This window comes from Balearica regulorum, chromosome 2, assembly GCF_011004875.1.
Source record: "Balearica regulorum gibbericeps isolate bBalReg1 chromosome 2, bBalReg1.pri, whole genome shotgun sequence".
Lineage (NCBI taxonomy): Eukaryota > Metazoa > Chordata > Aves > Gruiformes > Gruidae > Balearica > Balearica regulorum.
The window spans coordinates 149268374-149556731 of NC_046185.1; the positions used below are offsets into that span (position 1 = coordinate 149268374).

General features: G+C 41.6%; 1 protein-coding gene across 1 annotated transcript; it reads left to right on the forward strand.

Annotated features, from left to right (window-relative positions):
* The first annotated feature begins 11289 nt into the window (after nt 1-11289).
* GPR158 (G protein-coupled receptor 158) lies at nt 11290-215641 on the forward strand. Its single transcript, XM_075746378.1, has 11 exons — nt 11290-12433; nt 27150-27255; nt 102050-102152; nt 109707-109924; nt 132033-132101; nt 161703-161812; nt 191539-191777; nt 206730-206868; nt 211062-211167; nt 213098-213244; nt 214041-215641. Exons 1-11 carry the CDS (start codon nt 11562-11564, stop codon nt 215493-215495), a joined length of 3564 nt encoding a protein of 1187 aa, XP_075602493.1. The 5' UTR covers nt 11290-11561; the 3' UTR covers nt 215496-215641.
* Nucleotides 215642-288358: the final 72717 nt, after the last annotated feature.

The following is a 288358-nucleotide window of genomic DNA, read 5'->3' on the forward strand; positions in this document are numbered from 1 at the left end:
TGCTTTATAGGTTTTGCACGACTGTTGAAGACTTTGCCCTAGGGTTATCCAACTGTGTGCCCTCTTGTCCATTAAAACTGCTTTCGTAAATAAAAAAGATTGGTATTTTGGTGGTTTGGAGCCTTGTACGTATGACAAGGCATTACTATTATTATTATTATTATTAATTTCACTGTACTGCCTTCCAGCACATTACCTTGCTCCTCCAGAGTGTAGTCTGGCTGACACATAGTCAAGCAGAGCCTCTCTTTTTACAAATTATTAAAAAACAAGTCAGAAACTGAAATTTCCTTGGTTCCTCTTTCTCCTTCCCTTTCTGATATCACTGGTATTTCCCTCTCATTCACTGGCAATAGGAGTCAGAGTATCTACCATATCTCACCTCTGGCTTCACTGCTGAATGTGGCATGGGGCAGAAGGACAGGAGTAGAGAGAGGGTAATCCGGTTTTCTTGGGGAAATCTTGGTTTTTTCCAAGAAGAAAAATAAAAAGCAGCATCTTAACTGAGAGTTTATTTTGAATACTTTATCAGCATGGAAGCAACGGCTGCCTCAGACCTCAAGGTCCACAATCAGTAGCTTCTTCTATTTACTTCTTATTTTAAGTGGACAGCTCTGCATCAAACTGCAGAGCTGTTAAAAGGCTAATACTCACTTACCAACTCACTTAACAACACAGTATAAAGCAACCATTTCCAAACAGAACTTATTTTGAGATTGCGATTTAGCTCCCAATTAATTCCTCCCTTTGAAGTTTATTTTCATTAGCTGACATCTGCAGATTCTTAGAACAAAATGTAACAGGATGTAGGTTTTTGAAACATTTTTATAGGAATTCTGGATTTTGACTTCTGTATGTAAGGCAAGTGGGCAAATACTTATCTATATTAATTCATATAATTTCATTGGCTTTAGTAAAGATATGCATCAGATGACAATTTTTTCTATTTTATGTAACTGAAAGCAAATACAAGATGACTTTAGTTTTGCAGTGTATTTGAAAAAAAGTAATTTGTAGAATAATAGGGAGGAAGAATATTGAATCCAGATATAGTTAAATCCAAAGTAGTTACCATGCCATCATATTGTGGGTCACACTGTTGAAAGTTCAAAAAAATTTACAATGCCCTAAATACTGAACAGAGAGAAAGCTAGGAAGTAAACAACGCATAGCATTTTACTGCTGCACAGACTAGATTAGGATAGGAGGGTTAGACTTTGGCAGGATAGCGTGCATTTGTGATTTATTGCTTGATAAAAGAATTAGTTTTGTTGAGATATTGTTGGAAATACTATGAATGTTATTTTTGTCATAAAAGGACAAAGAAACCCACCTTGCCTGTGCTCTTATCCAGCAGATTATTCTTCCCTGATAATTCTGAAGGATGTATATTAAGCTGTTAAAAAGCCTTGTATTGAATAGGATGCTCATTGTAATTAACTGGTTCATTACTGAAGGCAAGGTGCTCATAGGAAACTTAGCTACTCAATATAATGTGTCCTAGTTGAGATTTAATTTTCCTGAAGTTTATACATTTTTTTTTTTAAACTTTACTTTTCAGGTGATTCCTCCTTTATCTTGTCTTAGTCCATTTACCTTTTATTCATTTCTTGCCTGCTCCTTTCTGGCCCTGACCAGCTGCCAGTCTGCTGTTGGGCTGTCTTCTCATAGCTGTGGTTTTGAAGCTTTTGCTGAGAAGGGCCTCCATCTCTCACTTGCCACAGAAATGTTCTAGGCGCTGGCTATTAATCCGAAGGTGAGAATACCACCACTTCTGGCTGGGTTTTAGCAGACATCCATTAATCTGTACCCAAATATATGACTGAAGTGCCTAAGCACAAGAGGTATTTTTACCCCCTGAATGAGAGGCTGCAGTTAAATGCTGTTCTTGCTGCAGCTAAAACAGATGAGCAGGAGAGCGAGCACTCCTCCTCCTCCTCCTCCACACGTGTTACTGCTCTCCCAGGGATGGCCGAGGGGCTGAGCTCAGACGGTCGTTCTGCTGCAGGGGCTGGGGATTGAGGCTAGCTTTTAGGCTTCATAACACAGGGCCTGAAACACTAATATCTCCTTTTGGGTACAGCACTGAGTCATCTTCTACCATTATTAGGGGTGTTTCCACTTAATGTCCTTATTTAGCACAACATTTATACTGGAAATTATGGGGAAGTGGGATTCACTCTGAAGGCAGCCCAGGTACTATGCTACTAATTTATTCCATTTGCTGCACTCTGCCTGTATTGCCACAGATATTTCTGGTTTACCTTTCTTTAAATTTAAAATAAAGAAATTCATGGAAACTGGTCTAGCAATCTGACTGCTTTTGGTATGTGTTCTGAGTTGCAGTTTTGCTCTCCTTAGTGTAAGTAAGTGCATTATACTGCGCGTCCTTGCAACGGACTCTGAAGGCACCAACAGCTCTCTGTGTAAGTGCACAATGTAACCCAGCATTCCAATCATGTCTGTATAGTACAAGTGGAATGGACTGTGTTTGCAATCTTAACTTCAGCATCGTGTTTATTTAAAATGCAGTCTGCATGTGCATATTAGATACATTTATATACCAGTTGCAAGTTCTCCATAAACAATTAGCAGTCAAAGCCATCAATATGCTCTCTGACAGACAATTTTCTCCTAATCTAGAATAACATTTTCTGTTGGAGATAAAATGTGATCTTTCAAACATGTACTACCACTTGCCATTTCAAGTGTTTGGGAGGAAGATTCTAAAGTTGGGAAAAAATCATACTATGTATTTTCAGGAAAGGAAAAGTGAGAGATTATAAAGAAGCTCATGAAATAAACATCACCAGGAGGATTCAGAAAAGATCTATTAAACTACTTCTTAGTAATCCCCTAAAAAATAATAAATTGATTAAAATTAGCCAATGTGGGATTGCCAAGAAAACTCCATATGAAACAAACTGAAATTTCTTCTTTGACTCATAACTGACCTCATGGATAGTGATGAAGTTGATGAAGCAGTAGATGTGCTATATGTCTGCATCAGCAACATTCATACATACTTAGCATGAGGTTCTCATCAGTAAGCTAAGGAAATATTGTGTAGGTGGGTCATGAGTAAGCAACTGCCTCTGAAGTCATTCTCAAAAAGTAAGTATCAGTTGTGTACTATCAAACCAGGAGGACATTTCAAGTAGGTTCCTAAAGGGTTCTGATCTCAGCTACATTCTATTAATTAGGTTAACGAACACATCGGATAAGGAAATAAAAGGTCACAAAATTAGCAAATGACTAACAAGAAACAAGGACATGGTTAAAAGCATTTTGAAAAACAAATAGAACAGGAATTAAATTAAATTAAAACAAATAGAATAGAATAGGAATTAATCTTGAAAAATCAGAGAGCTGGCCTAAAATCAGTAAGGTAGAACTCAACAAAGACAAGTGCAAAGTACTACCCAGAGGAAGCAGAGCTCAAATCCTCAAATAAAAATAGATAATAGATAACTAGGAAGCAATATGTTTTGAAAGGTTATGAGGATTACATAGCATTACAGACTCAAGTAGTGGTCAATACTGTGGTGAAGGTGAAAAAGCAGGCTGACCTCAATGTGGGGTGTATTAAATCAGAATTTTACATAGCCTGCAGAAGATATGTAGCAGGACACCTGTGTTGGTTTTGTGTGGCAAGGTTTTGGTAGCGGGGGGGCTACAGGGGTGGCTTCTGTGAGAAGCTGCTAGAAGCTTCCCCTGTGTCTGATAGAGCCAATGCCAGCCGGCTCCAAGACGGACCCGCCGCTGGCCAAGGCCAAGCCAATCAGCGCCTCTGTGATAACATATTTAAGAAAGAGAAAAACAGTTAGAGAGTGCTTTTTGCAGCCAGAGAGAGGAGTGAGAAGATGTAAGAACATCTGCAGACACCAAGGTCAGTGAAGAAGGAGGGGGAGGAGGTGCTCCAGGCGCCGGAGCAAGATTCCCCTGCAGCCCGTGGTGAAGACCATGGTGAAGCAGGCTGTCCCCCTGCAGCCCATGGAGGGAGGATGAGGGGGTGTAGCGATTCCACCTGCAGCCCGTGGAGGACCCCACGCTGGAGCAGGTGGAGACACCTGAAGGAGGCTGTGGCCCCGTGGGAAGCCCGCGCTGGAGCAAGCTCCTGGCAGGACCTGTGGATCCGTGGAGAGAGGAGCCCACGCCAGAGCAGGTTTGCTGTCAGGACTTGTGACCCCGTGGGGGACCCACGCTGGAGCAGTTTGCTCCCGAAGGTCTGCACCCCGTGGAGGAGACTCACGTTGGAGAAGGCCGTGAAGGACTGTCTCCCGTGAGAGGGACCCCACGCTGGAGCGGGGGAACAATGAGTCCTCCCCCTGAGGATGAAGAAGCGGCAGAAACACCGCGTGATGAACTGACCGTAACCCCCACTCCCCGTCCCCCTGTGCCGCTGGGGGGGGCGGAGGTTGAAGCCGGGAGTGAAGTTGAGCCCGGGAAGATGGGAGGGGTGGGGGGAGGTGTTTTAAGATTTTGGTTTTATTTCTCATTCCTCTGCTCTGTTTTGCTTAGTAATAAATAAGATGAATTCCCTCTCTAAGTTCGGTCTGTTTTGCTCGTGATGATAATTAGAGAATGATCTCTCCCTGTCCTTATCTCGACCCGTAAGTTTTCTTTTATTGTAGCTTTTCTCCCCTGTCTAATGAAAGAGGGGAGTGATAGAGCGGCTCTGGTGGGCACCTGGCCCTCAGCCAGGGTCAACCCACCACAGTCTTTTTTGGTGCCCAACGTGGGGCTCGAGAAAATCAAGATAAGGATAGTAATTGGAAGAGGTAACGGGCAAAACATTGACTGAACGTAACTTGAGAGTGATGTAGTGGTGAAGGGACTAGAGGTAGATTTCGTGTGTAGATTGTCCACTCTTGTTTGGTGTTGTGATAGTGTTGTTTTGATTTTGGTGTGGGGAATTCTTTTTCTTTTTCTTTGTTGATGTGATTAGTGTTTGTGAAGTTTTGTGTTGAATGTATATTTTAATGATAATTCTTAAATATGTGATTCACAGAGGCGAGGGGTGGAATGTGTTGGTTTTGTGTGGCAAGGTTTTGGTAGCGGGGGGGCTACAGGGGTGGCTTCTGTGAGAAGCTGCTAGAAGCTTCCCCTGTGTCTGATAGAGCCAATGCCAGCCGGCTCCAAGACGGACCCGCCGCTGGCCAAGGCCAAGCCAATCAGCGCCTCTGTGATAACATATTTAAGAAAGAGAAAAACAGTTAGAGAGTGCTTTTTGCAGCCAGAGAGAGGAGTGAGAAGATGTAAGAACATCTGCAGACACCAAGGTCAGTGAAGAAGGAGGGGGAGGAGGTGCTCCAGGCGCCGGAGCAAGATTCCCCTGCAGCCCGTGGTGAAGACCATGGTGAAGCAGGCTGTCCCCCTGCAGCCCATGGAGGGAGGATGAGGGGGTGTAGCGATTCCACCTGCAGCCCGTGGAGGACCCCACGCTGGAGCAGGTGGAGACACCTGAAGGAGGCTGTGGCCCCGTGGGAAGCCCGCGCTGGAGCAAGCTCCTGGCAGGACCTGTGGATCCGTGGAGAGAGGAGCCCACGCCAGAGCAGGTTTGCTGTCAGGACTTGTGACCCTGTGGGGGACCCACGCTGGAGCAGTTTGCTCCCGAAGGTCTGCACCCCGTGGAGGAGACTCACGTTGGAGAAGGCCGTGAAGGACTGTCTCCCGTGAGAGGGACCCCACGCTGGAGCGGGGGAACAATGAGTCCTCCCCCTGAGGATGAAGAAGCGGCAGAAACACCGCGTGATGAACTGACCGTAACCCCCACTCCCCGTCCCCCTGTGCCGCTGGGGGGGGCGGAGGTTGAAGCCGGGAGTGAAGTTGAGCCCGGGAAGATGGGAGGGGTGGGGGGAGGTGTTTTAAGATTTTGGTTTTATTTCTCATTCCTCTGCTCTGTTTTGCTTAGTAATAAATAAGATGAATTCCCTCTCTAAGTTCGGTCTGTTTTGCTCGTGATGATAATTAGAGAATGATCTCTCCCTGTCCTTATCTCGACCCGTAAGTTTTCTTTTATTGTAGCTTTTCTCCCCTGTCTAATGAAAGAGGGGAGTGATAGAGCGGCTCTGGTGGGCACCTGGCCCTCAGCCAGGGTCAACCCACCACAACACCTTATCTGGGACGCCTAAAGAACAGGCTAAGAAAATGGACAGTGAAGAAGAGAACAGCAGGACCAGCAATAGTTTTAGAAAGCATGGCCTGTTAGGAAATTTGATTAATTTAGACCAGAGAAAAGAAAAAAAAAAGAGTAAGTCAAAGTGGTCTTTTGCAGACAGATAATAGCTTATGGTGATTGTGCTATGAGAAGAAGCAAGCAAAGAACCAAAGAAAGTAAAGATGACTTTGGTATATTAGGGAACCCCCTCACCCTGCACTTGGTGCGAAGGAACAAGGAACAAGGTAGTTAGGGTGGCTGGGGAGTGAGTCTACCTGACTGGAAGTTCTCTGAGAAAGGCAGATAAATTCCTGCCATGCTGCACATAATCCTGCTGCAGTGCAGGAGTGCTGTACTGGGTACTCTCTGTGAGATTCCTTCTGTCTCAATGTTTCTGAGAAAATATCCAGTGGGTTTGAACTTCTCACTGTAAGTGAACATTAATTGGCAGGTAAGCTCTTGCTGCTTCTCCCATCAGCTTCTAAGTAAGAATTTTTGTACTCTGCATTTTGCCTATTATTTCATATTTTTTTTTCCTCTGAAATATTTAGGTGACCTTCATTTGTGAGAGGAAACAAGAGAACTAACGAAGCCTGGTTTCCACCACTCTCTCTCTCACCCTCTGCTGCAATAAACCCAGCATGTCCCCCAGCCCCCGTGTACCCTTTGCATGGTATATGAAAGCCTTGTGGCACTGTGCCCACTGTCAACAGTGCCACCAGCTCACCCTGACTTTTGAGTTCCCCCCACCAGCCCCCCCCAATGCTCCCCATCTATTGGGTAGGGAGGCAGCAGTACTCGCTTCAGTTTGTTCTGGGGTATATTTGCAATTACTGCCCACTATGAGTGGCCAAACGAGAAGCAGTGTAACTCTTAAACTCACTCTGCAGCTTTTCCCCCAGAATGAAAATGAACGCGAGTTGCTTTCTTTGATCCAGCTGTGAGCTTCACAGCATTTGTAGGAGGTTGCAGAAGATTTGAGACCTTGGCACTGCTGTCAAACTTGGCTGAAATGAACTATTGGGATCAGAAGTTATTGGCAGACGGAGGGGACTCATCAGACAGACAAAAACTATGACTGGAAGAGCATTATTTCTTCAGGTAACCAAGCTTAAAAGTAAGGGTAGTTTTATTTTAACAACACTTCATTTTTGATAAACATTTTGTTTCTGTTTTGTGAGAGAAATACAAAGCACCATTCTCAAAGGTTTAGCACTTACTCTTAATGAGTATACTCTGTATATCACCTAATTAGCATAGGACAAAAATTAATAAATGAGTTTGTAAATGCATTTCACAGCTACAATGATCTTTCCATCATTCCAATTGGTTTTAACAATTTAATAATTCTGATGCTTCTAGCATTTCAAACAGTTCAGTATAGTCCATACTTGGAGAAAGTAGGTTACACTCAGTCTAGTCTGTTAAAAACTGCTAACATTCTGCACTGCTATTTTTTCTACACTGTAATTAGACTCAGGTTGAGCTCACGCAACATCTAAATGCAGACTTCTCGCCCGATAATACAACCAATCAAGACCCTTCGTGTACAGATACTTTTCATGCAGCAACTGCAATAGTTGTAACAACTCAGAAATATGCAGGATGGTGGTTCAGATGCCTCCTGATTCCTCACTGGTGGATACCTTGAAGCAGCACCTCTGCCAGAACCGAGGCAGAAGCAGAGGAAATGTTATTCAAATCACACCTATCTCATGTCTCGGGGACTCCCAGTCCATTTTCACATTGTACTGGTCACAGCTGCACAGATTTCTGACACAGTCAACTGGTCACAAATGACATGCCAGAATCATCAGTGCATTTTAATATTAAAGTAAAAATACAATGATCTAAGGTTCCTACATCTCTTTCAATCCTTAGTAACATCATGTAAATAAAATATTTGGTTGGATTTGTTTAATCTAAGAGGATACTATCTTTCCATATTGCCAGTTCCCTGGATCTGGGCAATGAACGGTAGACTTTGGGTCCTGCAGCATAGTTTTTACAAAGCTGTAAGGAGATGCACATTTGCAATGGCTTAAAATCTGTTTGTGTCTCATTTTGGACCTGGCTGTACACAGTAGCTATTTGGGAGCAGGTCTGAACTGACTGCAAGAGGATAAAAGCTCTTTGAACCCTCCGCGATGCAGCTGCACAAGACTGAACAACGAACCTGGCTCCCTTAACGAGACAGTCCTCCAGCTAACCTCTCATCCTCTCCCTCTGACTCGGCAGTGCAGAGAGCGCAAACACAGAGCAAACCTATGAGGTAGGAAAAGTCTTCTGGAATAAGGCAGAGACTTCTAGCAGCTGGAGTTGTGCCCCAACCCACTTGGGTCTTTGCTCCTGGCAAACCTTTGGGATAAGAACAACAGCTTCTGGGGGTGTTAGTGAAAGACAAGGGGGTGGGGGAGTGGGGGGTGCTACTGGAGAAGGGCATTTGGAAGGACTATGAGGAGATCAGGAAATAGAAGGAACTTACTGTGCCAGTACATTAAAGGGATATTTGATTATCCCGAGAACGTGTGAACATGGCCGTTTAGCAGGCCTAGTGCAATTTAGATAGATATTAATAGTCAGGCTACGGTAGGGGAAGTGAATTCCCATCAGGGAACTGACCTTTCCTTTAGAGCAGCCTGTGACAGTCAGTAAAGAGAATCAGCACAGGCGCACTATTGAAAAAAATGCTTGTTTATTTATGTTGCCATTGCTATCTCCCCATGTAACTGATCCCATGTTAGCTTAGCTCAGTCCTGACAGCTGCTCCTGTCAAAAGCCCTGGTTCTCACTTATCCACAGCAAACGACGCATCTTTAGGTATTTGTTCAGTGCAGACTCGGAAGCACAGACCTATTGTGCTGTGCTAAACTGTAAATACCAGCTTCTGAGTTGCTCAGTATATGCGGTTTCTAAATAATCTCACAGGCTATTCACTTGAGGGAAAGTTCAGTACAAGTAAATTATTCTTAAGCAGTGAATATCCTCTTTGACTGCATACAATGAGAAAAAAAAAAAAAGTATTCATAACTTTCTCTCTTATCTAGATGTGAAATTATAATTATTAAAGGTGATCATAGGCAAAGATAAAGTGCATTATATCACTAGCATATATGGACTGCAAATGTAATTCACTTAGCTATATTAAAATAACTGTTTCTTTAATCACACTTTCAAATAATTCTAAAATAAGAGTATGCTGTAAGGAGCAGATATATCTTGTTGGTGGTTTAAAATTAGATCATACATTCTGCATGCCTGAAATCTGCTCCTTATAGGATGTGCATGCACATGTGTGTGTGGGAGAAAGGAAAAAAAGGATTCTCTTTTTACTACTCTCTTCATCTGCACTTTTGAATTCCAAAATGGAGCTTTATATTAAACCAGAATGGAATTAATTGTAATTAGGAGATTTTGCTGTGGACCACCTCCTCTAAAATTCACCCTTTGCTAACTGCCTCCTGTCACAAACCCCTCATCCAACAGCAAGATATTGAGCAGGTGAATACTTCTGCCAAAGAAAATGCACACAGTCAAACACATGTTTAAATGCTTTGCTAAACTAGATCCATATTACTGATCATGATGGCCCCATAACTGATGGCTTATCTGGAAAACCCTAACTACATCTTCAATGCATTTGTGTTTTTCCAAGGGTGGTTTCAGCAGACCAGGAGGAAAGCCAGGGGATCGGCCAGCACTGCTTTGGCTCCACGCAGGTGCTCTGCAGGTCAGCGCTGAAAGCCGCTGGATTAAGGGCTTAGTTTTGAAGACAGCAGTGTGCATTATCATCTTGGAGTTAAAAAGCCAAGGAAAAAAAGGAGGAAAGATTATGGTTACAGACATACAATTAGCCAGCCACTGTAGTTGCAGGGAGAGGGAAGCAGCTCAGTTCCCATTACAGTGGGATGCACTCTGTGCCTGGGCCGTGTCCAGAGGCAAGAGCCACGCGTGGGACAGCCCATGCGAGGAGCCCGGGGAATGTGGCAGCACCTGCCGACGACGGGGGTATCTTGGCTGTGGGCCCGGAGGCCCCGGAAGACGAGGTTGCCCATTCGCACCCAAACGTCGTCCCCGTCGCCAAACGCCTCCCTGCTCCCTCCCGGGGCAGCCCGGCCGGCCCGACGCGTCCCTGCGTGCCCCCCGCCGCTCACCCCCAGAACAGCCTGAGGCAGGAGCGCCATCTTCACAGCGGCAGGCAGCCCTGCCAGGCATCGGCCCACACTCCGCGGATCTAGCTGTGGCTGCCCTCCCTCTGAGCGCCGGGTTTCTCCCGTCCCCCCCGGCGGGGTGGGAGGCAGAGATATTTTTAACACCCGGCACCCCCGTCCTCCCCTCAGCCCCAACGGCCGCTGCCCCGCGGTTCCCGCCGGATCGCCCCCAGCGCGTACGCGCAGAGCGCAGCGGCGCCGCTCCACGCCCGGCCAGCAGGTGTCGCTGCCACACTCCGCGGGCAAGCCCCGCGCACCGGCCCGGGCGCGGCGGGGGCGGCGCGGTGGAGCCCCCACCGGTTCCGGGCCGGTTCCCCACCCGCGACTCCCGCCCCTCGGCCGCGGGGAAGGGTGAGCGGCTGCCAGTGCGGCGGGCGGCTGCCCCGCTTCCGCACCGGGCTGAGCCGGCGGCAGGTGAAGCGAGGTTCCTCGACGCCTCTCCGCGGCGGCGGCACCGCCTCCCTCGGTGCCGCACGGTGCCGTCCTCCTGCCCCGTGAATGGCTGCCGGCTGACTGACAGGCGAGGCGACCACACAGGGCGGCAGCTGCCTGGCGTACACCTATAAGGGCCGGCGGGGAAGGGGTGCCGGGTGGTGAGGGGCTGTCCGGTGAGCAGCCTCCCACAGTTGGGGGTGGTGGTGGTCCTCGCTCGGAGATCCGAGCGCTCTCGGAGGCGGGCGTTCGCCCGCTGGCTCCCCGCCCGCATCCCCGCCCGCCTAGCCCCGCTGATCTCCGCAGCAAGTGGCAGTCCCGCGCCGCGGGCCCCCCTCTCCGGCAGCGGCGCCCGAAGGATGCGGAGCGGCGGAGCGCGGGCGGCGGCGGGGCGCCGCGGGGGGACCCGCCGCTGCGCCGGGCGCGGGTGCCGCCGCCCCTGCGCGCTGCGCTGGGCAGCAGCAGCTCAGTGAGCGCGGTGGCCGCGGCGGGAGGAGGCGCAGGCGGGCTCGCTGCAGCCGCTGCCGTCGCCGGAGGGGCTGCGAGCCGCTCCGCGCCGGCGGTGGGGCTGCGCGGCGCTCCGCGCTGGGGAAGGCGCGGGCGGCGCCGCCACAGGTGACTTGCGGGCCGGGGGCCGTTTTCCGTCCCGCTGCCGCTCGGCCGCCCGTGCGCGTTCGTGCCCCTGCGCCGCGGCCGCCTGCGCGAAGCCCATCTTCGGCCACTTCGCCGTGCCTGCGCGAGCGGCAGCACCGGGGGACATGGCTTTGCTCCGGCTCCTTCTCTTCTTGCTCCTCGCCCAGCGGGGGCTCGGGGCCGCCGCTGGCCAAGGGCAGGCGGTGCGCGGCCGGGAGCGGGCGCTCAGAGGGAGGCAGCCTATTTACAACCACATCAAGAGCCGGGAGCCTCCGCCGGCCCCGCGGAGCCGCTCTACGGAGAGCACCATCTTGGCGCAGCGGCTCGCCGAGGAGGTGCCCCAGGACGTGGCCTCGTTCCTCTACACGGGCGATTTCCGGGAGCTGCGGCGTGCCAACTGCTCCGGGCGGTACGAGCTGGCCAGCCTCGCCGGCAAGTCGCGCTTCACCTCGCACCCCTCCCTGCACGGGGCCCTGGACACCCTCACCCACGCCACCAACTTCCTCAACATGATCCTCCAGAGCAATAAGTCGCGGGAGCAGAACTTGCAGGAGGACCTGGAGTGGTACCGCGCCTTGATCAGGAGCCTCTTGGAGGGGGACCCCAACATCTCCAGGGCAGCTATCACTTTCAGCACGGCACCTTTCTCTTCCACCCCCCAGGTTTTCCTCCAGGCCAGCAGACACGAGAGCCAGGTCCTCCTGCAGGACTTGTCCTCCTCGGCTCACCGCCTGGCCAACGCCTCTGTGGAAACAGAGTGGTTCCACAGCTTGAAGCGCAAGTGGAGGCCACATCTGCACAGGAAGGCCTTAAACACAGGTCCCAAAACTTTGGAGAACAGCTGGAAGAGGCGGGAGAGCTTCACTGCTGATAAGAACCACATCAGGTGGTCCTCGCCTTACCTGGAGTGTGAGAATGGGAATTACAAACCTGGCTGGCTAGTGACTCTCTCAGCAGCTTTCTATGGGCTGCAGCCAAACCTCCTCCCTGAGTTCAGGTAGGAGGAGTGTTCCTCTGCTTGCTTTCTATTGAGAAGGGGTTAGGATGGGGTTTTGGTTCTGCCCCCCTCCTTGTGCTGTGTCTCTGGAGTGACCAACCCTTGCCAGACAGGCTGCTCACTCACACCGCAGAGCAACCTCAGGCCTTCCTGTTGAGCTCTACCTTCGTGTGCGTTAGGGAGCTGTTGCTCAGTAGAAGAATCGCTTTCATCTCTGTAAGGCAGTGTTTGCTTTACCTGCTCCCATTGAAACAGGTGTGCGTGTGGGTTATGTTCCTCATGTGCTTCTGGTGGGGAGAGGAGGGCAGCAGTTGCCAGTTGTAGTTTATTGCTGACTGCAAGAGGAAGATGTTTATTTACTGAGGTGTTATTTCTAACTAAACTATATAATTAAAACTAGCTTGACCCCAGCTATGATTTTAACCAGCTGGGAAACAATGTTGTTATGCTTGTAAACTACTGTTTCTGGTCTCCATAGCACATCCACTGTGGGGTGTTTGAGCCTTGTCAGTGGTCAGTATATTTGTAAGTAAATAAGTGTTTGTGACGACAGGTCTGTCAGAATGTGTGTGGTTACAACCTGAACCAGCAGTAGGAAAGCTTTCCTTAGGACACCCCCAGTTACATAGCTGTGTAGCTGATAACTGGCATACATAAAGACTTGCTTATTTTCTATTGGTGTTAGCCCCAGGACTTTGCCACTGGGCTGCGACTAGCAGAGAGGAGTCTATAGAAAGGCCCATCCTTGTGTCTTTGTATTTCACAGCAAAAAGGGATTTTTCCACAGAATAAGATCAGCCTGCAGGGTACGAGGTGCTAGATTTTCCCACTGACACTTCTGTGGTGGGGCTCATGGGTAACTCCGTACCCTGGGGAGTGCCTGCTGCCCAGAAGCAGCTGGCATTTGTCAGGGGGTGAGAGAGGAGCACAGAATTTTTGTGCTGTGAACCAGTAGTAGGTAAAGATAGACAAGAACACAGCAGGTGCAGAAGAGATTTTGCTACACCTAGGTGGTGAGGCAGTAGTGTTTGTGAACACTGGTTTTCTTGGCTTGGTCTGAAATCTAGTGAGATCAAACAGGTATGAATGCAGTCATGCATCCTTGAAAAAAAAATAAATCTGTTGAACAGAGAGAGAAATAGGTAGCCACTATTATATCACCTTTTGCCCTGAAATTTTCACACTTGTGGGGCTGGTAGGGTTAAGGTAAAATGAGCTCATTGTTGCTGAATTCCTTTTGAGACCAAAAGCCAAGAACAGTTCTACTGCAGAGCTCTTCTGGACCCTAGCAGGGGGTCCAGAAAAGTTCAGGAAACTTCTCGTAGATTGTTGAAATGCAGTGTTTCACACCTGATGAACTTCAGGATGCAGATGAAAGCTAGTGTAGGCTGATACTCTCTTGTCAGGGATAGAGGTTCATATAACCTGAAGAACTACGAGGCTGGGGGTGGGATGGCAGGCACTAACCAGTGATCTGAGAATTTAGATCTTGATATAAAACTTAAAGAAGCTTCAGTCTTGACTTCAGCAAAGAGAAACAAAACATGTATTCCAAGCAAAATAGTCTGAAACTTTAATCTCGGTTCTGTGCCAAGATCCTGTGATGCCAGGAAGCATCTCAGTGGTGTGGGGGTCTGGTGTACAGAACACGCTGGGTCCATTTTGGAGTAACTTTGGCCAACCAAGGCAACCAGTAGAGGTCCTCCTGGGTGCAGTACAAAGCAATGCCTTCACTTCCTCATCTTCCCAGCCTCTCTTTACCATGTGGGAGTCACTTCGGTTGAAGAAATAGAATAACTTGTTGTAACCCTGATACTTCAAAGGGCATCCATTAAGCACATCTAAGCTTGGAGAACTTATTTAGAAGATCTTGCATGGCATACTCCATTGCAAGTTCCAAGTCTTGTATTGCTGTTGCACTGAACAGTTAGGACAAAACTAACAAAGTTTTGTTGTATCAAAACCAGAGATGAGTTAGTAAGTGTTTCTAAGAAAATGGGTCAGTAAGTTTTTGGTAGCTATATATGGAAGCAGGTGGAAGAAGTACATATAATATGTGCACATATTCTGGGAAGGCTAAATGATAGTTCGTGTTCCTGGTTTGAGGTATGTTACAGCAAAGATGGGCTTCTAATAAAAGCTTATTATGTGAAATATTGGAAAAAGTAACTCTGCAGCTACATAGGAAATACTATAAACAAAATACATTTCTCCAAAGACTTGTGGGATATCTTAATATTTGCACAATATTTTCTATGCTTGATAGACACACAGCCTTAGCATGAGATCTTGAGAAGAAATGGTTTAAACTATAAGCATGCAATATAAAAATGTAAATTCTAATGTGGTTATTAGACCATTAGTATTAATTACCAGAAGGTGCCTCTTGAAATAAGCTTTATTTCCCCTCACCACCTGAGTGACACAATAACTCACCTTTAAATTCCTATTTAAGGCACACATGGTATAAAAGCAGTATGTATTAACATCCATCTTTTGAGAAAGCTACATGGGTTCTCCCAACACAGTATCTCAGAACCATCTGTTAGGAGCATGATAATGGATGAGTTCACATGCTTCTTCCATTTAATAGCCTGGCATGAGGTCATCAATGTTAATTTAGTGCATGCCCCTTTAATATTCTTCTAAGAGTTTATGTACTTTATTCTTTGCTGACAATAGGTTTATGGCGTGGTACATCAGGATAAGAGACGTTCAGGAACACGTTATCTCAATGGAAGAATTCTTTCAGATTACAGAAGGAAAACACGGTGATCCTGCTTCTTGGTATCTTTTCTGTTGCAGTAACAGTCATGTGGCGTAGCAATGGAAAGCGTTTAATGAAGTCAATACTAATAACTACTACTGGTTATGTTCAATACATGCTACTACAGTGATGCTATTGTCAATGGCATTCTGAAAGTGCAGCAAAACAAAAAGCTTTGTTCTTTGTGTCATGAAGGGTTATAGTGCTTTCTGCCAGGTGTTACAGAATGGGGGGCTCTTGCAAACAGCTTGCTCTGCCTTTACTTTCACCTCCCACGTCCTCCTCGCCCCCCTTCCCAAGAGGTGACAGCCAAACTGTCCAAAGTGAAGGCCAAGGGAGGTGAGAGAATATGGTTGTTCAAGTTGTCTTGCCAAGGGTAGCACCGTAGGCCCATACTGATATGAAGTGGAGAAACCAAAGACAGCTTGATTGTGCTGATGAATGTACCAGAAGCTGTTCAGCCCCAGTGGGACCACGTTAGCCCAACGCAATGCTAAGCTAGTGGTGCTGACTGTCCGCAGCTACTCAGCAGTACTAGCTGGTGTTTTGTTGTCTGCATTTACTGGACTTTGACCTGCCTAAAGCGCAGGGAGAGAACATTACTACTTGCTTGTAAAATACAGTGTAGACTTGCATTCAGAAATGAGGATCTGTAGAGACTAGAAGTAATCACTTGATGTTAATCATTCCCTTGTCCTTTCTTAAAGTCTAAGCTGATGCAGTTTGAAGCTGGAATTCACCATCTAATGTGCCTAATCACTCTACAACTCTAGTGCTGCAGAGGGTAGAGCATGATAGCATTTGTCCCTGATCTTCTGTGACCTCCTCTGCTACTTCCTATTGCATGACGAGAATGAAGCATATTCCATGGCACGTGGCAATCTCTTTGCAGCCATGTTGTGGAAGTGGAAGGGTGTGAGAAGCTGCATGTCGTGAGTACATTTACTTCTCTAGAAGTACTTGCTCGGCCCTTGGCAAGGAAATGGGAGGTTTTCATTGCTTCAGCAGTCTAGGAGGCCAGTGGGGAGGATCACTCCTTGATCTGGAAGAAAGATGTGCGAGTAGTCAGCTACTAGGAACAAACAAGTCTTAAAAAAAAAAAAAAAAAAGACCGCCTGGGTTACTGTATCAGTCTCCTGCTGTCACAAGCCTGCTCAATGTCATCAGCTGCCCAACCTCCATCTTAAAGTGGGTGGGCTTCCCTCTTGACTCTCCAACCTGGCATGTCAGTGGACTGGATAGTTTCTTCTGATTTCTGATCTAAATTTATTCTCAGTCAGTTCTCATCCATTTATTCCTGTTCCAGAACTGCCTTCTATCTGAAATAGCACTGTTTGCTGATGTTTACTGCCCTGACCTATTTATAGAGAGCAGTCCCTTCTCCACTTTTGTTTGCTAGACTACACAAACCAGCTTTCTTTAGTCTCCTGTTATCAGCTCTCTGTTGCCATGGTCCCTCTTCTCAAGTCTTGTTCCAGTGTTTCTTGAACGTGGTTAGTCAGATTCATGTGCAATGTTTCAGCCTTGTGCAATGACATCAATTATCCCCAAACTCTGATGAATGAATCGCTGCTTTTGCAGTTCAAAATGTTCTCTTGTGTGCTTTTCTCATTTTCTTTAATGTTGTGTTGTAATATGTCAACATTTTGGGAACTGGTCATCTCTTTCTCACTATTTTTCATCTAGGAGGTCAGAATATCTTTAGGATACAGGCACATTTTTTTCTTTCCCACCATGTTCCAGTGAGGCCAGGTCATTTTTTCACCAAATCCAGGGCAGTATTTGCAACCTTTAAGGACTATTGGGAGAGTGCAATGGAATAATGGCTGTTCTGGCCACTTCTCTCTTAATTATTGGAAAGGTATTCCTTGATGCAAAGATTAATCTTTATTGCACAGTTAAATTTAGTTGTTTCTTCCCTAAAGGCAGTGTAATGTAGTGATTTCTACTGTAGTATTAACAGTGACTCAGACCACTCCAGTGTTAGGCCTTAATGGGGCTCTTAGTAAAGGAAGCATTATTGAAGGCAAATTAAACCATGGAGGTAGAAGTATATATGACAAATAAGTAATTTCTTAGGGAATATATGTGACTTCATCTTCTGCTAAATATTTCACAGCTATTTAATTGTTTGGTAAAATAACCATAAATGTAGACATAAAAAAAAATTGTAAAAATTAGTAACTTTTTTCTTTTAAACATGGTTTAATTTCTTCCTTTAGCCACCTTTTTTAGTCCCCCCTCATCTCTCCTTAGTCTCAGTACTGAACTAGGAAAGAAAATTCATTTTAACTGTTTAAGGAGGCTTTCTAATTTTTTTGTGACACGATATATTAGTTGTGTAATCCTGAAGATACTTTAAAATGGTGAGGCTGACGTTTTTTCTATAGCATGCCCTGGCCCATATAACATGGTTGAAGGTGTAGGTGGATTTAGAACAGGGTTTAAAAATGAAAAGGAATAACTTATTTCCGAGAACTTCTGACAGTCTTGGATTTATATTCCTGAAAAGAGATGAGATCAAAGAAATGTCTTCCTGTGATTTATTCTCTGCTTATAGAAACCCCCAGTATGTTTTACGTATTCTATAGACAATCAGTTATGTCTCTGTCTTTTTTTTGTATGACATCATGGATAAGGATAGAAAACTGGATGGTAATGAAACAAAAGGAACAATAAATAGGGATTTTTTTTCTAGAAACATCATTCAGCTTTCTTCACTATTGGAGAAACAGAACTGGGTCTATGAAGAATGAAGTTAAGTATGGCTAGCAGAGGATTGAAACACATACTACATTTATGTCCACAATTATGTAGCACATGGTAAGTTGCAATAAAAGGAACTAGCTTTTTGGGTCAAACTGCTGATTCCACTCCTCTGTTCTTTACCCCCCCTCCCCTTGGGCAAGGCTTCCAGCACAGCAGGTTATCAAAGCTCTTCTGAAGGGAATGGGCATGTGGCAGTCCTTACTATCTGAGAGTACTCCAGGGCTGTCGCCTCCTATTCTGTCTATTCATGAACCTGGGCTGAGATAGAGAAATGTTCCTAAAAGTAAGAAAAAAAGCATTGCTGTGTTAGGTCAGATTCATCTAGCCCTTTTTCCAAAAGCATTCTGGCAGGTACTTAGGGGAAAAAAAGTAAGTGGAGTTCTATCTTGGTTGTGTCCCATTTACAAAAATAAGCAATAAAAAAAAATTGTTTTTCAGACTCTATCTGAATGACAGTTGATAGTAAGTATGGATTAAATTAACCTCCATGATTTTAATTCACTTTTTAACCCATTTTTTTTTGTCTTCTGCAATGTAGTTTGGCATTGGATTCCATAATACAATTATGAAGTGTTTGGAGGAAAAAAAAAATTCTGTTTTTAAATTTGCTCCATGAATCTAAAGTCCTTGGGAGACCTTAGATTGTTGTGATAAACTACTTTGGAAAGTGTTCATTCATCTTCTCTGTGTCAGGCAGATTTAGTTGTAGGTTATACTAAGCTTATCACCTGCAAACTTTGTCACTGGTCATCCATTTGTGGTCATCTGTGAATGTATTGAACAAAGAAGGGGTAGTTGTGGTGCCCAGCTTGTCAACCTCCCTGCATGTAAAAACTGACTTTCATGTTGATACTCTCAAGAGTGGCTCAAAGGTTGGAGCCTTCCTGACTCTAAAGTGTGCAGTGACAAAAAGAATTCATTTTCTGCAAAGGCTGTCTCCACGCTGAGCAATTTTTATAGCTTGGTTATGTCTTGGTTGTCTGGCCTCACAGATTCTACTTCAGGGTTCTTTTTTCTGAGGTATTTGAAATGTTTTTAATTAGTAGAGCCTATGCTTTTCACATGTTGCTCAAGAATGTAAGACACAACCAAAAGGCACTTTGTAGTTTTGTATGTTCCTTGCCCAGGTTTATGCCTCTCCATTTCTCTTTTTTCTAATGTTGGCTTCTACTTCTCAGTTTTAAAATTCCCTTATTACCTTTAAATAAATCTTCAGTGTCAGAAGACTGGTTATAGTTAGGCTGAGGCCATCTCTCCTGTGTAGGATTCTTGTCATTGAAAAGCTTTTCTTATATAATTTTCTGTACTGTTCCTTGAGGCCCTTTCTTTCCACCTATCTCTTTGACCCCATGGATAGTAATGGGACCATTAAAAAGAAAAGATACTGGTTTCCTACTAAATAGCTTGAATTTGGCTCCAAGACCTGTTTTCATAGGAAGAATCTAATGTAAATGGTACCCCAGAATCATTGACATCTTGCATGCCTTTATAAAGTGATGCTTTGTGACAGAGTTAAGATGCTAGCAGTAACTTGAACATGCTCAAGCAGAAAAAAAATCGCCACCCCTCAAAGTATCTAGGAAGCTCTCTGACTAAACTGCAGGGAAATCCCCAGAGACGCAGCACTGCATGCCATAAATCTGAAGGCAGATTTGAATCTGAAATAATTCTTCAGACAACAGAGGATTCAGCTTTAAGTATTCTGCCCTTGTGGTACTGTTCCAAATGGCCTAGAGGGATTTTCTTTGCAGGTGAATCCTAATTCATGTGCCCACACTGTTATACCTTACTCTTCAGTTAAGTTTATTTTTAGTGAAAGCTAGTTCTCCTGTGAAAATGTGTGCTGAAAAGCAGCAGTCATGCTATGGCTGAGGAATTAGGTAGGTCTGTCTCTGGCCTATTAGTAGAAAATTAGTGGTAAGTGTGTGACCAGGTCAAAATCGTGTTGCATGTTACATCCCAGTAGCCTTTTGTGAATTTGACTGGATATGCAGAGGTAATAGTTCTAAAAATGTCTAAATGATCCTAAATCTTAATTCTCAAAAGTAACTTGAACTTGCAGAAGCTGCTGACTGTCAGTAAGACTTATAACTGAAAGTTACTTGTGGATTTGACACCAGGATTATTTTTGGATGCTCAGTTGATAATACATTGGAGGACCCTTAGGTGTCAGGTAGTATACACTGTTTGAAAATGAATATCCTTGAAAATGTCAGCCTCCAAAATGAGAATGCTCAGAAAAGGTATCTGCCCTGAAAACATTAGCTGTTCTAGTTACAGTATGTGTTTATCTAGAGGTGTTGGCATTTGCAGATTTGGGACAGCTGTAGAGAATTTGTTTTTCTTATTTCCTTGTTTTGTGGTAAGGAGGACTTATGAAGGATAGCATGTAGGGGTAAATGAATATGGCAGCAAGAATCTAGGCAGGCATTTAGATTTGGGGGGGGTGATGTCTGCTTCAGCATGTGATAACCATGTCTTGTACCTTAATTATAGCTGCTTGCAATGCTTACAGGTACAAAAAGAAATGTACAAACTTGGAAGACAAACTTTGGATGCCTGTTTAGCTGAGCTGTGATAAGCCCTGTGCCAAAAAGCTTCTGAAGATCTAGAGGACAAAGATATTGTTTATCACCATTTAAATGTTGGCAGGCTATTATTCTGTGTAGTTCTGGAGTAAGCTGGCTGGGAGAAAGAGAACATGCTCCTTCTGCTTTTTTATGATGTAACATTACAGGCAAAAAAATTCTTCTGTAGATATGGGTTTTACAACGTGTTGTTACAGTGAAATATTATAACTACAGAACCTATCAAGATAGCTAGTAGGTTAGGAAAATAAGCTTAAATCAATTTCTGGCACAGGTTTCAAGGCAAACAGCATGCCAACAAACAGTGGTACTGGAAATTAAGACAGACATGAAAGCCTCTTAAATCAAACCTCTGATCTGACAGAAAATCCTTGATGACATCATTCTTCAATGATTATCTATTATGTACAACTCAACTAATTCTTAACTTATATGTTAAACACAAATGTGCAATCCTTAACTATCCTTTTTTTTGTGTAAGGATTGTAAAATTGTGGCAAAACCCAAATATTTATTGTTATAAGGAGATTAACAAAATATACTTACTTGCCAGATGGTCCACAATTACCAGTAATATTGTTATTAACTTATCACTGTGGCTTGGGATCAGCCAGGCAGCATTGTCAATGTAGATGAATGTGTTATGCTGACAAGCTGAGTCTACTCTTATACTGTTGATATCTGTTGTTGATCATTTCTATCAAGATAGCAGAGCTGCAATTATTCCCAGTTAGTTCAATAAATATAACACTTGCAGGTAGCTGGTCCATGTACATTCTAATATTCTAGGAGGATGCATTCTTCCATATGTTCCATTTTCCGAACACTGAATCAAAAATAACTGAAAATGTGGGTGGCTAAGCAGGCTGTGCCAGATACTGTATTAATCACAGATGATTTCAGAAATACATCATCATGTACATATTGGTGTACTCTGTGTAATAATGGTGGGGTACAAGTCTGAGATGGTGTTTTAAAATGGCAAAGTATCCCAAATGAATGCAGTAAAAGTCTTGTGCCATCGTGATGCTTTCTGTAAATGTCACATGTATGCTTAGAGAAACTTTTCTTTTGAAAGCATTATAACCTCAAGTAGTTGCAGACCCTGTTACTACCTCAGCAGAACTGTGATGCTACCATGAACATACAGTGCACAGGTCTAGTGAAAAAGAGAATAATATGCACCATGGGGGAAAAAAAAAAAAGGAAAGTCTATGGTAGATTGTAACTGTCAGGAGAGATTGTTTTCATATGCCTGCTTCTGGACTGTACTGTTTTTCTTTCCTGTAGATTTTGACCCCAGAAATTCATAAAGCTCTGAGAAAAGGAAAAAGCAAAACAACTTAATCATATCAGAAGTTCAGGCTGTACTACAGAAGAGCTGCAGACAGGAGAAGAGTGTAGGTAGAAATGTTTATATTGAGTTAATGAAGACTGGGTTTTTTGAAAGGCAAACATTCTTGTAAGAAAAGTTTTAACACAAGAGAACCAAAGGGAAAATGCATTCAGTTTCAAATGGAAGAATTTTGTAGTATTTCTAGAAGTAGTATTGTGAAAATATTTTGAAATTAGATAATTTTCAGGCCTGCATAGTTTAACAGGGAGCTCCTGACAAAACTCAAGCATAAAATGAAAGTGCACAAGAGGTGGAAACAAGGTCAGGTAACCTGGGACAAATATGGAGATGCAGTCTGAGCGTGACTGTGAACATCCTGTATCAGAAATAGTGTGGCCAGCAGAACTAGGCAAGTGGTGGTCCCCTGGCATTGGGGAATGCCACACTTCGAGTACTGCGTTCTGTTTTGGGCCCCTTGCTGCATGAAGAACGTTGAAGTGCTGGAGTGTGTCTGATTATGCATTTCTATGAATCTGTGCATGGTGGGATTAGGGAAACAAAACCCACGTGGGGCTGACTCTGGTGACTGATGTGAAGGGTGACAAGAAGTACGTACACCAGTAGCAAAACTGGGCCTATGGAGAATGTGGGCCTGCTGCTCAGTGGGCTTTGTGACAGAGGACATGGAAGACATTGAGTACCTTGCCCTCTTCCAACAACTACAGGCTGATCAGCCTCACCTTAATCCTGGGGAAAGTGATGGAGCAAATCTTTATGAAAACTAGTTTTGAAACATGTGAAGGAGAAGAATGTGATTGGGACTAGTTGGCACGGGTTCACGAAGGGCAAATAGTGTTTAACCAACCCAATAGCCTTCTGTATATAGATGACTGGGGGCCAGTCACTATTGATATACCCCAGGGGTTGATACTGGAGCCAATTCTGTCTGACATTTTCATTTGGTGGTCCGGACAATAGGGTTGGGTATGCTCTTAGCAAGTTTGCAGGTGATAAAAATTGGGAGGAGTGGCTGAGGGACTAGATGGTTGTGTTGCCATTCAGGGAGACTAAAACAGGCTGGAGAAATGGGCAAACAAGAATCTTGTGAAGTTCAGCAAAGGGAAATGCCAAGTGCTGCACCTGTGGAGGAATAACCACATGCCCCAGTACAGGCTGGGGGCTCAATGACTGGAAAGCAGCTTTGCAGAGAAGGCCTGGGGGTTTCTGGTGGACACCAATTTGATAGGAACCACCAGTGTGTGCTTGTGGCAAAGATGACTGACAGCCTCCTGGGCTGTGAGAGGTAGAGCATTGCCAGTGAGTTGAGGGAGGTGATCCTTTCTCTTTACCCAGCATGGTGAGGCCCCACTGGGAGTCCACTTCTGGACTCCTCAGTACAAGAGACATGGATCTACTGGAGTGAGCCACAAAGATGATTAAAGGTTGGAGCATCTTACAGACAAAAGGGCTGAGCAAGCTGGGACTGTTCAGCCTGGAGAAGAAAAGGCTCCAGGGGTATCTTACACATGTGTGCAAATACCTGATGGAAAAGCATAAAGGAGACAGAGCCAGCCTCTTCTCAGGGGTAGTCAGTGAAAGGACAGAAAGTACAAGAGGCACAAACTGAAATATAAGAAATTCCATTTAAACATGAAAACTTTTTTTGACACTGTGATGGTGGTCAGACATTAGATCAGGTTTCCCAGAGGTGGTAAACTCTCCATTATTGGAAGTATTAACGAACCCAACTGAACTGGACCTGTTTTGAGCAGGTGGTTGAACTGGATGATCACAAGAGGTTTCTTCCAATGACAGCTGCTGTATGAATCTGTTATTTTTCACATCTGTTTTGAACAAAATAATTGTATTAAAGGGTTTTCAAGGGATACAAGTTATTAAATAAGTCTGCTGTGAAACATCTAGAAATAAGTTTCCTTTCTTTCCAGTATAGCTCTGAGTGTGAGGATGCTATCCTGCTTTATGCCTCTTGGCCCACTAGAACATGCTACTAATTCTTTAAATTGCAGCATGTCTGGTATGAGGTCATACTCAAATGCTTGCTCAGTGTGCTTGTTGTCCCTAATTCCTCTGGCTTGTATGTGTTGCCTTTTTCACAAGTAACCTCTAGGTAAGTGTCATGGTTTTGCCCCAGCTGGCAGCTCAGCACCATAGAGCTACTTGCTCGCTCCCCCCGTGTTGGGATGGGGCAGAGAAGTCGAAGAGTAAAAGTGAGAAAACTTGTGGGTTGAGATAAAGACAGTTTAATAGGTAAAGCAAAAGCTGTGCACACAAGCAAACCAAGGAATTCATTCACTACTTCCTGTCGGCAGGCAGGTGTTCAGCCATCTCCAGGAAAGCAGGGCTCCATCATGTGTAATGGTTACTTGGGAAGACAACTGCCATCACTCTAAATGATCCCTCTTTCCTCCTTTTTCCCCCAGCTTTATATGCTGACCATGACATTGTTATGGTATGGAATATCCCTTGGGTGAGCTGTCCCAGCTGCATCCCCTCCCAACTCCTTGTGCACCCCCAGCCCACTCGCTGGGGCCCGCTTGCAAAGGCCTTGGCTCTGTGTGAGCACTGGTCAGCAGTAACGAAAACATCCCTGAGTTATCAGCACTGTTTCCAGCACAAATCCAAAACACAGCCTGATACTAGCTACTATGAAGAAAATTAACTCTATCCCAGCCCAAATCAGCACAGTAAGTTTTCTTTTGAAAATTTTTATTATATCCCTGCGTACTGACGCTGTGTTTCTGCAGAGTCCGCTCATGCCTACAGGGCAAGCTCTTAAGGTGTTTCTCCTCTCCTAGCAGTGATTAGTTTACCCTTAATTTCCAATCTGTATCTCTCTCTCCTCGGAAGTCTTTGTAGAAGGAAAGTGGAGTTTCCTCCCCTACCAGTTGAAAACAAAATATACACAAGGGAAAAGCTTTCCATGTAAAGGAAATAAAGACCTACTTCCCTAAGGTGCTCAAGAGTCTCCCAGGTGAATCTGTTGCAGTCCTAATAAGGATGAATCATCACTGTTTTTCCTACTGTGTAAACTGATTTCTTTAGAGTAGTCAAACTGACGCTAATGCTTGAGGGACCCTTGCCAAGGTGCCTGGTGTATGACATGAACAACGAGAGCAAGAAGTAGTGTTGTTCCTGGTCCTGCTGCCTGCTTGGTGCCTGCATGCAGCCACAGTGAGATTATTCGCTTGCAGAACAGGTCCTGTCCCCAGCCCACAAGCTAATATTTATGTTCAGAAAGGTCCAGAAAATATTAGAAACCTACCTAGTGGGATCTACACATGACCAGATGAGGAGTTAGTTACCTCTACTCCTATGACCATCTGTGACAGATAGCTTGTTACCAGATTAAGCTTGTAATCCAGTGACATCAACATCTTATAAAGAGTTAGTCTGTACAGTATGGCAGTTTTCCTCTTGAGCTCATAGGTCACCTGGAGCATGGAAAAAACAGTTCATTGGGGTGGAAGCATAGTTTTAGCAGTCCCTGGGGAAGCTGTTGTTCAAAACAAGTGGAAAGGCACAAAGCTGTAAACTAAAAATATTTTTGAATATTCTAGAAGCATGGTGTGTGCCATTTCAAACTGAACTTGCTAGAGCCAGCACTTAATTTCTAAGTGTGCTTAGCATCAGATTGTTTAGATAATAGGCAGGAGACGGAGCGGGATGAAATGTACCTGTCCTGTCTAACTTCCTACTGGCTATCCTACATAATTTCCTAATACATTCATCTTCAGATCACTTAAATGATGTGCTTGTGTTTGTCCAATGACTATATGTCATGTCTGAAGATGAATGTCCAAATATAACTGTTGCGGACACTTTGCACTTGGTTGTACTGGGGCCAGGTATGAGGGAGCAGTACTGTCCTCGTTTTGATCAAGCTTGCCTGTTCTGATTTTGTTCATGTGGCCTCAAATATATGGCTCTGTAGCTATTATTATTATTATATACTGAGCTTTAATTAAAAGATGCAACACTCTTTGGGGTGGGTGAGGTGTTCTTGAGATAGAGGTTGGGCCATGCCTTTGGTAGGGAATGATGGTGTTTGTAGTTATGGAAGTTCAGACTGTGGAAATTAACTGTGGAACTTTTGTCTAAAGTGACTGAAGTGGGTGACTTAAAAGGAATGATACCCTAGATTTAAGAAATCAGTACAGAGCATTCATCCGTTACGAGTGAGTCGGTGTAATGATCTACCTACCAGAAGTTGCATACTGACGTTTTTGCTAAGTCCAGACAGCAGCAAAGCAGTCACAGATACGTGCTCTCACAAGGTGACGCTATAAATGTTCTATGTCCAGAGTCATTCTGGAGGTTATTTTAGAGAGAGTAAGGAAATTTTTGAAGGTGTATTTTAAGATATACAACTACAGCCTTACAGCTTTTTTTTTCTTCTGGTGATTTCTGAGTTGTTTATAAAATAGAGCGTTGGCTCTGAAATGGGGTTGTTAGCTTTTCATTCAAAAAATTTCTGAGGGAAACTGTTGATGGTGAAAACTTGAGTGTTCTTGGCATAGAACTAACACAGTTCAGACAGTTCCTGAGGACCTGTGCATGTAGAAAATGGTTTTTTTTGGTTTCACAGACATCGGTGGTCTGCTCTGGGCTTGTGCCAGAGCATCAGCGCCTTCTGATGCTGTATCAGGTGTTATCAGCGCTGGCTGGCAGAGATGGGGAGAGAGGGGTTTGGGTGCCTGTGGAGGAGAGGCCTGAAGTCACTGGAGATCAGGGTGTCTCTGGGGAGAGTACAGAAAAAGGTTTTTCCCAGTTGTTTTGGCAAAGAGCATTCCCTGGAGCAAAGGGGAGGGTGTTGTCAGTGCTGGGCTTGGGGGTGAGGTGTGATGCCTGGTACTGTACTTGGGGTCGGCCAGGGAGGTTGCTGGCCTCTGAAAAAGTAGTGCAGGTTGTCCATTGTATTTATTTTAGTTCTTTGCTGTGTTGTAAAATGTGAAGGGCATTAAATTGAGTGTATAACTTATTCTTACCTGCTGCCTTACACTTAGTGCATTAGATTTACCAAGCTCTTGTCGTAATACATCTCGGTAAGGTCTAACAGAAGAATGTGTTGCTGCAGTCGTGGCTACAGGAACACAAAACTTCTCTGTTTTTGGACATTTCATCAAATTCCGTATTTAGAAGAAAGGTGTAGTACCACTTTGCAGGCTATAGCATCATAAAGAACTTTAATCTGTTTCTGTAGTTGCTGTGTTCAAGGCTGTTTTTCTCTATTTTCAGAGGGGTTGTCAAAGTTGACATCAATCTGCAGAAGGTGGACATTGACCAGTGTTCCAGTGAGGGGTGGTTCTCTGGGACGCACAGGTGTCATCTCAACAATTCCGAGGTATGTCTGTCCCTAAGGGACTGAGCTACGCTTGAATAACAAGTCTTTCCACTGTGAATAATTTTCTGTAGTATAAATACTATCTATTTTATAGACTTTAAATGTGGTTTGTAGGCTGAAAAAAAAATCTTTCTGCGCAAGACGTTATGGTATGTGTGAATTTCAGCAATATTGGCATTAAATAAAACAGAAACTAAGTTATTGTGTGGAAATAACAGCTATAGGGAGAAAAGAATATTACCAGTGAAATGATTTACAAAATTCTGCTTGCAAGTCCAGCAATTATTTTACACTCAAAATCAAAATAGACTTTTAATGTCAGTGTCATTTTTGACTGGACAACCTTGCAAAATCCTGTAAAAGTAGCTCAAATACTGCTAATAATTAATCAGAAAAACATGGGCTTTTGGTAGAATGATACAGAATAACAGCCAGAATTGGATACTGTAATTCTTTCTTAATAGAAATGCCAACATTTTGACAGAGATGACTAAATGTTTCTGTTCAGCTCTTTCCTGCTTCCCCTTTCCTCTGAAGGTCTGTGTCTGGCTCCGTCTGTCAGCATATCGTAGATCATTCAGCCTGGCCAGTCATTATGTGTTCAGTGAAACTTTAAAACAAAATACATTCAATGATTTTTCTTTTTATTATGGCATATGATGTTGTTTTCAAAGGCCCCATTTGTTTTCTGTCAGAGTAGGCACCTCATGCGCTTCTGTGCTTTTAGAAAGGACAATTAAAATGTAGGGAGAGTTGACAGTTGTCTACCAGAAGTCAGGAGATGTTTGCCCAATTTGTTGTAAAATGCCAGTTTATCAAAGCCAAATCTAAATTTAGTAAAGAGTTGGTTTTGATGAATTCATTGACTAACATTTTTGAGCAAGAAAACCTCAGAATTTTGTAAACATCCTTTTTGGTATTTTTTTACTTGAATTTTTTTTTTTCTTAAAATAAACTTGGAACAGGAAATCAGGAAGTCTTTGATAAAGACTAATTTTAAATGAAATATTTCTGCAAATGGAAAAAGACTTTTTTTCTTTGACAAGTACTTTTTGACTTCTGAATTCAAGGGAACACTTTTTTAATATCTCATGTTGCTTCCTAGAAGAAAATTTTGTTTCCCATGAGATCTGGTAAACCTTGGTTTTTAATATATGCTAGTTATCCTGAATGTGATTATACATTTTGCCGAGTGCTCCTCCTTTTCCTAATGTCTTATGAGCAAAATTGTCAGCAGAGGGGTGGGATTGTAAGTTGCATCTCTTCCTACAACCAAGAAGAAAAGAGAAAAAAAAAAGCCCTATGAGAAGACTAAGAAAAACCAAGGCAAAAATAAAATGGAGAAAATGAAGAAAGATCAATGGTGGGCTTTAATGCACCTTTGGTCTAGTTCAAAGTCCATTGTTTGCTGTAATGGGCTCTGAATTGTTCTCTGTATTCTTAATATATAGGAAAACAGAATTGGAGTCAAGCCAAATTGGATATAGTTCCCTTCCAAATCTAAGTCCGTAAGAGTGTGTCCTGGAGAAAACAATGAAAAAGCTGCTCTCTCTGGAAGAATTTGTTGGAGAAGGGGGGGAAATAAAATGATTTTTTTTCACTTTTCACAATTCATTTTCATGGGAGTAAAAAGTAGTTCTTATTTCTCTGTAGAATTCACTCTGATTATGAAAATGGGTTTTCTTCATGAATATGACATTCAGTAAAATCTACCTTCCATTTTATAGCAGAGTGTCATTTAGGAAACAGTGCAGAATGAAATTCTGCATGAAAGACAACCTTAAGAGTTACAGAAAGTTTTCTATGACTTGCAAAAAACATTTTAATTCCACAGTCTTTATTGTCTCAGTGGGCAAGCTGGAAAATCTCACCTCTATGATTTGGTTTCTTAGTGCTCATGAGAAACTGAGGTGGCTGTTATGGACCACGGAGACATCTCCAACAGCTTTGAGCCAGGACGGGGTTCTTGGCATTCTGGGCTGCTGAGAGGGTGGTGGGCATTTCCTGTCTGCTGAAGGAGAGAGTAACATTTCTTTTACTTAAAATGGACATTATGGATCTGTTCTCCATGTTGGGATTCTGGGGTATGTTGTTGTAAAGCTGGCTGTGCTCAAGTAAGTTTCTTTGCAGAGCTTTTATTTGCCAGACTTACTTGCACTGTTGTTTTTACCTCTTTTTTTTTCTGTCCCTGTTTATTCTGCATAGTGTTTTCCTTGTTCTTTAGAGCTAACAAAGACTGCTCTTATAGTTTACAGGAATCTTTTTTTTATACAGTACTTCTGCTACAGTTGAGTCCAACCTGATATATCAGTATAAAACCAGAGCTGCTTTGTGCTGTTTTGATAATAGGAAGTACTATGTTTGCTGATGTTACAAAGGATGTTTTATTTTTCAAACTGGGCAGTTGCATGCTTTTATTTTAGTAAGCCTCCTGTGATGCTGTAGTCCATAAGTGAGTTCCTGTGATGCAAAAAGGAATTAAAATATACATTCTAGGGCAGAAGTTCTTTAATGAGTGATGCTCACTCACTCCTTAACACGTTAAGATGTTAATAACATGGGTAAGGAGATAAATGCTACTTCACAAATGGCTTTTCAACTTGTTTGTAGAGCAAAAACCTGCCAGCTGTTCTTCCTTCTCATAGCACTTATTAGAGTGTTAAATCAACAAGGCTGTCATGACTAAGAGAAGGATATATAGGTAATACAAACCTCCCCCAAAATGAAACTTGGAGGCAGGGAGTGCCTTTCATTATTGTGCCTGAAGAGGATGAGACTCCTTGGTTAACAACAGTGACCCTGGGGATGGGGAGTTGCTGGCAACAATCTGTAGAGAAGCTTTCTCTCCTTTTACCCTATGGTCATCACTTCAGGAGAGTTCAGTCTGATGGGGACTTCTGTTCTTTCTTTACAAGCAGTTCCCATATGCTGCTTTTCACACCTTGTTTCATTGGAATCTACCCTGTGGAATAAGGGTAAATTACACAGTTGTGCAGCAATGCATTCCACACAGTTTGCCTTATAAATGCTAATGAAATCCTCTCATTTATCTTCGTAGAGGCAGACAGAGAAATACCTGCTGCCACTGGAATGCTCTGCCCCAGATTACAAAGTCTGTCTCCAACAGTGTAAGGAAGAGAACAGAGATCTCTGAATTTCCAGTTCTGCTTAAGTTAGGCCCTGCTTCCTCTCTTTAGTTTTGTTAGGTGACTTGAGTATTTAGTGCAGCGTAGCCTTTCTGCAGACTGTTTGGTGAGCCTTTGCTGTAGTGAATTTCTGATTTAGCTCTGAAAGTCTGTTTACTGCATAGCCCATACTACATGGCTGGGCTACCAGTGCCATTAAATCTAAGGGATAAAGCTCAATATTTCAGAGATACAATTTCCTTCTTCTCTAGCACTGTGAAAATATACCAAGTGACAGAGGAAGGGGAAGGGAGTGACTTAGGGAATGGACAAGAGGAGAAAAAACCCCCAGCTTATGGGTTCCTAAAATGCTTCTTTGTCAGTTAATTTTATAGTGGCTAAAATCTACTAGACGCATCACAGACAAATTTTCCTACTTTCTGGGCTGTCCTGAAGCATTTGTCTTCTAAATAAAAATCAGTTGAAAGGAGGGACATGGAGGTGCATTACAGTGAATGTAAACATATGGTATATCAGTGGTCTGTATGTGATAGACAGAAAAAAGGAAGGAATGGATGGAACCCAAATTCTACCAGAAAATAAAGACATCGTTGTTGAAAGTACTGTATTGCCTTCACGTGCTCTGGCACAGAATCAGTAGGAGATGATGCTGACTGTGACATTGGGATTTGGCTTTGGAAGGTCATCAAGAGTAACCTGATTGTGTGATGGAATAGTTGTACAAAGTGCTAGTCCTTGCTGGAAAGAAAAATAGTATGTGGTTCGGGAATTAAAGAATATTATGACTCAGATACATAAAATGCTTGGACATACTATTCCGCCTTTAACTGCCATCTGTCCTTAGATTTAGGTGTTCCTCAGGAGGTAGATTGGTGACTCTTAAATATCTTGCTTTATGTATAGTGCCCTCAAATTGAATACAAACCAAAAGCAAGTGCCGGTAACTTTAGATTCCTTTTTTAAATTGACTACCTAAATTCCTAATATATAGTAATATTTTTCCCTGATTTGTTCTCTTTTGTGCACAGGAACCATATATCCCTGATTTCATAGCAGCCTAGATGAACTGAGAGAACAAGAGTGACCTCCTTCAACCTCAAGATGACTAGAAACTGCCCAGTCTAATTAGGCAGGAAGTTAGTGAGGCTTTACACAGGAAAGCCAAGCAGCAGCTAAAGGCTACTTCAGTTGTGATTGTTTTTCTCTTTTTTTTTTTTTTTTTTTTAATTGTATCAGCCAAAAAGAGGCTTATGGCCAGGTGTTCTTTTCTTGACCTGAGGGAATAAGGGACAACTCATGGTGAAGCAGAGAGCGCTATATTCTCCTTCTTGCCCTCTATCTTGACACCCAAATAGGGAACAGTTTCCCCAAAAAGATACATGGGCAAGAGATTTGGATTCCGTGGGGCTGCAACAGATGATGCGGGTAGTATCTGCAGGGTTAGAAATAATTAAAATGATTTGAGAGCAGAATGATGCAGATAATTCTGAAGTTAACAAGCATAGAAAAATACAGCTAACCATTAACAAATCCAAAGTAATTTCATTGTACAGGCAAGGCTGGTTATGCAGGTAAGAAAACATGCATTTTTACCCTGTTTGAAAGCTTTCCAGATTTTTCTTTTTAATATTAGATTCCTTCCCCATACATGCTGGCAGCAGCTGCTGGCACTTTTAGTAACAACTTTAGAGTCCTTGTTGAGACACTAACAATAAAATCAAGGCTGAGGAGCATCTGAAGAAATCAGCCGGCACAGCCCGTTGAGCTCGGCCGAACGCTTCCAACCAGCAGCATCAGCCTGTGAAAAACGGCAGCGGACTCCACGCTGTTCCCCCATCCTTAATGAGACTGCCAACAGCTTGCAATGTGAGGCAGGCTCAGCTGACATCCCTTTGGGTTTCAACAGTATTCCACAAATGACAGCGTGCAAAAATATCTAGCGGGAATGAGAGAGGCAGAGTAAACAAAAAAAGCTGCATTGCTGTCTCTATATAGCATGTGTGTATCTGTATTTGTAGAAAGAGGCATAGGCCTACTGTGCCTGTATTTATTCTGCACAAACACAAAACCAATTGAGCAAGGAAAACAAATGAGCAGTACAGCCAAAATCTTTTTTCTATTATTCAACAAAACATTTGGGACTATCGTATTTTATTATACTGTATGTAGTGTTACAGACAGCCAGCTGAAAAAAAGGACGAAGTGGAGGCTGATTAGAAATAAAATTGTAATGGGGACTGAGTTGGAAGAGAGGAAAAAACCCAGTGCGTTCCAGGTTTTTCAAACAGATGCTTTCCAGTGCCCTTGTCAGACTGGGAAAAAGCTATTAATGCACATACTCCATGGGAGGAGAAGCATGACAAGAGATTAGCATCCAAAGTCATAACCCAGTGGCTCATATCCAGTATCATTGGTTTTGCTTCTTACTTGCATGTATTTTCAATCCTGTCCATTAGGAAAAATGCAGTCAGAATGAGAAAAATTTGAAAAGAAAGCTGTTTGTTGGTGATTCATTTATGGAATATAGTTAATTTCTAATGTGGAGATCATCATCATCCTTGAAGCTACAGATTACATCCAAGAGCAGGCAAGAGAGGTACCCAAGCCAGGGTACAGAGCATATGTCCTGATTATTTCCTCTTAGAAGAAAACAAGATCTTTACTGGTAGAACACAAATACTAAATGCCACATCAAATCCTGGGCTAAAGGGGCAATCTGAGACAGAAATGGGAGTGGCTTGGTTCAGTACACAGGTAAAGAAAACATAGCCAGCACTTCTTGGATCCAACAGCAGAAAGGCATATCTGTTCTCTCAGACTGATGCCTGCTCACACAGCTGGGTGTGTTTGAAGAGCATGCAGTAGACACAAAGAACATTTCGGATGCTATTTTAAAAATAACTTTGCATCATCTGCATTCATGGGAAAAGTTCCTTTATGACAGTATACCAGATCTAATCTGGCACTCCCCCAGACATGATTACATAAAATAAGGTGGAGGTTTGTCAGAGCTTTCAGTGATAAACAAGGTGCTATGAAAACCAACTTTCAGTTTAAGGAAGAGCCAGGTTGCTTAGCTACAGCATCTTTGCCTTTTTAGAAAAAAACAAAAATTAAATGGCAGTTTTGCAGGAACTAATCTTGCTTATCAATGTTTTCTTCAAAACAAGAAAACCTTTGTGACAATTCCTTTCATCCTGGTTAGCAGTGTTAACTCGAGCATTTAAATTCAGCTGGGTCAGTTCTATTTGCTGCTGTTTTCCTTCCCCCGGAGTTAAAAAGTGAAAAGCACTAGAAGATCGGTTGAATGATGCTGTCTGACAAAACTGAAAACAGCAGGGAGGCATTTGGTTTCTCTTGCAGTTGACAGGCGATGATAGCATTGCATCACTTACCAGTTCCTTCAGATCTATTGCTACAGCTTTCTGATCTTTCTCTGCCGGACAGAGCAGCCTATTAGGCAACGCCAGTTAGCTGAACTGAGGGTTCTCCCCATCGGGTTTGGGAAGGAAAGAGGTGAGGCCCAGAAGTTTAGTTCGCTGTGGGGGGACATGGACAAAATATACCTGGAGGGAGTCAAGGGGAAGTTGCAGAGAGGAGGATGGGTGCAGGGAAGAGCTCTTCCCTGGAGAGAGACTGAGAAACTCTCTGTGGCTGCGGCCAGAGATGGGAGATCGGGGTCTGTTGGGAGCCACCAAAAACCTTGCAGCGAGGAGCCTGGGGACTGTAGCCAGGCTGGACCGTTCTTCTTTGGCAGGCTGGCTGCGAGTTACCTTTCCCAGATGTGAAGTGGCAGTAGCTGTATCAGATCTAGGCATAAATAGAGCACAGCTGCATTCAGGGCTCTCATTTGTTATCACTGCATTCTGAGGACTGTACAATATCTGAAAAATGTCTCTAGTAGCATTAAGGACAATTAGATCTATGCAATTAGATAAATATACAGCATTTTGGTATCAAAGCATCTAGTCCATCCCATGTGAGATTTGATACGCTTATCTTGGAAGGTACACAACTACTCCCATATCTTGTGAGATAATGTAAAGTCTATTACCCCCATCTTACAGCTGGGACACAGAGGCAAAATGATTACCTCTAAACTGATAGACACCCTGACTCAAAGTGAAGTGTGATCTCCAAGCGTGCAAATTTCCCTCTCCACAGTCCAGTTTCTGCAGCAAGGTACGCCAAGCATGTGAGCTGAGAGGGAGTCCTGACGTGCTCCAGCCAGGGCCAGGCTGGGTCACCTTCAGAGTGGGATTTTGGGGTGCGTTACAGCATGCATCCACCCCACGCTTCAGATACTTCCAGCAAGAGTTAAGCTTCCTTGATATATTTTTGAAACCCATGTCTGACCAGCATCGTAGTTTTCTTAGTGGTCTTGATTTGTGATAGCATTTTGATCAAAAATGAAGCCACCCAACCTCCTCTTAGATAACGACACTATTGCTGCGCTTGCTGTCATTGCGAAGGACACCAGCTTCCTATGAACTGTGCAGACTCTGTTCCTGACTGGCATACTTAGCTATTTGCTTACTCAGGCAGTATACTGCAGAGGGTTTTTTGGTTGTTAAAATATGAAAATTCTGCTCATGCACGTATTCTACAGTTAATTATTTTTGTTGAAAAAACATGGAATTGAGAAACAGTAAACCAATGAAAAAAACTCATCTGCCTTATTTTAAAACAGCTTTTATTAAAAGTAGCAACTGTTTCTCCTGCTTTTTTTATACTTCATGATACCTGCACAAGGGACAAGTTTAATTTAGCCTTGAGAAGAAAGTTCATTCCTCTTTTTCTATAACAAATTAAAATTAGATTGAAAACATATTAAAGATCCCAAGATCTAGAGAGAAATAGCTAGAGAATAGCTAGAGAGAATAGCTGCTGAATCTTCATGTTCAAAGCGATGTACTGAGCCATAGTAATAGCTTTAATGGAAACAAACTCATTTAGTTTTATTTTTGGAGCACAATTTTATGGCACTAGACATTCAAATACCATTATTTTTGTTTGTGACTTCTGGTAGGAGGTGAATGTTTTTTTTGCAAATGAAAAAGAACTGCTTTTGGTTTACCTAGGCTTTTGTTTAGATCCCAGTAATTCATATGATTTGTTCTTCTAGTTTGTATTTGCCAGTACTGTAAACTGATGGCTATCAGGTCATCCATTCACTGAGCAGGGGCTGCTCTCCCAGAAATTTCTCAGTCTTTACTAACCTACTTAATATCTTCCTTTGTGTTTCTTCATTGCTTTGTTGCCCTGCACTCTTTTAGATCATGAATATATTAAGCACCAGTACTAACATGGGAATGCAGAACATGTGATTTTTAATCTTTATTTTTTGAGTATTTCTTCTTTTCTTTTTTCATGTTTTGGCTAGTTTATAAGCCATTACCGAGCTTCATCATATTACTGCTTTTCTTTCTCATTCATCTCCTTTAAGGGTTTTACTCCTCATTCTGTCAGTGAATAAGTATTGAAGGAAAAAACACTTCTCCCCAACATCTTACACATGTATACTTCTTAAGATAAGTAAGATATTTACTATCCTTGATTCCTGCTTTACTTGGAAGAGATGGTGAGGAAAATGGATATTATTGTAGAGACAAATAAGACAATTTTCTATTTGTAACACTGCACTGTTTTCTTCTTACAGCAGGATCAGAATTCCTCTGCAGTTAAATTTAGTCCCTACATTTACTACAACGATTATTTGCAGGGCAATCAGTTTCCATTTACTTGCATAAAATAGATAGTAGGTTTTGCTTACTGAGCTCCACTTGTTCTGTCAGAATATAGTAGGTACATTTTTTACACCACCAATTCCATCTAATCATTCCGTTAAATTTTTCATCTTTCAAATATGGTTGGCTAGGGAAAAAAAATATTAATGGAGTGAATATAACTATGCATTCTAATTTAGGCAAAGTGAGTCCTGTAACTTTCATCTGAAACAGTTACGGTCTTGCTCTGACATTTGAAAATAAAGGTAACTAGGTTGGCCTGACCTGAGAAACAAACTCAGCTTTCTCTAGAGCTGATAAATTGCATTATTTGCAACCGTCAAATACTTTTGTGTGTGTATGTTTTTATATATACATTTATTTACAGCTAATCTATGTATTTGTATGCATATGTATGAACATCATATAAATGCACACGCATGCATGGCTATGTGTACATATACAGGGAAAATGAATGACTTGATTCTGCCAGAACTGTGATGAGATGTTACAGAGGCTGGGGAGTTGCTGGTCCTTCTCTTGCACCTAACCCCATGCACCAGTACAGGCTGCGGAGCTGAACGGCTGGAGAGCAGCTTTGCAGAGAAGGCTCAGGGGGTCCCGATGGACATCAAGTTGACCACGAGCCAGCAATGTGCCCTCGTGGCAAAGACGACCAACAGCCTCCTGGGCTGCAGAGCACTGCCAGCTGGTCGAGGGAAATGATCTTTCCTTTTCAGACCCAGCCTGGTGAGGCAGCATCTGGAGGACTGTTCCACTTCTGTTCAAAAGATGTGGATGTACTGGAGTGGGTCCAGTGAACGGCCACCAGAATGATTAAGGGTTTGGAGCACCTGTTGAACGAGGAGAGGCTAGGTGAGCTGGGACTGTTCAGCCTGGAGAAGAGAAAGTTTGGGTGATTTTGTCTGTGTGTGTCAATACCTGATGGAAAGGTGTAAAGAAGGCAGAGACAGACTCTTCTTGGGGTAGTCAGTGATAGGGCAAGAGGCAATGAGCACAAACTGAAATAGAAAAAGAAAACTTTTTTTTTTTTTTTTACATTGTGAGGGTAGTCAGACACTAAAACAGGCTTCCTGGAGACATGGTGGAGTCTCCACTGTTGGAGATATTCAGAACCTCAATGTATGTGGCCCTGGGCAGCCTGTTGTAGCTGAGCCTGCTCTGAGTAGGGGTTGGGACTGATGATCTCCAGAACTGCCTTGAGCCGCAGCCTCTGTGCGATTCTGTGGTCGGCTCTTCTTTCATCTTTTGCATGATTTGTTTTTCCTGATTTATATCTGGAGAATATGGTATCCCTTTTGAGCTTTGCATGTCCACTCTGTTGTATTCACACTTATGTCAAGACCAATGCCAAGTCCATTGCCGACTGCTTTTGGTCAACAGTTGTTTCTTTTAAACTTCTTTTAAGTGTGTGAAGGTGTGCATGTGAGTTTTTTGAGAAATCTTTTACTTCTGATACATCTTCTATAACAAGTTCAACACTTCTTTCTCCTACTAGAATAGAAGAAATGGAGTAAGTATATTCAGTTTCTTATTTTTTAGTTAATAGCTGCAAATATATCTGTTTACTTTCAGAACTTCCAAAGCTGATTTAGTAGAGATAACACTGAGATTTTGAATGATGATACTGGATTGCTGTTTCGGCTAGGGTTGAAATAGTTTTAGCCCTTCATATATCTTCAGTATCTCATGGTTAAAGCTTTGAAAGGGGGTATCATATCTGTAATATAGATATGATAGTGGGATTTATTTGGATAACATAAGATGTATTATAAAATTATACAATATGTATTATAAAATTATAAAATAATTTTTTAAACACAGTAGATTAGTCTACAATGTATAGGATACTGTCCTAGAGGAGAATTGCTAAGGCTATTCAGTAAATTCTGATTGGCTTGTTTGAAATGATGACATTTTGATACATGCACATGGAAAATAAGGAGGTGATTGGTGACAGCCAACATGGCTTCACTAAGGACAAATCATGCCTGACAAATTTGGTGGCCTTCTATGATGGGGTTACAGCATTGGTGGACAAGGGAAGGGCAACTGACATAATTTCCCTGGATTTGTGCAAAGCATTTGACACTGTCCCGCACAACATCCTTGTCTCTAAATTGGAGAGACATGGATTTGATGGATGGACCACGCAGTGGATAAGGAATTGGCTGGATGGTCGCACTCAAAGAGTTGTGGTCAACGGCTCAGTGTCCAAGTGGAGAATGGTGACGAGTGGTGTCCCTCAGGGGTCGGTACTGGGACCGGCACTGTTCAACATCTTTGTCGGCGACATGGATGGTGGGATCGAGCGCACCCTCAGCAAGTTTGCTGACGACACCAAGCTGTGTGGTGGGGTCGACACGCTGGAGGGAAGGGATGCCGTCCAGAGGGACCTTGACAGGCTGGAGGTGGGCCTGTGCGAACCACATGAAGTTCAACAAGGCCAAGTGCAAGGTCCTGCACGTGGGTCAGCACAATCCCAAGCATGACTATAGGCTGGGCGAGGAATGGATTGAGAGCAGCCCCGAGGAGAAGGACTTGGGGGTATTGATTGATAAGAAGCTCAACATGAGCCAGCAGTGTGCACTTGCAACCCAGAAAGCCAACCGTGTCCTGGGCTGCATCAAAAGAAGTGTGACCAGCAGGTCGAGGGAGGTGATCCTGCCCCTCTACTCCGCTCTTGTGAGACCCCACCTGGACTATTGTGTCCAGCTCTGGGGGCCCCAGTACAGGAGAGACATGGAGCTGTTGGAGAGAGTCCAGAGGAGGCCACGAAGCTGATCAGAGGGCTGGAGCACCTCTCCTATGATGGCAGGCTGAGAGAGTGGGGGTTGTTCAGCCTGGAGAGAAGGCGGCTCCGGGGAGATCTAATTGTGGCTTTCCAGTACCTGAAGGGGCCTACAGGAAAGATGGTGAGGGACTGTTTATCAGGGAGTGTAGTGACAGGACAAAGGGTAATGGGTTTAAGCTGAAGGAGGGTCGATTTAGGTTAGATGTTAGAATGAAATTCTTTACTGTGAGGGTGGTGAGGCACTGGAACAGGTTGCCCAGAGAAGCTGTGGACGCCCCATCCCTGGCAGTGTTCAAGGCCAGGTTGGATGAGGCTTTGGGCAGCCTGGTCTAGTGGAGGGTGTCCCTGCCCATGGCAGGGGGGTTGGAACTAGATGATCTTTGAGGTCCCTTCCAACCCAAACCATTCTATGATTCTATGATTCTATGATACTTGTTTTCATCTTGAAATGGAGTGAAACCAACATCACCAGTGCATTTTCCTGAACTAACATTTAAAAAACATTAATTTGGAAATGTGAGAATATGTATTTCAGGGAGCTGCTCTAGAAAATGGTATCATTTGAAAGACTGATAAAACTTGATTAAAAATGTGCATTAGTTTTAATCCTTTCTCATGGGGAAAAAATGAGAAAAAGACATTTTGAGAAAGTCCTGTTGTATCGTAATGGAAAACAGCTTGGTGATAACATTTTGAGCAATTCTGGAGACCTATCTACCAGTCAAAGCCCCACCAAAACACGTACTCTTTTCCTCTTGAAAGGTTTAGAAACTTTTGATACCATTTGTCCAGTTCCATCACTAATCACATCTATCTTATGTTGTTGGATAGTCATTGTGGTTTTTAACTCAGCCAAAACAGCTTGTGTGTCTTCTAAGAAAGGAAGTCAAATAAAGCAGCACTCCAGAACTTGTAAACTTTTACAAGACATGATAAAACACCTTTCTATTCCAATATGTACAAGACATGGCACAAATTGGTTTTAAGCATATGAGAGCAAACATTTGCCCTGTAGAACTTAAACTCCTGAATTCATATTGTTCCAAGTGGATACTGCATTACGCTAGCTCAAGGGGCCATTTCTTGGTAGTTCAATTATACAGAATTTTTATACGGATAGCTAATAGGATGCTTGTTTGAAATAAATGTCTAAATAAAATGCTGCAATCATCCTGATATGAATCTTCTAGAATATTTTTGTGAAAAACTCCAAGACTGATTTTTTTTTCTTGGTAATGGGATTAAGTTTAATTTTGAAGTTTGAGTTTTCTTGCAGGATAGAACTCCATAATAATGATTGCTTTCTAAGGGATCATTTTATTGCTACAGTCTGTGTAATTACAAAAAGCAATTTTTATAAAGTATTACTCAGTAAGCCACTTAAAGAAGAATTATTTTTACAGGTTCAATGCGTATTCCAGTTATGTTTCATTTCCATAGGTGATTGAGAGTTGCTTTTAATTATGCATCAGTGGATTATTCTAGTTGCTTTCTAACATTGCTTAACAAAAATGACTGTTATAATGTATCATTTTTGTTACAAGTGTAACCTAAAAATGTTTTCTTCAGTGATTACATGATTATAAGGAGTCACATTTTGCATCTTTCTCATTGTATTGTACTGCACCAAACTTAAAAATATTTTCCCTATCTGTATATCTTTGTTATTACACTGCTAAATGGTGACAATGTTGGAACAGCTGGAATAATTGAGAGATGCATCGATTTTGAAGTCTTCACTTCTCACTGAATTTTCCATAACCCTTGAGTTAATTCTATGTTTAAATGTATATGTATGTTACACAAGAAATGATTGCCCCGTCTCACAGATGGATAAAAGCAAGCAAAGCTGGGATGTGAAGCACCACGTATGTCAGCAGGATCCTACGGCCGCAGGAGGCTCCCCTTAAGCTAGAGCTACAAGCTTCAACAGCCTATCGAGAAAAGAGTGATGGAAGAAGAAGGGGGCTTGAAAAGGATAAATTCTATACAACAGCTGAATTCTTATCTTCTTAGTAAAAGTTACATGACACAAGAATAACACTGTTAACTCTGTGTTAACATTAAAAAGTGAAATAGTATCTCACTTGTCAGTTGGAAACATCAAACATTTGACTTTGTGCACTTATTCCACTCCATTTGTTTTCTCCAAAGATATAAACACTGTTACAAAGAACAGTCCTTGGGTTTTTTTCCCTATTTTTTTCTTGCCTTGATTAAGTCCCTGTGGTGGGTTGACCCTGGCTGAGGGCCAGGTGCCCACCAGAGCCGCTCTATCACTCCCCTCTTTCATTAGACAGGGGAGAAGAGGTACAATGAAAAAAAAACTTACGGGTCGAGATAAGGACAGGGAGAGATCATTCTCTAATTATCATCACGAGCAAAACAGACCGAACTTAGAGAGGGAATTCATCTTATTTATTACTAAGCAAAACAGAGTAGAGGAATGAGAAATAAAACCAAATCTTAAAAACACCTCCCCCCACCCCTCCCATCTTCCCGGGCTCAACTTCACTCCTGGCTTCAACCTCCGCCCCCCCCCCAGCAGCACAGGGGGACAGGGAGTGGGGGTTACGGTCAGTTCCTCACGCGGTGTTTCTGCCGCTTCTTCATCCTCAGGGGGAGGACTCATTGTTCCCCCGCTCCAGCGTGGGGTCCCTCTCACGGGAGACAGTCCTTCACGACCTTCTCCAACGTGAGTCTCCTCCATGGGGTGCAGACCTTCAGGAGCAAACTGCTCCAGCGTGGGTCCCCCACGGGGTCACAAGTCCTGTCAGCAAACCTGCTCTGGTGTGGGCTCCTCTCTCCACGGATCCACAGGTCCTGCCAGGAGCTTGCTCCGGCGCGGGCTTCCCACGGGGCCACAGCCTCCTTCAGGTGTCTCCACCTGCTCCGGCGTGGGGTCCTCCACGGGCTGCAGGTGGAATCTCTACACCCCCTCATCCTCCCTCCATGGGCTGCAGGGGGACAGCCTGCTTCACCATGGTCTTCACCACGGGCTGCAGGGGGATCTCTGCTCCGGCGCCTGGAGCACCTCCTCCCCCTCCTTCTTCACTGACCTTGGTGTCTGCAGGTGTTCTTACATCTTCTCGCTCCTCTCTCTGGCTGCAAAAGCCCTCTCTAACTGTTTTTCTCTTTCTTAAATATGTTATCACAGAGGCGCTGATTGGCTTGGCCTTGGCCAGCGGCGGGTCCGTCTTGGAGCCGGCTGGCATTGGCTCTATCAGACACAGGGGAAGCTTCTAGCAGCTTCTCACAGAAGCCACCCCTGTAGCCCCCCCGCTACCAAAACCTTGCCACGCAAAACCAACACATTCCCAAATAATTTTGATTACAAGCGTGAGTATAGCTATCCATTCAAATGTTCCATAGCTGTGTGATTTCATAACAATAGCTTTACATTAGGAATTGGTGTTTAGTCTGGAGCATGCAGACAGTTCTCACTAATATGATTTTAATCCTTGTTTGATCCTGAAGAACAAAGGCAGTAATCTGTGATCTCTGCAAAGATGAGAGGAGCTGCTGACCTGTTGCGCTGGCCCTCAGAGCCCCTGTTGTGCCTTGTTCTATGACCAGCTCTTTGGAATATCTTCTGTAGTGAGGCATTTTAGATCTTGGAGAGAGAATGAAAGCGAATGGGATATGTTCTTCACTCTTGCAACAGAGGCTAATCAGCTCACCATTCAGTGGATCATTGTCCCTTTATCACTTTCTTAGGTACTATTGATCTTCTTGTTCAATTTAACCATCAGTACAAGCAACATACTTTTAGTAAGTATAGCTCTGTGGATGTGGTCCAAGTCGTTGAGGTCAGACTGGTGTCTGGCAGCCATTCATTCTGACTTCTGGAGCACCTCTGTGCAAGTTAAAAAAAAGTCTTTCGTTTCTGCTTCCTTTTTTGGAAAGGAGAACCCTTTTATTTTCTAAAATAAAATAACCACTTACCTTACTAGCAGCATTTCCCTTCATTTTTGGAATGACCGCAGACATCGCAGTGGTCGTATTTTACCTTTCAACAAGCAGCTTTGTATTGAGAACCACCACTGTAGTGATATGTTTTTAATGTTTTCTTTCATTGGCAATTTATGTGAGTGGAGGTGAAATCTGACTCTGTCTAGCGCCTGGTAAATGGAACCCTCGGGCTGTTTGGTCATCTTGGATGGTACCAATAATTATTTTCGCCTTTTAATACAGTGTCGTAATTGGGACAATCAGACCCTTTCCCTTTTACCTTCTCCCCCCACCAATCCCCCACCACACTTTCCCTTTTTGAAAAAAACCCCACAACCTCAAACAACTGTGTAAATTCGTGCTCTTGAGTCTGCAGTCTTATTTTAAATGGGAGTCTCTAGCTTAGCCCAGCTTTAGTTTTAGATCGTATTCCTGTTTTTGGGAAGTATGCAGATGTAAATGAAGTTATTTGTGTGCAACTCTTTGCCTTAAATCTGGTTTTGCTTTTCTCCTCTCTAGATTGACTATCCAGTGAAACGCTTTGGAGTTTCAGCTTTTCTTTCTAACTATATTTCTGATCTCTTATATTATTGTCTTCCTATTTTGTTTTCTTACCAGTTTATGTAGCACCTCTAGTAAATATGCTGCAATACCCTGCACTGAAGTGAGTTTTGAAACCGGCAGAAACTTGTGTATTGTAGAAGTGTGTGTGTTTAGGTGTGCAGGGAGCAGCGGACTCCTGCACCCTCCCTTGGACCTGGGCCTTCCTCTTCTCCGGTCTACGTGAAATCCCTTCTGCTGTCTGATAGCCAGGCCACTGAGGAGGGTGGGGGCATGCAGGTATAAGCATTTAGTCGTGTTGGCTATTTTGCCCTGAGTGCAAACGAATTGTAGGCTGGTGATATTTGCACTGTTAACCAGGGAAATCAAATCCAAATATGGTCCAACCTCTTCTCTCTCTGGTTTTCAAATGCAGACCAGATACATTTCTGGAAGACCCCTATTAGCCATTCACATGCTGTTGGGATCTGGGCAGAGGTGTTTTGTTTGAAGCAGTGTAGTCTGTGTTATATAGTTGGTCAGATTATATTCTCTAATACTCCCCTTTGGCTTAAAATATAGTCAATAAATCAGAAGTGCTGAATCATTTTATCATATGTACCTTTGGTCCTGTTACTGTTTCAGTTGCTGAGGATTTTTGAAGTATAGTAAATGTCTCTCCCCGCTTTGATGTCATTTCTGAACTGAGTTGACTGAGAGTCTTCCAAACCCAGACAATTATACAACAGTCCAGTACAATTTTACTTAGTGTAACCCCATTAGAGAGCTTTCAACTTCAGAGCTGGTTTCCTTTTTCCTTCAGCCACTCACAGTTGTGAACTTTTTGCCATTAATAGCCTAATGCACATGAAAAAACTCCAAAACTTCTTTAAAACTTTAAAATGTTACTACTCGGCGATGAATTTCAAGATGACAGGAGTTAATGTGGTTGCTGTAAAACTGCTGGTTGCTGGACAGTGGAGCAACGGCTGGTGTGTTCCCGGGGCTGCGCGGGACAAGTGGCTGCAGGTGGGTACCACAAAGGTCTGTGCCTCTCCTGTGGGAGCTCAGAATGCAGAAACGGCAACATCTGGCTCGCCGAATCAGCAGCTTGTCTCTATTTTGAACCAGTTCTGCTCATACATATGAAAACTCCTCTTAGCACAGCCAAACAAAAATAGAGCAATAGTAGAAGAAACTTTTTTTTCCTTTATGCATCTTCCTCAGATTTGTTAACTTGCAGGATGGTTAAAAGCCTAATTCCTATTAAGCTTGTCTCTGTGATGAAAATCAAGGAAAGATGTGCAGCAGGCCTCTGACAATTTTCTTTCTTAAATATCCCTGCTACATTTCGATTACAGAATTAGTCTTGTTTATTTGCTACATCGCATCTTGTTGAGAGAAAAGAGGCAATGCATGGGGTGTTGTGACAGCCTGAGAGCCTCGTGGGGGGCACCACCGGACTGGGCACATCTCTCTCTCCCTGAAAATAGTCTCAGAGAAGAAAAACAACTAGATTCTGGATGCTTGCCTGAGACTGCCAGTTTGGCTTTTGGAGAGGGAAAGCTACAAACGTGAACCAAGCGAATCTTGTTCGGGATAGATACAAGAGCATGGATTCAGACCTTGCTGGGCAATTTTGGATGATCCCTTTCCTGATGCTGGATAGGGAGCTTGGAAACAATCTGCTCTTTCTTACGACTTGCACTGAAAATATTTATAATGACTAAAGCTAATGTTTGCAGAACTACTTGGTCAACCTCTGTCCATGAAAGTTATGCCATTAAGTCAGTTGTTGTATAAGGACAGTAATTTAAAAGCAGGTTTGTATTTGGCTGTGTACAGTCATGTTTGAAGTGATTAAATCATGAATGCCCAGGTGGTCAGTACACCCAAGTGAATTCTTACAGAGGAGCCCTGTGGTATTGCCGTATTGCCAGTGCATCTTGCTACGTGCTCTTGTTTTGTAGAACACAGCTCAGCATCTTCTGGGTCACAATGAGAAGATCCTTTCTTAGTTATTTTTTTCCTAGAACTTAAAAATTACAACAATACTCTATAAAAGGTGCTTTCAGGTATGAGAAGTAATGAGGAAAAGAGATCAGCAGGCTCCTTAGCTAAAAAAAAAATAAGTGTAATGAAAGATAAATAACAGGAGCCTCTTACTTGAGGATGTAATTATTTGAGAGAGCACAGTGAGGATATTGTATTAACTAAACAAATCAGATGATGAAAAAGCCATTTTATTAAATTTCAAATATGTAAACACTGAGAAAAATGCAGTTCTATCAATGTAATTGTTTTCATTAAAGTAAGTGAACCATTTTTATTCAGTAGAGCACTATGTAGGAAGCTGTTATAAGTTAGAACTAACTTACGTTCTAGACTCGAAATTTAGACTTATCTTGTATATAAATTTCTGTCAGGCAGTTCTTCTATTGGATAATCTCTGGTTTTAATGTTAATTTTAGATTATGCAGAATGAAAGTAATGCCAAAGCTGTTCTGTAATATGACTTTTTTCCCCAGTAGTAGTATAGTTCTGCCATTACAGGAGACAAATATTCCTAAGAAATTTTCAGAAAAAGCAGAGCAAGCAGCTGTTCCCATAGAGATGATAATGAGCACCTATAAAGTTAGTTTGTCCACAGGTGATCTCAGGGTTTTTAAGTACACCGTATCTGCCCACACCCTAAATTCCTACATGAGAGCCATGGTAACAGTTTGAGCAGGCCAGGTAGTCTGCTTCAGCTGCTGGACCAAACCTTCTGCAGGACCTGGTACTGACTTTAAGCACAATTTGAAGGACCACAGACATTTGGCAACTGTTAACGTATGCTATGGGATGAAATGAGGATAAAAGAATCTGTGATGGTTGAAGAGTTATGTCTTGTTTTACTCCTTTCTCACTGACATTTGGCTGTAAAAGTTCTTACTACTAAGTCATTTATAAATCTCAGGGCTCATGGCTGAAGATGCTAGGATCAAGGAATTAACTGTGTAAGTCTAAAAGAATGCATAAAACTATTCTTGGTGCGGAAACCTGGCGTTATTACTCAGAGTATGAGATATTTTGTCTTAAGGGCACCTTGAATGGAAAAGCATTAAAAACTTTTTTATTTCTGTGCATTGATTTTAACAGTAATCTAAAAAAATAAAAAAAAAAAAATAGGAATAGTTCCCCCAACAAGTATCGTATAGGGAGTTCCAGAAAGAAAGCAATATTGAACTAAGTAAGTGTGGGTAGAAAAACTGGTTGCAATTTCAGAGGAAATTCCTCTTACCAAAAAGGGTCTTTCTGTATTCAGCAGTGCCTGTGTATTCCTGACAGCTTTCTGCATAAATACTATGTCATGTTAAATGAAAGCGGAGTAACTTTAGTTGAGAAGCTGAAAAACCCTTCCTGTCTGCAGGATGTCCTAGCAGAATATTACTGCTGAAGAGCCACAGAGGAAGTGTGTCTATTGGTTTTGAGGGGAATGTCATCCTATCAAGAGTAATTTAAAAGATTTTTAAAAAAACAACCCCAAACCAAACAAAAAATCCCAGACATAACGATCTTCCTGTTGTGTTTTTTTTTTTTTTTTTTTTTTTGTGTGGATAGTGCTTTGCTTTCATTTTTGGCATTTCAAACAAAAGTAACACATTTTAGTTATCTTGGGGTGGTGGTGGAAACTGGGAAAGCTTTTTCTTAAGCAAGGACATCAGTGTTGCCCATCCTCCTTTAGCCCTTCACAGCCCAAAGAAGATTTCATGCCAATCCAAGCAAAATACTTTTGGTTTGGACATGGGAATGAAAAACTGTTTGGAGAGATCCAATTGCAGGACCTCCAGGACCATTGCAATTGTGTAAAAGTTGCAGTAAGACCACAGGAGCTGGCAGTTGCATGTGTACCTGCACAGGTATGGCTACTACACGTAAAGTCAACAGAAGCTGGTTGGGTGTAGGTCTTAGAGATGTTCAGCTTTGCTTCTCATTGGAGAGTGCTGCTGTGGACTTCAGTTGAGGACTGAACTTCTCACTGCAGAACTTTGCCCTACAAATGATTGAACATTATCAGACAGCCTTTGAATTCAGAAAGTACTGATTAAGGCTTTTGAAAGTGTTTAGAAGTTTCCAAAGGTTTCTGAAATGCTTATTTGTGAGAAACTACTGTATTAAAAGTTTACAAGAATATGCATTGTTTTGGGGTAAAAGGACCCTAATCCATTAAAATAACTTCTCTGAAATGCCTTTGCTCCTCACTCCCTCGTGCAAATTCTCTCTTCTTGCCATCCGAGCACAAATGGACATTTGTCTGCCACCTTCTGCACGAGTGCTTGAGCTTCTCTCATTAAATCAGGCAGATGCTCAGTGGTTAATATCTTCCCAATGCAAGTGGCAAAATCAGCTATGCTGTTTTACAGGTGTCCCCACAACAGCTGGACGTTTATTAGTATTCTGTAGCTTCCTGTAGCCTTTTGGAGGACATGAGTTGCTGAGGACTTTCTTGGAAGAAGGTGGGAAAACCCATGACTTTTTGCTTTTGCTCTGCCTGAGAATTCAAAGTAGATCGAATAACTCTATTATGCAAACAAGTAACGGATACATTATTCATCTCTGTCTCTCCCAGCTCATGCATTTTGTATATGATCTATTTCCTTCCATTTAATGAAGAAGCTAAAAACCCCTTGATCCTGCACAAAGTAGCTCCTTTATTTATTTATTTATTTATTTATTTTTAAAAGTTCTTGCTGGTGGTGGCTTGTGAGAACCCAGAGCAGGGTCAGGTCCAGTTTACCCAAAGTGAAAAGGCTGGACCTAGTTTTAAAGTTGGAAACTCCAGCAGTGGACATAATTTTTGAGAATTGTTTTACTGCTACAGTTGGTAACTGAGTTTGCTTTTATATATTTGCGTGCCTTCTTGGGATGAAAAAACTTCTGATTTGAGAACCAGGTATTTTAAGAAAGAGCCCAACTGAAATATTGTGTGGTAGGGAGCATACCTTGCTGCTTGTTTCACGTCTCACTCTTACCCTGGCAGGAGGAAATAGAATACTTGAAGATTACTGAAGATCAATACTGACAGGTTAATAAAGGATTACTTTTTCCTCTTGCTTGCGCAGGGTTTACTTGAATGTGATTGCATGCTCCAAGGAACCGCTTCTGAGTTAGGCTGTCAAATCGTCACTGAGCCTTGTGTTTCTGAGTAATTTCAACTTGAGGCATTGCTCTAGCAAGGGTCATGTGTAAGGTGTTTAGTTCCCACAAAAGTCCCAAAACATGACTCTGGGGTTTTTTTAATTAGTACTTCTTCCCTTCCTTTATGTTTTATATTTGTGGCTACTACCTAATTTCTGTATTCACATTTTTTTACAGATGTTTTCACTTTAACTTTCACCCATACAAACTCAACTTGAAATCTAAAAATTAGTATGTGCTCTTGCTTCTTTATACGAGACAAAATCAGGTTCATGTTTGTCTGACCATATTAGTGTATCATATAGATACCAATGACTGAATTCAGAAATAATAATGAAATTCATTTATCCATTTTGAAGCTAAGTTACTTGGTTTTTAAGGTACTTGAGGACCACCTTTCTCTGAAGTTGTGTGTGTGTGTGTTACTGCTCAAATTAGGGGAAAAAATTTCCTGGGTAAGAAAGTGTCATCTTTCTTCCCGTCCAAGTCTATAGCAGGACCAAACTTATGAATAGTTTGAACAATTCAGTATTCTATCCAACACTGAGTGTTAAATGCAAGTATGTATCTAAACGTTTTCCAGTCCAGTGTTTCAGTATTTCAGGTTTAAATCTTGTTTTGACATTGCTTTTCCCAAGTATTTGTATGCACTTTGTCTACAATATTTGTCAGTTAATCAGTAGGTAGCCATGCCAATAATGAAAGGTAAACAAACTCGTATGCATGTGTGGTCTGTGAAAAGACTTCCAGGGTTTACCCTGTGTGCATGACTCTACCAAAACAGAATTTTTATTTATGAACCATTATTATAATTCCAATTTTTTTAGGTTGTGTATTCCCACTGGAAAATAAAAAAGTAGGTCAAAAAGTATGACTGTAAACACACAAGCTGTTTTTGGAAGCAGAGCTCAGCTCTTGGAGACTTGGAAAGTTCAATTCTCTTGTGACTGATAGGTGCTGAGCACTCTATAAAGGTTTTTTTCCTAAGAATGTAGTGAAAAATTGAGGAATTACATTTGTCAGGAATATAATGACAATACCTGTGTTGTCTTTAGTGGCTACAGGTTCATTACACCTTAATGACCTTATTTTAAAAAAAAACAATGCTAGGGAGAAAGGCTTGAGAGCCTTGTTTCTGTGTAACACTGCAAACAATAAGAGAACCAGCAAAGAAAGACGCAACAATAAGGTTGGCTTGGCTGTCCGAAGTCTTTCGCCCTCAAATGAAGACTCTGACCTTGAATCTGTTAGGATATTGGTTCAAGGTCAAGGTCCTAGTTCAGGAAAACATCAGGAACAGGACAGAAGGACTTAAACTTCAATGGTAATGAAATGCCAACTTAATTTTCCGCACAAGCTTAAGTGCATTCCTGATATGAAGTCTGGCTTGGAATTGACTGAAGAAATTAGATCAGTGCATTGTAAAACTTGTCTTCAATCAGAAAAGTGTACAAGACCACTCTCTTTGGATATGTGGGCTACCCATCTTTGTGGTGAATTTTTTTACATGCCTCCGGAGGAGACTTGTAATACTGAAAAGGATCGTTCAGTAGGTCCATCTTGTGTCACTTTTCTGGCAAAGGTATTTTCACATTTAAATGAGGATAAAAGTGACAAAAGTTGGTCCATAAGATAACTTTCATCTACCTTAGCCCAGGTAGCAGCAGTAGTGAAGAAAGATAGATAACACAGGGTTTGGAACAGATTGCTCCAATTTATATGTCTGTATGTTGCCTGGTTAAGTACAGGTAGCTGAGTTCTTTCCTCTTCATGGTGAAGACGTGATTTCCCAAGTGTTGCATAAGTACTTATGGGACACCATACCTCATCAGTAAAGTCAAAAAAGTATGGACTATATGAGGAGGAAAAAGCTGAGGAAAATACCACAATGGATGGCATAATCTTGCCTGTGGTAATCAAAAGGATGTGTCAGCATTTGTCCAAGTAATTGAACACTAGAAACCTCTCTGCTTTGACAGACACAAAGCAAGCCATTTTTATGTGAAGACTGATAAAGGCATACAAAGAATGCTACGAGTGTATCATCTAGTGAACTTGGTGAGACTCCCCAGGCAAAGAAAACAGCGTGTGTTTGGGGTTCGCTTCATGGTGGGGAAGGACAACAACAGAGGTTTGGGGAAATCAAACAGATGGGGTGAGCCCTGTGGATCTCATTTGTTATCTACTGAGAATCTCTTCAGTCTCAGTTCGCTTGCAAAAATGATAATTTCCCTACTGAGTAAAATCCACATTTTTTAACTTGTCAGCATTGTCACAGCAGTAGAACTGATTATTAGTTTTAATAAACCAGAAAGAAATACTGGAATTTTCTTGTTGATGTGCACTGCTGTATAGGTCCCTACCAGTGCTTAGTAGAAATAGGTAAATCTTTTTATGTCAGTAGAAAGATGAAATGATGTGCAAATTGTATCACAACTCTGTTGTTAGAGGTATGATAAATATACATCTAATGAAATACAGGACCATTCCCATTACATTCTCTGAGAAAGATGCTTTTTTACCCTTCTCTACTTCAGTTACACCTCAATTCACAGGCAGCTCTACTGAGTATAGTGAGGTGATGTTAGGGGAAAAAAGTGCTATTTAATGTAAGAGTCACAGAATCTAGGAATCCTCATTTCTTTGTCATCCACCATAAAGTATATTTTAAAACATCCATTTTTATTTAGTCAGAAACTATTAAAAGCTATTTTTAAGCATTTTTTCTTTTGTCCTTCTACCTTCAGTCTCCATCTCCTCAGTTTCCGGGTTTCTTACAATATAGAAACATTTCAGTCTGGACAGTCTTTTTTGCAAGGTCTGGTATTTTCTGATTCCAAAGGATACTTTGCTTAAAAGGGAAAGAGGAACGTTTACAGGGTGGTTAACATAGATAAGAGCCATCATCGTCTGCATCCACAGCTTGTCCTGATTACGATCAGTTGGCTTGCTGTTGAGTAAGGGTGCATTTTTCATTAAGGCTTCATAAGAGCAAGAAAAATACATAATTTTATGTGTGTCTTTTTGGCACCTAAAATAATTTATATCTCTTTTTTTTTTTTTAAATGAATAGTGATGCTGAATAATTCTTTACTTTTTAAGATAAACAATTCTCGCTGTCACCCTAATCCCAACTAGCCCTACCTACTGTGAACATTAAAAGCAGAGTCATGTTTTTAACTCGAAAAAAGCTAAGGGATTCTGTCATCTATTTTTACAGAAGGAACACACAGCCATATTCCCTCAGTCTGCTGTTACTTCTATTTCAGAACATTTTTCCCCTGCTTTCAGGAAAGTCTTCATGGTTGTGTTCACTGTATTATGATTGTAATAGACTGCAGCTGCGCTTTCACAGTCTTCTACCTTTGCAGAATGCCAAGATTGTAAGTATTTCAAGGTGAAGCAAACAAAAATCAAAGGCACCAGCCAAATTACTAACTGATAGAGTTAAAAATCATGCAGTGCTAGCAGGCATAGGGACTGAACAAGAAGCCTTCTAGTCTTATATTAGTACTCAGAGAGAGTACTCCAGGCTTTCTTGGTTACATCTTTTGTGAAGCAATTCTGTGAAGTAATTTTCTGAGAAAAGAAATCAAAAGACCAAGCCCTTGTGCAGCACAGGTTACCTAGAGTTACCTACGAATTCCTGCATGAAACTGGTAGACCGCAAGGTGATAACTTGGAGAGGGAGATCCCCTCTTGTTTTTACATTTCAAATGGTAAATGATCTGTTTGGTGGCATGATAGGTTTTCTGTTGAAAATAAGTCTCTTATTCCATATTTGCATTTGTCTAGCTTCAGTTTGTTTTTCATCATAAATGTCATATGCAGATTCAGAGATGACATGTAAATATCAGCCTCATCACACCACGTATCTAAAGATCTTTACTATTGATTAACTTCTTCCACTATAGATATTTGTTGGTCATCAAATAAAATTTGCCCTCTTTGTGAAAATGACTTTCGATCTGAACAACTCAGCCTTTTTTATCATGAAGAAGCCTTCCTGTAAAGCCCATTTTCTGGTGTTCAGCTCATTTTTATGGATCTTTTTCTGAATTTACTCCAGTGTACCACTGATCCTTCACAAAATGTATACACTAGGAGTGGGCACACATCCTAGAATGTGCTTCACCTTTGCTGAATTCAGAGATGATATAATCTCCTTATTTCACTGATATTTTTCCTGGCATTATATTCAAAGACTATATTCTCTTTTAGTCTTTCAGGTGACTGGAATGTTTACCTTTGTTCTTTTAACATGTTTAGACTTCTGAGTGGATTAAAACTTTTGGGAAAAAAGATAGTAAAAATTGGTTGGTATCTGTACCCAAACTGTGAATTGAATGTAGCCTTTAGTGAAATAGGAAGTGATTTCTGTAAATTTTGTATGCATTGGTATTTTTACCCAGTTTTTTTGCTGCTGTTGAGACTTTGAAATGTGAAATACATGCATGTAGTGTGTTTGTGTATCTGTAACTGATATGAAAAAGAAAAAGAATTGGAAATTTGAAGTGAACTGTACTTGCCGATCTGTGATCCTGTTTACCTAGGATGCTTCCCGAAGTGGGCTGGTTACTTGAACCAGCCATGCTTATTTTTTAGTTGGCCTATCACTGGTATGTCTATTACATCTTGCAGTGCTTAAAACATGCCACTGAAAATAGCAGATGGCATAAGACCACGTAGTTTTAATTAACACCCTTTGGAGATAATATTCAACAATATACCGTGCCTAGGTATCAGTTTTCCTTAAAACATTCCAAATATATTTACTTCAGTTTGAACTGGATGTTGTAATCTTTAGGGCGTTACTCAGAGTCACTGTGCGAGTGCTTAATGTCAGCTGTATTGAAGTGAGTCTTGGATAAATTATCTGAAATCAATGGAATTGCCCTGATACACTGAAATCTAAAACTTTTAAAATAGCTTTTTCAACTAGAGGTGAGAGGAACCACTATCTTTGTATAATACCCGCTGAACAATTTCATTTGTCTCTTCGGCATGTTTGTAATTACTCATTCAGTTTCTATAAAGGTATTTGATCTTGGTTGAATTTCTTCCAGTGATCTATAACCAACCACATGAGATGACAGGCTGTTCCAAAAGTTTGTGACTATAATTGGCAAAAATAATAAACTTATTTCCATTTTGAGGTTATGTAATTTCAGTTTCTAATAATTGGAATGAGTCAGACCTTTTCATTGGATAAAGAGGCAACCAGTACTAGAAGTCTGTCTGACAGGGAAGTATTTATGAAACTAATTGGTTATTATTTTATTTTTGAACCCATTAGACTATCTTTGTGCATTGACACTTTCCTATAGCTGTTTTTGAGTTCTCCCTTTTATTTGTCCATATCTTCTCTGAAATTTGGACCCTAAGACAGGACACTGCCTTTTAATTATGGCGTCATGAATGCCATAGTGTGATACTAACGTTGTCTCTTCATGCTTGCAATATGCTACATGCCAGGATCAACTCTGCTGTCTCAGCAGTCAAGAGTAATTGGTGATGAATTTTGATCACTAATTTCTAATCTTTCAGAAGTCCTTGAGAGTTTCCTTTCCCTGATTTCAAGTTCAGTGGTTATCAGACTCCTAAGTATTTTCTGAAGATCTGAACTTCAGTCACGTTCTGCAGAACTGCTTTCCCTAACACTGTCCTTCATCTACCTTAGCTTCTTTGCTCCTTTAGGTATAAAATTTCAGGTAGAGCTACGTTAAATTGCACATTCTGTGAACCTCCTTAACTAGCTGTGAAATTCCAGTTTTTTCTATGTAATCTTAGTAGCACTGCTTTTGATTATACCTTCCTTTTAAACAGTGGTTTTCCAAGTTTGGTTTTCCATTTTCTAGGACATCAGGAGGAATTTCCCATATGTTAAAAAAAGAGAAAATATCTCTGCTCTTCTTTCAAAGTGAATGCTTTTTTACATTAGCTACTTATGCATTTGATATTTGGTGAAGCAGGTGACTGAATTTATTCATTCAAATTAGGTATCTTCGACATACTATCTGAATTACCTGCCCCAGCCTGTTTTTAGTTTAGGTGTCAGAAGACTCAAGTAACCCCTACCCAGACTGTTGGTCCTGGATTTCTCACTACTATTAGTTACTGCTTTTTGTTATCTGGAACTGAAGTATTTTGCATCATCATTTTGGGTAAAATTTTGTTCTGCTCATATAAATGAGAAATTTTTTCAGATGTTTCTGTAGCAGAAGGGCAGTGTAGCCTATTGGACATACACTCTCTCCTTTGTAGTTTCAGCAGTAGCTTGGCAGCACGAGCAACAGGGGTACAGACAAAGCTTCAGGTTTGTAGTAGCTACATAACGTGTCTAGACATCCCTGTCTCGCTGGGACAGTTCTGAAAACAGAATGTCCTGGCATCCTAATGGAAACAGTCAGCATGTTTTTGTCCTGATGTCTTCTCAGGGCATGAGATTTTCTTTCTACAAACTCAGCCCCCAGCTGCAGCTGTAGGAATTAAGATGTTTCTGAACCTCAGCTGTGAAATGTGGTCACTGCCTTGGGTTATGGAACCTGACACAGAGCAGGTCCTTGTCACGTGCACTAAGTAGGCATACAGAATATAGAAAAAAAAATGTACAAAACTCCCCAACAGAAAAAAAAGTGCATGTGTTTAGAAACAGAAGAAATAACTTTGTATTCCTATTGCAAATTCCTGAGGTTATTCACTGAAGGCTTGAATTGCCTCTAAATATTAGCTGTTACTATTTGTTATAAATCTTTCTTGAGAAAACTGATTATCACATGTTCTGTGGCCTTTTAAAGTTGACAGCACTCAACTTTTGAATACCTACAAATTAGTAAATTTGGTCACCCAGCCAAATGAATGACCAATTAAAGAGATGCAGCGTCGCAGCAAGGCTGAGCTGTCTTGTTCCTCTGCTTCGGTTCCGCGTTAGGTACACCCCATAGGCATCGCGACGCAGTGCCTGCGGTTTTCTGAAGTCGGTGTTTTGGAGTGTGGTAAAAACTCCCATAAGCTCGAACCGTTCATGGTCAGCACTGGGAACATTCACAGGGTGGTTAGGACTACATCTTTTCCAGTGACTTCTAGGTGTCTTGGCCCAGTACACTCCAAATAGAGTAGCCAGATCTCCCTTGCCCTGAAGATGCTGATCGGCTTCTGCCCGGAGTTACTGTTGTCATCCAAATAGAAAGTAAAATGCTTCCCTCTCTTCTCTGTGATGCGGATAAATATTACCAAAGGGCAAACTTGGTCAGTCAAAATAAATCCTGTAATAAGCTTAAAGTGAAGACTTTATGAAAAATGGTGAATCCTTTTCAGTCTGTACAGCTAGGACAGTTCTTCAGGCTGATGTGACTGTTGGCCTGGGAGAAGCAAATCTTCCTCTATTAGCGTAGAAAAAAGTGGATCTATGATCTTCAAAAGTATTCTCAGCTTTTTTAACCAAGTTCTGGGAGTTTGTTCATGTGTAATATTTTGCTTCAAGTTAGTGACCATTGCCCATGTAGAGCAAGCATCAGCATTTGTTGGGAGCTGGATGTGTTTCCTATGACTGTATTTCAGTTATATCTGGAAACTTGCTTACTGATATTTTTAGTCTGTTCTTGTCTTAGCACATTTCTAATTTTTGCTCTTTTCTTCTTGTGTCTGAACAGTTTTGTTATTTCCTGCTGGCTAATGGCTTCTAGTAGGAATGGCTGCTGCTGTGGTAATGGATTTTGATAGACACATTTCAAAGCTTCAGGAAAGCAAAATATGATCTACTTAGGCTGTCACTAACATAACAGAAGGAAGACAATTCTGCAGAACAAATGAAATCCCTTTAGTCTTGTAAAGTTTTGGGTTTGCTCTTCTGAAAAGGTCTTCCTAGAATTGATATTCTGCTATCTTGAAAACAACAAAACCACTAACTTTACTTATTATGATTCATGTCCATGATTTCTCCATGAGAGCCAACACACACAAAATCCTACAAGGCTGATCAGAATTAAATGCTGACTTGACTGGAGTAAAATGTTTCTGCTTCTTGCCCCTGTGTAGTATAGCATATTTTGTGGGGAAAAAGTAGTTTCCTTCTGCGTCTAGCTGTAAGGAACTGCAAACTGTCACTCCCTGTTCACTTTCTCCGTGGCTGTCATTTTATAAACTTCAATCGTGCCCCTAGTGAAGCATCTCTTTTCCAAGCTGGAAAGTACCACTCTGTTCAGTTCCTCACCCTCATACACATTTTCTCCTTAATGTCTTTTTTCGCTTGGTCAGTGTTGCTCTTGGTGCAGGGGGGCTGTCAGCTGAAGATCCCATGAGAAGCACCGGTCGGAAGCACTCTCAGTTTTCTCTGTCAGAAGCGGTGCCTAAAGGTGGCAGGGCCACAGGGGCCAAAGTGGAGGCACAGTTGTGCCTTGCCTGGGAGGACACCAGGAGCCTGTGCTGACCACTTGGCTTCCATGAGGTGTTGGCTCTGTTTATGGAGGCCAGGAGCTGTAGAGGTTCGGCTGCAATTGGGAGTTGTTTCCTTGATGACTGTGGAATTATTCAGGGTATACATCAATATGCTGTATTCTACTGTAAGAATATAGACTACAGTGTAGAGATGCAATGCCCATCTCTATGGCAGCTCTTTTTCTTTTAAATTAAAGTAGCTATTCCAGAGTTCATTTTAATCTTGAAATCTGAGGTATTAAGTTTCTAATTTTAGGGCAGACGTTAGCATCCTTACCCAAGTAACAGACCATGGACATACACGAGAATGAAGATTCTCCTCCCTTTGCCTCCTGGAAAGCATCACCTGGAGTAGTAGGTAGCATCAGGTGGTGTGGTGGTGGCTGGTTGGCGTTGAAGTCCACTTTGACCCTTACACCCTAATCTACTGTGGCAGTCTACAGCACTGAGTATATAGAATGTATATATACTATATAGAATGGAATCATAGAATCATTGAATCTTTCAGGCCCCTTCCAAACCCCCCTGCCCTTGTTTGTCTTTAAACTAATGTTGAAAGGGACTTAAAATATAAAGGCCGGTACTTCAGCACTGTTTTTTAAATACATTTTTCAGATAATGATCTTTCTAGTTTAAAAAGAAGTCAATGAAAACACTACTGGGAACACACATGGTGTGGTATGGTAAACACCAGCAGAACCCACTGGATAATGTTTGAAAAGCAGAATGTACAATTTGTCAGCAAGCATAATTCCTAAATTCAATCAACTACTAAAAAAGTAAACAGTAATCGGAACTAAATCAAATAGAAAAAAAATTCAGAATGAAAAATATGTAGTTGTTCTAGTTATGAATGGTTATTTTTATTTCACTTAAGCATTAAATTGAATTTTGTGTTGATGAAGCACATAGTATGATGTGCTCACTAAATTAATAACCAAGTGAGATGGTGTGTAAGAGGAAAAGGAAGAGATCTTTGATTCCTCAGTAAATATATCTGTGTCCTTGTTTGTATTAAAGAAAACAGCCTGATTTTTTGTTAAATGGGCAGAGTGTTGAAAATCAGTTTGGGAATGTGGCTAATTTTGATTGAGGGCTGTCTTTAAAACAGTAGATGTGAAAAGGCATGGCTTTGTGTATATATGTGTACATAAAATAGCTGTTGAAGATTTGCATTTTATTTTGGAGAAACAGTTGTTCAAAAAAAGGTTAACAGAAAAGGACATTTACTCCTTTCCCCAAATAGTGAAACAGAAAAATGCAAACCCATTAAAACTTAAAACATGACGTGTAGCAGAATCAAAGTGGAGCTTTCTGTTTAAAATAGGTGAATATCTCTTAAATTCAGAGGTTTTTTAAATAGTTCTGTGCAGTATGGACTAGATGTCTATTAGAGATTTTGTGTACGAATGTGTAAGCAGTGTTGGCACGTGGAGGTACGCACGTGACGGCTGACATCTGCCTCTGGGCCCGAAGTGTGTTACTGGTTACCAGCGCTGTCAGAGCAGACTGTGCCTTTCCTGGGCTCTCTGGTACAGACCGGCTCTGCTCACCGTGTGTTCGTAGCGATGGTTACTTTTAAGCAGGCTCTACTGTCTGTCCCCCAGGATTATATACCATTATATGACCATATTGGAAGCCTGTGGTGACAAAACCTCTGCAATTTTGCTTATAGTTGTAGGGCGGTTATTTCCTCATTACTTTCAACTCTCTTCCTTGGGACTAGATCTATATTCGTTAACTTTGCTAAGTCTGTGCTTATTGACCCTAGCATATTTATTTAATTGCCTGCCATGTTCACATGAGAAATGCAGTTGTAAGGAGCTTTCTGTGAAAATATGTTGTACATTTCTGTTTCACTCAGGAGTATTCTTTCAACATTTACATAAAAATCTTGTTAAATGGCTGGATATAAATACACACTGGAGCATGCACATAACTCCTTTGAATGTGAGTAATTTTATTGATTAGTCTGTTAAGTGTGTTCAGCATTGCCTCGCATCCCTCCCAAACAGGCTCGCAGACCCAGAGACAGTTCAGGTTCCTCATTTGGACGCTTGTGGCAATGATTTGACTTTTTCATGACAGCCCTGGGAGGCAGAGCCCTGCAGTCTCCTCTACCAACTACAGTTACAACCACAAGCTTTGCTGGTCTGCTGCAGCTTTGGGATAAAGCTCTCTCCTGGAGGAGAAGACTGGTTTCCCAGGTTGCTAGGAGAACGCCATCCTGTATCAACACACTCTTCCAGCACTGGTTTGTTGTTCTGTACAAGGAGGTCAAGATCTGTTTGATTTTATTTTTATCCTAGTGGTCACTAGGTACCAGAGATTCTTTCTCTTTCCGTAATAATGACATTCTGGGAAGGAGGATAACAAATGCATCAAACAGGTGACAGAAGAAGGGATTCCTTCATGCACTGAGTAGTTGAGCACTGACATTCCTTGACAGGGAGCACCGTGGAAGCTAACAGTTCATGTATGTTCAAAAAATGTCTGGACACATGAAGGGAAGCAAAATCAAATGGGGATTATTAAATCCAATGACACCACCTCTTATCCCTGAACTGGAAGTTGGGAGAGTGTTGTAGAGAAGTATCACTGTACATTATTCCAGTCCTTACAGGCTTCCCTACATTTGCTATTAGCCACAGTCCCAGACGGGATGCTAGGCACCTTTGGTCTGATTTAATGGGGCTCTCTTGTGCTTTTTAGGGCTTTCTTCAAAGGATACTCATAATAGGAAAACCAGCTAAGGTCTCTAGCTGCATGGAACAGAAAGTGGGAGTGTCAGCTTGCACCACGTAACTGCAGCTTTCTATCTTTATGAAGAACGGGAAGGGTTAAAAACAGTAGTGATTTTCTCTCTTTTGCTTAGCTTTCTGAAGTCTTCCCTTGCTCTCTGCCTATCACCATACATTACTGAGTCCTAAACCTATGCAATTTTTTTTTCTAAGAGATCCTCTTACAAGCATAATTTTGGACAGGATGCACACAACTGTGCAGGGATCTCCTAGAAGCTGAAGAATTCTAAAGATCTGTGTTAAAATTGGAAATCTATTTACAGTTCCCAGAAAAATGCATATGCAGACTAAGAAATTTTATCCCATTGCTGAGTGCGGTTACATTTTTTTCTGCTAAGTCTACTTTGTATGTGATTATCTTTTGATTGTGGATGGCTAATAGCTTCTTCAGTTCAGCTGCAGACAATTTGTGCTGCCCCTCAAGCAGGGAGTGCTTCCCAATGCACGCCTGGCCCGCTGTGCTTCTCGGTCTGGGGCTGTGCCGCAGGTCATACAGACTTTTTTGTACAACCCTGGTTTTGCAGGGTGAACAAAGGAGAAGATGACAGTTTCTTGTTTTCTTTTTGCATTTTTGTTAAACATATAGTGTGTAACAACTAACCAACCCAGCCTGGCTGTCCTGAGCTAGTAACTCCCACCGACAAGGGGGCTTACTCACTTGTCTGCAACACTTAGTACATGCATATACTTTATTTCTGGAGCTGAGCAGTAACTGTACTATATGGCTTTCCACTGCAAGGTGTGAGCTTGCTCTTGCCTTCTAGCCTACCATTTCAGGACTGTTAAGCTATGAACTGATTCGGTAGCTGAATTACTGCTCACACCCACGGCACCTCAGGCAGCACATGCAGGTTCAGTTTAACTGTCCAGCAGCTTGACTTGTAGCCCCCTTTTACCCAGTACAGATCCCAGTATATCGAATCATGCATTTGGTAATTTTTTTATTAAGGTTTTCATATCACAGAATCACAGAATAGTAGGGGTTGGAAGGGACCTCTGGAGATCATCTAGTCCAACCCCCCTGCTAGAGCAAGATCACCTAGAGCGGGTTGCACAGGATGGCGTCCAGGCGGATGTTGAATATCTCCAGAGAAGGAGACTCCACAACCTCTCTGGGCAGCCTGTCCCAGTGCTCAGTCACCCTCACAGTGAAGAAGCTTTTCCTCATGTTCAGATGGAACTTCCCGTATTCCAGTTTGTGCCCATTGCCCCTTGCCCCGTTGCTGGGCACCACTGAAAAGAGTCTGCCCCCGTCCTCTAGACATCCACCCTTTAGATATTTATAAGTATTAATGAGATTCCCTCTCAGTCTTCTCTTCTCTGGGCTAAGCAGAACCTGCTCTCTCAGCCTTTCCTCATATACTACGTGCGTATCTGTGCAGAGTGCAAAATGCGGTCCTTTTACTGCTTCATGCTTTGTGTACAGCTAAAGCACACAACTCTGTAGATGCTTCAAATTATTATGATATGCTGATAATTTGTAGCCTGATTCTAGACAGAGTTACTTTCAGTTAAAACCACAAATATAGCGAGGTCAATTGAATTGAAAGTATCCTAATCTTTGTCAGTACTCCTGGATCATCGTTATTAGTCTTTAACTAATATATAGGTTTGTGAAATTAGCACATTCCCTTTTGAGTGTAAAGCAATTTTGCCTGTTGGCAGATGTACTGTACGTTATTCTAATGCATGTAGTAGCAAAGTGTCCGAGACCTTGCTGAGCTGTCAAATAACACAGCCAAAAATCTCACTGCTCAATATCCATATTTTCAGCTGGCAACATCCCACAATCATTTTAAGTAGTTTCTTTTGATGAAAATGGTCAAAAGATTGTAAGACCTTCGACAGTTCTTGCAGTAATGTAAAAGTGGTGACAGATCCTTTTTCTGCTATGGAGAGATCCCCTGGGTTCTCCTATGGTGTTGGGTTTGTGTTGTGTTTGAAGGGAGACTTGAACATGTTTCTCACAGTAGCTTGGATAGTAGCACTACAAAATTCAGAATATCATTCTAGACCACTGGTGGAACAAAATGAGACTGTGAAAGTCAAGGTGTTAAATGAAAAATTGTCTCTCTCTTTATTTTTTAAAATCTCTGTGTAGGTACTGAATCAGTAGACACTTCAAATTTTAGATGTACTGATATCACTGCAAGTTTGCTAAAACTTCTGTATTGTTTCTACGAAAATTTTAAAAAGATTCTGATCTTGTTTTGTTAATTTTGAGACTCCTTTAGATTGAGACAAAGTAGGAAAAATTTAATGGTACTCACTTCAATTTGCTCTAGATCATGCCCAAATAGAGCCTCACATTTATCCTCTTCTGCTGCTACTGGAGTGTGATACTCACAAAAGGGCTGAGTTTGGTCCCTGTTTACTTCCCCTGGTCAAATTTGGCCTAAATGATTTTTTTTTTTTCATTACATTGTTTCCTGCAGTGTAAAAAGCAATGAGACAAGGAATATACTGCAGTTGGTTGCAGGGTGCTTTATGGTGCTGCTACTGAAAGAGATTACAGGCTACCAATAACACTTGGAAATTCTTATGTAACCTTGTATTATTTATGCTTTTGCCAAAGTAGTTATATACTGTGAATTGCGAGATGCGACCCTTTGATATCTGCTTCTAATCTTGTCTCCTCCCATTTCAGATATGACTTGAGGATCCAGTATGTAGTACTTTATTAAAAAAAGTTAAATGATAAGGTTAGTGCTTCATAGCCTTTGAAATGTTTTTTAAGCTATTCTTAGATAGTACAAGGATCTGGTTTCTATTTCTGTCTGCTCTTGAATTATTGGTTGCTAATATTGCATCCAAATTGAAATGAGGGGGAAGGAGAGTAAAAATGTTATAAAAATGAAATTATGTGATTTTAATGTCGGATATTATGCCACTTGCCAGGAATAGAATAAAATGCTTTCTACCATTTGGTAATTGAGAATTGCCGTGTTCCATTAGTGCATGGGATGTTCTGCTGATGATGTCCCATGAGATATTAACTTCCCCAGCCTCCAACGATTTTCTGTGGGGAGCTGTGGAAATTTGAATTCACTGAGTCTTGCGCTAGTGTAATTTTTATTCTTTGAGTTCTACAAAGGCATAAAAAGAATATAGTAAAGATTACAAAATCACTTAGTTCTCTGTCTCAAAATTACTGCAAATTAGCACTGATAAGAATTAATGTATTAATGTTATTGAAAGAAAACGCTGATAGGTTTTGTTTTCTTTCCCCCTACAATCTAAAACTGATTATTACTTTACTTTAGGACTCTGACTTGTGCATACATGAAATGTTTCCTAAGTTTGGACTTGGATTAAACCAAAGCTAAGAAACATGTTCCTGTCCAAGAATACTAAAAGTCGGAGTCAGCCAGGAACTGGTACCTTGATGAACTGTGCCATCTTACAGTTGTTTTAGCCAGAGACTAGTCTGTAAAGTCAAATATTCATTTGCAAAGTCTAGACCACATCAAATCAGATATCATAGCCTCAGCCATGACTCACCAATTTCAAGGCCACATAGAGAAGATACGAGTAAATAGTGTGATCACCTGCATAATTCAAAGCACATAATGTCACTCGGTAATTCCTGCTGTGGAGGAAATTCATCTTTCTAGGATGTAAGTAAAATCTGTCAAGTCTGATAAACTGTAGCTGAACTCAGGTATGTCTTTGAGAGAAACCTGCAATCTGGAATTAAAGACTTTAATCAATGAGAGAGTCCTTAGTTCCTTCGGTAATCTGTCCCGCTGTGTTACTCATGGCTGTGCCTGGCTCGTACTCTGCAGTTGGACTGAACGGAGGTGTGATTTGAGTGGATGGCATGGGTGGTAATGCTAGCCTGTCTCCGTTTCTGCCTTTCTCCTCGTGCACTTTTTTCAAGCTGTAATTCTCAACTTGATGAAAACTGTGCAAAGTGAAATGAAATGACTAAATTATAGTAGACTGAAGACTAGTGGGAAATAAAACCAGTGAAGAGACAATGAAAGGAGAGAATATCAACTGCGGAAAGCACCTCATCCTGTAATACAGTGAATATTGCAGCTTCTTTGCCAATGGGCAGAAGTGATGCTTATCAACCGAGATAATTAGGGTAGTAGTGTTGAAATCATGGAAGTTGTTAAAGTTTGATTGAGAACAGAATTTGGGCACTTATGATCCATTTTTAGCGTATTACTCATATAAAACCACAAAGATTGGTTTAGTTTTCAGAACAGATGTCCCTGATGTTTATTTGAGCAGCCCCGTCCAAATGTTCTGGAACTTCTGCTTGCCGTGCAGGGTATTTCTTGAAGCTCTAATTGCAAAACTCTGGGATAGTGAGGAAGATGTTAGTTCTTGCAGAGTAAGTGGGAATTTAAGACTGCACAACCAACCTATATTTTGAACTGGGAACTGTGGAAAAAGTGATAGGAAGGTATGTAGCTTATCTCTGTATTAATTCAGGTAAGCTTAGCAAGGCTGGATTTTGAAAGGCACATCTCTGACTTCTGGGTCTAGCAGGCTTCTTCCTTGTCTGCTGTGCTCAGTAATTTGTGCTTTCTCCCTAATTCTTATCAGTCTGTTTGGTAACTCTTTGGAACAAGTGGTTGCAATTTCTGGATACTGAATTCAAGAATGCTTTGCAATAGAAAATACTTTTGGGGGGGGTGTTTTTCTTAATGTCACCCATCTCTCTCACACTTCTCTCTCTCTCCATATATATATATATATTTGAATCTGACTACAAATTAATATAATGCTGTAATTCCAGCCTGCAATATGGTGGCACCATTTTTGGTATACCCAACTACTCCATCAGAATTAAGTAACTGTATAAGTGGTTTTATAGAGATAATTTCTGAATTTGACATACTGCTTGTTTCCGCGGGTCCTTCCAGTTGCGGTGCAGCCCTATGTCTAGGAGGTTGAGAAGTAAATTCAAATATGTTGCTCCTTTGTCCACACAACTTTGCATTGTGTTTCAACTGGCTATGTACACAACAAAAAGCACAAGATACTCTATTTCTGCATCTTTATTCTTTTAGTAAACAGCATTTTATAAAAAGTATTACTTTCAATTTTCTGTAGATCAGAACAAATGCTTACAATTATGTGTATATTATGTATACAACTATTGTACTAATGTATTCTGAGCTGTGTTCTTCACCACTGAAAACTGAACCATTTACTTTTATTTCTAATTTAACATTACATTGCTCTAGTACTTTAAGGTGTAGGCCATTGTCCCTAACAGTTTATACCTATTTATTTATTTATATTCAAACATGATGACAAGCACAAGTCATCACAAGTCAACACTTGTGAAATTAGTTTTCAGAGCAATGTTATTTTGGAGAAGTAAGATGAGTTATCCTGATCCCTGAATGCAAGGGGGATCTTTAACAGTTGTGTGCTCAGCAACCAGAGACAGGCAGAAGGGACTTAGTTTTATCCTCTTATCAAGGCTATAAATAACTTTATAATTAAAATATATAGCCTTTGTGAGTCGAAGTTCTGAAGTAATTTCAATGTCAAATAGTATCAATACCTTATCATTAGACATACAGTCTGCTAATTATGTCTGATTTGGGCTGTGTCTGGAGTCTCCTGTAAGTGATGACTCTGAATTTTGGCCTTGGTTTCATGTAGGTTGTGCATTAATAGAGGATGTAACGCTGCTGTGCAGCAGCGCTTGTTTCTGTTGTTGATGTAATTCAGGATCTGATCGGTTCCCTGCAGAAGCAGCTTGTAAAGGTGGGCTGTGGTGCAGGGGGTAAGCAGTGTCCTCACTGCTCACGTAGCATCTCTGAGTGGTTTTTCGCAGAGGGAATGACAAGAGCAGAGCTGTTGGGCACTGGGGGACAGGGGGGCTCACGGACCGAGCCAGGACTATGGACAAGCCTGAGCCTAATCCAGGTTTTAGATCCTGGAGCCACTGAAGTTTGCTTTATCGGTACCCCTTAAGAATATGCGTGTACTTGTCTAAGGTGTAAATATGTTTTCTAAGCTACAGTGACTACATTGTTCCCACATCCAGCCTTACCTTGCAATAGCTCCTGAAGTCTCATGTAAATCATTCTGGGCGAGTAGGAGAAATAGTAGCAACAAGACATGCAGTGGTACTGGGGACACTTAAATATAAGGGCACCTGATTATAGAGAAGAGTCAATCTGGCTTGGGATTTCTTGTGCTTTCTTGGAGCAGCCTGGACTTGTGTCCTGGATGTGCTGCCTGGGTGCTCTGCAGAGAGCCCTGCCTCTGCCACCGCTCAGACCTTCTCCGAGCAGCTCCACAGGGCTTGCGGTGCTGCCTGCAGCAACATTGCAACCTGCTTCAGCCTCCTCCCATCACATTTTTCTTTGACTTTTAACACTACAGTCAGAGAGCCAGGGACCAAAGAAAAAAAATTTTTTGGAAGTGTTAAGGAGTTAACATGCGAACCTGGGTGAATGTGCTGGTCCAAACCAGAGCTCTGCGCTGCTGCGGCAGTGTGGTTTCCCAGTGCGCAAGCCAGCTTGTTTAAAGATGGTATCTCTACGCTGCACTGCGTCCTGCAGCATCAACACACCCACTGTCTCCTGCTGTTTGATTCCTTCTGTGCTCAGGGAAATAGGACTTTTCTAGACACAAACACAATTGCGTCAGAGGAATTTGCGGATCTCTGACCAATTGCTTCTCTGAAGGCAGCCCCCAGACCACTGACCGTGCTAGTGTATGTCAGAAAAAGTAGCAATACTATATAATCACATATGCACACACAGATCAGCAAGTTACTTTGGCTTGGTTCATGCTGCTGTTTTATGCTTTTTCTTCTAAGCTGCCTTTAATTGCTGCTTCGACATAAGTAGTCTGTCGTGTGACCTCAAATCTGTTTCTAAGAGGTGACAAAAAATATGGAAAGCTGAAGGGCAATATATCTGTGTCAACTGAAGTAGAAAACCTGTAAGAAGATGGTACTAAAATTTCTATTAGCCAGCAGGAATTTTGCTGATTCACGCCCGACACAGATCCGACCTGACGAAGAGGAAGAGTCAGGGAGATGGATCAAGTGTTTTGATTGTGCGGAGGGACCATGGAGCTCAGCCTCCTCACCATGACCTGCTTCTGGAGAGAGCTGGCGCTTGGCACGTTTGGTAACAGGGCCTTTTCAGGTGAATCAAGCTGAGGCATCCCAAAAGCAAAATATGTACAAGAGCTGGCCGCTGTGGAAACCATTGCCAAGATCTATAAATACCTTTGAGGTGGTAATGCAAATGTGGGAGGGGAGCATCGCTCCACCTGTATCCATAGGAAGACAAACAATTATCTGAATTTAAGTCCAGGGAAATTCCAGGCTCTGGCAGATGTTTGCTGGCAAGCCTACATGTAGTAGATTGAAACACTGCAGCCCTCTATGTGTCCCTGCGGTCGGAGACCTGCACCCCTGCCGCAGGGGTGCCGAGAAGGGGTTACCGGCAGGGACGTTACCTGTGTCAGTTTTCCATCCTGAGCTTTAGTGCAAACCCACCTTTACCAGCTGATGATGGTAAGGCCAGAGTGTGAGCTGAGTAATTCAGCTGTGGCCGAGGCAGAATCAACACCTGTGGCAGGGCACCTAGAGCCAGCCCAGATACTCAAAATAATTAACAACCGGTGGGTTCTCCAAGGAACATCTGCGAAACCTGTCTAAGCATGTTTTGCATGCTTACGTGCTTCCTCTCCTTATGAAGTATCTGAACACCGACAGCCTTTTAAAGCAGCTCTGCGTGTGACCGCCCATGTGGCGGGTACACGCTGTGAGCTGTGGCTTCAAATGGTGATGCGGTCTCAGACAAATAGCGAGGTTATGATGGGGTAACAAACTGCTGCTCTTTATTTAAGGCACTGTAACTATCAATCTGATAGACTCACAGAGAAATTCAGATTGGAAGGGACCTCAGGAGTTCATTTGCATGTCCCTAGTCTTCCCAAATCAAATGTATTAGCTTAAACCTTTTTGCTGAGGTTTTAAGTGAAGCTGCATTACTTCATAACTCTAAGATAAATATGGAGAATTGAAATATAAAAAGAAATTCAAGGGAATGGGAAGCAGGTTGAAGAGAAAGTATTTAGACATAGCTATTGATTAGTCTAGTCCACGTGACAGTGTACTTAAAGGACATGGCCAGAAGAGTCAGGGGTAGGATGGTCAGTTTGAAGAAAGAAAAATCAAATTTCTAAAGCCAAATCTCGCAGCAAGGGCTGAAACTTGAAGAATAAAGTGATTCTGACACTGGAAGCACTTAAAGGACAGTTTACTTAACAGTAGTGCAGATCCTGTTGTCAGCAGTCAAAAACAAAAGAATGAGACTGTCTTCACAGAGTTTAGAAAAGGAAACTTAAAACTTTAAGGGTGAAATCACAGAAGACACTACCTAGAGAGTTTTTTTAAGGACATACGGAAGGAAGACAAGACAAACAAAAAAGAAAGATAAAGAGCTTGAGGGAGCAGAGCGTGTTAATCAGGCAACAAGATGAACGATGACCAACTGGCGATGGGGTTTAGTGTGCCCTCAGGATTGGCACGGAGCAGTGAGGTCCTGGGTATGAGACACCACTTTGAGGCATGTGCTTCAGCACCAGGTGGACAGGTTAGCTGAAATTTGATGGATCAAACCAGATAACTAGATAGAGTTTTCTAACCTACCTGTCTCTGTAGTCACAACATTTTTCTATTTAATGAATTTTCTCCCTTCTGTAGCTCTGTGTAAGACCCTGAAAGAAAAGACTCATGACCTCTGTAGACAAAGACTGTTTTGCCTTGTGGTTCACATAGCCTGGACCACATGTCCATAGATAGAAATTTGCATGACTTCTGCCATCACATTTGGGTGCTTGCTAATTTAGATCTTTGCACAATTTCTGATAAGCAGTGTTCTAAATTATAGTTTATGTATAAATTATAAGCAGACTTATAACTTCATACTGTTTATTTCAGTTGATCCAGTTTGATATTTCTGCTACCATCAATTGAAGCATGATAGATAAATGCTGCTCGTTCACTTTCCCCTGCTGGGATGAGGGAGAGAATCGGGAGAGTAAAAGTGAGAAAACTTGTGGGTTGAGACAAAGACAGTTCAATAGCTAAAGCAAAAGCTGCGCGTGTGCAAGCAAAGCAAAACCAGGAATTCATTCACCACTTCCCATGGGCAGGCAGGTGTTCAGCCATCTCCAGGAAAGCAGGGCTGCATCATGTGTAATGGTTACTGGGGAAGACAAATGCCATCACTCTGAATGATCCCTCTTTCCTTATTCCCCCAGCTTTATATGCTGAGCATGATGTCATATGGTATGGAATATTGCTTTGGTCATTTGGGGTCAGCTGTCCCAGCTGTGTGCCCTCCCAGCTCCTTGTGCACCCCCAGCCTACTTGCTGGTGAGGTGGTGTGAGGAGCAGAAGAGGCCTTGGCTCTGTGTGAACACTGCTCAGCAGTAACTGAAACATCTCTATATCATCAGCACTGTTTTCAGCACAAATCAAAAACACAGCCCCATACTAGCCACTGTGAAGAAAATAACTCTACCCCAGCCCAAACCAGCACATCTAGAAACATCATGATTTGTTATTCAATGTGTCATATTTGTCCACTTCTGCTGACAGCTTTAATGAATTGTAGGTCTTCTAAGTTTTATTTTCCCTGTGGTCATTCATGAAATCATTATTGAATGGTCAATGAAGTGAGGCAATCAAGCAGTTCAACAAAATGCCTAACACAATTTAATTTGCCATAACAAGAAAAGAAGGATGTTATTTATTAAATGAGAGGTCTAATAATAAAAATATGGTGAGTCACAATGTAACTGGTGGTTTTCTTCTGTGCTATTAATATACATGTTGACCCTTTACTTTTTGGTGATGTAATTCCCCCTCACTCCTTGCCCCCCAAATCTACCCCTATGGGAAGCTCCTCGCTAAGTTATATATTTGGAAAAGTAGGACAATCTCAATTCTTTCTCCCAGAAAGGTGCCTTCTCCTCAGGCTTCTGAGTCATCATGGCTGTGACTCACATGGCTTGCTTTCATGAAGATGAGTCACTCCAAATTTTCTGGCGTCAAGACTATCCTACTGTCTATCAGTGTGTTATCTGCCGTACACTGAGAAATGTTCCGAGCTGCACAGTTGTAAGTAGACATTAGAGAAGGGTAACAAAAGAGAGGGACAATCTTTAAGCAAGTGATGGTTAGTTTGATTGATCCTTTTGGGGGAGAGAGGAAGGTGGAAGAAGGTGATGGTGATAACGTATAGATTGTTCTGGTGACATTAGCAGATGTTATTCCTTTGACTGCCAAGTTCCATGGGCAGCAATTTGGGAGTTAAAGAGAAACTCTCTGCTGGCTAACTGCGAAAAAGAGAGAGAAATCTTTAAGAGGCTGAAATAGCTGGTGTCTGAAAATAAGAAGCCTTTCCCCCCTCCAATAGCTGTGGGAAGCGTGTCAGCAACTGTAGCAAAACTCAAAGAAGCTGCATAATGATCATACGCTATGTAAACTGCAAGAGTAGATACTCAGTTTTTTGTGAACTGCTAATTCTTTTCTTCAAAGGACCCAGAGAAGAGTGGTAACATCAAAAATGGTTTTGCTTTGATCATTTGACCATAGACACACACTGAGAAGGCTCCCTAGAGGCTGGGCAGGTTACCTCTCTGAATCTTCCCCCATTTGGCTTTTCCTCTGCCTTGTCCTTTTCTTTGAAGCAGGGGAGTGGCACCTAGACGTAAAACCAGCAGGGGAGGAATAGTGTGCGTATGTCTTCTTGGATTTGTTCAAGAGGAAATGTGCTGAAAGGCTTCAGCCCCCTGCAAGCCAAACTCGGGTAAAGCTGGGCAATCTTGGGTGGCTGAGCTCTACTTCAATGTTGGAAGCTGGGAGCTCAGAAGATGCAGCAGAAGGGGCACTGGGACGCAGATTTAGATTCAGTTCCCCGCTCTGCTGCTGACCCATGGTATGACTTTTGGCACGTCACCGAAGGCAGCAGAGAGGTTTCTTTACGTGTTGCTGAGCTCCTTTTCATTATGGGCAGTCTTGTTTGTTTTTTTCCCATGGAACTCGCCATGCCTCACTCTTTTAAATTAAAACACAGCTGGAGGAAGGGGGGCTGCTGCTGGTATTGTCGTTCTGCAATGGCTCAGTAATTAAAGCTCTCACCCAGGATGAAGGAGACCAGATTCCACTGTTCTTCTTTGTGAGTGAATACACAGCCACTAAGATCAGAGGAGTAATGTGCCACCAGGCTAATGCTGTTCTTAGCTGGGACACTCACGTCTCTGTGGACTTGATGCCACTGTGTAACCAAGGATTCAAGATGAATCAGACAGGAGAAAGGGGTTGAGGAAAGCACTGTTCTGTAGCCAACTGGTTGGGGACCTCACTAGATACAGAGCAGCCTTGCCTTCTTCCTGCTGTGTACGTAACTTCTTTGTCTTGTGTGTTCCTGAGTGGACTGACGTAATGGATACTTGGAGCCAAAGGCTGGGGTTACCTTCTCCAAAGGTTTTGTCACTGAGACTGAAAAGTTTTCAGACTTAACCAAGATGCTTGAACTTCCCTGTGGTATTATCTTTGCTTTAGAGCCATCTTTTCAGAAGACAGCAACAGTGGAATAGGTAAAGATCTTTGCTTGGGGATGATTGTGCAAAAATAGAGAAACATTTAAAGTAGTTTTAAAAAAATTACATAAATTTGATTATGTTACAGAGTTTGCAGAGTTCTTTTCTATATTCTTTGGCCCAGTCATGTTTTGGAAGGGGCTTCACAACTTTATGGAAGATAATTTGAAAGAATTCAAATTATTCTGAATTAAAGTTTAAGACATTTGTTGCAACGTGCTTTTCTGTAGTTATTAGGCTTGTTTAACATCCAACACCTCCAAACACACGTGCTGAATTTCAGTCAAACCATTTCTAAGGCCTCAAACGAGTTTGTAGTGTCCCTTTAAATTTGCTATTGTGCTGCTCTCGTCAAGCTAACTAGCACAATAGTCAGTGCCACGAAGAAGCTTAAAACATGCATATTTTATGAGTATTTCAGAGAACTGCCACACAAAGGAGAAGTAGGCTACGTCTACAATATTATCACTTCACCTATTGTAACCTTCTCAAGGATTTTTTTAGATAAAAGAAAAGCTGCAGTGTATGATCACTGCAGAGCGGGGTCAGAGATCATAGGAAGGGGGAGGAAGACAAGGACTCATGGTGTCTGAGGACACTTACTTCTTGTCACCTTGGTACAGGCCATCTGATCATCAAACTCTGTTCAGAGCTTTATTCTAAGGTTATTGTTGGAGTCATTCAGAGCATATTAACCCCCGGCACTTGTTTCCCTTTTTTTTTTGGCTAAATTATATGAAATGTTGGCTGGGTGTTTCCTATTTGTTGTTAACTCTGAGGGCTTGCGAAAGCTGGAAATTACGTACGATTCATAAGACATACACCATTCTTTACTCAGTTTCTATCAACCCCTGTGAAAACAGCTTTTCGCTTTAATGAGAATGAAAAGGAATGTTTGCTCAAATGAAATGTAGTACTTGCCTGTTTAAAAATAAAACAGCACAGTCTGCATCCTTTTACTGTTTTGACTCCTAGAATTTTTACAGGTTAATTCACATATAAAACACCATTGGGAATACTACTTTAGATGTAGCATTATGTGACTAAACCTAAGTGTGCAACACACTTTTTGTTTGCTAGATTGTGCAGAAATACATGGAGTAGTATTATTGCATACAAATATATTAGAAGAACTGCAGCAGTTATTATCCGTTGAGAAAGGTGGCAGCCAGGGACAGAGGTGACCTCCACACAAGGCGTAGATGATGTGTGCTGGGTGCTTTGGGACCGGGTGGGTGTGCAGTGAAGCCAGCAGAGGTTGCTCCTGCTGCCCGGGCTGAGTGGCGTCAGGATCTGTGCCTCTGGGGGGGGGGGGTGGACAAGCGCCCCGTGAGTCTGTAAGCCCCGGTGCTCGGCACACAGGATGCTTCCAACCTGCAAATGGCTGCTGGCTGCTGAGCACTCCAACTTGAGCAGTTATTTCAGCTTTCTTGTGAGGCCCCCTTTGGAGGACTATTTGCACAGCAGCTTTAGAGGCACTGTTAAGGCAGCTCTTGCTGGAATTATTTTCCATTATTTACTCACGGACTTTGTTTCTATGACATCTTTTTTAATTCATGCTCCCATCTGGCTAACCATTGAAGTTGCTGATTGTAGCACATGTAGTTACCAGACTGCTTCAGCTGGCTTCCCTCCCCAGCAGCAAAAATGTATGTTATCTGCTGGGCACTTGTTTCTTTCTTCTGATCTCTGCCACCTACTTTCTCTTGATTTTGGTTTATCCAAAGTCCGCTGTACCCAGACTTCAGCAGATCTCTGCCTCTTGGAAAACTCTTTTTGCTTTGTATTTTGATAGGATGGCTGTCAGGAGAACTCACAAGAACTGCCCTGAGCAGCACACCTTCTTCCCAGCAGCTGTTGAGACAGAACACGAGCCATCCCTGGGTATGATGGGGTTCAACCAAACAGACCTCAGTAGAAAAAATTACATTCTTAAATACTTCACTCTGCTTTCGGGCACCTTACATGCAGCCGAGTGCCTGACTTCCTGCACAGGGCATAGGAGCCTGGGCTTTGTGCTATGGATGTACGTGGTCTTGGATCAGCTCACCAGCAGGGTGAGCTCATGTTGACTTGGAGAAAGGGCAGGGTGAGTTCAAGTCTGCCAGATTGACTACACATACCCTTTGCAGCCTGGGCAGGGACAGAAACAGGTTCTTTAGGGAAGTACACAGTTATCTGAATCACAAGATCATCTTGCAAGTCCTCTAATACTTTGCCTCATTTTCAGTGCACTGCTCAACTACTGCAACAAATGAAGCAAGGGTTACTCAGGCAGCAGGCACTGTCAGTAAGCACCGGGATTTGTGCCAGATCTAGCCTGTGTCTTGAATGAAGAAGGGGCAACAGCGTTGGATTGTGCAATTAGAAATTCTTTACTGTTAGAGTGGTGAGGTACTGGAACAGGTTGCCCAGAGAGGTTGTGGAGGCTCCATCCCTGGAAGTGTTTAAGACCAGGTTGGATGGGGCTTTGGGCAACGTGGTCTAGTGGAGGGTGTCCCTGCCCATGGCAGGGGGGTTGGAACTAGATGATCTTTAAGGTCCCTTCCAACCCAAACCATTCTATGATTCTATGATTCTATGTGGCTCACCAAGGCTGAAGTGTTCACCAGGAGCGTCCCAGGGTGGTGATCAGGAATGGCCCCCACCCCCTGGCATGATGCTGGTCTTGGTGAGCTGTCTTGGAAAAGTCAGAAAGCCAAGGGAACCACAAGAGGGGAGAGGGGCTGCAGTTTGCTCTCCGAGCTTTATCCAGAGCAACCTTTCTGATTGATGTGCCCGCTAGGAAGGAGCTGTGACTGAGCAAGCCGGCTCCTGAGAGCCACGGTACAGTGCAGGGCTGAGGTTGAAAACAAGTCCTGAATTGTTGCTCCTTCCCGTCAGTCAGAAGCTGTGGCAGAGCTGGTCTGAACTTGGAGCAGACAGTCCACAGTTTATGCTGTAGTCCTTTGAAATACAACCTATTCTGTATATATTGATTTTGAGACAGACACATGTCTTCTGCAAGTAAAGTGTGAGCAAAGATTCAATATGGAAAGAAGATTTTCTTTAGTCTAGAAGTGGGTGCACAGAGACCACCGATCACTTGTCTTTCCATAGTCCTCTCCTAATACTGTCCAGAAGTACAGAACAGTGGATAAACCTGGACCTTTCAGCCTCTGCTTCCTCAAACTGCTGTGGGTAAAGGTAATTTGACTGTTCTCTGGAGAGAAACTCAGGTTTCTTTCTCCTACAGAAAGTAAGTCAGGTTTCCATGCTCCAGGATCAGTGAGTTACTGGGAAGCAATGTCATTGCCTGGTTTTACCGTACTGGTGATGACTTGGTTTCCACCATCTGTTGAATGAGCAGAGGAGCTGCCTCTGCAAACTTTCTAGGAGTGGTGGTCTTCTTGTCGCCGCCACAAACTGCTCAAAAGGCAGGAGGTGAACCCTGGCATCACCGTGATGCAGAGAACAGACAGTGCAGGGTTTTGGTTTTGTGTTGAATAACAGAATGGGCAACAGCTTCTAATGGGAATGAATAGCTGATAATGACAGAAATGATCCTGGGGCAGATTGAAATTATTCCCATATGGTCTGGGGAAGATTTGTTGTAATACATGAATATGCAATTAATCTTGGGAGGGAAAGAAAAAAGAAAAAGAAAAGAAGGAAACTACCTTGAGTAACCTCAGCCTAGCAGTGTAAAGGAGTGATGAAGTGGGGAAGGAGTAAGTGACAAACAGCAAAGATGCTGTGCAACCAAGTTACCTACCAAAGCAAAACCAAAACATATGTAGAATGCTATGGACTATATTTCTTCAGAAATCTATGTAGTGTCTTCATGTTGATATTTATTTAAAGCTCGGTTCAAACACCGTAATAAGGCAAGAGGAATTTTTTCACTAACTTTGACTGTATTTGACTTAAATTCATTATTGCACAATTTTGGTATTGGTTTTGGTATTTTTTTTTCTTTTATTTCATGTGTACTAGATAGAACCCAGACAGCTAAAAAATGCACAGGTTGTTTTTAGAAATTGACTTCTTCGGTATTTTTTTTTCAGAGACATTCACAAAATAATTTGGTGACTAATTCTTGGTTTACCTTAGCTTTTCTCCCCAATTTAATATTCCAAATTCAAGCCATCTCTTTTGGTTTTCTTAGAATGTGTTTGTCACATATGTTCTGTACCCTTATTTATACTACAAATGTCCAGCTATTAAGCATTTGTAATTTGTTTTTCACTGTTTGCACCATTATTTCTGTTGGTGAACTGCTTGGCTGATTATATGTGGGAGAAACAAAACACTTAAAACCAGAAAAATAAATTTAATAAACAGTTCGGATAAGAACTGAATTCATTGAAACTTCTAATCTTTCCAGAGTATTATGTGAAAAAACGATGAAAAGATAAGAAAATGTGCATTTAATGGTTTAAAACTAGTCTTATGAATGATGAAGATAATGCATATTTGGAATGACAGCTATTTATATTGCTAAATAGTTAAAGAAAGCATGATTTCTTATTTATGAAAGCAATACAATGATCCTCATATAAACACTTCATTAGTTTCTAGATAAGTGCGTTTTTGAACTGAACAACTGCAAATGAAGAAGGAATATAAAATTTAAATCCTTTTAAGGAAAGTCACTTTGAGAGAAGCATTGCGTGCTTTCAGTCCACAGCCACTGAGAAATGAAATGAAAAAATCATGTAATTCCCAGGCAAAAACCCCATCCTTAATTTAGCTGAAAGTGTAAATACATATCTGCTAATTAAAAATCTTATTCGAGTGTTATTAGACTTTCCCAATACACCAAAAAGCAAATCTTAAATTCAAATAGAAGGCTAAGCACAAATGCAAATGTGTACCCATATCTTCACTGAAAGAGTAGCAGGATACAAATCAAAGATGTTTTTATCTGTCAGTACCAATAATGGCAAAACCCAAATAGTGGTTTACTCAACCTTGAACTTGATTTTATTTTTTTACATTAAAAAATGACCTTAGTGAATTGACACTTCAGTTCCTGCATTTTCTTGCTATTTATGTTTCTGTTCTGACACTGAAACTCCTTTTTAGAGAAGGCATCTAATAATTATTAAAACTCCGGAGACTTACTAAGAGAAAGAAGAAAATAGATGTTGCCTGTGTACTAGACTCCGACTCCCTTTTCTCCTAGAAATCTTTTCCAACTGTTGTTGCACTGCTTGGGAGACAGGAAAGGCAAGACAGCAAAGACATGTTCCTGGTATGTGGGGAAAGAATCAAGGTTTCTTGCTATGTGCTTGCTTTTAAACGTAGCAAATCCATCGGGATGAATGGAATCCATTGGGAAAATGAGATTGGAAAGCACATTTTTCCACAAGCAGTTCTCTGTAGTCCGTCCTCACATTAGTATCCATAAAGTTGCAACTGCAGCCATGGTAAAGATCAGGGACAGTCTGATTAATGACGTCTGTCTCACCGAGGTGCAGCATCCCTCCAGCAGTGAGGAAATTTCCAGTGATTCTTAAATTGGAATGATGCAGGTTGAGGCTGCCCAGCTTGCTATCAAGGCTACAAACGTGGCAGGTGATGGATCAAGCGGTGCTGTGTTTTCTGGCTGGGTGTAGGTCCGTGGTGCTTACCGAATTGTTTAGGCAGCTTTGTATTATCTTTGGAACTCTGGATTTTGGGGCAGATCCTTTTAGGCTGCAGACATGTGACCTCCCTGGTTGGCAAAGGTCCGTGGAGAAACCATTATACTCTTGCTTATGGCAATTATTAATGCTTGATTTTTTTAGGAGGGAAGGATAGAATATCTGATGGTGAAACCACTGGTTAAATTTGCTCAGGAAGCTGGTTTCTGATGATGATAATCAAGTTAATTATTGATAATAAGCAGTTAGGATTATATCATTACTCTTGCTTAGTTGCTGCTTTGAACAGGACGCTAACCATGCTGGGAAGGACAAGTCATGGCAGCGGTGGTGGGCATGAGTGCCTTGGAGTGCTATCAAATAAAGCATCTGACGGTTAGCTGCTTGGGCTTGGTGGTCAGCTGGTACTGTTGACTTCTTTGTAGCTGACTGAGAAGTGGATGGGACTGGTTGGAAATAGTATTATAGTCTCCTTGCTCAGAAAGCATGAAGTGCTGCATGGTTCTCTCTCGTCTCAAAACACCATCAATCAGTAGGAGTCCATCTTCTTCTTTCTGTTGTCGCATGGTTACAGAGGTTATTAGCATGCTAATGTCATGACTTTTATCAGTTGTACTTGACTCAAATAGTGGTACTGGACACGAGAGACGTGCTTTTCAATAGCTATAGTGAGATTAATCTCTCTGCAGCTGTGGCAGTGCTATGTAGAAACGTGGAAGCTATGGTAGAGATAAATGATTCTGGGAAAAAGAATGGGTTTTTTTCTGATGATTTCTACTTTTAATTGGTAAAGTGTCAAATGTACTGGAAACTCTTATGTTTCTATAGTCACATCTCTATCCAGGTCATACAGTTGAAGTTGTGTTTGCAGAGATGTGCAAGCTCAACAGCAGAAAAGTGCTGAAATTGCACACTCTCTAATGGTGTTCAGTCCTGCCCCAGGATAAAGAGAGTCAGATCTTGGTAAATTTGTGGGCACACTCCAATACCCCAATGTTGCTAAACAGGGAGTCTGCTTGGCAGTGTTTTGGAGGCCAGCCATCCAGGTTAAGTAGGGACAGTCTTGCAGCAGGGTGGGTAATGAGCACAGAATCCAGGGTCTGTGTGTCACGGGAGCTGGGGGAAACTGTTACTGTTGGATATCTTTCTATTGTAATTTTAGCCTGGTTTCCCATGGAAAAGATGCATTTGCGACTATGTTGTGTGACTCTCGGATCGTCTCACGCAGAAAATTTGGAGCCAATTGACAGTGGGATGGACGTCATGAATACGTTAGGGTCCCGCACGTTTTGAGAAGACATAGGAGTGGAGGAGAATGAAAACTCTCCATGAGGTGAAAGACGTGGGATGACTTCATCTGTTTCAAACAGGAGAAACTGCACAAGTGCAGGAGATGTTGTAAGCGTCCCAGCCACATGAGACGATTTAAGTAGAGCTCACAGTGAAACATGAGGTACATCTGTACGGAAACCAGACTTTCTTCATTGTACTGCCTATAGAATTTTTTTTAGATGGTAACAAAGGCATCCAGAGTAGCAAGAGATGTTAAATGCTATTGTCACCCACTCTTTCTATAGTCTAAGATCTAAAAGCAAGGACTTTATATTCAGTCAATACTATGAATTACCGCACAGTCTGGGCAGGCATTTTTGAGAGAACTAATTTCTAACAAAATTCAAGGGACAAAGCCTTGTGCCAGCCCATGAGCTTGCTGAATTCTTGCCTACTAACCACAAAGGGGTACCTCTGCAGATTGCTGTGATGGGGCTCTGTTCCTCTGTGGCCTTTTAACTATTTGCTATTCCAATAGCACACAAATGGGTAGTAAAGTGTTATACAAAGCAGCATTTCACTTGTCAGCTGCACCCCTGCTGCCGATGCTTCCCACTAGGAAGCCGTTGAGTGAAATGGTGCATAGTCAGCTGGCTGTATTTTTCTTCTCTTCTGTGCAATGACTTCACCTCATTACCTCCCAGGTGAAACTGGAGCTGTCTGCATCAGCAACCTGCCCCTGATTTCAAAGAATAAGTTAGGATTTATGACTGTTGACTGTGAAAAGTAGAGGCATCAGAGTACTAGCCTATTTAAATCTATTATACCATCTTTTTGTAGCAATCCGTGCTTCTGGATTTAATTGTTGAGCTTTCTTGGTCAGTTTTGTTTTCAAATACTACAGTAGAAAGTTGAAAAATATAGGAAAGGAAAGGAGAGCAACACTACAGAAGAAAATAGGTATTAAAAATCTTCCCTGTGACTCCAGAGAAATGGCACGGTAATCCTAGATGTAACATTCAAATAGTGCTTGCAGCTCTTCATTTATCGATTTTAAAAGTATAGCTAAATATCTAAGTATGCAGAACATAAAAATGCATTAGTAAAAGAAAGGGGAATAATACTTGTTTGTTTGCTTCTCTGCTCTAGCAGCTTTTTAGATAACACAGCCTGCACGCTTTTAATTGTCTTTGTAAGATACATTTGAAAATTCATCAAACCCTTATCTATTATTCTAAACCAGTTATTTAAAAAGTTGTAAATACTTTCATTTCTATGGAGATGAGCAGTGACAAATAATTACAAGTGTAAGCTAGGATCAAGTGTATCTGCGAATAAAAGCCTGCGCTCTCCCAGGGCATCTGCAGCTTGAGAGTGCCTGAATCCAGGCTGCCCAGTGAGAGGTTCCTTGGCATTCATCTCCTAGTAGGCTAATCCTACGCTGACAACACTTAAGAAGAAGAAATCTTTTTTCTTCATTCTCCCTCAGCATTCAGCATAACCTATTTAATACAGAGGCAACGGCTAAAGTAAAAGAATCACAAGCTCATCTTGTTCTGTTACTCTAAAACCCAATGTAGAAACTGAGGAAGTGGGATCACGTGGAGCAATTTCACGTGTATTTAAGGCAGCTGCAGGCAAAGAATGAGCGGAAGGAAAAAACATTCTCAAATTCTGTCCCCAAGCGTAGTTTCCTACTTCTGCACGTGGTGCTATTTGCAGCGCTGTTTCTCAGTGGCCCCAGGTGGGAGAAGCGCTTCCCACAGAGCCCTTGGGAGCTCTTAACATGATGGTGCTCTACCAGGTTGTGTGCCTCGTTTCTAATCCTCTTGGAGGTTACCAGCTTCCCATTAGCAACTGCTCTGAAGACACAAAAAGCTCTGAAAATGTGGTAATGCAGATCACTGGAGAGGAAGTGCCTTGGGAAGCTGACAGAAGTGGTATGGGGTTGTAGGGAGCTGGTTCATCCTGACTGAGGATGCCCAGCTTCTCCAGCCAACGTAAAGGTGCTTCTGAGTTCGCGTCCTTTTTCGATTGCATAGGTTTCTCTGAAAAAATAGTTAAGTCACATAGATCTGCTCAATGACTTCTTGATTCCTAAGCATTTCATATATCCTGGGTTACGGGGATGAATAGTGTGGGTGGATTTGTCCTTCATATCAAAAGTGATAATACGTTTGATTTTAGTCGTATCAAACTGAGCTAACAAAGGAGTGGAAAAGGAGAGAAAAGCAAGAAGCAGAAAAAGAAATTAAAAAAAAAAAAAAGGAGGGGAAAAAAAGAAAGAACAGCAGAGCAATTCCTGCAGGTGGAGCTCAGGGCTGTAAAGATGCCTCCCGAAAGGCAAGGGCTGTGGAGGGCAGACAGGAGGGGAGCCAGCACTGAGTGGGAAAGCCCAGGAAGAGCATCTCCCGGAGCTCAATAACTGCGACACTGAACTGCCTGGCCCTTGCCTGCTTCTCCAGGCTGTGAGTTCCTTGGGCAAGGATCATATGTCTCTGCCATCCGGTGCTGTTGCGAGCGCTATAAAATATTTCAGTGCTCTAGTGAAACATGTGAAAACCTAGAGGGCACCTTGAACAGGAGAGGTGTGTGTGAAAAAAAGTGGAAGGGGGGTGTTCTGGTGTGAGGAAATGGGAAGTAAATTGTACACTTCGACTCTACCGCGCTGGTGTCACTTAAAAAACCCACTTAAATAAAGTGCTGCTACGAGGCATGGAAGCACCAAGGAGGTGTGAATGGATCAGTAGCCCAGTAGCTATAAGGGTGCAGCTGAGAGGTGAGATGCTTTTTCTAAGGCACATTCAGAGACTTGAAGTAAAATGCCCAGAGATCAGTATCTTGCACTGTTCTGGCGAAGCCTGAGAGAAACCACTCCCAGAACAATTTTGAGAGCTAGAGCAGTCTCTGGGGATGCGAGATGCAAGTTTTGGTCCTTCAACACAAGGGAAGGACCTGGACCTGTGATGCCTACTGCACCATGGTAGGTGTAGGTACTCCTGGTTTTTCAGTGCCCAGTGGGAGAACCATTATTGAACCCAGGTTTTAATCATGCAGAGTTTAAGCTCTTCCTCTCCTCACTAGTATTTTTCACTGGAGTGGATTCAGATGGTTAAGTAGTTTAAATATAACCCAAACAATTCTTATTTTGCAAATAATAGTTGAAAAGTATGTGCTCAGCCCTGCCCGTGGTAGTGCTAGAACCTTCCTTCAGCCCATATCTCATCGCTGTAAGTTAGCAAAATAGGAACAACCCCAGTTTTTCAACAGAGGCACTAGGTCTGCTCTCCTCAGTCAGTAGATTTCAAGTCTTTGTGATATATCCATCACATGATATAAGTTTGTTAGGGCAAAAAGTGGTGTCACAGCTGCATAGCTGCTGGCAGTGCTCGCGGGCAGAGCTGGTGATAGGGCAAGGCAAGGGGCATGGGAAGGGTCCTCGGTTGGATCTGCAAAAAATATGTGTGGATAGCTGGAGATGGTCCTTCCCTCTTGGAGAAGGATGGCCGTGGTCCATGTGTGGTTGGTGGGGACACCCGCATGGCTGCATCAGGCAGGAAGGGAAGGGGAGCGGAGAGGTCAGGAGCAGCCATGGCTTTGGCTCCCCACGTACAGGCTCGGCTTCTCTTTGAAATGGAACATTTTCCTCTTGCTCCTGTTGAAACAAATAGTACTCATGTCTCCCAGGCATGCTTTTTAGCCAGGATTTTGTCTGGTTAAAAGTGGGGAGGACTGTGGACCACAGCCTTTGCCACTGGGTGGGACCGATGCTTTCAGGCCACTTACTCCCTCCTTGTGATCCATATTAAATAAGGCAGAAAGTAACATTGTGCTGTGCTAGGTATTTTTTGGCAGAAAAATTGCGATTCACTAATGGCCTTTCCCCAGTTAAATGCTGTACAACTACATTCTTGTAATTAATATTTAATTGGACACTAATAGCACTTTATGCAGAATTCAGATGTGCTGGTGAGACCTTGCTGCATCTCGGAGCTTCAGGCTGTTGTGCTGCTTAGAGAATGTTTGTGTGTGTATTTTAAAATGATATACTGACAGATAGGTCTGCTTATATCTCTGCAGTCAATGTAGAGGAAATATAGGTAAACATGACTGCAAGTTGTTTCACTCTGAAATTTTACAACACTGACAGCAAAATAGGACCTTTTGAGGCCACAGTTCCTTCAGGATATTTAGGAAAATGTCATGATTATTGGAGTGGATCTGGCACTTACTGTTTCTTTTTAAAATTTTACCTACAAAATTCAAGGTTCTTAAATTTTCTGTAAGTTTTTCTCTTTTGTTTCTCTCCTCTCTGACCATTGCATCCCTCAACTGTGCCATCAGGCGACATGGCTTGATCTCTTGTGATCCTGAGAATAAAAGTTTGGACTGCACTGCTAAACAGAAAACCTTAAAGCCAAGCCACGATTAAAATCCACAGTGAAATTAAATTGAAAGCTACATATGTACAATTAAGAATAATAATGGGGAAAATCAGTCTTCCTGGTGAAGGGAGTGTTGACATACTAGATGTTGCTTTTCAGGTTTGAATGAAAATGCTTATAATGTTTTTCTTCAGTTGTCATTCAACCCAACGTTAATTACACTGTAGGGTTTCCCCAATGACATGTTTGTTGAGCAGTAAGTAAGTGACAAGATGATTATGTCTAAATGATTGGTAAATGTGTTGGCTTTGAGGGCTTAAATATTTGTATAAATGATTCTTCCAAAAGCTGAGGAACATTTGACATCTCCATAGATAACAGGATAACAGCTTTGTTACCTTATTTTAGGGCTATATTTTCATTGTCTTGCTCATTTTGGTAGTTTCTTACTCCAGCAAAGCAACCATGAAAATCTGAGGGGCTGTTTCAGAGTAAGAAGCAAACCAGTGTAGAGAAGACCACAGAATCTCCTTTGCAAAGAAGGAATTTCTTTTGTAGCTTTAAGACATACGCAGCTATGATGCCTACTTCTCTGAGAGCAAATGAGGAGAATATATACCTGAAGTTAGTCTCGTCAAGTGGGGAGTGCCTCTTATCTCTGTGAAATAAGTAATTTGTTTGGACAATAAGTTGAATAGAATTCTGCAAAGTTATTTTAAAGGATGAAATTGTGTAATAAACATCCTGATTGAAATCTGTGTGATCTTAATAGGAATAATATTCTAAAAATTCTCATTTCTAAGGAGCTGCTGACACATTCAGTTAAGGAGATGGGTGTAATGAATGTGAATGCCAGGACCATGGCCTAAAAACATTGAACAAATGTCCCCCAATTTTTCTATAAATTAAGAAGCATGTCTTAGACCAAAAAGAAAAGTGGAATAAAGGAGTATGTCAAGCAGGGCAGAGAAGAGAGAGCTTTAACTGGCACCGTTTCAGGTTGTGCAGGTAGAGAAACCTCCCAAAGAAGCAAACGGGGCTGCAGGCGGGAGCGGCGAGAGGGCAAACCCAACCTGTGCATTGTGGCAGAGGGCATTTCCAATCCAGTGGGCAGTTTGCATGAAAGATGAATTAGGACATGAAAAGTAGGGTGGGTTTACGTGATAAAGGGTGAGGGTGCTGTCTATAGAGAGATCTGGGTGATTACTGGAACAGTGAAATTCTCATAGCTCAGCTATGGGTTACTGCTGTGTAAAAATTGGCTAATTTACTGAAAGTGAAAAGGTGTCTCTGGGCTGTCAGAAGTTCTGCCAGTGGAACTGCTTTTTTGGGACAGGGGCTTTTTGCAACCTAATAGCTGTTTTGGTTGTCTAATAAAGATGTGAATCAGTTAGGCCATGGCACAGCGTTATGTTATAGAGCTAGCTTTTTCTGTAACCTCAAGTGATGCTACAAATAAATGTTCTAAAGGATCATCGGTTCCTTAGAAAGTGCCTCTTTGTTAGTCCTACCAGTGAAGTTCAGGCTGTGTCCGTAATTGCTCTGGCATTGATTATCGTGAGTAGGGTGTTCAGCAAAAATAATTCAATTCCTGTTAACAATCATACAATCATATACCTTTCTTCTCCCCTCAAAGATCCCACAGTCCAGTTTATTGACTTCAAGAATAGCTCAGGGATTTTTTTCCGCCTGCTAACAATGAAATCCAGCTAGTTCATTGGTAAAACTTGGCAACTGGTTGGTGTATCAATCCAAGTTTGCTCTACAATTTACAGCAAGGGTAGGGGCTTGCTGAAAGTGTGGATTGAAAAACAGGATTTGAGGATTAAACAGTTTTAGGAAGGTAATCACTGATAAAGCTGGAATTTAGAATAGAATAGAACAGAACAGAATCATAGAATTGTTTAGGTTGGAAAAGACTTTTAAGATCATCAAGTCCAACGGTTAATCTAGCACTGCCAAGTCCACCGCTAAACCACGTCCCTAAGCACCGCATCTATGCAATTTTTCAATACTTCCAGGGATGGTGACTCAACCACTTCCTTGGGCAGCCTGTTCCAGTGATTGACAACCCTTTCAGTGAAGAAATTTTCCTAATATCCAATCTAAATCTCCCCTGGTGCAACTTGAGGACATTTCTTCTTGTCCTATCACTTCTTACTTGGGAGAAGAGACCAACCCCCACCTGGCTACACCCTCCTTTCAGGTACTTGCAGAGAGCGATAAGGTCTCCCCTCAGCCTCCTTTTCTCCAGAGTAAACAACCCCAGTTCCCTCAGCCACTCCTCATAAGACTTGTGCTCTAGACCCTTCACCAGCTTCGTTGCCCTTCTCTGGACATGCTCCAGCACCTCAATGTCCTTCTTGTAGTGAGGGGCCCAAAACTGAACACAGTACTCGAGGTGCAGCCTCACCAGACCCAAGTGTAGGAGGACAATCCCTTCCCTACTCCTGCTGGCCCCACTATTCCTGATACAAGCCAGGATGCTGTTGGCCTTCTTGGCCACCTGGGCACACTACTGGCTCATATTCAGCCGGCTGTCAACCAACACCTCCAGGTCCTTTTCCACCAGGCAGCTTTCCAGCCACCCTTCCCCAAGGCTGTAGCGTTGCCTGAGGTTGTTGTGACCCAAGTGCAGGACCCGGCACTGAGCCTTGTTGGGCTCATACAATTGGCCTTGGCCCATTGATCCAGCCTGTCCAGATCCTTCTGTAGAGCCTTCCTACCCTCAAGCAGATCAACACTCCCACCCACCTTGGTGTCATCTGCAAACTCACTGAGGGTGCACTTTGGTAAGGACCTGGAAAATCATGTGGCTAAATGAGTGTTATTTGCTAATTGGCAATAGCAGCAAGGCTGCCCTCCCTTCTGGTCCTTCTGGAATCCCCTGGAAGCCAATGTCATGGGTGGCACTTGAGGCTACATTGGTTTTAGTTTTATAACTTCTTAGTAGTCTCAACAAATGAATGTATATTAAAGGAATTGAGTATAAATTAAAGTATAAAAGCAGAAAGAAACAAAGTGGATTTGGTTCTAGCACCCTTAGCCAGTAATTTCAGTGAGGTGACTGGAAGCACTGGAGTTGCTGGAATTTTGGTTTATTTAAAATAAAGGCACATGAGAACAGAATTGGATCCTTCTCATTTTGTCTTTCAAGTGTCTGTTACAATAAACTTCATGTGACAGAGACCATATACATCTTTTGTTCTGTACAACTCTGAGCACATTATTGTGATTCTGAAAATAACCACTAATCATTTTCTGAAGAATTGTCCTTTTTGATGAACCGCAGTGTATTTTCAGCTGCTTTTGACATTATGCCACTAAAAGCTGGTTTGCCTTTCAAGTGTATTTCCTCAGCTGTAGTTTGAGGTTCAGCAGCACAGTTGCTTGTGAGGATAAATGTCTTTGTCTGGAACATTTAGAGATTACAAGGTTGGGGAAGGAGTATGAGGGAGGAAGGTACTGGATGGGGTCCTTGGGATAATAAGGTATACTAAATTTCCCCCCCTTCCTCTGTATTGCTAATTGTCATGTGAGAGAAACTAAAATTATAGAATCACAGAATCATAGAACGGTTTGGGTTGGAAGGGACCTCAAAGATCATCTAGTGCCACCCCTCCTGCCATGGGCAGGGACACCCTCCACTAGACAAGGTTACCCAAAGCCCCATCCAACCTGGTCTTAAACACTGCCAGGGATGGGGCATCCACAACCTCTCTGGGCAACCTGTTCCAGTGCCTCACCACCCTCACAGTGAAGAATTTCTTTCTAACATCTAATCTAAATCTGCTCTCTTTTAGCTTAGACCCATTACCCCTTGTCCTATCGCTCCATGCCCTTGGAAACAGTCCCTCTCCAGCTTTCCCTTTCAGTGAAAGGTGCCCTTCCAGTACCCTTTCAGGTACTGGAAGGTGCTATAAGGTCTCCCCAGAACCTTCTTTTCTCCAGGCTGAATCACCCCAACTCTCTCAGCCTGTCTTCATAGGAGAGGTGCTCCAGCCCTGTGATCATCCTTGTGGCCCTCCTCTGGACTAAGAGGAGCTTAGCTACAGTTTTCTGATGGAAAAAGTTTTTCATAAGAATGCTAGTTAACCAATGTGATTTTTTCTGAGGGCACATATCAACTGTGCAGAAAGACAAGGAGACGACCCTGGTACCTGGCTGGGCTGGAGCCCATGTCTGCTCTGCCAGCAGGCTCCCTGGTGGCTACAGACTTGTTCCCGTCTTCTCCACCTCAGATTACATGGTTATATTAGATTGTGTCTACATTCTTTTGGAATTTTGCTTGATATTTTTCTATATTACACTCTTACAGTTAGAAATTTCTCATTGCCAAACCATCCTTTAATCTGAGTGAGTTCTGACTTGAGTAGAAGTAATCCATGGGGGTACTGACTGAGCAAGTCAGCAGTTACTGATGAAAACAACAGTTTTGAAATTTCCTGATTTGTAACCCAGAGATATTAAATGAAAAATATATATACTATATACATAGTGATTCAGTGAGGACTGCTATAGTACATTGCAGTTATTAAAATAAAAATGAAATTTTATAAAAATTGTGTTTGTTATTATCAATGTCATTAACTGATCTGATAACTTCTACTGTAAAGTATTTCAAATTCCTTCTAGTTCAAACAGAGACACATTGTTGCTTTAGCTATAGCTAACTGATAGTGATCTTAAATATCCACTCTAGTCATCATTTCTGGTTTTTTCAGTGCAGGTTTACATGCAAATGTTTCTTTGGTGGCTAAGTGTGTGTTATATATTCTTCTTGTATATTAAATTTATGTGGTTGGTATTTATGTAAATTTATATAATTCATATTTATTATTCTAAATTAACAGTATTTACTTTTATTACTAAGAGATTGGTACAAGATGAAATGTCTCCTTTTTTTTTCACTCTGAGTGTATTTATTTCGGAGTCTTGTAATAGTAGTTAGTTATGAGATGTGGCTGAGGAGCCTGTAGTGTATCTCTGGGGAGGTAGGCAGCTTTCAGGATACTCATAGTTTCATTGAGTACCTGGGTAAAATTTCAAAAGGTGCTAAAGAGTGCCATTGAAAGTAGTGATTCTGTGTTAAATCATCTGTCTTGCAGCTGTGGAAACTGTAATGAGAAAAAGCACGATGGGTGCAGTATATTAATGCCCGTCCTTCCCCTCTCTCACAGGTGACAGCACTAGCACTCATCTGGCTGCTGGTGGAAGGATGCTTTCTGTAGGTGGAGGTGTTTAATTGCCTGCTCACTTCCTTACCTTTGGTCCCTACCCAGGGAACTTTTTCCTTCACAAAGCTGCTAATTGTAACAGAAGCCTATAAAAGTTCATTGGGGAAATGAAGTTCTGTGTTTACAGTAGACTGTAATTTGAAAGGTAGCCAAATGCTGAGTGCATCCAAATACGTTTCCCAAATTTACTTTAGTGTGAATATAATTAACTTCAGTGTCTATAACTTGCTCTGCCAGTACCAGCATCACTGCCAATATTAAGAGGGTTTTTTTTTTTACAGGTCAGGGTAATTATAAGCAGCATAACAGTCTTAAATGAGCTAATAAGGGTAGCAAAGAGTTATAGCAAAATCTAAGTGCAATTTAGCTTGTCAGGTAACCATCTCTATGTCACGGGAATACTTTAATAGTATTTACATTATAGCGAGCAAGTTATTATTTTTTAGAGCAAGGATCCTTTCTTTTATTCTTTCTTTTTCTTTTTTTTTTTTTTCTTTTTTTTTTCTGTATTTCCTTATGGATATGATACTGACTAAATATCCTGGTATTTATACTAGTTCACTAAAACACTTCTCATGGTACAAAGCTGTATGAAATGCCTAATCTTGAGATTCTTTGAGGATTTGCAAGTGGGATCAAAAAAGAAAGTCCCCCACCCTCAAGAAGTTCACAGATAAGAAAAACAAGATGTATCATTTGCAAGACAAGCAAAAAAGAAGCCTGTAGATAAGCAAAGGAAATATCTTCCTAGTGAGAGATAGGTAAGGATTGTTAGTAGATAAGTCATATTGACAGCATGCCGAAGTGTTTGTCCCAGAGTGACCATGCAGATGCCTATGAACTTCTGAGCATTTCAAACTTCATCAAGAACCTCCAAACTTGACCTGGAAGTGTGCAGGCTCTGCAGGTTGGCAAGGCTCTCATGCTGCTAATAGAGAATGCTTTACTTTTTCACTTGTTTCTGACTTTTTTTAAACTTGCAAAACATTGCTTCTGGGTTTTAGAATTTTCATTACATTTTCTGCAGCTGACTCTCTGGAAGGTTGATGTGAGTGGGAATAGAATTTCACCATAAGCTTCTGCCATGGTCCATTCATGTGGCTTTATAATTCTATAATATAGTGAATGCAGTCTATAATATGATAACTATATAAAAAAAAAACTTTTGGATATAGTTATATTATAGGACTGCATTCACGATTTTATAGAATTACAAGTTTTGGATATAGAATCCAGAAACTTCCTGGAAACTATGAAGCTATGACAGTACTTGGGAGAGTTTGCCTCAGACTCAAGAAAACTCAATAGAAACTCTTGTCTTTGAACTTAGCTGGTTTGTAATTCACTTACCATACAGAAATATATGAATACAATTTACCTCAGGAGTTTGTTTGTTTGTTTTAATGAAGCCAATGGTTGAGATGGAATTTTAGAAGTCTCAGAATAGAAATTTGGAAGACCTGATCTGTGTCCCATTTGTGCTGTTAGAAGATTTGGAAGAGTACTGGTCAATGTATTTGAACGGGGAAGACTCTTCAGACTGCTGAATAGGCTGGTGCATGGATTTGCCTCTTGCTACATAAATGTTGGGAATAAGAGTCTGTTGGAGTGAGGCGAACGGAGAGTCCATGTCGTTCCTGGGGGTGAGGTGGGAAACTTTTCTGGGGCCACAAGTCTCACGCCCTTGGTGCTGTGTTGCGTTTTGCAGCAGAATATGAGTAGAAAGGGCAGAGATGGGACAGCAGTACTACAAAGCACAACAGTAAATTAATTTTACAAGCCTGTGTACTATAATGGTGTCGTTCTTACAGAATTGTTAAGCCAGGAGGACAGATGACCATTATTTGTTTATAAATATGAAACACAATCTGATGCCATTAACTGAAGTTAATGAAGTTACTAACCAAACATTTTCCCTCTTAACCTGAAACTTGTTTCTTTTTCCATTGTCGCCTTTATAGTATCTACATGTTACCAACTAAAACCTATGCATGTGTGACAGGATCTGGTTCTGTCTTCATTTGTCCTGGCTTTAGCTTCACTGGTCTCAGGGATTTTGCCACTTCACAGAAGTGTTAACTGTGTTGCAACCTCTTCAAGTGATTTCAAAGTGAGAGTTAAAAAGTGAGATGATGTGGAGCAAGGGTGGGTTTTGTGTGTGCACGCATGTGTCACATTAAGGCTGGCAGGTCTTTGGTGCTATTTCTGTAGTGGCTTCCAGTAAAATGGGTTTGCTCTGTTAGATGGAAAGTAAACTTGACATTTTGTTGAGTCTGAAGCAAACTCCTCCAAGCATCTTATTGTCTGCTGAGGTTTATATCCCTACAATGTACTGCTACCAGATGCTGTTTCACCATTTCTGAGAGCTCTGAGAACAAGAGGTACACTTCCATAATTAATAATAGAAAACAATTTCCTTTTTAATTTTAACGATGCCAGAAAAGATCCAGTCCATCATGCTTTGTGAGCCAGCTCCTAGCAGCTGCTGAATAATAGAGAGAAGACTCCAGCTTGCTTTCTCTCCAGTGGATATACCACGTTCCTTGTCATTCATTAATCCCTGCTTTCATGCAAGTTCATTGAATACAATTGGTGGGTGATAGGTACCTTACTGCCTGAAGGGTGCTTTGATTCGCATGTTCTAGTGTTACCCTTCCACCACTGTATACTTGCAAGTACTTGAGGAAAAAGTAATTACAGTGTAGATTAACTTGCTGAATTTTCTGACATTCATAATGTTCCCTACAAAATTGGCTTCCGAATTTGTAGTCACATGCTTTTCAAATAGTGTTGTCAGTAGTTACCCTGCCAGGAGAAGGAATACAGAGTTCTAGAGTTTCTGATTCCAGAGATTGTTTGATGCTTTGCTTTGGCTTCCCGCTGCAAGCTGGAAAAACTTCATCTTTCTTGTATCTCTGTGGTGTTGCCATCTGCCATTGGGGTGAGCAGGGAACTCATTTTAGAATTGGTTAAGTCGTCTGCCAGTTTGGGACCTTGGCTCAAAACCAGTGCATTGCTGACCTGAGGGAAAGCAGAGTACCGAACAAATTAAAACTAGAAGTGTATTTCATCCTTCCAGCTTAGATTTGAACTTAACCTTCATTTTGGTGTGTGTGTGTTTTTATACATCTTGGAGGATTAATTAAATGTGGCTATACTTCTGTGGTAAAGATTAGTTATACTTCAATTTATAGAGGAAGAAAGCTGTCCTGCTTGGACCTCTCACAATGCAGGAGGGCTGCTACCAAGATGTTAAGCCACCTTGGCACACTTGTGAGTCTGGCCTGCTCCGTGGAGGTCCCTGGCTCTGGGACCCTTTAAGCTGTTGGGGATGTGCTCCAGCTGACACCCACCTATAATTTCTATGGATACAAGAGGTCTCTGTAACACAGGGGGTCCCTGTTGGAGACAGGACAAGGGAATATTTGCTTTTTATACATGTCTAGACACAATAGTTTCTTCTCAGTTTGTTAAAATAAGAATGCTTCTTATAGGTCTTACAGGTATCAAAGCTGGTGTTGTAACATGAGCTTCAGAGAACATCTTTACAATGGGTGGCTTTTGCAGTGTTAAGTGGAGGCTGGCTGTAGGTTTGTGTAAAGGAGGAGTTCCATTTGGGCAGGAAATGACAGTTGATCAGAACAGGGGAAAGGGGCTTTTAATCACCGGGGCACAGGAATAGCCTTGTTGGATTAAGTGCAAACCTGAGGGGAAAATAATGATGACCAGAGAGAAGCATCATTAAATATCAGAAGGGGTCATTTAGAGAGAGCCTTCCAAGGAATTTACATTCATGGCCAAACCCTCTGGCTCCAGAAAGCAATGGAGGAGTGAGATGAATCATCAAGGCTACACTGGCTTTGGATAAAAAGTAAGAATCTAGATCTGAGATGAGGGAAGCAGAAGAACAGCGGAAAGATTTTCAAGGTGTCTGTCTAGAATATGGTGGCTTCATATAGGGAGCTGGATCACCAGCCCTATGACTGGCCTTAGACCTAGAAGTGAGGGCTTACCTATAGGACGGTTACTACTCAAAATTAGGGCATTTTTCCTCAAAGCTGATAAAGGTTGCAAGAAGAAAGCAAATGTTCAGGGCAAAACCCAGGATTTCGTGGTGTACTCTCATGGCTGATCTCTCTTTTGTCCTGGATGAGAAGCACTAAGCAACTAGACAGATATTAATTTGTTACGTATATTGCTGTGTCATATTTGTTTTAGTTATAATCTTCTGTTTCGGATTTGTTACCCAAAAGTATAACTATATGTCTTACCCAAACGCATTTTTTAAAACCCTTGTGCTTGCCTAGTGCTGGAGAAGAGGCTGAATGGGCTAGCAAATAGCTGGCAAATAGCGGGTGCTGTATTTTCATGGTGCTAGCGGGACATGCAGCACCTCTGTGGAACTTCTGCCTTGTCATGAGTGAGTGTACAGCTCCAGGCTGTGAAGATCAGTGTGCAGCTGGTACTGTCAAGTGATGGGAGTTTGGGAGGAACTTTTTCCTGACAGCAGTACCATGGTGCTTCTTCTGACCGTGATATGACAGTTATGATGGTGCTTGAACATGGTCTGACAGACCATGGTCTGCAGTGTTCCTGGGCAAGAGGAGGAGTGATGACTTTGTCACAAAATCATTGTTTCCTTTGATAGATAAAATTGTGAAAGAAGCCGGGTGATGAGATTGAAAGCAATCAAGAAGAATCTGTAGTTTAACAGAGCTCAGGTCGTAGGTTAAACCTAGAAACTGTGCTCTGAACTTCAGTTCTGAGGGATGTCCCAACCTTGAGGATGGGAGACTTGAGGCTGGAACATGGAGATAGGTTTGACAAGTAGAAAAAATAAAATTCTGATACTATCTTGTAAGCAAGATTAACTTTCTTGATGAGTTGTCAAACCATAGAGGCTACAATCCAGAATAAAGCAAAATTAATAAAAGGATATTGATGAAGTTGTGGACGTAGCAATCACTCTGCTGCAGGACTTGAGTGTCTTCTTGAATGAAAGAAACACATGTTTAAAATACATGCTGCTGACAGACAGAACCAAGCTGGGAGTTTTGTTTTACCGATGACCACTAAGTAAACAGAAAGACTCATTTAATTGACCATGTCAGACTCTGTTTTGTGATAAAAAATGCTGTGTCTTCATTCAAGTATCAGTTAAGTGGATATTTTCCTTCAATTGCTGTCTAATGTTGTACTAATATAAAAGGAAAGAATAATACTCAAGTAGATTATCAGTAAGAAATGATTTTGTGTCTAGGAGCATTATTTATCCAACTTTGCATAGTTGGACTCAACTCAAGACTCCTGGCAGTCCCGAGTAATAAAAACCTCTGGAAAAATGGGCCAACTTGTCCTAAAGATGGACTGAATGCCAAGAAACAGGAACATCAGATTATTGTAGCCTGGTTTCCTAATGCACTTTCTTATGCTGTTAGCTGACGTCTAAGAAGGCATCAGCACCAGCTGAAGCTTTCCTTGTGACTGTGGCATTTCAAAGGGCATTCTCTAGTGTCTAATAAAAGGTATGTCCTCACGATGTAGTGTCTCCCTCAGCAGGGACGCTGATAAGGTATCTCTTCTCTACTGGGATGCTATTTTCATGAAGCTCGTGGGACCTTAGCAGGTTACTCACCCCTGCCGCACTGTCTGGAACCAGGCAGTAGGTCCAAAAAGTTACTGTGGGTTGGGAAAATAGACACAAACTGTTACACACCTTTTCCAATGTGATGGCGTATGTCTCGCTGATGTGTGGAATCAGCCTAAAAATAATGTTTAAGAGTCAAGAAGTAATTACATTAATGATTGCTGGGAAATGCAATAGAAATGAAAGATACAGCAGCTGGCTAGAAAATGTTGGTTTAGCAATGTTGTCCATGTTAACTTATTAAAATATTGTGCACTGTTTTTCACCATTTTATTCCCCTCTTTGAATTATTCATCTAAATTACCCATTGATTATAGCAGCTATTTGTTAGCTTTTGGATGAACTAGAGGAATTTTTTTTCCCTTTCCAAATAGCAGGGCCAGCAGGCTCTCCGTGCTGGCGGTACTTTAACAGGCAGGCTCTTCCCAGAGAACGGTGCAGTCTACAAGACGTCCAGCCATGCCCCTCTGTGAGATGAGCAATTCCCGTGCACCCTCTAGTAATCTTCCCTATTCTGAATGAGTTTTTCTTTGCTTAAACTCCACAACTCTCTTGATGAGTTACTGGCTTGGACTGGCTATTCTAGTATTTCCTATCGGCCTTTAGAAGAAAATGTGAATGGCTGTTCATAATAGTATAAATAAATATTTTAATAAAGTTTATAAACATGCAAAATGGATTTCAGAATGAAAGTAATTTATGTTGTCATAGTGCAGATAATAGCATTTATTGGCAGAGGTTGGCCAACTGTGAAAATTTGGTTAAAAAAAATGAACATCAGTAAGTAATGCAAAACTGAGGTTTTTTACATTTTTAAAAACATTGCAAAATTCTGCTAGATTGTTAACAATTCAGAGAAATGTGAATGGGTGAGAACGAGTACCCCACTATTCAGAACTGCACCCTTCATGGGACTCAGGAATGGATCCACCTTTTGTCCCCACAGAATGTTTTTGGAAATGCCTCACATTCTTGCAGGTTTTGGCAGCTTTCTTAATCCCCTGTCTTACTGTGTGGCCCGTCTTCCAGGCAAACTTGCCACACCTGCTGCCAAGTCACAGATGAATGCAGAAGTAGTTGGCAGAACCAGATGTCCAGAGGCAAAGGACCTCTGTGTATTTTGGCATATTCCTTGACAGCTTCTGGAAGGTCTTCTGCAGATAATGTTTGGTATTTCCAATATTGCCCATGTGTAAAGCACAAAATTACCCTAGTGATAGGAAAAAAGTGGTAGAGATTCAGCAGGAAGAGAATTCTCTCTAATGTAGGTAAGACACTAAGGAAGTGAATTAGACTTTGCTCTAAATGCAAGTTAACCTGTGCAGATAGTAAAAAAATGGTTTAATTTATCCTCAAAGCCAAGGAAATCTGGTCCCGAGAAAGTGCCTTCAAATTAATCACACTGCATTATTTAATGGCTATAAAATTATCAGTCCCTTTGGTATCTGTTAACAGGTTCCCCTGTAATTGCTGCGTGGTTTTCTAGGAGAGGAGAAATAGTAATTTTGTTGTTTAGAACATTAATCAGAAGCGAAGTTTGATGTGTTCTAAAGTGATATTCAGGTTACCAATGACAATTCCAGCCTGCCATATAAAGATTTTTTTTTTTTTTAAGTAGTCTGATTGTAGCCTGCACAGGTATTTTCAGCAGTAATGAAAAATCTGTCTTAAACACTGTCATTGCTGAGAACCTTTGAGAGTCCAAGCTACCTGTCCTCTAAAAATTGCTGTAATTGTTATGTTTTCATCCTTCTGTAAAGGATCCGGATGTGAGAAGCAGTTAGTAAGCTGACTTTGGGTTCTCCATGTGCATGACAGTTTGGCAGATAAGTTTTCTGCTGCTTAACCCCCCGTGGCCCCCAAGTAACGTCCTTTCAAACACTGCTAAATTAAACTTTTTCCCCTCTCACTGTCTTCTAAGCAAGTACGATGATTTGTACGTATTTCTCATCTCCTCTCTTCCATTTCTGTGCAAAATGCTTCACTTCCAGCATTTTTTTTTCCACTAGCACTTGTATTGTCATCACATTTGTCCACCAATGGGCTGATACTGTTGGCATTTTGGGAGTGATGGAGATGAGAAGCAGAAGGGAATCGTGTATGTCCTCAGACATTCAGCCTGGTCACCAAACTGAATCACATTGCAGAAGAGGTTAATTAGAAGTTAAAGACTCTGCAGTCTCTTACATTACTGAGTGTCTTCCTGCTGGAACAGGGGATGATTTGACGTTAACTTTTCTGTTTGTGGTTTGTCAGTAGTAATGAAAGTATCCTAACAAAAACCCATGGCGTGAACAACTTGTTTAATTTCTGAGTGTTTTGACTGAGAGCAAAGATTAATAAAAAATCAAATATTATAACTTTAATGATCACATATCATTTATAATTACTTGTGTGAATGAGCTGAGGCTCCTTACCATCAGTATTGACTCTGGTCCCATGGCTTAACAAAGCCGGAATAATGAAAAGTCACATTAAAAATCAGTGGGGAATTTTTAGCAAAGCATCAGACTATTGAGACAACTATTGTTCTGACGGCTACCTTTGCTCTAAGCTGAATCAGATCAGCTATTGCTATGCTTTGTCTGACTCAGAATTTAAACAATTCAGTGTCAGTGTAAGTAAGTCCACTGTTGTTGGAAAACATATTTTTAAACTTGCATTTTAAAAAGAATTAACTCCTCAAATGCACTCAGAAGGGAGGACAAAAGCAACGGGGGCTTACCAAATAACCCTGTGGTGTAAATTATGGAGCGGCCAGCCCTGTCCCTTTGTATTTGAAGAGCAAAAGCTTATGGGTAGTGTTGGTGGCTAGCTGCCTCCCGAGCTGTCCGGAGGCATGTGGGGGGCTCCCGGGTGACGCACCGGCCCCGCGGGTGTGGGGACGTGCTCGCTGCTCGCTTCTGAGCAGGCTGCAAACATGCTTTAACGTGAAACTCTGCTCTTGAAGGGCAGATGAAGTGAGAAAACCAAACGGGTAAAGGATTTTCAGAGACAGAGCTGTCATTGGTTTCGGCAGGCAGAATTTTACTCTGACTTTTATCTTCTTTCATTTATTTTTATGAGTGAGCGTGCTTGACAACGTGGTAAACAGGATCAGGAGGGAGCTCACGGAGTCTCGCAGGACACCAGCCTGCTCCAGCCGCCATCACGTGCCAGGCACAACATGACTCTTACATATGTAGTGTTTTCTAGAAATTGCCTCCGTGCTGCCCCTAACCGGAGTGAAGAAATGTGGGCTTGTTTGTGTTATTTCTGTTAAGCCTTTTCTATCATGACTTTGCTCTTATTACATCCTTTGAACAAGGAGTCGGCATTAGAAAAGGGAGACGTCCTCATTGCTGTATGCATGTGGAAATACAGATTTTGAAAGCTGCTCTTTGAAAAATTTGAGATACCCAAGTCAAGGCTGGCTGCATTTTTAGTCTTTTTTTTTTTTTTTTTTAATTCTAAAATTGCTGTTTTAACCCCTTTGCACCAGAACGCCACAGAACAAATCTATTTGAGGGTTTATCTAAGTTTCTAAATTACATGCAGGACATGATGCCACACACTTTCTCTTAAACTACTAGTTTCTTTTTACGTTTTTCTTCCCTTCTATTTTCTGGTGTGGATGTAACACCTGCTTTGTGTATCTGCTGAATGCTTTGTCACTTGGTTTCTGGCTAATCAGATCTGCTGAAGGGCTTTGCCGCTCTTATGCCAGGAGATTTGGTTCAGACTTCCGAAGCAATTGCACAGGTTATTCAAAGGATTTATTTTCTATCCAACAGATATATTCTTTATCGCATTAGATTTTGCCAACTTTGTCCTTTACAGCAAGCAGCATAAAATTAAACCAATATGACCTTTTTAAAACTGGTTTAGATGTTGTGTCTGTGTTGATTCAGGAGGTATTCATTTATAAGTAATTTCAAGATAAATATTCACTGAATATCTTATTTTTTTGCACTGACTGTATAATTTAATATAAATTGTTAAACCTTGGAGTCGTTACATTGTACAAATACTGTAAAGCTTAAAATGTGAACTTGCAAATCAGGGAACAGACAGCAGGAATAAATGTGCTGTGTGAATTCTACAATTGCCTGTTATTCTCCTTTTAGCAAATATGATGATAAGCTGATCTGAATTGTAACCAAGCCATCTATAAGAACTAATGGCTGGAAGTTAAAGAAGTGCAAATTCCATTAAGGAGTGTGATGTCCTGAAGGGCGTATCGGAGGAAGGCTCACTCCGTAGCCTTCATCTTTTACCGTTTGCCTTGACGCTGGCTGCTGGGCACGTAAGAGATGTGATACATGCCTAAATGGAGCTTGTGATCTAACCTAAGGTAGCTGCTCTCGTGAATTAAGTAAACCATTTTTTTTTTTTTAAAAGTTGGTGAGCACTGATGAAGAAAAAAATGCTCAGGAATGTGGTGGGTTTATTCCCGGAGCTTTGCTTTCACATTTACAATGATATCTGAAACCAGGTCAGTTTTATGCTTCCTTTTTTTGCTTATGTGGAGGCGGATATTTTTCACACATCTGCTTTTTTCGGTGCTAAGTTCTATATGGATCAAATCTTAAGTAACTTAGCAGCAGATGAATATTTTACTGGCTATGTCTACACAGTCTGTTGCAGGCTGCTGAGTCTCCGTGCTCCTGGTGGTCTGCAGCCCACGACGCCTACGGTGGGCTGCCATGGCTGAGCTGCTGCAGCTTTGCAGGGCTCTGGGGCTGCCACTGGGGCCACTGGAACCAGGGTGCCACTTGCCAGGGCAAGGAGAAAAGTTTCTTGCCTGTGCCTGCTGAGTATTGTAGGGATTGACCCACAGCCAGCCAGGAAAAGCCTCTGTAATCTGACAGAAGAACCCTGATTAAACGAATCTGGATTTTGTTTGCTAAACGCCTTCTGTACACCAGCAAACTCTTAGTTTATTTATTACCTTTTCAACCATAATATTTACCATTATTGGTTAATATAATGTTAACTGTTAAATAGTTTGTAAAAATAGGGGAATTTTTTCTTTCCAAGAAAAGTATTTTCCCCATTTTTGGGCACACAATATTTCCCTGTTCTTCCCTGCCTAGCTGCTGCAATTTATTAAAAAAAGTCAGGCTGTAAATAGTTCTGCTTCCATGCAATGTTGAGCATGGCAGCATTTCAGAGTTTGAAACTGTATCTAGAGGGGTCTAGGCTTGCTTTCTCTCCTTCTCTCCTTCCCTCCTTTCAACAGACTGATGTTCTGATCCCTGATACACCTTTGCCTGGGATTATGTGGGCTGCAAGAAACGGAATTTGACCTATGATTTTTAAGGTGTGCAATACAGCTGTCAACAACTGGAAACAGGGTTAATATCCTAGACTAAGGAAGGACAACTGCCTCTGAAATATTGTGCTCATTTTCAAGTTCTAGACTTGGCAGCAACAATAAAATAAAAGTTACAGACTTTTGTTTGGTGTGAATATTGGATGCATGCGAAAGGATCATCAGTAAAGCATTTATTTTAATGCAGAACAGATTCATGAACCTGTGACACATTTTATATGAAGAAATTGTTCAGTGGGAATGGACTATGGATTTGGTACTTAGGGGTACTGGGGTGTTCGCAGAATTCAGTAGAAGCTACTTCTTTTCTTTCTTGCCTTCAAAAAGAAAATGCAGTCTCTGTAGCAGTGTATACCTTCCCATTACAAAGCAAGAAGCCAGAAAGGCAGAGCAGAATTTTCCCCTGAAAAATTCTTTTCACTACTTTAACTGGGTTTTTGTGCTTGATTAAAGAGGCTTTGCTGTCATTGGACTTGCACACACACTCATCCCACTTCAATTTCTCCCGTCCTCCACCTTGTCAACAGTCACATTTCTGTAGGGTGAAGATGAAGTGTGAAGAAAGATGATTTGTGCCTTCTCTTTCCATTTTTTCTTGCTTTCATGTTTATACAAAGGCTGAATGAATTTTCAGTGTTCTTGCATGCCGGTTTCCTGCTTATGAGTTGTTTTCCAATAGCACCCGCAGGCCCACCCTGTGTGCATGGACACAGATCGGCAAAGGGTGCGAGAAAAGACGATGCCATCTGGGGAACTCAGGCAAAGAAAAGCGAAGTGGCTTTCCCAGCATCAGGCAGAATTATGTCACAAAGCTGAAATTTGAGATAAAAATATTGAGTTTTTCTGAAGCGTCAGTGCAGACTGTCCTCTCTTGGTTTGCATTTGATTTTTGAAACTCAAATATTTTTCACTAATCCTTGGCCTCTGCATCTTCCTCCCAGTCACAGGCAGTTAGAGATTGAAGCATATTCCGAAGTCGCAGACAGTCACAAACACATGAAATGTAAGGAAGTGAGAGGACAGAGGGTGCTTTAGTTCAATCAATCAATCAAATCAATTAATTCAGTTGCTCACTGAGGAATTTCTAGTGTCTAGTTCCTATTTGTGGAGGCGTGGTGGTATAGGTACACCTATACTGATGGGAAAGGCATCTAGTACAGTAGCCTACCTTGATCTGATAAAGTGAAATGAGCCATACCAGAGGAAAATCATTTTACCAGTGTTTCTGCCTTTATGCTGCTAAATCATTTCTTCCCTCTGTACTAGGCAGAGTCTATTTGTGGTACAGAAATGGTCTGACAGTAGATGTTCTGTCACTGTAATGAATTTGCTGTGGTTGTCCTGACGTCAAAATTAAGCAAGAGTTAAAACAAAACTTGTTTCCCATGTTACTTCCTCGAAAAGGGACAGGAAAGCTGTGGTGGGTTGACCCTGGCTGGGGGCCAGGTGCCCACCAGAGCCGCTCTGTCACTCCCCTTCTTCATTAGACAGGGGAGAAAAAGTATAGCAAAAAGCTTATGGGTCGAGATAAGGACAGGGAGAGATCACTCACTAATTATCGTCACGAGCAAAACAGACTGAACTTAGAAAGGAAATTAATCCAATTCATTACCAAGCAAAACAGACTAGAGGAATGAGAAATAAAATCAAATTTTAAAACACCTCCCCTCACCCTCCCATCTTCCCGGGCTCAACTTCACTCCCGGCTTCAATCTCCGCCCCCCTCAGTGGCACAGGGGGACGGGGAATGGGGGTTACAGTCAGTTCATCACACGGTGTTTCTGCTGCTTTTTTGTCCTCAGGGGGAGGACTCCTCTCATCGTTCCCCTGCTCCAGCATGGAGTCCCTCCCACAGGAGACAGTCCTTCATGAACTTCTCCAACGTGAGTCTCCTCCACGGGGTGCAGACCTTCAGGAGCAAACTGCTCCAGCGTGGGTCCCCCACAGGGTCACAAGTCCTGTCAGCAAACCTGCTCTGGTGTGGGCTCCTCTCTCCAGGGGTCCACAGGTCCTGCCAGGAGCTTGCTCCAGCGTGGGCTTCCCATGGGCCACAGCCTCCTTTGGGTGCCTCCACCTGTTCCATAGTGGGGTCCTCCACGGGCTGCAGGTGGAATCTCTACACCCCCTCATCCTCCCTCCATGGGCTGCAGGGGGACAGCCTGCCTCACCATGGTCTTCACCACGGGCTGCAGGGGAATCTCTGCTCCGGCGCGTGGAGCACCTCCTGCCCCTCCTTCTGCACTGACCTGGGTGTCTGCAAAGTTTCTTACATCTTATCACTCCTCTCTCCAGCTGCAAAAGCTCTAACTGTTTTTTTTCCTTCTTAAATATGTTATCACAGAGGCGCTGATTGGCTTGGCCTTGGCCAGCGGCGGGTCCGTCTTGGAGCTGGCTGGCATTGGCTCTATCAGACACCGGGGAAGCTTCTAGCAGCTTCTCACAGAAGCCACCCTGTAGCCCCCCACCCCGCTTCTAAAACCTTGCCGTGCAAACCCAACACAAGAACTTAGATGTATGGGGCTCCCATTTGCGTAGGTTTGCTCTCTTTCCCCTAGTAGGTCAGATTTAGGTCTGCAACCGTTTTCTCTAATGAGTTATTTGCTTTGTTTTGGCCCGGTCAGTCTCCACTCCGGTAGGGTCACCAGTGTGGTGGGAGCACCAGCACCAGCACGTGCTGCCTGCAGAAGGTTGGTGGCTCGGCTGCAGGTGTCCATGTTCTCCTTCGCGTAGCGTGAGCTCCAGCTGTCTGAACCCCACCAGCTCTGCTGCAGAAAAGTGCTAGAAACTCTCCAGGAAAAAAAACACAGCCGTCTGGTGTCCTACCTAGAGCTAAAGCACAAGAGTCAAATTTGGCACTTGGTCGGTTGATCAGTGGGATGGGGTTGATGATAGTCTTTGCTGTTTGCTGGTGATGAGCAAGAAGAAATAAAATTGGAGTGATACATGACTACAGGAAAAGTTGCTGAGAAAATGCTGTCAGACTGCAAGGGGCACCTGTTTATTCTTAGAAGTCTGCTCAGAGTGTCTTGTAATGTTTTTATGCTTGAACGTACATCTGAATATATCATTGTATGATCATCTGCATGACTTTTCTTTTTTTTCTTTCTCACAGTGCATGCCAATTAAAGGCCTTGGATTTGTGCTCGGAGCCTACAAATGTATTTGCAAAGCTGGATTCTATCATCCCAACATCTTCTCAGGGAAGAGCTTTCAGAGTAAGTGCCTTTGCTTGAGTTTAAAAAAAAAAAAGAAAAAAGAAAACAGTGCTAGCATTAATAATACAGGGCTCCTTTTTATCCTCATCAGGGTTATACAGTAAAATCCCAGTGGTTTGCAAGTCTCGGATTATATAATCACTTAAGGAGTTCTGGCCCTTTGGTTTGTCATTCACGGTACTCTTGAGGATCCTGTAAAACATACCCGCTTGAAGAATATTTGATTTGTAAATAAATTTAAAAACATGAAAAGAAGCCTTGCTATGGGGAAATAGAGATTTCTGGCATCTGTGCTCAAGCACAAGTATTGAGGAAATTAATCTAGTAATTTTCTCTTTGGTCAGGGCAAACTAGAATGCCCTAGCCTCTGGGTTTCTGCGGGCTTTAATTGTTTTCATTTTACTTCATTTGCAAAGGAGAATCCAAAGGAGCATCCAAACTCTTAATACTTGCTGATGAGGTATTGTAGGTGGGTCAAGCCTGAGAGTCTGGTTGGCTGTACGACGCGGATGACATATAGCTAGCTTATGCTTGCCCAGGACACATGTCGTATGGTACTTAGAGTGAGTTGTCCCCAGTAAGGGAAACACAACTTGGTTGATACTCAGCAGGGAAAATATATAAACTGCGTGCCCAGAGTTGACGTCTGTTACTTTCATCATATGTACATATGTGCATTTAGGGAGTGTACATAAGCATAATCTCTGCACAGATTTTGTGCCGAAATTGCTGCAGTTACACTAGTAGAGCTCATGCTGCAGTCACAGGTCTAAAGGTGTTGCTTGAAGGAGTAACAGGGCATCTCTGCCTCCAGCTTTTGAGTGAATACCATCCCCAGCTTCTTCGCGCCATCCTTTAGCAAAAGGTTCATGTCCTCAGCTCTCTCCTGCGGGAGCAGTTTGTATGAGATGCCCAGGGAATGACGATGAGTAGCTTTCACCAAGCTTGGTCCAGGACCATGTGTATTATCTCCTGCCTTGTGTGAACATAGCTGTTCCTTTTCCACTGTAGAAATACCTCTGGTAGTATTTAATGCTTAGTGTGCACTTCTGTGATACTCACAGATACAGATTCAGGTGTTTTGTTCTGGTAAATCATGTGCAGGATTATATGACACGGTACTTGTAAGAGCATGCCCCCATGCTACAGAGTACCTGATAATTGGGTTAAATAAATTATTTGGTGTGGACTCAAGAGGTGCAAATAAAGCTTCCAAGTTCCTTCCTATATTGGTTACTCATGAGCTCTGCTTTCTTACATAAAAAGTGGCAGGGGTTGTAGATGAAAGGTAAGTAACTTTTACTATTAGGAAAGCTTTAGAATTCCCTATTCGTTCGCATCTCTGAGTTCCAGATATTAAATACTTTAACCTGTGTCATGGGTTGGCCTGTTTTTTATTGATTTGATCTCGTTTGGATATAGATTGGCCAAGATATCTTACCCCTAACTCAGTAGATCTCGTATATATGTCATACCTCGTCTCTATACATGTAGCATAAATAGCACAGTGTGTTTGTTCAACAGTCTACCTCGTGAGTGTTTGTTCCCCTTCTCTTTTCATATTGTGGAGTGTCGCAGAAGGCAGCCTTGAGATAGTGCTTTTTCTCTGGGCTGTGTGAATCTTTTGGTAGATTAAGGATGATGTTTGGTTATTCCTGCAGTGCAGTGAGTAACGGTGGAGTTGGGATTTAACTCCTTGAATGAACATATAAAAAAAAGATCATTCTTAGATTTTTGTCGTTCCAGATGCCACAGAACACACAAAATAATGTGGCTAGAGATCATAGCAGCACTAGGGATCATTAGGGATGAGATTCATTTTATCTCATATCAGCTGTCTGAAATGTATATGCGTGTCTTAGTCACCTAGGTTTCAACTGCAGTCAGCAGTGAGAGCGTGGCTCCCCTGGAGGGTAATTCTGCTGCTTTAGAAAGGCAGAATTTGTCTTTAGAGGGGAAGAACAATGCTTCAGGCAAATAACCTTTTTTCTCCATTTACTACAGAAGGAGGAGCCTATATAGCTACCTTAGATTGGATATTTAGCTCCTAAATAGCTAACATAGAGCGAAATTTGTCTCCTGAAAGTGTTTGCATATGCTGATATTTTAGGGAGTGTAATTACATGATGTGGGGCCACTTTGATTTGGGCGTGTGTTACTGTAAGCTAACATAAACATGAGTTTTGAAACAGTCAGTAATAAAAAACTGCTTTAATTTATCCAGATGCAGCTCAATCTGCCAAGCTTTATAGGTGATTTCAAAAAATGAACAGTGAGACAGTTAGTGTGAGACTGGAAATGACTGGGAAGTAATGGGAGGAAAACCAGCGTTTCAAGGGAACTTTGCCCTGTCACCCAGCTTCATGCTGTAAAAAGGAAAAGATGATGTGGTTAAACCAGCTCTAGTACGTATGTGGAAGTTAACATGATGCTAATACAGGAATTCTAGACATGAATCCTGCAAGCAGTTTTGACAGAAACTGTCTTACCTGAAGATCTCTTTGTGGATATAGGTTGGTGAAGTCTGATGTTAAAAGAGATGAAACTGAGTAGAAATGTTGATTGTTTATAAAGTATTCCTAGGGGAAGAAAATAGAGAGGCAGGAAAGATTTGCAGGTCTCAAGATAAGATGTAGGTAGGTTGATGATAGATAGATAGATAGATACATAGAAAGAAAGAAAGAAAGAAAGGACCAGTTCTGTACTTCTGTGGATTGAAAAATTTGATGGAATGGGTTATATCTTGAAACAGGAGCATTTCTCAATGATACTGGGACTCTGCATCGCAGCAAAGTATGGTTAACTAGAGTTGCACATTGTACCTGAAGTGTCAGGCTTTTAAGCAGGGACACGGTTTTGCTTTAGGTCCAGATGAATGTTTTAGGTAGAGTCTGAAAGATAGCTGTATAAAATGGCTTTGCAGGGATATTGGACACTCTACATGGTTTGCTGGTGGGAAGGCTTAAAATATTGCTTATCTGCCTCCTCTGCAAACTCAGCTGGGGTCCTGGACACCAAGATGCAATATTGCATAAACAGTGTCCTCCATAGGAAAGATTCTGCAAATCAGTTGCTTTCCTGACTTAAAGCAGCCCTCTGTTGCTTTCGCAAGGAGGTTGCACAGCTTATCTTGCGGGTTCCCAAAGTGGGTGTGGGACAGGGACACGGCTGAAATTTAGGCTCTTCTCTTACTGAACAGGAAGCCAGGTAGGAGGCTGTTTCCCTCCCAAGGCTGAGTTTGTTCTTCAGAACTGACAGTGGCAAAATATGTAAAACCTTTTTATTTTTGTGGCTACCCTGCGTACTAGTGGGGCACAAAGTTATTGCTGTATTTCCAGGGTCTCTTTTGAGGACAGAAATTGATGTTAGAAAAAGATATATTTCATGTATGCAAGTTGCATTAACCTGCAAGTGCTTGAATACATAATTATGTACTTTCTCCTAATGGCTCAGTTTTAGGTAGCACTATTAGTATAGGTAGAATAGATTAACTGCTAACTACAGTTTGTGTCTCTGTACATTTTAACATTTTTGTAAGACCCTTCTCCAAAGTGTTTATGTTGTCTGCCTCATGGGGTGATCAGGTTTGCATTAGAAGATCCTCAGTAGAACAGCGGTGCTTTGTTCAACCTAAAATTCCATTCTTTAGCAATGCATCATCCATGTGTTGCAGAGATTCTGCTCAGCTCTTGCTGTTTGGATGTGGAACTTGCCCTGTACAAAAAGGTGCTTGCACCAGAAGAGCCTCTTTTGTTTGGATATGGGACTGTACTGTCTCTAACAGTGCTATAATCACATAAAAAGTCCCAAGAGGGGTTTCCAGTTCCATGGGAATTCCCATTTTTTAAACCTGCCTTTTGGTTTAGGTTCTTCAACAGAACTTGCACGTGCAGATCTTTGCACGTATGAAGGCTGTCCCTGACTTCAGTGATCCCTTTCTGGGGTGAGGATTATGCCCCTGGCTGATTACCAGGTTTTGATGCTTAGCAGGTCCGGTTACAGTCACACACACTGAGTGACTGCAGCATCGCTGATGCTACTGGTGTTGTTCCTAATTTATGCTGTAATAGAACAGGAGCAGAATCAATCTTTTGTTCTGCTCAGCATGTGCTATGCTCTCTTGTGTTCATCTGCTGAGTTTTGACTGGGGTCTGAGATGATTTTGTTTGGGATGGTAGCAGTCCCTGTCCTGGCACTTAGCAGTCTGTGGTGCCATTCTTACTTGGCAGGAAGATCTCAGCTGGCGATGCCGCAGCTGCCGAGGCACCCCTGGCATAGCTTAGGAGAACGAAAGCTGATGAAGAGTTACCCTCAGGAGACCATTTCAAAAACAGATGGGCCGATCAGACAGAAAAGTCAGACTGGGATGGAAGAGGGAAGAACTAGGAAAAAAATATAGTAGAGGGGACATAGCTGAAGCATTTAAGATTTTGTCTTATTTTTCCAGTACTCAAGCATTTTCCTTATTATACTTCATAGTAGTTTGTGTCCCTGTTTCTACTTCCCACCAATTCTTTATTCTTTTCTCCTTCCATTTCATCCTGGTTTTTTTGTTGTTAATGCATTTTATATTTTTTCTTTTCTTTTTTCCTTGAGGACAATATAGTACTTTTTTACACCTTTCTCATCCTCAATTTGAACTCCTGCAGCACAGTCAGTCTTCCAGTGTTTGCATCCATTTGTGTCAGTGCTAAAACCACTGCTGCCTTACACACAGAAGAATTGGCTTCTTGTCCTTCTACCTTACCAGTGTTTAAAATCTTTTGCCATCTTTTGGGGAATTTTTTTTTTTTTTTTTTCACTGGAGGAGGCATGTGTAATCCCAAAGAGCTGCTGAGATAGGAGAAAGTATGACACAGTGAAATCTCTAGCAGTGCTGTAAGAGGAAGTAACTTCATGCTTGGCTTGGACTGTCTATGGTTTGAATTGACATTACATTGACTTTGGTGAGGTGACAGGACCAGACGTAAAGGGCAGAAACATTCAAATACGCAGTGGGTGGCAGTGCCCTGAGACACGTAGTCAGGGCAAGGGTGTGGGTGGCTAAACAAGCTCCCAGTCAGTGGTAAATACAATGATCGGTTCTTTCCCAAGAACTTCTGTGAGAGGGTCTGAAAAATGTTCTTTCTTTTTGGCAAGGAGAAAAAACCAAAAAGATGGAGATTGTAAATAGTTCCTTGTCACATTGTGTCAAATCTCAAGTAGATCCAATTTGTCGGGTCTTTCTTATATTAGATATAATGAAGAATCATTTCAAAGTCAAAAGATATTCACCAGATAATCAGTCATAGCTGGCAGCGCAGTAGATGCATATCGATGATCTTCCTTTGTATACAGCAGACAGCATGACACCAGACACATCTAAGCAAAGGCTTGCTGTTGTGTTATGAGGTCATGTCCTTGGGATATTCACTGCAACATGCGACTGTTTATTGGCTCTTATCTCTCTAGTGTGTGATAAGCATGGACATGAAGAAACCTCCATGCATGACTCTCATAAGAGAATGCTTGATAAAGTGGATTATAATGTATTTGCAACAACTTTCAAGGTTGAACATTTCAGAAATAAAGTAAGAATATCAAGTTTAGGACCATGCAAAATTATCAGACCATATTCATATAATATTTGTGACTTAAGTACTCTCATAACTTTAGGTTTTAAATTATATTTTCTCAGTGGTTAAGTTTTTACACTGAAAAGAATTTATTTCGTTACCACAATAAAAATACACTAACAAATGGGTCATGCGTGGCTTAGAAATGTGATGTTTTAAAGAGAGTATTTAATCTGTTTGGAGATGGGTTAATCGAAGGCGACTCTTTACAGAAATTATAAAGGAACAGGTGGGTGGTGGAAAAGTAGGTTGACATGAGTGCAAATGTTGAGGAAAGAAAGTGGAAAACTTGGACAGTAGGTAATGCACTCTTGATTTGAATATGAGATGGGAGGTGGGAGACAAGCTCTTGAAGTGATAATGGCCTGAGGTCTATGGGTGTTTGGACTGAAAAGAAATTCCAGTCCTAGGATATCTTCACGATTAGTGTTCCTTAGAGGTTCTCCGCCTTCTTGGGATGCCCAAGCGCCGTTATTTCCCAGCATTTCCATTCCTGCCTCCCACAGTCTGGATCAAAAAGACACAACATCTCTTCTTACTGTCTGCTTGTATCTAAGGAAATTGGCTCCCAATTTGAGCCCACACTACTCTGCTACATTCAGGTTTCCAACACCTTTGTTTAGAATGAAGCTCCAAAGAGAAATCCTGCACTGAGGATGAGGAGCACTGGATTGCTGGAAGAGCATGCCAAATAAACAGACTTGAGTGTACAGCCTCTTTATCGCTTTCCCAGACTTTGCCTGTCAGCAAATGTGTGCTCATGCGCATTCGTACATAGATTAGAGAAAGCAAGAAATAAATACCCTTGTAGATAACCTTCTGCTTCAAATGTTTCAAGCTAAAAGTCTGAAGAGAGTTTCATAAGCCAATAAGCATGTGCAACATTGGTACAATAGGCTGTCTCTTAAATTAAGACTAAACAGTGCATGATTTACTACTTTCACTGACAGAGGAGGAGAATTTTGACTAAAGATATTGGAGCGATTCTCTAGTCTTGTGAAAGGTGAGAGAAGTTACCACAGGTTTTAACACACCATTGATTTGGCTTCAGCCACATTCTCTTGTTTCTGGAAGCTCCTAAGCCTGTCTTGCTTATATTAAATATTTTCAGTTTTCCTTCTTATTTAACATTATTCTTTTTCACGTCCTTTTTCTTTCACCTTTTTATTCCATTAGTTGCCTGTAGAGTAAGCAGTCTTGCAGGGGGTTATGGGCAAGCATTCGTGGATCAGAAAAAGTAGGAATCCTCCTGTGTGCTCTGATGGTGGGTTCACTTTGATGGGTGAGATGTCAGCTCAAGAATAATTGATTTTCATAGACAAAATATTAACTTGCCAATAGGTTTTCCCGATTTCCTGGTGTGCTTGTGTGAACAATGGAAAATTAAGTGCACTGGTTTTGCTTTGGGGACAGAATAGTGCAATCATGCAACAGTATGCTGAATAAATGTTAATTAAGAAGGTTTCTATCTAATTTGAAGCTAATTCATTCACTGGATAGCATCTTTATGAAATTGAGAACAATCTGAAATAGAATCAGAGCTTGTTCTGTGAACTTTAAGTAGTTAATGGGTCTGCTTTTCATGTGTCTGTGTAAAATCGTTTCCTTATTCCCAAATCTTTGATGTAATTTTTTTCCCCATTCAGAAGACTCCTTCGAAGAATGCCCTGCATAGATTTAGCCCACTTTAAATACAATGGGAAAGCATTTGGCATTTAATAAGCTCACTTTCCCTCATGTCTAAATTGGTCTGCATTTTCTGAACATGACAAAGGAGAGTGGAATGAGAAAAGCAGCCCTGGCAAGCCGTTTTGTAACTCAATGAAAGAGGCCAGCAGGGAGGGAAAGGGAGTCAGCACAGGACTGATTTGCTCATACGGATGAAGTGCCCATACTGTACATCTAAAGGTGTCTGCCCTTACCCTTCTAATACTTCCAGGAAAGGATGCAGAAAATCGCTTTCCTGGTGGCGAGTTGTCGGAGGAAGTCTACACCTGCCTACCCTGCAGGGAGGGATGTTCTAACTGCACAGACGATACTCCCTGCTATGCACAGGAGGACAAGTATTTACGGCTGGCTATCATCTCATTCCAAACACTCTGTATGCTGCTGGACTTCATAAGCATGCTGGTAGTCTACCATTTTCGCAAAGCAAAGGTAAGCAGACATATTTTGCTTTGGTATTCCTGCTCATTGTGTGGTACAGACTCATTTATGTTAGGTGTATAGCTTCTCATTTTGACAGTCAATTTCTCAGGTAAGGAGCTCACCTCAAGGCAAGGATTGGATTTCCAAACAGGAATGCTTTGCTTTAGGTGTGGAGGTACCTAAATTGTTTATGTATTTTTTGAAAAACAAAACAAACCAAAACCCCAAAACAAACCACTGAGCAATTTGTGTCTCCCCGTGAAATCTGCTTACATTTATAGATAGTCAGCAAAAATCAAGGAAACCTATTATGTTTGAAGTAATTTTGGAAAATCAGGCCGATCACACAAGTACCTAAGGAGGCATGTGGGTATTTATAGTCTCGGGATCTTCAAAGTCTCTGTTCTGGCACTGCTGGGAATGATGATTGGTTTCAATATATTTGAGAGACTAGCTGGAAAATAATTGTATCAAAGATGAATCTTTCCAAATAATTCTAGTTCCTAGCAAGTTGAAACTTGATTCTATGGTTAAAGATTTTTTTTTTCCTCTAAAATATGAATATATTAAGGAGCGTCTGTAAATTTCTGATGCAGTCTATGGCTACGTGTTGTACTATCCTAATGAACTTGCTGCTTTTACCTCACTGGAAATCTTTTAAACATGTAATATCTCGTGGAATCTCACTATTGCCTCAGTAAATGCAGAATTTTCTCTGAAACTTCCAATGTACTAAAAAAAATGAATTGAAGCTGGCAGATATTCACTACCTACATTTGGGAGACGTAGGTGTGCACACAGTATGCTACATTGTTGAAATTAATAGCTTCATCCGCTTTCCATAACTAGATAAGCATTTCCATTTTGGTTTTTGGAACACTTGATCCCACAGGCTTCCCAGTCCTACAGTGTCTGTGTTACAAATGCGTGGCTCATTTTGAAAGACTTTAATATACTGGCAGGAAACCACAGAATGAGCAGTAACCTTTTTTTTTTCTTTTCTGTTTCTGAGTCTTTGTATTTAATGATAGTGCATAAAATGATTCAAATTACAGACTTAATTGTATTTATAAAGTTTTTCATTATGAAAAGTCTGTTGTAGGCATCTGTTTAGTTGCTTAACATTAACTCAGCAGAAGAACTTTTCCAATTTTGTGAGGTTTTAGTCCGCATGGTAACGTTACTCTCTTTTAATGTCATAGACAACATCATGAAGGAAGCATTCCTTCTGAGTAAAAACTTTACTCTCTAGACCTACAAAGTGAACAGAGTAGATTACTTCATATGCAGCTATTGCAAGTTTGGCTTGATTTTTTCTTCACACTGAAATATTGTTTTATAAGAAATTTCTATATTTTCTCATAATTTGAGATCAGAGATGAGTAAAATTGCGTACACTTTTGCACTTGTACACTTAACTATGTTCTAGTATATGTACCCACTACAGTAACAAAAAGATACATCTTTATTAAACATACTACAGAAATTTTGTATTTTACAAAACCTGCTAGTAATGAAAGGTGCATTTTTATTTTTGTGATGATTAGTCATTTCTCCAAAGTAGGCTACGAGTAAAGAACCAGATGGGATCTGAATATTTAATACCAAAGCAATACCAAAGAAAGAGGCACATATATGCCTTTCCTTGTTTCTGAAGAACTTTTCAATTGTTGTGAAAACGTTTCAGCTTATTTTTTTCCAGATTATCTCTTACCATTAGACATCATGACATCTGAACTAGCGAGAACCAGACATAAAACAAACATTCTTTTTTCTAGAAAGAAAAGTGATGCCTGTGAGACATTGCATTTCATTCAGTTGGACAGAGACGGATTCAACTATAATTTTGCTACCTTAGAAGAGAGTTGACTTTGCTCTCAATGTATATGTCACAAGGAAAAGGGGAGTAAAAATGAGACAAAAAAGTAACATGGTGATTAACAATCCTTCCCTGTATGATCAATGTTTTCAGGGAATAGAAACTGATAAATAGATGCTCCATTACTTTTTGTGTCATTCAGCTGAGTTTTTTCTTGGATTCCTTTTGGGTTCTTTATCATGTTGGTACAGCATGATTTTAAAAAGAAAAAGATCTTGTGTGATTACCATGAAATGAGAAGCTGTATGAAGGGCAGCCATACTGAGAACAATGAGTATTAGCGTAAGGAAACTGCTGGTTACATTGGATAATGACAGAAATTTGGAGTGAAGAAAGACAACTAGTAACTGTGTACTCTCTGCCAAGAGGGGAAAGTCACAAAAATGAAAGAACAGATACTGAAATATATTCAAAATATCTACATTTTGAGAATTTCCAACTGTTAGTGAAACAAACCTCAATTAGGTTAGTACATCTGTCTGTGATTAAATTTACTGTGTTAAACTGCTCATTTCCATTGTGCTGGGTGGGTGTCAGAGAAGAGCATTTTTTGGATTCTCTCCCACGTATGGCACCACAATATTCAAATAGCAACAAAAAGTAATTTTTAATAGAGCATTTTAACAGAAAGAACTATGTACAGCTACGATATGAAGAAACAATCTTCAAAGTCTTTAAAAGAGCAAAAGAATGAAGATTAAGAATAAAAAATGCTAGTTTTGGTATAGTTGTTGATCAGTAAAATGAGAAGGCAAATGGGATCAGGCTACCACTCTTGTAAAAGTGACTGTGCAAAACACTACTTAATGCTTGTACTTTATGGAGGCTCCTGGTGAATAGTAACTTCAAAAAGCTAAGGTCCTGAAAAGTTAAGGTCTGCAAACAGAAAGCACCTTGGGAAGAAACATCTCGGGCACCTTCGCTTGAGGCTTTGTCAAACACAGGTGAAAGTGACTCAGCAGCCCCCAGATTAGCTCAGCAGCAACGTTATTAAACTGCAAGAGTCATAACTGGAGAAAATCACAGGCAGAAAATGTGGGAGAACTCCAAAATGCTAAGAACAAAAAAAAAATTGAAGAGGGCACAGAAGGAGTAGCAGAAGCTAAACCGCTAGTGAAAAGCATTGTAGGGAAAGACAGAGAAGGATGAAAAATGTTACAGATAGAGCAGATGCTACTGCTATAATGGGAAAAGACAAAGCATTTCAGCAGGAGAGTAAATGGAGGAAATGTGCCAGACAAAGAAAAAAAGGAAAAAATATTCACAGCTAATACAGAAGGGAAAGCAGATGTGGAGATCACTTCAAAGAAATCTTTAACTGCTCTCGACAACCCTCATGCCAAGCAGTAGTGAAAGCTGGAAACCCTGAGCTTGGCATTAACACCAACAGCAAGAGGCTGAAAAACTCCTGGGAGGTAGAAATGGATGAAATCCCATCAGAAAAGGTGATGGCACCTGACAGCACCAGTTTAATGACACTGAGGGAGTTGTGCAATGAAGCCTGGGAAAAAGATTTTTCCTCAATAGTGGAAATGCTGGAGTTTTATTAGCCTGCCCCGACAGGGTGATCTTGCTGAATACTGGAGCTGGGGAGATGTTGAGGCTTCTGCAGTGTAAGACAGGTAAAGGGACACTGTGCAAAACAAGGAACAGGCTCAATGGAGGCTCTCAGCACTTTGGATGGACTAGATACATGTCCTAGCAATTGTAGAGGAGTGTATAAAGGAATAGGCTCCTCTTATTTCTTTGGTTTTCAAAAGGCTTTGGCAGACTATGAGAGGATCTTGCAGAACAACTTTCAACCTTACGGAGTCAGATCTTCGCGGCTGTATACAGAGGTGCAAAACATTCTCTAAGTTGAGCAGCTAAGAAACAAATCATCCTTGTGTGCTGTGGCCTTATTATTGATTAGATAATGCAAACATTACTACTAAAATCATGTCCAGAAAGTATGAGGCTAAGCTAACAAAAGTAGCTGGCTAGGCAAAGACAGAAATCACTGATGCTAAAACAAATATTCTCAAACATGAGAGGCGATTTTGTAAGAAAAAGCATGAACAAAATAGGAGAATTCATCTGTGTGAGTAGTTTCATGAACCAATGGAGACCTCAAACAGGGAGTGACCAACTGCAGTATTGATGACCTGTGCAAGGGTGGCGGAGTTATATGGCAACAGAAAGAAACAATGTTTAAATAGATATAAATAAAAAACAGAATTATTTTTTTTATTTCAAAGTTAGCATAGGATTTCAAGGGCTAAAGACCTACCAGAGCCTTAGAGAGGAAACCAGGTGCGCTGTAAACAGGTTCTTATGAAAGTACCAGGCTGTGGAAGGATGTTACCTGCAGAGAACCTAAAGAGCTCAGCAGTTATCAGGCAGCGTTTTCAAATGAATGAGAAGGAAGAGCTGAAAATAACTGACCTTTGCGTAGCGGCATACCAACTCAAACATGGAGCTATCAGGTAGAATGCAGCTGCTGTGAGGAATTGTCAGTGCCCTTAAGAAATGCTAAGAACCACTACTGGAAAAGAGACCAGAGAAGCTGATCTCAGTGTAGCATGGAAGAGGCTGATCGCTGCTTCGGTGACGAAAGAGAGATGAGAATGTGACGTCCACCTTGACTTGCACTAGACCTATTCAGTAGGGTCTTGTTTGCTGTGAATTCTCATTCAGGACAACGCTAAAGGCTTCAGAGTAGTTGCACTGAAGCCAAGCTACTTGCCCATCATCTTTCCTTGTCATGCACTGCGGTGCTGCCAGGTTCTGAGCGGGTAGGGGAACCGTGGGTGCGCAGGAGGAAACCTGGGGGGGGCCTGGTCTTTCTGGCTTCTTAATGTATCTGTGGCCAGCATCTCTGGATGTGAATCCAGCACATCAAGGTAAAATTGACAGCAACCAGCACGCTTGGAACAGGTTGTTTTCAGCTCTGAAAAATAATGGAAAAAATGCTTAGAGGAAAGTCTTCAAAACAGCAGTTCGGACTGGTGTTGTCATATGGCTTTAACAATGATGAAGGACTGTGATAGAGCCCGTTGAAATGAAGGGCTTTGCCCCATTCAAGGGCATTTCCAATCCCAAATATTAGTAATTTATAACTAAATGACCTTTTATTGTACTGGTCTTTCCCCTCCCCATTTATGAACACTCAAGAACTGTTGGAAATACAGAAATATGAATATGTTTAATGAGAGGAGAAAAATATATACCTAGAACACCGATCAAGAAAAAAATTCACAGCTAACAAGACCACATGGCTAATCATCAATAAGAATAAATTATTTTACCTGTCTGGAGAGAACTGTGGCAAATAACAGCAACTGACTGTTTTTATACGGTTTTTACTCTCTGTTGAATACAAATTTCCATTGCTTGGAGTTCAGGGTGGCTAGATATTCTATGCCACAACTTTCCTATTTTTCCATTTAGTGTAAATACATTTTAAGTGTGAAGATAGTCCCTAAACAATGCAATTTTAAACACTGCACAAAACTGCACATAGATGGAAAGGCAACACGCAAATTAATGCTGTAGTTCCCCTTCCTAATTCTGAGAAATCAAGGATGTCTTTTCTCCCTTACTGCAGCCATGATAGGATGCAGTAATTCGGAGTGAGATAATCACAGCCTATTGACGTGTGATACATCTTTAAATATTAAAGCATGCTGGCTTTGCAAACATACCTTCTTTGCTAATGTAAATCAGCCAATCCTTTCTTTTTCTTAACTCTACAGTGGCGTCTTGATGTGCTTATGCCTTGATGCCTTTCATCTTTGGTGCACATTCTGCTTTTTTCTCCCTAGACACCAATTTCTGACATTTCAGCTGAAGTGGAAACTTGATAGAGGGAAGAGATCTTGCACAAATGGAGCAGCTGCCTTTACATGCTGCGCTGGTGGGCATACCTGACAGTTTATTCAGCACATACACATTCTGTGCAGTGCTTTATACACCCTTTCTTCATCATATCCTAGGGTGAGAACCTAGTTTCTTGTGATTTCTCAGGGAAGTTTATTGTAGTCTTGAGGTATACAGCTTTAAAGACATTAGCGATGTTGTTTTCAAAACTGTTGGTTTTAGTGGAATTCTCATTTCCTTTATTCATAAACCAGAACTCATAAAATGTCCTATCCCATTTTTCTGTGTAGTTAAGATATGCCTTTCAGGGATGCTTACTTTTTTAACTCTCACATAAATAATTGCAGAGTGCCATATTGAAAAGAAAAGAAGTGCAGGGGCTGTTAGCCTGCGGCGGCAGTTGAGAATCAGAGATGATGTACTGGCTGCTGGAGCTCCCAAAGACAGCAGGCGTTGGTAGGCATGGCTGCAACGGTGGTGCTGCCCTGTGTTGTGGCATTCACTTCATAAGCCCCAAGGTTTCGCATTTGTATATATTTGCATTCTAATACATGGTTTAGAGGAGTTAAGTACTTGTGAATAGAAGAATAAACCTAGTTCCACTACAGACACTTTAGACCTAAGGGAAAACTGAAGTGTGAAGAAAATAAAGATTGATTTTAGCTCAGTCTCATGAAGAAGAGATAATGAGAAGCACAAAAAGGCTATATACAGGGTTCACTAGGCAGTCTCTATCCCTAATGGACAAGGTTGATCTTAAAAATGACTTTTCATCAGTATTCAACAGTAGCTCTAAGGATTCAAAGCTACAATCTTCTCTATATATCTTTATATTAAGACAACATTTGTCTTCACAAAGTTGAATTACACAGCACCACAGGGCTCATCTGGAAAACACACGTGGTTTATCAGGGAATGCACTGCCTTTGAAGTGGTGTGAATCAGCCGTGGACTATGATATGTTTGCTCCACTTTGGTGTTGAGACTGATTCCTGGCCTGTACTTTTTTGACCTTAATGTCTTGCTATTTAAGACCTTGCAGTCTGTGAATCATTGTCATCTTCTGTTCCACCAATACTCCACAAAACTGAAAGTTCAAATTCATGGAGCTGATAGTAGTGCACTTTCAGTGTAGGGTGCTAGCCAGGAAGATAGCTGTCACCAGAGACAAGGCTGTAGTAGCCTTGAAGGCATATTTAAGTTTAATTGCATTACATAATGATTTGACTTTTAAAATAAATTATGTAAAATAAAGGCAATCAAATCCTTGAATTTCAGCATATATTTTCCAACAATGAGAACTATGACAGCATAGAATAATTTTTCCAAAGCTGTTTTAGAGCTAGAAATTAAATTGAGCAAACTGCTAAGATTTTTGGTTGTCTGTTACTCTTTGATTCTTGCCGAGTCTCATATTTATGGCCCTCATAGGGAAGCTGAGTAGACCAAATGGTCTGTCACATGATAATTAGCTCTCCCAACTGATTCTTTGATGCAGTAACTTCAGGACAGTTGCATTTATCTGAAGGTTCATTTGGGTTTGTGAATGGGCATTTACAGATTTGCTGGGAAGGGACTTCCTATCATGTCAGCAGAATACCAGCGACATTATTTATTTATCCTGCTATTTGACTTGGAGTTGTGTGCTGCTGTGAACCTTCCTTGTACAATCAATAGCAATAGTAAAGTCCCCAGTGGCTTGCATGAGGTCTTTGGCATGCTTCTTTTTCCAAGAGCAGACTTCAGTCTGAAGTAGGCTTTTCTTCTTGTTTTAAGTGTCTAAGTGTAGGCTCAGAAGAACTATTCCAAGCGTGAGCCAAATTTCTGGTGGAGGGACTTTTCAACCAGGAAGGCTTGCAGAAATTCAGAGTATAAAAAACCCAGTATAACTAAGGAGAAGCATGTTTGAAGATGAGAAAATATTTGTTTTAAAAAGTTTCACTCAAAGAGAAGCAAGAAAAAGCTTAAATGAAGAAACTGGGAAAACAAATTATCAGAAAAAATGTAGGATGAGAACTTTCAAGTAGCAGAAATAAAACTGTATTGGAAACCTTATTCTAGGCAAAGTCTTGCATTTTTTACTAAATACTTTCTTATCATAAAACTTTTATTTAATGGTAGCATCCTCAGAGTAACTTTGTGACCTGCTTTTTATGTGTTTTTCTGGCTGGATCATGTGATGGAAACTGAACACAGATCATTCAGACTAAAACATATGCCCATTCTTCATTCTTTTCTTCATTGCTTTGGGCAAAAGTTGAAGGGTTATAGCTCAGAAGCAGCAGCCTTATGCTGTCAGTGTCTCTATAGGACTTCATGCTGTGAACACAGTCAGATTGCTTTCTGCCTTCTCTGTCCCAGCCATGCCTCCCTCTGTCTGGAATAAAATCTCGACATTTTTCTCTGACATCTTCTCATCAATATCAATATAGCTGAAAATAAACCTTGATCTCCTCCTGCTTCCCTCTAAGACATCCCAGCTATGGCTTTCTTAGTTACTGTAGCAACCTGCCTCTTATCTAACATAATTTTGGACTCTGGAGCTCACTTTGCCTCTGGCTATGTCTAAGCCTTACTGAACTCCTCCTGAGTTTCCTTTTAATGCGTGTTTTCTGCCGGTCCACAGACCTAAAGTTCTTGTCTCACCTTGTTATCTTGTGTCTTGACTACTGCAATGTCCTTTCAGCTGGCCTTGGCAAATGCAGTCATAGCCTGCTCCTATCTATTCAAAATGGTGCTGCAAACGATTTTCTGTCCTGCCACTTTGTGTTGTCCTCATTGCATCTCCCTGTTGACATCGTACATGAGCTATACCTCTTGGTTTTTGAACTCCTACATGAGCTTTTCTCTCTCTCCTGATGCCATTTCTTCGATGCAGAAGTGTCAACACCAGCCTCCATCATCATCATCATCTTGTTACATTTTTCAAAAATACCCCTTGTTCCCTTCATACTTTCCTCATGCTTGGTAGAGGCTTTTTGAGACCGTCCCCTGCTCTCCATATCACGTATTCAGATTCCAGTGCTGACAAAGTATGTGACTATGGGTTGACAGGCTGGAACTACTGATTGCTTGTTACGATATGTGATACTGCCTTGTTCCCTTGTTCTTCTCATCTGTCCTTATCTGTCTGTTGTCCCTTATCTTAAACTCTTAACTTTGTGGAGGAAGGACAGTCTTTTCTACTTCCTCCTTGTGCAAGGTCCACGATAACTTGAGGCTGACCTGGGGCTGGAGCTTTCAGCAATACAGTGGTAGGAAGAATGATTAAGTTATACATAGCAATATTTGCTTCAAAGGCAAATGTACTTTTATTTCCAGTGAAACATACAATCCATGATCTAAATTTAATGAGAGATCACTTAACGTAATAAATTCTGAATAGCTGAAAAATCTCACCATTTTCTGGATCAGCATTTCTCAGATCCAATCATAAGCTGTTAGTTTGGAACAGTTTAGCCACTTGGCTCTTGAAAACTAAAAGTGAATAAAATAAACTGGAGTTGCATTTAAAATCTTCAGAATGATGAGGTTTTGTTTGATTTGAAATTAGCATAATGATCTTCGACTATAATTCATTTGCATTCTCAGTCATGTGAATAATGAAATTTTTTTATCTTTATCACATTTATTCTAACCCTTCTCTTCTTATATCATTCTCAGTTGGTTTCCTCTGAGATATTATGAGTCTTGAGTTTTGCAGTCAGGTTTTTTTTTTTCTCCTGTAATTTACCACAAACTATTTCTTTCTACATGATTGAACTACAGTTATACAGACTGTTTTAGTGAGCTGTGGTATTATCTTCTGTCATAGGTGATGCTGTGTTGAATAAGAAAGCTGAAATTCAGTTCAAGTGTTCTGAAGCTATTTGTAAACTAAATCGGGGAACATGCTAACTGAGCCCCACCTCCAGCTTGTGACATTTGGTTTTGTATTCCATCAGATTTTTTTGTACATTTCATTTGATCTCTTGCTGATTAAACAACTATTGGTATTAAAATGCGTTTTATTCTTGAAGACCATAATGCCTTTGCATCTTCCTTTCATTTAATTTCTGCATTACTTGAATGCATAACCTAGTGAAATAGGCACTTTAAGTGATCCAGAATTTTGATGATAGTCATTTTACATATTCAGCTTTTAAATTAACCATAAGGATGTGAGTAGACTGAAACTGAAATTAAACATTATTTACTTCATTGCTGATAGTCCTTCGTCTACATATTCGTCACTATTTGGTGAAAACCAGGTATCTTGATCTAAGCATGAAGTTCCCAAGGAAGGAATTCCTGTTCTTATAAGAAAAGATGTCCCTGAGACATTAAGCATTTTCACTGTGAGAGTTTTTCACCAACAAATACTGTTTTTTCACGTACTTGTCTTGTAGGTGGTGTAGGGCAACTTATATGCAGCAAGACCCATGTTACAAAATGCAGAACACCTTATCTTCATCATGATATATTGTAATGGGTTTCATAACTGGTGTAACAGAAAGGATCAAGGGCTGTATGAATTGAAAAATAAAGTATTTGGGGATTTCTTGGATCCCTGACATTTTGTGCACTTTTAATGAAGTGGATTTATGATTGATGGCTGCTTGACATTTGCTTCTCCTGATTTTTTTTTCAAGAAAAAAGTAAATTTAATAATGATATTCTATTTGAACTCAGCTATAACTAGTAACAGGAAAAAAAAATTGACCTTTGTGTAAGTATGCTTTAAAGGGAAATGAAAAAGCATGAGGATTATGTTTATTTGGTTTAGGAATACTGCACAAAACCTGCAAATGCCAGAAAATTCTGACGATTTGCCAATATAGCTTAAGTGGTAGCACATAACTGTAGACCTATCTGTGGAAAATTGGCCTTTGCTATGAAATTTACTGTATTTGCTGTCCATATTCTATTAGGAGGTTAGTATTGAAATAGAACAATTATCATTAAAAGTATTTGTCAGTGTGGTAAGAGGTTGAACAGGACATAGAATTTCTTCTTGATTATTTTACAAAAAAATTTTCAAAAGAAGTACAACCCTCTCTCCCTTGAAGTGAAGAGAGCTTCCTGCAGCTAGCTGGGAGTGAGTTGCTTGAATTTTGTATGTCAACCAGCAATAACAAAATGAAATCATAGCTTTGTTAAGGCATTTGAAATTTTCCTTTTCCTGAGTAGCAGTCCTAATCTGTCCTTGAATTTATTATCAAGAAAATAAAGAAATGATGACAGCACCACTCCAGGGTACCTAACTGAGGCTTCAGGGGACTCCTTCCAGTAGCTTGTGTGCCATTCTTTGGTCCCTAGGAGTCCTTGTCCAGGTGTGAACAGTATGAAGATAAGCACCACAATGAAACGCAGTTCCACTTTTTTCTGCTCTTCTTAATGTCGGCGGCTGTCTGGGAACTGGCAGGTCCAGCTTTTGTCTCTTATCAGAGAAGCCAAACATCTTGCTTGCTGTAGATCAACCTCAGAGACAGAAAGAAAGATTTCTATATTCTATTTCTTAAAAGTAAACTTCAAGTGAAATAAAATTTCTGAAAATTAGCACTTTAGTTTTTCCACACAGCTTTTTCACTGCAAAAGATAACAATGTGTTTGTAATTGGGAAAAGTTATGTGGGATAAGAGTCAGGAAGAAGGTTCATTGGGCTTTAGAAAAACAGCACATGGAAATCAAAGCAAAAATTTAGTCATACTGAAAAAATTATTTGCTGGGAAGTCGTATCTTAGTAAGAAAAGGAGGTGGTAATAAAACATTTCAACCAGCTCCACTTCAGACCAAATATTTTCAACTTGACAAAATCTCATCTCCCTTCTGTCATTTGGTAGAAGAACCACCTATACCGGGAAACGAGAATTTGAACAGGAGGAGGTTTCAGAGAAGTAAGAGACAGATTTGGGAATACAGTCCAATAACTTCTCATCACATCTCCTGTGTCCTCGTATGTAGAGTAGAATGGATCTGCCAGACCTGCACCATGAGGGTCACGCCAGAGCTACTTCTCCTGGGAGCACTGGAGAGCGAGCACACTGCCTTCACATGTACCTTTAGCTAAGCTTGTTCTTTCACTTGTTTTGAGACAGTTTTGCATAGTAATTTATCTTGTCACTTCAAATACATCAGCTTAGCACAGCAGAGCAAACCTGTATCTCTGTGTTTCCTTGCTTCTGTACCATTCTGTCATGTATCTATTTGTGCTTTCCAGCTGTACATTGAGTGGTAGATAGCCTTTACAGTTTAATAAATATGAATGTGTTGTATTAAAGGTTGAGATCAAAGACAAGATCTGTCTTCGCTTTTTTCTAATAATTTCTTGTAGGCCTCATTTATCTGTAAGGCAAGCTCACATTCTGATGGTAAGCCACCTTGGCAAAAGGAAATTTTCTTTGAATCACAGCCCAACTCAGTCATTCTTTGTATTGTAAAAGTGGCAGAACTGTTTCGTGAAAGTGAAAAAAAATCAAAATATGCCAACCTTTTCCCCTCACTAAGTTTCCATGGTACTATGCTCATGTAATACACAGTGACATGTGGCCCTGGAGAAATCTGCAGTCTTCCTGAACTGACACCAAAAGTCTACAGTTCTGTTAATTCAGTAATACACAATGTAGCAGATATAGAATGACTTTAATTTTATTTTGGGTATTTAATTTCTTCTTTTTTCTCCTCTCTGAAAATACTTTGACACTCATATCACTGACTTTCTGTGATGACATTCAGAAATTCAATGCTAATTAATGCTGCTGTATTTTCTGGATTGCTTAGGACCACAGAGAATTGAAATGCAGTATCTTCTATGCTTGTTTATCCATCGTTTTAGCTTTTTGTTTTGTTACACTTGATGCAACTTGGCCAGCTACCTTTTTTTTTAGATTTCCCTCATGCAAATAATTGTTAAGCATTTATTTATGACCCTTTAGCAGTGCCCAAGTGGCATGTATGACTTTCCTAATACGATTTGCCACAGAAATGTTGTTGCTTTCTGAGATCCGGGGATAAGGAATAACTGTTTATCTCAGAGGCTACTAATGTGGTCTAGATAGTATGGATAGACTGAAGACTGAGCAGATCCTGAGGGATAAAGCAGCCCTTCACAAACAATATTTTTTGCAGGCCTAGTCAAATAAATGTGCTCTGCTAAGGCAATTGGTAGGGGAAAACAGAAAAACAGAAGGTAAGATGGGGGACACCTGACCTGTGCGGCCTAGGAACTCCCCAACCCCTCATTAGTTTCCCAGGCAATCTTCAGTAAAGCTCTAAGTTGAGTGGTGGACTGGCAATAGCATGCATGGAGCTGATGGATAGGTCCTTCCTACCATGGAGAAAGCCTCAGGAGCAAACCAAACAGTGCAGTGACACTGAAATTCTGCTTTTGACATGTTGTGACATGAACATGATCTAGCTTTACCTGTTCTTCTCCAGTGACATCTCAGAGTTAGACTACACGTGGTTGCTCCTCAGCTCTTGTCATCATTTTGTTTTTTTCTCCAGGAGCTGCCCTCTTGTTTTGGTCAGTTTCTTTATGAAGTCGCTGAAGGTAATACCAAGAATAAAAAATGAAATTCCATTTTTATGTTCCAGACACATGCAGTTCCACCTCCCTCAGATCCCAAACTGGAGCCAGTAGTCAGATAGACAAAAAACTGGCTGAACCACAGTCTTGGAATGAGATGGATGAGGAAGCTCTATGAAAACCCCTTGCCTTGATACCATCATCTTAACAAAGGCATCTGTTCATATGTTGTATGTCTAAGTCTTCATTTGATCCTGATCTTTTCATTAATCAAATGTCTTGAGTAGCATCTTGGCTGAAGAAGACCAAGAAGCTCAAGTGGAATCAGGCTGAATAGCTCTCAGCACAATATGGGAAAACGATCTACTGGGCAACAGGAGGATGTCCAGCAGACAAAGGAAATCTGTTATTCTCTCTGCTCAGTGCTAGTGAGGCTACTCCTGAAATGCTGGGTCCAGTTTTGAGATCTGTGGTTCAGGAAGAGTGTGGAGAAACTGGAGAGAGGCCAGCGGGTGACTTCTAGTCGGGACTAGAGCGTATAGCCTACTGGTGGAGCTTGAGAGAGCTAAGCTTGGATAGGATGGCAAAGAGGAAGCTAAGGGGCAATCTAGTAGCAGCCTACTTGAAGGGTGGTTATGAAGACAGATCCAAACTCTCCTTAGAGTGTGGTAAGTGATGGAAGTAACAAGGGACAACAGTCACAAATTATGGCTTGGGAGGTTTAAACTGGACATTAGGAAAAACTGTCTCACTAGGAGAGAAGTGCCAGACCAGAGTCAGCTGGGTAACACATCATTTACCTAGCTCCATTCTTGGAGGTGTTTAAGACTTGGATGGACAAAGCCGTGGCTGACCCGATGTAGTGTTGGCAGTACTCCTGCTTTGACCAGAGAGTGGGACTAGTAGTCCCTTCTAACAAATGTTTCTATGAGTCAGTGATTCTGTGAGACTAGTTTGGTTTTATTATGCCATTGTGGCATATTAGAGTGTTTATTGATTAGATACAAAGCATGCATGATAATAGGAACTGTGAAAAGAAAAGAGCATCTCAGTTTTCTTTCAGGTAAAGATTAGTTGTTTGTAAGGTTCATATTCCCTTTATTAGGGTATCCTGGAGAATATCAAGACTTTGAACTTTTCTTATTTGCTTTCCTTTGGATAAAGTAGATTAGAACAAGAAATCTATATTTAGAAACATTTTTATGGTAATTTTCCTTTACATAAATTTAATCCGTTGTAGTGAATAATATTGCTACAAATCAGCTAAATGATGTTTTACCTTTGTCAGTAGTTACAGATTTAACTATCTATGCGGTGTTACTTCATCTTCTTTCAATTTTTCCAAATCCATTCTGTAGATTAGTAAGTATTTTTGCTCTGCCACCTTACCCAAACATCTCCTTTTCTAATACAATACATTCAAGAGAATAAAGGGTGGTGATCTTACTATGAAAAGGTGTGTAAGTCTCAAGTTTCACTGCTCATTTTTCCTGTCACAAGACTTTGCAAATGAATGTTTGTTTGCAGATGTGACCCCTAGCACCTGTATTATTTCAGCAGCTTTACCTGCCCATTCCATCTCACTTTTTTTTTTCTTTTCAGATTAACACATTTGTGTTTTCTCTCTGCATATTTCTTACATGCTAGCTCCTTGCCTAGAAAAGCTATAGACATCAAACTCATAACAGAATCAGGATGATCTACATGTTAAACACCTGCATGACATTGAAACCGCTGCACCTCAGTCATGTTACTTCTGTTCAAGCACTGATGAGAGGCCATCCCGTCTTCTGTATTTTGTGGTAGTATGTTGGGGTTTTTACTCCTTTTTTAGTAAAGGTATATAAAAAGCATCTAACATATTCCACTTGGGCACACACTCTCTTTCACTGTTCCTTCTTCGGTTCAAGTCTGCAGTTTTCAAAGGAGGCGTTAGCTCTTGTCCTGCTGGTTTGGATGAGTCCCGTGAGTTACTCTGTGTTAAAGGGGTGCTTCTGTCTCAGCTGGACTGCCATTCACAGAACAGCACACACCTATGGTGAATGGCCTCTCTCCTGTAATAGTGTTTTTGGTTTGTTTTTATTAATGAGAAAAGATATATGAGAAAGTTAGAAAATAGCTGTATTTCTCTAATAAACAGTGAATGAGGCTTTCCGTAAAGGAATTGCTCCAGAAAGCCCACTATGTTTGCTTCACAGGAGAGCAGAAGTAATGAACCAGCCTCAACTTCATTGTCTTCCTAATGAAGAATATTTGTATGTGCTGAACTCAGATTTCAGTATTGAAAACACAGTTGATAAGAAGAATGCCTCTGTCGGTCTATGCGTTTGGACCACACCAAGGTGTGGCAAGGTCTTTTTTCTCACAGGGCTGCCTTGGACCCCAGCACCCTGATTTTGCCTTCCCTGCCCTTGCCCCAAGGCTCTGTCTCCTCTCCACCAGCACATCTTGCTTGACTGACTAAAAGAATCTGCCGTGGGGTTACTGTGACCCACTCTCATGTCTTGTCTTCTAAGAAGAAGCCTACTAAGGCAATTTCAGTGTAGGTGCTCCTGAACTTGTTTATAGACTGAACATGCATGATGTCATGTGCCATGATGTCATGTGCCATGACTCTGACCCTATACCTGGGTGCAGAGGTGCAATCAAATCCTGAATCTTACGCAGAGATGATAACTAACGTCTGGGCTGGTAATGACCGTGACTATTTCTTGACTTTGTGAATAATTTTATCAGTTTACTCTAGATCACCAACGCTCATTTAACTTTGAGTAGTCACTGAAATGCAAAATGGTCAGTAGCATCTCACAACCGTTACTAGCTACATCCCAGCTGAGAGGAGTTGCTGTGAATATTTCTAGTGTCTTCCTCCTTGAGCTGAAATGCTGTCCAGTCTGTAGTGGCTGTATAACATGAGGGTACGTGCTCAGCTATGAGTCCTGTGCCACTGCCTAAAAGTCACACTAGTTTACTTGAATTCACTTGTTCCATAAATAGGTCTCAAAGTACATTACATACAGATGCAAGACATTTTACTGCTCTAGTACGCTGACGTTTCTGTGTAGATGTAACATTACGTACCCAGTGATTCAGAAGTTACTGCGCCAACCAACCAGGGGCCTTTACGTCCTGTGTCCTCACAGTACTGCATTAGTTGCTTTTGCTACCATGTACCTAAACCTATCTTACATTTTGCTGGCCCTTTTCATAGCTTCCTATGAAATACCTGACTGCAATTCACTTGAATTTCTCCCATCGCTGACAACTTGCATCAGATTTGCTGGAATTGTCTTAGTGGGCATTATTGTTCACTGCAGAATTGGAGGATGGTAGCTACTATCTAAAAAACTCTGGCTCAGGATGAAGAAGATGGTAGAGACCAGTACGTACCTGGGCTTGACCTTTCCTGTAATACATGCCATGCTATTTTGATTGCTTCTTTTTGGTTTGCTTTCAGTATTTCTGGATGGAGGCTGGATTGAAGCTAATGCCTAGTTCAATCATTATTTTTCCTCCTTTGACTTACTTATTATTATTATTATACAAAGATCGCGATTAAAAAGCAAAGAAACCTAGAGAATGTGGAAAATGTATGGTATAGGTAGCTAAGCTAAGTATGAAAGTTATTATGAAGCTAGAAGCAAAATAAATTGCAGCATCACTTACGTGTCAGCAATGTGTAACCATTAAGTGAGACAGAGAATACCAGAAAGGACAGTTTTACTGACACAGATAAGTAAACATAGAACTCAAACCCCAAAAGGGAAACAAGCATGCAGGCAAAGTGGCAATAAACAAACTGTACACAAGATGAACAGCCAGAGAAATAAATAAACAAAAAACAAAATAAATGCCAACCAGCAAGGCAGATGCAAAAACCCAAGCACCTGTTAAGGAAGAGAGGAAGAGATTAAGCAAATGTTATATGCAAGTGGAAGAAAATCCCACTGAATGGAATTTCAGGGCTATATCCTAAAATGCCCTGATTTCTGTGAATTCCATTAGAGATTTTTGATTGTGCAGGCAGTATAGGTGGGCACCAGTTGATGGAGGCTTTGAGATATCATTTGTTTCCATTCTTTCATTTGTTTTCTTAAAAAAGCAAAGGCTTTTTTCTTCCAGAGGTATGTGGGTGTATTCACTGCGGGATGTGTTGCAGATTCCCATAAAGTCAAGTATTTGCGATGCTGCCCACAGCCATGCATGCCTTAGGGGCCTGTATTTGCAAAGTCTGTACAGTGAAGGATTCAACTTTTGGTGAAAAAATTGGTGCTCAGAGACTGGTGGAAATACTGTCTATCTAATATAGAATAGCTTTATCTAATAAATTAATTTTAAAACATCCTGCTTTAGTTTTGATTTTCCCCTCTTTAGCTGTTCCCTGTTATTAAAGCTTCAGTGAAGGATGAAGACTTTACTTCCTGCACCTTACCTCTTGGGCTATAAGGGCACTTATTGGAAGAAGAAAGTCATATATTTATTTTTAATCAATGTATGTGTTTTTTCTAAACCAAAGGCTTTCATGTTACTTTTGGTTTATTAAAATATCTCTTTTTCTTTGCAGTAGGGAAAATTAACAATTAGAGTTTCAAAAATGTAGTTCAGGACAATTCTGATGCTTCCATTGCCATCCCATTTTTTTCTTTTCTCTACACTTAAGCAAAAATAGTTCTTTGGTTGGAATATTTCTTATTTGAAGTTTTGTGCTTTTCTTCATCACTGTGGATGCATTCATGTCTGCCAGAATGTCTACTCCATTTGCTGAAGAATCCTGTTAAAGAAGAGCTGTGATATCTGTAAACGTTGGGTTCAAACCCTCCATTCTCCAGGTTTCAAAGACAGATAAAAGATAAAAGCACAGTCAAAACCTGGATTCAAGCTCATTTTGAATTCCAGTATTGCTCTGTATGCCACACTTCTTTTAAGGCAGGAAACAGAAGTGCATAGACAGAATTCACAGAGAATGGTTCCTACCACAATACAGGCGAGAAGAAATTCATGGGTTAATTCATAGTTTTGGCAGAAGAGCTGGAAATGCTGAAGTTCTTTGCCCCTGCAGGTTATCACATGATCATGCCGCCCAGAAAAATGCTCAATAAGAAAAGACTGATGAGACTGCGAAAGACTTGTTTAGAAAAGGATGTTCACACAGAAGCTCTTTGAAGATCAGCTTTTTTAGATCATTTCCATCTTCCCTGTACGATACCCATTTCAGCTACTTTCTTGGTCATTCTGTCATATAGAGATGCACTGTACAAAATATGAAAAAAAAGAAGCTTCTTCAGTGGTTTGACGACTGATCGATAGTGGGAGACATGAGTTCACTGACCTCTGCCAGTGTCTTGTGTGGTGTTGGGCAAAACCCCTCTGCATTAACTCCCAATGAGGAAAGTGCCGTTGTCTTATAGAGCTGTGTCCTGGTTTTTGGCTGGGATAGAGTTAATTTTCACAAGAAGCTGGAGGAGACATAGCCAGGACAGCTGACTCAAACTAGCCAAAGGGATATTCCATACCATATGACGTCATGCTCAGTATATAAGGAGGGGGAAGCTGCCTGAGGAGGAGGGATCGCTGCTTGGGGCTGGGCTGAGCATCAGGTTCTGGGCAGTGAGCAAATTGCATTGTGTGTAACCCGCTTTGTATATTCTGTTATTAGTATTGTTGTCATTTTCCTCTTCCTTTGCTGTCCTAGTAAACTGTCCTTATCCCAACCCAGGATTTTTCTCACTTCTACCCTCTGATTCTTCTCCCCATCCCACTGGGGCAGGAGGAGTGAGTGAGTTGGCCACATGGTACTTAGTTGCTGGCTGGGGCTAAACCATGACAAGATGTGAAGAAAAACTGTATCACGTGTGGAGATCCCAGCTACAGCAGAGTCAGGGCCACATAAGGAATCTTGTGGACATGGGCCTGTACAGCTTGCTTTAAATTTGTGATACAGTGCTGGGAACTTTACATCGCAAAGTGTGAAACCTGTGTTCTCAGTGGCATTTTTTAACCTTTTCTAAGCTTTCTAAGCTTTTGTTTTTCATCTGCTGCATACAAGATGAACGTCTCAGGCTAAATTTATGTCTTCATTAGAAATATGAACTAACTCATACTGACATTTATAGTTTGTAAAAATATTTGCACTTTCTGTTATACATGTCAAAGCAATGTGCATGATCCATAGCTTCAAACATTTAAGCTATAAAATAATTGGGAGTCTAGTCACTACTTAATTAAAATAACCTGGAAATATTCCGTTTAATGACTTCATAACTGGCATCTAAACATTTACTTCCAGCTTTTTGGTGTTACATGAGATCAGAACAGAAGTGTCCGCAGAAGGCAGTCCTGAAAAGTTGTCTGTATGTATTGATTTTTATAGTGCCATTTGAAAAAGTTAAATGGATCTGAATACAGAAATATGGGTACCTAAAGAATTTTATTACAGCAGCCATAAATGATAGTATCATCCCTTCAGGTCTTTGTTTATTGTTTAGGGATGTTTATAACAAGTGAGTGTCTCACAAATACAGAATCAATGTGTTTTGGGAAAGTTTGTTGATAAATATGCTTTGTGAGAGTCTTTCTGGAGCATCCTTCCAGATGAAGTGAGGCAGGGCTCTTACATGGGGAGATGCAGCACAGGAGTGCTGGACCATCTTTACATTAGCAGACTAGTGGGTGAGGCTGCCCATCTATTCAAGTGACAGAAATAAATGCTATAAAGTACTGACTCAGTTGAATTGGATATGTCATTGAACAATGGGATCACTTGAGCCTAAAAAACCTGACACTGGCATTTCAATTACTATTTTCTCAGCTTTTTGCATTTGAGGTTGTGTTTATGCTTCACCCAACATCATCATAGAGAGAAAAACCCACCCACAACACTTTAGTTTGTTGAAACAAATGCCTTGCATTGCAGGAACTCAATGTAAATATAAACTGCGCTTGGGGGTCGATATTCACGTTTCAGCAATTGCTAAGGCAGGCATTGCATTCTATTCAGAAAGATAGTTACAGTATTTTAGCTATTTGTTAGTGTTCTGTTTTGTTTTGTTTAGTTTTTTTGTTTTAGCTTTGCTTTGCTTTTTAAGAAACATTTCATGGAAGTACATCAGTTCCATGAAAATTTTGCTAGAAATATATGTCTCAGTGTCAGAGTGCAATTTTAAGAGACAGGTAGCAGAACAGTTTTGCAATCCTTAGTATGAAACTTTTAGTATGAAAGTCTAAGGTTAAGATCCACTAGGAAAAGTGAAAGAATTGGAAAAGTCTGGAAAAGAGGAGCCATAATAATGGTTCTCAAATACATGAAAAATTCTGGCCATAAAATAAGGAAAAAAAGTGTGCTCCCCGGATTTTCCTGGGAAAATCTTGCAGTTGTTGAACCAAATAGCCACCATTATCATCTTAAGACCAGTGGAAAACTATTCATAATCCTCACTCCAGGCTTTAACTGTGACTAAAAGAGCATCAGTAACACAGAGATGCCCCCGGAACTGTTATATTAGTGTTTTCCTTAAAACGGGAGCTTTGATATGAATACCCATTGGAAGTAACTCCTCATGAGAATTTTTGAGGTGGACATTTCTGTTGGATGTTGGTGACATCACTGATATACATGCTTTAGACAACTTTTGCTGCAAAATTTCACCATTGCTAAAAATTACGTAGCTCCATAATTGTCTCATATTAAAAATGCTTCCTGAGAATTTTCTCCATGTCTTTCAACCTATGTTCTGTACCTCATATGTTGTAAAAGTGACCAGCTGAAAAAATGAGTGATGAAATAGGAAATCTGAGTAAGATTATAGATTCACTGAAAAGCTGAATATCTAGAAAATTCCACCAGTCTTTTGCAAGCAGAAACTGGACCCCAGGGCACCAAAAAATTTGTCTGTGAATCCATTCAGAAGACTTTTTTTTTAATAAATGGTTGCCTTACTTCTGAAAGATAAACTTCTGCCATCTAAAACCATTAGAGAGATTACCACGAGCCATTGATTCCAGCCCCCAAGAAGATTTTATGATGCGAAAGAAGGGGATTTTTCAAAAGATCTTTGGCAAAGCCTCTTCTGCTGACTTCTCTGCCTGCATTGCTTGCAGTCCGGAAAGCACTGCCTTCTTCCAGAACAGCATATGAAACAATGTCTCAGGGGAAGGAGATGGTTAAGGACATGGGAAGCAGTGTTTATGTTTTGTCTTTAAGATATACACTATACATAAATCATCCAACTTATTGGAATATGCTTTGTATTAGGAAAAAAATATATTTATTTTAAAATGTAAGAAAACTATGATGGAGAGAGTGCATTAGAATCAGTGAGGAAATGGCATGGTATTTTACAATCCGGACAAGTTAATGTCTGAATCAACATCTTTGTACAAAATTTCAGGAAAAATAAAGGCACTTTCAGTCTAAGAGCACACTCTGTATTCAGTAAAATTGTAGATTATTCATATGTATTATAGAAGCCAAATCATTAATATTAAGTAAGTCAAAATGTTCGAAGGCTGCCTTGAAATTTAAATAGTACAGAAAAAATTCTACAGTTAAATTCATATCTGTAATTCCCATGATCCATTATTCTTCACACTTGAGAGCAATTTTAGCAGGTAATGTATGTTGAATGATATTTCACATAGGAAAGAGTGATTTTTTAAATTGGGTTTTGTAAAACACAACCATTGTAATGGGCCTGTGAATTAAAGAATGTGGAACATGCCAGCGTGACAGACAGCTTAATCCTGTGCTTTAACGAGTGGTACTGTGGAAGCGTTATACTGACAAAAGTCAAGGTACCTTCTGCAAAGAACCCAGCATCTAAATGGCAGACGGAGAGAATTTTCTAATATTTTGTGCTGGTTTTTTTGTCTTCTAGAGTATCAGGGCTTCAGGGCTGGTGCTGTTGGAAACCATTCTTTTTGGATCACTTCTTCTGTACTTTCCGGTAAGTCAAACTATAACTTTTTTTAAAAATTATATCCTTGGTGACATTTTAAAATATTGTATGAATCACCTTGGTATGTAATGATTAGTTTAATCTGACTATAAAATGTGCTGTCTTCTGTAAATATTCTTAAGAATACTTGAATGTTTTACTATATTTGTAATAATTCTCCATTTTCAGTTTAGGGAACTTTCTAGTGTTTTTTACTTGGAAGTTTATAGGTGTTCTGGGTTAAGCTGAACTTTTGCTTTGAAAGATGATACTTCTCTAACCTTGCTGTGGGAAAACTATGCAAGATGTGTGAAAGGAAGACTCTGATTATAGCAAGTATTTCTCTGGAATGTAGTACAAAGGAGAGTAATAATTTCAGTGTATTACTGGCATATATTTTGATGTTTCTGAAGTTACATGACATCTGCAATACCATGTATTTGGGAAAATGAGGTGGTATTATCCCTATGATATAAGGGGAAAAAAAAAGTCATTTCACAGTTACATGAGGAATATCTCACAAAATTCATAGAAATATATATCCTATCTTTTTTCAAAAATCCCAGAAAACTTAAGTTTGTTAATTGCCACATAAACCCATTCTAATGACTAGATAAAGCAAGACATCAAAGTGTAAATTGAATGAAGTTGATAGAGTGCAGATCAGGAGACAAAGACGGAGTGGTGGATTATTTTAAAATATGTTTATGTTCTCTTTTCCTCAGTAGCCAGAATCTTCTGTGCTTTTACAGACCATCATGCACTTACTGAGAGACTAGCTCGAAAACAAAACTCCTGAGCAGTTGCAGAACAAGTAGCAAATAAACTGTAGTAGATTGAGGTGTGAAGAATACTATAATAAATGCAAATCCTGATGGAATTTTTATACATTATTTTTTGAATCATGTGGGCCTCTCAAGTTCTAAAGAAAAAGTGTGTGCAGTTCTAGGGTAGTTTTATGTGTTTTTTCATCTTTCACTTGCAGATGTCAGGAAGATCAAAATTTTGTTTTTTTCAATATTGTACAAATGCTTTTTACAGTTTGCAATACTTCTCTCTGGGGTTTTCAGAGCTTCTTTCATATTCTTGTCCAGTGAGCAGAACAGAAAGCCTGTGCACTGCTTCCTCAGCTAGTGTAGAAAATGCTGTGAAGCATTTACAGAAATTCGTAGCATAGAGCATAAAGCGAGGGGTTTCCTTTCCCTGGCTGTCATCTCTTTGCTTTCCCAGAGAACCCTGGAGCCATGTGGTGGCTTCCCCAGGCAGAGGCTTCATAAGAACCAGTCAGTGTTTGTACAACCTCAACTCCAAAGTATGCCAGAAGCCTCATCATAGCTTTTGCTGTGACAGCAGTCTGCTCATCTGTCACTGATTCTTCAGCTCTTGAGTTGATCCTCTAATTGTATTTCACAAAGGACGAACGGCCTTTAGGGGATGTCTGTCTTCAGACTTCAGGTGCTCAGCATCAGGGATACTGAGATAATGTTGGTGGAAAAAGATTTCTCTCTCAGCACTTGACTTGAAGAAGAAACATACTGTTAGATGCAAGAGATGGCCGTCCACAACCTTTAAATGCAGAGGGAGAAGAGAGGAAAGGAAAAGGGTGCTGGGAAGGAGGGGTTTGACAACCAAAGCATCCCCTCAGTTTTTCGCTGACATTTAAACATATCCCCACTTTTTTTTCGCTGACATTAACCGTGTTAAATATACAGCAAGTACAAAATCACAAGTTGGTGTACTCTGAGGAAAAATCTGCTGAAAATTCCTCATTAGCCTGTCTCCCAGTTGGGATGTAGATACTCGACTAGAGCTTGTCCTTCTCTGCACATCTCGTTCTAGTATATAAAACTGTCCACTGAGAACACATTCTGTTAGAAAGTAATATGCAAAGTGTACGACCTGACTTCTGTCTTAGAGCAGTTTCATGCTCCCACACTCTTTGCTGGGGCTCTTTTTCTTTCTTACAGAGGTAATTACTAATCAGGCTGTTACTCCTACAGCCTGAAACAGAAAAGAGAGAAATTTTATCATTTCTGTTTTCAAGGTCTTAGGGGAGGGACGTGGAGCGTGTGGTAGTGGGACGTCATATTAATGTTCAGACAGAGAAATTAATCCTGATTTCACCAACTGCAAGAACATGGTTTTGTGAAAAACAGAGAAGATTGGGACTGATACAGAAATACCAAGATTTCAACGTTCCTGACCCTCAATTCACTGCAAGGAAGATTTCATCCATTTCTGATCCAGGGCAAGCCAGTGCAACGATAAATGTGTGGCGGCTGTAAAGCATAGCCAGAGAGGTCTCCTATATAATCTTTAAGAAAGAAAAGCCTGTGTTTCTGCAAGATACGAATGATGGAATGTGAACTCTTGACATTTTGCTGTACATGAACAGTATCTAAATGTGCTCACTTGCTTCTTGTCTCGAAAAGGAGCACAAAGCAGAGCAGGATGGAGTGAGGAAGAAAGATCCCAATCTCTAAACGGAGAGTCTCATTTGCAGCAGCTGACATTCACACACATGTCCATTCACAGCAAGGTGTAGAGCATAGATTATCAATTATCATATTGGTTACAAGTCACATACATGCAAAGCAGATCTTTTTCCTGGTTCATATGCATTGTTTATTTACTTCTTCCTGTTATTTGGTGTCTTCATTTGTTTCTGAGAAGAATTGGGAATATTCTGTAACTCAGTGATGTGGTTAAAGACTTAGTAACATGGGCACAGAAGTAGCGTTCTTTCAGCTGTTTGATTTGGTCCTCATTTTACAATAGAGGAGTATATTAGAGCTTTCAGACTAATTAATCTAGATCTCACCTCTTACACACCCGATTTAGGCTATGTTTTCCACAGCTAGCATGAAATGCAGATTAAAATACAGAATGGAGTTCACCAGTTTGGGCCAGACAAGCATCACTGCAGTAAGTTGTTCTCCTTTAACATAAGGCTGTTCTCCTTTCTATGTCATCTCTTCTTCTATTGTGATTTGGAAGGTAAAACCAAAAAGCTTTACTTTCATGCTCAAGTAAGTCCAGAATTACACAGCTTGCCTTAGTGCGTGTACAATGTGAAGAGATAAAATGACAGCATTTCAATTCTAAATAACTCAAATCTCTGTTCATTTAATGATTCAGTGCAAAATTACATTCTTATTTAAAAATCAAAATCCCCTTAGATTTTCTCAGCACTGCTTTAAGTCTTTTGCATCTTTACTCTCTGCTCCTCTACACTTTTCTAATTCTTTTTCTAGATCCATTCACCCAGTCTGTCTTGGATTGTTTTGAGACCCTTCAGCATACAAATTTCACTGTGTCCAGAAGGGCTTTATTGTATCTCTGACTTTCCCTACCCTCCAATTACATGGAAACCAAAACCTACTTTGTTGCATTGCTTAATTTCTTTCACTAATTGTCATTGTTTTCATGTCTATATGCAGTAATCTATTCATAGTGTAGCACCATTAATTGAAAAATCATATCACCAGCCAGCTGCTTTTGGTGAGAAAAACAGCTGTTACAATGCCCTGCTAACCAAATGGGAAGTGCAAATGATGGTCTCCACCAAAATTTATTATTCAAATTTTGCTATATTGATAACAACACACTGATCTTTCCTGAATTATAAACAGGCAGATGAGCTTTGTCTATTACAAATGCATAGATTTTACCCAGCAATTGCTGAGAAACTTTAATTTCTGTGGCTCTCATTTCTTTTATTTTCTTTAGTTCTCACAGTAAGATCTCTGATTTCCCTTTACTTAGTCTTTCCAGTTACCAATGGACCTCCTCCAAATGAATGCTGGTCATTCTAATTGACTTCACTTATATGTCTTTGTTCTTAGTTTTTGGAGAGAGGGCCAAAACCTGATTGTCTTATGGAGGAGTCTCTTAACTTCTATACTTGGCATCTGAGGGGACGATTCTCAGTGCTTTCCTTTTCCAGAAATAATGACTGTGGTGGAGCTTTTAGACCTTTCCTAACTCCCTGTCTTGCTAATGCTTGGAACACGCTTTGCATGTTGCAAAGACCTTCAAATAAAGCAAGCACAAACTCAACACTGTAATAGAGTAGTCTGATAATGGCACTAGGGGTCAGATCTCAGCTGATTTTAGACACCTGTAATGGACAGAAGTTAGAAAATAGGAAATTCTGGTTAGATACCAGGAAACATTTTTTACCATGAGCGTGGTCAAATACTGGAACCAGTTGCCCAGACAGGTTGCGGAATATCCATCCTTGGGGGTATCAGGACTTGACTGGACACAGGTCTGAGTGACCTGGCCTGATAAGACGTGCTTTGAGCAGGAGGCTGGACTAGATGACCTCTGGAGCTCCCTTGCAAATTAAATTATTCTATGAATCTGTGTTTCTTATATATGTATCCATAACTGAAACAGTCATCCTACACTCATCAAATAGTTAGCAAAGAGAAACTGGGCCTTTTATGACTCATTTTAGACTTCAACTTGAAGATGAGGTGGATCATGGCCAAGGCCTCATTGACTGTAGAGGAAGGCAGGAGTACTTGCCTTAAATGGTGATGAATTCCACCCTAGGCAACTGTGGGTTATCTGATATATTAAACATTTTCCATACTGTTAGTCTACTTTAACTGAAACTGCAAAATGCACTCCAAAATCCATGCAGTATTATGATATAATATCTACAGCCAGTGATAAAAGTTAGTGAGTACCATGATGCAAAGAGGAAGGAAATAATTTCTTCTCCATGTTCTTGATATAGCAGATAAGAAGTACTGGGTTTAAATTCCAACAACTGAAAGTTATGTTAGACAGTGGGAGGGAACCTTTATAACAGCAAAGGCAGTTAGACCATAAGATAAACTAGCTTAGGAGGCTGAGGAGTATCTTTTTAAAGACTGTTAGGATTTTCCCTTCAGTTTTCTTTTGGCTAAAGAGCTCTTTTGTGTTATGAGAAGGAATAGAAAGAAACGAGCTTATATGTGGATGTGGGCTTTTTCCCCTCAAATGATCTGTATGTACATTAGCATGGGAGGAGTGAGCCATGAGTGTTGGGAGGTTTAGGCTGTGGTGGCTCCATTAGTCACAGCCCTCAGCAGAGCAAGAAGGTCACCGGAAGGCTCTGGTTTTGGCATTAATGAATGCGAAAATGGAATAGTGTGTAATACTGTTATGCATTTGTCCCTCATGTATGCCTATAACGGATGGGTTGCAAGAGCTCAGCCACTGTTTATTCCTTATGTGTTGATGTTCACTAAGGCCAGCTGAAAGACTTTGCTTTTTCCATTTTACATTTAGTACTGCAAACCTGCTCTGATACTCCAGATGTTTTGCTTTGATTGTTTTTCAGCATATAGCTACATCTTCTTTACTCATAAAATAGTTTTTAAAGCTCTTACAATGAACACTCATCATTTTCTTGTTCTTAATTCACACTAGCTAAAGAACATACCTGTCTTCAGTATAATGTTCATGTCACTGAAGTCCAAGGACACAGTGCAACTATCTGCTCTCAGATAAACACTGCAGATTTCCCTAGTACACTGGAAAAGGGTCTTTCCATTTTATTCAGATCATAGTAGATTAGATGTCCAGCCAGAGCGCAGATTTTAATTACCATGTTGCCAGGATTTTATACGTACATTGTCTTGTTTGGGCAGAGAAATGAGGGAACCAGGCAAAAGATTATGCGATAGTTTGTCTTTCTCAGGCAATGTCCTTGTCAGACAAACATACTTTTTGAAGTTAACATGCAACCAGTAAACTAATAGCTTTCTTTGAGAGCCAGCTTGCTTTGAATGCAAAAACCAGAACTAAACTGGTGTAGCCTCTGCATTACAAGCTTGTGCTTCAAAATACAGAAACCTCATAGGCACTGGGAACACTTATGTCCTTGCCCTGAACCTGACAAAGAAAAATGTTTATGACTGTTTTTATTAACAGGAAGCAGGCACTGAAGAATTTCTCCTTTTTTGAATAAGTATTTGAAATAGCAGAAAAACAAGATACACAGTGTAATAGTCATTCATGGTTCTGTTGTCACTAATCTACATAGCTATCCTAAAAAAATCTAGTAGCTACTATCAAGGGGATAACTAGAAGGTGCTGTATAGAAGATTATCTACATCTAGAACTGTGATTAGCCACAGCTGTATGTCTCATGACCTTGATTTGATACTGGTATCTCCATGTAGAAGACAAATGTTTGCGATATTGGCAACCCAGTAGAGCTATGACATAAATTCAAAGAAATTATACAGGTGGAATTTGCTGAGGAGATTTTTCTGTGTGTTTGTGTATGTCTATGTGCTGTGTTCACAGGATACCACAGGCTGGAAGGAACGTCAGGAGGCCTCTAGTCCAACCTCCTGCACAAAGGAGGGTCAGCTATAAGACTATATGAGACAAGGTTACTAAGGGCTTTATCCAGATAGGTCTTAAAAACCTGCAAGGATAGAGGCTACCCAACTGGGCAGTGTGCAGGCACATAATAAAATAACGTGGTTGTAGTTTTTGAATCATGTGATGAAATATGTGATGTTGGTGGAACATATAGTGGGATTTATAAATGACAGCCTGTAGATAGTGAAGGTACAGATGTTACTATTCTTTCACATCTTGGACTCCCATGCTCATATTTGTGACACTACTTGCGATACCAAGACAAAACCTAGTCTCCTCCTCCCACGGATCCAAAGTGGCAGTACAGGATTGTAGGAGGGCTGCATTATTTTTGCTACTTCAAAAACTTTTTTGAGAACTGAGTTTGAAGGACACGTTTGTCAGAATCTAGGTTCACTGAATAGACAAGGATATGTGTGCGTGCAGGGCTTGAGAGCTGGAGAGAAAAGAACAGCAGTCAGTGACCTGAACCAACTGCCACATTGGGTTTTCATTGACCTTTTTATTTTAAATGACTGTCTTGCACTGCTGGTTTGCAGGGACTCACGTGGTACAGTCTTGTCAGCCCTTCATTCAGTGAAATTAATCTTGTGGTGAGGGGAGCAGGGCAAGATCTTGTGGTCTTTCCTCTTTACTCATCATTCCACTGAAGTAACTTGCATGAATACACTCACTTGCATATATAAGAATTTGTAGATAAAGACCCTATATTAATGTCTTCTTTTCAAAGTAGTAGATAGATGCCATTACTCCGAAAGTCCCCCCTTCCTTCTTCAGACCACAATCCTGAAAAACATGCTATGCTCCTTACTAATGCCTGGAACCACGCTATAATAATTCATCATCTTTGCTCTGCTCTCTAAAGCTAAACCATTAGAGGCTTGGCTAGTGCTTGAGTGGGAGACTACAGCAATGCCATAGGCCAGCCAAGGAATTACTGGAACAATACCTGGTAGAAAAACTTATTAGTGAAAGTCTCCACTTGACCCCCTTGTTTCTGCTGAATTAGAGAAACAAAACAGGAAAAAAATCTTATTGAATTATTATGTACTTTATTTTTTCTCAGCCAAACATGTTTTGATGATCACATTGACCACTGGGCAAGTGAACTGATTCAATATGCACAATGTTTTAGAATATGTTCAAATTTTACTGTAGTGACTTAAGTTTATGAAAAAATCAACACATGAAAAAAAGGCGCTCTCATGTATTAGTTCAAAATATAAATGTGGTAGAACTTTTACAGGAAAGATAATTAAAAATGATATACCACATTTTTATTAAACTGTAAAACTAAAGGCAAGACGGTTTGATAGTATAAATGAGCCAGGATAGAGCTGTGCCAGAAAGGAAAATAATAAAAGTTGTAGTCAACATTCAACATATTCTCAGCAGGGCATAGTCCTGACGTCAATGATTTACCTTCACTAATTAGCTTAGCATCTGAGAGACTGCATGTTGGTGGGAGATAAATTTCAGTCATTCTTTTTCACTTACCCAAGTGTCTTTCAGTGAAAGCTAGGGGCATGTTCAGATTTTTCCACCAAATGTCTTTTCTCATTGTTTATTCATGCTTTTGTACCTGAGACACACGGAGCAGCAACTGTAGTCAAGTGAAAGTCCTGTAGCTTGTCGTTAAATCTTGCTGAACCTGCTAAACTCAGCTGTTGCAGGCTTAGTTCAGGGTTGTTGTGATCTGCATCAACAAGAATTTGAAGCAAAATGAAAGCAGCAGCAGTTCATGCTGAAGGAGGATTCGACTTAGATAATCTGATACTACCAAGCTGTTTCTGATAGGAAATTGAGTACAATTGTAGACCAGTGCTGTCAGAGTGAAATGGGTGGTATGATAACTCACCGTGCCTTGGAATATGAGGTTGAGATGTTAAAGGTAAAGACACAGACCTGTATAATATGTATAGCTGAGTGATAAAACATGATATCTTACCTATCAGCTCCCATGTCACTTGACAGAGTACCCTGTGTCAACACAGAGGAAAAGGGAAAGGCAGAATCTCCATCAAAAAGCCTGTTCACTGTGAATAATATAGGAGCTCAAATATGCTTTTTTTCCCACTCAGTTTTTCTTCTCAGTCCCTATTCTTTTATGTATGAATGCATTAGGTATTTCCTAACTGTCTACTTAGAGTTTAAGTGTCACACCATGGAGGATGATTAATGGTTAATGATTAGGAGAGATGAGAAATTCAATGCATTACAATGGAGAAGGAGAAAAGTTGATATTTTTTGGAAGAGATCCTTAAGAAAGGAGATTTCATCCATCAGAGATGAGACTGCCCTTAGTCATTCCACATGCTGAGAACCGAGAAGATGCAGGCAACCTTTATGGTTTTTAATAGCAACTGCCAGATGTTGTTAGGCAGGTTTCAGTTTGCAGGACAAATGATAAGATACCTGGTGAAATCTTTGCACTGGAAAAAACTTACAGAATTATAATAGTGATAGTGGAAAGTTTTCATTACTGTGTAGCACTTTTAAACTTACCATTTCTAAACTGGGATAAGACATTAGTGGGTTTGAAATCAATGCTTTTACCACAAACCCACTTATCACCTGATGTAAATAAGAAACTAGCTTTTTACTTGTAGAGAGGAACTGAAAAAAGTAATATAAATACTTATGAGAGCAGAGACAATTTACAACATAAAATATAAGTTGCAATATAAAATCACATCAAGAAGTACTAGTGTATAAGTTACACTGTATTTCCTCTTTTGTTGATAATAATAGAGACATCTGGCAGTAATACTCAAAATTTCAGTTCACTAGGGTTAAAAAAATGAAGAGTTAGGGGCCAGCAGGTAAAAAGTTCACCATGAACCTTAACAGATTGATTTCTGAAAATGAGACCTTCAAAAGAGTAGTGCCTGGGTGTATATCTACACCACATCAAGTAGGGAGAGGTGAGATTTCTGTTCTTAGAAGTAACAGTAGTACTGAGGATGGAATAGAAGATGTTCACTAGAGCAAGTGATTCGTCTTTACAAAAAACCAGCTTTTTCCTGTGTGATGTAAACCTTCTGATTTATTGCATGCAACTCTGTGTATTAGGACCACCTAAAAGAGTATTTTCAGCAAAGAGTGTTTTTTATACAAACCATTTGATTTCTAGATCCTCTGCCTTTGTGGGACTAAGCACAGATCTGCAAATATATGCAAGTTTTCAGGAAGCTATTAAGGAATATCGTGTCCTTCATAGCCAATATGCAGTATCCATGTGCTGATCTCTCTTTGAAATCTGAATCCAAAGTAGATTTCTTGTAGTGGCATGATACAGTTCAGTAAGTTCTGCACATTCTTAAAGAAAAAAAAATTGAATTTCAAATGGATGGGAGGATTTCAAAGCTAAAATATTTTAAGGAATTCCGAGGTAATATATATGGACAAAACCCAGAAAGTAAGAGAATGAAATGAGACTTTCTTTCATCACAAGAAAGTTGCAAGTGGAAGAAAATAACATTTTTATACAGTTCTCTTACAGTGTATCATTTATCAAACTTAAATTATTTAGATCATCCACAATTTTCATTATTCTTTGATGTTAGTCTTTTAAATATGCTGGGGTGCTATAGCCTTGTTGCATATTGTTTAGTTAGTAAAAGCAATGTAAAGAGAAAAAGGAAAGGATTATAGTGAGAAAAAAGGAATAGAGAACTTTGCCTCTGAGAATTAAAATGCAGCCAAAAGTCTAATATAGCAACAGGAAAATTAATCCAAAATTGAGCAAGCAAACAGTATTGAAATGAAAACAAGATGAAGTGACATCTTGTACCTTGATATAGTGCTGACTTTTCTCTCATTGTCACAATAACATGTTATAGAAGATACCTGTAAAACCATAGATTGTACCTTCAGTGCTTGTTCTTGCTTGCATACAGTTATTTTTTTCTCACTACTCCTTGCAAGCTGTCTTTTTCTATCCTAAACCACCACTTACATAATTGTAGAAGATAAATCTTTTATTCTTTCCTTGTGCTTCCTCTGTATTGACGTGCGGTTTCTCATCTCATATTTAAATTATGAACTTTTTGGTACAGAGGTGTTTGGCATAGCTATGCCATGCACAGCAGGGTCCTGATCAATGAGTAGGAATCACATTACAAATGACTGTTACTAATAATAACAATGAAAGTGTTTAAAAATATTTTATTAAAGGTGTGAGCAAGGACACATTTGATGGTGAATTTTTCATCTTCTTAAAGGTCTGGTAGCATGCAACTGTTTTATACTGAGGTGATTGGTACTGTATGGGAATGATCTGAGGATTTTTGATTTAGGCTTGAAAAGATTAAGGCATAAAAATACTAACAGAGAAAAGCCTGATTTCAGTCCCATGTGGATTGTATTTCAGAACTACTCTACTAATTTCTATGGAATTGCACCCAACTTGTGTGAAAAGACATCAAATGATAAACAAAGCAGCAGGGAATAGCAAGAAGAAAATCCATCACTCCCACTAGAAAGCCTCAATCTGCATGATTCAAGATAACATAGAAAACAGTGGGAATGCTTGCAAAGTCAAGGGGCAAGAGCAAGAAGAGGTCCCAATTTTATTTGAGTGAATATTTCAATCTTCTACTGAATAGTCACGGAACCATGAATTTGTAACTCAGGTTTGTTCGTTTTTAGGGGAGTGACCTGAGCTTGTAAGGTACAGACTGTCCCGATGAATGCGTTCAAGCATTTCATGTGAACTGGAGCAGCTCTGCTAGCGTGGGTTGAGAGGAGGCTAGCTTCAGATCACCGAGCTGCGTCACACTTGCCATGCTATTACAGATAAGGGTGTTTGAACTCCCTCAAACTAATCAGGGATTTAAAACTGCTTTGCCATGGCCTGAGTGAGGTTACTCAGTCCCCTGGTCTGGCCTTGCCGGCAAGACTTGGTTCTACATACTAACAGCTGAAGAGGGCTCAGAAAGGAGTTAGATGTTGGATAGTTTGGCACTGGCATGAGTTAGGTGGGTTCATTTGTGTGGAGTGGTAGTGCTGGAGGGGGTTCAGATGCATGCTACGTTAGGCAAGGTTTTTGTGACTAACAGCAATGAGTAAGTTTTGAAGTTAATGTAATCCTTTAGATGCCTTAGAGCCCTTGGCAAGTAAGGACTACCAGTTACTTGTCGCCTTCTCTTCTTGTATATTGCAACCAGTAGAAAGTCCTTGCTTTGTATGTCCAGTGTGAGATTGACTCGAGGGTAGTGAGAAAGGCAATAAGCCATAAAGCACGCAAAAGTAAGCCTGCCTAAGCAGGTATTTCGAGTACCTGGAAACTTTATCAGTGACAGGGTCATTGGTTTTAAAAGTAATCTGAAGGGCCAAATCCACTGGAAAATACAAAACATAGTCATAGTGTATGTACAGATTAATTCTGACATATTCTGAATGTGTCGGACTGGTGCATGTGGGCAGATCCGCCACGGAGGCAGAGCGTGTTCCTTGGGTATGCTGAAATCTCAGTGCTTTGTGATGGAGTAAAGTTGTATTATGAATTTCTCACAGGAAAGTGTACCCTCTGCTGCCACTATGGCTGGCGACCATTCAGGCAGCAGCACATCATCACTGTGGGCATTTGCTGTCTGAGAGCATATTACAAAGAGGTTTGGTGCTACTTCGTGGTGTGTGTACAAAGTTTGGTGAAGAAACATTTTTTGATAAAGGGAGATCTTAATAGTTCTTCAATTCACTTTTTTGCTATTAAATGCATATTCACGCTGCTTTTCCTGTACTATCAAAATTTTTTTGGTCATTTTCACTGAAAGAAATATTTAACCTTTTTGCATGTGTGTCCCACAGGTATATTTTGTATAGCATATGCTGGTACTTATGCAGACTATAATGACATTCAGGAAGAAGAGTAACAGAAGTTCTGTTGGCATAAGGAAGTTCTTTCCACTTTTCCTTCAAGTATTGTATCTTGTTCAGAGTTTTATCTTTTATATTTGGGAATTTTCTATTTGAAATAGTTAAAATAAGCACTGTTTTTAAACCTTGGAGCTATGATTTAATCTTCAGATCTCTTCTTCCATGTCAATCCAAGTGTGCAAGTTGTCACATTAGTCAGAGTCCAGAATTATTTTATATATTCCAGTAGTATGTTGTTAAGTCTACTAATCTTGCTTAATTTGTTAACTCGCCTAATCCTCTCAAATATAGTATGTATTGGGGTACTGAGCAAATGTTCTCAATGTTCAGCTCGCTCTCTTAAACTCCTAATCCGAAATCACCAGCTTGCTGAACCGTTGAAATGTTGTTTTGAAACTCTGGCAGAGCTTCCTGGCCCAAGGAGTCAGCTCATCCTTTTTTTCTGTTTTTATTGATGGCATTGCCTTGAAATCTGTAAAGAACTAATCTGTAAAAGTCTGTGTGCTGGGTTATTTAGTCAGCTTTTTATATCCATATTTATTAAACTTGTATCTACTTTCCCAGCCTCGAGGCATATTTACATCTTTGAAATCATAATCCAAATAAGTTACTGCCATAATAGCAGGCACTCTATATTCAAGTAATCACCAGTCGTGGGTACAAGAAGAGAAGGCAAAATACTGTCATAACAAGTCTTTTAAAACTCTAAGAAACATCTATGTTAACCATTAATTCAACACAAGGCTCTGTTAGACAATCATATGCTCTATTTTATGAAGACCCAGGAATTTTTGAAAATTGCTGAATCAGAACAGACCCTAAATACCTACAATGTAAGTCTTAAGCACAGTTAATAGATTTAATATTGGTAACAATAAGGTATCTGCCAATTTCGGATGTCACCAAGAATATTAAAAAAATCTAAATGTAATTTTTAGCTCTTCTTTACGTAACTTTTCTGGAAGCCAAAGCCATGCCACACTACTAGGTTTACAGGGAAAGAAACTTGATCTGTTTTGACCTCAAGCTGAGATGCCTTTCCATGGGCTATAGTTACTGCTGTGGGTTGTGGGAGTTAACAAATAATAAGGAACGCTTCTTTTCTCAGGCAGGGTATCTACTCTGTTTAGGGTAAGTGCCATCAGTGCTTACTACATTTGGAAAAGAAACCTCTGGTATATTAGGCTTTCCTCAAGTGTCTATAAAGTGGGCTAACCTGATAACATCAAAAGCCTTTCGTATCAAATGATGTAGCTGTGAAAGGCACTCGTTTCTGTTTCAGCTTGCCAGTGTGTATAGCAGGCATCAGAGCTGATCAAGAACTTGTAGACATGAAATTAATTTCATAATAGATAACTAATCATATTTTATACCATAATTAGCATGTGTTATTGTTTATATTAATGACAAGGCCCCAGATATGGACCAGATGAAACAAACAAGCAAGTTGACAGAGAATGAATTATTGAGAAGACACTAAAGTTGGAAGAAGAAATTCTCTGTTATTTCCAACAAATGAAAAAAAGAAGTTTGGAACCTTGATCTAACTTCAAGTAATGTTTAGTCTTAACTGATTAAGAAATAGGTTATAGAACAGGGAAAAAATAAAGTTGAAACCACTCAGAGTGAAAGAGAGAAAAAGAAATAGAGAACAGAGAAGTCCCCGATGATAAACACTGAGTATTCTGTTGGTCTAGAGAGCATGACAGACATTCTTGGGATTTTGTAGTTACCCAAGCAAGTTCAAGGAAATGGGTTAATTTCCCTCCATGTGTGTCTTTCATAAAGTAGATGAAATTTTGTAGCATGATACACTGAATCCACTAGGTTCATTTCCTTAGACTGTCTAAAGTAATGCATTTTTCTCAGACATGTCACAAGCAATGCTGTCAAAATTTGCCTGAATGGGTTTATTTTAAATCATAAATAGTTGTGATATATATAGTAAGTGTTCAAGAACCTTGAAGAAAAGGAAGGTCATGGCCTTCTGACTACTCCCAGCTCCTCACCTAAATGCAGGTCTTGAAGTGTTTGTTTTGGCCAGTCTCAGATACGGGATCTCACCACTTGGGTGTTTCATCTCATTGCTATCTGTCTTTCGATCTATCTCACCAGTCTGACTTCTCTTTTTAAAAATTGCTGTGTTTCTCCCTGGCTCCCTGGAGTTCCGTTATTTTGGTTTCTGTTTACCATCTCATTCCTAGTTGTGGTGACAGCTGTTCATTTTGCTCTTAAATATTTTGTCCTTCTGCTCTTATGCTGTTTTTATTGTACAGTTGTTTATCCATCACCCCAAGCAGTTTGGTAGGGAGGATGGAGAAGGAAGTTCATATAAATAAATGATTGCTGTTAAATGCAGAGGACTGCCTAGCAACAAAATGCAGTAGAATGTGTCTCTCCTGGTAGAGAGTGGGCCTTTTCGTTGATGAATTGGTGAAATGTTTGGAGGACTCCCTCTGTGCTCAGAAAGGGGTGGAACATTTGAAGAAAGCCTCCTTCTGCTGTTTTGTTGATCTGTTAATGAACGCATTTTGTGGACCGTGCAAGTCAGATGTGTCAGGAATGCAAATGAGAGCTCTTGTCATGGAAGAATGGTATTTCTAATGCTTTAGTTTTACAGCTGCAGCAACAGGAGGGAACCAGCAGGTACTGGTTATAGCTATTTTGGTCAGTGTCTCTGAAAGGAGACCAAAGACGGTTGAATAGTTACGCCATTAGCAGGGAACGTGTTTCCTAACATAGCTTCAATTTCTATCATGACGGGTCTTTTAAGGACTCAACTTACCATAGGGTTAGGCATTGCAACCCCAGATGGCAGCACCTAATTTTGGACACTTGAGGTCAAGTGAAGTATCTTTACATTAGAGGGCTGTGTGCTCACAGTCAGAGACAAAGAGGCCAGCATGCCTGCTTTGCTAGCTGAGGGAGTTGGACGTGCTGAAGAGAGAGGGATTTGTCATTTATCATGTGCCTAGTTTTTGTGTGTGGAAAATGCCTTCCTTCACAAAGGGCTGCAGATTTGAACCCTCTCTTCGGGAGCACTGTGCAAGCCTTACTTTCTTACCAAGTATAGGTGGTAAAAACCCCAACTTATAGCTAGCTTTTTTATCCAGTATCCCACTTGTTAATGTTTTCATTCTGGATGTGACACTCAGGTTCAGTTCCCCCCTCTAGCCAGAAGATACAAACTTGTACCACCTTGAAGAACGTTGTAGCACTTTGGCTCTAAGATGCTGTAGCATCACAAGTGTTCAGCATCTTGTGCTGCTGTTGCATTTCATGTTGCTTCGTTAAGCAGTAGTAAATAGGTATAAACACAAATAATCTAACTCTACAGTGTAGGAAGGCAGGTATTTTACCATTTGGTTAGGTTACCTATTGGTTAGAAGGGGGAGACCTGGCTTCTAGTACCTGCTCCAATGAATGCTTAAGTTATTTTTAGGTATGAGCAGTGAGTAGCATATGGACGTCAATTGTCATCACTGGAAAAACATAGCCTGAAGTTGGTTGTTTTCCAGGTTAAAGCATTAACTGTCAAGAGCTTTCCTCAGAAACCTGCTAATTGTTGTGCTGAGGACAGGTGTGTTGTTTTCTTTAATTTTCACTAGATTTTCAAAATAATAAAAAATTGGCTCCTCTGGGTTTCTTTGCCTTATCCACAATTTATTTCTCTAGTTATTTTACATGTTTGAAATAAAAGGCAATTTTAATCACAAAACCCCAAACCCTAAGTTACAGAGAAAGCGTAGTTCAGCAAAACAAACTGCAAGTCCTAAAGCTGTTCTGGGCATTTGAGTTCAAATCTTAGGACCTGAAAAGACGTCATATCATGTGAGAGAGAAGATTGAATTTTTAATGACAACTGAAAAAGATGTTAAAGATCAAAGATATGCCCATCCAATACAACCTTACATCTCAAATGTTTTTGTGGTTTATCTGTTTCTTTTTGAAAAAGAAATTGCCCATGTCAGACAATTAAGAATTCATCAATATGTTTATTTGTGCATTTGCCAATGCAGTTTTATGGAAAACCAGAATGTATGCAAAGGTTAGCAAATGTGATATTTGGAAGATGAGATGTGCCTGTTATCCCTTAGGGATTTTACTGTTGCTGATTTTTTCAGGTGATGAGCAGCAATACATTGAAGTGTCCGGAAACTTTGTTTTCCAGAGGAGGAGAGTTTATTACCCTTAGTTTCCCCCAGCCAATGATTTTACATGGTGCAACTCCCCTTTCACCTGACTCCTCTCTTTCCTGCACCACTGTACTTCAAACTTCTCTTCAACTGCTCAGTGACGTCCACAGACTCTTTAAAGTTTTTCAAGGCCACACTTAATTTCCTGAACATCTGCTCCAAGATCCATCCCTCCTACCTTCCGCTTTCATGCAGCGTTTCCAAGGGGAGATTTCTGTTCTGATTTGTTCTTCTGTTTAGTTGGTTGCCTCCTACACAAGTTGAAGCTTTTGAAGACTGCTCTTTCAGAGTTGAGTATGTTGCTCTTGTACTGTTAAAGAAATATTCCTCCGGAGGTCTGTAAAGAATTCTTCTCAGGCTTCTCTGAGTTCATCCAGCTGTGTTGCTGATATATTGCTAGAGATCTCTTCTTGACAGTTTGTATTCAATATGGCTAGTCTGAGATCATTGCTTTTCATTTTAAGACTTTTGCATTTTTCTTCTCTAATGGAACTGACATCTGTCCGTTCAGACCATAGCCCTCAACAAGCTAATGTCTATGTTACTTTCATTGCCATTTTACTCCTGTGGTTCTGCATTCACTGATAGTTACCTTAAAATCCACGAAACAAACCTTGTGTTCTAGGCCTGTTTCTTTCCAAATCAGTTGAATTGTCCTAAAGTTCTTTGTTTCCTTTGAGACTCCCAGTTTAAAATAGTAGTAAATATTAAATTAGGCTAAATAGTTCTGAAGCCTTTTCCAGCTTGTTCTTCTCTATATTACTTCTGAGTTGAAGGATGGGCTTTACATGGGCTGGCAGGTTACTAGCTGCATGTGAACTCATTTGAGAAGGAGTGCTGAGACTGCTGAGAGCTGTGAGCAAACTTTGGAGTGGCTGTTACGATGCAGGGGTTTTTTATTAATTTTAACCCTGAACATCACATTTTACCCCTAGGTTCCCTTTATAATAGCCTGTGGAGAAAAGTAGGCACCTCTGAAGGACAGCACTCATAACCCACTTGAGGTGCCTGTAGAAGCCCTCTGCCTATGATGCTCCCCATTGAATACAGAGGGAGCTTAGGCTGACTGCATTGGACTTAGGCATTTCACTTGTCTTCCCTAGCTCAGCTCTGTAGAAGCTGCACTCCAGATTTCTATTCCCTATAGAAATATAGGGATTAGAGTATCAAATCACCCTAGTGGAATGTGGTGAAGGAGAGCGAATATAGAGAATATGACTTTCTCACATACCATGTGAAGGAGTGTTTTGTGGCTCATGGAGGTGCCCCGTGAACCCTTTCTGTGAAGAAAAAGTTGCTAATGAAAATCTGGAGGAAAAGAATTGTCTTAGGAACATGTAAGAAGAAAGGTCTCCTCCTTCACTGAGATCAGTCCCTTGCTCTTCCAGGCACCCAGGGTAGTAATCCCACTCATACATTTATCACATTCACTTCGCCTTTGTTAGGCCATTATTGAACTACTGCGGATATGTCTGTGTTCCCAGAGAAGAGGACCCATGGTGCATGTGCCTACGCTCTGCACAGAGGAGGGCTGGTTCTGCAGGCTGCTCTGCTCCAGTGCTGCAGGGAGGATTTAAAAATCACCTAGAGATCATCAGTGACTGAGAGAAAATCTCCAAAAAGTCTGATAATTTTGAATATAGACATTTATTTTCCTAAATTTGTTTTAATTTCTCAGTCATAATAATTTATCAATATCTGCTCAACACTACATAAGTATTTTTCTTGCCTGGATTTATATAAAGCATTTTTTTTTCCTTTTGACTTTTTTTTTTTTCCTTTTGACTAGAACAGAAGAGCACGAGCACTCTGGCCCTCTTAGCCAAGCAAACTGTCCGCAAGTTTTTTGGAAGGCAACAATGTTCATATCTGTGTGGTATGAGAACTAAAAAAATATCCGTAGGAGTAGAAATAGTGTTTTTTTCCTATTGCTATAGTATCTACTATGGAGTGAATTTTGAGTTTGCAGCTGGACTGGTTTCTTTTCTACATTGTTAATTACCCAGAAGTAATTAATTATGTTAATGACATTATTTGTTTAATATGGTTAGTGCAGATTTAAGACCAGTGGGATCATAGATGATGTCATCAGAGTATATCACTCATTTTCACAATTCACTCAATTACCTCTCTACTGAAGCCAATAACTTCAGTTTACCTAAAGCATATTTCCCAGACGGGCATCCATTCCTGATTTGGAACATTAAGGGGTGGAGTGTTCCCACCACTTCCTCTGGAGGTTTGTCACACCGTGGCCTTTGGCTTGTCCCCACTGCTGTTGTTGCTACAGGTACAGAAGCTGAAAATGAAAAGTTGATAGTTCCAGCAGTGATGTCTGCAGCAAACTAATCAGCGCTGGCTGGATTGAAATGTCTGGCTGGTATTTTGTGGAGAGAGGCTTTCTAAATTACTGGTTGTCAGAATAAATACTGACAAAAACTTTACTGCAGAGCATAACAGCCAGTTCTGTCCTACTTTTTACTGTGGTTTAACAGGATATTTGAAAGACCTGGTCTGTCCCTATGATCTTTTCCAAGTAACCATCTTAAAAGTTGGTGTCAATAAAATTCCTACCTTGGCTTGTGAACCTGCCCAACATGTAGTTCAGAGAGAGCATGCACCCAGCAAGGAGGTATTCCTGAAGAAACGAAACTATCGGGTAGTTTTTTTCTTACAAATTTGGTATGAAATACTTCACTGGCTTTGTTAGATTAAAACCAGGAAATAAGGTATTTTTGTCACTCTAAATAGCTGCATGTTTTCTTTTTCCCAGGTGGAAGTCACTGTTTGAAAATACATCAGAACTCTTCTCTGCACTGTATATTTGTAGGGATTTCAGCCATATTGTAATGAAAGGCAAAAGTCTGTGTGTGTCTGTTTTACGACCTTGTCTTGCATTAAGTATACTTGGCAAGTTGCTCTGAATAATTTAGTCTATTATGTCTTGATTTAGCTGCAGCTCTTGCAAGATTTATTTTAATATAGACTACTTTACCATTATGTTTTTAAAAGGTTCCTTTTTCTTAAAACCACAGACATGGTGTTAAAATTAACTGTTAGATTTTCCTTGTTTTTAATAAAATATTGTATTTCGTAGCACACTTCTTTATGAATAAAAATGAAACTAGCATATTCTTAACCCTGTTGTTAAAATGTGTCAAATATTTGGCAAATGACTGGGCTGGGTAGATGTCTATCTTTTTCATTAGAGATGATTCAGCTCCTATAAATGTTTCTCTTTCTGCTTCTTGGGGGACCACATCTTTGTTAAGAAAAGGTGATAGTAGTGCATCCAGTAAGAAAATTTTGGGGTCTTTTTTTTTTTTCACATATGAAGTAGGTAAACTAGGACATTCAGTTGACTGTTGTCATCTACCCAAGTGGTGTGTCACGCTGAAAAAAAATCTATATGAACAGATAAAAGAAATAGTTGGATTTTAAAAGTTAACTGGTGGAAGAAGCAAATATTTTAGAAGGTATTTTGATTTTACAACTTCCTTTGATTTTCCACTGCCATAATTTTGTACTGGTGTGAACAATTTTTGAAATGCGCCTATGCATATGTTCCTATTGCCTAGATAAAATGTTCTGATGAAATTACTTCTATTAATTTTGAATTATGTTTTTTGAATGTAATGCAAACCATGGAGATAGAAGCACTGAATGGTTAAGGAGCTCTGCTTCTCCTCTACACTTTACTTGCACTTCTTTTCTCATCCTTAGCATGCATGTGGCTGGAGCCCTGAATGTCCCACCTGCTCATCTTTGCTTTTAGTGTTGCTGCTGGTGAACATGTCTAATAATCTCCACTCAAAACCTAACAATTTGCTTGATCAGGAAACCCACATTTTCACATATATTTCAATATTTACCTGGAAAGTAATCCAATGCTTTTGTGTATAAGTTTAGGAAGAAGAAACATCAAATGAAAGAGTGCAGAGCGTCAATGTGATCTACAGTGCTCTTAACACTTGCAGCTCTTTTTGAAGTCAAGGAGCCAGATATTTCTTAAATATTTGTGTAGTTGCCTTCAGTGAAGTCAAAGGCTCCTAACTCCCCAGCTAGCTCCTAAGTATCTTTAAAATCTGACCAATGATGATACATTAATATTGTGCTTCAAGGCTGTGACTGCTGGCCTACATGAGTCACAAAAAACATTTTTCCACTGTGCGTAGTTAGCTACATGAATTCTGATGGGCTTTAGATTTCCAAACACAACAGTTGTTTCTGGTTTAAAAAATCTTGTTTAAACAGATTTTAAACCTTCTGTGGTAATTTCAATGGAAATTTCTGATGTCCAGCCAAGTCCACATCTGGCCAGCTTGAAGTCTCTGAACTGCTGAGATGAGCAAAGTGTCAAGTCCTCAGGGACCAACTTCTGAGGCTGTTCAGGCTGCTGTTCGGGTAACTATATTAAAGAATGCAAGGCTGTCAGAAGTGAGCCAACATATGTACAAGGGATACCTACATACCAAAGATGGAGAAATAACTGGCACATCAAAGCAGATGGATAAGAAGATCCATTGGGCCAACCAAGCCCGTTCCTGTTTGGATTCCCTGAAAAATATTTATGTGCTTCTTTTGCTTTATGGTGGTGGTGGAGCAGAAATACATTTGAATGAGAACAAGGAAAGAGTAGTATACAATTCAGACTTTATTTTCTCTTCTCTCTTAAGATGGGATGTGACTAGAGCTATCGTATAGAATTTTCTTTTTTCTCAGTCTTGGGTTTTTCAGTGTTAGGTATTTTATTCATTGTGCTACACTTTGTCCTGGTCTCAAGGGAACTTCTGTGCTTTAGACCTTCTCCCTGTCTTGTACTAGATGCTGCAGAAGCATCCGATAACTCCCAGTAGTCAGGAAGACACCTTTCCTGGGCGAACATTTGCCCCCAAGAAATTGCATTTGCCACCTCCAGCAGCTCAGTGCCTATAGCCCCTTAGGCTGGGAGACCTAATACTTCCTGAATGACCATGTTTTACTGGTTTAGGATCTCCATTCCTTGGGCCAGTGCCATTGAAATCTCTCTTTGAGAAATTTACAGTTAAAGATAAATAGTTTATTATATTACAGTGAAAAGCTAGGCATTAATTTCTATGTTTGGCAATAGAGACAGAGAACGTATGTGATGATAACCCATCTCTTGATTTAGCTTGGTTTCAAGGCAATTTCTGTTTCTCCCAAATTCCCCAGACGGTTCCCACAGCTGCCTGGGGTAGGGGTCTAGTCCTTTTGGTAATACTAGTTGTTACACTTTTCTTTCCCCAAACAGGATGCAGACTTATTGTGTTGTCTGTATCCCCTTCTCTTGTTGGCTGTGAATTCACCCTTGGGGCACCTTACAACCCTTAGCATTTATAACAGGTTCAACCAGGGTGTCAATTGATGTTTCTCATAAGCTAAGGAAGTATTTTCTGACAAAATTTTAGCCATTATCACGAAAAAAACCTGGAATGCCCTTCTCTACTGCATGGGGCTTTTTGGGCATAACACTTCATTTGTTGTGAACAAATCTGTTTACAGAGTGCAGACGTGTCTCTTTTTAAAGACATTGTGGATTATATGTTAACTTTTTATTACTTGACTTTAGAATACTAGTCATTAGGCCAACATAAATAGGAACAGTGAAGCTAGATCCTTAGTAACTCTAAGTCTAAGCTAGAATTTATGGCAAATAAATGCATTTTCAGGCCATGTGTTCAGGTCACTTAAAAATGAGTATTTCCAGAGCTGGTAGGATCTGTGATATATCATTTTTTCTCTTCAAATTGGAGGAAAGACATGACAGCATCTTGGAAGTCACATGGACATTTATTTTCCTCAGAGTAACCTATTCAGAGATGCCCTGTCAAGTGTTAGCTGGCATCTGCCTTATGAACAAGAAAAAAAAAAAAAAAAAAAAAGGGTGAAAGTAATTGAAGATATATCAATAAAAAGGCATTCTAAGTATGCAGTCTTGTGTCAAACCAGAATAATCTTGAAGGTTCTGTTTGCTTAATCACCAGATAAATCTCTCAGGAGGCTAAATGAGCTCCACTGTAAAAAATATGTTCCATAAAGAGCTTTAGAGATCTACTGTTACTGCCTGATGGGGATGAATCCAAAGTATAATAAAACTTAGTGATAGCAAAGCATTCTGATGAATCAAGTTCTAGAAGTCTGTCCTTGTATTTTTCACCAGTGCTGGTGGTTATGCCCTTATACTGCGTCATAGACTTCCAAAAGACTTTACAGGCAAGACATGTCTTTGCTGAAACACTGCCAGAGGTTTAATATATGTTTTAAGACAGGCAATGGAGAAAACCTCTCTACAGTTGAAAGTATAGTGGGAGGGAAAAGAGGATTTCAGTAGGCAGAATTTCAAGCTGGACTTTGTGTGGGCGGCTAGGAAAAACTTGTCTTCTTTTATGAAGAAACCCAAAAGATCTTAAATGGCCGCAAGTATTTTGACTTTGACATACATCTTATCTGAAATGCATTGCCCCCAGCAGCAGAGTGCCTCCAATGCTGTGTACTGGGGAGTTGATTCAGTTCCAATTCAGAGGCAAGAATAAAACCTATTGAGTAGTTGCTGTGGTTTCCTGCAGCAACTGTGTGCTTTATAGAGGCATTGAGCTAATGATCCAGCACAACTCCACTTTAAAATTGTGAGATTTGCAGGGATAACAGGGTTTGATGGTACTGTGTGTCCATAAGCCTATTAGAATAAAATGTTATGGCTTAAAAAGCACATGTGGTTTAAAAAATGGGATGGAGATAGAAGGAAGCTGAAAACAGGACATTAGCCTAAGTATATATTCAGCTGTTACCATACCTCTAAAATGTTTTGTGTAGTTGCACCGGAAATATTTGTTGGTAGTACAGGATTGGATAATGAGTTGTGCATTCACTAATATTTAAGCAGATGCTCTGAGATGTGAATCATGTTTCGAACAGTGGTATGTGGTGCCCGTAGTGTACACAGGCTCATGAATGCCTTCATTCATGCCCATCTGTTAAGATGGCAGTGTTCCCACATGCAAGTGGATTGGTCCCTTTTCTAGAAAGCAGAGTGCCAGACTGTTATGAGTTTGGATGGCACGCTTATCTAACATTGCAAACAGCATCTCTGTTGCGGGAAATCCCTTCTCAGTATTAGGACTGAAGCATTAATAGGTGACTTGATGTACTAGGTTACCCTGGAGGATATTTTATGTGTTGAAAGAAGCTACTGAAGTATGGCAGAAGAAAGAAGACCGCTCATCTCAAAGCACAGCAGGATACCGAGAGGAAGCATGTGATGGCTTTTTCCAGAGCAGAATTGCCTAGAGACAGCCCAAGAAAGCTATTGCAGTCAGGCAAGGGCAGATGGTGTTGGGCAGTGGAACAGATCGTATGGATCTCTTCACCATATCTCTTAGATGCTTGTTAATGGAATTAGCCCAAAAGGCATTATCTTAAATGGCTGCGTCATGTCCTGCATTGAACTGTGCAGAGTACTTACAGCAAATTCTGAAGTTAAATAAAAAAGTAGGTAGTTTTCCTGTAAAGCTTTTAAGAGAAATTTGGTTATTTGAAAATTAGACAAAAATTAATAGTTTTGCATCACTTTTATCTAAAGTAGGTGACTTTCACCTCAAATCCATAACCAGATGATGCTGATGCTCAAATTCTAAGCTCTGTATCTCATTTCCATGTATCTAACATGGATAACATCCACACCAATGGCACTAAGAACTAGATGATCTTTAAAGGTCCCTTTCAAACCAAACCATTCTATGATTTTGACACTGTCCAACACAACATCCTTGTCTCTAAATTGGAGAGACATGGGTTTGATGGATGGACCACTTGGTGGATAAGGAATTGTTTGGATGGTTGCACTCAAAGATTTGCGGTCAACGGCTCGATATCCAAGTGGAGACCACTGATGCGTGGTGTTCCTCAGGGGTTGATGTTGGGACCATCACTGGTTAACATCTTTGTGGGTGATGTGAACAGTGGGATGGAGTGCACCCTCAGCAAGCTCAACATGAGCTAGCAATGTGTGCTTGCAGCCCAAAAAATGAACCGTATCCTGGGCTGCATGAAAAGAAGCATGACCAACTGGTTGAGGGAGGTGATTGTTCCCCTCTACTCCACACTTGTGAGACCCCACCTGGAATACTGCGTCCAGCTCTGGGGGCCCCAGCACAACAAAGACATAGAGCTGTTGGAGGGAGTCCAGAGGAGGGCCACAAAGATGATCAGAGAGCTGGAGTACCTCTTCTATGAGGACAGACTGAGAGTGTTGGGGTTGTTCAGCCTGTCTTCAGAAGAGAAGGCTCCGGGGAGACCTTATAGCAGCCTTCAAGTACCTGAAGGGACCTTCAGCTGGAGAGGGACTGTTTACAAGGGCACATAGTGACAGGAAAAGGAGTAATGGCCTTAAGCTGAAGGACGGTAGGTTTAGATTAGGTATTAGGAAGAAATTCTTCACTTTGAGGGCGGTAGGCACTGCAACAGGTTGCTCAGAGAAGTTGTGGATGCCGCATCCCTGGAAGTGTTCAAGGCCAGGTTGGATGAGGCTTTGGGCAACCTGGTCTAGTGGAGGGTGTCCCTGCCCATGGCAGGGGGGTTGGAACTAGATGATCTTTAAGGTCCCTTCCAACCCAAACCATTCTATGATTCTATGATTCTACAACTGAGGGCAAAAATAAGAAGAGTTCAAAAGTGAAAACTTTGGGATTTTTGAATTAAGGTTCTGCTCAAAATTTCTCATGTTTAGGTTTAGGATTTGTACCACTGACAATTCCATGTATTTTTTTAAGTGTTTGTTCTTTGGCTTCTGATCTTTTGAGACATTATAGCTTTGCCCATTGATGATTGAAAAGGAAAATGAGTTTTTGATCTATTCATGTGATTTTTATGACTTAAGAATCAAAGTAAAAAGCAACTTGCCTTAAATACATTACAAAATTCTTAGAGCTGGTTACAGAGAGTTTGTCCTAGTCCTCCTAATCCTGATTATTAATTGACATATAGTGAAGCAACTTCCCTAAAATAAATCTGTAGTACCTTTCTAGCCAGTGGTGATATGTGTGTGACACCTTTAGGCCACGATTCTGTCCAAGTAGCTGAAGTCCTGAACTTCTTCAAGGTTCGCGCCTTTATCCGTGGGTTATCTATGGAAGTAGGGCTAATTTACTAGACCCCTACAACACAGGTGGAAATTACATGCCCGATTTAGGCAGACTGAATCCTGGTCAGTGCACCTTGGGGAACTGCACAATATTAATTAAAATATTTTCTCCTAGATCTGGTGCCCAAGGTGAAGGGCAAAATTAATTGTCTTATAATGTGCACAGTAAAGTTAATCTGAAAAACAAAAGAATATTTTATGTTCCATAGAAGTATTGCTTGCTATTAACATTATAGAGCTCTACTTTTTTTAAATTTTTTTTAAGAATTTTTCTAAATGCTGTATATCTTTTAAGAAGCAATGCCACTGAGGTTATAAAATTCATTATTTGCTCAGTTTTTGTAAGGACCATGTCTGTTATGCTTTGAGCATTAAATTGTTCATCGTTAGTTCTCTTTGCACTTTTACTGTCCTACCTGTCGTGATAACAAAAATTTGCCATAGTGGGCGAGGTGCCTGTATCGACTTTAACCTTTGTCTGTAGAGCGCGTGTGTGCCTGTTCATCATGTCAGCTGAATAACCAAGCTGGCTGAATGCTGTGTCAGCAAGCTAGGTCTCTCTTCCATGTCCGTAATTCTCCATCTCTAAACATACTTGACAGTTAGCTGGTGACCTTAGAAAGTCTTTTCATCTCCAACTCCACAAGTGGTAGCGTGACTACTGGGACAATGTTTTGGCAAGGGTAATAATAGCTTAAAACACATTGAGGTTAAAAGCAAACATCAAAATGCATTTGTCCAAATGACAAAGATGAGCCACAGTTTATGAAGTCTCACGCACAGCTGCAGTAACTGGTACATGAGCAGGCACTGTCTGACTTCCCTTCTTCTGCTTTCCAAATATTTTTTCCCCAGATCTTTGCTGTTTAAGGAACAGAAACTGATGTCTAGTATTTAAATGGATTTCAGGAGCTGGCAAAACAGAGGATATCACATTTCCTTATGTACAGTAAATAGTTTTTGTGACATCCATCAGCAAACCCTCTAAGCATTTTTAATGAGATTTATGTTGCTGTCATGGTCTAATGCATTATAAAAGCAAAAAGGGAAAATGAATTATTGACAGATTTTTGGTGGACAGAGTAGTCTTTTAGAACTGCAGAGGGATTCCCTTGTTCTCTTCAGAGCAGCCTGGGTATGTGGGTGAATCCTGTGTTCATCCTACACTCCCAGCTTGGAGCTGAGAAACCTATTGCTGCATATGAAACAAACCCAAGACTTCTCTGTGTTATGCTTCTTTTTTTGTTTGTTTTTTAGGTAGGGAGAGTGAGGGATGGAGTGCAGCAGCTGTACTTTTCACCAGAGATGATATATATTCTTTGCAAGACTCTGATTCCACTAAGATGAAAAATTTGAGTGTGGCTTTTGGTCTTCTGAGCTTCCAGGGCAGTGTTTCTGTAGCCCCTTGGCTCCAATCCATTAAAGATTATTCAATTTAAAAATTGTGTCCCTAAAATTCCCTGAGACTTAATGCTGACAAAAGCTTAGAGAGGGCAGTCAACTGAACAGCCCTGATGGGAAGGACATACTCTTAGAATAACCTTCTGGAAAGCCTAAGAAGCAAGCAAAACCTAGGTAGAGCAATTCTTGCTGTTCAAAGCCTTGGTCCATGCCAGATCACATGCAAGTTATGAAAGAATAGGTAGAAATGGATGTTGGCCCTTGGGAGGGCATTGCAACTATTTTCCGTCATACAAACATAGGAAGAGATTTTCAAAAGACCCAGAAGGGAATCAAACTTGGATCAAGTCTTTGACAGCCTCCACAATGTACTTGACTACTGGGAAGGAGTAGTTCACAAGTGTCTACACTCAAATGGGGAAATGTGAACAGTTTTTGCCAACAGAGCCTTGCCTCTGCAACCTTCACAACGAGCTGCCACATGCCGGCTCACACCATGCTGCATTGGAAGTGGTGTTTTCTTGGTTGATAGCTAGCCAAATGCCTCAGCTGCTCATACAAATGGTTCAATGCAAATCAATGAGATTTTCTAGACACAAGTGGTTAATATTTCAACAAGCAACTGCAGATAGAATCACTGTGTCAGATTTCATGGCAAAGAGAGCTGTTGCCCTTGTTCAGAAAATTCTCTGCCTGGAAAGTTTTCAGACCTTCCCATTTCAATCATCTGAAAAATTCTGCTTTCAGATCAACTTTGAAATATTAGGAGTGTCTGCATGCCAGTATTTTTTGGCACTGTTTTGCTAGTTTGGAAGAATCAAAGATGAAACAGGGTGTTTTCTACCCCCTGGCAAACCTCAGGAGGCAGGTTACTGCTACAGACTTTGCTCTGGTTCTGCAGCTGTCCTAATGTGTGTGACTGTATATTAGGACAAGAGGTCATTACTGTCATTCAGGTCTTTCTGAGAAACTTCTTGCTGGACTCTCTATTTACACAAGCATGTTCATGCATGCGTGGATGCATTTTGGTTTCCTAGCTGATTTTTCCACGGACAAGTGGGCCTTTTGCTCCACGCTGTTCCCTTCCCTACATGCAGAATTTGTCAGATTCCCAGAAGATGTCTGCCTTGAAACACATCAGTCCAATAATAGTGAAAAAAGCAGATTAATTTTTGCACCATGGTTTGATTCAACAAACCATATTTTTTAAAGAAATAACTTGATTCTGCTGTAAAAAAGGATACCAGCAAAGCACAGCAGCTTCTTCTCTCAGCCCACATGTCTGCCATTTTTGCCCCCACTCTCCTAAATATGTTTATGTCACCCAAAGGACGTAGTCCTGGGCTTTTGGCCAATATCCTGGGCTTGAATTCCCACATAGAAAAGCTTTTACTTAGGAAAATAAGATCATGTGGCAGCCGGTAGGCACAATACTACCTCTACTGCCAGAATGTACTGACTCTAAATGAAGCTGTGGCAGATGGCCTGAAATGTTTCAGTGTTTTCTTTCTCTAGACCAGGATTACCCAATTAATTTGTACTACGGTGCAGTGGGTTGTTTTACCAGGTTCTGGCCAGATGGGTGGGATGCACTGGATCTAGCTTTGCTGGACCAAGCAGGGTCTGCAAGTGGGGTACGGGCAATGTACAGTCGAATCTCTGGGACAGATGGCTCCTGGTGGGGCCGGGTGAGTGGGAAGGAATATGGGATCATCCCTCAGGACACCAGGGACAACATCTGTTGGAACGAGAAGAAATGGACTCCTGATTCAGATCATGACTAAGTCCACCATTTGAGCAGCCCTGTTTTTGATAAGGGTGGCATTTTACTTGATAATGATGCTTTTATACGTGCTATACCTGCAGAAGTAGCTTTACATTAGTGTTTATTGAGTGTTGTCCTCATGCATGGTACTTGATAGATAGAGCAAAACCTTTCTGTTGTGATTAGAGAAATCCATAAGTGAACAAAAGAGTTATTTTTGTTAAGAAAGTGATGATGCATAGTGAGGTTTGGTATAGCGCAGGAAAAATACATGGGGAAGAATAAGAAAGAGTCAAATATGACATGGAGATTTTTGGGTTTTGGACAGAGAGGCTACTGCAATCATTTTTAGTGTGGCAGAATAGTTGACAGAGAAAAATGAGCAGCTATCATTTTGCTAGGTTTATTAGAAGGAGTGACTTTGAAGTGTAACCTAGTAAATACAGTCCATCAAACCAGAATTAGGCCAGCTGCATATTACTGGAATAGCTCAAGGAAAATGTCCTTGTCTGTTCTGTCCTCTTCTCTGCGTACATGTTTTCACTCGGTTAAGAAAAGTCAGTGGAATTGCATTTAAAAGTGTTGTCACTTCACAGTCTGTCACAGGGCTTGTGCCAGCTCCCTGCAGAAGGAGTTGGTGCCTAGAACTGTGCCAACTGGTTGATCTGATCATCCCTTCACTTTACTAGAAAATCTAAATATACAGCAGTACGAGCTGAAATATGTCTGCTGTCCTGTTTTGCAACTATTTTGCATTTGAATGAAGAACTACTTTCGCATGAAAGCGGTACTGAAGCTCTCTCTATCTTTCTGTTCTATAGGTTGTCATTTTGTATTTTGAGCCAAGTGTATTTCGCTGTGTTCTCCTAAGATGGGTTCGTCTTCTGGGCTTTGCTACTGTTTATGGAACTGTGACGCTCAAGCTGCACAGGTATTTCACATATTATTAATTTCCATCTCTGTGGGAGTATGTGCAATCTGTGTGGGTACTTAGATGGAAGAGCTGCAAATATTACCATAAACAAGCACCGTTTCTGGTTTTTAAAACCACTGTGTATTCCTCCTCACTATTCCTGCTCAAATTATCTGCTACTAATCCCAGTAGAGATCTATGAATGCAAACAGGATTTGATGAAAAATTAAAAAAAAAACCCCAAACCAGCTGTAAAACTGTGCAAGAACCCCTTTTCACAGAAGACGAATATATTTTCCTTGAATATGGGAAAATACAGAAGTATTCTTAGAGTGTTCAAAAGTTTCCCTGTAAAGTGTTCATAGAGAGGTGCTTTCTAAGTATTTAGATACAGTGATGGTGGGTAAAGCAATACACTATGGCGTATATACTTGCTATGTTTTCTTATGGCTCTTAAGCGAAGGGCTGCTTCAGGCAATCACAGCAGACAGGCATCAGTGCCTGCCAGCAAAAATGTGTTGGAAATTCTGGGTACCATGGGGTTGTCAGTGCATTTCCAGGCGATTCAGAGTTTGAGATTCAGCGACCCAACTTCAAATCCCGCTTCTATAGTCCCCTTAAAAATTGAAGCCTTTTCTGGGTATGCTGGGTAAAATCCTAATGCTTTTTCCTCTTTAAACTTTAGTGGAAAAAAATTGCTCATACATTCTGTAAGTATTTTCATTGAAGCAAAGAGATATGTAATATGTGTATATTGGTACTCGGACATCTTGGATGAAGTAGGCTTGCTCATCTTTTTGTCTTGGTTTCATTACTGTGCTGGCATGTTAGATAGAGGAGGTTTGATATTATGCTTGTAAACTGAATGAGGACTGAGAATATCTTGTGTTTCCTGTTGCACTATTGGCTTGTCGCATTTTAGGTGGAAAACCCTGCTTTCCCATTGAAATAGAACCTCTTCTTGCAGCTGCCTTTTATTTGTGTCCCTGGTTACAAGTGTACACTTTGGCTGCTAAACTCCGACTGTATAATGCTATGTCTGGCTGCATCTTTGCATTGAAATTCATCCAGAGGATCCCACACCCTCATGGTATTTTCTGGGATGAACAATTTCTGATGCAAAAAGAATAACAACTAGAGCACTACAGAAGAGATAAAACAGAACTGGTGACTTTGCTTGGATGGTTTGTTACCTATAGCTCAGATATATAGAGAAACGGCCTAAGACTATGGAAGACTCACGTTGTCATTGCAGTTCTCTTACTCTAACAGGTTGTTTATATGGTTTTACATGATACAAGGAAGCAATATCCCAACAGGGCAGTTGATCTTCCATTTATATGAAGTGAAGACAGACTGCAAAATTGGGCAGAAAATCTTGCCCTTCTGCTTTGCTCATTCAGCTGTTTGGTGTTACTTGGCACCTGTGCTGACAGAGTCAGCAAACAGGACAAAGATTGAGTAAGAAATCAAGAATGAGCTACATCCTCATCCTTGATCAGCACAAAACAATGAAGGGCTAGCAGCAGACTGGACTCTTTCAACAGGACAGCAGCCAGAAGGTTGAGAGAAGTGATTATTCCCCTTTACTTGGCATGCCTTAGACCATGTCTGCTATGCTATGTCCAGTTTTGGACTCTCTCAAGACATCAGTGAACTTGAGGGAGTTCAATGAAAGGCCATCAAGAGGGTCAGGGCTTGGAGCACTTGCCCTGCAAGGTGAGGTTAATGGAACAGGGCTTGTTCAGCCTGCAGAAGAGATGGTTTTGGAGGAACCTAACAGCAGCTACCCGACGGTTACTGAGTAGATGGAGCCATGCTCTTTATAGCGATGTATATGGGGAGGACAAAAGACAATAACAACTTGAAATGGGAGAGTTCAACTTTATACAATATAAATTAACATCAGGGTCAATGTGTACAAGGAAATCAGGGTAATTAAGCAGTGGAGCCGGTTGCCCATGAGGTTGTGAATTTCCATACTTGAAGGTTTTCAAGACCCAACTGGATAAAACCCTGAGCAATCTGGTCTGCATTCAGTGTTAAGCCTGCTGTGAGTACTGGATGACCTTCTGAGGCAATTCCAACATGAATAATTCTATATTTCTTTGTGAAACATGAAGAGAAAAAAACCCAACAAACTGTTGAGTGTGTTAATCTAGAATTACTTTCTCTAGGACTCTATCTTGGTTCTCCACCAGGTATCCTACCATTCATTTCCTACATTCATGACATTGTGGTCTTTTTTTAGCACAGAGTATTTCAGTCAGGGAATGTGCCTTGCAAAAGACTGAGTCAAGTTAGATATATGTTTTACTATACACATTTGCAACAGTTATGCTAATTAGGAATAATATGATGCTAATAGAAATTGGATAGAAATTTTTGGCAGATCTAATTTAATCCACAGTCATTGCAGGGTTGAAGAATGGCTTACTGCAGACACGACAAATACTCACAACAAACACTGGTTCCCTACTGTAGGTAGCCTGCGTCTTGCCTGGGAGAAGAACTAATTGCTAGCAAGGAACTTGCGATTTTTCTAAGTTTAATTGGAAAACCAATATTGTGTAAAAGCAGCTATTAATGATAACCAAAAAGTCTAAAGCTGTATTTCTCAACAAATGACATGCTTTGAGTAGCGTTGGAGGATGAAGGTTATCCAAAGCCAGGCAGGAGGTGCTGGAAACACTTTTTTTCTTTGTGGCTTTTTTTTCCCTGTAGCTTCCCACTTCCCGAGGAGGTCTGAGAGGTTTCATTAGGGTCAAGCATCAAGGAGAAATCAGAAAAGTAGCCAAAAGCAGATACCTAAGGAAGAGTAAAAGAACAGGGAAGTCATGTACTGATTCAGTCTTTGAACACTCGTCACAGTGACTTTCTACAGTGCCTCATCTTAAATTGCCTCTTTCTTATTCATTGTGCATTTTTAAAATAATGAGCTGATGTTTATGGGGGTGGAAGGATGGGGGTAAGGAAATGAGCTTAATTTAAGAAATGTAGCGGTAGAGCCATGAACATAAAACTCAGTACTTTCCTCAACAATGAATTCTTCAAAATAATGCTCTCAAGAAATAATGATGTTTCAAATTTAACCTTTTGGGTTTAAAAGTGCTGCTGATGTTGCATCTTCAGTATATTTCTGTGACTGAAGACTCTCTGTGTCCTTTTTCAAGCCCTGTATTTTGTGAACAGGTTATCTCATTATTTTTAATATTTTGTGAACTTCTAACATCTTGGTGTCAGGATTAATACAGAGTCATTAATTCTGGATTAAAGCATAAGAATTGAAGAAAGTTATAGGTATACACATACAGACATATGTATTTGTGTGTGTGTGTGTACACAGGATAGCTTACAGACATTTCAGGAGAATGAAACCCAGGAATGGGGTCTCTAGTTTGTGGGACTCTCCATTTGTTATATTACTAAGAGAAAAAGACGAGAGTGGGGAAGTGAGGAGAATGAGAAGGTATGGAGAAAGTAACGTTCCAGGTATGGAAAACAAGACAATGACGTACAATGGCTTTTTTGTAAGTAGTGATGGTGGCATGGACATGTTAGTGGGTGACAAGAAGATGTTAACGCTATGAGGCAATTCTGCACTTCATCTAAACGCTGCGCTAAGATTATATTGCTGTGCTTTGCCATCTGGTACAGTCAGACCAAGTAGTCGCTCTTTCTATAGATCTTTGTAGGTGATAAAGAAAGGAGGAGAAGAGCAGTGTGGGTAGCACGCAGTCATGTGTCATGGTTCAGTATCTTACAGAAGAGGAGACTCATGCTAGCAGAGAAACCAAAGAAGATGTCATTTTGCTTCTTGAAGCACTTGGGTGGAGGTGTGCATTGATGGTGAGAACATGAAAGAGGAGGACATGGCCTAACCTCCTCTTGTAGCTAGGGGAGGGAAAGAACATGCAAATGATCCTGTCTAGAAGTGGCTGGTGGGAAGGTGGTGCAGAAAGGGGCAGAAGGTACCTCGGCAGCTAGAACCTGTACAGCTGGGTGGTCCCTAGGCCAATATTTCACAGTGCCAATAGATGATAGTTCCATAGTGCCAATACACCACTACGCAGTGTTTCCATGAGAAGGGGCGCTAGTGATGAAGCACCACAGAGAGAAGTTTTGTCTAGGAGTAGTGGTTATGCTATAACCTCAGCTTCGGTGGGCAAGGAAAGTGAGACGGGCATCGACTGTAGCAGTGAGCTACCCTTTGTTTTTGAAATGAGTCAAGCCTTCATGGTCATTTTGGTGACACACCAGAAAAATGAGAGATGTAATTTCTATCAAATTATTTGCTTTTTTCTTATGGAAGGCAAGTGTGAAGTGACTTTGGGCAGATGTATTTACTGTTGGATTTTGCCGCTGGTTGTAGTCTGTAGTGGTTGTATCCCATGTGAAACAAAACAGGGAAAAATTGTTTTGGAGGCAGATATTGTGTATTTTAGCACCTGAGAAGTTTGATCTTTGTTATATTTATGCAGCTCTCCTCATTTTGTAAATCCAGTTCCTGTGATCTTACAGTAAATGCTCGGGGGCAGCTGATCTTGTTTATTATATTCCCACAAAATGAATCACAGCATCAGCTGCAAGAAAGCCAAGTGACCTGTCACTCTGAACTCCCCTCTGAAGATCAACCATCCCGAGACAAACTTGCTGTGAATGCTATGGGTATTTGTTACAGGATCTATTCCATGGCTCTTTGTGCTGACACTTGCTATAAATCTCACCTAGGCCCTGGAAGGAGAATTTGTCTGCCTCTCCTTCCGATGGATTTGTGGAACTGTCTACAAATGAGTGATTTCCCCTCTCCTCCTCCTGAAAGTGAGCAGGCTGCAACTTGAGCTAAAATTGACCCCAAGACTCATCAACTTTGAAGTACTCCTCTCTTGGGTGAGATGGCTTTTTGTAGGAATTGGGTTTGCATTAAGAGGTAAAACAGATAAAAATTCATGTTAGTTTTGTGCAGTTACATAACAAAGGTGTAATAAGTTTCCTTATTAACTTTAACTCCTGATAATGTAGACAAAGCTCAGTGACACCATGTTTCTGTATCTTCCCTGCAAGCCCATGGAAGGAGGTTCAATGTGCAGTTTCCCTGGTGTCTGCATTGTCTTAGGCAGGAGAAGGGAAGGGGTATGTGGTCAGACATGAAGCTGTCATCAGAGAAGCAGTAAGTGCTGTGTCTGGCACACAAGTCTGTGCAGATCCCTGGAGTGAGGGAGATGAAGACGCGAAGACATTTTTCTGGAGAGGGGAGAGACACCCAGTCTGAAGCCTTGGCTGAACCGAGTTGCCTAAGCACTGCTTGTTATCGTTCCAGCTTCAGGAAGAAGGGCAGCTGGACTGTTGAAAATAAACATCCTGTGCTGAGAAGATACTTGGTTTGTACTGCCAGTTTCTCTTCTGCAAGGAAAATTAACTCATAAAGCTTCCAAAATTTGGTGGTGCTTGGCAGGCGGGCTCACAGCCGTATACCTTGTGCTGTGGGCTGCTGGAGCTCCATGCCTCTCTGATGCTCTTGCAGCTGTTGCTCCCTGTTCTGCTTCTTTGACTTGTGTTCATGCGAAAGCTCCATGATGCTGCTTTGAATATCAGAGTCGGCAGCAGTGCAGAAACTGTGAGGATTGAAAAAGAGCCTTCCTGTATTACTGTCACCTCACTATTAGCTTTATTTTCTTGTAGTGATGACTCAGATGAGAGGGAGGCACCTAGTTTCAGCTAAATGAGAGACATGGGGAAAAAAACCAGGCATCAGCTACTTTTTTTATTTATTACAAACTTAATTTAATTAGGAAGGAGTAAATCTTCTGTGAAAGCAGGACATCTCTGTCCTCTTCCACTGCTTTTTCCACATGTAGGAGTTAGTTGCTGTACACATTTACCTGTCTTTGTTTAAACAAGTAAAGCAGTACATGGAAAGTGTACGCGGATTCTTATGTCACTTGCATTATTTGAAGCTCACATCACGGATGCTTCTTTCTTATGAAAAGAGATCAAAGATAGCAGTGAAGAAGTCGTACGCACCAAGTCCTACAAAGCTTTGTAAAAAACGGTGTTGGGGCGGAAAACAGACCTTATAAATGTTCGCGCAGAGCGAAGGCTGAAACCCGCAGCGCGAGCTGGTCCCTCTCTGCCTGGTGTGCCCCGGGCGGTCAGCGGGCACGTGCTGCTGGCTGCTCCCACACTGTGCCTCCTGCCTGGCTGCTGGAGGAGACAGCAGAGAAACGGGGACCGTAAGGGCTGGGGAGAGGGAAAGGCTGGGAGATGCAGTTTAGGGAGGAAGGGAGTTGGACTTGCTGCAAAAATGTATGCACATACAGAAGGAGTTCATAAGGAACGAAGTTGCACTAATTAGACTGGTCCTAGAAAAATCTGTTTCCTTGTTAGCATGTCTTAACCTAATTCATTCATTTCCTGAGTATAATGCATTTCTCAAACCTTTGCTAGTTCGTTTATTTATTTTCATGGGCCTTAGGCAATAACTTAGAGAGTTTAGTAAACTCGGTATAGCATTCCTGCATGATGCACATTCCAGATGAAATTCTTGTTTTGGTAGTTCTTCTAGATTAAATAACAGAGTCACATTCTGGTTTACTGTGGCTTTTTTCCCCAATGAAATCTACATTATTAAAATCCTATTTAGCTCTTTTGTATCCCTGCCATTCTCAAGCAATAACTAGGCTTAACTAGACAGTATAATTGTTCTGTTTAATATTTCTGAATAAAATATCTACTTGCATATGTATAAACTAATAAAATGTAGCACAACTGTTATAAAGACACTCAGTGCAGAATTAATCTTGATGGAGCACAGCGTAGAAGTGGGACTAATAAACATTATCTTTAAGCACAAAAATCAGTGGCATATAAAGTACATAAGATTATTAGAGCACCGTGATCCTGAAAATATTCTCATCTGTATTCCTATTAATATTTAATTTATGTAAGAATATTGTAGATACAGCTGTACAGTTCCGTGGGCTGCTTTTTTTTAATCACCTTAATATTGCACACCTTCTTTATCATAGTAGAGTTTGGCTAGGAAAGTTCGAAGAGAAGATAAAGAAAATATCTGGTGGTTTAATATTAAATTATATTCCCATCATGATTAGAAAAAAAACGAGTGGGTTGGAAGGTCCTCTACAATGGCCCACAGTTATCACAAGACTTTTCAGATCTCTTTTGTGTTGATGGCATGCAAGAGCACCATGGCAGATAATGGGAGAAAGGACTGGTTTTGCACATCCGATTACATGATATCAGAAGGGCTTCAGAACCAGAGCTGGAAGGCATCTTCTCAGAGACCTTATCCGAGTCCAGAACCCCATCAGTTGGCAAAACTTTGTGCTGTGGTGCAGTACAGCAGCATCTTCCTTCCAGGTAGGCATGCATTTGCGCATGCATTTGCGATACAAGTCATATACTCCTACAGACTGGGTTTTTTTCTCATTCCATGGGAAGGACAGAATTCATCGGTGGAACAAGGTATCTGCTGCCCAGCTGTCTGCTGAGTGGGATTATGGCTTGAAAGAGAAACCAGGCATTGCGCTGCAACACATGAGTTACAGGCTATTTGTGGAGGAGTGTGAAGAGGGAGTTAAGTATGTGACTCACACTCCACGCACAGGGGCTGATCACAGTTAAGCGGAAGCAGAGATTTGCAGATCACATATGCTGATTGTCAGTGAAAAGTCATGACTGGAGGGGAGGCTTCTGGTGGGCTACTGTGAAGGATCAGGAGTAAGCCTGATACTGTTTAGCATTTTCAGTTGCAATGAAGAACCAAGCACAAAATGATTACTCATAAAATTTGTAGATGACACAAAGCGTGGTGAAATGATAAATTTTGTTTCAGCAAGGATAGTAATGAAAAGTTATCTTTATGGCTTGGTAACGTGGGCTTAGTTAAAGAGATACACTTGAATACAGCCAAAAGGCAAATTATAGTTAGGGACTGGTTAAAGATACAAAATTGAGGAGAACAGGAGTTCTAAAGGTTATCAGTAGAGAATTGATTTTGCAGCAGGAGGTGACATCTTTGAGACTAATACAAATGCATTATGTCCTGTTCCTGAGATGCATTTTTAAAGGAGATATGCAATAGATGGATGTGGTTCAGAAAGTATTTAAGGGCTGGGAAAAGTGCTTGATACCGTGAAACCTAATCTGTTTTTTAGATCAGCAAGACGACGAGAGATGACTTCTTGTATGGTGTATAAACAAGCAGGGAGAGAGAAAGTAGTCACAAAAGACTCTTTAATCTATTGGACTGAGGTTCAATAAGATCTGGTAGCTGGAAGGCAAAGCCAGGGAAATTCAAGTGAGCAATCTGGCACAAATTCTTCTCAGAAGGGTGCTTAGCTATAGAAAAACCTAACAAGAGAAATGAGGAATTTTTTTGTGCTGCTTTCAGATCAAGACTGAATATCATTTTGGAAGATATTCTATAGTTAAATACTACTACAGTTTACAGGAGTTTGTATAGAAAAATGTAATGGTCTGTGATATACTGATCAAGCTATCTAATTTAGTGGTTAGTCCTGTATTTGGCCTTTATTTTATGAACATGCAGTAGAAATGATAGCATTTATGTTAGTATGGGTCAATTGAGAAATTAAGCATATTTATAAACTGAAATGACTTACTTATAGTTGTACCATTTAATTGGACACACCAGCTGCTTTGAAATTAGTCCTGATCACTTACCCTAATGCCTCCAGTACTGGGAAAACTGGTGCCTGGACGAAATATTCTCAGATACTAGTTGCTTTTTTCTGGATTATTGTGAAGGCCAAAAATTGCCATTGTGTTCTTGAAAAATTGAGTCATTATCTGGCCAGTGGTGACCAGCCACTGGTGACATAAAGTGCTATGTTGCCATGCTGTAGCATACAGAGGGGTAAAGCTTGTCAGCGTTGTACCAGTCTGCGCATCGGCGAGTTCTCCTCGTATATGCTTTTCTGAAAGATGTCCAAGGTGCTGTAAGAATTTTAGATGCAGTGTATTAGATCCATGATCTGAACTGGAAAGGCCAAGACAACGCTGCCTTGGCTGCTTGAAGTTTAGGAATGCGTAGACAGCAAGTCCTGAAGAAAGCTTTGTTATTTATTAATTCAGTTGCCAGTATCAAGTTATTCCTTTTAGAACTAAGCTGTAATATTTTCAATTAAAAATCACCACCAAAATTTTGTATTAAAAATGAAAACTCTTTTGCTATTGCAGAGTATTACATTACAGTGCACTGGCAGGTTTTACATGCAGCTGAGTTTTGGATTACCTTGACTTGAGTCCTTACCTCTTTCATGTGCACAATGTGAGCCTCTGCACATAATTGCAGTTAGTTGTACACAATTCAAGCTGGAGCCTCTGTTTCTGGGCAAATGAAAAAATACTAGCAGTTAACAATCAGTGCAAAATTTTGAGTGCCTATCGCTAATGTGTGAATTAAGTTAGCTAGCAGCGCTGAGTTACTCAAGGGCCTCTGGGTCTCTTCCCAGCCATCACCATCGTTGTGCTCCAGCAGTTCATAGCAGCGCAGTCATTCTGGTGGAGCCATGTTCTGCACTTGGCCTCAGCAAAAGCAACGTCTGTTATCTTTCTGAGATCCTCTTCAGCAAAACAAGCTCTCTGCTCCTTGCTGGGATTTTGGGAGGATGCTACCTGTTACTCCCAGGTATACCTAGAGAAGGTTACAACTTCACATGCATGCAGGGCTGCTGGTGGTGAGGCCCTTGCTGTTGGCAGCCTCTGTCTCAAGCGTTGGCTTACACAGAGTTGTTGGGAAGTGGCATCACAAAACTTCCTAAGCTTTTTGTTTCTCCTTGCCTATGTTTTTATATATCCATTAGGCTTCTCTGACTCTGGCATCAATTTTCTCCAGTGCAGGCGTTCTTGTTCTCGGCTTTCTATTCTACCAAATAAGCAACCAGGGATTCATTGTTGCTGCCTTGTGGTGCTGTAAATGGACCAAGGTCTTTCTCTGATATCTTTTTCAGCATTACCTTGACATCTTTTTCTGCTGTTTGGTTGTGGATAATGCAAATTGGCATTACCTATCTGAAATCATACTTCAGTTCAAACTACATAGATTCACAGCTTCCAATCAAGAGCCGATGTCAGGAGGCACCATGGCAGTTTCACCAAGGCTAGTAAAAAGAAAGTTGATATGTGTAAGTGTGGAATTGTTTGGTACCATTGCCTTACTGAAATAAGGCTCAAAATCTATGAGCTGTTTTTTTCCAGATGCTGCAAGCAAATTTGTGCCCACATTTTTGCAGGAGATCTTCTGTTCTTCTGCTTGACTTGTCTTTCTAGTTTTGGCATATGTGACAATCTTTTAGAACCTTTTTCGTGCCACTGTTCGTGTTTTTTCATAAAGTTCTGTATTGAACTTTATATTCGATACCAGTTTTTTTTAAACCATGTATTTCCAGCTCTTCTATGGTTTCCTTCAGTCCCTAAATGACCATCATATATTCCTTCTGTCATATTTCTCCAGCACCTCAGAAATCACTCTCTTGTTGGCTTTGAACAAAACTCCATATAGTGCTGAGAGCCTTGAAACCAATAAAAGGGCTGGAATTACACTGTCCCAGCCATCCCTTAGTAACAGCCTTAATTACTTTATGCAGGATCTTTCCTCAGGAGTAAGTCTGCCTTCTATCTTAGACTGGACAGGCTTTTTTTTCTTTTAAATCGGATTAACATAATCCAGCTCTGGACTTTGCTACTCTGCACTTTTTCAAATGCTTTGGAGAATGTGGCTGCAATGACCAAATCTCTTCCAAGTTTTATTCAATTTGCAAATCATACTTTGCTAGTTGAGAAAGTAGCCTGTGTATTGCTCTGGGAACCTTGTGGGTGGTGATGGTAAACTCTTTTTAGAAGTAACAATTGATGGCTCCTTGGTGAGTATCAGCTAACATTGGCCTCTGATGAATAAAAACCTATTATACCCATGAAAAAGAGACATTGACCATTTTTTTTTTACCGTTTGAATGTATTAAAATGTAATGTCCTTTTGCAAAGACATATGTTATGTAAAGTTCAGTTTTGGCTGTGATTCAGTCTCTTGTAAGGAAACTTTGTCAGTGTCCCCTCTCAGAAATATTGGCTGGCACTCAGTTCAATTTGTTTGCTTCCTACTATTATACCTCAGGGCTTGAAGCCCCATGAACAAACTCGTACTGTTTTTCACATTCTTTATTAGGATTTGCACTCACATCTGCTGCACAACTGCACCATTGGGATCACTGATCTGGGCAAGACACAAAATCCTTGTAGACCATTCTATGTCTTTTCATATCTTTTTCTCATTTGGGGAGGGGGAAACATGATGGTGATGGCCACTGTCTAGTTATACTCCTCCTTGAATTTTGTTCCTGTGCTTGCTCTTTCTCTCATGTAGCATTCTGGTATTCATTGCTTTTTTGCTCAGAACCCCTAGCACTTATCAAAGATACTTAGACCCTTGGATGGCTGTTCTAGAGTTCTTCCTGTACCAAAATGACAAATAGATTCATGGGGTTTGTGCTAACAAATGACTTTTGTGTTTCTGACTGAAAATTGAGGCATGCCCAAGATAACCTATATCTCACCCTGAGGAGACAGTGGGCATGTGTCATGCATTGAAGCATGATGCAGGACTATCAAACAAGGGCTTACACTTTATTTCCTCCCACAAGGTACAATGTCATGACAATACCTGAAAGCAGTAGAGCCCTGCAACAGCATGCCAAACATAGAATCATAGAATCATTTAGATTGGAAAAGACCCTTAAGATCATCAAGTCTAACCGTAAACCTAGCACTGCCAAGTCCACCACTAAACCGTGCCCCTAAGTGCCACATCTACACGTCTTCTAAATACCTCCAGGGATGGTGACTCAACCACTTCCCTGGGCAGCCTGTTCCAATGGTTGATAACCCTTTCGGTGAAGACATTTTTCCTAATATCCAATCTAAACCTCCCCTGGCTCAACTTGAGGCCAACGTGAGCAAAAAAATTAACTCTTAACAAAGAGCTGAGATATGCATCTCACTAACGTAGTCATGGTGCTTCCAGTCCTGATACTGATGTGCTTTGTACTAATACAACAACTCTGTGCCATGTCTCATAATGTCTCCTGAAGATGAGAGCATTGCATAGTTGCCTCAGCATTTGGCCTAGTCCATGTCCTCCAGGTTTTCACTGGTTAGGGCATCCAACCATTTCTTTCACATTCTTACTTATATTGTAGCCTTACAGGAGCAAGTTTGCACCTTAAACTAATTTTCATTTCCCTTCTGGAGAACCAGAGCTACCTACTCCCTTGCTTGTTTGTCAGAGCAGCCAAGTGACTCTCGCTCACCTAAGCTGTCACCATGTGGTAAGCAGCATAAATCACTGATGTCATAAAACTGTAGGTCATTTGGACTCTAATGATGCTGCTGTGTTCTGCCAGGATGTTCCTCAGTTGCCTGTTCCATGCCTCTCCAAAGACAGGTATAGCTGAGCTGGACCAAGAGTGAGGCATGCTTTTATCTTCGTAAATCATACGAGTTTTGTTGGTAAAAGCTATAAACTGAGTCGTTTCCAATTATCTATTTATCCATATGTATATATTTAACTTACCAGCTCACAGGATATTTGCTCACCACCTAACTCCAAAATGACACATTTTCCATTAGCTGTGCGTTTACTTTGAGCACTAGGCATTTTTTCAGGTGCCATTTTGGCTCATCTGCCTTGGAGCGCCTTAAGGTGAGTGATACGATACTTTGTTGGTTCATCCATCACTGCTGTGGAGCCATCAGCGTTGCTGGTTTAGCCCTGTGCAGGGTGTGAGTGCTCAGCTGGAGCAGGCAGACTTGTGTCACTCTTCAGCCTTTCTTCAGACACCAGGCATGGCACTAGATGAGGCATCTGTGTTCTTCAAACACCAGGCATGTGTGGTGTTTGCAATGCAGTGTTTATTGTAGAAGCCTTTTATCCACAGGTCTTCTGATCCCAAGTTCTGTTTAGGTAATTTATTTGCTAGACAAATCCTAGTGGCTTTTTAAAAGGCTAATTCTGGGATCCCAGTAATTCCCTTCTGAGTTTTTTCGATCAAATGTCAGCCACAACCAGGTCTGTTACTCAGTTGTTCCACCTCAAGTGACAAGACCAATTCTTCACCATAGATACATTACAAACTCTCTTGTTCCCACCTTCTTTTGGGTGTCTGTTTAAAACACCACTTTTATGAAGGAAGTCCTGCACTTTCAAGTTTCAGTGTAGCAGTTTGGTAGCTGTCACTGTCTCTGCCTGCTCCTCACTCCTCAGTGCTCCTGGTCGTGTGCGCGCAGCTTGCCTGGGTTTGCCAGTTCCAGCCCCAGGCACCGTGAAACACCGAAACTGCTTCTTGAGCTGAGAAAGATAGGTTGACCACAGAGAATTGTGGGCACAATCCAGTCGGCGCTGCACAACAGGGGGGGCACAGCCACCAGCTGCAGTTGCTTTCTGCCAGATCTTCCTACACACTGGCAAGCACGTTCTTGTACGGAGTCGCGTAGTGGCCAGGATGTGATGTGGCTGTTAAGCCTGCTGTCCAGCCAGCATGCGCAGGCTTTCCGGAAAAAAACAAATAAACAAAAAACCCAACCCAAAGCCCTTTAGACTTATGCTGTGAGTCTTTTTCTACGAAAAAAGGTAGAATTTATAAATGAAGTCAGTGAACTTTGTAGTTGTTTTCTGCACCTAGTTACTAGAAGCATAGTGACTGTATTAAAGCCACTGACAGAGATTATCCTGCAAACTCAAACAATACTATTTATCCCAAATCCCGAAACCGTTTCCTGGGTGTGCTCCCCAACTTATGGAATGAACACAAGACTGTCAAGAATAGCAAAATTGAGTCACCTGAGAGATATTGGAAATCAAAATTAGTGAGACGGGGTTTGTAGCTGTCTTCTCAGAAGGCAGTGAGCATTTAAGCTGAGCTGTTTCCAAGCTTGTTCCAGCCTGGATGCAGCCCCAGCAGGCTTGGATGTACGAAGAGCTGGAAGCACGCCCTGCCCTGGAAAGCCTCAGGTCCGTCATCATGCATCTGCATTAGCATGCAATGTCACAGTCATCAATGTCGTTTGCAAGACTTGTCAGGTAGAATACAGAAACCAAATGATGTATCTTAAGATTATTTTCAGTGCAAACAAACCATGTTTTCTGTTCCTTTTGTCTCCGTGTTCAGTGAGACTGGGCTGGTTTGTTTTATTTTCGTCTTCATGCTGTATGAAACACCACATTTAAGCTGCTAGCTATATTCGAGAGTCCAAATCTGTTTCTTGTGTGATTAGCTCTTGTTGCATGAATGTCACCAAGTCTGAATTTGGGTCAATGTCTGACTATTAATAAGAAAGGAGTCTTTATTAAGTCCCCCTTTTTTCCCTGTTTCTCTGGGTTATTTGATTGTAAAGCAAGGTCACTGCCACTGCATTTCTTAGCACTATTTGATGTCTCTCTGATTGGAATATTTCTGTTTAAACAACTACTCTTTAAAAAAAAATCATGGCTATTAACACTTTTCTAGTGTGTATGTGACCTCAAAGTAGAGGTGGGACTCTTCCTCCTTACTTCATCTTTGCAAATTTTGCAGAACTTTGAGCTTACTGCATCGTCCTCATTCTGTTCAGTCCAGTTTGTTGTCAATAGAGTCTTATTGCTGTATGTAGGTAGATTGCCTGGATCTGCATCTTTTACATCTTTTACATTTGATTTCAGGTGACAATCTCTGAGTGTTTTATTTGTCTCATAGAAATAAATCTTTCTTCTTTCTTTCTGAAAACTGAGGAATTTAAATTAGCTCTCCTGTATGCTTCCTTAATTCTCCTTCAGAATGGCAGAATAATTTTAATTCAATTTATCTTTAAATAGACACATTATTCTTGGTTTTTTATGTTGGCTTAGAACCCTTGACAACTAAACCTTTGACTGTAATTTAAATATAATTTTTTTCATTATTTTACAGTGAACACACAAAGCAACACTTTTCAGAATTCAGCTTCTCAGATGATGCTATTTCTTCCTGTGTATTTGACAGGAAACATAGAAGATGGGAGTTAGTGTTTCTTGCAGTTGACTTTTTTGCAGAATGACAAATGAACAGAATGTTTCATTTATTTATTGGAGTTGTATGCTGCATTGATATGTATAACCTTGTGGGGGAGTGCAAGTACAGCATTGCCCTCTTCATTAGAATGGGTGACAGTGTTGTCTAGTAATAAATTTGGAAAATAAAAGTGAAAAGATGTACTTTAGTGAGCCTTTGAGAGCAGAATTTGTGATACTTTGTGGAATATTCGGTCAAAGCTCTGAAGAAGTTCATAGAATAAGTTCCACAAAAGAGCTTCTAAAGCTAACTATGTTTCTAATGCTAATAGACTTCTAAAGCATATTAATTCTTAAGATTTAAGGTCTGAATAAAAACCTTGTTGCAGAAAGCATACTAAGGAAATATTAGTGACTTCTGAGTTTCTTCCATCTAGCTATACATCTGTATATTGACTACGCAAAGATACAGAATCACAGAAGAGTTGATGTTGGCAAGGACCTCTGGAGACCATATAGTCCAACCCACCTGCTCAGAACAGGCTCAGCCAGAGCAGGATGCTCAGAGCGATGTACAGTCAGGATCTGAATTTCTCCAAGGACAGAGATCCACAACCTCTCTTGGCAACTTATTCTAGTGTCTGACCACATTCACAGAAAAAAACGTTTTTTCTTATGTTTAAATGGAATTTCCTTGATTTCAGTTTGTGCCCATTGCCTCTCATCTTGTCACAGGGCACCACTGAGAATAGTCTGGCTCCATCTTCTTTACCCCATCCCATCAGATATTTATTTACACTGCTAAGATTCCCCCTGAGCCTTCTCTTCTCTATGCCGAGCAATCCAGACCTCTCAATCCCCTTATGAGAGATGCTCAAGTGCTTTAATCATCCTTGTGGCCCTTCACTGGCCTCAGGTCCAGTATGTCCATGTCTCTCTTGCACCGGAGAGCCCAGAACTGGACATAGAACTCCAGTTGTGGCCTCAGAAATGCTGACTAGAGGGGCAGAACCACCTCCCTCAACTTGCTGGACATGGTCTGCCTCATATAGTCCCAGAGGCTGCTGGCTTTCTTTGCCACAAGGGTACATTGCTGGCTCATGGAAAATTTGGTGTCCACCAGCATCCCCAAGTCATCTTCTGCAAAGCAGCTTTCCAGCCAGTTGGCCCCCTCATGGCACATGGAGTTTTTCTTGCTCAACTGCAGTTCTCCGCATTTCTGTTTGTTGAACTTTGCGATTCCTGTTTGCTCATTTCTCCAGCATGTTTCTGTCCCCCTGAACAGCAGCAGAACCATCTGGTCTTTCAGCCACTCCTCACAATTTTGTATCATTTGCAAACTTCTTGAGGATGCACTCTGCTCCATTGTCTACATTGTCAATGAAGCGGTTAAACAGTGTTGGCCCCAGTATTTACCCCTGGGGTACACAACTAGTGACTGGCCTCCAAACTGGACTTCTTGCTGCTAATCCACAACCCTTTGAGCCTGGCAGTTCAGCCAATTTTTGGTCCAGCTCACCATCCATTTATCTCAGCTGTATTTCATCAGCTTGTCTATAAGGATTTTATAGAAAACAGTGTCAAAAGTCTTCCTTGAGTCAAGATAAACAACGTCCACTGCTCTTCCCTCAGCCAGCCAGTCATGTCTTTGCAGAAGACTGTCAGGCCAGTCAAGCATGATTTCATCTTCATAAATCCATGCTGACTATTCCAAGTCACCTTGTCCTTCATGTGTTTGGAAAAGTTTTCTGGAGGATTTTTTTCTACCACCTTCCCAAGGACTGAGATGAGTTTGACCAGTCCGTAATTCCTGGGATCCTCCTTTTTGCCTTACTTGAAGATTGGAGTGACATTTGCTTTCTTCCAGTCAATAGGAACCTCCCCTGATCACAAAGACCTTTCAAAGAGTATTGAGAGTGGCCTTGCAATGACATTGGCCACATCTTATGACGTCCCATGCATGGGCTTCAGTATATCCAGTTCACTTAAGTGTTCCCTAACCAGATTCTTCACCACTAAGGTTAAATCTTCCTTGCTCTAGACTTTCCCACTGGTCTTGGAGACCTGGGATTCCTGAAAGCAAGTCCTACCAGTAAAGACTGACCTGAAGAAAGCATTGAGTATTTCAGTCCTTCCTGTTTCATTTGCCACCAGGTCCCTGCATTTTCCCTAGGCTTTTTTTTTTTTCGTTTTTCTTTTTTTTCCCTGCTGTTACACCTGTAGAAACTTTTCTTGTTTCCAGTTGAATCTGCCCTCAGGCAGATTGAACTCCAGGTGTATTTTGGCTTCCTTAAATCCATTGCTGTATGCTCAGGCAGTGTCTCTATATCCCTCCCAGGTCACCTGGGTCCTCCTTCCACTTCTTGTATGCTTCCTTTTTATGTTTGAGTTTAGTCAGGAGTTCTTTGTTCATCCATGCATTGCCTCCTTCCACCTTTGCTTGATTTTCTGCACATTGGTATGGTCCATTTCTGAGCTTGGAGGAGCTTGAAGCCTTTTTCCCTTCTCTCAGGATCATGAACTCCACCATTCATGGTTACTGCAGCCAAGGTTGTCCCTGACCTTCATGGCCTCAGCAGTTCTTCTTCCCTGTAAGCATGAGGTCTAGCAGAATATCTCCCTTCCTTGGCTCCCTAGTCATCTGCGTCAAGAAGGTATTATCAATGCATTCCAGAAACCTTCTGGACCGCCTGTGCCCTGCTGTGTTGCACTTCAGCAGACTCTGGGGTTGCTGAAAACCCTCATGAGAACCAGAACGTGCGAACGTGATGCTCCCACCAATTGTCTGAGGAAGGCCTGCCTCAGGACCTGCTGTCTTTGTATTCCTGGTCAGGCAATCTGTAGCAGACACCCACCACAGTGTCACCCCAAGCTCTCAGCTGGCTCAGCTGGTGTCCCAAGGCAGCGCTCCATGCAGCCCAGCTGCCCTCTCACAAACAGGGCAACTTGCCCGTCCTCTGTCCTTCCCAAAGTGCCTGTCCCCATCTGTGGAGCACTCCAGTCCTGTGATCAGCGGTTATTTTTAAGGACACCGTTAGTGCTGTAGCTTCAGGAGGAAGTCCTGGCTGTTGAGGCAGATTCCTAGCAGTGTGGTATTATGCAGCACAGGGGAGGGAACAGCGCGTATTTGTCAAGACATACAACTTTAATTATTTTCACAAAATTTCAATTCAGACAGACATTTAGAAACAGTGTTTCCAGGAAACAGTAGTGTCCTCGAAAGTGCTCATGATTAACCTAATTAGCAGTTTTTTCTGATTGCTGCACATGCTTACACATATTGAGAGTAAACATAGTTGAATGAGCATTTACCTGGCAATAGAACATGGAAGCTTATGAAAGGATTAATTTTATTCAAATACTGCTGACAGTATACCATGATTCCGGACTACAATTCTTTACATTTCCTTTAGTTGTATGTTGTATTTTATATGAAACATTGGGAAAAGAACATAGAGAATACAATTTACCTCCTCCAGAGCATGAATGTAACTGATCTGTTTCAGTAGCAACAGTCAGAAGCATGCCAGGTCATGCAGAAATAGCATAAGGAAAAAGCATGGGGCTGGTCTGCACTGCTGCTTGCACGAGCCAAGCTGAAGCTAATCAGAGCAGAAGAATCCATCCCTCTTCAACACTTTATCAGATGTCGATATTGTACAGCTGGGGCTTTTTAGTTGCTGGATTTTGGAGTTATTTGTTCCCTTTACTATAGTATTATAAACAGAAGAAGAGATGCATTCTTCTCATTCTCCTGTATTTGACAATCCTCTGGCCAGAATTATTTTTCTGCTTTAGCAGGGGAACTGCTGTGCACATACTGGTGTTCATTTTCTTACACGGTCATGGCTCTACTTGTTCCATCAGGAGGGGTATTTGACATACTGGAATATGAGTGAGATTGGACCTAAAAAATTCTATTTTGGTCTGTTTACTGTAGAATTTTCTTTTTCTAAAGTTCTTGGTAAATTCTAAGAGAGGAACATAAATAAGTTGGGCAATATGTCAGGGAATTTATGTGACTAGCAGCTTGGTTACCAACTAATGTCTGTTTGTCCTCTGCATCATCTGCATTCACAAGAAGAGAGGGGTTTGAAATAGTGAAGTTTTGGAACCTTTTGTCATTTAAAAATGTAAAATGAGAGGACTTCCAAAGCAAGGGGGGTCTGCAGGTTGTAGTGCAACCTTTAATAGCCATAACTGCACCACTATATTGATAGGTATATTTATATCTGATGTTGTTCCTGCATCTTAAGTATCTCCTGTCAGCCTGGAAGTTGCACCAAAGGACACGAAGCTGGTGTGGAAGCGTTTGGTATTTAACTTGCATTTGGGGCTTTTTACTCTATGAGAGGGTCACTGCTCCTCCATGCCAGCAGCTGGCCTTTTCCTTTCCCTACTCTAGGACATGCTTAGCATAGACTAATAACTCAAAACCTGACTGTACAAGGTCCTGAGTGACCCACTCTTGTTGATCCAGCTTTGATCAGGAAAGTTGGATTAGGCGATTTCTTAATCTCTCCCTTCCAACCTCAGCTATTCTGGCATTCTGTGAATTAATCGACCAGAGCCACAGTAAAACTCCCCAGATGCCCAATGAACTTTAGTAGCCTTGTCAGGATTTTCATTCCCTTCAGTGTAATCTACTCCAGGCGTGCATTTGCAGAGGAATATTGTTAATAACAACAATATTTTATCACATGGAAATTTTATCCAAAGAAGTTAGCATTGTTTATGGTCACAGTTTCTATTGGTGGTAACACTGCTATAGCTCATGACAGGTGATGTTCCTGATTTTATCTTTTGTAAGAGTGGTTTGAATCTTATCTTTTGCAGACAAGCTGAAGAATAAACTTTCCTTTCAAATACACATGAAGGTCTTAGCCATGATACCTGCACGCACAACTGTGAGATAAAGTTAATATTTATTCCACAAGTGGAAGGAGAATACAACGCTGATAAAGAGCTTCGTTTTCAGTAGAGTTGATACAAAAATGCTGCCGCCTGTCAATCACATTATAAAGTGGGCACAGAACCCTCAACAAATATTATAACTCAATATTACAGTTATGTGTCTTTCTTCAATTTTCTGTACCACATTTCATTAACCAGCTTATGTCAGCTCATTATGTCAGCTTTGCATCATATAACAAGGGTACTGGCAACCCAGCACGTGTTCTTGAGCTCTGCTAAGTACAGAAGTCTGCATTGTGGACTGAGAGGAGGATTGTGTCCAGCATATGTGATTACTCTTTCTTATACCTAAGGGAAGTAAAACAGTAGGACAAGTTCTTTCTGTTTTGTCTGTGTTGTTTGATTATCTGCCATGGTTAGAAATGCTTGGAAATGAGAGCAGAACTCATCAAAGACTGGACCTTTCAGTGTATCCTCATTCCTCTTCCTCAGTGTCCTTGTGGTTGAAAAGAAATGCAAATTTGGATTGTTCTTGTTCATGATTACTTGACTCTTATTTTGTTAGGAAAAGGTAGATAGCTTTGAGTACCAATATGTAAGAACTCTGCATTGTTAATTTATGTGAACTACTAGAAAAAGAGATTTTTCCATATATTAACTGTATTAATTTGAGGGAAAAGCATGAATCTTGGAAATTCCACTTATGTAAATCTTACCAGCGTTAGGTGGAATTCAGGATTTTTTAATTTATTTTTTTTTTAAATCAGGTTTCCATATCTGTGTATGATTAGCAATGAAGTGATAAGATTGTGAGCATGATATGATAAAAAATGTGAACATTTATATGGCTTTATTTGGATAGAAGTTGCACATGCTCTTGGTCATCAAGTATGGAAGCAGCTATATGAACCTCTCTCAAGCAGTTCACAGTAACTTCCAGTACTGAAACATTCTGACAGAAGGAAAGTGAAAAGAAAAAAATACACTCCAAAAGTCATGGGAGAAATAGAAGGGCATCACAATGGTGATGTGTTACAGCTTATAAAGATTGAAGTTCCTGTCCTTTCAATTGCTGATGTTTGCTTCCTGCATCTTTAATAATGGATTGGTGTTTTAAAGTAGTGTGTAGGAACATCATTTCACAGCAGAAAAGGGAACAAGTGCTTGCAAGTAAATTGGTGAGGAGATCTTTTAGTGCCAAAAGATTTTGTGCATAGTGCTTTAGTGAATGCTCCACAGATCCTGGTCTGTTTATTGTACTGGAATTTTTTTTGAGGCAATTTACTTAAACCAGTTTATTTCAAAAAATCCTTCTCTTGAATCTTCTCTGACCATGCGACTAGACCCACAGTCAGGGACAGCTTTGAGCTTCTCCTGTAGGAACCTCCTCCAAAAAAGCACAGAGAAAACTCAGAAAAATAGGGATCTGTTTGACCAGCCAAAGTGACTGATTTTTTAAATGGAAAAAACTCAAGGCAACTAGATATTTCAGGCTAGAAATAGCAGTGTTTGTGCCTAATCTGTCATTTGTGTACCGTGCCCTTGCAAGGCAGGTCTTGATTTGATCTAACTTAGTGAATTTTGAAGTTGCATCAAGCTCTCCACAATCTTCTCTGGTTCTTGGGAATTTTGTTTCCAGGCTCGTGGATGTGTTCCAGGTCTCCTACTGTCACCCACTGCCATCTCCCAGATCTCTTCCTGAGCTTGCTCAGCAGTCCATTGACAGACAGGCAATATCACTTCTGTCAGAGAAGTCTTCTGACCCCATCTTTTCTTGAAGAATTGTATCTTTAGTATCTTACAAATAAAGTAAATACCAGATGTCACGTGGAGTTTGAAGATCCTCAAGAAAATCTCATCAGCATGAGAAACTGTCTAAGAACAACACAATTTGAATCCTAAAGAGAAATTAATTTTACTCTGCTTTTCATGTCCTCCTACAAGTGGAGTGTTCAGAGAAATCATTTGGTCACTGAAGCTCCTGTGATGATAAACCCAAACTCAAACTCTGTCATTAGAGTCTGTTCCTTTAGAGCAGGGATGAGGAACCTTCTTGTTGCTGGGGCCTGGGTGGACCATACAAACTCCTGTACTGGTCTGCTCATTAATGGGTTCCCAGGGATGTCAGCCAGCAACTGCCCAGCCTGGGTGAAATGAAGAGAAGGGCTACATCTGGCCTTCAAGCTGTAGGATCTCAGATCCTGCTCTAGAAAGTTCAGTAGCAGAATTGTATGATATTATTATAAGAGCAGCTTTAATAGTTTTTAATGTTGTTAAAGCAGCTAATAAGACAAAAGAGATCACATAAAAGCCCATTTCATTTTATGGTGCTCTAGTATAGAGACTTGCTATGTAATTAGAAATAAAAACTCAGTAAATGAATAAGATCTTTTTGTTAAAATCTTTTTTATCTTGTTCAATCCACAATGTAGCACACATGAACTAACAGTTACAATATCGTATTAACCACGTGCGTAATGGGATACAAAGGGGAAAACAATGAAGCATCCATCTATGAATATTAAGACATTTATCCATGAAATTATGATTATGTTGGGTTTTTTCAGTTGTTGACTACTATTTAATGCATTTCTCAAAAAGCAAAGTATAATGATCTGTAAATATGCTATGGATGTATAGTTCAGTCCTCACAATAAAGAGCTGCTAACAGAGTGAATTGTAATTCACTCAATTTTACTAAATTTTGGTTTGCTGCTTTTTGATCCAGAGAAAAGCCTTGCATCATTCTTATATAGTACCATAATAAATTAATCTAATAATTTAAACTTATAACAGTGGGGAAACATGTAGTGCAGCTATTAATTGCAAAACCTTACAGTCCTGTTGAAAACCTCATATGTATTGTTTTTGTTAAAGCTTCCACTTTTCACATCATGCAAGTGGATCAGAATATCTACTGTCTTTATCTTAGAAGGAAGGAGGTATTTTGTTTCTGTGGCCACATTAAACATGCTGAAAAGGTACCATCCTTTTTTAAGTGGGGCTTATCATTCTCTGATCAGAAATGCAGTGCTTGCCAGTGAACTAAGAAGGAGCAGAAAGGAAAGAAAGTCTTTCTGGATCAAGATATGTAACCAACCCCAAATTTACTTTGGCATGGATTTGGGCTTTATCCGTGACAAGACTTTTCCTATCTGTAGAGGATTATTTTAAGAACAAAAATATAAGCTTTGGCATAAGGCTTTGACCAGCTGCCTTATTGCTGATCGCTAGAAAATGCCTCTGATATTCGAAAGGGTTGTTGAAATTGTCCATGAATGTTTTCAGTGGGAGAAGATGCCTGTATGGAGTGGCACAAACAAGGAGGGGAATTTGTGTCGTCCCCGCTGGTTTTACTCATCAGCCTTTGTTAAATGAAACATTGTGAGCCGCGATCAGGAGTTGGCTTTTGTACGTTCAACTCCACAGCGCTCTGTGAAGCAAATTTTGTAATGAAAGCCTTGAATATGTTCTTGACCTGTTGTAGGAAAGGATTACCAGGAGGCAGTTCTTGCATCTGTTTTCACAGTGTAAACTTCCTGATAAATAAGTGACCTTGAGATCTCTTGTACTGCCTGTTCTGAAAGTCTTTGATAAGGGTAAAGAACTGAATGGCTTTAGATTTACAAAAAGATAATAATCACCTGATGATTTTTAAGAAGCAAATAATTAGCTTAGCCAAAGCTTGTATAGGCTGAAGGATTTATAATCTTCAGTCTAAACTACTAGCTGCCTGAGTCTTAAGGACCTATGAATTAGGGTTTCTGCCACAAAACGACCTCAAATTTGAATGAAGAGCTCAACAAGATTGGTTTGCTTATGGAGAAAAATGTCTGAGGAGCTGACCTCATTTTTCCCGAGTGGGGGATGTAGTTATTTAAACATATGTATCAGGAGGAAATTATTGAAATGGCTATGTTAACCATTTGGTCACAGACTCAGAAAGAGACAGTGTCGTGCCTATCCCAACACCCAAGGATTTTCAGAATTTTAGGAGTCTCACATAGGATCCTGTGGTCATGAGCTCTTGATTTTGGTGCTACCAAAGCAACTTTGCAAATAACCTTAAATGTGAATACCTGGGAAACAGGAGAGATGTCACTGCTAGTTGTCTGGGGACAGATTGATGGGCTTTTTGTTTAACAGTTTACATAGTCACCGTGTGCTCTGTAAGAGCTCTGCCTGGTCAGAGTTTGACAGCGGAGGGTCAGATGTTTCACTGACACTCTGTGTAGTTCTGCTAATCTCAGCAGGATTCAAAGGGGTATTAGTGCAGTAAGTGGTTTATTACAAGAGATAATTAGCACAAAGCAGATGAGGATTTCATCAATAAGGAGACTTGATCTGCATCACTGAAACCTAGTTACGTGACATGGCAAGTCCCCTTGTTGAGCTTTCTTACCTCTCAGCTCCCCAGTGCTTGGTACATCCATCAGAACACACCCAGGATGGGCAAATCCAGCTGAGGAGCAGCCATTTCTGACAAGACCTACCTGGATGATATGGTGATGTGAACAAAAGCACTTCAAAAAGCAACACACACATGCAATTTCAGCGTCTCCTCCAATGGGAGCTACCAGGCAGCCGGACAGACGCGGGCAGCAGGGCAGTGAGCTGGGGAGTGAGGAGGCACTGGGGAAAAGCAAGCCTCAGCTGATGTGTCAGAAGACTCCAGCTGCCATCCTTGGAATCAGCTGCAGACAGAGAAAGCTTTTTGATCTATAATCCACCAGGAAATTGAACTTTCCTCAGGTGGGAATTTAGACTTGCAGGTGAAGGGAGAAAATAAAGCACTGTAGAGCATGAAAAGTGTCAGAATCTAGGCTACATTTAAAGAGATATCAAACCATTTTGTTTGCTCATTCCAGGCTTATCTACAGATTGACCGCCAAAAGCTACTTCAAATCAATACATTTTCATCAAAGCAAGTCATATTTTTAGACTCTTTCCATGTTATTAAATATGCATGAGACAGAGAGTCCAGTGCTGGTCATATGGGAATGAGTGGTTCTGACTGCAGTGGGAGACCTATTGGACTCCTGTTGCCTCCCAATATCCAGAGCCTTCCCTTGAATGGCATGTGGTTTCCCTCCTGCCTTCCTTAGTCTGCTCAAAATCTTGGAAATTATAGCAGCACAGTTTGTCTCCTATACGTTGATCCAGAAGGGGGACTTTCATTGAAGCACTGTAGAACTACCTTTATACATGTGCTATTAAAGGAACAGCTAATCTAGGAACCTACTGTACGGAGTAGGTTAGCATTAAGTCATGACCCATGTGCCTTTGCTTACTAGTGGTATTTTTTAGCAGGCACTGAGATAAAACACATTTTTAAACTCCTCTTCACAGCTCCTCACAGCTAGCTTTTCTAGCCATACATCTGATAAATTTGTATTACATTAGTTTCCTACAATAGGAAATCACTTTAAAACTCTAGGGAAGATATCAAGGAAACTGTACTTTCAAAATCACATTTTTGAAAGTAAATATAATTTATTAAGGAAAAAGGACACCACTGTTTCCCTGATCACTCAGTACACAAGACTATTTGATAAGTAATTTGTTAATATACTGTCAGGATATCCTAAAAATGAATATTGCCATTTATTAACCACGGACCCCCAGGTGAGGATTCGAAGTGAGGCACACTTCCAGCACAAACCCTCCCGGTGTTTCCAGTACCATGGCTACCTGGGGTTTACCATGTAACTATCTAGCAAGCTTCTGATACCATAGTGCTCTCACTGTGCAGACTAGCCTTCAGCCAGCATGTGCTCTGTTACTCATGACAAAACCCACTGCATTTGTAAACGTTACTCAGTTCTTCTAAGAATTTATTGCCTTTTGTGGCAGTGGTCTTCTTGATAGTGTGTTTGCTATTGCAAAATTCTTTCCTGAAATGGAAAATATGGGAGATGATACCCTATTATCTACACTTTGATTTATTGCAAGCGTGTTGTGAAGGAGTTGAGATATTTTGACGGTTATGAGTGATATGCGGCCAAGTTTGCTGGCTACACATAGGATGGGGACTCTCAGAAGTAGTCATACACCCAAATAATTGCCAGAACTACTTTTTCTAATTGTTGTACCTTTTCACTGCACAGAACATGATACGTATGATGCAGGTCTTGCTGTGGTGCAGTCATGCTGTTGACATGGCATGGCTCTCAGCCCAGGTTTGCTCAGGTTCAAGATGATGAGACTCAATAAAGCAGATCATCCCTATTTCAGTGAGAGCCAGTAACTCATGGTATGAGTGCATCTAAATATGATTTGTGAGGTCTTGGACCTTATTGTTGGTGTTCCTTCTTCACTGGTCTTTCCTGATGTGGAAATAAAACTGGCACTCAGTATTTGTGTGTGTGCACCTGTGTGTCAAGTGTGAAGTGTAGGGTCTCTTTCGTATTGACATGGTGCCATATATGTGCCATTGGTACTTTTTCACTGTAACTAGTAGTTACTAGTACCTTTTTCAAGTAACTAGTGGCATGTTCACTGTTACTCCAGAAAAAGCAGATAAGATGCAATCTCTGCACTGTAGGAGGGCAATATACTTCATAAGAGCTTGACCTCTTATCTTTCTGATGTAGCTTTCATATCACAATAGAAATCATCAGTCTGGAACAGAACAGTTTGACAGGATGACTCAGTAGAGCCACAAAATGACAGATGCTAGAAATAAAAAATAAACAAACCGTGCCAGGTCATTGCTGTCAAAGCAGGATCCTTCACCTGTTGTTCCTGCCACTTAGGCAGGCAGCTGATAGTTTGGGTACCATGTTTTCTGTTCACAGGACAGATTATTGATATGACATGAAAATTTAATATGGTTTTATTTATTTTTTAAGATTACACATTGCATCCCAGAATGTAATTTCTTCAGCAGCAGCCACGTGCTGTTTCCAAGCTGGCGATCCCAGCCAGTCCTGTGAACCAGCACAGTCTGTCCCTCTGCTTCAGATCCACTTGCAGCATCACTTTTTGTCCTGGCTGCTGGGCTTCCCCTGGCTCTCAGCTCCCAGTGTTTGCAACCAAGCCCGCCCCCTGTCCATTTATATGGAGCCAGTGCCCCGCCCCCCCAGAAAAAACCCAAAAACCAACAACCCTCAGACCATATAGCTTAATTCTATCCAGACTGGATGGTGCAGCCAGTGGAGTTGGGAGTTACCTGCAGTGGTCTCCAGGCAGTTCATTCAGCCTGAGCTCTGCCTTCTGTTTACTCTGTGAAAAGGATGGCTGTTGTGTATCAGCTTTAATGCTGCCTGTAGCTGTCTGTAGGTCAAAGCTTTGCTTGAAGGCAGCTGTGTCTTCCTGCAAACCAGGTAGAGCACATTGCAGTGTTCTGCCTGATCTGCCTGTAAACAGAGCTGATGACATCTCACTGAAAACAAAGGTTTGATTATCCAACAACAGCACATAAAAGTGGATTGCATATGATGAACATATGCATGTTTTAGTTGGAAGAAGAGCTAGAAGATGCTGAGGAGGATAGTTAAGTTTCTTTTTCTGCCTTAGAGGCCATATGTCTAAAACAGTGCCCTAAGCTTCTACCAGGGTACTGCCTGGCCCTACCAGGCATTTTGGGGTTACACAGGACAGGAGGAGAAGTCTTTCCAGTTGGCATTGCCTTACTTGATACTCATAATTAAACATGAATTTCCTCAGGGATTTGGATCCAGAGCTACATCTATACTCATAAATTAAGTAGCATCTGAGAACATTCCTGGGCACTGGAACTCCATCAGCTGTCCTGCTGAATTATTCTAGTGGTCCCTGGCCTGCCCTTGGCCCATGCTAACCTGAACACTCCCAAGCGGTCTCCCAGCATGGTTCGGGTGTTGGCACAGGCCACAGCAGTGGGCAGTTGGCATACAGCCGCCCTGTGCTGGAGGTAATAGTTATGGATGCCGGCTGGTCTGTGCCAGTTGGTATCAGTGCCAGGGACAACCCTGGGCATGTTTAATTTCCTCATTTACAGGTGCTGCCCTGGAGCAGCGGTGGTGCGGCTGGGCAACGCGGAGGGAGTCGCCTGCCTCAGTGCTGCGGAGTTGTCTGTCTATCCTGCCTGAAGTCTTTGGGAAGCTACTTCCAACATAAAACACTTAGCATTTGTAAAGGGAGAGCAGAACATCTATCAAACATGGAAAGATCAAAAACTGTGACTCCCTGCGGAGAACTGTTGGGAGGGAAACAGCTGAATAATGTTGAACATACTCAGATCTCTGACTTCACCTAATGCACACTGTGAAGGCTGTGTTTGTAGTCAAACGATGATTCATTCTTATGGATGTGGAAAAGCTTTTGTGCTTCTGCCCTGAAAGACACTGCTCTATTATTTGTTTGAGAGGCAACGCCAGTTGCTTCTGCCTTCTCATAGACAAATATAAGCATGAATATTGATCTGGAGTGTGATTTTTGGTTTTTTGCTGAAAAGGCAGGCCTGGCTGTGGAATGGTTTGGGTGGCTTGGTGCTTGGTACACTGAAAAGACTTGAGAGCTGACAAGGGCATGTAAAAACTCAACTTTCTGAAAAAATTCAGGTTCCCTAAACCTCAGTGCTAATTTGTCCCTTTGTGGATATCAAGAGTATTCACTGGACATGCTCAGGAATCAGGAACCACTGTGGTTTTGAGGACAAAAACACTGAAACAGCTCACCTCTTCACTTTGAAAGGCTCCTCACCCCAATCTCCAAAAAGAGCCTTTAAACTTCAGCCCATTCACTTTTAAAGGGTTGGGTATATGAAAACTTTGGTGACAGCCTTTCCTCACTGCCCAGCCTTAGTAACTTGGCAGGGTCAAGGCAGGAGCACTGTAATGGCAGCAGCAGCTCCTGCAGCCCCCTTTTCTCACAGGAAAACACCAGGAGAAGGTTAGATGCTTCTGGCAGATCCCGTGCTGCAGGCAACACAAAGATACTCTGTGCTATGTGAACAGTCAAACTACTCCCTCTTCCCGAACCAATTTCCTCAAATTTCAGTTGCTCTCATGCTCCCAGCAGGACTTTTTTCTGCTTTAGCAGCTGGTGATGGGTAGAAAATGCAGGCGGTATTTTCTTGAGCAGTTCTTGGTGGGAGGAAACCTATCCTAATAGAAAGTGCCAATATTTTTAAAGTGAGTGCTACGTGTTCAATGGCTGTTACGTGGTATATGTGCCTGACATACGATGTGGCTTTTCTTATGATGGTTCTGTCCCAGCCTGAAAAACACGTTGTTGCCTCTGAACTAGTCAGAAAACACTTAATTAGCACAGTGCCTTCCACAGTTATTTCTACGAGGAGTATAGCATTGTCTCAGAAGCATTAAACTCAATGGGGAAAATCTCCAAGAAGTGCTAATTTTTTGTCTGGGAATAGTATGATTGGGGATGAGCAGACAGACAGCATCAAAATGAAATGAAATCTCACACACGTGGTTGCTATTTTATGGAAATGACCTTCCCTTTTCCAAAGACAGAAGTCTTCCACGGGGAGCTGGAAGGTACAAACAGCTTGACAACACAGCATGTGAATGTGTGTCTCTAGCATAAACATAGCTAATATTTCCTATTATTGCTGTGTAGCACCCTCTGGGCAGCAATCAGTTCCATTTAAATACGATGAATATGAAAGTAATAATGTTTCAAATTTCACTCTTGTACATACTGTCAGGGGAAAGAATCTTGATAATTTTTTTCAGTAATCTGATAGTGAAATAAAATTAAAGCCTAATTCCTGTGACTCAGCTGGTGCTCTTTTTAATTCCGCACTGTCTGAATTTTTCAGGGTTTTGAAGGTATTCCTGTCCCGAACTGCTCAGCGTATTCCATACATGACAGGTGGGCGAGTGATGAGGATGCTGGCTGTTATTCTCCTGATAGTGTTTTGGTTTCTCGTTGGCTGGACCTCTGCAATAACCCAAAATTTGGAGAGAAATATTCCACTCATTGGCCAAGGGCAAACATCTGACCACCTGATCTTCAATATGTGCCTCATAGACCGCTGGGATTACATGATGGCTGTTGGTATGTTCATTTTCTAGCTTATCTTTTAATTTCTAAAATAAAGCTTGGATGCCTTTTCATTTTTCTTCTTTTGGAGTATCTTAAAGTTTTTTCAGACTGCATAACATCACGTGAAAAGCTTCTAGGAGAATGAAATATTGGCATATATGTTTTTTAAATGGGCTGAGAAGTAAAACATATTTAAAATATACTGAGAATTTTATGACTTTCAAAGGTTTGTAACTTGGATTGTAGTAACAAAGTGATGGGTGCTCAAGAAATTTTGTCCCTGAAGGCAGAAGATACCGTGCTTTTCTACACTATTAAAGTGAAAAAATGTGGCTAGAATAACAGAAGCTTTTTGCTTCTGTACCACAGAACTGGGCAGAGCTCTTGTGTGTGAAGAGGGAAGGAACTTGCGAGAGCACGCTTTCATAACCTTACAGAAATTAGTATCGAAGTAATGAGAATAGGAAATGCACATCAAACATCCCAGTGTAACATATTTGTTAGATGTGATCTCAATCCATGCGATAGGCAGGAGCTAAAAAATGACACCCTGCAGAACTCAAATCAAGGAGAAAAACGACACATCTTTGTTTCCTTTATTTTCTTATAAACAGTGGATTCCCCATGCCAGGGTTCACTTACACAGTATCATATGCTTCTTCCAGATGACCGAACAGCTTCGGTGCTTCTGCACCTAGAGCTGTTGTTTCTAGTACAGCCCAAATGTGCCACCTCCTATCTCAACTACATCAGTGGTTTGAAATCTGAAATAAATTCTTTCCTTTCTGCCCTTCCCCTGCTTCGCCCATGGACATTCATTGAGCTGTTGGAGCGAATCCAGAGGAGGGCCACGAAGCTGATCAGAGGGCTGGAGCACCTCTCCTATGAGGACAGGCTGAGACAGTTGGGATTGTTCAGCCTGGAGAAAAGAAGGCTCCGGGGAGATCTAACTGTGGCTTTCCAGTATCTGAAGGGGCCTACAGGAAAGCTGGAGAGGGACTGTTTATCAGGGAGTGTAGTGACAGGACAAGGGGTAATGGGTTTAAGCTGAAGGAGGGTAGATTTAGATTAGACGTTAGGAAGAAATTCTTTACTGTGAGGGTGGTGAGGCCCTGGAACAGGTTTTGCCCAGAGAAGCTGTGGATGCCCCATCCCTGGAAGTGTTCAAGGCCAGGCTGGATGAGGCTTTGGGCAACCTGGTCTAGTGGAGGGTGTCCCTGCCCATGGCAGGGGGGTTGGAACTAGATGATCTTTGAGGTCCCTTCCAACCCAGACCATTCTATGATTCTATGATTCTATGACATCCCACTGGCAGAGCTCCGCAGCTGAGGATTAGGGAGAGGTAATGGTGGCTCCTTCCAGTGAGAGTGCAGAGGAGATGGGTAGAAGCAGCCTGGGGGTATGAGAAGTGTTTTCTCTGCATGGTGTACAGAAAGCCGGCGCATGGTAATGCACAGCAGTTGTAAAGGGCAAACCAGTGCTGCCAGCTTCACCAAGGACTTTCTGTGGCTCTAAGCTGCCCGTGTGCTCTGCTCCTCACTCCTTCGTGTGAGATCTCAGAGGCAGGCAGGCACATTGGTACCCCATGTGTCAGCGTGCTCGCTGGGAAACCACATGGAGAGGAGTATAAAGGAATACGTTTTGAAATCTGTCTCGATTTGAGCCCTTTTGGAGGGGCATGCTGATAAAATACAACTATACATTGCAGTAATGGAGTAGTACTGTTGCCAGAGATGATGTAAAATTAATAACAAAAGATAATTAAATGTGGAACACTTGGTGATGTCATCTGCCCTAATCCATTTTACATCAAAATCTCACTGCATTTCACAGCCAGTAATGCAGTGTAGTTTTAATAAAACTTTGATGGGGTGGTTGTTGCATAATGGCAAACAAATGGTTTTATTCTCTGGATTTTATAGCTATGGTAGTCTTAATACCTAATTATCATCAATAGTCCCTTCTTGGTAAGAAATTACAGAAGATGCTCTCTGTCTAGCGTTGGAAAAAGCAAGGATTGTTTTTTAGAGTATATATATATTTAGAGGGGTTTTTAATGTTTTTCAAAATACTCCCAAGGGCAGTAGAGGCAAAGCCATCTCTCGAGCCTGAACAAAATTGGGCAGAATTTCTTATGTTCTGTCATTTTGCCTTCTTACTCAAACTACCTTATAAGCAGAGTTATGTTTGTGCAAGTCTTCAGTAAACCATGCAGCCACATTTGTGGTACCAGGAGATGTACATCTACAAGTCAGTACTAACATGTGTGTGTCTATATATATATTTGTATATGTGTGTACACTCTTCAAGATTTTTATTGTTAGTAGCAGCCTGAAAAGCTTACAGCCGGTAGGAACTAGTTCCAAAATTAGATACTTCATCTCAGAGAGATGTCAGGAGACATACCCATAATGCAGAACCCCTTTTATTCCTGTAATTGACTGGGAGCAGCCTTGCAAAAGGTTCTGTGTGATAAATTAACTGATAGATTATGATATTTTATTTAAAAAGCTAAAATAAAAATGCTGGATGATAATTTATAAAAGGCTTATTATTTCATTTAATTTAGTCAGGCACAGTATTTTATATAAAACTAGTGAGTGTTTTGGAATATATTCCGTCACCTGTAGCCTTCACTCTTTCACTTGGCTGTCAACGCTTGACTGAAATGTGGAGAGGGAATTTTCAAGGTCGCAGATTAGTGAAGTGAGAATTAACAAGGCTCTGTTAGAAAGTCATAATGAGATGAAACCTTTATGCTACCAGAGATTATTAGAGTTAGGATTTATGAAGCATTTTCCATACTGATCATGCTACTTAGGCTCTATCTCCGGAGACTTTTATTGCAGTGAATGTTTTATATTTACATTTCCATTAAGTTTAAGAGGATGCTCTCTGAGAGAAGTAGGGACTTAGATACAAAGGTTGTCACCATTTCTGGCATTGCCTCTGTACTCTGTGATATACTGATGAGAAAAATTAGCATTCAGTAAATCTTATTTTATCTACACAACATAATGTAAGTTAGTATGCATTTTCCTTGAGGTTGGATACTTGTGGGTAACTTATTTGTCACTTGTCTAGATTCTTTATTTCCTTTGTGTTTGTTTCTGCATTGCTTTTCAAGGTTGGGGCATCTGTCTCATTGACAAGCCATGGCATGGTTGACAGTCCGAGATTTTAGAGAAAGACCTGAGGCCTTGAAAACGCTCACCCACAGAGCCTTTTTCCTATGGCCTGAATATATTCTATACTTCTACCTGTCACAGCCAGGTTCCAAGTTAGAAAAAAAAAAAAAACAAAAAACCAAGCAATAAACTTTCGGTACCTAAGGGCTCCCAGTGTCACAAATCAAAGTATTATTCTTTATCCTAAGGGAAAAATCCTATAAGTGAAACAGATATCAGCACAAGATTTAAAAGAACTTCCCAGAAACTGGAAAAAAAAACAAAGTAATAACTTTAATGAACAAAACCCCAGGCAGGAGAGAAAGGCAGTCAGAGAGGTAAACATGCATAAACAAACACAAATAAAGAGCAGGGGTGAAATCCTGGCAGGTGGATGTTCCTGACTTCAGCAGGGCCACGGTTTCACCCAGCATGGATAGGATTTAAATGGTAGTTTTTAAGAACCCCTCTATGCATTCTGTGTGTGGTTTTCAATGTTTTATTTAAACGAGAAGTGAATGGCAGGTATTAACTAAGCGCAGGGAGGGATTTTCCCCTGGCACCTGGTTGATTACGGCTGGCAGGAGCTGTGCTGCTCCACGCAGCTGCCCTGAGCTGCTGCCATAGCCCACTGATTGGTGGGTCGTGCTTTGGGTCCTGGGCATGAAGAGGATTTCGAACACGAGGTTGTGTCATGATTACTGCATGCCCTCAGCCTGGAAAAGGAACAAAATAAGTATTTCAGGCTGTTCCCAAAAGAACTCCCTCCCACTGTTCATTTGTTGCTATTTAACCTATATCTTTGCATCTAAAGAGGGTATGAGTTGCCAGGACAGGCTCTGACAGATTGGGCATTAAGACTGCCTGTACAGTTTTGAGCTGGGGCATTGTAATACAGCCTGACGAGACCCTTCATTAAATTTTCTACAGGCCCTCTGCTGCATTCAGCGAGTGAGTGATTATTATTTCTTTTTGTTATCCCCATTTGATGTGGCCCTATGCCATATTTGGGGTGTGTTGTTCCGAGCATCCAATGAACAAAGAACTGTTCATTTCCAAATGGGCGTTTTTAAGACATATTCTCCTTAGCATCGACATACAAAGAGTAAAGCCAAAATGGTCAACGGTAGCTAGCCATTTTGAGTGTCTGTCTTGAGACATCTAGGGACTTGTTTTTCAGAGCACTGTTTATAGCCTCCTCTGTGTGGAAAGCCCAACCAGGAGGCACTTGTTAGAATTCAGTACTGCTGAAGATCTGGCTTCAATTCTCACATTAGATACTCAGAAAATGTATCATGTAAAAATAGTGATCACTTGTGAAAAGCTTTCTCCAAGTGGTAAGACCAGGGCTGTGTAAATTGTTTGCAGCAGAAATAGGAAAATAATCCTGTTTTACGAAGGAGCTTTGACATCTGTCCCTCTCCTGCTTGTAACCCACTCCTCCCGCCACCAGGTACACCTCTTTCCCAGTCCGCATCGCCAACTCTGTGCACGGTCTATGTCCCTCATCTCTAGGATATGGTAAATCTCAAAAAGGTATGAGGAAGAGCAACAAAGATGATGAGTGGTGCAGAATGTCTTCTCTATGAAAAGAGACTAAATCAAGTGGGACAATTCAGTCACCTCAGATTAACTGTTTATTCCAATTTAATTTAAAATTAAACATGCTCAAGGATGATGGGGAATGGAGCTTTTAAAAAAAAAGTTCTTTTTTTCTAATGATGACCAGCCAACGTTTTTCTGGTTTCCTTTCTCAAAAATAGCTGGAACAGGTTGAGCAGATTGGGTTGCATTACTTCCTGAAGTAATGTTGCTTTTTCTTGGTATCTGCTACATCACAAGTGAAATCCTATGGCCTTTATTTAGGCGCCATTTCTACAAAGTATTTCTGCTAAGGAAAGCATATTTGGGTTACCTTAGCTGCATGCTGATACATTGATAAATGGCATATTTTCTTTCTGCAAGCCACCTGCAGGAGGAGATGGCTTTGCAAGAGGCTGGAAGACTTGATCTTGTCTTTGCACCACTCTGTTTTGAATCCGCTTCTTGTACTGCTCCAAGTCTTTCCAGCCCTTCAAGTACTTTGGATACTATTGGCATTTGCTTGCATCCTCTTTAAGATGTGAGAGAAGAGGTCCCACACTCAGCTTGCTTTCAGCTGCTGGTGGTAGATCTTTCTGATTCTGTTTTCCCCCTTTCATCCACACACAAGTGAGGAAGATGATGGGGCACACAGAGACAGAATAGTGGCCAGCTGGCTTTAATAACAACAGTGTACTGTGGAAGGAATGAGGCAGGACAGCACATCTGTGTAGAGGAAGGAATAAAATGCATCAGTGTAAGGCCTAAGTGCAGAAATGGAGTTCTTGGAGGTTGTAGACCTGGGCGCTGGCATATGTTTTGTGCAGTGACGCTCCTAGGCACGTTGTTCACACTCAGGTCAGTACATATGTCTCCATTGCCAGCAAAATCCATCTCTAGGTCACCATCAAGTCACGAGGCCTGCAGACCGTGGGGTCAGCATGTCCCTTGCGTTACTTTGAGTGGATTGCAAGGCAGTCTTGTGGCTGTGGGGGGGATGGAGTGTGCTGTGCCCCCCACCAGCCCACAGACCCCTGATTTTCTTTCAGCCTCGCACTGCCACAGGCCATGAAAGTTCTGGTAGAAAAAAAAGTCAGGATTCGGCACCATTAGGTCTTACTATACGCATAGGTCTCTGTATTGCTGTGCCTAGCTAATTAAAACGATGCTGAGATATGGTGAGAGAGACAGATAAACCTCTAGTAATTTATAATTTGCTAGGAATAACTCAACCCTAAAGACTTATACATGTAACCACAGTTCATTGAAACATATGAAAATCCTTTTAGTTGAAGAAAAAACTCCTATGACATGGTACAACTCTCCAGGTGGGAGATTGGACGCAGTGAGGCAGAAAGAGACTGTGCTGGCTGGAAACACAGGAGCAATCGAGGACACAATTTTTTTTCCCATTTTACGATGGTGCGTGCTCAGCTCCAGCCAGCACCCTTGAGTGAGTGAACGGATGGAAGAGCTGTGCTTCCAGATCCATACCTCACTTCATTTCAGTAAAGAGGATTTAAAATGTAGACTAGTCTGATGAAATGAAGTGTGATGGAGAAGCAGACGAGTTGTTGAGGCAGTGTTATGTAAGTAGAGTTGCAATCAGTAATTTGTGTCCAAAACCAGTGGAAAAAATGATGTAACTGTTGGAACAGTACTGCTTTGCCAACAGTGCAAAATTCAGAATACCAAATGAACTTAGTCAAGAGGCAGCTGTAATGGGCTTTCCCTTATTACTGTAAGGAAAGGACGCAGAGCATGTCACCATCTCTGGAGAGCCCTGGCCTGTTCTTGGCCTATGACAGTGCTTTTTAAGTAAATGAGTGTGGTCAGACATAGAACATCGTACAGAGTCATGAAAATGGGCTTTAATCCTTCAGGTGTGTCTTCTGTTTGCAAGTAGCTTTTGGGCAGCAGAGTGCAAGCAAGCGTAGGGCAGGTATCGTGGCTCCAGGGAGCTCCTTTCAGAAGCTCTAGCCCACAGCCATCTCCACTGAGAGGCTGGCCTGAAGAAGTACAAGAGAAAGGCATTTCTGGCAGGGCAGGAGTGCTGAGAAGCAGTCAGGACAGCCTGAAATAACTCATTTTCCTTTCCCAACCATGGCGGGAAGGAAACTCACAGTTTAGGATTTAAGCTCTTCACAAATATGGGTAAATTTATTTCCGCTGTCATCTTGCAGTGACAGGGTGGCATTATCCCCATTTTACACAGCCAGAGCTGAGGCACAATAAGATTAGGGTTATATGGTCCATTTAATCTGGGTGCTCATTTTGCAATGCCTTTGGCTCAGTTACAGAGCTTAGTCAAATCTATATATAACGTGTTATGTATGGTCTCACTGGCTACAAATACGGCCCTGCATGCTTAGTTCTGCTCCAAGTTGCAGCAAAAATGCCTAGGTTGGCACTCGCATAGCTCTCTGTGATCATCTCTATGAAGTTTGGCTTGAGTGGGGACTTTTTTCATTTGCACAAGAGCTTGAGGTACAGACAAAGTTAGAATTCAGTTGTGCTTGTGCACAAGATTGCTTTTTTCCCCCTGCAGTCTTTTCTCTCACTCACTAGACATCTAAATGTCATTTGCAACAAATTACAGAGCTTTCTTCATTAGCCAACCTTGATTTATCTCTGGAATTGCTCTGTCACATGCATTAAATGAGTCTAGCCTCTTAAGAAATAATATAGTTAACTGAAGATTATATATGCAAAAGACGGCAAGTTAAGGCTGCATATATGGTATTTTTATTTTAGTGCTGTCCAGTTCTTAGAGACAGCAAAGCTGTAGAAGTAAGGATGAAGTAGTTTCCTAAGGCCTCTAAGAAGAGTTGGTGTGTAAGCCATGTTCAAAAATCCAGCTTCACGTTTCTTGATTTTTCATGTTTCCTTATATGATCTTTGCTTTTCTGAATCCATTTTTCCTTAACTCTCCTGAAGTCATGCCCTTACTGCCTTTACTCCATTTCTCATCTGCGGGTGTTCTCTTCCTGTACCCACTCAAGTGTAAGGAGGCTCTCATTGACTTTTCCAAATCTTGAAAGAGAGGAGAGTGACTTTGATCACTGCTTTCAGTTCATCATATCTTGCTCTGCAGTAGTGTGCAGTCAGGCGAAGTACAGACATCCACAGAGCAGGCAATGACAGAGGATATGGATTAACGTGGGAATTTACTTGTTCTAGGGCCTGGACAGGCGGGAGCGGGTCAGTCTGCATTCGCCATGCTGTGCAAGGCATGACGCAACTCGGCTAATGGACACTGAAAGAAAATGTCACAGAGACTGTCTCTGGATGTGGCTTTGCCTTGTATTGGCTTTAAACATGAAAGAATAATTTGCAACATGGACAACTGCATGTTTAGCAAAACCTAGTAAATATATTAACACAAATCTTCTGAGGAAGTTGGATTAAGTTAATAATACTAACCCTGAGTCTGTCCTTCTCTATAGAGCAGATAGGCATCACATACTGTGAGCGTGTATCATTGTCTTTCATTATCAGAAGATGCAGAATATGAGCAACGGCCTAAACAAATGCCAAGGGAGCAGACATGGCACACTCTTAGTGCCAGCCAACAGGCTGGTGGCATCGGGCAGGAGTCTGTTCCAGTGTATTGGATGACCAAGCTAAGTGTTCCAAAATGCACCATTTTCTGAAAACATGATGGGCATTGCAAACAAAAGGAACAATCATGTTTTTTAATCACCACAGGATATAACTAACAAGGTTGATTAGATAGTGCAAAGACCAGATAAAAGGTTATGTGGATAAGAAATAGGTAATGACTAAGAGGAGAGATATTTAAAGATTAATTAATTTGTGCACATAACATACATTTTCATTCCCTCCCTTCCATTCATATCTACATCCATTTATGCCTTTAAAGCAATAGTGCTTTTCTTATTCTCTTATCTACCAAGAGATTTGTGCTTGAAATCTGAATTCCTGGCTTGGATAGTTATAGAGTAGCTACTGCAAGTTTTTTCAGAGCTCTTTCATACTTTATTTTTTTTGACTTCACATTTTCTGTCCAGATAGCTGTTGACAGCTCTCTCTCCTAGGAATTTTCATCATTTTTCAGAAGGGGAAAATAAGGTATTTCTTGTTCTTGTGCTTAATAAGTAAAATGGGCTAATTGGTAAGCCTTATGATAAATCGTACTTAAAGGAAAAATATGTGTTTTGAGCTTTGAGTTTGGTCTTGGCAAATTTGCAATATGCTCAGATAGTCCTTTAGTGGTCAGGAAGTCACTTCTACACCAAGCTTGTAGTGGGAAATTATTCAGCAAACCAAATAGAAATTTCATATCACATCTCACAGATTTTAATCATTGAAGATATTTGGTGCAAAACAGTCACTTGTGTGGCATAGATAGAACTAATAAGACCTCAGAGATGAGTAGTACATAAGAACCCTGCTGCATGGTGGCCAGAGGTGGTCCACTATCTATCAATCCATCCATCTATCTACCTATCTACCTACCTACCTACCTAACTACCTACCTATCTGAAGTTATATCTGTGTGTTTTTCATCAGTGTAATACATACACTATTATATCACCTTATTTTATGTTGAGAAACCAAAAAGGCCATATAGAAAAACAATACAGCAAAAATTTATAACACCTTCAGATTTTTGTTACAAATGGCACTAATAGTCTGTAGCTAATTATATGCACTTTATTTCCCCCCTCAAGCGCAGCTTCTACATGCTACATTTAAGCTGTGTAATTAGTGGTTTAGATTATAAATTGGTTTTCTATCAGTCTGTTTTGTTTGTTATTGCTAATGAAATTATTGTAACGTTGGGCTTAGCAAGTATAGGAACTCTGTTATTTTACCTTGTGTTTTAAAAGCTATTCCCTATTTGTGTTACATACCAGATGTCACACTAATTATTATCTGCAGACAGGAGTGCCAGCTCTGCTCTAAATATAAAGCTTTTGTAAAAGCATTATGCATTAAATAGTGCAAACTACTATTATGCTCCAGTATATTAATACTTTGAAATCTCCTCTTCTTAAGAACTCCTTGTAACTATGATTGTGAAACTGAAAACTGTGAATTTTTCAGAATTAATCAGATCTGGAGATCAAATGCTACAGAGGGAGGAAGCAAGGGCAGGTAGCCTGGGAGGAATACAGAGAAATTGTCTGAGCAGTCAGGGATCAGGTTAGGAAAGCTAAAGCCCTGATAGGACTAAATCTGGCCAGGGACATCAAGGGCAACAAGAAAAGCTTGTATAGGTACATCAGTGATAAAAGGAAGACTAGGGAAAATGTGGGTCCTCTCTGGAATGATATAGGAGACCTGGTTACCTGGGATATGGAGAAGGCTGAGGTACTCAATGACTTTTTTGCCTCAGTCTTCACCAGCAAGTGCTCTAGCCACACCACCCAAGTTGCAGAAGGCAAAGGCAGGGACTGGGAGAATGAAGAACCGCCCACTGTAGGAGAAGATCAGGTTCGAGACCATCTAAGGAACCTGAAGGTGCACAATTCCATAAGACCTGATGAGATGCATCCGCGGGTCCTGAGGGAACTGGTGGATGAAGTTGTTAAGCCACTATCCATCATATTTGAGAAGTCGTGACAGTTCGATTCCCACTGATTGGGAAAGGGAAAACATAAAAACATTTTTAAAAAGGGAAAAAGGGAAGACCCAGGGAACTACAGGCTGGTCAGTCTCACCTCTGTACCCAGCCAGATCATGGAGCAGATCGTCCTGGAAACTGTGCTCAGGCACATGGAAAACAAGGAGGTGATTGGTGACAGCCAACATGGCTTCACTAATGACAAATCATGCCTGACAAATTTGGTGGCCTGCTATGATGGGGTTACAGCATTGGTGGACAAGGGAAGGGCAACTGACATCATCTACCCGGGCTTGTGTAAAGCATTTGACACTGTCCCGCATGACATCCTTGTCTCTAAATTGGAGAGACATGGAATCGATGGATGGATCACTCGGTGGATAAGGAATTGGCTGGATGGTTGCACTCAGAGAGTTGCAGTCAATGGCTCGATGTCCAAGTGGAGACCAGAGACAAGTGGCATTCCTCAGGGGTCGGTACTGGGGTCGGCGCTGCTTAACGTCTTTGTAGGAGACATGGGCAGTGGGATTGAGCACACCCTCAGCAAGTTTGCCAATGACACCAAGCTGTGTGGTGTGGTCGACATGCTGGAGGGAAGGGATGCCATCCAGAGAGACCTTGACAGGCTCAAGAGGTGGGCCTGTGTGAACCGCATGAAGTTCAACAAGGCCAAGTGCAAGGTCCTGCACATGGGTCAGTGCAATCCCAAGCACGAATACAAGCTCAGTGGACAATGGATTGAGAGCAGCCCTGAGGAGAAGGGCTTGGGGGTGTTGGTGGACAGGAAGCTCAACATGACCTGGCAATGTGCACTTGCAACCCAGAAAGCCAACTGTGTCCTGGGCTGCATCAAAAGAAGCATGACCAGCAGGACAAGGGAGGTGATTCTCCCCCTCTACTCCACTGTCATGAGACTCCACCTGGAGTACTGTGTTCAGCTCTGGGGGCCCAGTACAGGAGAGACATGGAGCTGTTGGAGCGAGTCCAGAGGAGGGCCACAAAGATGATTAGAGGGCTGGAGGACCTCTCCTATGAAGAAAGACTGAGAGAGTGGGGGTTGTTCAGCCTGGAGAAGAGAAGGCTCCGGGGAGATCTAATTGCGGCCTTCCGGTACCTGAAGGGGCCTACAGGAAAGCTGGAGAAGGAATGTTTACAAGGCCATGGAGTGATAGGACAAGGGGTAAGGGTTTAAGCTGAAGGAGGGTAGATTTAGATTAGATATAAGGAAAAAATTATTCACTGTGAGGGTGGTGAGGCACTGGAACAGGTTGCCCAGAGAATCCTGGAAGTGTTCAAGGCCAGGCTGGATGGGGCTTTGGGCAACCTGGTCTAGTGGAGGGTGTCCTTGCCCATGGCAAGGGGGTTGGAACAAGATGATCTTTGAGGTCGCTTCCAACCCAAACCATTCTGTGATTCTGTGATTCATTCCTACTTAGCCCAGCTCATTGAAATTGCTTTTTATTAGGGGGGTGTAGCTTTGTGACTTTCGTTTGCTCTCTGAGACACCTTGAAAGTTTTTTTCAATCTGTATAAAAAAAATAAATTCTTGTAAATCTTCAAACTTAGAACAGGTTTTTTTCTTGTAAAAATAAGCAAAATTTGGCCCATACTCTTTAGTTTAAGTGGGAATGCCTTCAGCACATGGAGTTTTATACATGTATTTTCATCCCTTTAGAAGTCAAACTTTTTCAAACTCGCAGCCTCTGTTAGCGCTTGCAACTGATCGTTTTGATCAGTAAGAGACTTGGGGCTCTTCTCACTTCAGTTGAGGAAGAAAAAGAAGGATGGGCCATGGGTAGTTTTGTGGAGTATGCCTGTTATTTCACAGTTAGCTCATCTGTTCAGCTCTGCTGCTAATGGGTTGGGGTTTTTTTACTGTAAGGGGACTTTGGATGAAAGGCAAAATGAGAGGAAATAGGCTCTCTGGCATGTTTTGGGGAATACCTGCTGAACCATATTAATAAGAAGAGTTTCCACAGAACATAGGACAGTACGATAAGCAATTTGGCTTTAACAACCTAATTCTAACTATTTTGTCCTTTTCAATTTCTTCTAAATCAATGTGGAGCAATTAAAGCAATAAATGTCAGTGCTTTGAAGAGCAATACATTTCAGTGCTATGATTCTGCATATGCAAGGCAAGTGTACATAAACAGAAAAAACAAAACAGCCAACATTGGTAAAGAAGCCTTTATTCTTACTTCATTGAAGCCAAATTTGTATTCCACTTGCTCAGAGAAGACTTCAGAAGCAAGGCGGCTTGGTAGATCATTCCTGTGTAGGTGTTTTTAAGAAACCAGAGTAATAGACTTCACTGGTAGCATAGCTAATTATCTAGGAATGGAATGGAAGTAGCAGCCAGGTTGCCCAAGCGGTGAGTGTATGGGGAATGTGGGAAGATATACCTGCATACATGCTTTCATAAAGCTCGAAACCAGGCTGGAAGACAGTCTCAGAAGATTTATACTGTGCTTTTATCATATTGATGCTCAGTAAGGTCCCAAGTCAAACTACAAAAGTCAAAAGGTTTATTATTGTTGCGATTTTGTTAAGGAAGAACACAAAAATAGCGGCCTGTGTGGATTATGCCTTTTCAGATGTTTGGTTTTATGTAGCTGGTAAAATCACTGGGTATATGTAGGATATGTTCTCGTAAAAATGATGGGTTTAAAGCTAGGCCATCTATTTTTGATAAAAATAAGAAACAGCAAAGTGTTGTTCAAACTGAGCTCTCTGAGCACAGAGATCTGTGTGACTGAAATAATTTTATCAAAACATCTCTTTGATTTTAGCTGAAATTCATAGCAAAATTAGAAGTTTCAAAATTCTACAACACTATATGTAATTTACAGCACTTATGGACTGTTGAAAGTGGGAAGAACTGGAGGACCACTTCTCATGAGATAGCCCATGCAGATGTTTTATTTCAGTCTGTTGCTAGTGGGACTTCACAAACATTTCTGTCCTTACCCAAACCAGACCAGTAGTGATTTGCTAATCACTACCATAGGGTGATGTCACTCTTCACCTCTTCTAGTATAATAACACGTATTGGCAAAAAGAAGTATGAGAAAACTAATTTTCTGTTATACTACATTTGACTGTATTTTTTACTGTAAATGTAATTTTTTTCTATCTTTACATATAGTCAGTGGTAATTCAAGATGCAGTAACAAAGTACAGAAATTCACAAAACCAAGAAAAAGGTTAATGAAGGACTTTCCTTTAGCTCAAGCAGCCAATTTAATTCATTTCAGAGATGAGGAGCTATGATAGGGTTTGGCTCATCTGCCAGAACATCTAACACTAGAATACTCATCAGAGTGCTCTCGGTATTCAAGGAGAGACGTGGCATCTAGTGTTGTGTCAGGATGTGATGATTGCACTGTAAAGCGAACTCTGCTCATAGGCAGTAGAAGGATCATGGGCTGAGCTAGACACCTCACTTTTCGGTGGCTGAGCATAGGTGAGTAAAATCCCATCCCTCACATTTTACTTTTTTCTCTCAAGTGTATGAACTTGTTCTCAGCAGAGTTGAGTATATGGTGGCATCACTAATGTAACAGCCAGTAAGTAAAGGGATACAGTGGTCAGTGGATTTGTTGCAAAAATTCAACAAGGCAAAAGCAGTGTATGAGTAACAACAGGATCACACTCAATGTCTGAAGCTGGTCCAGAGCAGTGCCAGCATTGCAGGGGTCTATCATGGAATTGCATGTTGCTGGGTGGGCTCAACCACTTCCAGCCATCGTCAACCCAGACCACAAAGCAGAACGCGCAGGTACCAGCTCTACTCATAACTACATGGCAGAGCTGTTGGTTTTGGGTTGGTTGGGCGTTTTTTTGTGGAAGGGGAGATTTTTCAAGATGGGTATGAAATTATTTCATTTGTATCAAAAGCAAAATGATGTCACAGCAGACTGCCTACTCGAAACTGAAGTCAGAGTACTGCTGGGTGCGGATGAGTTAGCTCTAATAGGATAGTTTAAGCTGATCCTGACCCTTTACTCCTTCTCCTTCCTTCCTTTACTCATTTTTCTCCTAACAAGAGAAACATGTTATTTGTTCTAATTACATTAGGCCCTCAGAAATGACTCATCATTTTATGGGCACCAGCAGAATTACCTATCATGAACAGAGGGATTTTTTTAACCCAAAATATATTGTTATATCTGAGTTATAAACCTTTGAAATGAAACCGATGTCTTAAAAAGCTTGTAGTCTAGTAGTATCAGCGGTATCTGCCTCTATAACAAGAACCAGAGTTACAAATAAAAGTAGTTGTTGTTTTAAGTGATGTCAAACTCGTATAGTACCAATTTGAAAACCAAGCAAGACATTCTTAGATGTTGTCTTAAAGTTTGTCACTTGAAAAACTGAAACACCATGAATGCAAAGGTTCTTGATCTGGAAAAAAGTGTGTAAAATGAAAACCAAATGTATCATGTGCAGTGACAATATCTGAAAGAGCTTGAATGCCTATCTGTGTGCATATATACATGTATGAGTGTATACTGTCTTTGCATAGATACTCACACATACAGAAGATACTATAATACTTCAAATTTCCTTCCTTTTTCATATATAAAACTAATTGCAAATTATTTCTTTTTGTTCTTCTCACAGCTGAATTTTTATTCCTCTTGTGGGGTGTTTATCTCTGCTATGCAGTGCGGACAGTCCCATCAGCATTTCATGAGCCACGTTATATGGCTGTTGCAGTTCACAATGAGCTCATTATCTCTGCTATATTCCATACAATTAGGCAAGTGATCTGTAGATCTGGTAATTAACTATTTATCTTTCAGGTTTCATATGGTGCAACTTAAAATGGGTGAGTGGGATAGGATGCATAATGGCAGGTCTCATAAATATTTAATTCTGCAAATTAAGTGATTACTAAACTTAAAACTGTTCCCATAGGATTCAATAATAGGTACACTCAACTTGTTAATTGTATAATTATGGGTTTTTTTCAGTATAGCTAGCTGATATGTTCTTGGATCCAAGTTCAGTATATATGATAAATTAGATATAGCAAAACTACCGTCTGTCTACAGTCATCTACATACTGCTCACTGGTTTGTATCCCTAGAAAAACAGCAGGTAAGAATGCTGGTTTATAAGAGCTTTTCCTGGTGTGTAACAGATTGGCAAGGTGCAGCTGTGTGGTAAGATAATTGTACGGGTTTGTGCATGAAGCACAGTATTTTATATGCTGACATAAAAAATGTTATGATGCTGTAACAGTAATATAAAGCACGTGTTTCTTTTAAAGTTTATAATGAGCTCTACATTTCATACTTGTAAATTATTAGAATAGCAACAAATAAATAAAGGTCTTTGCCAGAGCTACATGAAAATTACTATATATGCCTTTCCTACAGAGTACCCTGTAAAAATGAATTGGTCCTAGAAAATCCAGAATAGCAAGATAGCATGAATTTCATCTCATGCTGTCAGAGATACTTATGATTTTCTTATGACATTCTCACACCTGCCTTTGTCTCCTGACAGACCTTTTTTAGTAAGATTTTTTTTTTTTACATCATTCCATTGACAGTCTTCAAATATGCTCCTCTGTTCCGTGCTCTGTCTTGGAACCCACATTTTTCTCTGCCTTCTTGATGTTTGCTTCCATGAGGCGTCATTTTTTCTGAGTAAACGTCAGCAAAGCAAATCTTTCATCTCTATTCCTGCCAGGTGCTCTTCTCCCCTCCCCTATTATTGTTGTAAAGTTCGCTCCACTTTTCAGGCTTGCAACTTTTTGTTTCCTTCACCTTCTCCTATCCCTGTATCTCAACAATTACATACTCTCAAAATCTTCTTTCCTCCCTAACACAAACATCTGCAAAAATAATGTTTCAGTATTTGATGGAAGCATTTTTCTTTTCATTCCTGATAGATATAAAATTCTGTTACAATACTTTTGAATTGATAATAAGCAATATGACAGCTTGTCAGACAAATTTTTCTCCCATTAATTAATGTTCTTAAACCATATTTTAGGCCATGTTAGAAGGTACAGTTCAGTGCAGTAGGAGAGCTATTACGTGGGCTGCAAGTTTCTTTTAACAATAGGTAGGACAGGGTGAAAGTAATCTTGGACTGAAGAGAGGGGAAAGAGGAAAATGTGGCATTTTAATACATGCCTTATGAAGGAAACAGAAAAGGACTAGGCCTTTCAGATCTAGTGAGGATCCTGTTCCTTCAGCCTGAGGTCTGCTCATTTTGTTCTTCCTTCTTTTTTTTAAAAAAATGCACATTTTGTATAGATCTTTACCCTCTGTCTGATAACGTGCTGGTTTGTTGTAGAAATATCATGTACTGTTTATGGATAAGAATGAATAAAATGCACTGCAAGTACATGATGTCTCCCGAGATTATGTCCATTTCTGTATACACAAGTCTTAATCCCATCTCTTTGAAGTTCACATTTCCTTAATTTATTTTTTTTTGCTTCTGTTTTCCTCAGCAAGTTCTGGATGTAACTGGAATAGCAGAAATGTAAGACTCAGATTTATGTGACATATCTGAGTTGTCATGAAGCACTGGAGCCTTGAAGGACACTACTATTATGAGACAGCCATCCAGTCTGAAAATTCACAAAGCTCATTTAAGATTGATGTGAGCACTAAATAAAACCTTGGACTGTTTGCATTTTGTTTTCCTTTAAAAGTATTATTCCCATTTCAGAAAAAGAGGATTCCTGATTATCTTCAGATCAGTGTAGCATTACAGTTCTGCGTTGCTCTTTCTCTTATATTACTGAGAAAAACAAAATTTTTATGGAACAAATCTCATTTGAATGTAAACCCCATCGCTGCTAGGTCTGAATGGCTACTACAAATGTTCTTTTGCTTTCAGAGGTATGTTGTGGATACTTTAGACACGGTTTCACGCATAAAACAAGCAAAAAGCCTTCATAGAATTTGAGGATTGGAGCTGTTAAGGGTTGGCCAAATCTGGTGGGCATCAGTACCTGGGACCTTTCTCCCATCTCTGATGGATGTGGCTGCTGTTGTTTCTATTTGCAGACCTAGCAAGGCTGAGCACACCCGCCACGGGTGCAGGCATACGCAAGACGTGACTGGCCACATGGACCAGCACAGGTCCAACATGTACAGCCTGGTCCTCTTCCTCCTCTGCAGCTGATGAGGTTCACTAATGAAGCACACACCCTGTGTAGGTTCACAAGCACACTATATTCACCTGTCCTGCAAATACGAGCGCAGGCCTTAAGCCAACCTAATACCCATCTTTGGGTTTGGGGCCCTGTACTCAGTCATGGGCGGAGACCTTGGGTCTCCCCCGTGCTGGTTAGTCCAGCCTGAAGTTTGCTCGTGACTTGCACGTACACATATGCACAGCATAGAGAGTGAGATCACACAGACATTAAGAGAAGGTTTTAATAAGATAGGACATACTGCAGTGATCAGGTCCAGGGCTCAGCCAGTGACAACTTGCTTGCATGTCACCAGCCCCTTTTATCCTCCCTTCTTTCCACGCTCGTTCTTCCCCATCTACCTCAGCCCCGTTCTGTCTCTGTCCTTGTCTTCTCCCAAATAAACAACCCACCCCTCATTATTTTTTTCCTATTGGTCCCAGTTTTGCTACATCTGTACTCCAATTTGGTATTTCTGATACCATTAGCTAGATAATCACAGCCTTACATGCTATTACTGATATGGTTACATCAGTACCACTGACCTTGCAAGTTCTGCTCCCCAAATACCCCCAATGCTCCCTTCATTTTCCTGTGAAGTTTGGCCATCAATCAAATGACTCCACATTAACCTCCAGTGAAATCTTGCCATCCCTCACAGCACTACCTGTAACTTTTGTTCACTTTTCACTGTTATTTGTTATATCCAGCACTTTCTCATGTCGTGTTCAATAGTTCTCATGCTGTGTTCAGTTAGCGAAACCTCAGGCCTGAGCCTCCTCATATCCCTGCACACCTCAACAGCAACATCTCTGTAAGAAATAATTATAATATTTTATTATGCTCATGAAACATTTCATTTCCAAAGTATTAAACAAGAAATGGTGACTGTATTATTATAGTATATAAGCCAGTGTTTCATGCCAGACTATTGACTATTTCTGTTAACAAAAGCTTCTGCATCATGTGCATCTGTAGACTTGGATAAGTTGCAAATGTCATTTCTATCTGAACGATTTTTGTAAACCTGCAAATTACAAGCCAGTGGTACATCCATTCATCCGTTGCATTGCTTACCATTTCTGTCTTTGGGAGCTCACTAAAGCAGATAAGCCAAGCATGCTCCAGCTAGCTTTAACCGCAGCACTTGTTCTGCCACTCTTTTAGAAAGCTCAGCAAGGAATTGCTTCATTTGGGAGGTTCAGCCACTCATTTCCTAGCGTTCGCAAGGCTCTTGGGCCCTGCGGTACTGAGCTGGGCGGTCCTGCAATCAAGACCATTTCTCTGCTCCCTGCTAAAATGCATTTCAGTTCAGCTCTCTCTTTGATGGCTTATCAGCCGCACTCTGTAGCTGCGATCTGTGGACATCCTGTATTTATGAAGTGCACTGCAATTTATCATAGCACACGTGCTTACTTAATCTAAAATCATCTGTTCAGATCCTTAATGTATGTAAACTGCCATAACTCAGTTCAGGCCAAAAAAGCTGTGACAATATAAACCATCCAAAAAACCAGCTAAATAGACTGAGAATGATGGAATAAGCAATATCCTTTAAGCTCTGTTGTTTCTTTTTATATTTTGTTTAGGCTAGTTTTGCTGGTTGTTTTTTTCTGAGGTGTTTTGAAATTGTGGTATAAAAGTAAAGCATGTAGATGTAATTTTTAGTCTGTATGAAAGCAGTACAGAGTATTTGGCCTTTCGATGAAAAGAATCCTAAGGAATATGAAAAATGTTAAATCTAATGCACTGGAGAAAAGGCAGTGAATTGCAACCCTGAATTCTATTTTCAGATTCATTCTTGCTTCAAGACTTCAGTCTGACTGGATGCTGATGCTGTTCTTTGCACACACACACTTGACTGTGACAGTCACTGTTGGGCTACTTCTGATCCCTAAGGTATTCGACTCTCCTGTCTCTTTTCTGTTGCCAAGACCGAGGAAGATAAATGTGGTCATGCAGAAGCAATGCTGTATAAAATTAGCAAGTAACTGATAGAAAAGGAAGATGTAAAATTTGGTTATGTTCCCTGAAAAGCTGTATATTTTTTTATTTTAAAAACTCTTACACATTTTCAAATATTCTTTCTTTCAGCTTTCAAAATTCCAGGGGTTTAAAGCACTTAAAATTTTGGTGTGATTAATCCAAGAAGGAAAGAATCCTTCCTAGCGATGCTTATTTCAGGTATTTGGGTGACCATGCTGCTGCCAGAGTTGGCTGAGATCAGACAAAGAGTTTAGGCGAGGGCATAGAAAGACTAGGATGGACTGCTAAGTAAAACTGGAATGAGGAGCTTGGACTAGCCATGAGGTAGAGATGTTGGAACTTAAACCAGGCAGTTGTTACAGGCTGAAAAAGAACCCTTTGCAAGTCAGAGCCTGGGACGGACAGATGCTGCATACTGAGAGGAGATGTGGCCTGTGATATGGAGCCAGCGCTGGGTAGGAAGATGAATTTGTGTGTCACGCAGGAAGATGGAGAACAACAGGAGGCAGGGAAGAGAAGAGACGGAGCTCCGAGCACAGCAGCGCGCCTCCCATCAGCTCTGGGAGCAAAGCGACAATGTCAGTCTCCCCAGGAGCAGAACCACAGGCAGCTCCACCTGTCTCTAGCACCAGTCCGTAGGATTGGAATGGAGCAAGTGATTTTATAATGGCTTTTGAAATGACCGATAATGTTAATCAAAAGGTCAAGAGACAGAGAGAACAGTAAAGGTGAAAGCTGCATACGAAGGAAGAACATTAAGCAGTTCAAGTTGATAGAATTTTCAGTTTAATGAAGCTGCTATTCCAGTCTTGCTCATGTGTCAGAACAGGGTGTGCTGATAGCTGTCAAATACACATACATTAAACAGTCATAACAAGGGGACACATTGATGCAGCTTTAATACTGAATAACCTTATTTATTTTAAATTACTTTTCTGGTCTCTAGCAATAGTCTTACTATTTTCTATTTTATGTTCGTGAACTTTATTACATATCTTCAGAGATGCCTTTCTAGACTAACCTAGAAAATTTGTTGACCTTTCTGAAGCTGACTCATAAGTACTGATCAACATTTCTATTTTTAGCTTATTATCTGTGTAACACTACACAGACTTTTCTTCCAGAACAGCAAAGAATTCAGAGAATTAAGAGAAGATTCATAAGGTTTAGTTCCATTCATGAAGTCCTGAGGCCAGACGACTGTGTGGCCAATAGTAACTAGATGAGTGAATCAATACGAATAAAAAAATACCTGACAATCTCTCTCCAACTGTTGATCTGAGCATCTAGGAAAACTTAGAAGGGAGAGATTTACTTGTCTCCTTTTGTATTTGTTTGCTAAATTTTTTTAGGGTTTTTCGGGGGGGGGGGGGGGGGGGGGGGTGCCAGCTCTTCCTTTACAGGGTCAGGACCTAAAATGGGAGAATTGCTTTCTGCACGATTGATTATTCAACACTATAGAATATAAAATACAGTCTTACAGCTTTAGAAGCCTAATTGGCTGAAAGTCTATTTCTTTATATTTTTCAATTTTAAATACAATTTAAAGGGGTTCAAAGAAGCATCAAAATAAGTACAAAGGGGCTTTTTCCTAATGCAAATCTCTAAGCCTTATCAAGTTAGGGCATCATTAATAAGAGTTCCTTCCATACAATATTGATATTCTGTAAGATACTACTTATGCCAATGATGCCTAGAGCTAGTATTTTGAGTTCAGAAAATCATATGAAATCCATAGAAGGGTGATTGTGCCATAAAAACTGTTGATGTAAACTCTTAGAGCGATGTTGAAGTAAACTTTTGCACTGGTGGTAACATCTTCTTTTATGAATACTTATTGCAGTTTTCACATTCAAGCAATAACCCAAGAGATGATATAGCTACAGAAGCTTATGAAGACGAGCTTGATATGGGTCGATCTGGATCCTATCTGAACAGCAGTATCAATTCAGCATGGAGTGAACATAGTTTGGATCCTGAAGATATTCGGGTATATATAACTCATTTAAATATCATTTCTTTTCAAGAACAACACTTTTTCGTACCAGTGAACTCTGAATTGCATCCATTTGACTTTTTCACAGATACCAGGTGAAACAGGCCAGCTTAGGTCTCTCAGTGATTGTGGCATCAGGTCATGTAAGATCTCATGGAAAATATTCACTGGTGTGAAGAGAAAGCTGCATTACTAGTTGTAGTAAAAGTCATACTGGAGGCTAAAGAGGAGGAAGCATCCATAGCAAGAACTGTTTATCAGTTTACATAGGCTCTTTGAATTATCTTGAAATACAAACAGCACTTCTTGTCACTGTGATTAGTCATTTGCATGTAACATATGCGTAACTATACATAACTATTTAACATAAAAAACCCCATGATTAACAGAAAAAATACTTCCTATCTTACACGATAAAAGGACAATTCTGTCTGGAGCTTGTCAGACTTCTGTTTGCAGAATAAATAATAGCTGTAGAGTTCAGTAGGACAGCATACATCACAGCATCGCACAATCTGAAACATACAGCATGAATGTGTATGAATTGTGCATGCTGTGTGATGCGCAGCTGTGGAAGGTAACTGGTTTGTGCATGAGGGCTGAACTTATTTTTACAGTGGAAAAAAATGGGATTTAAGTTGATGGAGAAATGGCATATTCATGAATTAGAAAAAACAGTGAAGAAAGTTTAATGCCATTTTTAGAGCAATGGGTAATGCTTTCATCAGGCTGTTTGTTTGACTGGACTCGCTCTGTGCATACTAGTTTTGCCATTCACTTTGCTTTGCAGGATGAGTTGAAGAAACTGTATGCCCAGCTTGAAATCTATAAAAGGAAAAAGATGATTGCTAATAACCCACATCTCCAGAAAAAAAGGTGCTCTAAAAAGGGCTTGGGGCGCTCGATAATGCGACGTATTACAGAAATCCCCGAGACGGTCACCAGGCAGTGTTCCAGGGATGAGAAGGACCTGATGGAGCACAGTGCTGTGAAGAACATGGCCACGCTGAGGAAAAACCCACAGGATTCCACGAGTTCTGCAAAGCCAAAAGAAGAGACTTTGAAAAACAGAGTCTTTTCATTAAAAAAGTCCCACAGCACTTATGATCATGTTAGGGATCAATCAGAAGAACCTAATAGCTTAACTACAGAAAGCGCAGAAGTTATAGCTGCTGAGAATTCACTTCTGGATTCCTTGAATGGTAACAAATTAACCAAAAACGCTCCGGAAAAAGTTGAAGCTGTCTCCACTGAATCGGTCCCTTTGGTGTGCAAATCAGTAAGTGCACATAACTTAAGTGCCGATAAGAAGCCTCTGCATCCAAGAACATCTGTGTTACAAAAATCCCTCAGTGTTATTGCTAGTGCCAAGGAAAAGACTCTGGGACTAACGGGTAAAACACAAAGTCTAGAAGAAAGCACTAAAACTCACAAATCTCAGCAGAAGGGTAAGGAGGCCAACAAAAAGCACTCAGCCTCTGATAAAGGGGAGCATAAGGATTCCCACCAGAAGAACTCTATCCACTCTGAGGAAACAAAGAAAACCCATAAATCCGGAATTATGAAACAGCAAAGGGTTAGTCAAACACCTGCAAATCCAGACACAGGCCCAGGTAAGTCTCTGCACAAGGACAATTTCGACATAGGAGAAGTTTGTCCTTGGGAGATATATGACCAAACTCCTGGTCCTGTGCCTTCTGACTCTAAAGTTCAAAAACATGTGTCTATTGCTTCCTCAGAGCCAGAGAAAAACCACCCTTCCCAGCCGAAGGGGAAGACTCATCATAAGCTGAAGACACCTGAGGGATGTCAACAGTCAAATCAAAAGAGCTCAGAGAAGGTGGAGGCAGCCAATCGGGAGACGCAAGAGCAGCAGGTCTTTGAAAATGAGAAAAAACAGTCAAATTCCAAGTCTCAGGTCTCCCCTGGCCTGAAGTGTGAGAATGTTAATAGATACGCACCTATAGCCTGTGCTGGGGAGCAGAAAGAGCTACCCCAGAAAGCAGCAGAAAAGGAAAACCTCAATAAATTGGCAGAACAGAAAAAAAATGCCTCTTCTGAGGGAAATGTGCTTTCATCTGACTCCCATAAGCCAAGTAGTTACTTTCAGCAACCTTTAGCATCTCGAGCTGAAGTCTGCCCTTGGGAGTATGATACACCAGATTTACCAAATGCAGAAAGAAGTGTAGCTTTATTGAACACCTCTGCTATAAGTGCAAATAAAACAGCAACACCTCGAAAATAAGAGGCTTTTGGACTGAGGAGAGTAGCAGCATTGAGAAGAAAGACAACAGGAAAGACAGAGGGGACTTAGGCCAAAAGGATCTGAAAAATTCCTAAGGAGCATCACTTAAATCAAGGGAATCAGCACTACAAATAAGTAGGAGTTAAGCAAAGTAAATTATCATTAATGTTGTAATTATTTATTTGTTGAGTGCCAACAATGTGATTAGCAGTGCCCAGAATATGGTCCCTGCTCCAAGGATTTTACTGTGTCAATGAAAGAAACCTGCCTTTGTGAAGTCACTTCTCTTTTAAAAGAAAAAAAAAAAGATGGTAACAAACGCACAGTGTAGATCTTAACCAAATTATTTCTGAATGCCGCAACTGGCTTTACCTTGCCCTTGGGACTTTAAAGATCCAGCAGAAGTAGGGCACAGAAAATGTCCTGGTGGCAAAAAGGGGTATCAAAGAGCAGCTTATTAAAATGACGACTTTTCACTTTACGTATTTAGTCTAGATAGCACTGCTAACTCAATGCATCCCAAAAATACATTTTATATAATGATTGCTCTCATTTTATTACTCTGTGTTTAAGTACATTGTTGTGTCTCATATTAAAGCATTCCAGATTGTGTAATTTTTGCAAATAACTTTGATATTATGTGACACAACAACACATTTATGCAATCTGCAGATACTTTCTTCTAATTGCAAGTTAAAATACCTGCTGTAGACTTTTTTTGTTTATCTATAGAATTGCAGTAATCTTTCACTGGCTATGGAAGCCGTAATTCATATTGGGAAATTCCTTTGGGCTTTGGAGATTTTTTTTTTTTTCAGTTTCCTGTGATTTATATAGTGAATTTTTTGGTTTATTCTCTGTTATTTAAATTTATAGTTTGATACTGTATTATTCAGGGTTTTATACTCAGTAAGTTACTTGTTATGCACTTCCCTGTTAATGCTCATAGACTTTGTTAATAGTGGAAATTCAGTCGTCTTAGCTGCATATTCTGGTAAGTCTTAGGACAACTTATCTGTTGTTTGTTACTAATTGGAAAATATCATCTAACAAACCAGAATTCTTACTTTAAACATCCATGGTGATGATCTTGTTCAGTATTGCACACTGAGCATATTCTGCTAAATAAGACAAGCAAGAACGACAACAAGTATACCCCAGAAATGATCACCTGTTTTACTAAAACCAGACAACTCTGGGAAATATATTAGCTAGCTCATATAGAACAACAGTGTACTGTTTATCCCTGTTGGCAAACCTCCAAAAATTGGCCTTTGGAGTGAGGAGAGAAGTCCAAAATATTCCTCTTCCCCATATATGCAATTGTAAGAGATAGTGGGAGTGGAAATGATGGCATCTCTCTCCCGCTCTCTAAAATGCTTTGATTTTTTTTTTTATTTATACATACATTTACAGTAAAAGCTAGTGTTTAATACAGTGCTAACTTTCAGTAAAAGCTACAGTCCTCATCGTGTATATTAGCTTAATTCATAGATGGCCCATTCACAACTACAAGTCTTAGTGATGGTACACCATCAGGGCCTGAGGACGTATTGTAAAGATTCTGAGGAGTATCACTAATAATGAAAAACCCTCCTTCATCTAAATGCAGTACCAGTAAAGTGCTGTTCACTAGAATTGGCTATACATACAGTACTCCAGAACAAAGACAGCTCAGTCCTAAAGAACTTGTGTGATTTGAGAGAAGTGATGGGATTCAGTGGAAGAACATGAAAAGAGGATGATCGAATAGAATGTGTTGTTTAATATATATATAATATATATAAAAAATAGATATTTATATATGTTTAATATATATATAAAATGTCATATCTAATACACACCTGCACATACATGTATGTAGTATAAACTGATTTTTGTGGCATCATAGAAAAAGTGGCTTAAGATAAAATGCAGTGAGCAGAGAGACTTAGACAAGCTGGGCATGAGAATTATTTTTTTTGTCCTTTGAAAAGGATGTGAGACTATGGGCACAGCTACACTGACAGATCAAGATGGATCCGATCTTCCTCTGCTAAGCCCTAACCTGGAACGTGCCGACACCTGAGCCAGCTGGGAACAAGTCAGCTCAGGTCTCAGTGCTGTCTAAACACATTGGCCTCACTCATAAATTCTCCTCATTAGCTCCAGATTAAAGTGGCCGAACTGCCCCAACCAACCTGGTTAGCCTGGACGGTGCTCGATTCCGCCATGGTGACATGCTGACTTAGGTCTTTGCTACCCTGGGCTTGTCTAATTCTCCCACCCCTCTTTAGTAGGGTGTAGTTATGGCCTAGGAGATCTGGTCTTTGCCTTCAACACACATCTTCTAGCCAGGACTCTTGCAGCCCAGAATCCCTGTTCACCTGTGAAAGGGAGTCAGGCATCTGAGTCTGGGTGCTTTGGACATCTGTGCACCCACATTGCGCACACAGTGCCAGTGGCATCCCACGTGCAGCCCAAATCTAGCTCTCTGCTTAGTGTGGCAAAGAGCGGAGGTTAGACCTGGTGTGCCCAGATTCTCCCTTCCCACTCCCAGACACTCACGGGATTTGGCAGTAACTTTACCATCAACTTAGTGAGATCTGATCAGCTCTTCAGAAAGTAACCCTAAACTTCCCTGCATGGGAAGAAGTCCATCCTGGGAACATAGCTTTCTGGGAGTCCTCAAGGAGCACACTGACCCTGTGTGCAGAGACATGCACAACTTTAAACCTGCTGAGTGTGGTGACCACCTCGCACCTCTCCTGCCCCTGAAGGGAGGTTCTGCAGCCCATCTCGGCGGTGGTTTGTGTGAACAGGGTAGGGGGGACAGCCTATGTCAGGTTGCCCTGGCTCACTGACGGGAGTCAGCGCTCTGTTGCAGCCAGGCACTTGGTTTATAAGTGGGCATCCATGAAGGAGTCATGGAAGGAGATGTTTGTATGTACTCACTGCCTCTTGGAGACGGACGGTCACAAGGAGCAGGCGCCAGCCCTGGTGCCCTCGCTCGTCCTGCCCTCCCTCCCTTACCTCGGGGCTGAGCGAGGACACGCTGCCCCTGCGCTGCGGCAGCCCTGTCAGAGTACCACATGCACCCAGGGGGAGGGGATCCACGTCAGCAACACATCCACACAGTACCACTGCCCCTTGCATCGCTGGCAGGATCAAGCCCTTTGTGCATGACCGTATCTGTGCCACCACTACCTATCTACAATTCCTTGCTCGTTTTCTTTTCCCTTTCTTTTTTAAAAGGTAACTTCATGTGTAACACAGAAACAAAGCCCATTCCTTGGCTGCTGTAAAACAGCCCAGCTGCATGGCAAGCAAAGGAAGAATGGCTGATTTACCAGGGAAGGCGTTGGCTTGTATATTCTTGTTTGGTTTTGTTTTCTTTCATCCTGGCCCTTTCCCTCACTTCTTAAAAAATGTCTGTTGTGGTTCTTTAGGCTTGTTGTAGTCACATCTCCTAAGACTGATACAATTGGAGAACTTTCCTTTAGAAAGCAACAAAGCTTTCCCCAGTTTATTTAGCAACTGATATTTGGGCTACAGATTCAATTGGGACTTCAAATTATTTTGCACTTAAGAAAATGAGGGTCCAAACTTCACTCAACTATTCTATTCACTATGATGCTGCTAGAAACATTGCTTAATGAAGACATACTAAGTTAGACATAAATAATGTTCTGTATTTCATAGATTTTTCTCCACCAGCATATATTGGCTAGATTGCTTAGTTGTCTTTTTCTGGAGTTTCATTGTCATTATTCAGCCAAGAGAAGTGCAACTCTAGAATTAAGATGTTTTCTAGCAGATCTGTTGAGAGAGAAGATAATAAACACTAAGTTCACAAACATTTGCTAGGTTGTCCTTTTAAATGCATGTGCAAGCTGCATTTCTCCTTTATTTCTAAGCCATGGTTTATAATTAATTAGATTTATACCAATCTTATTAGACTTGTATAATTTATGCAAGATTATATGCTTTAAAATATAAATCAGTACACACCTATCATCAGCTTTGGTGGCATCATAGACCTGAAACCGGACAATACTTTTATATTTGCTCTCCTTAGGCTTTTGCATGCATATGACAACAGGCAGGCCTGAGAAAACACTGCCTTTTGACTTTTAACATTTTAGCTACTCCAAGTTGTAGAGTATATAAAGCTGTAAGTCTCTTCACTTTATAATGTGGTTCTTATAACAATGTTATCTGGCAACCAACAGCATCCACCATGAAATACTTGATAGATTTATGTTGTAATGTGTTGCAGCATGTAAATAATGTAACTTCTCTGCAATAAAGCACATTTATATGAAATCTGCAGGCTTTTGTGTTGTGATTTTCTGAAGTCATTACTGGTCCAAACTAAACAGGTTTGCCATCAAACTGATAAAATAACCAACAATGAGTTTTACAGCTTATATGATCTGATCACCTCATTAGCATTTTCCAGATTTTCCTCATGTTTTCTTGGCATCAACCTTTAGAGTAGCTGTGTACCGTGTTCAGGATTTCAGGTTAAGGAAATGGCATGACCAGCAGCTGTCTTTTCTCAGTGGCTGTAATTTTGAGAGCAAAATTGTAGGGTCCATGCTATATTCTCCTGAATTTAATGGCAAACAGAATGTTAGAAAATATCAGGAAATAAATAGATAGCATTTTATGATGTCATTGTAAAATCCTATAGCTCATCTGTACTATATGTGTGCATGCCTGGATTCTGACATATACAGAACAGGTACAAAGAATGGTAACAAAGATGATCTGAGACAGAGAATGGCTGCTGTGTGAGGGGTGACTAAGTCAACTGCGACTTGTTTAGCTTGGGAGAGAGATGACTGAGAGAGGGGTGAGACCTATATAAAATTATGAATGGTCCAAAAATAATTAGGAAACTGGTATTTGCTGGGTTCTATCATGCAGAAACTACAGAACACCCAGGTTAGCCGTCACGCAGAAGTTTAAAACAAATGAAGTTTTCTTCTACATATGGCATAAATAACTTGTGAAGCTCATTTTCACAGGTTGCTGTGCATTTCATGAGTTCAAACAGCATTGGAGAGATCATAGAAGAGAAATCCATCAATATCCCTGAAAATGGTGGATACAAAACTCTTAAATCCCTAATCTGTAGATGGCTGATAAGTAGGAGAATTGTCTTTGGGTAATCACCCAATGTTTTTTTCCATAATCACTCACTGCTGGATACGGTGCTAGATGAGCATTTTATCCAGTACAACCTCTGCACCTTCTTATGTCCGCATAAATACAGGTAGTTAGGCTCAATTAATTTATTTTCTTTTGTCATCCCTGGTTTTTTAATGACCCTTTATTGGTGCAGAGGTCTGGTAGGTTCTTGCACAGACATATATATTCATTTGTACCTTTCCCAGTGCCTTCTGGGTTGAAATGCTGCCATTTGGGTAACCAGTCTGAGTCATGGTATCAGGCGTAATGGGGACATGAGGGGGAGGGAAGGGGAAGGGAATTACTTACATTCAGTAAATGAACTGTGTACAAGTCCTTTGCAAGCAAGAAGTCCAGATACCAGAAAAATAAGGCCTGGAGATTTTCCTCTGAACCACTTCACGGGGCTCAGCTCAAACCTAGGGCAGCTTTGCTCTCTCAGGCACAGGGTGTCAAAACTAACAGTGGCCTTCTGAGCTCCACTTGTGACGTTTTCACAGCTTTTAAGAAGGGAATTATTTCCAAAGTTTTGTGGCTTTGGAAATAATCCACAGCTGTATTTTCTGTGACCCTTCTTCCTTCTCCTGTTATAAAACATGTTTCATCTGAGAGGAACCTGTGGATGCACCCGCCCTGCCCTGAGAAGAAGTTGGGGGGGAGGCCCACCAGCAGCCTGCTGGCACCCATGGGGAGGGTATGGAGAAGAGAGATGGGCTCTTCACAGTGGTGCATGGTGGGAGGAAGAGAGAGACAATGGGCATGGAAAACTTTTTCACTGTGAAAGGTCAAACAGTGGAGAAGGTTACCCAGAGGTTGTGCAGTTTCTTGGAGCTTTTCATGAACCGACTGGATAAAGCCCTGATCTTCTAGCTGATCCTACTTTGAGCAGCAGGTTGGACTGGAGACCTCCCAAGGTCCTACCTGAATGATCCTATTGTCCTGCGAACAGTGTTCACTACTAGAACATGTTCTTCACATAATCCTTTTGAAAGCCTGCAGATACCCCAAGCAACTTTTAACTCCTGCATAACAGTACAGGATACGTAGTCATTGATACAATATGTACCTGTGGGCAAGCCCCCAGAACAAACACCAGCTGCTGTAATAGAAAGGCATTTTGCTTTTATTCTGATCCCCACAGCCCAGAGCAAGCATGGTGACAAAGCAAAGAAGTTTTTTGTTTAGTGCTGGATGGGAAGAACAGTTCTGGCTGCCTATGTTGAATGAGTGCTTGAGCTGGTGCACAGTGGAAAGAATGTCTTCCAGAAAAACAAGCAAACAAACCCTTAAAAAAGGATAATGTTTTTCTGCAACACTTTGAGGATTTTTAAAAATCAGTACTGGATTCTGAAGGAACTGTTAAAGAAATTCCAAATATTGCGGGACTTGTGAATGCAGTTCTTCAAGACGGCAGTTGATTCAGTTCAGGGTTACGGGGCTACATGCCTGCCCGCAGAGAAGTTATTTCAAACTGAACACTTTTTTTTTTTTTTTCATTCCCTTAATAAAATAGGATTTCTGAGAGGTTGGAGTGAACTTTTTCCGATTCTAAAGGAACTTTTTTCATCAATTCGGAAATTAGCTTTAGCAATGCTAGAAAGTTAGTAAAAGATATTGATTGTTTCACTTGGTTTGGCAGGCTGCCATCATGTTGCAATATTCAATCTTCTGGTTCTTTAATACTTGGAAAATTGAACATTATCTCTCTATTTATGCAGGTGATTTTTCTTTTTTTCCCCCATTTATTTATGAGTTAGCTCTTTTAGTCACTGAAAGTGTACAAACAAATCAGACACTGGACATTTTACCATCAAATTATTGGATTTTAGATTTCTGGATATATGAGTTGGGTCCAATTTTTCATTGTGTCAAAGCATGGGAAAACATTACGTTGTACCTGAAATAGCCATATATTTTTGAAATGTGCATTTCTGATTTTCCATATAATATATACATCTCTTATATACAAGTGTACAGAATCATTATTACATCTTTGTAGCTGCAGAAGGCAAAGTTTTCCAGTAGCTGGGTAGCAGCCTTTAGAAGCAATTAAAAGGAAGATTGCTAAGCCTCCTCAATGGAAGTCTTCTCATGAAATTCAAATCACTGGGAGTCTTTCAGGTCTCCCAGCACAGAATAAGTGTTAAATTAGGGCTCGGTGGCATGTTTGCTTCTTGGCTGTTGGAGAGATGTTCTGAGGCAGATCAAATGCAGGCGCCTCTCCAGTCCCACCATGGCATGGTGTCATGCCCATGTGTGTGACCTCTTGCTTTCCTGCTTGTTGGCCTGCTGTGCCCTTACTTCATGATGGGGAATCAGGGAATAAACTTAAAAATCTGTATTTGGTTGATCTGCTTGGCAAACATCTGTAATGGTAGCTTTCTGTCATACCTTTTCCTCTGCTGCTGCACGGGAGTTGACCAGAGCAGCAGCGGTGAGCTGGGTTGGTGTGTGGTGGACATGCAGGGATGCCCGAGTGGGGCAGACAAAGTCTTTTGGAGGCTGCCTGGATCTCTTTGGAGTTGAACGCTATTAGCTGTACTGCTTGGCAGATGATGTTGGCTGGGAGTTTAGACTGGGTGCAGTACTACAGGTGAGAAACAGGTTGATTTGACATACCTCACTGCTAAAAATAGTATCATGTAATGATGTCTTTGTTCCATGAAGATTCTTTTGAAGCTGCAGGGTGGTAAGAACCATGTGGTTCCAACAATCGTCTTGGAGACTTCACCAAGGGAAAATCACAGCAGCACTGGAGAAGACACCTGCCCAACTCTGTTCCCACATCACGTTTTATGAGGTACTTGGCAACTGCACATGATTTGTGTAAGCTAGCAAAATTGGCTAGTGCTTCTCTGTAGGGAGTGTATTTTAATAGTTATGTTTCTACTAATTTTAATGCTTTTATAATATATCTATTTCCCCTTGTTGACAGCAGTTTTGTTATCTCTATGATTTTTTTTCCCAATTGTTTTACTGGGACTTGCTGCAAAACTTTAATTTGCATCTCAGCTGCTCCGTTGCAAGGCCAGCATTATCCTCACAAATTTCTTTGGATTCAAAGTCAGAAGATAATAGGTTCAAAATTTATGGAATTTTCCTTCAGAAATAGTTAAATATTTTAAAATACAACTTTGACAATTTTTTATTCTTATTAATTATCTATACTATTTTAATGACCAACAAAATTCTAATATGTAAAAACTGCTAGAAAAATGCTATATTTGTTACTAAGTGGTATCTACATGTATTTTTGCTTCCAGGACTTATGATTAATTGTAGATTCCGGTTGTGCACTGCATGACCTTTCCATTCAACTGTTTGGTGTCTACATTACAACTGGAATTGCAAAATCATAATATGATGAATATCCAGTGCCCGGGTAGGGTTTGGGGTTTTTTTTTTACCATCTCATAGGTGTATGACAAGCATTTTTACACACATGTTAACTACTTGCTAAACCACTTGCTTTGGTTTTTATGCATTACCTTGTAAATTTAGATATTATTCTTAATTTCTTGGGAACAACATTATAATTCAATATAATGGATTAGCAGGTAATAGAAAATCAATGAGACAAAAATGCAAATTCTTTTTCTTTGTTAAACACATGATTGATAGTGAAAATCTGAAAACCCTGGCATTTCTAGGGAAGAAAACAAAGCAAAACAAAACAATGAGGATTTTGTTTATTATTTTGCCATTCAGAACCAATTATTTTTAGTATTAAGGAGCTTAGGGCAAACTTTACTACATTTCTCACTGATCAAATACTACCCTGTACATTCTGTGTAATTAAATTACTTGTGATTTCAGCTGAAACAAGTATGTATCTAGTAGTTCTTGCCCCAAACTCAATTTTTACTGGAGATGCATTTGACCCTGTGGGGATGGATTTCAACAGAAGGTGCAGAAACCACATCTGCACATACTGAAGGTCTGTGCCTGCGTATGATTGTGCTTATATTAAGGCACCCTTTTATGCTGTTCCTGCTTTTACCTCACAGTAAATTGCCTTTCTGCAGAAGTAAATGGTTTGGATATTGTTACTTCAAGAGTGAGTGCATGTTTAGAGTATCAAACAGGTAGGTTATAAAATGAAATACGTTTACACAAAACAAACAATGCAGCTTTTAGGGACTATTCACGCAGTTCCTACTCTCCCCTGCTTATTTCTTGTCCCCTCACACAGGAAACACATTTTCTAGTGTAACTTAATAAGACCCAAAAGAAGACTTAGAGGACAGGAGGTATGAAGTTACTGAATTGAGAGGCAAACTATTAGTTGGGTAATTCTTAGCATAGAAATTACCGATTCTCAAAGCCACCAGAAAAGGAATTTAGTCTTCAGTCCTCTTTGAATTCAATGACTTCTTTGAAAACTCCAGTCTGAAAGACTAGATGATTGGTTTTGATGGTGTGATGAATCTTTACAAATGGCAGTAGCAAATCTACCAAGTCAGCAAAAGAGTCCATGCCCTCATACAACCACTTGGAGAAACAGGCTGATGCTGAGCCAGGTGGACTCTTGGCATGGGAAACTCTTTGGAACAGCACACAGGACCACACATTGACTATATCCAGAATTAATGCTTTTTTGGACTACCAGGAATGAGTTACTAGAGCCAAACAGGAGAGAGAATGTGTTTAGCAGCATAGACTGGAATGGAGAGACCACAAGCTCATTTTAACTAGGCCACCGAACCAGCTGGCCCGTGTTAAGTCAGGATTTGGTTCACATTCATACCAGGGAAACAGAAACCTGCTGTCAGCGATCCGCCTGGTACAAAACCCTTAAGGAACAAAAAAAGCATTCATCATCCCATGAGCTGCCTCTGCCTGTTCACATCCCTGCTTTCCAGCTGGTGGTCCCACCAGGTGCTTACTGCCCTTTGCCACCCTCCAGGTAGTAAAAAAAAAATGTCACAGTGGCTTATGCTTGGTTCTGCTCTTTTTTCAGCCAGAGGCCAGAAGCATTGTGCTGCAAACTAAAGCTCTTTTCAGCTTTTTCTCCTGGCTGTTCAGCTGCTTTTGATCCCCTGGAGTTACTTTCCCGAGCTCAAGTCCTGGGCAGATGGCAGCACTATTGTCCTCATCTTCTTGAAACATCCCACTTTATTTTTAAATCACATGCTACCATGTGACAGACTGGGGCTGTCTTGGTAAAAATACCTTCCCCCCTCAAACTAGAGATAGCTAAGGCAAAGCCACACTCAAAACGATTTTCTGCCTAGCTGTAAACTTCCAGTGTAATATTTGGCAAATCGTTTAGGGGCAGATTTTTACACAGGTATTGATCTGGCTCCCAAGCTCTCTGTGCCTTAATTTTTCATTATTGTGCGGGGATGACCTGACTGCTTCCAAAAGATGGTAGGAAGAAGGATGCAGTCAAAATCTTACAGTCTTCAGATAGTCCTGACAGCACTAAGAAACACAAGCACGATCCTGCTCCTCACCTTTTATATGGCAATGGATTATATACTGCTGAATGGCAGTAAAATGCATATTGATTCACAAAGTAGGTGATCATCAACTTGCAAGTTGTGGAAGCTTGGTTAATGTGAGAAATTATATACTATGTGAAATTTCCTCTTGGCTGTTTTATAATTTGAAATTTTTCTTAGCAAAACAGTTAAAACCCTGACAAAGTTGAACTGACCTGACCTTTTCCTACATTAAAGTTCATGAGCTGTTCAAACACAGGAAATGAGAACTCGCTGGGTTTTAGCACTGGCATCAGGAGTTCTCCAGAATTTCCCTTGCCCACCTGCACAGCTTGTTGGTGTATCGTGGCATTCCTGTGTACACATGAAGAGCGAAGTAGAAATCTTCCTTCCTTCTCCAAATACTATCCAAATGTCACAGGGACGGTCTTCAGTATTTGCGTCTCTGGTACATCTGGTACAGTTTTGTACGTCTGTTTAATTTCAACAGCTCTTCATCTCTGTTCAGTTCCATGGAGCCAGGTAAATTCAAAGAAATAATATCAAAGTCTGTTCCTCGTTATATCCTTAACTAAAATAGCTGGGCTCTGTAAACAGAGCTGACTCTGCTCAGAACAAAGTTAAGTTGTGGCACAATACGGTGATCAAATCTGTCGTGAGCATGCAGTTTATTTGTATTTAATGTCACTGTCGCAACCTTCATGCAAAGTAAACCCAGATCTTGAAGAAAGCTTTAAGTACAATTCCTGAACTTCCCTTCTAGCGTTCTCTGCTGATCTCCTTCAAGGACATTTCCTCCCTCTCTCTTCAAAAATCCTATTTACCCTGTCTCTCCCACATGTTTCCTTGTCTTTTATTCTTAGCTTCTCCATCCTTGTCTCAGACATGGAAACTGTGTGTTACAGTTTTCCTCTGCCTTTTCCACTAGACCTGCGCTTCTGCCTTTTACTAAACCCTACTGGTTTTCCTATTCTTGCAGCAAAACCATTTCAGTTTGCAAAGACCTCATGCTCCATCCTCACATCCCAAACACTCATCACTCCTCACCCTGACTTCTGCTCTGAATTCTCCTCTCCCCACTGACACGTGCGTTTTGCTCCGGACACTTGGCCGGACACCCCCCGCCTGCCTTTCTGCATTCTCTGAGCTGCACAAGGCAGGAGTGGCAGTGGCAGTGCCTCGATGTAGGTCGTGCCAGGCACTGTACAAAAATGCATATACAAACATAAGTGCTGATTTTATTTTATTTGTTTTTGTCCTTACAGCCTGGGATTATGGGAAGATGAAGACAAAAGCAAAAGAAGAGGGGTGACTATCATGTGAGTACAGTGAACACATCGCTGATAATAAAAAAAATTATTCACCACTTTTCCAGCTATATTTGCCTATTAAGATATTGTTTAAGATTTGTTAAGAGTATTTTCAGGCAAAAATAAAAGATAAAAGAGATGATAAAAACAATTTTAAGAGATGAAAATAGTTCTGTTGACTAAAGTAAAGTCTGTGTGTATCCATACTGTTTCATGAACCATATATTCTACAATAATGTCGGAAGACTCCATGCTTGTTAACATAAACTGCAAATTCTTAAGAGAATTTTATAGCTCCATTTTCCAGCTGCTTTGCCGACAGCAATCTAACCATGTACATGGACTGCTGCTTCTTTCTGGTCCATCTCCTAAAACTTTGATTTTCCTTTCTAAGGACCATGCTGGATTAGGATTTGCTTTGTTTAGAAAAAGCTGTTTCGGTGGCAGTTGGCCATGATGAGGGTTGCAGTGCTAAAAAAATGAATTGCACTGAAGGACAAAGTCTTTGCTGCTGTTCTGCTGTACCTTCTGGATACCGCTTTCAAGTGTCCTGGTTTTTGAATTCAGTGCTCCCTTATTATTATTACTACCGGGAGGAGTCCTTTCACCTTCCTGCTGTTGTCCCTCTGCTGTGTGACACTCTGGTGATACTGTTCATACAGTCTGGTTTTTTCCAGCTTCATCTAATGACAAAGACTTCGCTGTCTTGCTGATCCCAGCCAGATCAGCCTTCTGTCAGAGGTGCTACCTGTCTTCCGCTACTTTCCAGTATATTTAATCCCTCACTCTCTGGATTCTGTAGCCACTTTATGTACACCCTGCCTATGTATATTTTTGTTTAGCAAGTTTTCTATTTTACTGGACATTTGATCCTATATGCAGGTCCTTGTTTCTACATGGGACTGCAGTGGACAGTCTCCTCGTAGAGGATTTCCATGCCCCTTAGTCTGTGGCAGACTCTGCTTCCTAAGGGGTGCAATTGCAGTCATCTGCTATTGCCAGGGAGCGATTCTGCCCGTTTTGATGGCCACATGTACTGGCAACTTGGTCCTTCTGTTGCCTCGTGCAACCCAGGGTGGGAGTGATTTGAGTGAATCTCACCATGTGGAACCCTATATATGAGGGATTCTTCTTAGGACCTTGTATGGTCAATGGAGATTTATTCAATAGTCGCTGGAGTCGATAGCATAATTCGTTTCACACTAAAGACAATGCCTGCAGGAGGTCATTTAAATAGCACCCTAAAGTTGCCATCTTTACATCTTCCAAGGGAGATTAGGATGACTAGCTCAGATTTTGAAGTATCCAAGATGTCTCATACTAGGTGAGATGTGGGATCCCACATAGGACGTGAATCATCCTATATTGTACATATTGGCACTGACAATGCCTTAGTCCTCTTTCCAGCCTCCTAACTTTTCATCTGGCAAGGATCATTCAAATACCTAATTTTACAGCATGAGTGACTGAGTAAGGCAGAGCAGACACAGGCCAGACAAAATCCTTCACTTTTAAACAGAATACATAGTACTCATTAGTATTTGGTACAGAGTGGTAATGTATACAGAAATAATGTACTCCTTATTGCTAAAAGGGAGCTGATCTGTTTTGATCTCTCCCAGGCACTGAGTGGGGATTTCATTAAAGTGAAGTGTCTCCATTTGGTTATCGATCACTCTGTTTATCACACACACTGCATGGTTGCATGTTGCATGTGTACTTTCATTTGGTCCCTTGCACCCAGCAAATGAGTAACAGCCCACCGTTGGGGGATGAAAAAAACCCCATCAAGTCCAAATAATAATTATTCCACACTTTTCTGCAGCAGGGAAATTCTATGCTTTCTGCAGTAAGAGATGTCTGAAGGACTAAAATGTAATTACAGTTCCACCTAGAGCTTGGTCAAGCTCCATCTGTTTTTCTGAGATGAACATTACAGCTATGAACGGTGCCAGGAGCTGGTATGCAGGAGTCTCTCCGAGCTACCAACCTGTTGTCTGCTCCTTTCGTCAGTGCGGTTCTGTTATCTAGGGGCAGTCTGATACGAAGCCCAGCGAAGCCACAGGGAGTTTTTCCACTGACTTAAGTAGGTTTAAATCAGGTCCCAAACTAAAAATTCTCTCTTTAGAAGGCAGGATGTAACAGAATGGTGAGGAACTGTGAGTGGCTTAATCATTACATTTACTCAGCTTTATGACTAATGCCTGTGTCAGTTAACAAGTTTTATTAACAATATAGTGACCTTGAAAACTCTGTACATCTGACTAACTCATTCTCTTTTATGACTAAGTGCTCTACATATTGAGCAAGGATTTAATTGAAATGATGTCATATCAAGTGACTTGAAGCTCAAAATGACTTAAATAATATATGGATTGCAATTTCCCTTGAAACTGATATAGTTTTTAAACATTGAAAGAATACCTTAAATTACTGAAATTAAGGGTGGCAGTATAGTATCAGTATCAGGTAAAATATATGCATATAGTGAGGTGAATATTAAGGCTATTAATCATAGGTATGAAGTGCTAGGTAGTACAGAATTATCCCAGCACTGGAAACTATTAAATGTGGATATGATGAATTTGGGATCCATAATTTGAGAAGTTTGAAAATCTGTATGATAGTGAAAATGGATATCCATGAAGTGTATGGATCATAATGCTAATGTTGTGGCAGGTCATGCTTAATATGAAGCAAGGCTTAAAAGATGCTCCATACACAAGTAAGTGCGGAGAGCTGGACAATTACTGTATGGTTACGGAGAGCAGCTGTGATTTGCCATATCAATGGTGAGGGTGCAAATGGTACATCTCACTCCAGCCCACTCAGAAGTCTAACCACCCCTTCTTTCTGCCCCCAAAATGTCACTTACCACTGAGCTAAATCAGCACATCTACTTAGGCATTTAAGTTCTTTCTCTTCCTCAAAAACTGTTATATGCCATGGCACAGGTGTGATGTATGCAGTGTGATCACACCTCCCCAGATACATAGCTGGCCTGCCTGCTGTTGAAGCCAATCTTTTACACCACTCAGCTACATATCATACCCTTTCTTTGAGAAATGAATATCCGTACATTTCTCTGTGCATGCATGTTGTATTTTGCCCTGCATTGTAACTCTGCAGTCCACAGAAACCATGGTGGACTTGGCAGTGCTGGGTTAACAGTTGGACTTGATGCTCTTAAGGGTCTTTTCCAACCTAAATGATTCTATGATTCTATACTAATTTCTCTCTCTTGAACATGAAGGAAGTTAAGGTTCAAGCTCAAACATCAATTCTGACCTTGTACATGTCTAAAGTTTAACTGAGGTAAGAACCACCACTTGTCTTTACTGAGATAAGCCACATTTCCTTCCCAGAATACTGTTAAGCAGGATTGCTACTCAATTATGAGTAATAAAACCTGTGTGTGTCAGGTTTGTCAATAGCTATAATTGTTAAGCTTTCATTTAACTTCTGTGGGTATACTGTAATTTTTTCCCCCTAATATTCCATAATTATAATTATCCATTGTAATCTTCTTATCTGGAATAAGCTTGAAACACTTAAGAGAATTTAGAGGGAGTCTCAAATTTGCACCAATTCAATTAGTTTGCTGTCAGGAGGCAAGTGAAGTCTTTATTCTTAACTCTGCCCCTGTGCCTACAGCTCCTCCACCGCCAGCCAGCCAGCCACCCTGGGCTCTTCTCTACGACATGCCCTCTAGCCCCGCGAAGGCTTCTTTGACTTCAGCCAGAATCCCTCTGGGAGCACCGATGCTACACGGCCAGCAGCGTGCCACCACTCTGCTATGAGTCTTCGCACTCACTCTTGCACCATGCTTTCATGCATAGCCAACCAAAGTAACTTACATATAGAAAAATAGTCTGTGTATGTGTATGTATATGTATATACCTGTGTGTGTGTGTATAGAATGTATTTAAACACCCATAAGCACACATACACAACTATATCCAACTATCCCTCATTATCTCCTAGCTGCTGCCTAAAGACCCTGACATATACAACCAGTTATTTAAAAAATACAAAGAAAAGCTCTAAAAGCAGGAGACTAGTACTGTATGTGAACTTTATTGTTATGTAGATGTATTCCATCACCACTGCAGCTGCAAATCCATTAGGCTATACCTTTCATCCAGTGATGTTTACGCAGTGCTCCAGATTTTAATTGATCAAATAAGGTGACAGTCAGTCCATGTACATTGAATAGATGCTACTTCGGAGAAATGTGACTCAGAATAAAGTGCCGCTGGAGAGGTTTTCTGTGTTATATCTACTCAAGTGAGTCACTATGGAGTGAACTGCTGCTTGTTGCAGGCAGACCTTTCGACAAGAGACTGTGAAACATCAAGAAGCTCTGAAACATCAGCCTTGCTCTAGAAATCCTTTTACGTAAAAAGAAGTCAGTCTACTCCAGCCTACTCTGACATGAGATGTTAATCCAAGTTCTCTTCTGTCTCAGTTTATTGGGGTTTACTATCTGGCAGTGTTTTTCCCAGAGTAGAGGAATGCTCTGGTGGTGTTAGCACTCCCATTCAGAGGTTTCCAACGTACAAAATGCTTCTACCTTCTGTACATGAGTGTTGTAGATAAGTATGCTATTGCAGCTGTAGACTTGATTGATGCTGGCAACATACAATGTATTTAAGATCTTATTGAACCTGGTTAAGGTTCATCATGTATGGCAGCAGCCTGAAGAGATCTAAAATGTTTAACTTACAAGAAAACCTGTACCAACTTATGAATTCACCCTCAATTTTAAATCTAAAAGAAATATGAGCATTTTTGAAAGTAATGAAATACATCGCTAAAATACCTTGGAAACCCCAGCTCTGCCCCTCTAGCAACAGTAATCCAATTTCCTTCCTCCTGGCAGAGCTTCTCCGAGACATATGTTCTTTGAGCTGACACAGTGTGTTGCTATTAGGGGAGGACTAAGGAAAGCTGGAAAAATAAAAACCTTCTTCCATGGAGAGTGTCATTGCTTGCTTCTGTGGTTCTTTTCAAGTTTAATTAAAAAATCTAGGAAGAGTAACTGTAGCTTGGAGATCATGGCAATGTTGGTGCATCATGGAGAGTCATCTTCTCTTTGTTTGGCCAGGTGTACGTTATGAATTAAAGAAGCTCTTACTGAGGAAAGGTACATCAGCATATTGCCATGAAAAGTTTTGATGGGCTGGCATTTTCTGACAGCGATATAAAAGCCTTCATGAAAAAAATATCTTAACCGGCTCCAGTGAGGGTATCTGTGCTATTGTCCTGGCACAATAAGCATCCTCTGTAGCTTAGCTTTTGCCCTTTGATATGTTGCTTTCAGAAAGACTTAAGAAAGCTTCCTGTAGATATTGCTGCTATCTCCCACTAAGCCAGACCACTGCATGGCATTATTTCTCTTCCTCAAAGTTAATGCTGAGGAAGTCAACAATAAGATGAAAAAGTGATCTTAAGCTGTGTCTAAAAGAACCATTGTTTGCTGGGAAGGGAGCTGGAGGAGCAGCTTCACTCATGGTTTGCACCTCTGTGGCTGAATCAGAGAGAAATGCATTTCTTCCATCTCCCTTTCCTCCTACACCCTTAAATAACAATGCAGAAAAACATTTGAAATAAATAGTTAGTACTTTGAAAGAAATGTGTGTCTTTAGTTTCTTTACTTAAATGCAGGGGCTTTATTAGGTGGAAAAAAATCAGCTTTCGTTTATATGAATTTATATGAATTAAATAGCTGCAAAGAGGATCATAAAAGCATGAATCCTAAAGGCTTGAACATCAGAAGGCAATTAAAACTTGAGGCTTTGCACATACTGAGAGAAGAGCGGCTATACAAAAATAACTTTGAGGAGGATACTTTCATGGCAGAAGAGCCGCTAACTCCTACATGCAGCAGCACATACATGCAGCCTACTTTTTTTGTCAGGAATGGATTCAAGGGTCCCCAGGGGTCCTGTGTGAATACTGTCACTGCAGTCACAGCTTCAGGCGCAAGAAAATCCACTGCAGTATGTGCTTAATCCTTCAGATGAGCCTAGGAAACCAGAAACCTGGACTTTGTTAGTCTTCATTTCAGAAATCTTCTTACAATTCCTACCTGCCCCACTGCAGGTTTCATAGCAAGCACTTCACTGGGCAGGTGAGTTAATTCTCCTCCTCTCCTTCTCCTTTTCCAGCAGCACTGGTCTCTGGAGAGCCAGGCAACCATCCCAATTTCTCCTTCATGCAGAGGTGGATATACCTGGGTGAGTACCTAGGCCGCCTAATGATACAGAACTGCACTGTCCCAGCCCTTTCCCACACAGCTGGGGCACTGCTGGCATTGGCTGCCGAGTTTCCAGGGTCTCTAAAATACTCTTTTTGCAACATTGCTTCAGGAAAAAACACAATAAGCACTTCAAATTCCATGTCTGATTTAAGTATCACTTGAATGCTATTTAAATCAGGTGAAAAACAACAACATCTCCAACATCAGTGGCCATATCAATTAGTAAAAGATGGTATTCTAAGCAAAATTCTCCGTGGGAGGCTCTATTTTCCCACTAGAAACTTCCTTCTCCTTCTTGATTATTTCTCCGTCATCACTGGTGTTTGTCATTCTTCTCATTTGCTGGGAATATCATTAACGTTATGCACCAGATACGTAATGAAGTGAACCAGTTCATAGTAGGAAGCCAGAAGTGTACCAGGCTGCAGATTAGCCTGTAAAAAGAAGCTTGGAGTGTGAGCTATGTATGTGGATGTATATTCCATACAACTGCCTCTTACTAATTTATTTATTCTTTCTCTGAGTCTCAAGTAATGTTTCTTTACTGGGAGGCTGTGGATGCATCGTATGGGCATAGACTAGGAAAAAAGTTGGGCCCAGCATGTCTCCATCCAAACATACGGAAAACTTTGATCACTCATTAGGCAAGAAAAAGCAATATTAAAATCCTTTTCCTTGTACTAAAAATAAATCAAAAGTGCAGGAAGGAGTTCTGCAGCCTGCCACCGGTCTGATCCTTCTGTGGGCTGCAGTTTAGGCTAACATTTCGGCAACTGTATTTACCTAATTCTGTTAGGAGAGTGTCGGTCCCTCGGGGCTTGAGCAGCCAGTCTCCTCCACATTGTGTTTTCTTTTTTTCTCTGTAAATTTTTTGCATTCAGGTTCAGACCTGAGAGCTTTTTCTGTCTCTGTGTTGTGTATATTTCAGAATTGGTTTTGTTAAATGAATCTTCCTGGAGTACCCTGATACTTGCAGCATTGCAAAGTAGAGCTTGATGTTGTGAGAAATTTTGGATAAAAGTAGATCCTTCTTCTCCTTGGGCTTTCCACTTCTGTGATATTGCATCCTTCCTCCCCTGCAGCAGAGATCACGGAAATCCTGTGAGTATCACATCCACAACCTGAAAATGCAAAGTATCCCAGTGCTGTGGCAACTTCTGCAAGCCATAACACAACTGGCAAAAGATGTGAGAGACCATATTTCTGACTAAAGGCAAATAGAAATCTTTATAGCTAAAAAGGATTCACAGAGAGGAAGAAAAATATAATGTATCTCTGATTTGCAATTTTCTCTCTAAGTCCTTCTAAATAAACTATTTGTATAGACAAAGTATATGGCATACATGTGGCCAGTGAAAACATACAAAACAAGTTGGTGAAGTTTATTCTGTCATTCCCTGAGAGTTAACATGGGTATTATCTTTAGAAAATAGAACATAAGACATGTATCAGTCAAAGCTATAACAGTAGTTGGAATAATGTTGTTAAACATGTGAGTGAGTCTTAATATAGAAGTACGAGTATTGTCATGCTGGCTTCCATCTATCTCTGGCTCCCATCTACCTCTTGCCCAGGAGACCGGGTCAGTAAAGAAGCAAGTGGAGGATCCTTAAGGGAGGATGCAAATATTGCTTCCCTAGGTCATTATAGAATAAGCAGCCAGTTGGGAGGTAGCCCACTCGGAATAACTGTATCACTGGTGTTCACTCTCCCGTCGTTAACTCCAGTTTTGTTGTGGTGACCAGATTTTAAATCCTTTTTCTGGTCACAGACAGATTGCTAATTTATCATCTGCAACAACGAACCCTCAGTGTAATCTATTATGCCATTTCTTCTTAAGCTAATTCTCCCTGCTCCGTTCCCTGCTCTGCTGCGTGCTGAGCGACGGGGAGGGCACAGGTGGTGGTTCGACCCAACAACGGCAAGCTCAGGCTCCCCCCGGTCCTGGGAGGACATGGAGCTCTGAGGGCCACTTGGAGCACACAGAAGAGGAGGTACCACAGGTCACCGACTGTCCACCTCAGGCATCTGAACTACGTAGCTATTTTTGACTGGCAGTAGTAATTTAGACTGTCGTTATGTCCAATTGTTCCGGCCAGCACCACTCTGCATGCCACCTTCCATCTCACTGCTCACCCAGCTTTGCTGTAGTAAGTCTTCCTGTAGTCTTCTCCATTTCTCATAATTTAATGCAAATTTTGGGGGAATGAGGTAGCTGCAAATTTTACTGGTCTTTTCCCACAGTAATTAGTAAGCAGATTGGATATGATTCTTGTAGTGACTATTCTGTCCATTAGGTTTGCCTTGTGCCATGCTGAAAACTGGTATTTATCCTGATTTTTTTGTTTCATTAACTGTGCAATCACTTCTGGTATTAAAAAAAAAAAAGAAATCTAGTGAGAGATTAATGAGGCACCATTTTTCTTTTTTCTTTGGCAAAGTTCTGGCAAGGATCTCATGATATCATGACTACCTAAGAGTTTCACCATTTCACATTTGAAATTATTGATTGTTACAGCCAGTTGCATACTACTGATAATAATCCTGGATGATGTTTGTTCTTCCTGAGTTATCTCTGATTTTTAATAAGAAGAGGAGAAACACCAACTGGTTTCTGTTTCTCTCTTACAGCCATTGCATTTTAACACCTGAAAAAAGCAGACTGTGAGAAGTAGGAAATCTCAGCATTGTGAAGGTGTTTAAGCCAATAGCCCATTGCAACCGAGCAGTATCCAAAATGAGTCTATGAGAGCATATCTGGTGCAGAGGTTACAGATGATGATTCAGACCTTGGTGATGTAGGTTACAGTAGTGGGCATAACACAAGACTATAAAGGAACCATCACAACGCCCTAGAGTTGTCCTACCCCTACTAGGTACAGCATTAGGTAGCCAAAATTTAATCTTAGGCTATATAAAATGAGTTGGCTACACTTGATTAAAAACACGGCAAGATTTACAAAACGCGAATTTATCACTCTGTTTGTTCTGCATTTATTGCTAGTTGAATGAAACAAGCCTAAGGGGATATCCTACATGAAAAAGGCTTGTTTTCTTGAAGGTTAAGTTCATTAAATCAATTTCTGACCTTTCAGAGTTTACACTGGCTGAGCCTTTCTGCTCCCTGGACCTCCAAGCAAAATTGTAAGTCTACAGATCTCGCTTTTCCACAAACATTCCCCATGTTCCTGACTGTTGGCAGCCCCTCCTTGTTCTTAAAGCATTTGCTGCCATTCATCGAAATGCGAACAAGTAAAGAGCATTTATGAAGCAACTGTTAAAACAACATGGCTTCAGTTCTAATGGAAATACTTTGCAAAATAAAACCATTACTGCAATCACAGATTTCCCAAGTCAGCACAAATGTATAGTCATAAGAACATCTGCATGCGTTTATACACACACATGTATTATATATATAAAAATAGATATGTACACACATGCACACTTAAGCAGGTAAGACACTTTTAGCTTGCTGTGATGGCCGTACCGTGGCCCTCACCTGAAAACATCATGTTCCTTTAACTCCAGCCCGAGACGAATAGGTTGCCGGCTGAATGGAGTCTTTTTATAGCACTAGTCCGTGGGGAAATTCTTCAACAAAAAAGCTTTTCTGATCACATTTGCAATTCATATATGCTATGAACAGGATTCTATTAATTGAACACTGAAAAAAAAATCCTAATTATTGCATATATTATTAATGACCTTCATGCCTCTACAATAAGCAAAACAGCAATGTTCAGTACCAATGCACGTTCTGAGAGTTTTCTCACTGCGGTTTCTGTACAACTGCTCTTCAAATGGTTATTTTTTCCTAAGGATTTCTACATTTAGATGACAAATCAAGCTTCTCTAATTGCCAAATTGTATCTGCTCCTTCATCAAGAGATACCTCACAGAGCTTCTGAGTCAGAGTAACCAGGCAACCCTAAGCCTCTAGACTAGGAGGCAAAGAAAAACGTGTACTCCTACAGTAAGTAGAAAAATGATCATTTCAATCTCTATTCAAAAATTTACCATAATAGACATGATGCTTGCTGTGACTCAAACATTTTAAAGGGTGATATAAATCCTCAGGCACCCAAGGTGTCCCAGCCAGAACCTGAGGGGTTTCTGGTCGGTTCTCCCAATGGGAGATGGGCAAACCAGAGCCCCGGCGAGAGCTGGTCAGGCAGTGCTGGACCTCTGACCTCTCTCATGGTAATACCTTTTGATTCCTGTTAATTGTGTAAAGCCGTACCAGGGAGATACCAAATGCCAGTCTATTGTTTTTTCTGGGGGAAAAATCTGCTGGTCAAAGCCAAGCCTTTATAGTGCAAATTCCTTCAAATCCCAATGATGACCTTCCACCAAGGGCAGCTGCACAAGCTCAGCTGTGCTTTGAGTCTCTGAGGTTTATCCAATCACCTGCCAAAGACCACAAAATCATATTTATTACTGAAAAACAACCTTACAAATAACTATTGATATGCATACATTGGACTATCGAGTGCTCTGTGTGTTCTCTGTGATCTCAAAAAGCAAATCTCCTCACAGGTCTCATGTTTGTCACATCCTGTCCTATCTCTGTGCTAAGCTTAGTGGGTAACATTTTCAACAGCTAGCAGATGCATTGTTCCAGGCCAGACCAGACTGGGTTTCCTCTGCAGAAGAGCTGGGAACACATCTGCTATCAGGCCCATGACGAAGTATCCTATGGACTCTGAGAAAGTCACCTTTCCATGGCATTGTATCTGTCCCACAATTCTCCAAAAGCATTGGTCCCATGGTAATACATGACAGCTAAAATACAGATAAAATGTTGTTAGGCATAATTCATGTCTAAACCACCATGGGAAACGGTAGAGGTGAGAAACTGAATGTTAAAGGAGTCAGTGATGCCAAAAACAAAAAAAAAAAAAGAAAAGACCAGAAGAAAGGGCCATCAGCACTGGTCATGTTTTGGGAAGTGGCTAAAATGGGTGCTCAGGGCATGTGTTTGGGTGGTCCTCCATCCTGGGGAGTGCTGCCCTGTGCTGTGGGCTGTGCCGAGGAGAGGTGCTGCCACAGCTTCAGCAAGGAAAGCAGCAGGCTGGAGGCCCAAATATTCAATAGTGATTATATGCCTGTCCCTCTCTTGGAGGTAGGCACGTCCCACAGCTTGGCAATCGGGAGGCATAGATGAAATCCACTTTCCACAGAAGTAGCAGTTTAGGCCATCAAATTCCTGTCCTGATTGCTTTTGGTCAGCTTGGCTTCTGGATGCAGGGTGCTAAAATAGCAGCAAAGTGACAGATACTCCTCCTCCGAGCTCTCTAACCTTCCCTTCTCTGAAAGGACACGTCTGTTTGCGGATGGCTGGCCTCCTCCCTGCTCGCTTTGTGGAGCTTTTGCCTCACTTGTGGTTGTTCGTGGGTGACCTGGGGACCAGCCAGTCTCTTTTCCACCAGTGGCTGTGGTTTACAGACTCTCATCACAGTCCAAAGGGATGCTGTCCTGCCTTTAAAAAGCTGACACAACACCCCCAGATTATTCAGCAGCACTCAGCCACCATGAGGTGCTTCAGGCTCAATTACGCAAGACCATGAAGGTCTCGGCTACACTGTGGGTACACATTTCCCAGGGGAGCGATGATTTCTGCAGATTAATATCAGGACATCCTGGTGTTTAATTAGGAAGAAAAATTAAATCTAAATACTGGAATTATCTTTGCCTGTATGTGTTGCATTTACTCTCCTGTTTTCAATGCTAGAGAGTTACCTTATGGCAGATACTTCTAACAAAATCCTCTGGGACTATTGCCCCTCGCATGTATTTGCTTCCCTGTTCTCCCCTTGGGGGCTGCAGCAGCGGGGAGGATCAGATCAGCTTTGCTGGTACCTATGGCTTCCTCTGACAAGGCTCTTGGAGAACGTTCTCAGGATCTTAGAAGAGCAGGAGTCTTTTTTCTCGTTTCTCATTTTCTCTCCTCTCCTCTCTCTCCTCTCTTCCTTCTCACACGAGCCTATCGGTTTCTCCCAGCCTCTTCCACTTTGGGTATTGGCCCCAGTGACTGCCACTGGGGCTTCTGCCACAGAATTCAACAGCCTCACAAAGAAAAATCCTCCTGCTCAGAGCATGTCCCCTTGGCCCCACTGAGTGAGGAGGATGAGGAAGAGGAGGAGGAAAAGGAGGAGGTGGAAGGGGACAGGGCAGTGTTCAGTGGTGCTAGTCCTGGACAGCCACCAGCTGCAGGCCGAACCTCACCTGTGGACCTCAGCTCCATTGATTTCACTGGAACGTACATGGATGTTTCAATGATTTGCCGCAGGCAGAGGGATGCAGGTATGTGTTCAAATGCATAAATTAAGGCCTTAATAGTCCATTTGTTTTAAGTAAAGCAGCTCCTGGAGTTAGATGTAGTTTCAGGCATTAAGGGATGTGACTGGGCCCCATACTGTGTAATTTTTCATTTCTGCTGTTCTTAGAAGCATATTGGATTACTGGGTTGGTGTTTTGTGAAAAATCACAGCATGAGAAATACTGTAATCCTGGTATCTGAAGTGCTCTGGGCAGCTTGGCCGGACCAAGCTGCGCCCACTGGCAGGGTGGGTGGGAGACAGGAGAGCACCCAAGGGGAAAAACTGATTAATGGGCAAAAGGTGTCAGGGCAGTGCTCGGTGCCTGGCAGCTGGGCTGGAAATGGGTTCAGTGGTGAAACCGGGAGCAGGCAGCAGACTCACAGGGCTATAAGTGAGAGGGGCACAGGGACCTTCCCCAGGGCCTCATCCCCTCTCTTGGAGCTGTCTGGATGTGGTGCTGTGTCTCCCAGCCCTGCCAGGAAACCACCAGTGCTGGTGGGTCCCCCATGGCTGGGGCTGCCACATGCCTGCACTGGGATGGGACCACTTGATCAGCCCACTGAAAATGTCCACTGCAGATAATTAAAGTGTCTAACGAAATCTATGGCTCCTTCAGGGAAAGGGAGACCCACATGCAACCCCCCGGTGCCCGTGGCAGATGTCCCCGTGCCTCCCACCTGTGAGCCTCCTCCAGTGCCCCTTCCCCAAAAAGCCTCCCTGCAAGCTCTCCCTCTTTCGGGCCCCGTACCTCTTGCCATGCATCCCCTGCATGGGCACTCCAGCACAATGTTATTTAGCATCCAAAATTAAATTCAAAGGATATTCCTTAAAAACTGTATTTTGTAAAATGCATGGCTTTCCATATGGAAGATGTATGGCCTTACATTTACAGGGAGGATTTTCAAGGCGAACAGAGGGGCAGAGCTCCACCTGGTGATGCTGCTGCGTCTCTGCCACGTCTGGGTGGGACTAGGAAACGCTGTTCTGCAGCAATTTGCTGTGCATGAAGGCTCCTGGTGCTCATTCCAGCTTCACTCGGAGCTTCTGCTTATGAGAGTCCAAACGATATTTTAAATGAAGGATTTTTTTTTTAAGGAAAAAAAGCCCTACAAGATTTACAGTGGTTTGTGCCGAGTCATTTTTAGCATGGCATCAATCAAATTGTTCACAATAGTTATCTTACGGCACTACAAAATCCTATTTAGCAATTAAATAACATTTCCCCCTTTTTTGTAGGTCAGGATACAGTTTGAGACTTAAAAAAAAGTCTTTCAGTGCCAGTTTGATGCTTAATTAGGAACTCACTCAAATCCAAACTTTCCCAAACTACACGCTCAGAGTAGGGAATCTAAAGAGTGCTTTATTTTCAAGCATCCCAAACATTTGACATTTCTCAGTGAAATCAGCTAGATTTCTATGATATTCAGTGCTCATAAAAGCAGCTGAGTCAGATCAGTAGGTATTTGTAACAACACAATTTCTTTATGTATAATTAACTGCAATGGAAAAAGTTCCCCCAAGTGGTTTCTAAGCCCATTGCAACATAAAGTAAAAGATGTGGATGGCTGTTGGAAGGAAAAATGCCTTTATACGATGGTTACAAAATAATAGAAAAGAGAGGCGCAAGGTAAGTGAGTGAATATATATAAGGATGCTACGCAGTATTTATGCCTCTCCTCTTTATTATATTGCCCAGTTTCTCCTTTCCAGGTAGCATTTTGGTAATCAGAATAAAAGAAACTGCCTGTGCTTCCAGCAAGGTGTTTTACACCTCAGTTTTAAGAGTTAAGCGTGCAATGGAAACATCTTGCACCGGGGGGGGTGCCCCTTGGCCCAGGCCGCAGTGGGTAGGCATGGGCACTGAGAGCCGAGCGCTCAGCCCTGGTGCAGAGTATTGCGTGGACGGGCACTTCGTCACAGCTGTGTGGCAGCCTCCTCCTAGCAGGCACAGGGAGGGGAAGAGCAAATCACCACTGCCTCCTCCTGAGTTTGCAAGCACTGAAGAGCAAAGGAGAAAGAACAAGGCAATAAATGAAGGTGGAGCCTAAAAGACTTACTAACTGCAGCATGCTTTGCTGCAGGTGCTGGCTGCTGCTTCTTTTGCTCCTGTGAGCAAGTCCATAGACTTCCCAGGCCCTGCTTGGGCGTGAGGCACGTGAAGCTCAAGGGAGCTCATCACAGAAGAAACCAGTAGCACCTACAGCTTGCGTCCCAGCGCTTCTTGAGTCCCTGCAAGTAAAGAATGCTAGCAAAAAGTTTGACATCTGTGATAACATCTCTGCAAACAGACCTAAAGTCATGTTGGCTGTAGGTAGTGAGAGAAGGGGACATTGTAACCGTATCTGTCCAAGGTATGGGCTAACGAGCACCACATTTCCCACCCCCATAAAATCATCTTCCCAAACAAGGGCAGATGCAGAGAGAAAAGGAAAAGCATCTGTCTGACCATCACATACAGCTCTGGGGGGTCTCATCATAAAAGCAAAAGCTGGACTTTGGCAAAACACGCAGGATAAAGGAATGAAAAGCAGAGCAGAGACAACAGGGATGTCATACCTGGAACACGTCAGCTCATCATGACTTCACTATCACCTTATCATCTTACACCCAGAGGGCATTTAGCTTACAAGTTAGTGAGGGCAAATTGGGATTTAATTTTTAACAAATAGCCGAACTTGTAATGCCAAAGACAATTGCATACTGACGGTCCCGAGAGCAGTAAGGTGCCAGACCTCGCAGGGGCCCACGTAATCCCCTCAGATGGTGCAGGTAGCCCTGTGCTATCCGTGCAGCAGGGATGGAAGATGAGCAGGAGACAAAATACAAGTTGCAAACGTAAAATGGCACCTAAATGAATGAGAAAAAGGTCCCGGAGTCCTAGGAAGAACTCAGTCCTTCTCTTGATATCAGCCCAAGAGAAAAACTGACTATTCAGGAATTAACAGTGGGAGAGTAAGGACTACTGCGGGCAATGCCACGTGCCACAGTGTAAGTACTGAGATATTATTTGGTGCCACCTTCTTTCCCCACACTGCAAAAGCATAAAATAGGCCTAAAAAGTAGTGTTCAAGATGATCAGAGTATCTAACAGCTACTGTTTGAGGAGAGAGTAAACAGCCTGAAAAACTGATGACCAAAGGGAGATACACTAGAAATATTTTAAATGACAGTTTCTAGAAGGCAAGCAGTAACTCGGCACGGCTGCCCCCACAAGGACTGGGAGTCACCCTGCAAAATTTGTGCACAAAGGACTTTAAACTAAACGAAGGCTCTTTTAAAATTTCTTTTTCATTCCCCCGCTGCAGGGATGGCAGGGCAAGTGAGCAGAGGAGCAGCCCTAGTTCCTTCCCGAGGCCAAAGCCCTCAGAGCCACACACGTTTTCTTTGTATTTGGAAGTCAACCTGTGGATTTGGTACCATGTCTTCCACCATGGCTCCTGTTGCTCTCATAGCTATTACATCCTCTTTCCATATTAGTTTTAAAACTGCACTGTATAGGAAATTATGGCCCTGGTGGTCCAGGTTTCAGTCCCCGTGGGGAGGCGAAGGGAGCTGGAGCAGTTGGTGAGGTTTCACACAGCTGGGGTAAGATATTGGTTTGGACGTCAAGGTTTTGTCTTCAAGCAAAGGGTGTGAGATTGTGTGTGTTTTGGCCATGTTTTGAGAGAGACACGTGGGCTTAGGACGAGCACACCCAGTCGACTCTGAAGTTGGGTTTCCACAGAAAATTCACAGGGAATATTCACTTTCCTTCAGTCTGCCCTCAAAGTCATACTCCAAATCTGCTTCGTTGCAAAGCAAAATGTTCTCAGAAGGTCAGTTCTCCTTTCTCAGTGGGATCACTGAGGGAAGACTACTGTTTAATGCTGGCACAGTGGGAACTGCTCTCTGCTGTGAATAAAAAATGTTTATTCCCAACCAAATGCTAGCAAAGAGCTAGTTGCTCTGTGACACTGTCCTAATTTTTAATTTTTTCAACTCTCTATTTATAAACAGCTCCAGTTTGCTTGATTTACTTCAGTGTCTGTAGTTTATTGAATAGCGTTTGCAGTATGGTTTGTTTGGTCGATTATCCCTAAGTACCTAAATTATTATGACTTGCAATTAATTGTGCATTACTTTCTATTCCTTTCTGAGAACAAGCTTAAAAAAAAAGTGTTCTCTTTTTGTAAAACTAGTTTATTCACCAGTGAAGCCCACACAGTATGGAGAGTTTTAGAAATTCATGGCTAGGCAAAGGCTGATATTTACTCTGGGAACATTTCCATTGCTGTGTGACGGCAGGATGGAGACGTGCCACTGGCCTCGTTTTCTCTCCCACAGCTCAGAGGAGGAAGTGGGAAGGCACAGGTATGTGAAGAGGGGCTGGAGCATATTTTCTGCAGAATCCCTTCCTCCAAGGGAAATTTGTACCTTTGGGAGATGCCTGGGCCAGCCAGAGACAGCAGGTTCCCTTCTCTGCTCCAAGATGTCACGGGGTTCTGGGGGGGCTCCAATCCAGCATGCAGGTAGCAGCTCTTCATGGAGGTCACTGCCTTTCTTCATTGAGATAAATAATATTCCCTGAAGGACTAATGTTTGGAAAACATATCGGAGATCTCACTTATAATAGTCTTTAGAAGTGAGAAAAATTGGGAACAGTTTTCCCACAAGAACAAATTTTTGAACAGAATCTTTTAACATGTATGTTGAATAACTTGCATGTCATCATTTCCTACTGAAATCAAACTTTTGAACTAAAATGTCATTATTTGTTGAAATGACTCAAGAGCGTGTGGGGTTGCCTCCTGGGATGTGTAGCTCTGGCACGCTATGGGGCTTGGCAGGGCAGAGGCTGCCACAGGGTGCCCGCACCCATGTCACTGCCACCAGGTATCATGGCGGCTGAGGCCAACAAATTACTCATGACTAATTTCTTATTTATCTATGAATGCATGAACTTTTCTTTTAGGAAACAGGCATTTGCTGGAGCCTGCTTCCTCCAGTAGAAGTGCATCCTGCTGGAAAATTCCCCTCCAAAGCTGACGTAAACCTTCTGAAGAAAAAGAAGCACCAAACGTGTAGTTAAAGTTACATTAGTTATTTCCTTATACTGGGGAAACAGCAGTGGAAATATACCCAAGATATGTTAGTTTCCAGGAAGAAAGAAAGGAAGGCACACTAAAAGGGGCAGCGGAGGTCTCAAAATTTTCCATGCACATATAATTTAGACGGTAACATGGTGACAAATTAAATATAAAATACTTTTTAGATTTAATTTCAATATTCATAAGAGGAAACATACTAAGCATTGCTCCCCCTTTTCCTGTACAGAATGCCTCTCTTCACTTATCTCAGAAAAAGACAGGCATAAATCTTTTATGTGACTACAATAAAGGCTGTGGGATATTTTATTCAAGGAAACATCTATGAAAAGAAATCTAAAAGCATCAACATACCTCAAAAGGACATGCTGTTTAACAAATGCCCTCGTTACATGTAACTCAGCTGAAGCTGCAGAGCTGTGTATAAAAGCCGGTGCTTGAGCAGCCATAAAATCAGTCTCACTGAGGCTGGAAGGTGCATCCAGAGGTGCAGCGTGTGGTGGCAGGAGGGCTGGAGTGAGCAGAAGTTGTACGCTTACAGCACGGAAATGGAAATTGCAGCACGGTTGTTGATCTTAATTGTTTCTATCTTGTTCCTGGCAGCCACATAAGATGTTGCCAAGGCAGAGCACAGAATCTTTAAATAAGTTTAAATAAAGATTTCACTAAGAGATGTTCAGCTGAGTTCAGTGAGAAGTCACAGAGAGAATAACCCCAAAACTGAGTTCTGGTCTTTCTCTTTCACCCTTATTCTGACACCAAACAAGAGTAATTGGGAAAAAGCAGTTTTAAATGATCACTAAAAAAACCCAGGTCATAACAGCTGCAGAGACAAGCAGTTGCGTGACAGGGCAAGTGCTGGAAACATGTGTGACTGCCCAGGAAGGTGCGAGATGTTTCCCTAAAGCTAATCTCTGTCGGTCAATGGGGCAAGAGGTGAGTAAACCAAGTTGTGCTTGGAAGCATATGCCAGACAGCAAATGCTGGCTGTGGTGCCCAATGCAGGTTTCTTCTCTCCTACAGCTGCAGGAGGACATCACAGGGTGTTCCCTGGGGGAAGGAGTATGGACATGAAGGCTGGTTCTGCTTTGGCAGCTGCTGCTTCTCCCTGTTCCCCTTGTAGTTTACATTTGACATTTGAATTGTCTCTGATCCGCATCTGGGAAAAATTATGCCCCCCACAGTTACGTGCCCATTTTCTGCCCCTTCCCAATTCGATGGTCAAGAAAAGACAGAAGTCAAATATCAACAAATTCTACTTTAGAAGGTGAAGTCTGGCCAAATCTGATCTGGTTTTGCCATAGTAACACATGAACTTGCCTCATTTGCTCTTCTGTCATCACCAGTGGGCATCACCCTCATAAGGTGATGGCAATGAGCTGTAGTAGCACATCCACTGCCTTCTTCCTCCGCAGGGGAAAATTAACTTTGTCTCCTGCTGCTGTGAATGAAGCAGTTTAAATGACGGAACAGCTGTCCAGGCCCCCGGACACGCCGTGGCTCTGAGATGACCACCCCAAGGTGGCACACGGCCACAGGTCTCCCAGTAGCCAAGGGGCAGCAGCCCCCTGCCTCCCCCCTTTCCCTCCCCAGAGCCATTCCTAAGGAATTAAAATTTAGATGCAATTGCACTCCCTGGTTTCTTCTTTTTGCAGGAGGAGGACATTTTCCTTATGAGTGGCTTAGCAGAGAAAGTCATGGAGGAGAGGGTGAACCTCATTTGAACAGTGAGCGGCATCTTACCTGATGCTAGTCCTCAAAACATGAAACCTCCGTAGTGAAGGGTTAGCTACCTGTCCTCTGCAAATGCCTACCTTAGGTGGGAGTGACCTGCCTCTGAAAAGTCCTATCTTGATCCACCGACTTTTACTTAGGTGATTATTTCAGATGAAATATTTGCATTTTGATTTTCCTAAGTTAGACAAGAGAAATCCTCAGGAATAGGCTGAGAACAGCACAGACAAGGGCACGGCAGAAACACTGAGGATGACTGCACAGATACAGACAACATCTTAAAGTACACATGAGTCTAATGTAGGTTTCTAAATGCAGGTTACAGTATTACTGTAACTGTAGCAGTGCAGCAATACTCTTCACTGACACTACACTTGATTCTATTTATTTAATTTTTTTAATCTCTGAAAAGATTAACACTGGGCCCATCAGTGAGCCTAGACTTTCTCAAAAGAATGCAATCATTCAAATTTCCATCTACACACAGAAATGCCCATCCTAAATGATTTGACAAGAGATGAATAATCTGTCATCCAAGAGGCAGGGGCAGAGCAGGGAGGGAAGGTGGAGGGACCCGGGTGGCTGGGGAGGGGGGACCGTTCTGCCTGCCACTGCTGCCCACGCTGCTGATCCACAGAGCGAGTCCTGCCGGGGATTCACAGGAAAACACAGCCAGTTCCCTCACCTGCACAGCAATCCCCACCAAATCCAGCTCCCAGGTTTTCTCACAGGAGCTAACAAAGCGATGGCAACGTAAGCCTTGAAAGACCTAGAAACAAGTGGATCGCAATGCATCCATGAGCCACTGGCATTTGCTATCACTGCTTCAGCTCACTGGTAGCCCCAGCACAGAAATCCTTCCTGCACCCACACTGTTGTCAGCAGCATTAAAGATCTCAAGCTTCTGCATATTTTCTAACTTGATCTTTCTAAGGTGTAGATGTGGATGGATGTGCAAAGTTATTTTTTTGAAGAGCAGCCCTTTGTGAATGCATCCATCTGAGATATTTATTGTGTCTCCGTTTTTCTTTTTTGATCAGCCCTGAGACCTAAATCTCAGAGCCAAATTCTGTCATTAAGTGTTAAAAATCTTCAAGGAGACTGGTAAAATGACTCCAATTTCCCAGCAGAGTGAGACCAGAATTTATTCCCCTTTCTGCTGAAAACTGGCATGACTGTTGAGCTGAAGTGTACATCAATGATGTCTGCTTTAGCCTCCATGCCCTCCTGAAGGCTGCTTTCTGATGTGGGTTGCTATGGTGCGTCTGAGTGCTCCGGGCATCTTTGGCCAAGCACTAGTGGAAACCTCCTGGTGCTAATAGGGTTGACACTGTCCTGCTTGGGGAAGCTCAAGGGTAGTAGATTAATGGAGTCTGACTTTGCTATGATGGATACAATTGGAAAGGGGTAGAATAAACTCAGAAACTGTTCCACTGTTTATTCAGAAAATGTGTTTGATTACAGCTAAGGAAAACAGAAAAGTTAAATTTAAAAAGTTATCTCTGGAAGAGCTCTGTTGAAAAAAAAAACCCCAAACTTTTCACCTAGTTTCTGAGTTAGTCAAAAGGAGCAACTGTGGATTATACTGTTCATTCACTTCTTCCAGGCAGTTGTATCCACCTTGACACGGGCAGTAGTGACAGTGGATTTACTCACCTCCCACAACTTTCTTCTTCCCTCTAGCCTCCCCCCAAAGCCTACCTCTTGCCAGCCCACACACTGCAGGATGCTTGAAATGAAATGGTAGATGGCATGGTGGTGTGGGTTAGCCCCGGCCAGCAGCTCAGCCCCATCCAGCCACTCGCTCACTCTCCCCCAGAGGGATGAGGAGAAAATCGGAAGGGTAAAGGTGAGAAAATTGATGGGTTGAGATAAAGGCAGTTTAATTGGTAAAGTAAAAGCTGTGCACAGAAGCAAAGCAAAAGAATGAATTCATTCACCACTTCCCATGGGCAGGCAGGTGTTCAGCCATCTCCAGGAAAGCAGGGCTCCATCATGGGTAACAGATACTTGGGAAGACAAAAGCCATCACTCCAAATATCCCCCCTCTCCCTTTTCGCCCCGCCCCAACTTTTATTGCTGAGCACAATGTCATTCAGTATGGGATAGCCGTTTGGGTCAGTTGGAGTCAGCTGTCCCAGCTGCGTCCCCTCCCAGACTCTTGGCCACCCTCAGCTTACGTGCTGGGGTGGGAGCATGAGAAAAAGAGAAGGTATTGATGCTTTCAAGCACTGCTTAGCAGCAGCTAAGACACTGGTGTGTTATCAACACTGTTTTGGTCACAAATCCAAAATGCAGCACCATACGGGCTGCTACAAAGTAAATTAACTCTATCCCAGACCAAACCGGTATACACAGAGAGAACATTTGTGATACCTGCAGTGCCCGTTTATGCCATTCACACCTCTGGTACCATCACCCAGCACAAATCATCAAAGTGATCCTTCGCATACTGAAGTTGTACTCCTGTGGCTTTCTGTAACAGACAAGCAATGAGATTGCTCCATTGGTTCCTCCCTCTTCCAAAACTAGCATTGAGTTGATGACAATATTTTTAGATATTCCGCTTGCTTTGAAAATTTAGTGTGGGCACTGAGAACTTAACAAGACCATGTCTTCCTACATTGACTGTTCTGAAGGGTCATGAGTGGAGAAGTATATGGGTCTGGCTATCATATCGAAAAAAAGACAGTCTGGCTAGCTCAGCATTGCTTCCTCAGAAGTGTAGTCAACTTTACTGATAGAATAAACCAAACCAGCTAGGAGGCATTTAGCCTGGTCTGACAGTAAGCATAAACTGCCCTGAAAGCTGACACTCATCCCAGGTGGGCAGAGCAGATATAAGGTGATGCATACTTGAAGCTGGCTGCCATCAGGTGCAATTCATAAAGACTTTTTGGAAGCAACGTTCATACTTCACATCTCTTCTCAGAGCTTGCTAGGTATTTATGCCATTGCAGCCACATCTACACTGTTGGTAACCGGTGGCAGGCAATGGCTGGTGCCCCAGGGGTGAGGAGCAGCGAGTGGCGGTAGCTCAGCAAATGCACTCTTCGCACGGCTGCGTTCGTACAGGGAGCCCTTTGCTGGCGAGTGAGCAGCACCGCTCTGCCCTGAGCACACCAGCGGTGCCTGAGAGCTTCCCAGGGTGCCAGATGGAGGCTTGAACTGGTGTCAATCAAGCGTTTTCTGTTGGAGTACTTAGAAATTGAGCTCAGGCCATTTCACTGCCGGTTGGTTACTGACAAAAGAGCTAAACAAACATCAGGGAAACAAAAGAGAAAATAATGCTAATTACCCAGCTTTTGAGGGCTCCTAACAAAATATAATAGTCTACAAAAGCCATGAGGCAGGGGGGGTGACTCCCTGGGAAAGCATCATGGTAGGTGGCAAAGTTCATTAAAAGACTGAAAATTAGATATTTTTGCTTAAGCAGCATTTTCTATGCTTAGTGCTTAAATCATTCCATTTAACCGTTTCTCTTCAGCAAAAGATTTTGTTTGCTAAATGTGAAAGCTAACCAGCTTATCACATATACACGCACAGTACAAAGATAACTGCACTTGGGGCTCAGATGCAACCTCTTGCAAGTACAAAGCCTACATTCAACTAATACAATGACAGAAGTCCTCACTGACTGCAATTGCAGCATGACTCAGGGAATTAGCAGGGATGTCCAGGAATGCCTTGGTCCTCAGGGGTGCTGGTCACTCACAGCCCCAGGTAGAGGCACAATAGTTCCTTGTTTGTGATAGTCAGGCAAGGTTTCCAGAAGAGGGAGAACTGTAGTCACCACCCAGGATGGGATTCAGCTCAGGTCTGAGACATCTAAATGTGGATGCCAGTGAGCTCTGGGCTCCACTGACTTCAGCTGCACCAGGCTGAGTAGGAGCACAGGTACCTGACCCAGTCTCACAACCATAGTCCCAAACAGCCAACACGGTTGTGGGGGGGTACGGCCTGTGGAGCCAGAGGGTGATGCAGCCCGCTCTACCAGAGAAACCAACTCTATGACAGCCTCAGTCACACCCTACACTTCACCGTTACTGACTCCATCCACTATAATGCAGCTTATACACTTAGCTCACACATATATGCGTATGTAGGTATCTAGGTTTGCATCTGCATTAACCTCATGCTGAATCCCACACCCCAAAGGCCTTGTAGTCAAAGCCAACCAAGCCACTGACTTCCAGCTTAACTATAGGGCTGCCTGTGAATTTAGGAGAGGATAACTAGAACAGCTAACACCATGTTAAAGGATGGGGAAGCTCTTCTTAGAGCTGTAAGGCTCCTTTATTTTCCCTCAAATTAAGAGTAAATAAAAGCAGTTTCTTTCTGCATTGAGGACACCTAGAGGACTAGGCCACATGTTTTCTCCATTGCATAAAATAAGCCAGATCATGATTGCTTCATCTGCCACTGGGATATCATGATAGTGCAGCACGTTAGTGCCGCACAGTGCATACTAACCTACTTCCAGATGGTGCATGACTGTCAGAAGCCAACAGGATGAGCCCTTCTCCTTGGCTGACCTCGGCAACGCTCCTGCACTCACGTGGCAATACTGCAATTTGTTTCCTCATCAAAGGGCTGCAATCAAGGCAGGCTGCCAGTCCGAGGAGATGCCAGCGTGGCCAGAACACAGTTGCCAAGCGAGTGTAAGTGATCCCAGCTGCAAAATATACTGGAAATCTCCTATGGCACCAAATGCTAAAGAAACAATGAGGCTGGATTCTGAAGGGCTGCACAGGGCTAATGGGACAGAGGGGGAGTCCTCAGGGCTGATGTACTTTGGCTTCAAAAGGGGATTATGCTAGCTGTTAAAGCTTCATCTTAAAGTAGCCCTTAGAGATATTAAATTCCATCTCATATCTTAAATATTTTCTTTGCTACCAGTAAGATGGAGCCAGCATCATTAGTTTTTCCTTTTCACAACGCATGCCCTTTCCTGCAATGCTTAAAACACAAATACAGTCTGCTCTGCTGTGCCTGGTATAAAAAATAATAAAACCCCCTCCACCTTAAATGTTTGCTCCTAAAAATGGTGTATCTCTGTACAAGTGTAAAGTAGGTGACTAAATGTTCTAGGACATATGGCATGGTGACAGTGTAAATCAGATGCTATAATCACCAATTTGCCTATCCTCATGAGTATTCAGGATAAACTGAAAAGTGCCAGGTGTGGGCATGGGTGTCTTGCAGCTCTAAAATAAGGATTTACAATGTGTTTGTGTTTCCTTCCTGTATTACACCACTCAGGTGTATAAACGCTGCCCTTCCTGGCTGCCCTCTCAGTAGTCTGATACCATTTACCTGTTTACTCTTTGGCTGAAGATAAACCACAGGAAACGTGTCAGAGCTCCCTCAGATTATACATGTGTTTTTGGATTCTTGAGCAGGTGAAATTGGTGATAAAATTGCAAAGCTCACAAACCTCCTGTTCTTATACCAGGCAGCATCTGCTGATATTTAAGCAGCATCTACCTGTCTGCTAAATCCAGGACATCTTGCTTCAGGTTTTATGTACGAAAAAGAAGGAAAGCAGAGCCATCAGCAGATGTAACCGCACATGAAGGTGCTAGTTCCCCTTCCCCTCCAGGTGGAGAAGAGGTGCGAACTGTGAGGTTTGAAAGAACAGACGTGACGCATGGTTCCTGTGCCTCAGACCTAGATGGCTTGATATAACCATTACACTTCTTCTGTCACCTGTTTTAAGCCGGATAATCTAAGTTCTTTTCTTCAACCATATCTACCTCAACTGAGTTAGAGTTACCTAAGCCCCACTGTATAAACTGGTGTGTGCTTTTGAAAGGTGGTCCTGGGTGGGGAGAAGCAAGGCAGGGGGTGATGGAGCAGGGCAGGGAAGCAGGACCTGCTGTCGCACCTGCTGCAGTACCCAGGTTTATGAGCTTCATTCCAGTGCTGAATAGACTTAATGAATGTCTTCGTAATGAACAGAACTTTATGATAATTAAAAACTGCAAATGGAGGAAAGTTATCAATGGTATCACAAATGTTTAGAGCAGACTAGTTAGATACAGACTAATACTTGCCCAGGGCTCTGTATGCCATCCATTGCATAAAACTCATATCTGGCATGAACGTCATAGTGTTTAAGCATTTCAGTCCTTTCTGCAGCATCAATATAATGTTTTGAAAATCAGGTATTGGAAAATAAGGCACCATCCTCCAGTTTATAAGAATGCATTCCAAATATTGCAGTTGAGGATTTTTGAAATTATTTTTGGCTAAGATTTTTAAAATAAAGCGGAAACTAAAATGCTGAGGATGCCCCTTACCTCCACTAACTGAGATTTTAGAAGAACACAAAACATTAAAAGAATCTTGAAAAACTTGTGAGAATTGACAGCGTACAGGTAGAACACCATATAAACATCCACAAAAAGTTGTGTTAACTTTGTCAGGCAGAGCAAAGTGTTATGACAAGATAAGGAGTTAAAATAAGTTGTGCAAACCAGTTGAAAATCTTTTCTTTTAGGTTGGCATATCACTCTCCCATTCTGGAAATATAAAAATGAGGTAATCTATTAGCTCACCACACACCGTGACATCAGTTTCCAGTTCCTGCCACCAGCTCCAGCATCCCACATGTCTCTCCCTGTCAGCCTTTCACTGCCCTCAGAGACTTTACTCTTGACAACATTTCTCATAACTGTCAATTTATTACATAGTTGCCGTGGAAATTTGAGCTGAAATACCAGGCTCTGCTTGGAGAGGTTGGGGGTTCGGTTTGTCGCCCTGATCTGCCCCCATGGGGACCTCCCAGGATCATGCACTGCCCAAGCCAAGTACTTTGTGAAGGCAAAGCTGCTCAGATAACATGGCATCTCCCTCTGGGGAGCTTCCTTCTGGTCAGCAATGTACAGAAAAGCCCTGTTGTGTCGTTCCATCATTTACATCATTTGTGTATCAGCTGAATGAATTCATAATGTCAAAAGTGCTATTTCTGTATGTTTTGAGGCAGGCGGAGAGGGAAGAGGAGCTCCCACCACAGGCTTTTGCATCTGTAAGTGGTAATAGCAGCATATCCCCTCCGTTGTGTGCCTGGGTGAGGGTGATGTGCTGATATCTTCCACTTTAAAGTCAAAGTCCCAGAAGACTTAAGCTGCAAGGTCTGACCCACTTTTCTTCTAAGAACACTGAAGGAATACTTTGAACACTTACTTGCTCCGGGCCTGCCATTTCCTTACAGCCATAGCTCTGTGAGGAAATCTGCCTGCCACTAAATTTTTCCCAGCAGGTATTAACAGTAAGTAAATCATAAGTGAACACCAGAGGTGAGACACACACAGGCAGATTTCCTCGCAGAGCTACAGCTGTTTATAAGTAGAGAGGCCGCCCATGCGGTCTCTGGTGTGGATGAAACCCAACCATCACGGGAGGTTCCAGGAGACATTCAGGCAAATGAGATGGTGGAGAAAACATGTGCTGGCACGGAGAAAACATGAGCTGGGATGTGACTTGGGTGGCAGGGTGGGCACTGCCCGGCCACCCACCTGCTCGTGATCCCCTGTCCCACACCAGTGTGGTGGCCTGGATGAGTAAATAGCAAAGCTCGGAGCATCCTCCCACCCCAAACCTACCACTCACAACAGCTGAACTAATTTTGGCTGGAGGGGTTTGCATGAAGCGTCTTCAATTTCTGCTAATACTATTCAACACCCCCTGACATGAGTTTGGAGGGAACTGTATCTTTCAATCATCTCTTTGAAATGTCTGAGAGGTGTGATCTATTTAGCACCCCTTCCTTAGGACTACAGGTAATGGCATGAACATCTCTATAGCTGTGACCTGTCTTTACCATGAGCCTGGTGACATGCAGCATGCTTCTTCCAGCTCTTGGAGTCACAGGAACATCTCAGCTTTCGCCTTTAAAAAATTACTACAGTTGTGAAGACAGACATGAAAACATCATGTAACAGCAGTCTGTAGGTACAAAATTCAAAGTACCCATCATACTTCCATTGTAAAGGGAATAAGTTGGATCATTTTAATCTTTTTTCTGTTAATGAGACAGTTTGACAACTTGGCAGCATTTCCAGGCTTGGAATGGCTGGGAACAGACTCTGTTCCAGGAAAGCCCAGGCTGCTGGAGTGATGCTGCGGTACAAATGAAGGTGAAGTTTCGCAAAATCAAACTTTTGAAATGCATAATCAAATAAGATTTGTCATCCCTTCAGGGTCTCCCTAAGTGGTTGCCTTTTCTGTGGTGAATGCCATCTATCCTGAAATCTGCTTGCTTTCTATGAGAAACAACTGATTTTTTTAACTCTTGCCTTTTCCCTGCTGACATCTGATTATACTGCTTTTTTTACAGATCAGCAGCTCTGCTGTAGGTAATAGCATTCACTGTACCTCATGTAGTTTCTGAGCCAGACAAAGACGATAATTAGAGTACAGAGCATGAAGCCTATTTCTCTTGGCACTGCTATCAAAATTGAGTGACTTTATTTTACTTCACCTTTGTTGCATTGATTGAAATGTGAAATTGTGTTAGTAAGTGGCTCTCTCCTGCCTATTTATTAGGGTTCATTTGTTCATTCAGGCAGGTGATGGCCCATATCTAATGCTGAATCCTCTGTTGCTTCATGCAAGCTCCTCCTTTGGCAAAAGGATGATTTTTACCTTTAGAAATCATTTTAAGAACCGAAATAAAGTGGTGCAGTACAATGAAAAATCCAATTAAGCTAATTAAATACTACAATTAGATTAATATGTTCCTCTGAATGCAGGAGGCCACCATGACTATGACATCTTGACTCTTGCACAGCTTCTGGGCCACATTTTTCAAATTGCCAAGTTCATTTTGTGCTGTGCAAAAGGTGCAAAATTCATCTGACACCAGCTGACACGTGGACATGAGAACTTGCCTGTGCATGTTAGGTTCACCTCAGGAGAGGAACAAGCTTATTTATGCCAAGGGACAAAGAGCTGTATCAGAGGTACGAATGGGAAAGAAGGTGAGTGACTTTCTACCTGGATCCCTTCAGCTAAGGAGGGAGTACACCGCTAAAGACATTGCAATAGAGTATCTGCTAGATAAGCCTCTACGAGGTCCGGGATGCCCTGAAGACACAGACCCAGGTGGCAGGCAGCAGTGTCAGCTCGATGCTGCAGCCAGTTCTGCTGCCTGAAATGAGGATGACCACTGACCCTGTTGTGTCAGCTAACAGCAAAACCCATGCAGAGCTGCGTTCATGTCCCACAGCTGGACCTTTGAAGTAAAAGCCCTCTCAAGTGTTTTCAGCTGCAGTTGAGAAAGAGCTGTGGTGTAGCTCTGGTGGCTTCCTGAGCTGAGGACACAGAGCACTAAAAGTCTAAGCACCCAAAAGGACACTACCAATTTCTGTGCACTATGAGCTTCGGGGATGTGTGGCTGCAACAAGGCAATGCTGCCAATGTAAGCAATGTAAATCCACCAAGGCTCCAAATCCAGCTTCTGAGAAACTTCATCTGTGTGAAATGGCAACGTCCATTTTGGGAGCCCAGCCTGCCCAAGGACAGCATGTCACAACTTCCACCCCAGCATTGCTCTTCTCTGGGTGAGTGCAGATGTGGAGTTTCTACGTACCATAACCTTTCAGCACCAAATGTCACCTTGACTACATTAAGCTGAAATTACAGATTACTTCTAATAAAGACCGCACATGCAGACACTTGTGATGCAGAGCAGCAGGCGTGCGGCTGGTGTATGGAGGCAGAGGGCTCCCGTCTGCGCCCGGAGTACCCACCCTGGCGTTGCCCATCCCCATAGCCAGAGTCCGGATCCCCACCCACCCATCGGAGCTTTGCTCACTTTGGGTCACTCTGTACTTACAGCTCTTACTTTTAGAAAGTTATTTTGCTTTTTTAGCAACTGTTTTGAGGTGGGTTGCCTGCATTTCCATGATAATAACTACTATCAATTGTTTGTGTACTGCTGTATCCTGTTTCTAATGCAGGACCCAATTATATTTATGAAAACGAGTGTGTCAGGAAGTACCAGCAAATTATACCAAAGAAATCTCAAGACGGTTTCACAAGTCGTTATTATCATCATATGAGGTCAGGAGGAAACGGGTTTGTTTAGTGACACATTGTTTGATTTAGCAGCTGAGTGACTCACACCAAATTGAAGATTTGTTGCTACACTGAATGCCTAATTGCAAAGATAAGCCGTGCTGTTAGTTCAAAGATAGTGTGTAGGCTGGGACGAGCAGATGCCAAAATTGCGAAGACAATTACTGAAGTTTAAATTATAAAGTCTGAATTGAAAGCTGTGATTAAATATGGACTGTTCTTCATTAATCACTATTTAGGCTTTTCCCTCTTTGTTCCATTCTTCACTTTGACAGAAGCAACCCTATAGAGAGGACCTGAAGCAGAGCTAAATACCAGTGTCTGATTTGAATCTTGCTTACACGGATCCTCCATTTCCACCACTTAATTAACACCAGTGAAGCTACCCAGGTGCAAAAGTAATCAGAATTTTGGCCTTATCTGTTCTGTCTGAGATGGGATGACAGCACGCAGACCTTTCCCATCACCTCTGTGCCCTGTGCTTGTCCCAGAAGGCACATACATGAGCCTCACGTAAACCGTTCCATGTAATTACTGATGCTCGCTCCTTCCTCACTTGCTGTCTCCGGTGCAAACAGGAGCACCTCCGCTGAGCACCCGCTGTGGGCGCGGGCTCGGTGGTGGCAGGGGGTCTGCAGGAGTCTGGAAAAATGGGGTGCTGAGGCAGGTGCAGCTGGAGCCCCTCTCCCTGGGGCTGCCTGGGGCTGGGCAGGGGGAGACCTGGGAGGCGGAAGAGCCACTTTTCATCTCCAAGCTGTCAATTTTAAAAGTACTGGCAGAGGCATTACCTATTTCTTAACTGGGAACTGGAAGTCTTGTCTCGGTGCTCAGATGTCCTCAGGGGATTTAGAAGGAAGGCACCAGAGATGAAGCTCTCTCTGAGGGGAGAATCAACTATATATATTTAATCTGATAATCTTAGCTTTTCATCTGGTAAGTCAATGAATGCCATAAAGCATGGGGGGCAGGAAAAGTGTATTTGGTTAAAACTGAAGCTCCTGGCCTCATCCCCCCCACAGTCAAGGGGTGAGCACTAGCTACAGCCCAGCATTGCTGCTACAACACCCCCACGAAAAGCAGCCTCATCTCCCACCACGTGTCCCCTGCAAAGGCCACCTCTCCCTGGCCACCTCTCCCAGGTCACCTGCCCACCCTCCTCCCATGATGTCTTCCCTGACTCCACTTTGGGATCTTGCAGCAAGGCCATCACCTTGGCATCTCGGTGCCTCCATTACACGGGGCGGCAGTGGTCCCCCCAGCACGTTCTGGGGCACATTTGGGTTTGGCCCCTCTCCGGTGCGGTGGGTGGAGGCACAGGGATTCCCTGCAGCGAGCTGGCAGGGTGAGGGGCTCCCAGTTCCCCCTGGGGAGTCTTGGGCACCAGAAACGGCAGAGACCCCTGCAAGACCTCCTTCCCGCCGGAGGGGAAATGATGGCAGAAATCCCCCTCGCTGCTGTGAGTTCCTTTGCTTAGCTCACCAGCAGATGGTGTAGTCTCTGACACAAGCAGCAGCTCAAGGTATAAAAGAGGAAAAGCTTAATTATTCCTGCAAGAGAGTCCGTATGCTCCCCACTTCCCCCCACTTTGAAGGGCTGCTGCTGGCTGCTGCCCTCTCGGGCACAGGCAAGTGTATTCGTCGTGCAAGCATGCAGCAGAAATGACTGTGGCTGACAGAAGCAAAGGTAGAAAGTGTGATGCAATGATGCGGTAACTCCTGCCGCTGCAAGCAGTGCCGTATTTGCAGTGACGCTGCTTGTGCTCGTTACTGGAGCATAACGTCCAGCTCGGGGAGGCGGCTCCGCAAGCAGGTGCCTCTGTCACACCGGTGCCCTTGTGCAGTGGCAGCGCGATAACCTCATCCTGTGCCTGCCAGAGCACCGCTCACTTGTTTTCCTAGGGGGAGACCGGCTTAAAAATGCCCTCCGCACCTTCCCCAGCACAGGGCAGAGGGTATGAGCTGCTAATCCCCGTGGCTCCCCCAGGAGCTGGAGCAGGGCCGTCTGGTGCCTTCGGCAGGGCAGCTTGCCTGCTGGACCTGCAGCACACATTGCATGTTTTGCTGGGGGGAAGCTACAGAATGTATTTGAACAGAATAAGCACAGAGTGAAAGCTACGAACAGAAATCATGAATAAAATAAACCCCAAAGTTGTTGACTGAAATCCTAGAAAACGGGCTCTGCGAAAGGCGCAGGCGTGGGTTTGTGACGCTCTCCGTGTGGCACTCTGTGGTTCATGCCGTGAGCCAGGACAGCACACCGAGGGGAGGCAAGGCGGTCGGTGCTCAGCGTGCCTGCACAGCTCTCCTGGCTGTGACCACAGAACCAAACCTGCATGGAGGAGACAACAGAGCCTTTCATCTGCAGAGAGCACCCTGAGCACACTCCTATTGCTTTCATCACACCCTGCATTCAGATCCCGACAGCTGCAATATTTTTATGGAAGTTATGGAAAAAAATTATTTATTATCAACACAAAGCTGACATCATCTTTTCCCATTGCTTTGGGGAAGATTAAGTAAGGAACCAAGAGTTTATGGAGGCAAAGAAGCAAAGCGATAATTGGGTTGATTCAGAAATCGTGATTTTGGGCGGGCAAGTTACTCAAAAAGCAAAGCTTTTCCTTCTTCTGAGAATGGGGTACAACTGCACCAGGTGAATCATCACTCCCAGGGGAAAAATAGCTGGGTGAAAGCCTCCCCACCATGCCTGTGAAAATGCTGTCTGTGCCCAATTGTTCCTGTGGAATAACAATGTTGGCTGCGGGGCTTGTTCTCTCTTGCAAATAGATCAGGCTGCTGCCTCTTGAGCTTATTGGAGATATTGCCCCTCAGCCCGCAGGATTACCTTATCAGCAGCAACCAGATGGAGCGTAGCAGGGCCGTGCCAGTCATTCCATACCTGTTGATCCTATGTGGGAGCCAAAAAATTAATTGCTTAGAAATGTAAAAGCAAAAGCCTAAAATCACGGAAAAAAAAGATTAAAGAGAAAAAGCGGGGAGGGCTGGGAACTTCTTACCTGATACTGGTATCGGTTTCAGCACATTTTGGAGAATGACTTATGGAGCATCTGATGCAGTTTGCAAACGCAAGAGAGGTGGGGACCCTAGAGAGCAGGTATTTTTGGCAAGAAATACCTATTTAGCAGCTGCCAGCCATGTATAATTTGCATACATTTAACTCATGGAGATAAGAGCAAATGCAAAATGCTTTCTGAAAGGATGCCGCACAGCGATGCTGTTGGCTTCCCGCTCCCATTCGGGGTGGAACTCCCCCCCTGAAATGCTCCCAGCAAGGCTGGGGCTCCCTGGCGTGTGGCTCTCGGGGTGCCCAGGGCCACGAGGAGGAGCTGCTGTGTCAGCGTGAGTCCTCGCACCAGGGTGGGCTGTGTCTGTCTCCAAGCCTCCCGGTGCTGTGGAGTATGAAGGACCAACGTTTCTCAGCTTCCTGCCCATGACAATCTTCAAGTGCCCGAGCCACCAGCGTGAAGCAGATCACATCTCCTTGGCTGCCACGGGGATGGGTTCCATGAAACAGCTCAGGAATCAAACACAGGCGAGCTCTCCTGGGCAGGATCAGGCCTGCTACACCTTCTGTAAATCACTAGTCATGCTTTGAGTGATAGGAATAATGGCAGCAAATTAGGGAAAAAATGCATATAAAGATGCATATGGAAAACCTGATATTTTTAGCCTTGCCTTCTGCTCTGAGGAGCCCCAGACCTGGGGAACAAGTGATGGTGCCAGGATGTTGCTCAGCTCCCCGCACCCATGGGGTCTTGTGCAACCACCACAGCACTGGAGAAGGCAGAGGGCTGTAATCTCATCCTGCCCCACACCTCGCAGCATCTCTCGGAGCGCTCTGCATGCTGCTTAATTCTATACACATAATTTATATGCAGCTCTGCCTGTCAGGCACATGGGCTGCGGCTGGACAGGCAGCACAGCAGTCTCGGCCTGACAGCAGCCACCAATTTACAACGTGCCTGTGGGGCAAGCGGGGTACGCTCAGCTGCCCGGCCTGCCCACAGCTATGGGGAACATGGGCTGGAGCCCTAAGCCACCTGGCAGATACAAGCCTACTCATGGCAATCAAAATAAGACCCAGAAGATGCAACTAGGGTGTCTGTGCACACACCGGGGAGACGAGTTTCTTTCTTCTGTCTTTGTAGGTACCAGGAGCCCAAAGATGCAGGTGATGGCAGAGGTTTGTACTGTGGAGAAATGGGGGAATCTCCTGCCACAACCCAGAGGAGCCCCACTCCAAGCAGTTACTCCTGGAAGCCTCATTTTTGGAAACGTCTTATCATTTTGATTCCCTGAAACTAACTTTGCATGACTCACACATTTTGCTGTGCCCTATTAAGTGACGGCAGTCATTCCACAATCCTTTATTTACAGATACAGAATGAAAATAGCACTGCTAAAAACAGCAGGGACTGAGGAGTGCTCCTATTCAATTTGTACAACTCACATTATTCCACCTGGTGGTTTTGACATAATTTTTAATTAAAATTGGCAAATCTCTTAGGCCAGTCTGCATTCAAGACCTTTAGCCCCAAATTTGTTAACTCCTCGCTGGAATAATTAGACTTTAATTCTCAAGCTTCGCCTCTTCTTTTAGTTATCTCCCATGAAGTGATTCAGGCAACTATCGGAAATTTCTTATTCTCCTTATTTACGCTCTTCAGACTTGCCTGACCTCTTAAGAGGAGCTGGACTCTGATACTCTACTTCTGTACAGAAGTCCACAGCTGCTATCTCATTGCGTGGACCATTTGTGCTGGGTGAGGTCACTGAAGTCTTAAAGAAGTCTCTAATGGGATTGCTTGATATTCATATGGGTGTGAGATGGAGAACAGCTAACAGAGCCAGTCTATTTTCATGCAAATAGAGGACCACTTCCTTGGCATTGTATTTCATGTCCTGTTGTTGGTAACAACAGTTTTGCTGTCCTCAATATACCAGATAAGCCTTTGGGAGCTGGGAACCATGCTGAAACTGGGTTTTATGTACCTGCCACCAACAGGAAATATTTTTTTACACTTAGGCTGCAGCACTGATAACGAAATGGTGCTGGGAGCCTTGCTGGGCATGGGAACGCCACTTCCCATACTGCCAAATTGTCAGATCAGCTCCTGGTGTGTTTTCAATGGGGGCTAACAAGGGCTCTGTTGAACCACCCTGAGTCCCAGGGGGGATAGCATGGGCTTGGGCCGTTCCTGGTGGGCACTTTGCGGGGGGGTCACTCGGCATCACGTGCCTTTTCTAGCATGTTTAGCATTAGGGAAATATGTTGAAAGCTGGCTCAAAGATTGTTAATAGTGGAGTGAAGTTTATGTAGGAAAGATCTACATACTGGTTAAAAACCCCTGCTGCAGAGGTGCCTGTACCAGGTAAAACGGGTAGGGTTCTTCTTGCCTCACTGGTCTACCCTTCAGCCGGCCACTGAAGGCTCCTGCAGTGTCAGTCGGCAGAAATGGGTGCCTGTAGGCCTTGGCCTACCTGACCTGTCTGCTAGAAGTGTTCTCTCAGATGGGATGAATCACTTTCCTGGAATTGCCTGTTCCTCTCCACTGACCTTAAAGAGAGTTATATGTCTTTATTTGGCCAGCTGAATACCACCTCAGGCAACCGGGGGTGGGGGGGAAGCTTTTCCCTTTGTAAGAAATGGGGTCTGAGTTTCTCACTGCCCCTCAGTACAGGAGGTGCTTGATTTAGGGGCAGAGTCTCTATACACTCTGCTGTAATGGTGGAGAAAAGCAGATGCCCCCCCCAGGGTAATCCGAATTTTGGGGCAATGCCTGGCTCTCCAGGGCCGCAGACAGACACCACCCGAACACAGCTGCAATCAGTCCAGCTGAGGTGAGTTACAATATTTCCCAGGAAATAATACAAATGGAAGCAAAAAATCAACACCACAATTGAAATGCATTCTGGCAGCTCAGCCACACTCTACTTCTACCACAGGAGAAAGCAATCCTTTACAGAAAAGATGCATCTTAGCCTGCCGCAAAAGGACCCATAAACACAATCACTGTAAAATAGTCATCAAAAATGTGAGTGAGAGCCAGGGGGCTGCACAGTCATTCTGTAATTTCAATCCTTGTGTGGAACAGTTGCGGGGAAAGGAATATAAGTACATATATATTTATTTACTAAACATTATCTGTCAAAAAGCTGTCAGTAAGATTTTGTCTTTCATGAAACAACAGTGACATCCAGTGGTACTGTAGGTGTAGCCAAGGAAAGGTGAAGCCTGCCCTGGGACAGGATCCCTCTGCCCTGGGCCCTTGGAGGACACTGGCAGGATGCAGCAGCTCCAGCTGCCCACAGCCTGGGGCAGCACTTCTGGAATGGATGAACCTGTAAAAGAGAAGAGAGGAAAAAAAAAAAAAAAAGGCGTTTTTCAGAGCATGGAGTGAGAACATGTGCATTTCAGAGGCTTTGTAACTGCACATACAGGGCAAAAAAAAAACCAGCCTGTTTTCTGAAAAACAACATCTGCATGTCAATCAAAGTCTACTTCTATGTAAACAAATGCACGGTATACAAAATTATTCCCAGGCATTTAATTTCACTTGCTCTAAGACATAATTAAAATTGCCTCTTTCTTTTCTCTTTTCTTCTTTTCTTTTCTCTTTTCTTTTCTTTTCTCCCCGTTTTCTGTTTTGCATACTGATTTATAACCTTCTGAAAAATATTTTCCTTTGGTTTTCTCTTTAATCTCTTCCAATTTCCCTTTATTTTTCTATCATTTAGATTTGGATTGGCTCAGTTAAATTTTCTTTTCTACTTCTGACCACTTCTATTGAATAAGCTCTCAGAGAGCGTCTGTCTCATTCTGCTGTCATTTTGACTTACTTCCTTATGGCTTTCCATTGATTTTCCTGTAGGACTTAATTTTAATCCAATTTACAGTCGGTAATCTGGGTAGCTTCTTTTAGTTAGACTTAGATTCCAACTCATTTCCTTTCCATTGACAACCATCCGACTTTCTCCATTTAAATCATCGTACTCACTCTGTCTCGGCCAGGCTGTTCCCTTTCCGGCTGGGGTTCGCCGGCTCTCGCCTGCTGCTGGCTGGAAAGCAGAGCGAGGGACTGAACGGCTGGGAGATCAGGTGGCAGGAGGCAGAGCGTTGGAGACAGGCACCCTCCCCACCATGGGTTTCAGTTCTTTAGCTGTGGCAAGAGCAAGCAGAGGGAATGCAAATCTTGCCTCTGCGCCAGCATCCCCAGCGATCACGGAGCACAGTCCCGCTCGGTGCGGGAGCGTGGTGCCAGAGGTGATCGGTTCTGCAAGGTCCCAAGGGACACCAGGTCCAGCTTCCCAAGGTCCCACGGACATTGATGGGAGTTGGGCTCCGTCTGCACAGGTCTGCCGCTCCCTGGGTTTGTCAAGGAACGGTTGTTCGCCGGGTGCAGATCTAAAGAGGAATTAACTAGCGGTGTGAAGGCAACACTCAGTAATTAGAGCATTTGAAACCCTCCCTCTCGGCCCCTGAACACATGACGCACGCTCTTGTTCCTGCAGTAAAATGGTCAAAATTTGTTGCATTTTAATTGCCGTTTGTCAGGCATGAAGCTATAGTGAGCTGCGAACACTCTTCTTTCCAGGGTAAATCTAGGAGGTATTTGTAGCTGTATGATGCTCTTCTTTGGTTTCTTTCTTTTTCTTCTGTCTTACTTTCTTTTCTTGCATGATTCACATGTCCAGTCCCTTCTTTGAAATGTAAATGAAAAAGCTATTCCATCAGATCTATATAGAAAATCATCAATTCTCTTAACTCTAATAGCCTAACCACACCTTTCAGGAAAAAAACCCCACAATATAATATGAGCATGTTTTTCTCTCAGAAATGTACTTCTTGACAAAGTTTAATTAAAGATAGAAAAATAATCTTTCAAGTAATTTTCCAATAGATTTGTCTTTCATTTCTTCTGTAGGAGTAGTGGGCAAAATCTTAAAAAGGAATTAAAAAGTAGCTGTGCTTGATGAGAAAGGAGCAAAACTGCAGTATTTTCTGCTGCTTACATTGAACAATGACAACGCAAACTTGGCTGCATCTATTAGGAAACATTATGTGCTCTTTCCCTGCCATACACCCATCTTTTGTCCAGTTGCCAACTGGCTTAATCTTTCATCAGCAAATAATTTTCACTTAATGAGAATTTACTCTTAAGTGCCTTCTCCTTCAGGAGCACACGTTGCCTTTTTGTCCAGCATGAGTCTTTCTATGCAGATTGCAGCAGTTAGTTATTGGAGCATGATGAGCCTTATTACAGGTATTGATTTGTCTTAGGCTGCTGTCTAGACAACTATTTGCATTAAACCATCACACACACAAAGATCTGCCTTCATTTTTTAGCGGCTACTTGTTTTACTTGTCAGGGCATAGGCAGGCTTACTCAGACCAGCTCAGGTGATCCTCTGAAGCTGCGCTGCTCTGTAACTTGTGAGGACGCAGCGAGCAAAGGCAAGGTGGAGGCTGTAATGGACTGTCGCATCTCACAGACTGCACGGGTTTATTTTTAGATCAGTACATCAGACATGCATTTGAGTGATGGGAACTTGCTCTCAGCTGCTCCTTTTCTAAGTGACTTTTTGAAGTAGCTCTGTACTCCTCCCCACAACGCCTGCCCTAGGCTTCTCACTCCTGAGAGGCAGGAGGGATGGCTGCCTGACCACTGCAGGAGGAAACGAGGGAGGTACAAGAGGTACCGAAGACAGCAAGGGTAGCACCTAGCCATAAACATGGGCAGGGTTGAAAGTCATTCGAAATATCTTCAAGATGCGCTATAATATTCTTGTCTTGACATGGGCCCAGTTCTTGCTACACTACTTGCACTTGCTTAACTTTTAGCAAATGCAAAGTCCCACCAGGGTCTTAGAGCCCAAATTTTTATTCTAATAACATGCAAAAACACTTGAAGGAATTTGCATGAGCAACGTCCTATTATTGTCTTGCATCTCTGCATTGATACTTGCTGTGTTGAAGTTCAAATGTATAAACACTTGCTTTCGAACTATATTTCACGTCTGAGGACAATGCTGCCATGATACCCTGAGTACTACTGCTGCCTGCAGGCCTAGTCAAAACTTCCCACATATCAATTTGCAAGCAAAAAGTTTTTTACTGTCCCCAATATTATGTTAGGGCTGGTTTTCATGTGCTTGGAGATCTTTAATGAAGTGCTGTTACATCTGTTCAATATATATGTCTTTGGGGTTTTTAAGGGCCATAGCTTTATTTGCACAGTCTCCATTTGACTGCTTCTTTTAAAGGGGAAAAATGAACACCACAATTATTATCTTGTCTGGCAAAAGTTGAAGGAAAGCCAGCTTTAGAGCAATTTTAAATCATGAAGCTGTAAGGTTCTCTTTAACAAGGCATGTTAAAGTAATGATAAAGTTACACTTTATCCCCTGCTCACCTCTGCTGGGCTTCTGGTCCCACCTCCCCAGCCCGCATAGGACCATGAATGAATGAAAAGCAAGCCGGGCTGGGAACAGGGCCCCAGCCGCCTGCCTCGGGCAGCAGACGTCCTCAGTCAGGCGTCCTCCTCTGCGGGCTTCATCGGGCTACTTGGCTCATGGGTTCCTATCCAGGGGATCACACTCAAAATAAGAGTCATTTCACCAATGCATCCCTCGCTCTGGTGGGTTCAACACTCTCCTAAGATGTGGGAGACAGAGTTCAATCCCTCCCAAGCTGAGCAGGTCCCACCCTGGAGAAGTGCCCTAACTAGCGCACAGCTCTCGCAAGAGGTGCGAGCAGACCAAACCCAGCAGGGGTTATGGCACGTACCATACCCATCTGGCTATTTGTGTCAGTGGAAGGGGTGATCTCCCCACCGCGGCGGCCCAGAGGACCCCTGCGATCCCTCAGATCTCCCCAACCAGTTGGTGCATGGAGCGAGGCTCCCGCGTGGGGTAGGCTGGATCTCTACCTGCAGCACCTTTCTCCATGAGTGTACAGAAGTTAGGAAGAGTCAGCAATCCCTCCCCCAAAATTCTGGGAACACAGCACTGAAATTAAACTCCTGAAGTAAAGGCTAAGTCTACTTTACACTTACCCTAGAAACACTGAGCTCCCAGCTGCGCTTCCCCTTCTCTGCCGTGACCTGTTTATTGAGTTATGACATTAAACAGAGTTAGCTGTACTGCTGCATTTGCAATCAATTTAAAATTAGCAACTTCAGTGTGTTTGTTTGCTTTCAGTAAAACTATCTCAGGGCCTGAAAGTAAGTGCAGATTGAAAAATAATTGAAGAGCTTTATAGTTCAAGTCAGGCAATCTCCTTAAGGATTTGACGCTGTTCAGAAGATACCCGTTGTCAGTCACCACTAGACCCTGATCCCACCAGCACTTCCACGCATGCAGTCAGCAGCTTACATTTTCAGGAATGACCAGTGATCACTGAAGTTTAATAGGAAGGAATTGCTATCTGCCTGTACGTACCTATTACGGTGTCTGAAATCAGACCTCGAAAATGCAGACTCAGGAGGACACTGGCCACTTGGTAGACAGGGCAAGGTGCGTGTGGCTTTTTCAGATCTTTGACATATATATTTAGTTCCTTACATTTCATGGACTATATACAAAGTATGGTAATAGGAACGTAAGTAAATCTAAGATGCAGCTGAAGCAAAAGTAGATATCTGGGTGCTCAGCCCTGAATAAAGGAGGTTTTTTCAAAGAAATCAATTTAACATATATCATTTGTATGCATGCTCTCTTAAAAAATTTACCTTGAAGGGAAATTATCTGGAGAAAGATTATCCTGTATTGGCACAGAAACAAAGGGAGTGATTTTATGACACTGGAAATCATGGAAGCTCTTCCCACTGAACTTGATGGGAGCAAAGCTGGTGTTTCACGGCTCTCGCATCAGTGCAGCTCATGCAGGCGTGCAGCTCTGTTACCATAGCATCAGAGCTCCTCTTGCAGCACAGTTCCTATCAAGGGCTGGGTAAGATTTTTTTTTCTTAAATCCAAGAATCCAAAGCAAGTAACCTGTTAATGAAATTTCTTCAGATGAAAAGATACTGAATTTGCCAGTTTCCCTTTGATTTTTCTGTCTCTATTGCAAGATGTGGAATTATCATCTTCCATCAATAGACTATAAATTCCATTAGCTGGAATGGAAATTTGCCAAGAACTATGGAATGTGGATGGGAGAATAAATGTATGTCCTCCATCTTAGCACAGCACTCTGGATTTAATTTCTTATCATTATGTGTGTTACAGGTACTACACAGATAGATAGTGAGGGAAAATCCTTGTCCAGTCTTGGTTCAAGACCAAATTAAACAGATAAAATAATGAAGGAATGGCAGGATGGCAGTAATGCCTCCTCATATTTTCAGTCTATGGCCTGGATTTAAGAACTTCAGTTACTTTTCTGAGTTGCATAAATTAGGAGCCTTATCACCCAAGATCCCTCATTATTTCCTAAAGAAATAGCCACCTTCAGAGCATTTTTGATCCCATTGCTCCAGGAGAAAGCCCAGGCTGATGATGGTCTTCTCTTAATTCAGCTGTTATAATTAAATAGGATAACTTCAGCCCCATGTTCACAGTTTGTGAGTATGGAGAGATTTTTTTAAAGTGTTCAATTAGTGTCCTGGATGTGGTTCGTCATTTACAAATATCTAAAATAATATTTTTCAGCTCCCTCAAAGTACTTTTGACTCAGCCTATGCTTTTTTATTGGCTTCTCTGCTCTAGTAAAATAGTGTGTTCTCATTAACCAACAGGAAGGCCTACGCCTGCTGTCTTCCTATAAATCTAGTACCTTTTAATCAAAGAAGGAAGCTTTGTACTGTAGCGGGCAGCTTATAAAGTGGCTTTTACCAAGCTGAGCCACTTATTTGTAAGCCTCTCTATTAGGGAGCTACAGATAAGCCATTCCTGAACTGAGCAAGGTCTGAGGGCTGGAGACCGGTCTGCTCCCAGCAACAGCGATGCAGATTAGGAGCAACCTCCCTGAAGTCGATAGCTGGGTGTATAAAAGCTGAAAAGACCTCCTGCCACGCTCTTGTCCACCCCAATGTGCAGGCATTTCTTCTCTAGAGCTTCCTGTTTCTATTGAATGAAATAGGAACACCGCTTTGTTTTTCAGCACCCGTTTAATCTTGCAGCAGGATTAAAATGCTTTTCAGTTTAATGCTAATCATGTTCCCCCCTGATTCTAGAGTGGCCTGGAGTTCCTCTGAATTGTTCGTGTGGCGTGACGAGGGTGCTTCTGAGAGGATTAGAGAATTGTGCGTGTCATTTAAGGTCAAAAAGGCCTCTTGTTCGTTTTCAAAATAACAAAACTTATTTTCCTAAAAATTCAGTTTCCCTGCAAATGCAACCATATGCATAATGCTGACGAGTAAGATCTCTTTTGTCCACTTCAGAGGCCAGTCTAGTAAGGGAAGCATCCAGCATGCCATCAGCAGTGATTTCTCAGTGCTCTCGCTTCCAGAGGGGATGTCCTGAGGTACCCCCAGCCTTCAGTTCGTGCATGAAAATCCCCTGTGGGACCCTGCTCTCACAGCAGCTGGGCAAACCTTGGGCATGCGCTTGGTTTCTTGCTAGACTTCTCTTTTTGCCAACTTGGGGTAGTGGTGTTTCTTTGTAGTATTACTATCTCCTTTACCTCGTTTTCCCCCTCAGGCAAGGCCACTGGGAAGCTTGGGTTCAGGATTGCGCAAAGATGGATTAAACTCTCCTTAAGGGTCAAAACATCTGTCTGCAGATCTACCGCGCATTTTGAAAAGAGCTATTTTGCTTACGTAGCCTGCGAAGTTCTTAGACACAGTGATAAAAGGCAGGAAGACTAAATCGCCTTGGCGATTTAAATTATTTTCTTATAAATTAGTTACTGCCACTTTTTCAGTTGATAAATTTAGCAAAGTTTTACAATATCTCTTCCTAACCCTCTGTTACATTTAAGTGCAAATTTTTAGTTCATGTAAGAGCATGATGCAAGATATCTGAAGGTTTGGGGTCTTTGTCAGCAGAACTGATTGGCAGCCTGAGGCAAAAATAACTCATTATAGTGGGAAATATATAGAATAGATTAATTTCTTATTGCATTCAAATGATCTTGGGGAGGGAATTTTCTATGCTATCTTAAAATTCTCCCTTTACTCCTGCCTCCTATCACCTCTCCCACACATACTTAGGTGGTTCCTACTGATATTTTTACTGCTACTTTATTGCAATATATATATTTTCAAATCTTCGAGTGTTTGAATTTGTTGCAAGAGCAGAGGACAAAAGAGTGAAAATAATCTTACCCATCTCAGTGCTATCTGAGCTGATCTCCATCTTCAAATAGTTATTCTTCTTAGGCATATTAGCTTTATTTAAAAACATTTCATTAAGTTACTTGATTTGCAAATCAGTCATTTAACATTCAAATCTTGTCTATGAGAATACGTTCCTGATAAGATCAGCTTAAAAATCCTCGACTTGGGATAGAGAAGTATAGAGAAGGTGAAAAATTAGTGACTGTTTCTCACATGTAGCAACTAAAGGGCATTAAATGACATTTCCTGCAAGTCTCAAAAAATGAAGCAATTTGACACAGAATGCATAATTAAACTGTGGAACTCAGTTGCTGCCACAAAATGCCAAATGTGGATACCCACACAATCGTGGGCACTGGAGACAAGATAATAAGCTAACCTGAGCTTTTGTCCAGCTCAGCCTGTTGGGTCTTACGCTCTCAGGTTCTTGTTGTGTTTCTTACCCTGCATTTAGAAAATTTAGAAATTCATCTAGTTGCAGAATATTAGATAACAACTAAGTCCATGCTAATCCACAGATGTAGTGGGAATTCTTACTGTGTCTGCCAAAGGCGTAGCTCCCTCACCCCATGGGGGCAGGACTCCTATGGTTCAGGATGACTTCCCAGCCCTCGCCTCATGGCACATCCAGCACGTGGAACAGATGCACCGTTTTGTTTCTTAGCCCTCAAGGAGACCGATCACATTCAGATGGTAGATGGCTTTTGGAAAATAAGAAAGCAGAATTTGAATAGACGTGATAAGCCATGATGCACCGACACTTTGGCAGGGAAAAATGTTTTCTTTCTGTGCCAGACCTTCATTGTCCTCTCAGGTAAATACATTGCCTGCCAAGGAGATCTACTGTTTGCATATACACAGCAATATGCAAATCTTCAACACTGTGTTTCGGGGAAGGTAATAGGAACGAGGCAGCCTGGACTCAAATAATCTAATCACGGTCAGACTTCGGCTCCATGTCTTTTTCTCTCCCTTTAAAAGAGAAAGAATATGTCTGTATTGCTTGGAAAATAGTGCCTGAAAGCTGCTGGCAACAAGCTTTTCGTATTATCCACTACCACAAGCAAGCCAAAACCTTGGCGAGGGGAGCGTGGTGCAGCCCTGGGACGTGGCTCAGCACAGAAGCCCCACTCGGGGTGCTCCTCCCCAGGCTCTCTGCTCCCATGCTCTGGGGGTAGGGGGGTCCTGATGCTGCCGGAAGGCACTTTTTGGAAGAACTTGAATGCATTTAAATAACCACTGCCTATTCTTGGTGGTCAGCTATGAAAGGCACCGCATGAGGCTCCACACTGTTTTACATAACCTGTGCCTTGTTTTTCTCTTGGAAACTGTGCACCTCCGGATTAGCTGAACTGAGGAGCTGACCTGAACTCCATGGTCAAGCTAGGCCAGAAAAGATACCTGGCATTTTCTATAGAACAAGGGAAATTATGTGGCTTGGTGGCCTGTTTTAAGAGAAAGAGAAATTTGATCTAACTCTTCGAGTCCTTGTGCCTTAATGATTTAGAAATATCAGCCTTTTCAAGTGGGCCCCTCTTTCTTCAGAGTCAGAGCATGCTGTGATCCTCCCTCCTAATTACAACAGAGGTTAAAAAAAAAGTATTGATAGCTTTTTGTATGTCTAGCTTACTTGTGTATCTGTTATTTGCAAGGTTGGAAGAGCATTTGACACCTCACAGGATGAAGCACCTCTGTCAATCTACGGCTGCCCATGCTGTCAATGCCCATTTGCTGTGCAAACAGGCAGGATCCCCTCTTGTAGAAAAGGTCAAACGATGCAGTGTAGAAGCTCCACAGCATTTCCCCAACCCTTCAGCCTTTAGGACTCCCTGAAGGATCAGTATGCATCTGTTAGGTGTGACCCTGAGGAAGTCCTACGATCCTCCTTTATGGTCACCCTAACTCTGTTTTTCTAGACTGACGCGGTATTTCAAAATCAGGCAGTTTCACACAGCAGCAATTGGGCTCCTTTACTACTTCCTCAAGCTTTTTGTTTCCTCCATCTCTGCAGCTCAACAGATCAGCTCCATTTAATTTGAAATAAAGACAATGGATCTCAGCACTGAAAATTTCCACTCTTCGAGAGGAGACGAAGGAGTCAATAAGCAGCTGCCACATGCACAAGCCTTCTGTGAGGGCTTTTCTCAGACTCAGCAGGGGAAATGAGATTCAGGCAGACTGTGTAATCAGTGATTCTCTCCAGCTCCCAAAAAAGGGCAAATAGACTTAAACATCCAAATTAAAAAATGCAGCTGAATGGGCCATGAAATACAGTATCTACAAAACTGGCCTTCTTTGAACGGTGCACTTTGCTTTGCAGAGAACGCGGCTCCTGTGTGTGAGTAGCTGTGGAGAGAAAAGGAAGAAAATAGAAGACAGCTGTGCAAAATAAATATTACTTTGCTTCTGGTTTAAGCATAAAATATCTCTAAGCTCATCAGGGTTTGTAATAGAGGGGTATTATTTTTTGTAAATGAAAATGTCTGAAGTCCAATGTACAGGTTCATGAGTTTAATAGAAATGGTCTCTGTTGTAACGGTACGCTTTATATTCTAGTCACGATGCATCAGCAGTTTATTCTGGAGTTCATTCTGAGGAGGTAATGACTAGGAAAATGACAAAGAAAACTGTTACTGACCATTAGTGAGCAATCACTCTGTCATATTACCAAGATAATTTAGATAAATGTGGGGTTTAGCTGTCTCCAAGGGAGACGAGATGCTGATATCTTAGATAGTGCTGCTTTTTAAAGCTTTTCCATTTGATGAATATATATTTTCGCCTCAAAGACACAGACTAGTTCCCCGTATCTTCCTGATGGAAATAGTAATAGCTCGTTTCAGTGCTGTCATCTTTGCTCAGTTGTGTAGAGCATGAAGCTACATAGTTTTGCAGCAAATATGGAAAGCTCTGTTTGGAAACATAAGGTATTTAATAAATGAATGTAGAGCATACCATGTTTTTCTTCAATTGGCTTCCATTATTTTAGCAGCTGCTAATTATGCAGTGTTGATATTTAGAGAAAGAGTAACAGATTTATCTGTTCCATCTGGTTAATCAGGCTTTTAGAGCATGTCCTTCTATCAACATTGGACTTAACTCTTCCTGATTCTTTTTTCCTCCTGAGGCCATATCAGGTTAAATTAAAAGGTGCAGAATTTCAGTTGAGGTAACTAGACAATTTCGTTCTAGTTTTTAAAAGTAGTTTCACTGCAGTCATCACTGGCGTGAGATGGCTTACAAGAATCTGCATTGGATCAGCTTGGTGTTAAGGCGTGGATTCATAGAAGACAGGCCAAAGACTTTCAAGATCCATCTGCCAACACTAGGTTTAGGCATTCTGTATAATATGGGCTTTTCCATGTTGTACATCAAATACCAAATCCTTCTCCAAAACTATACAGTTTTGCAGGAAGGTTTAGCAGCAGTCAGATTATTCCCAAATCTAAAAACAAATATTCAGGTGCAGGGTACCCAGAAAAAAAAAAAAAACGTTTGCACATTCTACATACAGTTAAGCTATACATGCACAGGGCAATCCTCCATAGCATGTGGAAGTGCTGTAAAGGCATTTCTGTAAAGAGCTCAGTTACCATTGTACCCACAATCTCCATATGATCATGGACAGCCCTAAAATGCATGTGCATCTACTCATCTTGCTTGAGCTTTCATCTTTAAATTGACTCCACATTCTTGAGCATTGCCAAAGTGGTGAGATGTACCTGGAATGGAAAACATCCTGAGCCAGGACCAGAGAGAGGTGCAAATCACCCTGATTCACCTCCAAGGCTGTTAACTGTCCAGGCACAAATGATGAGTTATATCTTCGAGTTCAGTAATCTTAACCGGGACCAAACTAAACAAAAAGAGGGCTACTATAATCTCAAGAATTGATGTTGCACTAGACTTAGGATTAGACCCCGTTACTCCTGAACTTGTGGTCAATTTTTGCAGTACAGCATGACGCTTTTGCCTAAATTTAAGTGGCATAGCAGTTGAATATTAGAAAGCCAAAATTAAGTGAATGGATGGGATGTGGGGGAGCTGAAAGGACAAAAGAGGTGCAGGGGGCTTGTCAGATGGGTGGGCTGGAGATGCAGGCTACTGTGTCTTGGACATTGATGGGATAGAAATGATACCTGGACAGTGCATCCAGATTAATTTGGGATATAGAATAAGCTGCCATAGGCTTTCTGTGGGGCTGAGATTTTGTGGGGCCGCACCAGTTCATGAGAGTAATTGGCAGCCCTGGCTGCAGCCCACGTGCACACACTCCCCTGGAGCAGGGTGCCTTTGCTTTCCAAAAACTCCTTAATTTTTGCAGAGTTAAGTCACGATTTCTCAACCCTTCGTGTCAGCACTGCTGAGTGAGAGCAGATACAACCACCCCAACTAAACTCAGCAAAACAGCGAACTAATTTTGGGTGCAAGTAATTCCTCCCTGCTGTAATCCACCTGCCTGAGGGGGGAATGCAGTCCCTCTGCCTGCAGGTAAAAAGAGCCAATGAAAGCATAATTAATAAAGGCTAAATTTTCACCATTAATGTATCATTGATATAATCCACTTGATTGGTTTACTCTGTTGATTTATTTTACTCAGGCCAGAGTTTTCTGGGTTTTTCAGCCTGCTTTTTAACGCAGCAGAAGTCGTATTGAACACACGATGCGACGGCTATTTCCATAGCAACAGGCTCTTCTAAATCTTGATTAGGATTTCTTGGCAGAGCTCTTTTCTCAATGCCTGGCTTTTGAAGGAGAAAGCTTTAGTCAAACACAAACCTTTAAAGAAGACATATACAAAGAAAACAACTGGGAAAGGAAGATATTTCAGCTCTTCAGAATTTAGAAGGATGTGTTTCTATAGGGGTTTTGAACCCACAACAATTGTGAGATAAGATATATGCTAAATATATCACATGCTATCTGGTGCCAAAAGATGAGTAAAAATATCAGCCTCGGGAGAACACTTGTTTCTTCATATCTAAACCGCACATTTTTTCCCCCAAAAGGCGTGTTGCAACACCTCCTTTCTTTCTCTTCCACGGATTTTTCTCAGTGTGCAGGTTCCTCTTTCAAACCAGATGTGTTTTCCCCAAGGCCTGGTCTTAAACCAGGGACCAAAGGGAGGTTATATGCTTCTGAAGTCATTTAGCAGCCACTCATCTTTGTTTTCTTTTTTCCCGTAGTACATCTCTACTTTTCTGAACTTTTCAGTCTCCCTGTGTTTAATTCACTGAAAGTGCAGTTCCTGGAGGGGAAAGGGAAAGGATATATACTTGTTATGCAGTCAAAAAACTCGGACTAAAATGCAGATGAACTGGCGTAATCTCTCTAATACAATGTAAAGGTTTCAGGAGCTTTCTGATTAATCTGAATCAATCCTAAGAAATAACAGAAGAATAACGAAGCCCCAGTGCACTTTCTGCAAACAGCAGCATAAAGGCCACCAATGATTTCATTTGGTTATCTTATATGAGCAAAAGTTTCTTATTTATCCTCACTGGTAAATTAATATGAGCATGGTGGTCCTCCAGCCTCCAATCAGTTCTGTAGCCGCGGAGTCGTGCAACTGGGTCTGTTATAAAATATCAGTTTTGACGCCTTTGCCAGGCTGAACAGTGCGGGTTTACTCCCCTGTTTTTTTTCATCTGATCATAGATGAAAATGTTCAAGCCTAGCACAGATCAACAAAGCATATAGAAATGTATAGAAACATATCTCCCAGACAGACCCTAGCAGGACAGCAACTACCACAGGATCCATTAGTGCACTGTAAGACATGTGTCAGTTTGCCACTTTTTCAATTCTTTCCTTCTATTTGTATTGAAATAATTACTCTAAAATGTGGAAAAGTGTATTTATTGTCCGATACTTTTTCCTCACAAGAGTGGTTATAGTGCCTGGACGACAACCACGGGCAGCCCAGGACTTTGCCCTGAGCAGCTGGAGAGCAGTAAGAAAAGCCTGGAATGAGGCGTCCTGGCTATAGCATTCCAACCTCTGAAAATCTGCACCTCAGACATTTCTTGAGCCAGAAATAACAACTTTATATTTAATATTTGCCCGTGGATTTTTCTTCCTGGAATTTCTCTCCTTGATCCTATGGAAGCCACAACAATTCTGCAGTAAGGAGTTGCACAGTTTTAGTGTACATCATTGGAAAAACAACCTCATTTGATTTGCTTTGAGCCTATGATGTTTTTTATCTGAAGTCCATCTGTTCTTTCCTCACTGTTACATTCACCCTGTCCAGGCCACTCATGCTTTTATAGACTGCCCTTTTCATTTGTTCCTACTCCAAGCAAAAGCATCACAGTGTATTTAATCAGTGCTTAAATGGAAGCTGCACTATACCAAGAAGCCTCCTGTTCCCGTTCTCTGAACTTTTTCCAGTTCCAGTACTACTTACCAGAACTACATAAATGAGTCAAGATGCAAACGTGTCGTGCATTTATAGAAAGGCACAACCACCTCCTCTGATTTGTTCTCTGTTCCTTTCCTAATAATTCCTCATGTTTGGTGCATTTCTTCGACTGCTATTGAACTTTGAGCTGACAGTTTTAATGGGAGACTTACAGCGCAAGTTTTTGCTTGAGTGAGTTCAAACCTTTTTCATCGTGCTTTACATATATCTACGTTCAACCTCATTTCCTACTTTTTTTTTGCCCAGTCCCTCTGTACTTCCAGGGTTCTGCTGCTGCTCTTAACAACTGTCTCTTGTCTGTTTCTCCCTGAATAACTTTGTGTCACCAGAAGGCCATATCACCTCGCTGCTCACCCCTTTTCCAGATCGTCTATGACTATGCTGCACCACTCAGGACCCACTGATAACCACCTCAGCTTTTAAAACCGACCATTTATTCTTAACCCCTTTTTCCTGTCTTTTAACCAATTAATTTATTCAGACTGGGGCCGTCTCTCTATTGATGCTGGCTGGAAATTATCTGGTCTCAGCAAGTTGTTGCAGTTTGGTTTGTCCATATTTGCTCCATAATTTTTTCCACTGACCCTTCACGATGTTTTTTCCACATGTGTCTGGTACTAGATGTCTCTAGTACAGTCTGATGGTTCATAACCAGGACCTGGAGGGCAGGCTGCACCGTGCACATGCTGTACGGGACCACTGAAGGTAAAACAACCTGAGCGTTACCCCGGCTCTCATTTCACATCTTCTCACTTCTGAAAGTAATTCTAACACTTGTCCCTTCACGCACAATACGCATACACTCCCTACCGCACACTTGTTCTTTGTTAACAATCAAATATGTAATCTAATGCATATAGTAACTGTAGTGTTGAAAAAAAAAAATAGTGTGAGGAAAACAGTACAAATCCTCTTGTCCTCCTTTGAAAAGGGGAGAAAAAGGTCCAGCAATGCAGTGTGTCTGATGATTCCCCACACAAACAAACCAGTTTGACAGAACATTGGTGGGATGGAAAAAACATTCAAAAGCAGTGCAGTGCCAAGTGAGGGTTGGCAGTGCCTTGCTGAGAGTGCAACAGTGGTGGTCTCCTGGCTCCTGCTGAGACCCACCAGGCTGAACCCCACCAGCCGCTGGGACACAGTCACATATGTCCCATGGACCCTGAGGCCACTGACTGTGTCTTACTCTTGGTTTGGTAACCTGTTCCACAGTCTTGTTGCCCATCATGCCTCTGACACCCCCAGGTGTCTGCCTCTCTGCCCCTTCTTCAGCAGCATTATGAGAGGGTGCTGGCCCTCCATCTTTATTGCTCACTGCTCTTCTGTGCCGCGCATCAGAGCAGGAGCCTTGTGATAACAACAGCCCCAGTGAAGGCAAACCACAGGATCTTGTCCATCCTGTAGCTGGAAACACACTCACCCGACTTCCCCAGTGCTCACACAGCCACCCCTACAGCCGCCACCCCTACAGCCACTACCCCTACAGCCACCCCTACAGCCACTGCCCCTACAGCCGCCACCCCTACAGCCACCCCTACAGCCACCCCTACAGCTGCCACCCCTACAGCCACCACCCCTACAGCCACCCCTACAGTCTTCCTACACTCCTGTCCCCCTACACCGCTGAGCAGCCGGTATGTCTTAATGAACGAGGAAGGAAAACACAGACTGAAATGCTGAAGCTGCCAGTCAGATTGCTTTCCAAGATGTCATGTTTCCCTGAAATGGTGATGCTTTTGTACAGCCTAGGGAGATTTTTAAATTGCTGTTTCTCACAATATCATCATTCAGGTTGTGGATACCCAAGCGGAGGCAAACTGTGCCGCTGACAGAGGAACGTGGGCTGTCCGCCTGCGACTGGGGAGAGACATGACCCGGTGTTGCAAGACAAAATCTAGAGTGTTTATTTTCTTCTATTTTTAATGATGAAAATGATTCTATGTTGTATGTTTTAAGTGACACTGCAATATTATTTTGGTTTTCTGTCAACACACCTCCCTCCCACAAAATCTTAATTTTCCAAAAAAACAAGAGGAAAAAACTCAGCTGTCATCATTTTCTAATGTTTTGTAGTCGGCTGCTCGAGGACACCATTATGTGCCAGCCATTTTTTGAGCAGGGATTTCAGTATATCATAGCAAGTGGTTATACGGTTGGGTTAGTCTATTTGGGGATAGAAAATCTACGCAAGATATATGAAGTAAAAGGAACTGTGGGAAGTAAATGAGTTCCACTCTTCCAGATCACCCATAAGATAAGGTCACAGCAAGACAAAATAGGGTTGCTTTCAGATAAATATATGTAATAATATCAGCAAAGAGTTTATTTGATTAAAGATATCTTCTAGAGGAATTAAGTGATGTTATGAAAGTGATTTTCCAAATATAGTTGTAAGATAACCTTTACTGCACTGCCTTTATGGTTATCAATTAAAATACATATCCCCATGAAATTTAATCTGTCAGTTATAATAGCTTTGTAAATCTTAATGTTCTTCCACGTGTAGTTCAAGAGGTAAATTCATGGCACAAAAAGAGGACATATTCTTTCCTTCAAGGAAGTATCTGGTACTCATAGGCATACCAGGTATAAATAAATAAAAGCTCTTACACATACTACACACACATATGCATACATATACATGAAAGTAAGTTATTCAAAATTTTTTATTTCTTTTAAACATGCTGCTTCCATGGTGCTCTATGTTGAACTAGGTGATTAACTCCTTTATTTGCGGGAATGTGGCTTAAAGAGTGACCACATTTTCCTTCAGCCACCGCCAATAAAAATGAAATAATTTAGCATAAACTAGACAGACATAGATTCCTGATGTCTAGTCCACTGGAAACAAGACAGAGAGATTAATGAAGAAATAGATGTCTGTATTTGCTTTGGTTATTCTCAGGCAGCAGAGTTCTGAGCAAGCCAAGCGGTCATATTTGCAGTACTGCTCAGGACCTGGCATGGTTTTGATGGTTTCGGTCTCTAATTTCCTTTTGCCTACCTAAGGCATTTCAACCCTTAGGGGCTAAGGTGCATTTCAGATCTGGCTAGCCTACATCTACCTCATCGGAGATGCTTTTGTCCACCACGTTCACTAATAGGAGGGTAGGGTGATACGGTGCTGTCTTCATAAGTCTCCCTGTCTCACACTACCCCATGGAATTACCATCAGTTTTCCCAAGCTAACAACAGGTAATCCTAAAAAGGACCTCACTGGCAAAACCTCAGGAAAATTCAGCATACTACAGAAAATATGCTTGGTGAGACAGACACAGTGTAGCATGCCTAGCTGTATTGCTTTGCTCTCCGATAGACTCCTTTCATTATTGTATTATGGTAACCTGAATAGGACTACATGTCCTCTTTATGCTTAATGATCCCATGCATTTAACTAATTTTGCCTTCAAAATACTGGTGGGGACATTTGTTCTCTGAAAGTTGTGTCTTGGATATGCCATAGCCTTGATTAAAGCGATATATATTATTCAAGCATAATCAAACATGTTTTAGGTTTGGTGAATTGCTGAACATCACAACCATAAATCGTATGTGAACATTTCCCCAAAATAATGCGGATACCTCAGGTAAATACTGCCACTGTTATTACAGAACCGTTTATACTCATACAGCCTTAGCAGATTTATTATTAAGTTTTCTTCCCTCAAATCCCCTCAGTCTGCTGTAGGTGACAGATATAAACCCAGAAGTCTGACCCTCCACAAACGCCAAGCAAATATAAAAGAATTGCAGTGCCTTTTACAAACACATCAGTCACTCATCTCTCAGCACATCAGTCACTCACCTCCCAAGGCTGTGAGTTTTTGATCTGAGTCATTGCAGCCTTTCTTACTTCTTGTTCTCTCTGTCCTTTGTCGGGTTCGGGATTGTGTCAAGCCCCAAGTGAGCGTGCTGCTGCTTGCCGTCCTCCTCCAAAAATCAGCTGGTTCACTTCCAAAGGGAAAAGATTATTTGACTTTAGTACGCTTATCCTGTTTTGTTCAGAAGGCATCCTGCAGCCCAGCATACCTTCACTAGGCAACAGTGAACTGAGAGGGTGAATTGTTTCACATTTTGCCTGCTAACTTCAGACCCCAGGTACTTTCCTTGGGTGTCTGGTTTGCAGAGTATTCCCTCCCATTGTAAGAACTCACTTTCTACTAAAACAAAATCTCAGCAAATTATGTCCAGCCTCTGCTTTTATAGGATACCTTGATTCAGCAAAATGTTCACACCAAAGTATCTTTTTAGTCCTAAAGCTGGTCCCCTTCAGTCTGGTGGAAATGGAAAGAGTTGATGGCACATGTGTTAGAATAAAATGGGGCACAAATCCATCTGCTCAGTGTCGTATTTGTCTCTTGGATCCTGATGTCTCAGATGACATTGATTACTCTGCATCCAGCAATTTAGTATCAATCTTTGTGACATTCTGGGGTCTCCATAGATAGAGATCTCAATGCTTTGATTTATTAGACTGACATTTTGTTCTGCTATTAAACAAAGAGAAAAGGAAGAGTTGAATGCCAGGGTTCATCAGAATAGTTATTTCTGATTCAGTCATTGACTATCTGGAGCATAAATATAGTTGTTTTATGTAGGAGCAAGATGTATTGCTTTTAGCTTTACATTTAGGGAACAGATCATTCACTTCCCATTGCATTTAATTTTACCATAGGGAAAAACTTAATGTGACTTATGAATAAAATCATTATAATCATGATTATTGAGCAAGATGAGAAGAAAGTTTGCCAGGAACTGAGCAATTTCTGTTCCTTGGCTTCATATTCTATTTACTGAATAATAATGTCATTTGGAAAACAAATGAAGACTAAGATTTGCCTTGCTAAAGAGAAGAACTGCTATTAGGCAACATTTTCTCTCAGGTCGTTAGAAATAACGTTCCATATGTTTCAGGATTTCTAGTTTTGCTGATGTAAATATTTTTCTTTTTACATAACTGACTTACTTAAACCATATGTCCCAGAGATCCAAAAAGACACATGTCCCTCATTCAGATAGCCAGATCCTGCTATCATGTCAAGGCTGATTAAGCCCAACTCCATACTAGTGTGTAACGCTGTTGGCCATGGGAATCATAAGATGTTATTTTTCCTGCGTCTTGAGGACCCAGTGCTGATTATTGTCATAGGCAAGGCTTCTCCTTGACTGGGGCATTTCTGTGCCACATTAATGGGTTTGTGTCCACCTCACCACCATGGTTCTGATCAGGAGAGCGCTGTTTAAGCAAACCGTCACCACCTATCATGCGGTGTAATCCAAGAGCCTGCAAAGTGTCTCCATTTTGGGTGAAGCCAAGCAGAAGCTAGGCTCTGCAGAACCCCTTGGGTGCTTTGGCCAGCCCTGCATGTTTGGAGATGACCCAAAGCGGCCCCCGGCTGTGGGCAGTGCAGACATCTGGCCCTCAGGACCAACTGCTTCGCTCACCAGCTCTGCCACTGCCGTGCCGCTCTTCCTGCCAAGACAGTGGTTATCCACTCGTTCCTCATGTCAGGAAAATGATGTTAGATGAGATGTTAGATGATGTTAGATTGACAGGTCTGTTTGAGATGTGGCTGGTAACTGACGGGTGTCACGGGACTGACAAATCAGTCTGTTGTAAGGGCAGAAAGAGGCTGCTGTGCTCGCTGTTACACGACTATGGATATTGCAAAGGAGAAAGATCCCTCCCCCCACCCCCCATCATTAATATCTGTACTTCCCAGTCATAACACCTGCAATAGCTGGAGGAAGCAGGGCAACTATTTCAAAAAGAAACCCAAGATTTGTTTACATTTTCAAGTAGTGGCAGCAAGGACACTTCACAATTTGTTCCCATGGCTTATTACTCTCCCTATTTCAAAAAAGTCTCATTTCAAATCTGTTCAGTTTGCTGAGCTTCAGCTGCTCACCTTTGCATCCCTAGCATCCAATCACGCTAGCGCTGGACTGCTGCAGGGCCGTCTTGGTGAGGGTCCCCCATCCACATCCCACTGCTGCTCCATCCAGCTCCTCTCCATGGTCCCCAGCCATCTCTCTACGGCTCACACACAGGCCATTGCCGCACCCCTGGCCTTTGCTGTCCCTGCCACGTGCAACACATGAAGCGTTTGGGGAGGAAGGAAGTAGCCTGAGAAGTAAGCTCCTTTTCCTGACCACCACAGCAAGAACAAAGGCAGCACGTTACCTCTGCAAGCGATTAGATGGTTTCCTGGCTGGTTCGCCAGCGGGGCATTCTTGTGGCATCGTCTGGCTAGATGCCCAGAGCAAAGCAATGTGTGTAGTTGAGAAAGTGGTTTTCCAGGTGGTACCACCATGCTTTGAGACAGAGGTGTAGATACAGACCCATCTCTCATCCTTGCAGCTGGGGACTGCCTGTGTGAAGAGATGCTACCTCACGTGAATAACCCCTCTGGACTTCAGCATCAGTGCCCACACATATTTCTAATGTAAAGCAGATGCCAGCTGTGTATTGAAGAAGTAAAAAAAATAAAAAAGAAAACACAAGAAGTTAGACAATTGCGTTTTTTAAAAAGTGTGTCTTATGTGGGATTTTCTCCCTTTGGATGATGGGGGGTGTGTGGAGGGAGGAGAGTGTATTTCTTAGGCTTTCTCTTTCAAAAAACTTGTATCTGGATAAGGTAAAATTTAATAATCTCACCCAGGACAATTACTTTGATTCTAATAAAACATGTAAATATAGAGAAGATTATAATCCTCCTGTCAATAAAGAACTTGAATCTTTAAAAGTTCACACTAAACCAGAGGGAATGGCTTTGAAGAGGGAACATTGAAAAGGAAAAGCATCTCAGATGGATTTTTAGAAAAAACTGTATTAAGACGAGGGATTCTCCACACACAAGTTCCAGTTTGATCTTGTGAACTGTCTGTGTCCTTAGGAGTAGCTTTCAGGACCCCCAATGCCTGGGTTGCTGTGCCCCTGGCCCTGCTGAGCCCTAGGAGCCCTAGGCAACTGCTGGCACTGAGGAAGGAAGATGTGAAGACTGGCAGAGAAGCAATTACTTTCAAAAGAGTTTTGATACATTTTCCCAAAAGCACTTACTACCCTCTTTCACATGTAAGCAGCAGCAGAGCAATTGCATTAATGACCTTTCAGTGTTGCTCATTCCCAAACCCAGCCAGACTTTCATCCTAGTTCAGCTGCTTCTCCAACACCTTCACTAGCCCCTCTGCCCTAGAGGGTGATTAAATAATTAAATTTGCCTGTACTGCAATTGTCAGCTATGCTGTATTTTATTCTATACACCCTCTGTGCTTGTGTTAACAAGACAGAAATTGCATACCACAAATGGATCTTTTTTGGGAAGAAAAAGGACCCTGGCAGGGAGGCAGCAGGAATGGAGCACAGGAAAAGTTCAGAGGAGAAATTGCAATTTTGGTGTAGGAGTCCAGGTTCCCTGGTCACATACTGGAGCAATGAGGGCAGTGGGACATGGACCACACATTTGTGTCTTACCTCTTTGGTAGAACTATACGTTTTTAATGTAGTCCAAAGTGAAGAAAAGGCTTTTTGCGAAGGATGGAGCCACTCGGTTCCCAAAGTGCTCCTGGATTGCTCAGCTGTATCTCACAGTGCCTCCGAGTTTGGAGGTCCGAGGAGGACTACACATGAGCAACTCACATCTAGGGAGGGTACCTGCACTGGGCTGGAGCATCCCATTTTCCAAGAAATTAGAAATGGCAGCCAGTACATTACGCAGGAGGAATGTCAGAGAGGCTGAAAAATGAGATAATTTTGGGAAAATTTCAAAACAAACTGAGGCAGCTGCCTTGTGTAATGGCTGTGATATCCTGACTGCAGGCAGCTATCACTGCTCTATAGCTACCTGTGAAACCAAGGGAAGGACCTTTTCACTCAAGGGTGTATCTATTTAAATTCAAGAGATTAAATTTCTGCAGCGTGAGGCCAGTTCAAACATGCAGAGAAGGGGACCACCCTGTACCAGTGCTACTGAACTGAACATCAGCCACCCAGTGCCCTGGACCAGCACACCTGCACTGGGTGGTTGGCCTTGTACTGTTCTAACTAGAGAGTCCTGAAAACCTCACACCTGCTTCGCTGCAAAATGTTCTGTTTGGTTCAGAGTGAAACCGTCTTGTTTGGGTGCACATGAGAAAAAAGGAGCCCTGTGAAGGGGCAGCAGCACAGAGCAGCGGAGGGAAGAGGTGTGACGCCTCGCTGGGTTGTTAGGAGAATGGACATGCAGTGGTGGTGAGCAAGGTTTGGTGCTCTCCTCTGCATGGATTCAGACCAGGACATGTCTCAGGAAACTGCTCTCTAAGGTATTTATCACTAGGCAAGGACCGATAGCAGGAAGCACATTTCTTATAAACTTTTTTTTTTTTTGACATTTACATTTCCTGCCATCCACACAGAAACAGACTGAGAATGATACTCTCACCTACTGAGCCATAAACCATTTTCAGTCATTTGTTTTTTGTCTCAGCGAATCTTCAAGTATTTTAAAGAGCAAGGAGGACAAAAGCACCTTTCACAAGGATAATTACCTAATGCACCTGCATTTGAAGAGGGTCTTGTATTTGATTGCTTTAAAGAAGAAAAAGAATCCAATGGCAAACAATGGAATTATTATAAATCTATTATTTGGGATCACTCTATGACAATAAATCAATGACTGCATCCCTTAGTTCCATTTTCAGTCTCTGTAAATGTCTTGGTACCCCTTAATCGGTTTGATTCTCTCATTGATTTTTACAGCTTGCAGGGGTCAGAAAGGTTACAGAAAAGCTGTCTCGCTCCTTAGCCCACTCTGTGTTGCCACCCGTTGTATAATAAGCCTCCTGCTACCTTTTAAAATGCTAACTTACTCTCTTTCAATATTTGAAACAAAGTACCAAAAATCAGCATTAAGCATATAAGGAACTCATTGTCTGTAAAATGCTAGATTTTTAAATAGCCTTGAATGTAGTAAAATATTGCAGAACCTTATTATGGGGATTTTAGCATGACTGACTTTACTTACATATTTCAATATTTATGTCTGGAAGAGAGACAAAGAAAAGGGGAAAAAGACAGACAAACAAACAAAAAAAAAAGAGTAATTATTCAGAACCTAGTTGCCTGAATTTTGTCTCACAGTAGATATATGATGGTGTCCCTCCCCTCCATCATTGCCATCACCTGCAAGGGTTGCTAATAGACATTATGAGGGTCTCTCAATTATAGAAGTGCTAATAGATGCCATTCTAATGCTGTCCATCATAACAAATTATAATAATTTACAGCACGTCCATAGAGAGGTAGGAACAAAGCAGAGATTAGTAATTGAAACAGTGCAGTGGCAATTAAAACACTCGTGGTTAGCAGCTGCTTGTAAATTGCTAGAAATGGGTATTTATATAAACAAGGGCTTTCGTTTAGCAAAAGGGGCTTGTGTGTCACACACATAGGGTTTGTTGTTCTCTTCTCTAGTTTCTGGGCATCCAGCAGCAAATGGAGAAGTTCAGCTGTGTGATCACATTTACTCCTTCCTCCTGTAAAGAGCTGCTTTAGGGCCCTTGTATGACTGGGTCCCTCCTAGCAACAAAGCAATTAAATCACTCTGAGGGATAAACCTCATTCTTAACTTGTAAGCCAAATGCAGACATTTAGTTTCTCATATGCTTTTTGAATGGTCTTCCTTAGGTATTTTGAGATTCAATCTGAGACTGTCGTCTAAAGAAATTTGTTTGGTCTTCAGACCTTTAAGGTAACTCCTGCATGAAGGCTACAATTTGTCTGAACTCCCCCTCTGTGGAATTGCCTTCTGCCCCTGAGGATGTGCAGAGCCTTGTCAGCTAGGGGTCTGTCACTGGCAGGTTTTCTTCTCTGATTGTTCTAGCTATTTTCCAAACAGAAATAAGACAAAATGAATAGGGGCTAGATATTATTTTAACTCACTTAACTATGTTTGTACCTGTTATTAATCAAGCAGATTCCTCTTTGATTGCAGAACCAGGACTTTCAGGCGTCCTGGGAGCAGCCTGTGCCGAGGTGCGGCCGGGGCCGGGGCTGGCTGCTGGTGCGGGGCACCGGGAGGTGGGCGAGAAAGCGGGAAGAAGGGTGATGCTGGCTGTGAAGGACGGGATGTTTCACCACTCGGGTACCAGTGGGAGGGAGTGGGCAGGTATATTTGAGAGGCATGGCAGGGGCCCACTTGTGCTCCGTGTGAGACAGGGCAGGCAGGGGAGGTTGGTATAGGTTCCTCCTATATAATATAATTAAATAAATTTCTGTGGTTGGTGCTTCTAGGGAGACAGAGACAGTTTAAGGCAGAGAATCCATTTCAAAGGTGATGTAAGAACAAGGTAATCTGTGAGCAAAAATGCTTGCCGGCTTGTTCGTTTGTGTCTCTAATGGATGCAACAAGCTGGGGAGAAGGGGATGCTTCTCGGAAAAGCAAAAAGAATACTATTAGAGGACATAAAAAAGAATAGTATTAGAGAACATGCTAGCATACTTCACCTTATAAAGACATCCCTCCTTTACCATTGCTGCATAGAAATTGTTCTCATTACACGTATCCTAGGTAGGAAGGCTTTGCTAGTGCACTGTTACAGACTGAAAGAAATACCACTCCGAAAGTTCTTGACAAAAGAAATTTTCAATGTCTGCTGTCAAGATGATGCACTAATAATCTATCTTTACCTTTTTTTCTATAAGGAAATTCTGCAGAGGAGGCAAAAAGAGAACTTTTATAAGAGAGAAAGAAGAAATAAGAAAGAAAAGTGATTTTATCTCTAAGAATTGAACACTGTCAATTAAGTTACCAGATACAACAATGTGGAACAGTAATATATTAGAAATGGTTTTTGTTACCTTTTATAGACCACTGACTGTGACTTGATTGCCGTCTGTAAGCATCTGCAGGGGATGAATATTTCTCACAGCACAAAGTTAATTTTTTTTCAGGAAATAAAAGTATTTAATTGAAATGTCATATTACAGACAGGCAATACAATCTAATAATGAGAAATGAAAACTGGACAATATTGACTTGATAAAGTATTTATCCTTCATGGTATGTGGCATTAACAATTCAAATTAATGCATTAGAAAAATAGTGGTTTCTCCATTATTTGAAGTCTTAAGACTGCATGTTTTTTTCTAAAAATATTCTCTCGGTTGTAAGTTTGCAGCTATGTCATGCAGGACGTCAGAAACAAAGGAAGATAAAGGTCCCTTTCTGCCTTTAAAACGCATAATTCTATTAGCAATCTGCCATCTAGGCAGAAATATCAATTTGTCAGAAACTTCTTCACAGGTGTCTGGGGATTCTGACACAAACCTTTTGTTCATTTTAATTCCCTTGCACAACTTTGCAAAGCCTTGACTAATACTTTTTCTTCAAAACTAACCTTATGAGTCATACCTCATTTCAGTTTGATCTCTAGCCTGGTGATGATTGCACTCCGGAAAATACAGAACAATAGTTACTGATATGGTTTCCTATATCACTGTCTGTCGTGGGTATTACATCACTGAAGCAACCTGCACACGCTGAGAGTTTTCCACTGCTGCCCACCCAGAAAGCTGTAATAGCCCCATTTTCCTATTGCAGGAACAGTCCTTGTTCACTCCTCCCAACTGTGCTAATGTGCTCCTTTCCTTTATGTTGGGGGGTGTCCCTAGTCAATGATATACCAGTCTTATGTGATAAAGGGTCCAAGTCATTATTCTGTGCTTTTGGTTTGTCTTATATCTTT

Bases quoted from the DNA above. Each gene is read 5' to 3' on its own strand.
- GPR158 (XM_075746378.1), top strand. From the start codon at position 11,562: ATGGCTTTGCTCCGGCTCCTTCTCTTCTTGCTCCTCGCCCAGCGGGGG. The intron at 132,102-161,702 runs GTAAGTCAAACT...TCTGTTCTATAG, and splicing joins CACTTCTTCTGTACTTTCCG to GTTGTCATTTTGTATTTTGA. The intron at 206,869-211,061 runs GCAAGTGATCTG...TTCTATTTTCAG, and splicing joins GCTATATTCCATACAATTAG to ATTCATTCTTGCTTCAAGAC.